The sequence below is a fragment of the Anticarsia gemmatalis genome, chromosome 12, assembly GCF_050436995.1.
Source record: "Anticarsia gemmatalis isolate Benzon Research Colony breed Stoneville strain chromosome 12, ilAntGemm2 primary, whole genome shotgun sequence".
Lineage (NCBI taxonomy): Eukaryota > Metazoa > Arthropoda > Insecta > Lepidoptera > Erebidae > Anticarsia > Anticarsia gemmatalis.
Window position 1 is genome coordinate 10,943,675 of NC_134756.1, and position 283,368 is coordinate 11,227,042.

General features: G+C 33.0%; 4 protein-coding genes across 4 annotated transcripts; 2 read left to right on the forward strand and 2 right to left on the reverse strand.

Annotated features, from left to right (window-relative positions):
• Positions 1–67,052: 67,052 nt before the first annotated feature.
• LOC142977021 (uncharacterized) lies at positions 67,053–178,664 on the reverse strand. The gene is made up of 3 exons (XM_076120686.1): positions 178,527–178,664; positions 69,899–70,937; positions 67,053–69,687 (listed from the first exon to the last, which is right to left on the reverse strand). The coding sequence occupies exons 2-3, from the start codon at positions 70,926–70,928 to the stop codon at positions 69,185–69,187; spliced, it is 1,533 nt and encodes a 510-aa protein (XP_075976801.1). The 5' UTR covers positions 70,929–70,937; positions 178,527–178,664; the 3' UTR covers positions 67,053–69,184.
• Positions 178,665–179,472: 808 nt separating this feature from the next.
• Positions 179,473–214,506, forward strand: LOC142977066 (odorant receptor 4-like). The gene is made up of 10 exons (XM_076120756.1): positions 179,473–179,585; positions 198,698–199,018; positions 199,702–199,854; positions 203,842–204,030; positions 209,452–209,638; positions 209,882–209,978; positions 210,056–210,160; positions 211,297–211,385; positions 212,367–212,433; positions 214,200–214,506. The coding sequence occupies exons 2-10, from the start codon at positions 198,760–198,762 to the stop codon at positions 214,260–214,262; spliced, it is 1,209 nt and encodes a 402-aa protein (XP_075976871.1). The 5' UTR covers positions 179,473–179,585; positions 198,698–198,759; the 3' UTR covers positions 214,263–214,506.
• A 10,811-nt stretch (positions 214,507–225,317) lies between these two features.
• Positions 225,318–274,548, reverse strand: LOC142977073 (fatty acid synthase-like). The gene is made up of 40 exons (XM_076120764.1): positions 274,368–274,548; positions 273,929–274,121; positions 273,375–273,495; positions 272,914–273,117; positions 271,518–271,634; positions 268,641–268,807; positions 268,059–268,195; positions 267,497–267,700; positions 267,000–267,186; positions 264,562–264,724; positions 261,416–261,585; positions 259,587–259,738; positions 259,042–259,225; positions 257,318–257,466; positions 256,761–256,942; positions 255,893–256,012; positions 255,334–255,446; positions 254,732–254,922; positions 253,729–253,895; positions 251,497–251,754; positions 250,347–250,464; positions 249,718–249,978; positions 248,932–249,220; positions 248,589–248,734; positions 248,025–248,171; positions 247,500–247,603; positions 246,412–246,562; positions 245,253–245,424; positions 244,242–244,354; positions 242,736–242,900; positions 241,145–241,332; positions 238,911–239,063; positions 238,199–238,426; positions 237,579–237,714; positions 237,077–237,230; positions 236,672–236,822; positions 228,702–228,849; positions 227,834–228,004; positions 227,185–227,287; positions 225,318–225,925 (listed from the first exon to the last, which is right to left on the reverse strand). Exons 1-40 carry the CDS (start codon positions 274,506–274,508, stop codon positions 225,366–225,368), a joined length of 6,978 nt encoding a protein of 2,325 aa, XP_075976879.1. The 5' UTR covers positions 274,509–274,548; the 3' UTR covers positions 225,318–225,365.
• LOC142977354 (uncharacterized) lies at positions 231,467–236,640 on the forward strand. The gene is made up of 4 exons (XM_076121232.1): positions 231,467–231,523; positions 231,669–232,170; positions 232,245–232,714; positions 236,578–236,640. Exons 1-4 carry the CDS (start codon positions 231,467–231,469, stop codon positions 236,638–236,640), a joined length of 1,092 nt encoding a protein of 363 aa, XP_075977347.1.
• Positions 274,549–283,368: the final 8,820 nt, after the last annotated feature.

Genomic DNA, 283,368 nt, shown 5'->3' on the forward strand with positions numbered 1-283,368 from the left:
CTATAGAATGAAAATAATTACTGTTACTGTTGTTGTTTTTTTGTTTTAACATAGAGGCAAACATAAACCAATTTATTCTACTCTCCTTACTACCATACGCTCTAGAATATGATATTATTATATTATGATGACTATCTTAGATTTAAAACTGTTTTTTGATCATTCTAAATAACAACCAATTAACTTAGAACATGTATCGAGAATTCTGCAATTGTTCAATAAATTGATAGCTAACACTTCGATGGAACTCTTTAATAAATATTACATACATCCATCAATCGTTCTTGGATTGATTGCCAAAATCAACCAATGACAGGAATTTGGAACCCAGGTGCTTTTTGTTCAACAACGTAGAACAAACTCAAATAAAACGAGATTTAGTCTCTAGTTATTTAAAACCGTTCAATCTAAAACAGGAACAAAATTGCAGCAGTATTCAAAGTGGTCCCAAATGGTACTTCAATTGCCCCCCTGTCGGTAACTATAAATAAAACTGAGTTCAATTGCAATCGTACAGTATACTGGTACTTATAAATACGTTGACATAACGATTCATCTGATATCCAACCGGTTTATAACGAGTATGCAACCAATTTTGTTTCGGTTGTTTACTAGTCTCTAGTGTGATTTTTTACTGTCTCAAATAAAAATCATTTTGTATAGCATTAAAATTATTTCGAATAATTTAATAATTTTATTGTTTTAGAGCAAGTTCATCTCGTCAATACATGTTATGTTGCAACTCCTATGTATTAAAAAAACCTTAAAAATTAGACCTATATAAAAATATGCAACTTACGTTTTTTCTAGAAAGTAAATCATTGCGAAATAAAAATTACATTTTATAGCATAATTATTATTTGTAGTAAATATTGAATAACAGCCGACATTGAGTTAAGATTAACGCTATATTTAATCGTTACTTACAGACTTGTTATCGTAAGAAAAACAGTGGAGATAATTTAGTGGTTTTATATCTTTGTTTCTATACACAAACAATTAACCTTGATTTGATTTTGCAAAAAAATGTTACGAACGTGGGAATTAACTATAGCTCAAACGGTATGGAATATACGCACTTAGAGTTGACCGTTTTTTGATCCGATAGCAACAATTAATGTATAGCATGATTTGCGAAACTTAGTACTAAACTTCTGTACTAAATAGAATAACTACTAATACTCGATTGGCGACAGTGAATAGCGCTAGGAAATTGCGGCTCTGTATCGTTCTTGCAGACGATATGTGGATAACTATTTACAGAACAAATGATAAAGATGATGTCTATACTTATTAATAGAATATATTGTGATTTATCAAACTAAATAATTACTAAACTACCAAACAAAACGACGTACGAGTACTTTAAAACAACAGGGCCAATATTCACAAACATAATCATTGAAATCAAACGACTTTCAACATCGTCGTACTCGTTACAAACAATCGGTGCATGGTCCGTAATACTAAGCATAATATTATTTGAAACAGTACCAAATTGCATATTAACTGTTTTAGTAAACATTGTTACCGCTGATGTTCTAAACTAAAGTTGGAATGCCGACTTTGTCTTTGATAGTCGGGTTTAGGTACATCAAACTTGGCTTTCACAAGTTTGAAGTATATGCTGGATGAATTTTTTGCAAAGTATATTCTCAAGTTTTATTAAATACTAGCTGACCCGCGCAACTTCGCTTGCGTCACATAAGAAAGAATGAAAAAAAAATCCCCGTTTTTGTAACATTTTTCGTTGCTACTCCGCTCCTAATGGCCGTAGCGTGATGTTATATAGCCTAAAGCCTTCCTCGAAAATAGTCTATCTAACACTGAAAGAATTTTTTAAATCGGACCCGTAGTTCCTGAGATTAGCGCGTTCAAACAAACAAACAAACAAACAAACAATCAAACAAACAAACAAACTCTTCAGCTTTATAATATTAGTACAGATGTTGTATTAATTTTGATTCAGATAAAATAATAATTCAGATAAAATGTAAAGTTATCACTTAGGCCGCTTACTAGCGTTTATCCTTTTTACCCAACTCAACTTAAAAAGAGTAATGATTTGAATGCAGTTTGCTTGCACTGGACAGGAGTTCTCAATTCAGATAGATTTATATCCAAATAGTAACAAATGTAATCACGTAACTCTTGGAGTAGTCTGCTGCATTCATATAAATAACTTAAAGTAGACTAAATTATCAAGAAACTGCCTAACACACGTAGTACTTACATGTAGCCTTTACAAAACTAGTTACAAATAATGTACGTATATATCATACGTACATTTTACAAGCGGCTGTGAGTACAAGACGTTACACGTTAATACTATCAACAATCAATAAAATCACAGCCGACTTCAGTGTCTAGCACCCAAACAAGGAGAAACATATTAAAAGTTTCGACAAACACTGCAACCGCGCACTGAATTCAAAACACAACCCTTAAGCTAGCTCACATAGAGAAAGTAGCTGAAAATACGAAACAATCAACTCGTTAATGGAAGTCTTAACCGCGCGAACTGGAAACCAGTACAGTCCAACTAATACCAGTATCATCCGGTTCACTCGATGTTTGTTAGAGATACTTTACATTTGTTAGATTGACAGCCCGGTTTAGTGTAGTGTTTACTCAACCGTAATTCTCTACCACTATCAGCCGACAACCGCTATCGAAAAAAATTGTATAAAATTATTTTCAGCGCCTCTAGCGGGCGTTTCAGAAAGTATTTTGACAGTACATTTTAAATGTCAAACTCTCGATAGTCGATGATTCTAATTGTAGAGAATCGTGCTACTTTTACTAAAATTACAAGCATATAATATGTAATCACGTCTTTTTCCCATAGAAGCAGGCAGAGACTAAACAACGCCAATAGTTTTGTAACGAGTGGCGTTGTTTGGTCTCTATGTAACTACTCCCTATAAACTTTTCTTGCTATATTCAAATCCATACATCTTGTGATACTAAACCGACATATAAGAGAACTATAATGATCATGATTATAATATGCTTCTTGAAATTTAAAGATATTTGAATATTTTAGGTAGCAATTTAAGTGGTTTTATTCAATTTGTACACTATGAAATTTTAATCCACTTAATATAGATAGGGTGGAATATACTAAACGAAACCGGGATATGAACGCATCAAAATAACGGTAACTAGAGCGTATGTATCACATGCGTTTATGTGAATAAAAGAGAAGTGGTTTGCAGAGATCGTAACTTTTAACGTTCTTTAGTATCAGCCAACAGTTATGGGAACAACGAAAATTTATGAGCGCCATTTACTTTAGTAAAATGGTGCTATTAGACGTTGAATTTCGAATATTATTGTAATAACAGGTATTGTTTTAGCGTTACAATTTCCCCTTAGCAACAAAGTCCTTTACATAGCAACTAAACCAAATAAGACACTACAGAAACCTGAATATTCACAAATATTTCGGTTTACACACGAGGGTTTTAAGCTCCATGTTCGGACAAAACCGCATCGGATCGGAATTCCATTCTATTCAGTCTCTAATACCAGTATGATCCGGTTCGTTCCGCCCGTCGCCGGTTAAAAGCCTACGTGACTTAACCAAATGGACTTTGTTTTAGTTCGTTTAGGCACATCACTCACTTTAATGTGTACCAAAGTTTTGAAACTAAAATTAATTCTCTTATTTTTTGCATTAATTAAGAACGAAAGAATAGCCTGATATTTCATGCATATTTTAATAAAAGCTTTTTGTGATTTAGGTACAGTTAAAGCCATTATTTTACGCGTTAGTAGTAATTATTTAGAAACTTTTATCAACTCATATGCTATAGTTTATTTTGAGAACTAGGCTTTATTATGAGAGTGGTGTCTAGACAGATAATCCATTGTTAATCTGTCAAATAATATACAAATTTAATGTACCTACATTTTTCTTTGGAAAGAAAAGTATGTATTGATAATAAGGTTTATAGTTTATCATCTCACAATTGCCACCTGACTTAAAACAAACTAGAGCTTACTGTTGTAACCAGACATAAACATACTTCTAACTACTTAAATCTTTTAAGAGAAGTTTTAACCTAAAAAAATACAAATGACGATTTTTTTACATTATAATTATTATCAATTTTATGCATTTCCAAAATAAAGTAGCTGTTTCAAAAAGACCTCCGTCAGTTGCATTAGCTTAAGGGTCGTCGATATTCTTCGTTTTGAAAACCTCCAACAGCCTGAGTAGTAGAGAGCCTTGTATTTCAAGCTCACCTACGCACTACTATTATATTCTCTTGTTGGACTCATAGTGGCGAGGTAATGATTAATACAAGGCTTGACCATTGCACTAAACATGCAGTGTTAATTACAAATTCACAATTATTCCCATTATTCTCTTACCCTTATCCCTCGTCAAAGTAGAGTCCACGTCAATACTTCTACAGAGAAATAAGCAAGAAAATAAACAAACTCCACTGCATAATTAAACTCTTTATAATATTCCATTCTATATTTCCTGACCTAGCAAACAAAGTTGGTGAATGAATTATACACTATATTCCGGCAACTTCAGACACTGTGGAAGAAAAACTTCATTGTGGCTACTGCGAATATATGAAAGTTTAACTGGCTTGTTATAATTTATTGTTGCAGTAGTTGTTCGTCTTGTTAGGCTTGTTGTGTATATGTAGGTTTTATTATAACTTGTCGATATGACAAATATTTAGAGTACAAGCGAGATCTTTGTTTTATCTTTGTGGGATATTATCATTTTTTGGCAATACTTTTGTGTATTTACTTTTTTATGTCGATTTTGTTTTTGTTAGTTCTTTAGATGGCTTCAAGAACATAAATAGATTAACATATTTGACACGTAACCATAGGAACTAAATATAGTTTCAAATAGATTTGGTAGGTTCCCCTTTCCATTTCATTCATATACATTTCGGGAGTCTATCGATCAAAATTTGTATATAAACTTTGATAAGTATAGGAAGGTAGGTAAGGTAATACTTATAGAAGTAAGTCATTAAAGTTAAAGTCTCAATAGAGAGTTATTGAAGGGTTTTGTAAAGGCTTTTGTAGTCAAGAAGTACTGTGAAGTTTATATGAGACTGATAAGTTTTGTAATGACAAACTTAAGTAGGTTAGAAGGTATTGTCGTAATAATGTGTTAATAATAATTGACTGAAGCGAAAACTGTAAGGCGTCCCTTTGTTTCATTTCAATTTAATTGACTCTATTTGGTCCATTATTATGATTATATATTATTATGATAATAGTCGACAGGCTTACTACTGTAGCTCGCTTCTCTACCACTATTGACTACCGACAACGGGCTAGCAATCGATAAATTTTGTATGAAATTGTGATCAGCGCCTCTTACGGGCGTCGTAGGACTATTTTGGCAGTACACTGCCGCTTACCTATCTACCCCTAACAAATAGATGATTGATAATAAATAAATAAATTTAACTTGATCGATGTTCGAAAAGCGATTAATACATATATTTCTATTTATAGTTTATGATCCATTTTTAAGCAGCTACCAAGTCAGAACCCATGTCGAACAGAGGGTCAATATTGTGTTTGATGTTATTTACTGCAAAACGTCAATCATTTACCACTTCAAACTTCACACAAAAAATTCGTCAATTTATCAAACAGTTCCGTCTGTTAACACTAGTCGGTCAATTCTCACGAGACTGCTAACAAAATCGCTAATAGATCATGACTCACGACTGTTGACAAACGCACGACAAACATTGTTACATAACATAAATAGTTCAGTAGCGCGATTCTGTACAATCGGTACTATCAAGTATCGAAATTTTGACATTTAGAATGTACTGCCAAAATTTCCTACCACGCCCGTCAGAGGCGCAGCGGGCTTATCACGTATCTCAGTTGACAGCTAGTATACGTCAAATTGATGGTCACTATTCAGTACATTGCTGCTTTGACGTAACGTGTTAATCACTATATTCTAAGAGAGAAAACAATGTACAGCATAGTGGCTTTCAAATGTTTGACAACTGAGATACGTGATAGCCCCCCTGATCAGATTTTCATACAAAGTTTCTCGATGACAGGTCGGTTGCCGGTAGTCAATAGTAGTAGAGAATCGAGCTACTGTAGCGCAATTTTCTACAGTCAGTACTGTCGAATATCGAGAGTTTGACATTTAGAATGAACGAAAAAATAGTTCTTACGGTAGCGCGATTCTATACAGTCGTTACTATGAAATATCCAGAATTTGTCATTTAAAATGTACTGCCAAAGTAATCTTACGACGCTCGCTAGCGGCTCAGCAAATTTTCATACAAAATTTTCGATAGCTAGCCGGTTGTCGATACTCGATAGAAGTAGAGAATCGGGCTATTGCTTGCTTTATAACGTCCACGTTACGTGGTCAGAGCCCTTGATAGTGCTGCGAAATACATACATAGTACTGCGATTGTGGTACTCGAAGGTGTATAAAATACATTTCGCTATTAACAATGTTGAACCCGACCCGGAGCCAGCAACCAGCATTGGTGAAACCTGGACCAACCATGCGGGTTGTGATATAAGGTTCCTGGGTCAAATATGGCCAGCCGAAAAATATGGCCACATAGTATTATTCCAATCGCGAAATATTATAACGCGACTATAAATGGTCGCTAGCATTGCATGTATCCTAACGGTGTACCTGTCTACCTTTCCAGGGTCTGCTAGTCGCCTAGGATCAGTTAAAGTGAGTCATGCATGAGATTTGGTATAATTAAGTTAATTTTATATTGACATCATCATGGCTACTGCAACGTACTGAAAAATAACAATATCTTTTACCGAGAATCGAATATGAAAGCTTACAAACAGGAACTACAAGGACCACATTAATATCAATGAAGAGTTTTCTGTGAAAAATCATTATATTTATCACAATTTGTACTCTAGAGTATGAAATACTCATATGATTAAAATAACATTTATATCAATGTTTTATGTAAATTATTTTGATGTAAAATCAGGAAAGGATCATTTTATTTCTCGTCAATTAAAAGGTACTTGCTTGGTATAGGTAATTCTCAGAATCAAAAGCCCTACCATTTACTAAAGTAATTATTACATATTATTATAAAATTATTTTTGATATTTGGTCTTTAGATGAATATGAAATGTAAAATTTAAGCTGGATATGCTTTATTCATTTGATATAAATGAAATAAAATTAATCTAATTAAAGTAAGTATATGGCCTTCAAACAAAAGAGTTTTTATGAGGTTAAAGATCAAAGAAACAACACTTTGATCGCCATCTATTAGATTATATAAAAACTGTACTAACCTTAGCCAAAACCAAGGTTTTAGGCAAAATATTACCTAACATAGCGAAAGCAGTTCAAAAGATTTCTTACCTTGACCACAAAAGAAAATATTATAATATACCTGAACTTGCTTACCTAAGAAACGTCTTACGTGACACACAAATTCCTATCTCATAAGCCATTTGGATCCAATAAAACACAGAATCCACCTTCAAACATTCCGAAACCCATAGAGTCGCCGTAACCTTTATATTAACATATTAGCCACTCCACTTCTCCCGAAGCCGTCGTTATCCCACGTCCATTGAGGCTTTATCTTAAAATAGAATATTCGCTGGCCACATCTTATCTGCTTCAGACTCATACAATATTTATGCGTGAAGAACACAGAATGTCGATTACTTGCTGGTTTACGAAGATATTGAGACAATGGATGTGATAAACTTGGCTAACTTATTTTATTTCTACGATGGATGGTCTGAACTGTAGTACAATTACGAGCTTCTTTCGTATAAAAACAAATAAATATTGGCATTACGAATATGGTCACTTAGCTTTTCAATTTGCAATTGGCTTATTACATATATATGTACCTAGTCGGGTCGTAAGTTCTGTCACATTTTTATTGTGAAATAATTCAGACATGTTTGTTTTTAGAATAATCATTTATATATCAAAAGAAACGTAATAAAACATGGATTCATAATTTAATTACTATTATTCAAAATGCTCTCCGCGATTTTGTACACAAGCCTTCAACCTGCGCGGCCAGTCGTCTACAGCAGCACGCACGAGGTCCATGTTAATATCGGCGGCTGCTTTGATCAAGGATGCCTTGAGTGACTCCACATTAGGATGACGTGTTGAGCAGGCCTTTTCCTCTAAGTGTTGCCATATTTTGTAATCCAACGGATTTAAGTCTCGACTGGAGGAGGGCCAGTCTTCGTGCCGGATGAAGTCAATTTCGCGCGCCGCTAGCCAGTCTTGCGTGCTTTTCGCTCTATGAGCTGGTGCAGAATATTGCTGGAATACCCAGGGTTTGTTATTGAACATTGTATGAGAAACTGGTTCCACAAGGTTCGCTAGGACTGTATTTTGATACACAATCGCGTTTGTTTTTACGCCTTTCTCACAAAAATGTTCCTCAGTTAAGCCCAAATATGAGATTCCTAGCCAAACCATGAGTGAGGCTGGAAAATGTCCTCGCTGGACACGCGGAATACGCTTGCTGGCCTCTTCACTGCTGTGGGCGTACACCTTATCATTTTGTTTATTGTAGCTCTCCTCCACGGTAAAAATTTTTTCGTCCGAAAAGAGAATTTGACGATGCTTTTTTCCCGCGTACCGCTTCAACAAAACGCGGGATCTCTTCAGTCTCGTGTCCATTAGACGCGCATCTAAGCGATGTCCTGTTTTTCTGCGATAGGCTCGTAGCCCTAGGTCTTCATTCAACACCCTTTTGACCGTGGTTCTGCTTAATCCCATTTGAAGGGCCAACAGTTTCTGCTTGCGTATGGGATTTCTTTGGATTCGCGCCTTCACAGCTTTTATCACTGCTGGCGTCCTAACAGAGCGAGGGCGACCACTTCTTTTTCTATCTTCCAAACTCGAGTCCTCGTTATAACGTTTGATGGTACGATAAATGAATCTTTTGGTTAAATTCAAATTTTTTTGTATATCAAAAATCTGAGTTGGCGCGTAACCACATCGATGTAGCGCGATAACCGCGACACGGTCTTCTTTAAGCGTCCACTCCATATTTAAAAATACGCCAAATACGAAAAATACACACATTCTTATTTTCGCAAAAGATTGTAAATTCAAAATTAAGAAACATTTTTGTGGCCAGCATTCCATAATTGAAAAGTTTTTATTGTGTGACAGAATTTATGACCTGACTAGGTACTTATACTACATAGGTACATATTATAACACTCTTGTACGTTGCTTTATGACAGGGTTTGAGAAGAAATACTGATTTACACGAGGTCGATGCAGAGAAAAGGGCAACTTCTTAATTACATATTACAATATTTTTCAGGTTTATGTTCTGCATAATTCTAAAGACAGTCATAAGAATGAAGAAAATATAAATACACCTATTTGTTAAAGATCTTTATTACGCTTAAGCCATATCCAGCAACAAACTTTCCAAATCTTCTGCTGCGCAACTGACGATTCTTAAGCTAGAGTGAGACGGCACGATTATCACACAACACTTAAGTTTTAGGTGCTCTTTTGTAATCTTTATTGAGTGGCTGTAAATTGACTTTTGAAGAAGCCCTCACAACTCTGAGGGATGCTACCTCCAAAAGAAAATTTTCTTTTCACATTAAACTGAAGATGTAATTTTTATGTTTTGGGGTACTTAAATAACCGTTGGAGTTCCTTTGGGTAATGTTTTGGCTCGTTGTTTCGTAATAAAAGTCGTGTGATGTTACCGTGACGTATTAAAACGGTGCTTTTAGTTAAGTGTATTGTGGTCTAGATTGTTTGGAATAAGGCTACTTGCTTTTGAAATGAGCTCTACTTTTTTTGGGAGTATTTTCAGTCTCATTTAACTGTTCGCTGTACAAAATGGGTACTTTCTGATTGAGTATAAATAAACAAGAGTGTTCCTGTTACTAGAAACCTAGGCCGTAAATGGCTGGATTCGCAATTGGATCAAATATCGAATTAACCCACGAAATAGTTATTTTGGTTTCGGTAATATTTTTTTGCGAATTATCTGTGTTACAAATACACAAATAATTAGCAAAAATATTTCATTCAAGAAGAGACTGTATTTTGAGTTTAAATTTTGACAATTATAATATTTTACATTTTCAGACATGAACAAATAAACAATTTAATATTCTAGTTGAAAGTTATGTTGTGGTCCAAAAATACAGAACTCACGTGTCAAGGGTGTGATAAAAGTAACTTTTTGAAACACAACCTCTTGGGGAATAGGACATAGAATTTGTTTTAGGATAATTAGGTTGCTTTGTTATATTATTATAAAAGTAATTTTGTGCTAAATCTGATGAAACTGAGTTATAGTTGTGAGCGAAATTCAAAAGTATAATATTATGAGCGTGATTATGAAAATTAAACAGCGCCTCCAGCGTATAGCAAAGGAACTAATTAGTTGTCTTACAAGTGTCACACATAACTTGTATATTCGGACAAAAGTCAGATTGTATTATAATGTTTAATGAAGTACAACTGAGTATTTATTTAAGTCTGATAAGTCCCTATAAAGTAACGTTATGGTTTAGTGTCAAAAAACAAAACACCCACTAACTACTAACTGGTATGGTTATTTATTTGCCGATGTTATAAAAAAATGGAGATAACTTTGCGTTGTGGATCAACATAGGCAAAGCAAAAATGAGTATTTGAAAGCGCCCATAGTCAACAATTTGATATGACAACACCAAATTGAAAATGCCTACAATCTAAACATTGTAACAACACATAATAAAAATGCGTCATATCCGAACATAGTAGAAACACATAAAATATACAAACAAGAAAAACAACAAGAAAACAAAACACCTACTTTAATCAAAGAATCAAAACGTACAACACAATACCTGTGAGTACTACATATTTGTCTCAAAAGATAATTCTCTGTTACATTACACGGTTGTGTTACTAAAGCGGTTTACAGTGTACGACTTTTATAAATGATACGTGAAACTGTTGCAGGTCTTAGGAGCTTGGAAGCGGAGGCGTGTCGGTTGAGAAGGATTTTTGTATTAGTTTAAACTGCAACAAGTAATAATGGTAAAATGGTTCTTTTTTATTTTGTGACGCGTATTTTTTTTCGAGAAATTTTAAAATTGCTCACGTAAATGTTGCTAAAATGGCGTTATAGTAATTTAATAAAACAAGTGTTTTTGTTCAAATTTGTTACACTTTCTGAAACACTACAGACAATATGACGTTTGGACTTTATGAGTTAAATACCTTCTTCTTTGAAAGTTTATGATCACACTTACCACCACTCCCTGTCAAACCTTTGTTAAAATAGTTAAGTATTTTTGACTAATTGATTGTCAAAAATAGTTCCTGCAACACACGCTGTGGGCTCTGTGCACTCAAATTGTCAAGGGCTTTTTGTTGATTGGCTTGTGGTAGAAATGCAGTAAAGGTAACGTAAAACGTGTTTATAAACAAACTTTCATAAAACCGTATTTAACGTCAACTTATAATTACTAAAGCTAATTAAAGACTTTTCGCAAATACAACAGTAATAATAAAATATCATATTTGTATTCCGTTCGTGTCACATAAGTGAAAGCATTTCATATTCAGAATATTAATTAGCATTCGTGGGCGTGTTTGTATGTCACTTATAATTTCCCCTTGAAAATAACTTCCAAGAATATCTCCCTCTTTATTGCCTTACATACACTCATCGTGAGAGGACATCTATCCGTAACATGTATAGTATAAACATTAATACTATAGCTCTCTCTTTCTCTCTTTACGTACATACACAGTGAGTGAGATAGAGCTATCATGCATTATTCCATAATATTGTAATGTATCTTTTTAAACTTTTTCTGGGTTTATTGATTACTAGCTGACCCGCGCAACTTCGCTTGCGTCACATAAGAGAGAATGGGTAATTTTTTTCCCCGTTTTTGTTACATTTTTTACTGGTACCCTGCTCCTATTGGTCGTAGCATGATGATGTATAGCCTATAACCTTCCTCGATAAATGGGCTATCTAACACTGAAAAAAATTTTAAAATCGGACCAGTAGTTTCTGAGATTAGCGCGTTCAAACAAACAAACAAACAAACAAACAAACTCTTCAGCTTTATAATATTAGTATAGATTATTGATTATGAGCAAAGTTTTTTCTGGTAAATTTCTTCAATCTGCGGCAAGTTCTGACCAGTTAATTTGAAATGCGTCTAAGTCACCCTGCTATCTTCGTTTTGGTCTACCGCGTTTGATTTATTTATGTTTAATCAAAGAAATCTAAAGTCCTCTTCATAGTTCTAGCTTCAGTAGGTACGAAGATTTCCTAGAAATCCCTGAATTTGCCTATCTACTGAGAGTTATGTAAAACCAATTCGACTATCGGTTTGGGTGTGTGCAATAAAAATGCCATGTTCAGAATTTTATACTCGCCTAATATCTGTCTGCGAGTTATCACGGAACAATAAAATAATAGGCCGACCTGTCACTATTTTATGAGAATCTATAAAAACGAGGTGGCTGTCTTTTAAGACACTACAGTCGCCTTGCTAGTTTATAATATGTATGAGAATATTTTGCGTGCTATTTACGTGTGTCTTGTCATTTTGATCTCACAGTTAAACGTCCTTCTTGCTTAGTAGACGAAGAATGGCGCGATTTTCTACAACTAAAATTTATCGAAAAATTTTGTATGAAAATTACCGCCCCTAGCGGGTGCCATAGGAACTAACTTTAATGACATTTTAAATATCAAATTTTCAATATTCTAGTGCTGATTGCGTATGTGGCACAGTTAGTAACGTATACGACTGCAACGCCAGGGGTCTAGCATTAAAATCATAGTTAAAGATCACCGTCAAACCATGTTTATAAAGCAGTTCTTGATGGTGCATCTGAAATGTTTATGTTTCCTCAGATAGTGTGTTGAGGTATTAAACTGAGTTCGTTTTAGCACATTTATATCGAACAGTAGAATGTTTACGACACAAAAATATTGAACAGTTACGTATTTTATTGTGGAATGTTATTCTTTTAGCATTTCACGATATTTTGAATACTTTTCAGTGTTATAGCCTCGGGAGGTCACGTTAAAAATACAATAAAATGTTATCGTATATCTAAAAATGGTTTCATTGCTATGAAATCCAGTATTGGCCGTTAACGACTGCTCGTAATTTCGATACTATTTTAGAACAAAAGTGTTTTAGTTTTTTGTTTCGATAGGTGGTAGGCTTTTATTACGTCTATTGTGTTGGGCTTTTGTTAATTTATTGAATTATTGATCTATTGGCTGAAATTGTTCCCTTTGTATCTATTGTGATTGTCGTAAAAATAATGTTGTCACATCAAAACAGTTTTTTTTGTTTCAACTTCAAATACACAACTTTCACACATTAAAAATAACTTCAAAATGACTTTATGATATATATATATAACCGCTGTAGTCTACGTTTACTAACGCAACTAGGTATGAACATTGAAATAAGTCACCAATATTGCATAATATACATGCGATATTTGATTTCATAATTTTATTACATACTTTACGCGCCTGGTAGTATTATTTGTTTGCCACAAGGACGCGCAAGCGAGAGTTAAGAATTACAGGCGACAATAGAAGCGCGATTTTTGACCTAAACTAGTGACTAGTGAGAATAAAGACTAGTGACTTTGACATTTAAAAGCACTTCAAGAAAATAGTGCTCATAAAAAAAACACTAGGGGCGTTGATCAGTTCTTTGCACAAAATTACAAAGAAAATTAAATTTTCATTGAAATTGGCAGTCGAGGCAGGAGTAAAAAAGCAAAAGCCGATATTTCGGGCATCATCAAACATACAATAGACAGAAGCCAGTGAGTAAAGCAATAAACAAATGATGTTGAAGATAACATTATTACTATGGCTCCTTGCAATAGTATTTTCAGACCTGGAAGACTTTTACGGAGTATGGACACCAGTGATAATATATCCCCATCCCAGTAATGCAACCGTTCCTATATGCGCGTTTTTTAACTTTTCTCAAGACCCGAGTAACTTTGGATGTGCGTGCGCTGATAATAAAGACACTCTTCTTATGCTATGGTCTGCAAAAGATAATTTCTATTTAAAATCACTACGTGTAGGCAACGATCATAAGACGGTAGCAGCGACAGAAGTGCATCGCATAGCTCAAGTCGCCCGCTCAGTAAAAGTTCCATGCAATTGTGGCAATTATCATTTCCAATATCGTATTGCGTTCAGGTCAATTAATACTAATTATAGTGTTATGTACTTTAATGATGTCAATCCTTATGGCAAGCAAACGTTGCTTCTAACGTACCTTTTAGCAAGGAACATTGAGAAAACAGAGAATATCGAACATGTGATCAATCAAGATTTAGATTTGAAATTCACTCGAGCGACTATACTATGTTCTGAAGAACTTGGAAGATATTTTCGTTAATTTTGTCTAGATGTTTTTAACCTATATTAAGTAATAGTGGGGCAAATATGATGAATAACATAAGTACCTAAATGAGTTATTGTTTCATAACATTGCCGTATGATAAAGCCTGCATTTTGACAGTTTATAGTCAACAGCGATGTGAACGAATTTGAATACGCCCATTAAAAAAGAATGTCAATAACTTTTATTAATATAATTATGATTGAGAAAATAACAACACTGCCTCTGTGGACAGGATGGTAGAACGATTCAAACACGAGAATGGAAGCTGAGATTTTGTGATAATTCGCATACACTTCGGCCTAGCAGTTGGTTTTTAAGTGATTTACTTCGGGTACTGATCGTCGACCACGTGGGAGGTACCAACTTATATCAATCGGCTATTACTGCTTAGAGGTAGAAAGATAGTTAATAAATAATAATAATAAACAGTCGTTACGTAGTCGGATCTGTTAGTACAAATAAACAATCCCAAGCAACGTTGTTAATTAAGTATTTTGTAGAATCCCTTTCATTTTGGCATCAATATGAAATTCTGAGGCGAGTTTATTCCTATTAAAATCGTAATCATCTTGTAACACGACTCATATTGTTTATTATGGAGATAATTTAAACTAATTTGTTAGTAAAACTATTTTTATTATGGTTTTGTTTTATTTACCTTGTCTGCGAGGCTTTGTTTAACGGAGTTTGTCGACATGTTATGTCAATAATAATTAATATGAATATTTGTTTCTACTACAAATTGTGTGATAAATAGTTTTTTTTGGTAAAAATTTGCTACTATCCTGTCTCGGAGAGTTGTTTTTAACATATTTATATGCATCACGTGTGCTTTACGAAATGGATGCAAGCAGAAGTGTATAAAATACACCAACTTTACGCCATTGTAACGTAGTAAAAACCAAACCTGACCATGATCAGCTGTTGAAAACACTGTCGCCTGATCATGGAGGCAGTCAAAGTGGATCAGTCATGTCAAATCATGAACATCTGAACATCTACCGTACACGTATCTCAGTTGACAAGAATTCGAAATATGCTGTAGATTGTTTTCTCCTTTTGATTATAGTGACGACAAGGCAGCAATGTACTGAATAGTGACGATCAATTTGACGTACACTAGTTGTCAACTGAGATACGTGTACGGTCAATAATCTTAAAAAGATGGACGAAAATGGGCTCTTGTTTTATATTAAAAGTATATAGGCATTGTGTCATTGCGTCGACCGCATTAATAGTTAGTTAACGACTATGTGCAACCAGCTTTGAAAACCTTTTATAAACTTCTAATAATCTGTTTAAACAGCTCCCTGATAGACTCTAAAGTAAATATAATAAGCAGAAACTTTCTTTATTATAATATTAAACTATGATTTAGGTGTGACAGGCCGCGAGGGAACTGCATAACTTATAACTAATATGCTGGGATTAACACGGCTTATATTGTATTTTATACTGACATGAGGCTGGACTTGTATGTTCATATAATAATATTATTATCGTGCTATATATTTGTTTAAGTTTATCTTTTATGAGACTTCTTGTGGCAATGTGTTATGAAACGCGATTTTCTTTAGTCGGTACTAAGTCTATTTTTTTTTAGTTCCTATGACACCCGCTAGAGGTTTTATCAGGCTTTTAGACAAAAATTGTTGATAGCTAGGCGGCTGTTGACAGACGATAGAGACAAAGTCGCGGTCGACTAGGCGGTAGTGGAAACTGCTGCTGTGACTGATGATCAATAGGTATCGGGTTCAATTCCCGTTTTGGGTAAAGTGCTTAATGGTCTTTTGTAATTTTTTTTTGAATTTCCTTGATAATAACTCGGTTTGATAAGTTTATAGTGAGAAAATAGGGTCAGTGGTCACCCACTATTTTAAGAATTAACTTTAAAAATGGCGAAATATACCCACATTTTAAACACTGTCACCCATCCGAAGCTTTGGATATAACATGCGTGATGTTATCAAAAAACAAAACTAATATTGTAATACCATAGAAATAGCGAAATTATATTAGTTTTTTATACATATTTGATAACACGTCATTCGAATAAATGTATGTTTATATTTCCCAGTGGAGTTTGAAACATATTTACTAGAGGTGTATTCACAAATTGCTAGTTTTGTTAGTTTCTCCTAAGCTTATTGCTCGTAGCGGTCGTAATTTTGAACTCCAGGCTGCTATTGAATTTTCTAACAAATGGTGCGGAGTTACTACCTATGCCTGAGGATTTTGTACACGAAATAGTGTAGTTTATTTGAAATTGCATTTTATAAATTTTATCAGTGATAAAATTGTATATACTTATATGTACGTGGTATATAGGGTGTTAGTTAGACGGCTGCCCAAACAATATCTGGCCAGCTGATGGCATGCTCGTGTCATTGAATTTAAATTAGGATGCATCGTTTTGACGATGATACTTCAAATTCTTAAAATTGAGATTTGTTGTGCTAAACCGCGCGGGCTATATAGCGATCATTACCTAAATGCTGGGTCCATAGATTAGCTGATTTAGAACAAAAATATTTACATGATAAGCTGGATCACTAGCCCTGTCTATTCAGAATATCAATGAAACTTTAGAAAATGAAAATCTAGCTCAAATATACTGTAAAAAGATTACTTTTTAGAATACCCTTGAAAGGCTGTTTATAGGCTTTGTCAAAGACCTAGACCCCGTTTAGGTTTTAGGTCTTAAAGATCCGTTATCGTAACACTCCGGCTGTGATACGTAATGAAATTGAATTTTATCGGTATCTTTTTAAAACTGCTTACACACTATATGGAGGTGCTCATAGCCAGTTATGCTCACCGGTTAGGAAACGATCTGTGGGTTAAGCAACTGTTGGCGCGGTCGTAGCATAGTGGTATTTGGACTGAGCGTCTCCGTGCGTCCTTCTGAGAGCACGTTAAAATTCTGTCGCGGGTTTCGTCAATTTAGATAACAGTCGTTACACATTGTCAAAGGCCCTTTGGGCGGTTTGAACAACTTTGACACTAGGTTGAACACTAACCATACCATAAGAAGAGAACTAGGCTAAACTCGATACTATGTATTTTTTGTTACTCAAAATTGTTATCACATGTCATCACGCTGTGTGATACATTTGTGATTCTAGTGGAAGTATGTATGTCTGCTAGTTAAAAGGCATTGGGTTTGACTCCTAGGCAAATGTTATCGAGGTTTTTCATCAGAAACATACTAAAATCTATTCCTAATAATGTGATTTGACGCTTACATTAATATAATATGAGTATAAGCACAAATAAAATCCTTTCTAAGCTATGTGTCATTTGTACAATTGAGTACATAGTGTCTTTTATTTCTACGTGAATTATACTTTTACGCAATATTTTACCACTTAAAAGGTATATTTAACAAGTCCTTTATATAAAATCTAAGGTGGAGAATAAAATGACAAAAACATTTTTTTATTTGAGAAGCGAACAGTCTTGTGGGAATACTCCGGAAGGCCTTGGTTGCTAGGCGGATTAATGCTCATTTTGATGCTTTAAAATTATATGAGATGGTTTCAAAGACGAATGGAAGAATACGTGGTTTATTCATCTTTCTTAGTAATTTGGATGAAATGTCGTAAGCGGATAAAGATAAAATGTGTGATTTAATTTACTTGGACTATATTTTTGGATTTGATATTTTTTATTGCGGTTTTTCTAAACGAAACGTTCATTTATAAAGATGTTGTTTATATAAGTCTATAGTGGCATAGTCATAGTTGAATATGTATGTGTTTAATAGCGAAGAACAATTTTAATATGCACGAGTCACGGCTAAAGAGACAAACCGCTTCATTAATTCTAACTAGATTTACGTTACATTGTTTAAGTACCATCAACATTAAAAAAACAAGTAGACTAATTTCGTATTTCAGAAAATGTTCTCTAAGATACGTTCGTATAATCCTTATTACTGAGAAATGTTGTGACACTAAAATAAAACTTTGCGATGACAGAATTCAAATTATTCTTCTCAAACATTATTTCGTATAATATTTCTCTCAAAGATTTAATACCTACATACCTTCATAAATTTCTCATTAAACCGAAACATTTTCGAGGGCAACGATCGACTGCGAAGAATGTTTTACCAAGATCCGACTTAACCTGTCCCAAAACAGGGAAGAATTTGAAAAGGTACACAAAATTTGATTATAAATTTCCCTCGTTCTCGCCCACGACACGTCACTTATTTGTTTATTTTAGCTTTAATAATTTTCGTACCTTCTACTCTATGATACACGGCAGCCAAAATGCGAGTTACGTAAAAAATTAATCATCTAGCCATCAGCCTTATAAGTGCTGACTTAAGAGACAGAAATGATTAAAATTTCATTATCCAAAATGTAAGAGAGAGATTCTGTGAATAATTGAGGGGGGGCGCACAGATGGTGCCGCCTATTCACAAGAATACAACCGGTATCACTTTGCTTATTACGTTTTTCGGCTTCAAAAATATTCGTATTAAAAAGTGTTTTAAATTTAGACATTTTTGGGCGCTTATTTTTTCAAATATTTAGCCAGAGTCGGGAGCTGTGGAATTGGTGCTTTGTATTTGAATTTACGCGGAAAATTTTCGTAGCTGTATTTACTGAATAGAGCAGGAAAAGGAAGGCAGAAAATGTATTATTGTGCCGCAAATGGTCGCTGGGGAGGGTCTCAGGTCTTAGATAAACGATGTAGGAGGGCGGATGGTTCTTGTTACCACCAAATTGAGTGGTTCACAATTCTTAAACGAAACGTCAATATGTGAAATGTTATATTAACGAGAAAATGGTATGAGGAATTGCTGTTTCGTTGTTGTATGTTTTGGCTGACAGGAGCTACGTTGAAAAAGAATTGGTGTAGTTAGTAGTAACTTTATATTTCCCTCACCATTCGTATTTTACTTTATTTACATAAATTAAATGAATTTAAATGATCATAATATCACTTTATCAAAAACTAATTAAAGTTAATGCGCTTATTAAAATATTTGACCGTACAACACAAAATATGAAAATAATAAAAAATAATAGATTTCTACGAAAAGTCGTTGCACGAATTACACTCACAAGTGGTAGCTACCTATACAACTTACAGAACAACCCAACCACTATCTTCCCAAACATTACTTGCAAAATCCGCCATAAGAAGCCGAAAATGTATCCGTACTGATTGTCCCACATTTGGCGAGCCCAGAGTCCCTCAAATTAAGAGGACAATGTTTGCAGCTGACACGATCGAAGGGTTGATGCTCGGCTACCGTGAAACAACGGTTACAGAGCTTTCACCATTAGGGATTGTATCTTTTAGATAGAGGGAGATGTCGCGTAAACAATTAATAGGATTGCTCTGTGTTTATTTTGATGGAGGTTGACAGAGGCTTGGTGATTGACAGCTTCATTTTATTACTTTTAAAGGTATATTTTTGAAAAATCTATGTTACTCGTAGTCTATACTTTAAACTGACAATAGAATCTCTCTATAATAATAATCTAAAATAATAGACTCTTGATTGTGTGCAATTGTTTGGTTTCAGTTTTGATTCCAGTACCTTGATTCTCTACCACTATCGACTACCGACAACCGGCTAGCTATCGACATTTGACATTTAGAATGTACTGCCAAAATGTTTCCTACGACACCCGTCAGAGGCGCTGACCAGATTTTCATACAAAATTTCTCGATGACAGGTCGATTGTCGGTAGTCGATAGTAATAGAGAATTGAGGTACAGTACCTCGATTCTGTACAACTATCGAGTACCGACAACCGGCTAGCTATCGAAATTTTGACATTTAGAATGTACTGCCAAAATGTTTCCTACGACACCCGCCAGAGGCGCTGATCAGATTTTCATACAAAATTTCTCGATGACAGGTCGGTTGTCGGTAGTCGATACTAATAAAGAATTGAGCTACTGGTTGGGTTAGGTTAGGTTAGTGTTATGGGTTTTTCTAACTTCAATGTCATCATTCTAAATAGTCGTGAGTTTGACAGCATGCCCGGTATATAAACTTGCCTTGTAGTGCCTGTGCTCTATAATCGCATAAAGTGTGTTAAAAATACACTCAGAAATGTAAGCTCCAAAAATAGTCTTTCGGGAATACATTGCTTCTGATCAAAAATCCTCCTCTTAAATTTCAATAATCGAAATTTCCCGGAAACCATTTAACACGAAACACGAGTGTAATGAAACATGCATAAACAAACTGAAAAAATAATCAACACTAAAAGCCAAACACAAAATACTAATCGCTAACAAAAACATAACACACTCCAATAAATCAGAAACAGGGCCGTTGTTTGTTCATATCATTGAAAAGCCTATCGAATCAGATATGACCAATCAGTTTGCTCCGCAAATACAAGTCCGAAGGTTTGACGGGGAAAAATATGTATAATTCGCCCATTGTATACCAAGTCACGTAGATGACGTTAATTCTACCGGTATCGCCGCACTGATAAGGGGAAAATTGTTAAATTTCTCCCTTTTTTACCAACAAAAGACCCGTAGAAAATAAATTTTGGAAGTTTCTTTTTGGTTTAGATACAGGTAATTGTGGGGTTTGGAAGGTATTGGTTTTATTGGTTGCTATTGAAAAGAGTAGACGTGAGATTTTTGCTAGTTCTTCTCATTATAAAACGCTTTACACTTATTTTCAAACTCTCCCCACGTGTTTCGCCTCTAGAGCTCTACAAAGGAAATACATACGACTATTAAGCGCATTATTCCCCTTTCCGTTGCGCAGTAGGGTTAAAAGCAATCAAAACAATTACAATTTAGATATACGTGTACTAAAAAATGAAATTTGTGTGTCCATGTTCTCTCTAAAACCAATATTTTTACTGCTGATTTATTGGCAATGACTGGTCAGTTTTATAATCTGTATTGTGGTCGTGTGAGAATGTTTGTGGTGAAATATTTGGCAAGTCATCATGGAGTAAACAATATTACGAAGTGTACCTGTACGTTTTTTGCCACTATATTACAAAATAGACGTTTACTATCTGTGGAAATATTATATTTGTAACTGCCTACTACTAAGCCACGAATATGAATGGGTACAATGCTAATGGCCTCCGTGGCGCAGTGGTTTAGGTCGCCACGCCGATACCACTGCAACGGGAGGTCGTGGGTTCGATTCCCACACGGAGCAATTATTTGTGCGATCCACAAATAATTGCTTCGGGTCTGGTCGTGCTTTGTGTCCGTTGTTTGTGTGTTTGTAAAAGTCCCCGCGACACAAGAGCAATTCTTAGTGCGGGAGTTGTCTTCTTTTAAAAAAAAAAAAAAATAAAATAAAAAAAAAAAAAAAAAAAATTACTACTAGAAAAATTCTTATGATAGCCAGAGTTTAGTTACGAGCCTGGAGTCTAAAGTGGCCGTTGTCTCATCTTTTAATCACTAGCAATATAAAGCATGACTGGTAAAACTCGGGTCAATTTCATTCCCTCTGAATGATGAATAATACAAAATCTATGTCTCTTGTTCTAATGACGTTCTTAAACCAGTAAATTTTTCGTAGTATTTAGTATTTTGAACAGAAGCTTCCATCTCGCATATCAAAGGCAGATAAACCGCACTTCATTACACCGACATTGAAAACTTCTATCACTTTGATAAATCTTTTACTTTCCCAGATTTATATGAAAACGATATGAATCTAGATGAATACACCAAATTTAATCTAGATTCTAATCTAATCTGTGATCTTTTGTAGACGTCTGAAGACTTTAATATCAATAAATCGTTCATTGACATCCATTTAATAAACGACAAAATTGCGAAGAATAGAGCCATAGTAGATCTTCCTACAGATTCTAATGAAAATTTTCGGTAATGCGGCGTTCAGCGTTCATATTAATTAGATCTAGATTATAGAGCTTTCATGATATTATTATGAGGATGGGATATAGATGTATCTATATTACCCCAAATAGATTTTTATTACTATGAGCATATCGTTCATTAATTAGAATGTCTTATTATAAAATGTCTTTACACAATTGTTTCAATGTCAGGTTGATTATATGAGATGAAATTCTTTACCACTATCAAAGTATAGAATGGCGTCAATGTTTAGGTGGAAATCTATGTGGTGGAAATTTATATGGAAATCATGTGCCAAGTCTTTCATAGAAAATCATATTACAGAAGTATTTTATCAATGTATGTATAGATTACATCACAACTATGTTTCACACATGTATTCTTAACCCTTTTATCACAATGAAATAATTTTGTACATCAGAGAACTAATAAGGAATCTAAAATTCCACGTGTAACATCAAACACTATCTAACAAAATCTTGTAACAAAATAATCCAAGTAACTCAAATTCAGAAATAGTAAAGATAGATTGGCGAATAACTTGAAAATGAAAGCCACATAACTTGAACGCCAGAAGTATACCAGCGGGTAATGACTCAATGTAATGTCTGTGCCAGGCAGGGTTGCCAGCTGTCCCGATTTTCACTGGATGTCCTGATTTTTTAGTCCAAAATTCCCTAAAATTTTACACAGGATACCACTTCTGACTCAATTTTTACATCCGTTCTCCATTACATGACCAAATAAAGTGCGTTTTTTTTTATAAGAAGACAAGTGATTGAATTATTTTTTGCCACGAGAAAGTTTTCAAAAATTTAAAATTTTGGCAAAATTGACTTTTAAGCTCTATCACGCTTTCGTTACTCAATAGGAAAAAATCCGAATTTATCCTTCAATCTGGCAACGCTACCGCCAGACCAACTTAGTACTTCAACGCGACGGATTTAATTAGAAGGTAAAATATTAGGAATGAAATACGAATATCAAGTTGTACAATTGTACATTAATTTCCTCGGTGCGACGAATGTCGGCAATCGAGGTTTTGAGCTGTCTCCTTACGTTTAATTGTCTCGGTTTTGATATTGGCTCTAGTCATTTTGAAAGAGATATTGGGGACGTTTACTTGATAAAACATCGAATTTCTATTCATATTTCTTGGATTTGTAGATGACTGAAAGAGTTATCAGGAATTATTTGCAGTACATAAGTAGTGCATTAGAATTATTATTTTCTATTATTTCTTAAATGTTACAGACCCTTTTTCTTCTGTTTTGCCTATTCAATAATAACTAATTATTATTATTTAGATTTTTTTAATTGTCACGCGATGGTTGTCCAAAGATTATGATTTAACAAAGAATTCAGTGACTTGGCTCTTGTCGAATTTGGAAACCGCTGTCACTAGTGATTGCTTGGTAAAATTTATATTCTAGTTTGAGACTAAATTGGTCTATAATAAATTTTCTTTGCGCTCCAATAAAATAAAGACTGATTTGTTTCAGTCTGTGAGCCCAAAAAAAGGTCTTTGCAAATTCTAGACCTTCGAAAAAAAATCACATTGGATCCCTTATAAAATAATCTAAATAGTATGAAATCCGCCAATCGTACCCATTGCAAAATTGGGTAAATCGAATCTTAGGGCGATGTGATTACGATTTCCAAATGTACTGAATGCCTCAATTCAAATTTCTGTTACGAATAATTTCTGAATTGAATGGGGATTTGCTGGGAACCGATTCGTAGGGATTTTATTATTCGTAAATCGGGACCTAGGGGTCTTATAATGAAACGATTCCGAACTTTGAGTGATGTGATACATGTAACAATTGTATTATTGGCATGATTAATTCTGTATCATTCTCGATTTGAAATTGCTGGGGCCGGTTACCTGACTGTGTTACGAGTATCTATTGTTGGATAATGTGCGTTTATTTATTACTTGAATTCTGTTTTTATGTGATTTCTTCTAGGGCCCAAATAGGGATTTTTTCTGTAGTAAGCTTTACAACTATATCCAATTGTCTATTTATTACAATATTTACATTAGAGGTGTTTTTTTTGCTTTTTATTAGATAAAAGCAATACTTGATAATAGCAATGCATCATAGAAGCTGAAACGTTATAAAATTACATAAAATATACAGCTTGTAAAAATCAAAAGAAATTCCTATAGTTTTAAGTCACTTTTGTAAAGATAACAATAGCAATGAACGAATTTCTTCACTATCAGTAGACAATAAATTTAGCGAGATACGAGAACACCGCGTACATTACGAATTACCATATACACATGTACTTACAGATATTCAAATTGCGGGTAGAATTGATTTAGACAAATTTTATACACTTGCCTTCCCACAGAGGGCTCAGCCACAGTCTAACAAGCTTAGCAGTATAGATACACCTATGATACATTACAAAATTAACATTAACATTTCATTGAACTCATTCGTGACGGCTCAATGCAGGTTAAACTGTGGCCAATTCGTTTGAGTTTGTTGCTTTCCTTCTGAAAATTGCCGCATTGAGGCTAATTTGTCTAATTGTAGGCATGTTTTTGTGCAACGATAGCAGGATCAAAGTGGCTGCAAAGTAAGCTTACTATTAACGAAATCAAAAACAGCCAAAATGTGTCACGATACCCTCTCACCTCAGTTTACGGCACCAAAGACTGGTGCTGGACTTCAGATTCGCTGTTCTGTCAATCACCGGTCCATTTTGGGCTCTTGTTGTAGGTTTTTGTACGAATGTGACCCTTTAATAGTCTGTTCAAGGTTTCCGTACGGCATGTAAACTTTATACACTGTGGTTAAGTTGAGCATTTGGGATCCAATATGTTTAGTGTTAAAACTAATTAGTTCCGTATCTCTTTTTGTTCGGTTTATTTGCATTTTGCTGGTTCGTTAGCTTCGTGAGATGGGTTTTAGATTTTGGAGTCTTGATTAAAGACGATTGGGTTGATTTTGTATACTAGTACAACCTGTGGATTCGCCTGTAAACGTTTTAATTTATTTGGTTGTCTTTTAAAATGTAATTAGTTTTGTTTTATTTGTACCTTTACGTCACTACCTTACCTACTAACCCGTCCAATACATTTTTAGCTTAATGCGATAACGATCCTGGTTTTAAACTGAATCACGAAAATAACACAGCAATAAAAAGTTTTAAGAAAATGTTTTTTGTTTCTATCTTCGTTTTAATTATTATAATTGGCCAGTTATCCTTTCTGCGTCAACAATATTAAGCAGTCATGCAGTAGTCAATTTTGCTATCAGTGATAGTATCATTTTGTTAAGTACCTACTCGGGAGCTTTTCTCTACCAATTAGTTAGATCATGTGCTCCATCACACAATGCGAATAATAAATCGCAACGACAATGTTATTAGTGATCGTTATTATTAATATTGTCTAAAGACATTTTACCGCAGAGCCTTTGGGAGCTCTTTCATACTTATAAAAGCCCGTATATATTGGAGATGCACTACAAACTAACGTCCATATTTCTCAAAAAACAAAATTGAAGATAACTGTTCGAAAATCGGTATATTTTGTTTATGGAATGTTATTTTGGCTATTAATTCAAATATGATACTGTCTGTAGCTCGATTCTCTATTACTATCGACCAGCAACAACCGGCTAGCTATCGAGAATTTTTGTATGAAAATCTGATCAGCGCCTCTAGAGGACGTCGCAGGAACTATTTTAGTAGTACCTTTTAAATGTCAAACTTTCAATATTCGACAGTACCGACTGTAGAGAACCGCGATACTAGTATTGAATTTAATTCCGTAAAAAAATATGTATCGCTTTAGAGCTAATAGGACCTCTATAATGTATTAAAAAAATTAAGGATCGATTGATGACATTTTGCGCCTAAAGATAGTAATGATATATTTATTATTTATAGGCGACTTTTAATCGTCATTGTTATTTTTCTAGGCTAATATAAACACACCTTAACAATATATAACATGTAATACCTATTAGTTTGAAAGTCAAAGAGTCAAATGTCTCTAAATATGTAAATGCTCATGTACCCCTCTAACAAGATATTAGGATTTTAATAGGATTACAACCCATTTCGGAGTTTCATATTAATACTACTCGTGTAAAGTTTTTTAGAAAGTCATTCTTATTATTTGATTAAAATAACAAGAGTATGCTTTTATAAATATATTTTTTGCATTTTTTTCAACTAAAAGCTTTATATTATTATTATGCAAGCTATATTTTGAGGTTATTGTTGTTTAAGAAATTTAGGGATCGTAGCAAGTACATCTGTCTAACTCCATGGGAATATTTTCGACTAAAAAAACGTTAAAATAAACTTATCATTTAAAATTAAAAGGGCGGTATGGTATACATGTATCTATACCATAATATAAAGCTTTGGATTTTGTTTGTCTGTTTGTTAGAAGGCGCTAATCTCAGAATCCATAAGTTCAGCTTCAAACAAATGTCTGTGTTGAATTGATCATTATTTTATTGAGGTTGGCTATAGGCTATATAGCATCACGCTACGACTAATAGCAGTGGACCTAAAAACGAAAGTCAACAAAATCTAATTATTTAATCATTCATGTCAAAATTATGTTGACACCTATGATAACAGAATTGTTACAATTAATGAATCTACCATTAGCTCGGAATGAGGATAGAGCCTTATAAGAAGAGCTGGCGTACGAGGACGAAGTCGCGGGCGGCCGCTATTTCACTGTATTTGGAGTCTAGGTCGAGAATTTAATAATTATTATGCTCTTAGGCGACGCAAAATTAATGTGTTATGTAAATGTCATACGTAGTGCTAAGAAGCACTTGTTTGCTTTATTATTTACGTTCTAATGTAGAGAGGGATATTTTATTATCTTAAGTTATATTATAAACGCGTAAATCTTGCTGTCACGCCTTTATGGCTAAACTGTTGAACTGATGTTGATGAATATTTGAAGATGATTGGAGACCTGGAGTCAAATAGAGGCTTACTTTTTTTCAATAACCTAAAAAATTTCACTGCGACATGACACCTGACAATGCGACTACGGTGCTTGAAGGATTGTTAGTCTGTACGTGATCAGTGACATGGGGGGTCAATCAGTAGTGAGACTGGGGAGTCTAAATAACTGTGGATTTCTTACTACATATTAAAAATACGAGCACTCACAATATTTTTACTCTGAAAGCTACAAAATCCTTTACACTATTCTTTCAAATGAATATAACTTTATCCCATCCGATTTTTTACTAAATTGTTTCAGCGGCAAGGCTTTTGTATTTCTATTTAAAATATCGAAATGCAAAAGCTACTGAAATCCTGAACAAAACAAAAATCACTTCACAGTTTCAGCTTGTTTCTAAAAATACCAATGCAGGAGTCAGAAGTTATAAAGTGCAGAACTAATTTGGCTCTACAGTACACAGTGAGATTATATTGTTTTTTCCTACAAAAACCACCGCAAATCTAATTAAGTATAAGAAAAAGTTGAACATGGCTCGTGGCCAGAACACTTATTGGCTAACTCTGTTGCAATGCTAATTCTAGGCAAGTGGGCCATACTTAGTTGAAGGAGTAAGATGAAGTCATTACTGTGAGTTGTAGTGGAATATTTTATTTTTTGTTCGTTCCTTTTTGTATAATGTTTACTGCAACTGTAGTTCAAGCAGTTTGAATGTGATGAAAGAGAGTAGATTTCAGACCACTGTCGACGATAGGTACCAAAGACAAAAGAACTATGAAATACTTATCAGCGCTTCTAGTGTATTCAGCGAGATTTTCTTTTTACAAAAATTTGATACGTTTACAACTGTTTAGTAAACCTACTGATATTCGGGACAGTCGGGTCAGACAAAGTAATTTTTTTTAGAATTTTCTCATTATCAGTCTTGAGTTTGGTAACCTACCAGCCTAATATAGCATTATAAGTGGAACCAAGAATTAACATTGTGAAGAATGTGTGATTCAGTCACTTATACTCACACACCGTCGGTTTTTTTCTAAGGCAGGGACATGCACTGAGCTATCGAGCATCTTTCCTTTTGTGAGTTGGTTCATCCACACACATACACTACCTCAACAGAAACTCTCGATGCAACCCGCTCAGTATACCCATCTGGCATACCCAGGTGGCTATATCGGTTGCCATGCCGGCACGGTGTGTTGGACTGTGTGCCTCTTCTTGTGTGCATTTCTGCCAACAATTTGGCCTGATTTCCGAGTGTGGTGATTTTTTAAAGGTTACTTGTAAAAGCATTCCTGTTTGCCATTTTCGTTTAGCTCAAAGGCTTGTGTTAGTTTCAGGTCAGTAGTGTAACGGGTGAGCTTCAAACCCTCTCGATTATAGTTTCGATGTATTTATAAATTCATTGATGTCGCTTTGGAAACAAAACTATAAACCCTATATATTTTAATCCTTTAAATTATATATTTTATTTTACATTAAATGTATCATGGACATAGTAAAAGTTCAGGGATCAAGTAAACATTATATTTTATGTACTTAAAGGATTGAGTTACGGAATGAAAGTCGGTCGATTATTGCGGTTCATTAATTTCACTGTCACATTCCTATAACTTCAACCACAAAGAGCTTTTATTCTCTAATTATCACATATCCTTAGTACTTAATATTAAATACTCTTTAGTTAACAACGTACAAACCAATTAGTCTGAAACAAAATACCGTTCACACGTTGCCATGGCAACGGGTAATAAACAATTATTAATATCAATTAGATATTGTTTTACTTAATACCTTCATTGTTCTTCAATAGAGGCGTATTGCCGTCTGCTAATTGGACAAAAGGTTGACTAAGGTGATTGGAGATACTTTGTACAGTTTCTCTTTAAATGGAATCGTTTAATCGAGTGTTTGTTTTTGTTGTGTTTCCTAGAAGGTGTGGTTTAGTTCTTCTGACTAACACAGACAAAATATTATATTGAACATCTGTCATGAACTGATTTATATCGTAGTTAACGACGGTTGCGTACATAGAATAATATGCCGTACATTTCAAAAGTCGCTGTTTGTTGTCCCATAGAACATTGAATATCGCGTATCAAATTTGACATTAAAAGCGTACTGCAAACATACTTGCTACCACCGAAGCCACCCGACTGGTCAGATTTTTACACAAAAAATGTCGATAGCTTGTTGGCTGTCGATAGTCAATAGTAGTAGAGAATCGCTACATATCCACTGATCATTTACAGACACATAGTACAAGGCTTTGAGCGACGTAAATTATGTAATGGAAATGGTATAATTCAATGAACGTGTATATTATACGCATGACAGAAATTATTCGCGTTTGTTTGAGGATTAAAATAATGGACGTTTCGACAGAAATTCGAGTAAAATGTAATTAGTAATTTGGTACAAATTGACGTACATTGGCTTGTTTACTATGCGCAATAGATGCCCTGTTCGCTATTTTGTTTATTGTGGTAAATATTTTGATAATTAGCAAGCTTTTATAGTTTTGATTATAATATAATTACCTTATTGCCTCTGCGGCAGACACAGATGTATGAAATACACCCACTTCTTGCCATTAACAATGTTAATCCTACGTAATAGGGGGCGAGAAGGAAAAAGGTAGGTATGTTAGGAAAAGTGACAATGGTATTGTCATTTGCCGTGTTCCGGGCTACTATTGGGAAATATTATAATATTTAATATTTCGAAAAGAGCACTTTGTTTACAATTACAGACGTGACCGAGACCCATGATCATCAGTCTCATACATAACCGACCGCGCCACAGAAACAGTTAAAATTTATTGTTAGTAAACATTAATTTTAAGAGTGAAATAATTGTGCCACCTTTGGGAAGAAAAATAACATATTATGTACTGTACGTAACAGGTGCCGTAAAAATAAACATTGCAATATTAATAATAATTAATTCATTATTACAAAATATAATGAACCATGATTTCGCTCGACGTAATTAATTTCAACGTATTACGAAAGTAAATATACCTAAATGTACCGTTTCGTTCCTTCGTTCCGTTATCAGATTTTCATCCCAAAACAATAAAAAGGGTGGCTTAATTTTTCATCGGTTTTTCCCGGAAAATACATTCGATAACTTTGTTTATATATAATTATGTTATTGTCCTTTCGTTTTTATCGAAGAACGATAATTGTAGTTTGACGTCATAGTTCTTACTTATCTTGACTAAACTATTGAGTAAAAAGATTTTGGTACCGCCGACTTTTCATGGTTTTTATTTAGATTTTTGATCATGTCAGAAGCTGATAGATATTTATTAGAATATAATCTTTATTAATGTAATATAATACTGACAAACTTATGCAAATACGTACCTACGAGTCTTCAGACGGACCGACAGGAATATGGACTTGGTTCTAAAAAACGGTAGTATTTATTAACAGGTAAATCAGAAGTAAATGGAAAGATCAGAACAAGCTTGAAATGTTTTAACAATAATACACTTTTCAATATTTAAATTATCAACAGTTTCTTAAATTGAGTTCTTTAAATTTCAACAATTGTCCTACTATTCTACATCAAGTTAACATTTTAGCTCATTTAGCTTTTAACATAAAAACAAGGATTTCAATGAAAGTAAAACAATTTTTCTCTCATTCGTCCAGTACTTTTGAAACTAAAAGCGTATAAACAACGGAATACATGCATCTCTCCCGACAGGTAGAGGAAGTAAGTAATTTATTACTTTGTATGATAATAGTACGTTATAATGTATTTTAATGTGGTAAGTATTGTTAAGTTAGCGTATTTTGAAGTAAAATTAGTAGTGGTAATCATCTCTCTGACTTTTGGATGTGACGGCCAATTTTATGAAAACTGCGCGGGAGTAGTGAATGGTGCACTATGACGTCATCGAGAATATTATTATTTAGTTTTTACGAAACGCAACAATTATCCAATTATTTTGAACAGTGAAAAGTGTTGATTTGAGTACTTTATCCTGCAAGCAACAGAAATATTGAAAGATAAATAATACTTTCAGAAATCTACCAAAAATTTAATAAATTCAGAAGTACCATTTAAAACACTACCTACCTCAATCTCGGAAATATTAATTAGCACACTGAATGTGTTTCAAAATTTATTTGTAGTACCCAAAGTCTCTGTAGTACTTTCCAGATCCTTCATATTCTTATGTCTACTACATACATATACTCGCCAGATTCTTACACGTGTTTGGTAGCGATACATGAACTCGAGGCTCAAATAGACCGTCCCCAGCCTCCCATGAGAGGACAAACGTCTGGTGTAAATTACAGTACATCCAAGGTCAAATACTGTATTTACGAGCTGACACGATGAAAAAGTTCCAAAACGACTCTTTGTCACCAACGAACAAACCTATAAAAATAATCTAATAATAAATAATATTGTCTAGACTGCGTTGCGACGTAAAACCGAAGGTATGAACTGGATGACCCATAAAAATATCTATAGGATATGACTTGAACCACTACTAAGAGTTGCAGCCAAATAAAATTGGGATTAAAACGACTAATATACGTATAACAATTTATTTTAAATTTAAAATAAATATTTTTTTTTGTTTCACTAGCCGATTTAAATAAGAAGCAAATCAAAAGTGATCTTTTAAAAATACCACAGTGATTTAATTTTGACTCATGTAATCAAACTGAAGAAATGGTTCAATAACAATAATTTAAAACAAAATGGAACTTCAAAAAATTCAAGAATATACTAAACACAAAGTTAAAAGCACAAACAACGTACCGCCAAATAAAGTTTACTTTCTTGACAAAACGTCACTCACAAAAGTAAAATCCACTACAGACATAGCCGAAAAAGAAACCTCCTAACTACAGAAACCCTTAGTAGTGGCACAGGTACACATTCATACATATAAAACGTATCAGGTACATGAGAAACCCAGTCGTAAAATAGAGTTCAGGGTCACGAAATATGGAATTACATAACCGTATAAAATGCGGAAACGGGTTTCTGCGGTAAACCTTGATTTTAGGATAGATGGATAGATGAAATATCAAGTTAAGTGCAAATGATCGTTAGGCAAAGTTGCTGCATAAAGGAAAAAAAATATTTCAGTCCTTTTTATGCTTATTTTTACCCGAAAATCGGTAGTTTTCTTCGCATGAATGAAACTACACCCTTGGCTGTAAAATTGTCATTAATCATATTTGAAACCAATTCTGTCTGCACATACGTAAATATTGAATACTACTACTTAGGTCACTATTTATATTTTGAGCCTTGACGAATCTGATTGTTTTAGACTCCATTTGGCGTTTTCATCGTAAAGTTTGGTCTTTTTGACTGCTACATTTCTAAGAAAGTTTTGAAATCTGCGCTGAAAATATTTTCAATATCGTCGATCGAAAATTGAAAGTGTGCGGGAAAATGGCATTAGGATGTTAACATTTAGTGCAAATATTTTTTACGACTTTCGACGTGACTTATAGAAACAGTCGTGTCTATATCGACTTATTTATTATTTTGGTGATAAAGTCTGATCCTTTGAAAATTTAAAACGCCAATAAATAGAGTTCTATCACGATTATTTTTCCATCACCAATGAAATTCCTGAAGGTCGTCCAAGGTCACCAGTTGTCTCCGGAAAAATTGATGCTGTGCGAAAATTAATTATGCATTTTAGTTTCCTGATACAAGAAAAGAATGACACAATCCTAAACATTATTTCCACTCTTAGATATAAAATATTAGGTAACAACATTTGCGATTAGAAGATTTTTTCTAAATGAACCATTTTTTTTTTACAATAATTCGAGAAGGTCCTCCCGCCGATTAGTGCAAACAAATGCTTAAAAAGTCCATCGTTTGGCTTCAAAATACGTGTTTCAAATTGTGATAAAACAGGGATCTAGGATATTATGCGCATGAGCCCAAACATAAACACCAGTCGACTTTATGGAAGCTTTAAAATGAACCAAATCCAGAAAAAAATATTCGCGCTTGAAGCACTTCGGAACAAATGGTCCCATGATTTTTTATAAAAACTTTATAACGGCACAAAGTGTCTTTATAAAAATGCAGAATGGTTAATTTTTATTGATTTACAACCAAAAATTTACCTAAAGACTGGTTTAAAATATGGAAAAATCACAAAATCCTACAGGTCGAGCTCAATAAAATCAATGCCGGCCGTAACGCATCTCGCTAAACAGCCGGCTATTATGTGCACGAAAAAAACTAATTAATGAGTTTCTCGTAATGCCGTTACAGTTTGACATCAAATGACTTTATTTAGATCCAAAACGTCAAAAATGAAAACCGTAAACATTGATTTTTCATCGCCTCAAGAAACAGGTTATGCTTTTAAACACCTTGTTTTTGAGGGGTCTTCGGGAAAGAAAAAAAAATATTAAAAAATATTTCGATCGGATAAAAATCTATCTAGATCATGCATTAGAATACCCGAGAACACGATAAAGTAGTTTTCACTCACACGTTTACCGTTTTTCATAGTTAGGCTCAAAATATAAGTAGTGGCCCACGTAATAGTTCAGAAACTTCTTTGTGTTTCTAAAGTGTAACAAGAATCTGATCTGTTTTGACACCATTATTCCGAAAACTCATTTTTATAGCTTTTTGATTTATCATGAAAGCAAAAAAAAACATTACTTCTTCATTCAACACTTAACAAAATCCCAAATTTTTCTTCACAAAATCCGGCAGCTCCCATGATATCCCATGATCCCAGATAAAGATGAAACGGAGGATAACTAACTTGATAATCATGATTTCAAATAATAACTATTTATATACTATTCTTGTCTTAACAGTCGTAAATGTAAAAGGGTCATCAACAGCGTAGGCGTTGAGAGAAAAGCCAAACACCCACGCATTATGTTAACCACGTTATTCCTACAGAACACATGCCAAAACTAATATGATTCTAATATCTTCAGGATTCCAAACAATGTCTTTAATATTATTCGTATTTCCACATGACTTTCATATGAATATTGTAATTATCACTGGTATAATACTTGAGAGGAGCTTTGAATATTTTTATTTATAAAATTCAAACCGTTGTTTTCCTACTCTCGGGTATTTGCATAGTATTCATAGCCGCTTTGAACATTGATAATATCTTCATTAAACGAAAGGAATACAAACATTTTTTGTTTGAAATAAATTTAATACCACATAGGTACCCACGTAAACTGTAGCGCGATTCTCTATTACTATTGAGTATTAACAGCCGGTTAGTTGCTGAAAATTGTAAATGAAAATCTGACCAGCGCCTGTAACGGGCGCCATAGAAACTATTTTTACAGTATATTTGAAGAGTCAAACTCTCGATGGTCGATAGCACCGACTGTAAACAATCGCGTTACTGACGCATCTTTCCCATAGAGATAAACAGAAGTTGTGAAACTATTTATTTCTGAAAGAATAAATAAGGTACAAAGCTGCGAAACTAGTACAAGTTTTATAGCTACACCAAAATATTGATTGACCTTTACCTCTCGGTTCAACTATAAGCCAAGTTCAAGGCACCACTAGGGACCCAATAGTTCCGTCGTAATCAAGGAAATTCCTGTTTACGAAGAGCCTTACCAAACAATAAAATAGGTATAAAAGCCGTATCGACCTAATATCATTTCGGGCTCCATATACGAGAAAAAGGATCGTAAAGTTAAATAAATAAGTTTGAGAGTTAATAAAGTTTGTTATAGTGCAATAGCTGTGTATCCATCAAAGTGAGAAGTCTCTAGCGTAACGTTTAAAGTCCCATACGTACGTATTTGGTTTTTGGGATTCAAAGAAATTCGGGTGTTTTTGTATAAAGTTTTAATAACTGTGGTTCATAGAAATCGTATACATTTCTAGAAATTACATGTTATTGAAACACAATTTGAATTCACAAGAGGATAAATGAAGAAATTGACATTGAGAGATTACAAAAAAGTAAGTAGAATTGTTTGCAATCACAAATTCATAGTAATCCCCGTTGCTTATTTGTGGCGTATAACTAGAAAATATGTATATTACATGGAGTATAAAGTTCCCTTGTCTTGTAGTAGGTAAATTTCACAAAGAAACAACAGTAAGCAAGCATAATTTGTAATTGTTCGGTTTGAGAATTGAGCCCATGACAACTGCGCACCGAAGTCTACATCGCTATTTAATAGTTAATTGATAAAAATTTAAAAGGATTTTGGAAATCAGTAAAAATTCCTATTTAGAATTACTCGTTTCCAGGACACAAAGATTATTACCCTCGCGGGCTCCTCTCCAGTTCCCAGCGCGATTGTCGAAATAACTCATAAAGTTGAATGCTCGGTTTGCGAACGCGAATAACAATAACCCCATCCGTCCTTCACTGACAAGGGAAGTTATTTGAGTTCACTTAAATCTCCCGAATCTCAGTTTAATCCTTTTATTAAAACTTTTTAATCGATTCCCGAAACGGTTTAAGGATAAATTGTATTTGGTTATTGTAAGAAAGTGTTTTTATTTAATTTTCATTCAGATTTTTGGGTTAAGTAAACTAGGATTGTATAAAAATGTTGATGTGAGATTAATCCAGATTCAACAAAGTAGCAAAAACTGAGAACGAATAAAATGACGTACAAAGTAAAGCTACATGATGTCAAACAGCGGACAACGAACTTTCAATACGATAGTATCGAACTACTGTCGTTCAAATGTCAAATGCCTGATGAAGTTTGTCGCTTGAACATTCAGAGTTGTTATTTTTTCTAACTGTTGTTCGTCTCTTTGGTGTTGACCATCGGAAAAAAACGAGGATGTGACACTCGATGAGAAAAAGGCAAATCAAATTTGATTGCCTTTGGTACTACAAACTCAAAAGACGTAGTTTTATTAAGGTCTTATAGCCACATACCATTAGCGATTGAAATACAGCCTTCAAATTGCAAATAATTTGAAAATATGAGAATATAACGAGATCTTAAAAATATATGTTGCCATTTAAAAGCGTTTACGTATGTAATAGCCACCAAAAGAATATGATTACGTTTCTTTACGTGTATATTAGCACATACGTATTTCAATGCTGTATGAATAATATTCAGATTTATAAAGATATATATAAGATAAAAAGCGACATGATAAACGGTTAAAGAATAATTTATTCTTTACATTTCAATTAATTTCATTTCATCGAGGGATCATAGAATTTAAGTTTCAAGATTTGGTTGATGATAATAATGAATTTCAAATACATAACAAAGTATCTGACTATGCCTTTGCCCATCCTTATGAGAAGAAGGCTTGATTTAAATTATACTGTATGTAAGAAAGTACTAGTAACGCAATTTTTTGTTCAAACTATAGCCGCAGGAGCAGTGTTAATCAACTAGTTTGCTTATATAAACTGCATTTAAAAAAAGGCAAACAAAGCATGAATATCAAACACAATTTTATTGTATCATATGTAGGTATGTTTGCACAACATCACTCCACGTTTAAGCCTTTAGCAGTACTTCACAGTTAAAACTCAACTACACATAAAATTCGTACATTTATAGCCGTGAGCTTTGAAACTAAAAATGTTTTCGAATCGTGAACCCCGAGTGGAAAAATGTTGAGTCATCGCTTTCGTTTTAGGGTCAGGAATGTGTCACCAACGCATTTCGGAATTCAATATTTCATTGGTGGCAAAACGAAAAACTAATAGATCTAGGTTTTGTTTTTTACATGGCACGTATAAATTGTAAGCCATTTGCTTGTTTCAAAAGAACTAATTATACGTTCTATCATCTTAATCGTTTTTTTAGCGACGCTTTATTACAGGCAGACTATTTCAGGCTTTTTTTGTCCTTATTAACTCGCAAACAAACCCGCGCAGTTTTACTAGTATACCTATACGAGTCTGAATTTCACTCATGCAAATAAGACACAGTCATCCATTACATTGATTGTCATTCATCAAAACCACTTCGCGTAGCTAATATACTACAGTAACACCCACTGAGCAAAACTTCAACCAGTACAATATCTAAAACGTGTAGGCGTTCACTAAGACACGTGTAAAATTATTTCCCCATTGATAAATGTTGTATACAAATGTGGGTATATGGGTATCCCAAATGTATCCAGGGAGAAACGACCGATATCCAAGTTCCGGGTATGGGTAAATTGTAATTCTATAGCCCTTTATAGCTAACCGGAGAAGTGAGGTTCAGTCGGCTATGAAATGGAAGTGGGAAAAAATGCAGTTGAAGCCATGAAATGCGTATTGAGTGACTACAGGTTCTATTTTAAATGGAGTCACATCATTTTTAATCGTTCGCATTTGTGAAAAATTAACCCAATACCGTCCAACTGATGTACGCTAGTCCCTATCTCGTTAATGCTAAAACTAATGATTTGAGCTTTCAATTACCAATGCAAGAAGTGAATGCTTCATACCACTCGGCTATCGTCGCCAAAAGAGATATTTTAAAAGATAGGCTAGAATTAAATATTTCACTTCAACCTTATTTATTAACCTTTAAAAAACAGAAACTGCGACCATCGCAACCTTATTTCCCATTCAGGGGTACTCCAATAAGTATTTTGAAGGTAAAAGTCAATATTTGAAGCTTGGGGACCTAATCCGGTGTAACAGCGCTGCGACCGACTCGCATAAAGCCATCATTTCGTACTTAACCCCTGTTTGCTGCTGTCCGTTTTTGCAGTTTTAATAAAACGTCGGGTTATAGAGACACGGGGATGACAGAGGCGGCCTCGAGGGGATTTTGGTTCGGACGTAACGGCAATTTAATTTAGTTGCCACATGATGGATATTGATAGTCAATTCACTTTTTCATTGCCTGTGAAAATGTCAATTCGAACGCTTCCTGGATTTTTATAAGGTTTTTAGTGATTCGTTTATATCGAGTTAATGTTACACCGTGTTAACGGTGTTTGATGTTTATTTACTTTTTTATTAATTGAATAAGAGATAGTTTTGTTACAAACGTTTCTGTTTCTGAAAATTTGTTTTATTTATCTGCTTGAAGAATACTTAATAAGTTTTCTGCGTTCAGGTGTGGAATAAATGTGAATGAACTAAATGAACACTTTTAATATCAAGCTTTTGTTTTTAAGCCAATATTAAAACCAGCACCACTGTATTCTAAAACCAATTATTTTATTTCTAACACGTGGGCTATTGCGACAAACCATTGTTCTATTATAAAATAAAAACTATATTTCAAACTCCTGTGCTGCAACTGACAGACATTCAACGCTCTTTGTCAAAAAATATACTAAAACAAATCCTAAAATTCCCTTTGAAATAAAATAAAATCGTTTTTATCTTGAAAAATACATTTATCACTGTCAAAATCAAAGAGTTTGCTTGGCTGAGTGCCGAAACATACTTCATGTCGTAAAATCCTTTGGTCACTTGCAATTCGTTTTGACAGCCTATGGAAATCGTGCCCGACAGTTCGGATATTTTGCCCCATGATATGCCAGGAAGGGTCGATAATAGACTTAATGGGTGCAACCCGTGATGTTTTTCTGGTCGATTTCAGAACTGGGATTCGAAATATAATAATAATTTATGGAGGATTTGGTTATTTAAAGTTGTTGCATTTGTTGATAACATTTTCAGACGTTTGTTCTTGTTTTTGTTGCTAATAAGAAGATTGGTTCTTTAGGGATTTAATATTAAATTATTTGCACAATGTTTCTCTCTTATCCCGGTAGCCGTATTTAGCAGTGGAATAAAAAAGTTTTATATATATATTAGAAGAAAACACCTCATATCATTTATTTTTTAACTGTTTTCGAAACTGTGAGGGGTATGGAACCTCTCGCTTTTTTGATACTAATATAATAACATATTCTTCTTAGCCCAAAACATCTTTAAACAATATCCAATATTTAATGCCAACCATAATTTCGATCCAATTTTTAAATGATTACGATTTTCTCTACCATCAATTTGAAAGAACCAACCCATATACAACAAAATATGGATTTTTATTTATACCCTTAAAGTTATTACGATATGGTTAACTTAGTTTGGCATTGATCCAAAAATTGGTTACCGTTACCGTTGAGTGCATTGCGGCTGGGCACCATTTAATTAGGTTAATACTTGAGTATGCGAATTTATGGCTCGGCTAAAAGTCAAGGCGGTCATTTTTTTATCCTTTTTGCTTTTAAACTTTTTGACTAACTTGGAAGGTTTTCAGAGCGATGTTTATGGTGTTGCATAGGTTGGATTACAAAATTCAGTGGTATAGTGTTTGGTAGACATATTTTTAGGGGTAGATGTAGCTAAAAAACTTGACAGAATATTGGGCAAGATTATTTTTAAATACTAAAACTCAGAAGTAGAACTTATATGCAAGAATATATGTCATATCAGTGTCCTAAGCATTAATAAACTTGCTGGACTGGTTAGCAATACCATAACGCTGCCTAGACTAATTCTTATTCTTCTTCTTCTTGTCGCACATTTAGTAGTCAACCTAGTGGCAGAGTTGTTTGAGCCACCCGAAGGCTTTTGATGTGGCTTAAAGACTGTTATCTTAATTGACAACCGGGACCGGCTTTTACGTGCCCTCCGAAGCACGAAGACGCACAGTTCAAATACTACCATGCGGTCACCCATCTATGGAATAACCGCGCTGAGCTTTGCTTAGAACTGCTTTGCAAAGTGCTACACACGCTTGCATAGACTAAGGACTTTAAACATTTTCTTTGTCTTAACCTTATCCTACATTATAAAAGGGTCGGTACTACATATTACTACAAATCACGCTGTAAAAAGATCAAACAAGCTTATAATATTTTGTAAACTTGTTGTCAACTGTCCATAAATTATAAGACTCATTTATTATTCCGAGCCTAGTCTAGCTATTGTGACGTCACAACATCGCAGTTGTAATCTGCGGCCTCTGATATGAACGCCACGAGTTCTGTTCACACTGTTTTATATTTTTTTATCGGTCACTGTTTATTAACACTTTTGTTCTATTTATTTAGTGTTGAAAAAATTGTGGCTGTCACCAGAATTCTGTATTTTTATGCCTTTGTTACGTTGTTATTTATTCTTTAACAACGGAAGCGATCTGACACAGTTAAATGACTTTTAACGAAACCAGTGTTGTGTTTCGGGGAATTTTAATCACTTTTATTTTAAAAGAACTGATATGATCTGTGGCGCTGTCGGTAGTGCATCCAACTGATCATCATGGGGTTTCGGGTGCGATTCCGGGGTCGCGCAAAGTGCTATTGGCATTTTCTAATTCATATTTGAATATTTTTCAGTAGTAGTCAGTAGTTCGATAACGTACCCTTTAATTGGCACGTCACTACCGTTACATGAGACTATCCACGCAACGGAGGTAGTCTGATTAAAAAATAATACTACCAAAAGTATAAGAAAGTTTCTCATCAATTCATTAATCAAAAGGCAATCGAACACCCAAAGAGCCTACTTCAACGTTTTATAAAGAAGAAAAGATAACAAATCATCGGCAACATTAACGACGGTTTCAAAGGAAAATTTCCCTTATCATATCAATCTTGAGCTGTTGGACATATTTTTTAATAACCGTTCTACTTTTCCAAAGATTAGTTCCCTCAACAAGAGCCCCGTTTTCCATTAACTCAATAAAAAATATTCAACAAGATTGGCCATTATATTCCGTAGATATTTAATTCATAATTGTGGGAATATTATATTTTAAATATGAAAATTGCTTACAAACACGGCGTTTGATGACAATGGCTTGATAATTAAGTCGTCGAGAGGTATTTTAACGAGAATTTTGAGTTCCTTTTCGATGTTGAAGTCGGTTCAGTGTTTTGTTTTATCGAGTTATATGATACCAATTAATATAATAATGTTATGTTAAATATACGATATGAATATGATATTTACTCCTTCTACGATTCACTGAGCTGATTTTCATAACCTCATCAAGTGCCTTAAACACCTTTTAGGCAAAGAACAATTAATATTTGCCCTCTAGAGTATTTATATTTAACTTAAGCTGACAACGGTTTTAAGCAAAACCGTAGTTCAAACCTGTATAGCAGAGCTTTAAATATTCAAAATGCAGTTAAAATTTCAGTAAAAGAATTGCAGTATATAAACACTGACACGAGCAAAGAATAGACCCAGAAACAATTCCGAGAAATCTATACTTCGCCTATTTTTGGACGGCACGTGAAAACAATGTTTTTCGTGGTATCACGGGATACCGTTTTCCATACAGAAAAACCATTTATAGAGTCCACAAAGAGATTTTTAGGTGACATTGTACCGTGTATGCTGGGGCACGGTAAAGCCTGCGTGGTTTCATGTGCGCTACGAAGCGGTTAGTTAACTAATACTTGCTTAAGCCAGCCACTCCGGTCTACCAGCGAGGTCTCCATGTCAGCGTGCGTAGATTGTTCGTGTATTGGAATAAACCTGTCCAAGTTCTGTGCAAGCTGAAACTTGATACTATCTCATAATCCTGTTTGTTTTCTGAGTATCCTATATCCTTAAATTGAATTCTTTATAATTATTCGTAATTGTTTCGATAGTTATTCTAAAATGGTGCACATTCAAAATTAAACACGTCATGATTAAAAAAGAATAAAAAAATAAAATAAAATAATGTTTATTTACCAGTCACATTCCAATTCTTAAAAACTATACTAAACTAAAGTTACAATTTTCTATTTATAGTAATAATTCTAGTGACTCTTCCACTAGGCTGAGCCTGTCTCGGAAGAGTCAAGTTCTAATGCACCAGATATCGTCGCTTAACATCAAAATACAAGCGCAAGCGTGCACCCGTATTATATATAAACCGTGGAATTGAGGAGTAGAGTATTATTTAAACTATTTTAGTAACATTGGCTCCGCTCTACACTTCCATTGTCTTCAGTGAACAGGCAGTCTTTAAGACATTATTATTTTAATAGTAACTCTAGAATGTATTTACCGAGCGAACAATAGCACTAACTTATTTAACCTATGTGCGCTATTTTCACAGTCGGTACTATCGACTATCGAGAGTTTGACATTTACAGTGTTATGTAATAATTGTTCCCACGGCGCTCGCTAATAGCTAGCAGGTTGTCAGTAGTCGATAGTAGTAAAGAATCGCACCTCTGTAATGTGATTCTATAGATACTATCAAGTACCCAAAGTTAGACATTTAAAATGTACTGCCAAAATAGTTCCCGAGATTTCCGCTAGAGGCGCTGATGAGATTTTCTTACAAAATATCTCAGTAGCTAGCCGGTAGTCGATAGAAATCAAGGATTTCCCTACTGAAATAGAGAAATAAAGATGTATACATTATAAAGGTAGAAAATATAATATTATTATTCTCAGTAAAGTTAGCTTTGGTCAAAGGTTAGCGTCGATTCCATTCAAGTCCGTGACAATTTATAAGGAAGGCAATCACTTGATCCCGACACCGTCTTGTTTGTGGTATATTCTGATCCTGGACCCTTAGCTAAAGATATAATTTAAGGGTCAGTTATACCTTACTTGAGGTTATGGAGGCATTGGGAACTAAGATAATGGTAAGAGAAATATATTCAAAACGAAAATTTCTGTCCAATTTATTTCTTATGCAATTTTTGTTCAGTAAAACACGCAAAACATTGGAATGTACTGCCGAATTAGCCACAATAGCTGATAAATTTTAGTAAAAACTATGATCAGTGTTCAGTGTCAAACTACTGAACATTATTCAGATGGTGTCAAATAAATAAATATAAATAAAAAAAGTATTGGACACAAATGTTTGCCCTAGGTGAAACATGAGATCATGATTCGAGGATTGCCACATGTCATCATCTAGCAATTAACGATTTTAAACTGTCGCGACTTGTACACATAATATTATAATGTAACGGGTCTTAATCATCTAGCAATTCCAGAACCATCTTAATTTCCTTTGCCTTCGTTTAATACGAATTAATTAAACATCGTACAGTTAAGATTGTGCTCAATAGCCAATACATCTCGGAAACTCTCAAAATATTTTGTTTACTCAGTTTTCTGAATAAATAATCCGCTTGGGCGAATTTAATTAAGAAAATTCATATTGTATCAAATCTGATATTTATTAACCCAAGTCGAGTTTGCATATTTTGTTAAATGATAATAAAATAACCAATTATAAAGAGTTTTATATTTCCATAATGAGTTTGTATCTGATATCGGAAATCTATACTATAATATTATAAAGCTGAAGAGTTTGTTTGTTTGTTTGATTGTTTGTTTGTTTGTTTGTTTGAACGCGCTAATCTCAGAAACTACTGATCCGATTTGAAAAAATCTTTCAGTGTTAGATAGCCCATTTATCGAGGAAGGTTATAATATTATAAAGCTGAAGAGTTTGTTTGTTTGTTTGATTGTTTGTTTGTTTGTTTGTTTGAACGCGCTAATCTCAGAAACTACTGATCCGATTTGAAAAAATCTTTCAGTGTTAGATAGCCCATTTATCGAGGAAGGTTATAGGCTATATATCATCACGTTACGACCAATAGGAGCAGAGTACCAGTGAAAAATGTTACAAAAACGGGGAAAATTATGATTCTCTTATGTGACGCAAGCGAAGTTGCGCGGGTCAGCTAGTTAATTATACTATTTAATTGGTTGTTGATGTTCGTGAGTTGGATTTTATAGTTTTAATTTACCGTTATTTATCGCACAATTATAAATTATATTATATTTATTTAGTTCCAAATAATAAAAACGTTGGCAAAGTAGGTACTGGCAATAATAGTCTTATAGGTACTTGTAACAAAAGCTACTGCCAATGATAAAAAACATCTCTACATCGTATTTATAATGCGAGTATTAGCCGAAATACCACTTAATAGTCTACTACCAGCCATCATATATTATTTCTTAACTCAATAATTTACTGACTGCAAACAAAAAGCAAAACTGTAGCAAGATTTCCTACACTCGGTACTATCAGTAGCGTAGGCCATTTGTCTTTAAAAAAACGTTCTATTGGTGGTGTTTTGTTCAGTTATTTATACGAAATTTGTGTTTAGAATATTATTCAGATATCGATAGTCAATAACAACCGTCAGTGACTATGAACACCTCAAAACTAAAATGCGACTCTATCACTAAAACATCATTATATTATGCAAACCTACAATTAAATTGAATTTAAAAAAGGTCAGGTGCGTAGTTGTAACTGGCGGTAATGTATGGACGTGGATGAAGCAAGGAAAGTTTATAGGAATAGTTTCAAGTGATGTTCTTTGGTTTCTGCCGACCCCTGCGGAAAAAATGCGTGCTATTTCAAATTTAAATTATTCTTTATTTTGTAAACTTCGTACAAAGCATTTGAAAAAGTCTCATTGTTCGGTGATATACATTTTTTTTCTGATATATCTACGTAAGTACAATGAAATTGCAATTATTTTTTTATATAAATTAATAGGGAATTCGTTTTGTAAACAACATATAAATGGCTGAAAATTTTAAAATAACTGCCCCATACATTTGCGGCGAACATTTTGCTCCGATGACACGCTGTGATGTAGTGTTTTTCGATATTTAGTAGTACACTATTTTGCGTTCCATATAAAAATGCCAGTGGGTTTCGTCCAAAGCCGTTAAAATTAAGTTTTTAATATAATATTGTGGGAATAAGTACGTTTTCCAATTATTGTTATATATTATAGTTTTGTTTTTGCGTCAATTGGTATAACTAGCGAAGATAAAAAGGATTATATAACTTTATATAAAAGTAAAATTTTGATCTTATTGCCTTACCGGGCAAAAAAAAACCTCACTGCTACCGAATTCACAAGCCGAACCGTAGCGCGATTCTCTACAGTCAGTACTGTCGAATATCGAAATTTTGATATTTAAAATATATTGCCAAAATAGTTCCTACGACGCCCGTTAGAGGCGCTGATTAGATTTGCGAACAAAATTTCTCGATAGCTAGCCAGTTGTCAGTAGGCGATTGTGGTAGAGAATCGAGCTACAGGAGGCTGCAGTCACTGCAGTTACATAGATTCAGACAACAACACTAGAATTCGTCCAATTCTTATGTAATGTCAATAGTTTGCATGACTGCTAATTTGCTAGCAATAACAAGATTTACAACATTTTGAAGAATTACCAAAGTAATTTTTGACATGCATTTAAATAAGCATATTTTCATCATAAAATAATTCAATACATTTCAGCCAGAATATTTTATTCGTAAATGCATAAACAAATTAATTTTAATAATAATTTCCACACCACAGAATCATATTGCATGCTAAATCAATGACTACGAATGATAATTTCCTAGAAACGCTCTGTATTCTCTTTTAGCATTCATAGTTCAAACAAATGGATTAATTGTATTATTAATTTGCAATTCCTGGTATTTGTACCTAGTGGGTGTTATTGGAAGTCTCCAGTTTATTTGAATATATAACTTCCCCTGAGGGTGAGTTGTGGAAAAGGTGTCATGATAAACAATTGTCACAAAGAAGAAGAATCCAAACTTTAAACGCTTGGATCGTTAAAAAAAAAAAATTTGAAATGTTGTTCATAGTGTCAAGTCATGCAAGTATTCAAATGAGTAAGTATTTACGTGAGTAAAGGTTTACCTACAGCGCAATTTTCTACAGCCAATGCTATTGAGTATCGGGAGATTGATATTCATTATGTACCTGAAAATTTGTCCCCGGGCACCCGCTAGAGGTGCTAATCGAATTTTCGTTTGTGGTAGACAGTCGTGCTAGTTTTTGGTTTAAGAATAGTTGCCATTGTTCTTATAGTGATATAGCCTACCTTCCTATCGTAATTATTAAATATGAATACTTAAAGTTTAACCTCCTACTGATAATTTGACGATATTTATTCGCTTTTCAGAACAAAATTCATCTTAAGAATTTATTGGTAGTCCACGTAAAATTTATTACTGTACTATTGAAGATTTCAAATCCAGAAGTTAGTATAAAGCCTTTCGAAGACACCCGAATATATAAATCAACAGCAACAGTGAATTTCTCAACAATTTTCAGTCCTAAAATAAAACAATATCAGTGCTATGAACTCAAGTGTGGGCACTCTAAGCACGCCTGGAGATAGCTTGAGTGTTTTGCAAACAAAATGCCGCACTGAAACAATTTGCAGCCAGCAATGTATAGTGTGCTTGAAGATTGTTAGGTGAATATAGCGTTTTCGGTTTAGCTTTACTCTGCAACTGGGTATCAAGCATGGCTCTGCTTACATATAACGTTTCATCCCTTTTTTATCCTCGTAGCAATAGATATTTTCAAATACATTCGCCTGTGTGGCGCATTCGGTAGTATATGCTATTGTCTCGGGTGTGAATCCTGCGTCGGGCCAGAAAGTAATTTCTGAGATTTTTGGTTCAGAAGATCTCAGAGATGGGCTGGAGTTAGTTGAGGATGTGGACTTCCACGGCTCGGAGAGCTCGTGAAATCTCAGCCTCAGCAGCCTCTCTGACATCTCACTGGTCGTGTCGGTATAACTGTTCTACCAGGCTATGACAGTAAGAGGATATAGAGTGTACCTGCGTTTTGTGCAAAGTCCGACACAGTTGGCTGGTTACAATGAAACTTGCCACCGTAGCCAAATATCGGCATGAAGGACATGATTTGCAAATAAGAGACTTTTTGTTTCATATCAAGTCTTTAACATTTAACCAGCTAAATTTAATTGCGATCGAATCTCATATATACTGTAAAAATCGTAATAGACAGACAGGTTTTCCATTTATATTTTGAAAGTGGTGCATATTTTTATTAATCTGCAGAGTAAAAACAATCCAAAACATCTTTCCGTATCCAAAAAAAGACAAAGCTGAAAAAATATTTCAATTCAAAAAGTTAATATTTTGTATTCTACTGTTTTACCATTTCAAAAGTCATAACTTTATATTTTCATTCTGAAATGCCTTTCCATTAATAAATGCAATCAACTCACAACTATGCTTCGTTGCTATGTATTTTTTTAAGTCTATGTGGTTGTGTATCGTGTTTTTAAATTAATAAACTCGAGACTGCGAGCTGAATATCATATGGAATTTCTGATATCAAACATAGAAGAGTTGAACGAATTATATTATATATTAATTGAAATCTACTACCTAAATGTTTTCTTTTTCTTGTAGGTACAAAAGGCTGAATAGATTTCGGTGAAGCAGGATGTTGAAGATACAACAGTGAGATAGTATTAGATTTATTCATTTTAATACGTCATGCAAATGCTTGCCTTTTATACGCGAAGGTGTAGGCAGAGGTGTATGAAATATACCCTCGTTTCAATGTTAACTATTTAGCGGGCACGTTACCAAACTCCGGTCTACTATTGAGTGATATCTTAATTTGTTCGACAGGTGAATCGAACCTGGGGCCTCATTGTCAACAGTCGTATATACTACCATCTGCGCCACAGCTCGTATTTTATTATTATATATAGAATTTGACTTTCATAATCCCATTTTCCAATTAGTTGAAATCACACAGTCATTTGTTATCAACAATTACTTCGCAGAAACAGTGCTCGCGTTGATATTGTAGTGTTTCCTAGAAATATACAATCAACAAAGGATTTATAAACAAAATGTGCCTGCATATAGCACAGCTGTAGCCGTCAATTCTATTTACTACCATTGTGCTCTCGATGATATTGAAAATGAATAAATTTGTTATGAAAAACTAGCGTGTTATGCAGTATTCTTTGCATTAGTGAAGAATATTATTTTATTATTTAGCGATATAGATGTTTCTGTTCGGTTGTGTGAAGCTTGAATTATTACCCAAAGTGTATGAAGTATTTGTATAACCTATGAACAAGTTGGTAGAACAGTTTGTAATAAGAGTATCTGACTGAAATACATGTCTGTAATCCATAGTAACTCTACCAAAGCAGCCACCAGCTGCAGGTCTTTTGGCCCCACTTTAAATAACGTAGATACAAGAAGGCTATTCGGGTATTTCTATCCAATCATGAAACTTACTTTTTTATTTTTTATATGCCTAAAATCTTACTTATTAAATGACAGACACACTGCATTGAATTTCAATAAATCTATAAAATTTTTGTCAAACAACATGGTATCCAAATAGGAGAAGAACGTTATGTTTGCAGACTTAAATAAATCTTCAGAATCCAAACACCGCTTGTGAATTTACCAAGTAGCAACTTAACCCTATTATATTTCATTACTATCAGATGTACGTGAACGCTTCTCAATTGAACATACACAAGTTGGAAATATATTAGCGAATTTGTAATACGTTTGTAAAAGCTTGTGCGTATTGAAATTCTTGTCGTGCCATTTTCTATGCCGTTCATTTGTATGTGTAAATTAATTTCATTGATCCAGTGGAAAGTTAGCGTGACTTGGTTCCTGTTAGTGTGTTTAATTTTAGAAAGCATGATAGGTTCGCAGCAGGTACATATAAAATTAACTAGTTGCGATAGATTAGAAGTTGTTTTTTGTTTTTTATAGTTGTAGTAAATACTTTAAACCTTAGACCTTATTCAACAATGTTTTCAGTATGATTTTACCCAATTTCAAAACTGATTAAGAAATTCCATCATTATAATTAATGTTGCTAGCCGTCTTGATAGTCCCAACTAAATTCAGATTACTTCCATTTCACAATTTTATCGCACCAACGACTTCTAAAGACAAAAACAAAGTATGAAATCAGTTTGATAATAGTATTTTGCGACCTTTAAAATCTCTAGAAAATAAATTTCAAAGGAATAATCTATTAAGCAGAGTTGCCCACCAAGAAATTCAATTCGAGCACCCGTCACTGTTCCTCCGCACCACAAAACCACAAGACGTTTAAATTTTAATCAACGTTTAAACTACATTGCGCTTTGGCTACATAGTGACAGCTAACATCTGCGATCAAACTGAGCAATGGATGTGTTACGTGGTTTTGCTGTCGTATATTTCGTGCCTGTAATGACTCCTTTGTACTATCTCTTATCTTGCCACAACAAAGGGAAAAATAAACATCTCACAAGTTCGTGCGAAGCCAGAAACTATGTTATGTATCAACGGTAGATAACGAAAATAAACTCATTGAGGCTTTCAGATAAACATTGTTTAGTGAGGGAAGCCTTTGGAACATAGTTTCTTGATGATAGTTGAAATTTGATTACACATACGTTTGCTAAGAATTTCATTAGCGGAACCGGGAAGTGTTGCTCTACAGTTTGATTAATATTTATGAGACAGAGCCGAGTGTATCGACTCATCTTAAAACAATTAGATAGTATTTTCTTAGAAATTCTAAGTTTAGTAATTAACTCCTTTATAATAACGTAGAATTTATAAATTAACAACATTGAACGAGACTTATTTAGTCTCTATTCAGAAACTAAAACGAAAATCAAATTATAGAGTTAAAATTCACCGACCGAGAATTAATAAAAAATATTAATAGAAAATTTAAATAGTCTTACCTAAGTCGCTAAGAAAAAAATTGACTCGTGTAGTTCGTGTATTATTTAATCTGTATATATGTAAGTATAAAATTGTACTTAAAGGGCGTATTCCCAGTACACTAGCAAACGTCTATATTAAGTTTCCAGTGAAAGAGCAAGCAAACTGTATAATATATACAGTAACAATAAACACTGTTATTTTATGTTTGAACGCCATTACTGACTATTGACATTAGTTGGAATCGTTTACTAACAGACGCTTGGGGGCTAAGTTAGTAGAGTGTGAAATACGTGCATTTATATGCTTTGAAGTCATATTTTTGTTTGAACGTTCCACGGTACGGAATTGGCTGTCGCTTTTAGATTTAGGACTGACAAAATAATATATGTACGTAATATCATGCCTGTGATACTCAAAAGTGTAGACAAAGATTTGGGTTTGACAATATAAAGTGTTGCCGAATGGTTTTTTGTTCATGCCAATTCTTATTTGTAATTGCAATGTAACGCTATAAAATACTGATTTTTGTTCAAGGTCGAATGTCAAATGTAAACATTGCGCCGTTTTGGTTGCCAGTCTAAGTAGTTAAGGTATTTTTCTATGAATCCAAATTTATTTCATAAAAAGTTGTTACATCAACTCGACTCGTGATAAAAGTTATAGTATCCGTTTTACTCCATATCAATGTAACTTTCTTATTAATATTTTTTTGCTTTGCTTATTCCAGAAGTAACCTAACAAAAAACTTTAGTTTGAACACAAGTAACACACAAAAGGTAAGCAGTAGAAGAAAGCGACGCTAAGATAATATGACGAGAAAAATGCTTCTAATACACAAGAACGTAATTCAAAACGGAGCCCGCAATAAAAGTAGAAAGAAACCTTCAGCAAAAACAGTCCAGACACGAACTGAGTGGGAACGGGTAAGTGTATTCACAGCCTAAGGCATGGCTAAACAAAAAAGGATTACAGCAAGCCTAATGGCACTTCGCGGGGGCAGCTTAAGGGTGCGTTCTCACAATGTCGTGACGATAAATTATCGTGTCGTTTAAAGCGACGTGGTTTGAGTATTGGCGTGGTAAGATCTGGGATGACTCAATATAATATCTTTCTGCAAAGTCAAACGACTCCTAACACGCTTGTAGTTCAACGATAAAATATTTTGATGTCACGATAAATAGATAGATCCTCTGATGGAAATATTATAGTTAGAGACAATATCTTATTAAGAGAGACAATTCCCGTACTAAAAATTGTTCTAGTATCGCGGAAACTTTTATAAACATACAAAAGCGCAAAGCAAGGTACAAATGTTCTAAAGGGAAACGGAATTGAACCCACGACCTCGCGACATACTGGTATGTATGGCAACCATATAAATCACGTCGTCCAGAACGCCGTCCACGGCATCTAAAGTGCCGACAGTCGTCCAACGATAATGTTGCCGTCGCGACATAATGCGAACGCGGCCTAGACCGTTCCTTTGGTAGGAGGAAAGTGGGGTGTTCAGGTACGAGTTCGTGTATTATAAGGGAAGTAATGCTTTAATTGATGGCTCACATTAGGATGTGTGTGGAGTATTAGTGTCCTTTTGACGGCTTCAAAGGGTCATGGTCTTTGGCTGTTTGCTTTCTATTATTTGAAAGGAATTGAGGTTTGATGTCGTTGTTAGTGGTTGTGAGACTGGTGGAATAGAAATGTAGTGAGTGGGTGCTAGAGGGTGTGGGTTGATATTTTTTTATTGAAATTATATTGGAGTTGCAATTGAACGTAGGAATGGTTGTCAATATCACTGAGCACTTTTAATGGTTATTTCTTACGTCATTTAGTACTTACACAAATATTAACAAAATTCTCAACCTAAATACGAAAATTAGGAGCATTGTAAACAAATAGTTTTATGAAGTGAAACTTATGAACCTAGCAATCTACAGTTAGAAATTCAAGCTCTAAGTAAACTTATCGATACAAAATACAGCTAATAAACAAACTACACTTCTCCGATACGAATTCGAATCAGCGTTAAATGAACATAAAACAGAGGCACAAATCTAAATTAACAACAGTATTCACGAAACTAAAGAGCTTGGATTTCGGCTTTAAAGTCAAACAATTCCAATAATCTGCGTTCAGCTAATCCCGCACTTCAACCTTTGGTACGCCCTTAATTTCCGTCCCTTAGAGTAAATTTTACACTATCCAGTATAACTTGATCTCTGACTTTGTAAGCTTCTCCTTCATCATCATCTATTTTAGTTTTAACAAGATTCGCAGGGGAGATCTTGTTAATTTGGTTGTTGTATATTTCTATATTAAAGACACCTGTTTCCATGTCTTTACGACGTATGGATATTGTGACGAACTAATATTACATTTGCTAGTTCGAATTTGTAAAATTATTGGAGCGTACTGTTTGTGTCGTATAAGTTGTTTTGTATGGAAAACTAAACTGAGAAATAAGTTTGATGATGTATAGGATTCTGGTAAAGTTGATCATATTTGGGTGCGACGAAGGGGATGTTTGCTGCTATTAATATAAATGAAATTGAATGTATTCACAGATTTTGCATGCTCACGCTAGCACTACACACCCGATCGGTAGATCCCAAACAATAAGCTTTATCTTTAAAATTTAAAGAAAAAATAGTCGATTAACGTAGTCAAACGCTTTTCGATTTCAATTAGTATTCGGAAGAGTTTCTGCCGCTATATACAATATAAGGTATTGGTATGAGGAATTGAGGATATAACCTTATAGAATATATGGCGTAAGATACTGCAAGAATATCTATTTCATAGGACTGAAAATGGTTATAGTACGACTAAGCAAAATAAACGAGCTTTTCATAAAATACCAAGAGTCCTTAAAGTAAATAAATATTCTCTTCAAGAAATGCCCTTTTTTCAATAAACGTAGCCTCAAGCTCAAGGGCGGGTTGCTCTACGCCTCCGCAGTGTACTGATTGTCGAACAAAGTTTATATTAGATCCTTTTGTTTTCATTGTATGGAACTATGTGAGACCCAGAAATAGAATATGTGATTGTTGATCACAACTCGTACGAGTACTTAGTCTACATGATTTTTTGGTTCCTAAGGTTGGTCCTCAAGTCCTCAAGCAAAAAATAATGTAGACTATGTAAGTCTACATTATTTTCGATCCTCTCTTCTCCTCCTCCTCGATATTCCTTTATAGGTTTTCGATAGTGTGCATTCGCATGCAAAGATTTTAAAGCTACGAACTAATATTTAATTTTCTCGGTACTTAGCTCTGAGAATAAACTAAGAGCAAATCGAAGGTATAAAGTTAATCAATAATCTTTTGATTTCGAAAAATAATACTTTTTTTATTTCAGTAATAATAATATTTTAATAACCCTAACCCTAAAGGCAAAGGTTAAACAATTGTGCTCACATTGCGTATGTAAATAGAAAAATATTGGCCGTGAGTTATGATACGAATTAAACTTTTTATTCTAAATTTTAAACAATACGCAAAGAATGGACAAGGGCAAAATGGCAAAACCTAAATTATGACACTTATTTAAATATAATGTGTTAATTTATATTTTTATCGAAATGTTTAAAAGAGGGCTTTTTGTGCAATCATTCCTTTTCACATTACTAAGACAATTATTTACTACACTTAATTTTGGGTCTATTCATCAAAAATGTAAAACAGGCTTTAATTTGGATGAATGACATTCATTTAGTCATTTATACTCATTATACTGTTTGATAAAAAATACACTATTAAAATTTGGTAATATACTCAAAGCAGATAAAAATCCGTAATTATTTATAATATGACGATTATAAACATTTGAAAAAAGTTAACATAAAATGAGGTACTTCGCATTTAAATATATTTCCTCTAAAAAAAAATTTTGAGTTACGAATAAAACTGCTTTTCATAGCCAGTACATACTCGTAATATTCTGCATAACCACAAACCTTCTAAAAGTTTACCAAAGAAAATAAAATATTGAGCTATAAACGCAAACCACCCGTAAAATATATTTTATTTCTACTATTATTGTTAACTATAAAACCGCCCAAATTACTGACTGTTCTATCTAGATCCACAAAAGTCCACAGTTCTAATATCATATTTTAGAGTATTTCGTACTTTACTTCATAAAAACAGAATTAGGTTCGGAGCACGGCTGTAGCGCAAATTTCAACAGTAGGACTGTTAGATATCATCGAGAGTTTGACGTTTACACTGTACCTACTGCTAAATAGTTCCGACGACGACCGCTAGAGGCGCTGATGAGATTTTCATACATTTCTCAATAGCTAGCCAATTGTCAATAGTCGATAATGGTAGTGAATCGTACTCCAGCGTGATTATTATACAAGACAGACATTATGTGTTAAAAATATTATAAACATTCCCACAAAATACGCCATGTGTGAGAATTCAGCTATATCGTTGGACCTAAGGCTTTATAACAAAGGCTTTACAGGGACCTCGACGTTATAACAGTGTGTGGAGTGCTTAGTCTTGTTACTGTGAATTTGTGACCACCTTAGTCTCTCCACTGAAGTACAGTACCCTTTTAGCCGTTCAGTAGATTTATTTTGGACACCAGGTCAAGGAAATATTTATCTAATGAAAGACAAAATGTAGAATCTTCCATCATGTGAATGAGGGAAAATTGGCGTTATGTTTGATCCAGAGTCTTTTGCTACCTAAATGCTACATTTCATGAAAATCGGTTCCGTGATTTTGCCGTGACACGATAAAATATAGGCAGCCAGTCTTTTGAATTTCAAATATTATATGGTTGCCTTTGCTGGTGTGTTATTTATGAGGAACGGTAGATAAATGGATTAATAACAACCAATATGTTGTTATAAAACTTTATTTTTTTACATTATAACTTAATTTTTAACAAACTAGAAATAATGTCAAACTAAAACAATATCTATCTGTTTTCTAATATTGCAAGTCGTAACTTTTTCAAATATAAAACTTACAGACGATCTAACTTTAAAATTTGTCATGAAGGCTATCTGCAACAAAAATACTTTGTTACCGAAACTACGCAGTTCTAACAAATGTCAAATTGCTACAAACCTTACAAATGAACGAAGTTACATCTATAGAACTTTCCAGAGATTTTCTACGTAACCAGAATTTAGGGCAGCGAACCAAAACCACTAATCGTGGAATGTTAACGAAAGTTAAACTATTCTCGTGGCCGCAACGAAAATGGGACGGGATATTAAACAAGCCGGAATTTGAAAGGACATCACTGAACATTTCTGACAACGTCACTCACACCGAAGTGCACTTGCCAGCTTCACAATTTCCCATCGAAATTTTCAGCAAAAAATTCAAACAAAATCGCTTACTCCATCAAAATTTTAGATGACAATTTTCTATTTAATAGTTTTAAAAATGGAATTGCTTTAACCTTTTCGGCTCCAGACTTAATAAACCGATATTAGTTAATCTTCTACGACCTTGGAGCGACCGTCGAACTGTTTTAATGAAGAGAGTGTTACTACAAGAAAATTTTGCTTGAACGTAAAACGAGGGCATTTGAAAGTTCCCTTAAAAAGTTGTTTATGAGGATAATTTGCGCTTGTGAAACGCCTAATGATGCTGTTGTGATGCAAAAGTTTAGTGTGTGTGTAAATTTTCTTATGTGTGCTGTTCGTGTTTGTGTTGTTCCCACGAACGCGGTAGAATTATTTGTTGAGGTACGTGCGGCGCGCCATTTGCAGTCTATAAATTATGCTCTAAGATTACTCGGCTGTTTTGTGTTCGATGAAAGATATGTGTTTCTGCTATTTATGGGACTATATTACGGTCACGAATGCTCTATCCATTATTCAAACGAGGCTAAAAGGTAGTAAAAAGTGTATTTGGAAATGAAATCTGCCGACGGGAATCTTATTCCGAAAACTTGTTATTTTATAATTTAAATAAGGTTTCGTTTATAGAATTCTAGATTTTTGGGAATCTTATCAACAGTTTGCATTATGAACTAGCCTCTAGCAATATTCTGCTTGGGGAAATCAAAGTACCTACTACTTTATATTTCAAAAGGAATAATATGTTCTCCCAATAGTTATGTATGTGGAAGCTGCTAAGAAGATAACCGAGATTTTTATAAAAGATAGTTTTCAACAAATTTTTATAGCCGATTTCATAAAAGGGTTTACTTACGGAACTGCAGTAAAACTTTGAAACTCGATAGTAAGATTAACTGCATCTTAAACTTACAGCGTAAAACTTTATATGAAACTCCGGATATATCTATTAATTTTTACTTCATACTGACACCTGCAGTTAGGGCTTGTTATTTTCTTTTTAATTTATGAAGAAATTTTCTAGTCTTTTAGAAAACTTTTGTAACAATTTACTTTAGAAAATTTAAAGATTACGTCAGTGCACTCTATTATTACATCTTAAAACCTTTGGCGCTATTTACTAGTCATTTAGCCTCCGACCACGGTAAGCGCCACATCTAAAGCATGTGCCGAAACGTCCAGCAAATGATAAAAAAATGTAGATTCCCGTATATTCTCGGGTAATATCAGACTGCAGAATTTGTATGGCTATGGACGAATCAATACAATTTCGTCGAAACTAAAACATATGACAACTAAACAGTACTTGAAAAAAAATACATAGAAACCTCTACTTAAGCTGCTGTAAGGTTAAAATAAATTGAGCTAAGCCTTTTTTTATCTTAAGTAATACAAAACTATATTTCAAATTTAAACTCAGCCCCATTTAGATAATAAAGCTTTGCATAAAGATATCGGTCAAATAGCTGTAAAGCCTTTTATTAAAATAAGGATTTATTTTAAGAAAATATTTTTTACGTAATCCTAAATATGGAATGGAATTCAATAGACCGGTTTTGTTTACATCGAAAATATCAGCGTATTCGTTTACTTTATATATTTTCTCGATTACTCTCATGGCCGCTAGTTACATATCCACTTTAGCTTTCTTAGAACTAGCAATTGTGAACTGTTTACTTTCCACGCCTTTTGGAAGAAAAACATTCTTGTATTGTTTGAGAATCATTTATTTTCTACTATGTGTGATTTTCTTTATCGGCTGTTGCAAATGTTACTGAAACATAAATAGATTGTATTGTTATAATATGTATTTTTTTTATTTCAAGTCAAGTGCCAATTATTATATAAAAAAACATGCAACGCGAAAGCTTAAATGTTGTGATTGCAAATTTCTACAAGCCAGACATGGCATGTAGTCGCATAAAGTGCATCAACTTAAATATCTACGCCGTAGCGGTTGTGGGTGGTTGTCTTAAATTACCAACTGTGCACATTTTGTGGCAAAATAAATTATTCAGTTACACGGCTAATATAGCTTCTTTATTCTATTTATATTTTAAATACGCTTCATACAGCGCATTTCCTTCTCCATTACTTCACCTCACAAAGACAAACTCGTTCACTTATAAAATCAGTAGCATAACTTCTAACGTAGTGAATGGTTCGTATACGTTGGAACTTGGTGCATATTAAACAAATTGAATAGCTAGAGTCAGAGAAGTTTCGAGAAGTGGACTGCGCTTGTCTTTGATAGCACCAACGACTACTTGGGTTATTATAATTAATATCGTTTGTAGTTGTGTGGAAATTATTATGATAGCAAATATGTTTGTTAAATATTCATATGAAAAAATGTACTACTAGTAGCTACTTACTAGTAGTCAAAGTATGAATGAGTCTCAATGAGAACATGATTTGAACAAGTTTGATAACCTAACCATTTTTGTAAGAAGTAAGTTTTATTTTAGAAAGAGAAAAGTTCCACTGTTGGGAAAGTAATAGGTAAAAATTCTTATTTGCCTCGTCATAATTAATTTTATTTCTTTATTAATATTATTTGTATGTTTATAATTCTAAAGATTTTTCCTTTAGAGCATAATTTAACTTAAACTATAGCAATCAAGTTACATAAAGTTTACCCAAAGATTGTACAAAAGCGAGCTAACTCTAATAAAACTGAATTACCCAAGTCAATAACATAATTATCGCTTAACCTAGTTTATTACCCGATAACTGAATTCTCAATATAAACTGCTGAAATGAAATAACTGGAAGTAATCGTAATTTTATTGAGATCATAGTATATTCGACAAGCAATTAATTTTTAAAACGCATTACTTTGAGTACTCGGTACTGTTGCCGATAAAAAATTAACGCTCGCTGGGGATCCAATCGGTACAAAATTGTGAAAGATAAAATTCCTTTTTGAAGATCTCTAGATATTTTATGGAAGTATTTTTTCCCAGCAGTGGGACACTGAAAAGACTTTAAAGTTGAATGAGACGGTTTACTTCTATAGCATAGGTTAAGGAAAACCAAATTTAATATGTCAAGTTGGTTTTCTAATTAAAATCTAATTTCGATATAAAAACGGGGTCTCTTGTTTAATTTCTAAATCAGGTAAAGTGCTGGTCGAAATCATTAATGAATTTTCATTCTGAATTGTTTGGAGACCGGCTACATTTGAAATTTTTGACGATAGGCCTTTTGGCATTAAATTTAGTAATAATACTTCTTGTTAGTAACTTCTACGATTCTACTAATCGCACGGGTTATGGCTCAAACATTTACAAGATGCAATTTTATAAAAATAAACATTAAAAAGCTAGCACAAAACAAAAGCCTTACTCACAGGAAACTTAACGTAACTTAACGTAACTGGCATACGGCAGCACACATCCATTTACGTCTTCAGATACACACGAGATGTAATGTGTTTGAGTCCCACCGGACTTTACTAGGTCAGGTAATAACAATATTGAGGTAAGTCTAGCTATTAAGCTCCCTAACTATACTCCTCTAAGGACTAAAACATTAAGCCCGAGATGTGTTTGCGAGACTGTAGAAACTAATCGATGAGTAGATGCAACATTTACACCACTCTTTTTTAAGACACAAGACTCCCGCACTAAGAGTTGGTCCTGTGACGCCGGCACTTTTACAAACATACAAATAACCGTGAACACAAGTGAAGTATTTGTGGATCGGACAAATACCTAATTGTTTCATGTGGTTATCAAACCCGGGGGGTCGTCCCCGACGCAATGGTAACGGGTGGTGTGGCCACCTTAACTGCTACGTCACGGAGGCAGTCAAAACTACGATGGTGTTTCCTCACATATGCAGGGGCATCGTAATGTATCTAATGTATGTTTAATGTATAAGAAGCAAACTCATTGCTGCGTACTAAACTAGTGAAAAGTGGGAATACGGTGACAAGTTAATACGAGTACGTTTACTGTTACTAATTTAACTTACTAAAGACAATGCATCACAGTACACAATGAGTACGTTTCATACTCCAAGTAACTATTGAGAATTATTATTATTATTATTTATTTATTATTATTAAAACAGTGTTTCTTACATGAAACTTATACTTATGGTCCACAAAACTGTTTGAACAGTTTTGTGGACAGAAAAATATAAGAACAGAAATGAGAATATCTAATAGCAGTTGGTCAGCACTTGCCCAGCTTTCACTTAGCCTTAGTAAGGCAGTCAAAATGAAGAGCCAATATTTAACCCCCAATTTCGCTAAACACCAGGACCCTTTTCACCCCGTATTACTCTTATATCCTAACAAATTCAACGGCTTTACATTTAATACTAAAAACATGGGCTAAATTGTGTATAAAGTTTACGCCTTGTCGCGATACACGTGATGTAATATATTGCTTGAGTATAACAGCCTCTTACGTTTCACAAAATTGCTCAGCAGTTGCGTCACATCATTTTATTAAACGTGGCAACGCGTTTGATGTGCCCCAATTTGGATATGTCGTGGAGAACACGAAGACTTTATTTATAATCTTGTATGAAAGGTTATGGGTATTTTTATATAATCATGTATTATGTAAGTGCTGTAATAAGAATTTAATATGTACACGTGTAACGAAAGGATAGGTACCGCTTGCTCCCAAATGCCCTTTCTTAGACTTTTTACTCTTGGAAATACATTTGAAGGGACTACAATTACTTTTTTTCATTTGGTTTGTTACGCCTGTGTCTTATAAAATTGATATCATATTTAGTACTAATTATACTTAGTTAACTTTTTTTCAAGCTTAGCGTTTCTCTTCCCGAAGTGATATCCTACCGGGAACATTTATAACTTTTTTTCCATCCTGTGGTACTATAATAACGTTAATCTATGCTACTACAAATAGTACTAATTCACGGTTAAATTGCAAGTGTCTTTGTTTTTATGGTCTTGTAGTTAAACTTCCTTGAGAAATTGTACAGACAATATGATAAACTAAACACAAAAGACATATTTACCCGACTGTTGTAATCCATGCTTGCGCTGTCAGCCAATACCTAGTTTTTGAATATATTCAGGTAAAAGGCAGTAACCGCTGTAGCATCGATCCTAATAACCAGTTGAGTAGAATCTCGTGTTAGTCTCTACTGCAAATGACAGATGCATCGCAGGTAATGAAAACGGAAATTGAACGCTTTGAAATTTTAGCAACGTTCACTAGAACATAAAGTAAATGATGCTCTCTCAATGAAAGTATCGAAACCACCCAAATTTAATCTGATAAAATATTAAATTTCAAGATTACAAAATAGTATTATTTTAAAAAAGTAACTGAGTAACATTACTATGTTTTGTATGTAAGTACTAAAACTAGTAGTTCCCCAGAGTTTCACTTGCATGGACATTAATTGTAATTACATTGATTCTAAAGACCACAATGTTATACCGGCTTTGGCTTCACTAACAAAAAAAAAACGGCTACAAATTCTAGATATTAGCACAAAAACAAAATGGTTGGACTTATGTTTATGTTAGTAACGTTGAAACATATGTTTATTTTTGCTATAGGAAATTGTAGGCCTTTAAATTCGTGTAATTCTACATTATATCACTTTTACTAACTATAATCTTCTTCTTCATTTTTAATCTTAGGCTAACTACGATAAATACGAAAAAGGTCTAAAATTACTAAACACTTTGAACAAAAAGTCTATCTACCTACATACTACACAGTATTTTATTAATATACGGCCGAGAGACTAATGTCCCCACTAACTCATTTTATTAGTACTGGGTAAATTCTCTAGCACATTCTAGTGGTCAAAATTTAATCTCTTAGTCGCATTTTACGACTCTCTTGGGGCGTAATAGGATGGCTGGCAGAGGCCAAGTGTACGACATATCGATAAGCAAAGTAACATATTAGTCTGTAAATAGCGAAACATTTTAGTAAGGTCTAGTCCTAATAAGATTGTGGTTTTAATTATCTTAAGGTTTAGTTTTCGTTTACGTCTTGGTTTTATTTATTGTAGATTCTTATTTGGTGATGAAAAATAATAGCTCTAGCATAATAGCATATTCATTAATCGTTGAATGGAGACAATAATTTATAAATAAAGTTACGGGCAAAAAATAAGCAACAAACGTTAGTCTTCCATCTGTAAGTACCTACCATCGGTTACGAACATTTGCATAGTCGAATCCTAGGCAAAATATATTTTTTATGCATTTATTAATAACAATTTAGAATTCCAAACGTATACACGCGAAACACTTATTTACTGTTGATTGAATCGACTAAACTCTTAAGACCGATACTAAATCTCATTCGCAGAAAGACACAGTGTCCTATAAACTTACCACCATGTGTAAACAACAGTCGCCATAAACTATGCGCCAACATTCCAACCTTCAACCCAACGACCAACATTTGCGATCTATTTATCACATGTTCAGCAATTTTGTGGCGCAATTTCGCAATACACAGTACAGGAAAGGGTTATCATTACATAAATAATGTACACGCATTATGTAGATGTCAATTTACCTATTCTACATTATGAATTCAAGGCGATCATGCAAACTGGAGGTTCTACCGCGCTGGTTTAATTAGGCAGCTTTCTGTATTAATCTGTCGTTACGTTGGAATTCTTTTTGAACGTTTTGCGAGAATACGGCTATTGGGAATCTGGAATTACGGTTTTCTAGGTTTTATTTTTGTCAGACTTGTCGATTTTATATTCCGTTTTTTGTGCTTTCAAGTTGATTTGTTCGTTGTAATTGTACCTTTTGATTTTATTTGCAATAACTCTGCTATTGAATTATCGTTGGTATATATTTATGACTAGCTGACTCGCGCAACTTCGCTTGCGTCACATAATAGAGAATGGGTCATAATTTTTCCCTTTTTTGTACCATTTTTCGTTGCTACTCCGCTCCTAATAGTTGCAGCGTGATGTTATATAGTCTAAAGCCTTTCTCGATAAATGGGCTATCTAACACTGAAAGAATTTTTCAAATAGGACTAATAGTTTTTTCGGACGTAATTTTGGTGTGCCTTAGCAGTCTTTGAAAGTCTTCCAAGTTCTTTGGATTATAAATTACTTTGGAGTGAGTTCCAGAGAATACTATTTTTAGTGAAAATCTGGACTATTACAGTATTCTATAACTAAGCAATATTTAAAGAATTAGTTGGGTACTTTTAGAGTTAATCAATTGACGTATCCCAACAAAACTAGTTCAAGTCCTATATAGTAGTATTAGCTGACCCGCGCAACTTCGCTTGCGTCACCTAAGAGAATGGGTCAAATTTTCCCCGTTTTTGTAACATTTTTCGTTGCTACTCCGCTCCTAACGACCGTAGCGTGATGTTATATAGCCTATAGCCTTCCTCGATAAATGGGCTATCTAACACTGAAATAATTTTTCATATCGGACTAGTAGTTTCTGAGATTAGCGCGTTCAAACAAACAAACAATCAAACTTTTCAGCTTTATAATATTAGTATAGATGAGTACGGAAGTACCAATCACACCATTTAAACATATAAATAGTGCACCACATTACAATAACGTTTTAACACAGAATTTACGAAAACATTTCGTATCTTTGTGAGAATTTTGAAAGAGTTGATTTTTCTTTGTAATTAAACTTCGTTTCCAGTACCTCGGATATGTTTGTTAACAGAATATTGAGGTGTATCAATTAATAAACGGCGTCATCAAATATATTCCTTTACGCTCAAAGCTTTTGACGATGACTCTCTGCTACATATATTTTTTATTCGTATTTTCGTATGCATTTTTGTTTTTACGTGTTCAGTTTTATTTAGATGAGTTGTTTTACATTATAATTGGATGTTTAATAAAGAGTTTTTATTTCATTGATGATCCTATCTACACATTTATTTTTTCTTTCTCTATATTATCTGCACTATACTCTTTATATGTATAGTGAGGAGGACAAATGTTGTTGTATATTATCTTATAACTTTGTGTTACAGAAAAACTATGCCAATAAATACTTTCATAGCTTCTAAACGACCCCATCAAACAATCATTGTTACATATTAAATGAATTTACACAACTTACAGTAATGTGACCAGACTGATGACTTTTTTGTCAGGAAACTTAATCCATGTTTTCTTCGAATATATTTAAGAAAATCATAATACTTACACAGACACACAAAGATTCAGCACAAGATTTTACCATTAATGTTTTCTTGATCCAACTGCTCGACCAAGGCATACCCTCTTTCTGTAAAAAAATGTGTTCTGTGTCATATTTTGCTACGATGGGTCCGCCATACTACTCTCAGAAAACACCAAAATATTTAACCTCATAAATATAGCACCTTAAAATGAAGACAAAGTACACAGACTGTGATGAGTGGCACCTTCATTCCCCTGAAATGACTTCCAACTAATTAAAACGGTGTTAAAGTTTCACCCTCAGGGGGTAGTAAAAACTTTCAGACGTGTCCTCATATGGAATGTAGAGTTTGGCTTTGAAACCCTTTTATGTACCACCCCACAAATGTCAAGGAGTAAAGCTGATGGCTCTCACCGTAATCCATATTTATGATTCAGTTATTAAGGTTTTAGTATAATGATTGCTAATGGTGAGACTTGGATAGTGTAGTGGTGTTTAGGTTATAACTTGTTTGATATACCGACATTACTTGAGCTGGTGTAACTCTGGAGCCGTACAATAATATTATGAATGCGGTGGTTTACAATTTGGCAAGAAATCGTGTGAATTTTACACTCTCACAAAAATTACAAACGCCTGACATTTATTTTATAATTCGTTAAAAAATAATTCTAGCGGAATGCACTAGAGGGCGTTGATCGGTTTTCCTTGGAAAATTTCTCGTCAAAGTTTGATAGTGGCAGAAAATTGTTCATCTATGTCAGTGTACCTACCGTTAATGTTTTTATACTGCTTGTAAGCTTATATGCTGAGTTACGTGACTGTTATTCATAACACATAAAACGCATTACAAAAAGATACGAGAATACTGCCATTACCAGCACTTTCCATAAAACTAAAATTAATGCTATCTCAATAAAAAGAAACATTTTTCACGATCTGATAAGGTACTTTATTCCAGTGCATTAAATGGCTAGGGAGACGCTGAAACGACGCAACTTTTAACTCCCCCTGACTAATGCTCTGTCTGGCCACTTAGTTAGTAAAGCACTTAGAAATATATTTGCCCGTCTGTTAAGGCTAGTAGTTACTTGTGTAATCAGTGTTTGAGATATTGTAAAGCTTTTGGGCGGAGCTGTTTCACTCGGTTTTTAGGTTGATGTTGTAATATTCCTTTTTTGCTTTACGGTATGAGTTTTTCGTGTTGATTTTGCGATCTTGTACTGAGGTTTGGTTTTCGCGGAAATGTATAGCTGTGTTGTCCATTTTGAGACAGATTATCTTATAATCTTACCTCACGGTAGAAGTGTATGGCTTATACCCGTTTCGCCTTACAAAATATTATTACTACACGGTATGGTGCAAACCTATAAGACCTCGTGGAAACCACAATAGCAGTTGCAGACAGATAATACAGAATTGTCTAATAGTGTTGGATAAAGTATATAAAAGGGGAAATAAATCATACTTTTTAGTAATGTAAGCGTTGCAAATGGAAGCATTTTGAATATTACATTGCTTTGCAATAAAATTGCACACAGGGATCAAATGTGAGTAATTTTAGCTTGAACTATAAAACTATTTTACTAAAATGCTTCTCAAAATGTTGCTACCCGACGAGATTATTTAAAAACTGGTTGCTAGTATCTAAAAACTCGGTCGCCAATGCCGTTTTTCTATCATTATTCCACTATTACAATTTTAAAAGTATGGCCAGAGTTACGAGAAAAATAGCTTCTACAGTGACTTTTTATGCACATCGCAAGATGCTTGAGACCTAGAAAAGATTTCTGAATGAGAAAATTATTTGAATATCTTTAAAGTCTTCTGTTTTATGTAGAAGGTATGTTATTATATTGTCGTGATAATGAGAAAATATTTTTGTGAGTAGCGGGACGATTTCCTGCAACTGTCAACAACCGAATAGCTACCGACGAATTTCGTCTGAAAATCTGATCAGTGCCTCTAATGTGTGCAGTATGATTTAATTACTACTAAGTCGTAGATTTCATCTCAGATTTATTCGTATTGTTTTAAAACATTAGCTCTCCATTAGTGCGTCAGTTATTGCGACTTTTATGTAATCTCTGAAATAGCATATTTGTTCATACAATGTATACCCAATTTCAAGTAATACTTATTTCTCAGAAGCCACTCCCTTACGTTAATTAATCCACCTAATTAGAATCTAGGCGCTTTTTGCGACATCACACCATCTGGGTTAATCAGAAGGCCTTTGTCAAACGGAGTAATATCAGATTCCTCGCGCCGAGAACAATGCTGCCAGTCTCTGTGTAATTCCTCTTCTGTCTGCGCGCCTGGTACCTCAAGTGTAGAAAATCTATATTTTGGACGAACAATGGTGAAATTTATTAAACTAGTAGTTTCATGAGCTCGTTTATTGCTGTCTTCCTCAATAGAGGAGATTTTTTATTGTGCTAAGTAATTAATAAAAAAATCAACGTGCACACAACTTGTCATATTGGTACAAACAAAATAAATTCCATTCAGTACTGTAGTTACCATGTTGTACATATTTCAATAAAACAGGTCATCTTAGATCATAGAGCCTTGAACCGTTGGCTTGATTTTCAATAGTGCTTGTGGTATCCATAGATACTTGTTTCAAAACAGTTACTATTAGTGGTCAAACATTGGTTGCAGTAGACTTTAACTATCTTAATCAATTGACTGAGTTTTCTGGTATATCAAAAGGATCGCTATAGATAATGCACATGCTTAAGGCAGTTGTCCCACCAACAGTAACAATTCTAGCTCTACTCGTTACTCGTTCATCGTCGGCGGTGGGACAAGTGCCTAAAATATGAATAACTTTTTACCTATAATGTTTGCATTAGGCCTACAATTTTTCACTTACCATACGAGTAATATTGATATTTGCTTTCAAACAAAGACTAGGAAGAGAAAGCTTAGACAGTACAACAATGCAAACGTTGCCCTTTAAATAGGTCAGGTGCAGTACCAGTCAGTGAGCATGTATCAATGTGGAAGTAACGGAGGGGTGCAAGTATCGTACATACTAACATGTAGTTTATAAAAATGCATTTATTTTATGCTAGCTTGTGTATTGGTTTATTAGGACATTTCGCGAAACTTATTTTGAGACGTACACTTTAAAAATGAATCGTTGAATACGGAAGCGATACGATTCTATGGAATTTACGTGTGCCTTGAAAAGTATTATCCTGAAAATTATTTATTTATGCATTTGGGAGCATACAGACTGGCATTTTTAAAATGTAGCACAATTGTCTTCAGCGAGTATTATTGACAAGCAAGTAGCGAATGTTACTCGGAAGGAAAAGTTCATACAAAATACGCTAGGGGCGCAGACTTCAGTCAGCCAGTCATACAGTCAGTCAGTTTTTCATCCATTCGTCGATAGCTACTCGTTTGTCGATAGTGATAGACAATCGCCCTTCTGCGAGCGAGCGAGCACTAATAAAACTCTAAACAAATTGTTTAGAAATAGCAAAGCAGAAGTTTGAGGAATTTAATTAAGTATTAAAGGAACATGAAGCTTACAGTTCCGTGAGCGAATAAAAATATTTCATTCAGATAAGATAAATTTAAGAGCAGTAATAGCTGAGTAGTTCATTGTCCTCTGGCTGAAGTAGTCAAGGGTTTGAACCCAAGGCAGCATACTAATGTCTAAACCTAACCTAGTAACAATGTGTGTTGGAAACAATGCGCGCACCCATAAGATATGGAAACCAACTTACACCAAACAGTCGCATTTCGCCAGCGTATAAGCCTTATTCCTCATTCATTACAGGAGGGAAATCCTTTCCCAGTTGTAAAACAGTAATAGATTAAATTTTGTGAACTAACTCTCAAGGTAGTTCTAGGATATAAATTACTTTTTCTATTTCCCAAAGTGTATTAAAATAAAACAAATTTATCCAACATCAACCTTTAATGAAATTATTTTAAATTAATAAATTACTTTACAAAGAACTATTTACAATCAATAACCTAAGTGTTAACTAAATTCGAGTGAAAAATATATTACACAAGTGATTTCGTAAAATTCGAGTTATTCTTTATAATTGTCTGAAATAGTGAATTCATTAAATATTTATTCGATGTGGTAATTTTATATTTCCTTCAGAATTTATATAAAAAGTTAAAATCAAATTCATATTTAATCATAGCGTACTGAACTGACTCAATATAACACCAACTATACTAAAAGTAAGAATTAAAATATAATCACAGTTAAGTAGACAATTTGTAGAAAAAAGCAAATACAACAATTTTTATATTTCCTGTAACTCAAGTTTGAGTTGTTGCTATGTGTGCTAAGAGCAAAAATTTTACAAACAAACAACAGTACTAAATTAATGGTAAAAATTTAGGTAAGTACCTTCATAAATAAAACAAACTACATATAATAAATATCACTAAACAGTCCCACTTGACATAACGAAAACGTTCACATTGCCAAAACTGAAAACATTCAAAGATTTATAGGCGACGAAAAAGCAGCCTTAAAACCGAAACGACGTACAATTTTAAACAAAATGTATCAGCTGAATTTAAAAAGGCAGTTATTTTTCACTTGATACTCGTATCCGATTGGCGGCCTTCCAAAAGGTCGGTAACTATTTCAATGAGCGTTATTTAGCGCTATCTAAGTCTTATTTATATTTTACGAGACTCCGCTTAAAAGCTTTTCTTGTTTCTTGTCTTGGGAACTGCCCACGATACTTTTATGAAAGGGGTAATGAATTTCCTGAATTTATTTTCGTTACCGGCCTCTAAGTTAATTTTGTGGCCCTTTTTTGATAATTAGTTTTGATTAATAAAGTCGTTTTAAGGTTACTTTTTTGTCTTAAATATAATATATTTATAACAGCACCGTAATTGCCTTTTATTTGAGTTACGAAACAATAGTAATTAAAATACATTATCAAAACAATATCGATAGAAAATGCAATAACAGTTTGCACATAGTTAATACACCAAACTGAGCGCCACTTGTAATACAATTCATATTAATAAAGGCAATAAAACAATCAATAGTAAAATTACCACAACGAGTATTAATATACCTCTAAACATTCTGATTGAAACATTAGCATTTAGGATTGTTTGTGCCATAAACAGAATATCTAATATTAGTACAACCTCACTGTATGTAGTGATTCAATTAAACAGTATGTTTGCGGTCAAGCTTCGCTGGTCGAGCCCACAAAATACCTGGGCTTGAAATAAAATCGTATTATGTAATAAAGGAAATAGTACCAGCTCAGTAACGGACGGTACGTGTTCGTGTATTGATTTTTTTCATCCTCATACCTCTGTTTCTGTGAGATACAAGGATCTGACATATTCATTATAGATATTTACCTATCTGATATTTTTCTTGTAACGGATCTACCGTAAATATAGTTTTGACAAGCTGTTATTGAGGACATCGGACGTTGAGCTATTTGAGTATAATGGAAAATTGCGTCAACAGAATCTAGGATTACAATAAATTGAAAATATATTCTGTTTCAGTCATATCCATTGTATTGTGTCTGAATCCGTCCCATCCATTACCGAGTGATCAGTTACATACTAACAAAACGGTTTACAATCAATTTCCCATTTTCTCTGGCTATTCATTACTCATATTATATACAGTCAATTTATTTTCCCAAATATTTACATAAACTCCTCAATAGATTCGCAACAATATAAATAATAATTCGTTATGAGAAAAATTCAAGTTTTCTTTTAGAAAAGTACCCTACGATAAAATTTATATTCCAAGACGATGTCTATCATAATTATACTTATACTTTATATCACATTTTTTACATAATTTATATTACTATTTACAGTTTCATAAGGTTTCTGAAATTCAAAAAGCAAACGATCTTTTGTGTAATAATGCTCTTCCTCGTTTGTGATTCGGTACGTATTTACATTCGTAGTAAGCATATGAATGTTCTCAAGAAAAATATAGAGCTTAGCAAATAAAATGATTTAATATTCCTCAGAAGAAGAAAGTAAATATGACGTTTCATCTCAGTTACTATTTACAATTGAGTGGTCCATATTAATATCATAAACGCGGACAAGAAAATGGCGAGATTCAAATCGATCGTCGTCGTCTTTGAAGATTGGATTAAGTTCCTGTAATCTTTCGCTTCATTTTGCGACGGGTAAGTATAAGTCCTGTCGGTAACACTTTTGACGTCTTGAGGGCACGGTAGCGTCTCCACTGGAATCTGAAGTAACGTTCTCTCGTTTTCGGCTTTAACGGTTTTTGGTTCATCAACGTACGCATCGTCAGTTTCGTCTTGAAAAAAATCATCCGGATTATCCGAATAATCTCTTATTTGACTTTTGTCATCGCTATCGTACAAATTGTTTGATCCGATAACGCTCCTTTCGTAATAAGTAAAGTGTGAATTTAACGAAGGCTCCGCGTTAAATTTGCAAATGAAATTTTCGAGAGACGTTCGTACTTTGACGCTTTTGGCCTCGTGACGAAGCTTATGCATCCATGCGAGATGACAGTCGCACGGGAATTCGTTCCCTGTAACAATTGACGCGTTAATTAATTCCTTAATTGGACTAATGATCACTTCTAAGGGCGCCGTCTGTTCAAACTAATTGATTTTTATTCGATAATTAAATTTTGACTCCCTCAATGTGACTATACAATCCGAAATTAACTGTGATAATTAAATTCGGGACATCTGTTGGATTTAGATAGAATATCTAACAATAAATCGAATTATACGTACCTTCAAGGTAGATGTAGCTGTTCTGATTCTTCAAGTTGTCGTAGATAGGATGGAGGTTCTCGAATGTAAACCTCTTTAATTTATTATGCCTTATATCTAAGGCGGACAGTCCCCTGACCCCTTCAAATAGGCTGCTAGCCAAAGTTACAAGTTTGTTGTGGCTTAAACTCAACTTCCTTAATTGCGATAATCCATCAAACGTCCTCTGGGCCAAATCATAAATTTCATTATAATCTAGCAACAATGACTGGAGGTTCCACAGTTCGGTAAATGTAAACGAGCTTAGTTTGGATAATTTGTTTCTTCTTAGATCTAATCGCTTCAGATTTGCAAGTCCATAGAAACACTCCTTCTTGAGTTCGCTAATATTATTTCTATCGAGTTCTAGGTCAATTAAGTTGACGAGATGCTTAAATGCGCCATCGTGAATGACGCTAATATTATTACTAGTAAGATATAATTTTTGAAGTGCTGGTAGTTCGTAAAACATCTCAGTCTCTAGCTCAACTATTTTGTTCTCATCTAAAGTAAGTATAGTTAAATTTGGCAAGTTATAAAACGCGTGTTTTCCAAGATAGACAATCTGATTCTTAGTCAGCGTCATCTCCTGGACAGATGTTACGTTAACAAATGTGTAACTTTCTATCTTGTGGATTGAGCTGTATTTTATGCTGAAGTGTTTTATCTTTCTCAAGTATCTGAAGACTTTTGATGGCACGAAGTCTAGACCGCCGTCTGCTCTTACGTTGAATGCCAATGTCTCTATGTTTGACTGTGACGTAAAGCTGGTCCATAATGGGTCTGTTCGTTCTATACCTCCGTTGAACACCCAGCATTCTGTCTTTACTGCTTCGTTGAGTTCTTGACTGAACTCGCAGTAGCAATGGACTTTGGAGTCCCTGTCACTGATGTCGCATATGTTGATGGCCGCTGGGATGATTTTTTCTTTCTGTTTTCTTCTGTTGGCGTCCAACGCTTCTATTGCAAAAAGCAACAGTAGCAAGGTAGCGGGTATCTTATGAGCCCGCATACCTCCTACCTGCGAACAATATAAAGAGTATTAGACGATTCAATTTTCTTTTTTACATCAAAAGCCGCACGAGGCTTTTATATTATTTTCGAGAACACAATTTTTATGGAACGCGAGCTATTTAAATACTTATTACGAAATAAAGGTCCACGCTCATGGTATGCAAAGACCGACAACGTTATATACATTTAATTCAGTAAATCATTTTATTTTCTAGTCGACTTTATTATTATAATAAATATACATTATACGTATTGAATAGTAATAGTATAAAAATTGTATAGAACTGACCGTGTTACCCTAAAAATAATACCCGACAGCAAAAATAAGTATTTTATTACAGTATCGGTATAGTCCTTAGTAAGTGAAACAGCCTGCGAATCGTAATAGATTCCGAGACCTTTGATACCAGTAGAATACTAATACATCGACGTTAGGAAATAAATAAAATATAGGCGCCCGAGCGATTTTCTTTGATGTCAATCACAAAATCGTAAACTACACACTCTTTGACATTATATATATTGAATAAACCAGTCACGTCGAGAAGAAAATTCGTGGAAATATTAAACTAGCAATTATAAGGAGCTTGTAACAATAATCCGAATAATACAAATTTTGTAAGGATCCCGACGAAATATGAGTAAGCGGCTTAGAAATGTTATGAAAATAAAAAGGCAATCGGCGCTTTCCGTTTCCAATTACAAATTCCGGATTTGAACGGCGATTAAGAAGAAAAAAGTATAATGAATGATTCAAAAGCATTTTTAATTAAATAATTTGATATGGCCTTTGTTTTCAACGTTGTAGGAGAGTAAAGAATGTGTCCCGTTTCGTATTGAAGCTAATGGAAATTCATGGATGTTTGCACATTTCTTTAGTGTGGTTTGTGACTAGTCTTGTGTCAAAGTTGTTGAAGCGTTTTTACCCTCTAACGTTAGAAATTAAAGTTTTAAATGAAAGTTTAGATCAATTTATTAACGGGCTTAGAGTTCACCACATTTCAGATGTTTTGTAACTAAAGATAGAAGATATGTTTTCGGTTTCACTCGGTGAATTAAATGGCAGTATACGTTAAACAATATTATTGTTATATTTGAGCTTATATAATAATATTTTTATAATATTGTTTATTTTGATAATTTAATAAATATTTTACAGCAAAACAAATTCGTATAATGATTGAGGAAGTTTGCACATTTAGAAAGGTTTTTATTTTCATCAAAAGATTTATGTAGAATGTTTTTTTTTAATTTATTGAAATGTAAATTATAATCTAATTACGTCGATTCTCAAGTGACTTTAATTATATACATAATTTAACAAACAAAAATCGTGTTTTCGTAATGTTTGCCCGTTTACAATTTTGAGATCCTCACAAACATTTGCCTTTGTAAATACATAAACAACGAATTATTCTATTAACATACTATTAAGCCTAAACTGAATACATTGAAACACAAAACCTCAACTTATCTTTCTAAATAAACAAACAACTATGAAATAAATCCCTGAATACATTTTAATGTTGCCGTAAACATTCAAAATTACTGAAAAGTAGGTCACTTTTATCTGAAATTAGGTGCTTTATAAATCTAATTGTTAAACTGAGCAAAAATATTTGAAATTAGATCGTGTCAGTCGGTGAAAGTTAATATATTTGATATCAGAGAAAGTTGTTGATATTGTACATGAGTGAAGTGAGTAAAACTATGCTTTTTGTACTAAGTAACCATATAAATTAACGGACTATGATTTATTTACATTCTTAATAGCTAAACTTTTTACACATAATAAACTTGTATTTCTACACAAGTACATATAACAATACTAATTGTTTAGTAAGAAACATTTAGTCGGCTGCTGATCGATTTGGGAATCAAATTTGAGAGATCTTTATAACAGTTAACAGACTAAACTCTATATAGGTATCTGATTCGATTCTCGGTTCAAGTAAAACGTTTAACGCAGACATACTCACTTGAAAGAGCTTGTTTAACTATGACATAATTAATCTTCTACGTATCCTAAGTAATTACAATATGAGGTATCGTTAGTAATCTGAGAATTAATGAAAATAGTTCGTGTATTAATATTATTGAGTCTGGTCGGTTTCCTTTGACGTGGCGACCTTGGTTTAGTTTCATTAGTCTGTTGAAAAGGTAAATTGTTGTTATTAGTCTAGAATATTATTATGTAAATTACTAAGCAAGGATTTAATGGTGAAAACGTTCGTTATTGAAACTGTTGTCAAGGCTTATTAGGTGTCTAGACGAGGACTTTTTCAGTTTAGGAGATAATGACAATGACTGTGCAAAATATACGTTATAAACGTTTTTTTTTTTAATAAATTAATATAACGCCTAATTGCCCAGCACGTGAGAAATCAGTCGATTAAATTTCTTTTTAATTAATTTATTATTTAATCTACTAGCACTGCTTTTCCGCTTAGGTTATACGTAGTTGTGTATTTGATTTTAATCATTTGTTTAGTAATTTTTCAACAAGTACAGCCTTCAACAACCAATAATGCCTGCTGCAGTCTTTTTAACAACAAATAAAGAGTAAGCAAATGTTTAAAAACTATATAAAAAAAAGTAAAAGCAGAAATCGTCACAATAAAAAAATATTTACAGAAACTTTCCAAAATAAATCCAATTCAACAACAAAAAACTACAGACTTGTAAATTTAAACGTTAAAACATAAACTGTGGCAGTTACAATTTATTTCCATAAAAATAAAATATGACAGTTACTTCGTTACACAACTGTACTGTTTGTCGTTGCAAATTGAACTGATAACTCATTCACAAAAGTGCACTACCGGCGGCCATGACACTACAGTCAACAAAAAATATTTATATGTACATGTGTCTGTTTTAGCGTTTCTGTGTAAGTGTAGTTCAGGAGGTAAATTTGCAGTTGAAAAGCGAGAAATGGAATGCATGTTGACGGAATATAACAAGCTGAATATGTTGTAGGGCTTTATGCTTTATGTTTGTGCATATAATATGAGGTGTAGCTGTCTTCCTAGACTTGTGTGTTTTACTATAACCCTAGTTATAATTGCTTGGCTAATTATTTTGTATATCAAAGTTCTTTTTTGGTATGAATGTTCTGTTCACCGCACGTACATACGTTTGGTTGCTAATTACTGTAAATGATCAAACAAAATTTGTATTCCATTTGACGGAACGGTGTTTTGTTGGAATAAAAAATACATCAAATTACGTCATCTGAAGTCATTTTTCCTATTTTCAGATAGTATAGTAGTATATATGTATATACATATAATGTTATGGCAAAACTGGTTTTAAGTAATAAGTACGTATTCACATATCTACATTTCTCCTAATTTAGTCCATAATCCTCACATCTGTATACTACCACTATATTCTCACAAGCGATATAATTTCCATCCTCGGTAGTACTCGGTAGTACATCATAACCAGATACTGCGGTCGAATTTATCACTCGCCTTATCCTGCAACCATGATTAAACGCGTTGAAGCCGTTAAGTCTTGGATTTAGGCACCGGGAATTAATCAGAGCTATAAGCATCGGCTTTTATGATCTGTTTTGTTATTTAATAGCATGTTTATGATAGCGATGTTTCATTTCTGTTGGAATTTGATAAGATTTCCTTTGGTACTTCTTGGTAATGGAAGCTTCTAGGTTTCGTAGTAATAATTCCGTTGTGTCGTATGTATTTTCTAAGTTATCTTGTCCTGGTTTAAGTGTATGTAAAGTAGGTTCTCTGAAGATGTTTTTGTGTAGCTTTTTATGGTCGTGTTATGATAATAGTCGAGTTTAGTATTACTGTTGAGTCAACTTGGTAGCAAAGTTATTATAATAATATCAAGCTGATGGTTTGCTGACCTTGTTATAAATAGTACGGGATTTTCCATTCTTTACAAATCATTCACGTATGGTAATGTGGCCTACAAAATCCCCATTATCTCGTGTATTTGAATGTATAATTAGGTAATTTTAGTTGACTTTTAAAGCTGCAAACTCGATACTGATTATCTTGACTCCTCAATTTCTGTAGAAATTTCGTACGAACTGTTTTAATAACGAAAATAACATTTCATTTTTTCTACGGAGAAAATAATTCTAGAAATGTTACTATGGAAAATAACAAGATGTTGATAGAAACATTCTACTGTTTATACTTCATACATACAAACCACATATGTCCAGCCCACTTACTCATGAGCAATAACAATACCAAACCGATGATCAGTGATCCATATTCAATACCACGAGCTAACCCGACTCGCTGAAATTAATCGAGCTTAACAGGCTAACTATCTTGAACCATATATCTATCTATCATCCAATTATTAGCGGCCAATGTTTAATTAGGTACGACTAACTAGCTATTAGGGTGACCGGACAGAAGTAAGCCGCGCTATGCATAATTATGTGTGTGTTTAGTTAAGTAACTCTTCTTACAAATACGGATAGACGGTAGCTTAATCTCTGACATTATATAGCATCACTCACTACAGTTTACATAACGCAGTTTAAAGTTAGTTAAAAATCAAGGTTAAGCCAAGGAAGATTTGCGTGCTGTGTCATTGATGTATACAGGTTAAATGACAAATTTTAAGTTTGCATCCATTGACTCAGTTTTGCTCAGACACAGTCAAAACATCAAAATTAAATCATAGTTTTAGTAAAAAAAAAAACTTTTCTTTTATCAACCCCCTAAACATGACGAGCTGTAAGATCAAAATTAAGTGAACAATCAAATGCTCAAGGATGCGGAATGTAGAAAAAAAAAATGCACTATAAGGCACAGCTTATTACATCAAACTATCTATTAACACTATCCCTATATAAGCCGCAGCACATTACATCAAATTATCTCCTCCCTCCTACTTCCTTACTGCCTATGACTATTTAACCAGTTGTTAACAACACAATGACCTCGGAATTGGAACTGCTATTTTAATGTTCCTGTTACGCTATTAGGAGTTATGTTACTCAAGGGTAATATGTATGTCTTGTATGGCTTGTATGGGACCCATGGGGAGGATGAGTTTTGTAACATGGGGCTTAATTATGGTATTATCTTGATATGAGAGGAGTTAATGAATCGTTTTGATTGTCATTCAAACGTTAAATGGTGTTCTTGGTGTCCTTTAGTGTTTTTGTTAGGTAATTTTTCTGAACAGTCAGGTTTTAATAAAATGTGTACTAAGTTTTTTACTCCGAGCTCAGTAGTGTATAGGATATCAAACTGCCTTATTTTATGAGAAGTGTTTCCCAAATTTCAGTTTTAAAATTATTTTGACTGAATAGTCAAGTTTTGGTGTTTTTGGTGTCCTTTAGTGATGATTTTAGTAAAGTTTTCTAAACTGTCAAGTTTCCATAAAATGTAGACCAAGACTACTCTGAGCTCAGTAGTGTATAGGATACCAAACTGCACTTATTTTATGAGAAATTTTTCACAAATTTTCAGACTCAAAATTATTTTGACTGAAGAGTCTGTCAAAATGTCAAACAATAATCCATTCCTCAAATAACGTTATTTGATTATTGAAAACACATTCTCAAAATAATTTATAAACGTGTAGAAAAATAAGTTATTTTAAAATAATAGATAACTTCTAAAAAACTTAAAAGAAGAGCATTGTCATTTATTAAGAAGCACGTATCAAAACTACATTTAAGATTTTATCAGAAATAGTTGAGAATAAAATCTGTCAAGAAGTTTTTCTGTAATAAATCGTCGATTCAGTTTTGACACTAACAAAGTACTAAAAGATAGCAAAAAGCTGCATATTTCATTTTTAGGTATAAAATCGTGAACGTTTTCAATATCGAATCAAGGCGGAGCGAGGCTAATATAATATTCTAGTCGTAAGCAACGCATTACAATCATAGTGCCATTAAGTGAATTTTACTCACACTTACACAAAGTTAGATACTGATTATGTACACTTTCGTGTGCGTACGTGTGTGTGTATATTTCATGAACTACTCGTAACTTGCTCCTGTGAGTCTACTTAAGTACAACTTAGCCTAAATAAGTGACTTTTAAATAGCATAAAAATTATTCAATGTTTTGACGTAGACCTTCAGTTAATGTTCCAAATTTCTAATTATTTAAATTTTATTTGATATAATAATACAATTAGTGATCAGCTTCCCAGCTTATAAATGAGTGTTAGATAATACCTATCGGCTAACTTCAATGACAAGAACACATCAGTTTCATACATTTGCTTTCATTAAATAATTCAAAAATTATTATGTTATAAGCTATTTGTTACTTATCGACTAATGGTGCAATCGGGACTAAAGTTTTTGCATTGATATAGTGACTAATGTAGTTTAATATGCACGAAAATAACAGCCAATTTTCTTGAGCAATACTCTAATATGACATCCAGTTTCTCCTTTAATGCGAAAATAAAATTCAAATTGGGTCACACAACGTCTTGCATAAGATTGATGTTTGCTGAAGGCACTTTGCCATACAAATAAAGCGAGAAAATATTAATATTGATATACGTTTGTTACGAGTAACGGGGTGCGAAAATATTCGGTCCTCTGTCAAACGGTGACATGTAAGTAGTTCCCATATTAAATGCGGGGAAATTTGGCTTGAATGGGAAATAAATTTCGATGGTATAATTTTGTTTTTGTTTGGAAAATTGAGGAACTGTACAATTTTCATGTGCGACGAGTATTTAATGTGTGACTATGTAATACAAGTTTTATTCGAAGGTACAGTTAAGATTTTCTTACACTGATAGTGTGTTACTGAGCGCAAAGCTTGAGAACGGCTGAACCAATTGAGCGTTTTATTGTTCTTAAAAAAATATTTGTAGTCGTCAACTATTTAAGGTTATATCTTTTTTTTCTGAGATGAACGAATTTTCATATTTGAAAGGGATCAAAATAATTATACGTTTTGTAAATATTGATAAATTAATCATAAGAATATAAAATTTATTCCACCGCAGAAATCAAAAAACATATGATATCATAAATAATTAAATCCCGCAATTAGTGGCAATTCAAATCACAAATCCAATTTCGCTCGTACGCAATCAAAACGAATTTTACCAACAAAATAAACAATGACAGTATAAATAATAAACTAAACGAGAGTTAATTACGCGGACACGATCGCCGAGGCCATTAGGATGTCCAACAATAAATTTAAGCCCGTACTACTTTAGCCGAAAAGCCTACAGCGTTACATCTTGCGGAAATTCCGGAGATTTCAAATAAACATGGGGTGCTTTTAGACTATCAACTCATGAGCGAGGAAAAATGTTTTAGTTTGTTGGTTTTATTTATGATATTGAACGTTTACTGTTCTAGGAATATACGATGTCTTCCTACCGGACGGTATTATTTCACAGCAAATTGCAGGAAATGATAATTGAATTTCATTAAGCTGCCATTTAATTTTAAGATACTTATCAGTTTTTAGATATTTATAAGCCAGCTTGCAACTTCGCTTGCTAGTACAAACTTTATGGTTAGTCAAATAAATAAAGTTACTTTACTCCTACACATTATAACTTAGGTCACGGATTTCTGTTATACGAACTAAATAATTGTATTGTAAAAAAACCTATTTTAATCCTGATCTTAATGCTTTTAATGTTTGATAAACATGTAATTTTTAGATCACACTTCATTAACAATAAATGTAACTAGAAAATGACTTAAAGAAACATTTGTTTTCTTACTATTTCTAGGTAATAACTATTCACAACTCGAATACAAACAATAACACTCAAACATCCAACACTCGGCTGGTAATATCTGGTCAGTGTTGGTACAAAACATACCCGTTGCGAACGAGACGGTTGAATAATTTATGACTCGGTAAACCGAACCATTTGTGACCCTTATGATAGAACGATATTTATACGTTAACTTCTGTTCATGAATCTTTCTGTAAATTATTGAAAAAATATTACATTTAAGGAATACTTTGCTACGCTTTTTGGTGAGACCTCATCACTATTATTCTTCAGTAATATCATCAGCATCACAAAATTATGCATTGTTTTTGTCTGTTAATACTTTGCCTGTAAATATTATTCTGGTATCTTGGGTTTTTTTATATCAATGACAACGCAAAAAATGTTGCCATGCCAATTTTGGCAATAACCAACAATAGCATGGCAACATTTTCTAGAAGTAACACAAACGTGGATGCAATTAACAATTCAAAAAATTTCCATGAAATGACGGAAGAAAATTAGAAATAGTAATTCATTTTTAAACAATACAACACGTACAATGCGGTACAAAACTATTTCTAGAAAGCGCTGCAATGTCAACTGCTGCAGAAGCCACTATAATATTAGAAAGTCAAATAAAAGAAAGCTTATATTTCGACTTCCTAGTTTTAGTTTACAACCAAAACATAATCAACGAAACCAAAACACCTAATAATAATTATGGCGACAAAATTTATGATATCGTTCCATTCATTTATTACTACGTCCATGATAGAACTCCTTTCCTAATGTTTGTCCCGCTAATAACTGTAAAAAGTGATGACCAAGCGTATCGGTACGATAGCGAGAATTAATCGCTTTCGTTTTTGTGCATAGTTATATTTTATGGACGATCTGATAGTTATTTCTGATTCATTGGTTCTTTAGAGGTGGAACGCAATTATCTTTTATTGGTAGTGCTTATAAATTGTGTTTTGTTCACGATCGGTTTAATGTAATGCAACGAGTTAGCGAAAATTAGAGATTACGATACCTATTTTATTAGCCAACGTTGAATCGATTTGTATTAAAATGTTCAAGTGCGATCGATGTCAGGCGCAGTGGCCGCGCCTATTTTAGTGAAAAAAAAAACTTTTAAATTTGACTTGCATAATTCTATCAGCGTGGTGGACTCAAATTTGACCTCTTCCTCGTTCAGAAGGAATGCCTTACCCGGAAGTGAAACAGTATCGGGTTCAAAAAGACCGATCAATATTTGATTCTAGTCAAAAATATAGTAGGTATGTATTATTATGGTAGTATTGTGTAAACATACTTTTAGTGTTCATCTGTCTAAAAACAAAGTCTCAAAGCAAACATTTAGTTTTTCCACACTATATGAATATAAATGCACTTAAAGAAAAAGAGATAAACACAAACGTAGCTGCTTCAAAGGAGGTTAAACTATTAAAAAGTCACGACAAACTTTGCGATTGCAATATAAAGTGAATACCACTTAACATAGAAAGTATTTCACTTTCAAAGTATAAAATATTTTCTAAACGTTTCGCGGAATATTATCTCGCATATTAAATGGTATGCGTACAAAAGTTGGAAGCTCAAACATGCTCTTATAAGAATTTTTATGGCATTTTACTGAACATTACTGTTTACTCGTTTAGTATCGTTCCAAACATTATGCATTAAGAAATATAAAAAATGTTATTGACAAATGTTAACATACCAATTAAACGATCATTGAATGAAGTAACGTCGATACCTCATTCCGACTACTAAAATGACTCAATCGATTTATCAAAAGATAATATTTTGGCTTTAATTGTAATACAGAATACAAATTTAAAGTTCGTTTAACATCTCAGTAACTCAAAATTATGAGAGGAGCTAGCAAGAAACTTACGTCAGATTATATGGCATTTAAAATCATGCCTTACGAAAGGAAAATAATGCAACTAGATACACGTCTTAAACATGTGTACAATCGATATCTCACAGAAAGATAACCGGGAAACAATGTGTAAAATATAAAGAGAAAAGATCGGAAATGTAACATGAAACGCTTTTCTCCAGCAGTTAAACAAAGTGCACACAAATAAAAGTTACCCGCGCTACTAAAAGGAAAGCGTTAACTCATTATTCAATCACCTTCGTTTAATTCAACTCGACTGCAACGAAAAATAAGGAAAAAAACACACGAATAAAGTCCCGCCCGAGATTTATGTATTTACAGAAATAAATTTTCGTAAACAACAACGAAAATAAAATGAAAAGGGGTTTCTGTTTTTGAGAATGCAAGGTGGGCTTGAATGGTGAAAACATGTTCGGTTGTTTATGTTTGAATGCTCTGTGGGTCGAACAAGCGAGTTGAAATGCTGAACACAATGTTCGAAACAAAACTTTTTTTAATGTGATTATTAATTTGGTGCATGGAAACAAGGTGAGTAGTTCGTTAATTTGGTAAATGTGAAAGTACATTTGCATGTCTACATTTTTTGTTGATGCATTTGACAGGAAAATAGACTACACGGCAATTTGAGATTTGATTTGGTGGCATTTTTGAGGTTAATGTAAAAAGAGGCATGACCAAAACGACAAATCAAGGTGTTATTTTGGTATGCAAAATTATTTTTTTGAATTAATTGTAAATTGTGTCCCACAGGTGAGACGTGTGTTCCTCAAGCTAGAGTATAAATATTCGTCTCCTGCTCTTCTTATATTAGAAATGTAAAATCATCTCATAAGCAATTCTAAATACCCCAAAATCCGATAAACGCCTGAATTTACCACCGAATCTTAGGTATTACCAATAGCTAACAGCTCAAGTTAAGACTTAAACACAATAAGTCGTCCTGTCCTGTTTCTCTAGCCAAGCGGATTAGACTTGAATTAACATTGAGGACTATGGCCGGGACTAAGCCGTCGATGGGCTTTAGTTGGTTTCGGTGATATACGAGTGAATAGGTTAGTAGCCGAATTGTGTGGTTGGTTTTGTAAATCGAAATGTTGAGGATAGAACCTGGTTTTGTGAGTTGATAGTGATGACAGAATTATCATAAATGTATTTTACTATGCAGTCCGTGTTGATAATTTCGTGTTGTTCAAATCGTAGCCGCAAGCGAGTATCAAACGAGATACAGTACAATCAATGATTAAAAATTATTCTGCTGAAATGTATTTTTTTTTGCTCTAAATATCTATTCTGACCAATTACTCGGATTTTTAATAAGGAAATATTTTTTTAAAGATTTAACATAACCCAATCTAACTATAACGTACTATTTTATTAATACACTTTTGCACAATCTAGTTCTACAAAATTTCAATTTCAAGTTCTAATAAAAATGCTCGTTATGGCACAAAAACCACCTAGCTTTTGTCATCAACACTTTGCTAAGCGATATTGTTTTCGCCCAAACATTTTAGGGTAAAACTGCTTTCAAAACGATAAACAAATAGCTTCTAAACAATTTTAGTTTCAATAAACATTGCAAGTCATGGTTTTAGTTATAGATGTTTGGTAATCTTTGTTGTAAATAGAAATTATTTTAGATAAGTACTAGTGATAAATTTTATTAGAGACGTCGCACCTGCGGCTTGAGGCATTTAAATCAACGTCTATTTTGTTTAATTCATTTAGATTTAGGTTTCAGATTAAATTTTAAAGCGTTGAAATGCAAAACTTTTACCTATATAATAGATTTTCGACTTTTTTGTATTGAATGAAATAAAATCAATTTCTAGAACATTCGTAGAAAACACCTTTCTTGTATTACTTCTGAGCTAGTACTTGATTCGTTTAGTTTAATTTTAACTTTTATTAGTGAAAACATTTGAACTATAAGAGCATAAGGTCCGTGTTACAAAATATTTGACCGAACCATGAAATTGTGATTTATCTTTTAAAATATTATTTTTATTTCGTTCCTTTAAAAACTTAAAACCTTTGTTTTTCTACAAAAATAAAGAACAATAAATAATTTCAACACTATTATAAATACGCAATAACTCACATCCACAGTCCTTATTTTATTGCAACGACATATAAATCAGGTGACGACTTACAGATTGAACCCATAAATATTTATTTAAAACACGCGATAAACAAATAAATCAGAAGGGTAATACGAAACTCACTGTAATATGTCACGCATAAGGGATGTAGATTATAAACGTATATTTTTTTGCGTGCGAAAACTATGTTTTATGTGTTGTCTTTTATCTTTGTGCGTATAACAGTCAGCAAAAAAGAAAGGAAAGTAGGTGAATACATTTTTGGCCTCAAACTTGCGTAAGTGGGGGATGGGTTTTATCAAAATTTGCGGTATTTGAAACCCGATTACCTTTGGGCAAATTCAAAATTTTATAATTGATGTTAGTCTGCTTTAGGTAATTTTTAAATGATTTAGTAGTTTATAATGTATTGGAGTCGTTTATAAAACATTATGAACTGGAAAGGTAAAAGCCTGGACAGTTTTTTAAGTGTCATAGGTGGATTCAGTTATGAAGCAAAGACTATCGTAAGTTCGATCGAAAAAAGCGTTTTAAATTTAAATGGAAAATTTCCATCCTTTGCTAACTTTATTCAACAAAAACATATTTAGAAATTTCTAGACCTGAATACATCACAATTATTTTTGGAACAAAGCTATTCTAGTCGTTTAGGGTATACAACTTTTCTCATAACACGATCAAAGGAAGCCTGTTTTTGTAACGTGTGTACAAGAAACAAATATGTAGGTATTTTTACAGTATCTTTGTTTTTTCGACCTAGTTTCTATTAGCACTTTGTTTGTCACCAATACTCATGACAGTTGTAAAAACAAAACAATCGTAATACGAAGGACTTGTGACTTTGAGCGTGGTCGTATTTTGTGGGAGGAGTTTGTATGTCAACTTTATGTGGATTTATAAGTGCTGGTTTGCTAGTAATTGCTAGACTACAGTTGAGTTGTACAGGCATATGAGGCTTCTGAAAGGCACGTGTCCACTTGCAGAGCAAAAAGTGTTAATAAAAAAATATTAAAAAAAAGATACTTAGTTATTATTTTTCTGTCAGTTGCAATCTCATTGCTCAACCGATGCAGGTAAACTTTAGCAAAGTAACTCAGGGAATGAGGTGGGCTACATTTAAAAGAAAATTTTATTACGGGCGGTTCTGCGTGGATCGACATAGTACCATTACGAAATAAAACCATAACATCGTACTGACCAGTAACATAAAAATTTTACCACGCCAAAACGTCCAAAATTAGCTCTCCTACCACCGTCATTACGTCCAAAACACCTTACTAACAGTACAATAATACGAAAATGAGACGCATACTACAATAATACCAAGAACTCTCCCATCTATTTCAATTTACCCACAAGTTTTGTCGGGAGAATACCCGTAACAGTAATCTGCATTACCATAGCAATGGTAATGGGGAAAAAGGTTACGTCACAGACGTCCGGTGGTTTGGACTTTACCGTACTCTGAAATGATACGGTAGATTTTATAGGTAATCGTCATTGAAAAATATGCTTTATAATTATCTCATTAGGGTTGCAATTTGATTGGTAATGTAACGATTTTAGTAAAAAACAGAGCTTAAGAATACGTTATTGTAGTACGAAGAGTATCATTGGAATTGCTTCAATAGCAGTGTAACTTCGATTTCTTAAGCTTATAGGCGGCGATGCTAAGAAAAAAAGCATCAGTGCAGAACGTGGTAACTAGATAGGTGCCTACTATTTTATTATTGTTATAATTTCAAAGTAAGAATAAAAATACGCTTTGAAAGTGTCTAGAAAATACTTTTTATACTGCTATGTCATATTTCATTTCAAAGCCAAGACAAGTTTTTATTTTTACTTTAATATGAGAGCATACGTATAATGTATATGTTACTGTAAAAGCCCGAACGGTGGTAAATCCTAAAATTTTCCGGTATAACCTAAGATTTACCAACTCGCATTGGTAAAAGTCCGAACAATTCTTTTATTTCGAACTTTTACCTATATTCACTTGATGATGTCGAGATGTCGCCGGATAAAAAAAAATAACCACGAAGGCTAAGGTGGGAGCTTCGCTTCGCTCGCTCCCACCTTAGCCTAACCTAACCTAACCTACCCATGTCGCTTTGCCCAAAACTCCTTCTTTATAACTATGCCACAGTATATAATTATACCGTGAAATAGTTATAAACATAGTTATGAAGGAGGATTTTTTTATATATCGTAACATAGTTTTTCAACTCTGGCTTGTTCGGACTTTTACCATTGAGAGTTGGTAAATCTTAGGTTTTACCGGAAAATCTTAGGATTTACCACAGTTCGGGCTTTTACAGTAACATATATATTATTGGAAAATATATAAATTGAAAACATTCTAACACATGCTGTTATTGTCACAACAAAATTAATACCGTCCACCATAAGTATTTGCGAATATAAAACTTTATTTCACTGTGACCACTTCTCGCGGTGCCCGGACAAATATTCGGTTCAATAATGCGAGGAATCCAGAACACGAAAGTAAAATTTTAATTGTTTCTGAAAGTTATTTCATATGGGGATTTCAGATACGAGGGGTATGTCTTCTGGTCGATAGGATGAAAGGCGAAATGAGTTGGTACAGCGTTTGTAATATGCGGATGAAAATTTTGCTGAAATGTGTATGATGTATATGAATGTATGTATAGGTAGAGTGATTGAAGCGGAGATGTATGAAGTGAAGTTTTAATTAATTATACATTGTTCCGTTTTTAAAACTGATTGACGCTAACTACGGAAGCTCGATTCTTTACTACTATCAACTATCGACAACCGGCGAGAATTAATGATGTATGAAAATTTGAACAGCGCCTCTAACGGGCGTCGTAGAAACTATTTTGGCAGTATATTTTAATGTCAAACTTTTGATCGGGTACCTATCAAAAGTTTTGATACCCGACGGTACCAACTGTAGAGAATCGTGCTATTGATCACGAGATTTTGTGTTCGATTCCAGGTGATTACTTATTTATCTCAGTTGACAACTAGTTTTTAGTTAAATTGGTGGTCACCATTAAGTATATCGCTGCTTTAACGTAACATGTTAGTCACTTTATAGTGACTAACATGTTACGTTAAGCTACTATGCTAGGGAGAAAACAATGTACAGCATAGTAGCTTTTAGCCACTACGCTAGTTGTCAACTGACATACGTAAACAGCATACAGAGCCGAGATGCAATGCTGTGGAGTATAAAGAATTATATTAATTGCTCACTAATCGGTGTCTGAGTTTTAAATAATCCTTGCGTTATAAAATCACTGTAGCAAAGGAGATACAGAGAGCTTTTAAATATCATTGTGTATTTGTCTATTTCTCAATGTAAATGTTATACTTAATTAAATTCTACATGAACATATACGACTGACCTGTATAGTGTCATTGAATACACTTTACCTAAGGCTACCTATTACCAGTATTAGCTAAGCAATATACGCGCAACGCTTATTGATGGCAAACTTAATTAATTAAGCGACGCACGAGAATAAGGTCTTATGTATATTGTAGCATTGAAGGTGTTAGTAGAATGTAAATGAAGACGGTGTACTCTTACTTCAAATTAGCCTGAGTCGTTTAAATTCAGTAAGGATACTTTTCAACTAATTTTGTATTTTTCTATTTATTATTTGATATGACTTTTAACGTGAGAACAATAATAATGATATTTTATTACTTATATGTATACTACTACTGGGCGAAGGTTTCCTCCCGCCATGGGTGGGCTTAGGCTTTGAATATACCACGCTGGAAAGTGGTAATTGAAGTGTGTTTTTTAAATATGACATTTTTATTACAAATTAAAGTGTTTTTAGATAATATTATAATTCCATATTTCATTCGTAAAACTAATGTAATGTTGCCTCAAATCAATTTTATTTTAGGCTCAAAATCATAAACACATTATCAATTTTGTACAGTTATCTACAGTATTACTCATTTACTGTATACATTTACTCAGCGTAAGTATATATGATTTCGAATAAACAAGTAAATGTATACTCATTTATATCAGGAACATCTCACGTAACATCTATTCGTCATCAAAAGTCTCTTTCTCACGCATAAAAGCGAAACGAAACCGCAGAACAAGATAAAATTCCACTCACAACACCAAATGTATTTGATATACTCTCCTTCTAGTTCATTTTGAGATAAGAATCAACCCTTTCACGCCTTGAAAGCCTACATTCATGAAATTCAACATTCGCGACTTTACGCATTCTAATCCAGACCGAAAGGTTTGCTAGATCAAAGGATTTATCTTTAGACATATTCCATTTGAATACATCTTGTAGAAATTGTTGTCGACAATTGATATGAATAATATTATCTCTATGTAAGAATATAGTGGATCGTAAATAATGTATATTGAATATATTTTATTTTGAATTGCGTTTTCTTATTCTTTAAAAGCTTTTTTATGAAAATCTTTTCGGTTAATGTAACGAGTTGTATAAAGTTTGCTATTATTTACAACTAGCTTTTACCAACGTCTTTGCCCACTTGAATTGAAGAAGTAAGTAAGGATTATCTTTCCCTAGATATAACTATCCCGGCTAAATAGAACCTTATTAGTCCATCAGTTTAACCACGAAATGTGTGATACAGTTCAAATCTTGGACAATGCTAAATTTGGTTTCACTTGTACTCTAACATCATTCATATTTTTGTGACGATTCTCAAATGCTTATGATTTAAACAGACAAGCAGACAGATAGCAACTTACTCCGGTCGTTTGCTAGAAACAAAGGTCCCTTGGGAGAAACTGAAAGATATCGCGTGACAAGAAATTCTGTTGGAGAGACTGCGACTTCCACTTTTTACATATTATTATCATCGTGTCTACTTAACCGTGGATTTTGCATAATTTAGTAGCCAACTAGAATAGATAGGGGATAATATTATTTTAGGCATTTGTATCGAAAGTTGTACAGAATTCTTAGAAATCCTAATAAATTTAATAAAAGAGGGATCGTATTGAAGTTATCACAGTCGTTGTTTATAGTATCGTACAAATTTAACAATTACATCAATATAATTTCGATAAAAGTCTAATGATGTATCAAAATTTTACAGCATCTCAGCTACAAAATGAATGAAGGGTTCTTTCTTACTACAAAAACTATGAAATCACAGGATTGCGATAAAATTTTATTAATAAGGTAAAATGCGTGTTAACGTTAACTCCCGTATTCCGTTATACATTAATTTGTCACTTTTAATTACTCTGAAGAAATCACTGAATAGATAATGATTAATTTTGGAACTTATCGAATCACTAGCTGACCCGCGCAACTTCGCTTGCGTCACCTAAGAGAATGGGTCAAAATTTTCCCCGTTTTTGTAACATTTTTCGTTGCTACTCCGCTCATAATGACCGTAGCGTGATGTTATATAGCCTATAGCCTTTCTCGATAAATGGGCTATCTAACACTGAAAGAATTTTTCAAATCGGACTAGTAGTTCCTGAGATTAGCGCGTTCAAACAAACAAACAAACAATCAAACAAACAAACTCTTCAGCTTTATTATATTATAGAATAGATTTTTGCTTCGAGAAACTGTGAACAGTTGACAATAACTTCATAATAATATGAGCTAAACTAGCAATGAAAGTTAAAACACGTTAACACCACAATACGCAAGTAACAAACATGGATTATAATAACTTGTGTATTCCAGCCGTATGCCAACCGGCTTAGTGTATGTACGCAAAAGACAACGGCAATTTGTTAGTTATGAACAAACAGAGTTAAGCTAGCCTTGTACATTTATGTATGAGAGAAACATTCACGGCAAAGTAAAGAAATATTTCTGAGGATTAGCTTTGGATGCATTAACATTTATTGGGCTTCAAGGTTTCCAACGTCATAAGCAAAGTGAAGTTTAAGGCAAGTGTAAAATTTCAATTTTTCATAATATTTTATTTGAGCACATTTTTCTTGATAGACAAAATTATATGGCAAATGAATCTTTATGAGAAAGTGAAACCTTATTAGAAATGATCAAATAAATATCAAAACACAACATTAGATTTGCTTCATCAAACAAAAGACAATCACTTCGACGAGTGGCAAAAAATATCTAATGTTATATGAGACTAACAGGACAAAGAGAACGAAACTAAAAGACTGTGTGAAGGTCAATTTACAGACAACACCTGTAAACAAGCCGCCCTTTAAAAAATAGACCCTTCTGTCCACTCGAACCTAAGCCAACAAAGTGGAAAAAACAGCCCTTCACTCGTATCGGCTTTAAACATCAGATATGCTATGTAAAAATAAACATGCTTTTGTTGAGAGATTTTCTCTTTTTTATACCCACAGAAGTAATATCGCTAAATTCGTCAAGCGTTATGGAGCTTAGCATAAACGTGACATGAATTGCCTTTGCTTTTTGATCATTGTACGGTCAATCAACACGTAGAGCTGTGGGAAAGGTTTTTGTCGATGTGTGTGTACTTTACATATGTATGTAGTGTTTGAAAGCCCGTACGTGCTTTTGTGGCGAATACTTTGTGTGACGAGAACGTGTGAATGTGTTGCAGCGCAATCATCATTGAATATGTTAGTGTGCGTGAACGCTGAATATTTATGAGTGTGTGCGTGGTCGTGCACGACGATTGTATAAAATATTGCTGTAGGTATACTTAATGTGTTTCAAGCACTTGTTGCGCTACAAAAACGGAAGCCGATGCCTTTTTTATTTAAATTGCATTTCGTTTTCACCTAGATCACGTAGTTTATAGAAATTTATTCAGTTGAATTTGCTGATGAATATTCATAGCGCAATAAAAAGGCTAAAGGCTTGATTGCACATTTTTCGATGTCGGCAAATTCTGTATTTCTTAAGACTTTTCTTTTAAAACTGTTTTAAATGAACTCGAGATTTGTTTACTTTGGATTATTTTGTACTGGGTTGATGTAGTTAACTGCAGTTTTTATGTTCTTTCTTGTTTGCTTTAAGCACTAAAGTAATTACTGAGACACTCAAGATTGGAAACTTTGCTTGTAGTAAAGCATTATTTTTGTGGTGTAGTCTTTTAATAGCGAAGTCGCTTTTGATTTTGTTTTATAAAATGGATTATTCTTGTATTATACAACTAAAATGCAAGCTTAAGGCAAACGATTTTTTTATATTTTTCGGAGTTTTGATTTCAAATGATCACTGACGAATTTGACGATAATCTTTTACGTGTGAATATTTTTGATGGAAGTTTTTTTTTAGTTTGACGTTGCTTCCTCCCTGTTTTGAACGCATTTGACTTCCTTATAAGCCCTTGCAAATAATCTTCTTATCATCTCTTCTAGTCCAAATCTTAACGATTCCCATCAAGAACACCATCACTGACATCCCCTTCACATCCTACTCAACATAACTAATACCCTGCTTTTAGCTAACCGGCTTACGTGATGACGTCACGCATATTGACGCCATTACTCCAAAGATTCGCCTTTAGATATCAAATCCCATTTTGTGACACATGTTTTGATTTACGAAAGATGATATCAAAAGGTATTTTGTGCCTTTTCGATGTTACAGTTTAGGAAATGGAGTTGGGATGTGTGTGACAGAACTAGATGGTTTGAAAAGAATTTTATTTGGAATTGAAATGTTTTGGTGTTTGAATTTTATTTGGTGGATGTTTTGTGGGTTAATGTGAGTGCTTTTGCTGGTCTTTTAAGTTTTCAAATCTATGAATGAGGACTTTGAAAATTGTAGTTTATAGACCCACAGATAATGTAAAGAAGAAAATATTTAATCTTAAAGCAAAACTAGCTTCATAAAATCAGTTTGTTTCTGGTTTTCTATAACCTTAAGTTGTTAGAAGAATAATAATGAAACTATTAAACGACGATTTTGTTTATTACATATGAAATTTAAAGCTAAAAACATTCGTTAAAATTAGGTATGTGTTTGTTTTACCACAATTTAATTTATTTGAATATTCAGTTTGAAGTTCACCCATAAAGTGCATAACCTTCATTATAGAATAATCATCTTTTTTCGGACTCCTTCAGAGGAGATGTAAGGTAACGAATAATGTTTATTTGCTACCTTCAAAATAAATATTTCATCTCTTTTGAAGGAATCGAATAAGTCTTTAAGAGTAAATATTGAAATCCTTATAGAAATCATCTTTTCAAAGCTTTTCAAAGTGGCAGTTGATACCTAGCGTATATAGTGTTAGTAAGAACATCAAGCCATACTATACTGAAGTTTATCCCCGAAAGCGATCTCCGTGAGTAAACAAAGGTGTACCGACACACCGCAGTCGTTGACGTAACTAACTTACAGTGAACAGGGAAATGCTCTAGGCTACGTACGATTCATCTTCGACTCTGAATGTCTTAAAGTTTTGAGTTTCTTTGTCAATTTTATTTTGTCATAAATAATGCTTAAGGTAGGTATATACAATTTTGAGAATGTAGAAAATGTCATTAACAAGTCACCTTTGAATGTCACAATTTCTTTTTTCAGGTTAGTTTAATACTCAAGCTAATTACAGGTTAAGTAGAAAATATTTATAACTGATTCTTCCTTAACGTATTCCGTAAAAACTATTATTTTCAGGCAGTTTTAACTGTCAAAACAAGATATAAGACAATTAAAGTAGGTAAACTGCGCTAATATTTGTAGCAAATGATTTTTTTTACAAATCTATTTTTATAGATTATTAAGTTCTTCAATCCCCCAACCCACCCACATCAACCCCACATGTTTCAAAACATCCTAATTAAGACATAATTACCTACCAAATATACGCACAAGTTTATAATCTAGCCTTACTCATCGTAATAACATTTTCAAATAAACAACTTATATATATTATTATATCGTATTATTATATTACATTATATAATAGTCTGCCAAAAGTCTTACCTAAATAGCTAACAATAATTTATTTCTTGATGTTTTCTGATATTTAGAGCACTCGTCACGGATAGTTTGGTAGCCGAGGGCTGTAAAAACTCTCGGTAAAAGTTTCAGCTCTAAGCAGTAAATATGGCTCGAGTCGAAATGTTTTATGATTTAAGTGTCGCCTGTTATTGTGATAGAAATTGAGAGAAGTAGGTATGGATCGTTAGTTTCGTATAATTTGCTTGATTATGAAGACTTGGTATAACTGGTTTGGTTGAGATATGATGAGATAATAATATCGGGTTGAATAATAGTTGGAAAATAATGCACGATAGATACTTGTAGGTTAATTGATAGTATTTTTTTACTATTTAAACACTGTGTACAAATAATTCTAGCAGCTCTGGCTGGAATCTCCAAATTTGTCCTAAAGAAAAACTAGATGCGGTTTTATAAAAACTTAAGAATATTTCGTCTACTAAAAGTAAAATACACATGACGTGAACAATCCATTTCATAACCATGTTACAACCTAATACTAGGTTACGCGCAATTCTTATAATAATTCGTCCGCAAATCTTGATAAAGCCCCATCAAATGAATACACAGGTGTGAAGGTCGCTCATATTAAGCCGTTACCTTTTACAATAACAATCCTATTATTATGAAAAAGTACATGTTTTTTTCCTAGTCACAATTGAACTACCCACATACTTGCGAAAAAAGAAGGGCATAAGTTAGAATAAAAATAACACCACTTATGACTTTTTGCCAGTGAAGGTGCTACGAGTGTCGCTTTATTGCGATGTACAAGAATACTTAGGAGTTGGGAAGTTTGTATAGTTGTTAAAACTTACTGTGATTATTTTTATGTCAGGCACTTGCGTTGTAGTCTTCCAATGTAGTTAGAAGTTAATTCTTACCTATAAAACAAAATAGCAAAGATAGAAATTCGTTAAAGTATTTAATTACTACAACAATGCAAATATAGAGGCATTTTTCCGTCTTTTAAACAATACAATTTTATTATTGCTCTTGGAATAATACTGACACCCGTAAATACTGACGCCAGGCACAATCGCCCTTCTCAATTAAACCGACTATCTTCATTAATTTAAAAAGAGCAAAAATATTCACATATAAGTAGTCGTTAGTACTAATGTGAGAAAAATGCATTTGGACGACTAGAAAAACTTAAGTTCAACAAAACAGGATCGTAAAAAGAGTACATTTAATAGCATTTCCTCTACCTCTCAATGAATTCGTACTTCTAATTGGATAAAAGAAGCACAAAACTAACTATGAGATAAAGCCTACAAAAAGAAGCCTTCAAAGGTAACAGCTAGTACAGTTGAAAACACTAACCACGAAAGTGGTTATTGAATTGAATCCTTAGCGTTCCCGAGAGAGATTTGCTTACTTTTTAAAAAACCTAGTTTTTCACTATTTAAGCTGCCTTTAGAATTCAGGTAGCTTCGTACAGATGAAAGCATTTAAGGCTTTCAAACCGACGGATAGCTAACTCATTCGCGTATTTTGAACAGAATATTTCAAGCTTTTGCGTACATGATTCATGTGTAATACGACAGAGGATTTAAATGATTATTTCTTTGTTTGTTCAACGGTTGGAATAAAATACTCTACAGTTCTGGAAATAAGCTGACTGTTTTGCAACTTGTAGTGGTGTTATTGTTTGAAGGATATCGAGTATTAATATATAGTGTTACGTACAGTGAAGCGGTTTTGATTTTCAATGTACATTCCGCATACCAATTTTAAACTGATTACGAAAACGATTATTATGTCAAAATATTTTTCCAAATTATAGAATGGTTTAATGTTAAGAGTTAGTTATCATCTTCATCTAGTAAGAAAATAATATGTTCAGAATCAGCAGCTTCTTTGTTGACTGAACTTAGGCCAAGCTAGAAAGTGATTATAACATTATGATCATTAGCTAGTTTATGTTAGTGTTTACATGGTCGAAGCTTCCAGCAATTAAAGACAGATATGTCATCTATTTAATTGAGTTATTCTGCATAAAATATTTCCTACTTATATTAGGTACGTTTATAAACTTAATCTTCTTATTGTAAGACTTTGTTTGTTCACCATTGTTTAAGTTACGGCTCTTGTCTTTATTAGAACAATGAGACGCTTCTCGTGGATTACTTCGGAAATTATGATTTTAGCGTAAAGCCAATACGGATGGCGTTATTGGATTAGCGGTTCTGATGACTTTTATGGTAAGTGTGTGATTAGTCGTGATGTGTTCGTAGGTGAATACGTTTGACTGGAATACGTAGGTATAGTTTTAGCTCGCCGTTTAATAGTGCGTATTCGATTTTCCGTTAAAGTAACATAAAATAATTATGTTTTAATAGTTAGCTGTTTTTGACTATCGTGAGCAAAATAAAGAATGATGTATTATGAGATCTTTAACGCTTTTTGATATGTATAAGTCGCTGACAGATCTATTCCAGGTTGCTATTAATTCGGAATTCACGTCACCAAAACGTCAAAACGGATTCACGTCGGAAACAAACCATCAATAAAACTAAAGATCACTAAAATTAGATCCTGGAAATAAATACATATGTGCAATATTTTTGTAGAAGTTAAATTTTAACAGTATTACGCAAGATTGTTTGGGAAATAACGCATTTAATATAATTTACCAGTGCTTTATGTAAATACGGTCTTGTTCCCTTGCATATACATAAATAAACATAGGATTACGAGTCAAGGGCGGGACCCAAATAGAATATATTTTCAAACAAATTATGCGCATAATATGTTTGTGCATAAAATTACATGTGCTTGTAAAAATGCGTATTATTTTGCATGGTAAACATTGTGATGTGAGAGGAAGGAAATATTGCGTAATGAAATAACCTTGTTATCATTAGATTAAAGTCATTTATTACAAAAATAACGACAAGTAAAAAATACAATTCTAACATTATTTATTTGGCATTAATTTGAGGCGCCCATAGCCAGTTGCGCTCACCAGTCGGTAAACGATCTGTGGGTTAAGCAACCATTGGCGCGGTCATTCTATAGATGGGTGACTGCATAGTGGTATTTGAACTGGGAGTCTCCGTGCTTCGGAGGGCACGTTAAAAGTCGATCCCGGTTGTTGTCTACTAAGATAACAGTCGTTAAGCCACGTCAAAGGCCTCCCGTGCGGCTTGAACAACTTTGACACTAGGTTGACCACTAACCATACGACAAACAAAACAAACAAATTAATTTGTAAAATAGAAGCTCTATATTTACATAACAATTAAGAAGCTTTGCACTACAGTACTAGAAATAGAAAAAAGGTGACTCAGTAGGGTTAATAAAGTTTGAAAGCTAGTGACATTACCTACTGCGAGCAGTCGCTTCACTTCTAAAGCAGATTGTACTTTAAATTTACAATTTCTAAGCTAGAAATATAGTGTATTTTCCTTCTATAGAAAAAAAGACGGGACTAAAGTCACGAACTTTGAAAAACGACATGTACACCTCTATCTATACTAATATTATAAAGCTGAAGAGTTTGTTTGTTTGTTTGAACGCGCTAATCTTAGGAACTAATAGTCCGATTTGAAAAATTCTTTCAATGTTAGATAGCCCATTTATCGAAGAAGGTTATACGCTATATAACATCACGCTACGGTCATTAGGAGTGGAGTAGCAACGAAATTTTACAAAAACGGGGAAATTTTTGACCGAATGGGTCTTAGGTGACGCAAGCGAAGTTGCGCGAGTCAGCTATGTATTATATAGCAACAGATGCGTGTTCTACTTTTGGTCAACAAATATCATATTGGAAGTACATAAACTAGTAGGATTATTTTATTCTTTAGGAAAATATTATTCTGCTTCATAAGAATATTTTTTTACACTTTTCATCGACCATTTGGAGGCGAAATTTACAAATATAATTTAACATTTCATAAGCTCCGTAAGCGTGCTATCCGTAAATGTAAAAATCGTAGTTTTTGTAGGACCTTTTTATGCTTTATACTAGTCATATATTATTGGTTTAGTATTTTAGCCGGGAAAGAGTAATAGACGAAAAAACAAACTTCTCATTCGTAACATTGTCTTTGTATGGAAAGATAGATTTAGCTATAACTTTAGTGTTATTACTTCATTCAAAATTTAATTGTCATTCTTCTTGATAACAAAAGAAAAAAGTGAAATCATCAATATACATGAATGTTTAAACAACTGTAACGTTTTAATTAACGTCCTCGTTCAACAATGACGCTCATTTCATTGTAACTCTTTTGTTCCATTCCAAATTTATGTGTAGAAGTAATATCTTTTTTTTTCAGCATTCATGCTTGTCAAGCTCAATGGGCAAACCCTTCAAATGCTAAAAAGGGGGCCGAGCATTTAACGGGTCACAGAGGGCCCATAACGATCGCCCGCCATCTAAGTCCACTAATGTTTCGACCGCATTTCACTTGGCTGAGGGTTAAATGAAAAATACCGGGCCCTTTTAACACCAAAGATGGCTTATGAAAACAAAAACCTTTTCTCTGAATTTTGATATCTAACTGTGCTAAAAGGATTTTTTGAGGCTTTGTGATTGTCTGTAATTTAGATATTTTTTTGTTTAGACGAAAATGTACTTTAATGCGTTGTTTTATGGAAGAAAATGCGTTGTTGAGTGCTCTTGTTTTCTTGAGAAGCGACATTAAGATGCCTAACTTCGCTTTATTCTGATTTTCCTCCTGTTCAGTGACGTTGGTTTTGAGCTTGCATGTTACATTTACATATCAAAGCCTTGCCTATATCCTTATATGTAATATATCTCAAGGATGTAGGAAGGAAAATACTCAACCCGTATGTTATTGGTACACTTTTTCAACTTTATGTTGTTCAATTTCGTGGAGAAGAATTTTAAAAATAATTTTACTTTTTTAAGAAATAATGTTTTTTGTCTAGAATGTTTCAATGTTCTTAGACTTCGAGAACAATGAGATGCTTTTAAACAAAAGTCGTTTTCTGTTGGTATTCCTATTTATGTTTGATAATAAAAAGTGAAACAGCTAGTGCTTGCGTCACTAAATAACCCTTATTTTTTGTACTATTGGCTAGCTATATCTACGGAAAAATATTGCCTTTGTTATTTTTCGGGATACTACCACGATGTGTTACAACGGATCAGCCGTTTTGGCCTGAAAGAAGAGCTAATAAACAAACAAACTTTATTTCCTGTTCAGTACAGATTTTTGAAATTATATTAATTATTGTTCAGTTCGATTTAACACACAGGATTACTACCCCGCTCTAGTTAATTACAGTCAGGAGTTATCGCTATATTCACTGTCTTTTTGGCGCTATACGACCGCTGATACAGGGGTCTCAGGTTTGTTTCCCGGGTCAGATCATTACTCTAATTTGTATCACATTGTTCTCAATTTATAGTAGTCCGATGTTAAGTAATGTACTCGATATACATATGTACTCGCTCGCCTTCTCAGGTCCAAAAATGTTAATAACGACCTGACCTGATGATCTGACCTGAAAATGTATTTGCTCACAGATTGTTAATGCATTCTTATTTAATTATGTACAGTTCTCAATGCAAGTGAACTTCTTGTTCTTTTTCAGAAATAAATGTCTTTAAACCGACGATTACATATGTATGTAGATATTAATATTTCTCGGCCTCAACAATATCTTCACCAATAAATCTCCAGTAACCACGAAGTGCATTTATTACATATTACAAGCAAACCTCACAAATCTTGCGGTTGTTAGATATTCCGTGTGCATGAAACCGACTGGTAATTTATAAACGAGACTCAGACCGCAATACCGATCTCTACAGATCCAGAGATTTACGATTACAACTACAGCTACCGTGTATTCTGTTAGATATTAGCTTTTATTCTCAAGAGATAAGGTCTAGATAGTTTGGGAAAGTAATTGGTAAGGAATACAGGTTGTTGAGCACTTTTATAATTAGAAAATTGATTGATTATAGTATACAAATTTCGTGTGTCTCGTCTCATGCAATTGTTTTTTAGCAAAACCTAAATCTGTGTCGATGGTAAAAAAAGAAATAGTACACTCCTAAGTTTGATTCCTGATTTAAATATGTTAACGTTATGTGTTGCCTTAAAAGTCGTAATAGTAACATAAAGCATGTCGGTACTTTCTGTAACAATGAGCTATTTCTTAACTACATGACACGAAGAAAATACTTTTATAAGTGAAACGGGGTACTAATTAGTTCTCATTAAATTACAGAGATAAGAATTTAAAATAAATGTAATAAAATTAACTTGCTGGACTACCTGAAGTTAAACAAGTAAATAGAGATTCTGTGTCTCCAATATCCCTGCTTAACGCATTTGAAGAAACAGACAAGTGAAATCAAAATCAAATATAACTTGTTACATCAGTATAACATGTTGACTTACAAAATATTTGCCTAAAATCATTTGAAAATTTAATAAGCGAGTAAATTATATCGCGTTAGCTGTGGCATCCAGTCGGTTATAATACCGCTTTACTAGGTTAATCGATTCGCCATTCACGCGTAGTAATTAAGCAACCACACCCCGATACTGATTGGGGAGGTTTTTGTTAGTTCCGTAGTAATAATGTGAAAAGCTTGATGTATTTTTTGTATTAGAAAGTTGAGTAGAAAAAATGGAATAAATATCAAATGAAGTATGTGGGACCTTATGTTAGGGAACGATATTTGGAGAAGTTTAAGAAATCTGACTATTTTTTCAGAAAAGTTTGTAATTTTTACAAGAATACCATACAAGTACACATTTTATTAAGAATAAAATGCGATATCTGTGTTTAATTTAATAGATAATGTATGTTTATAAATTGTTCTGATGAAAAATCATAGCTTAACCGCAAATAATAAAAGCGTTAAAAAAAGAACAGGATTGCCGTTTTTGTGTGCCACAAATACTGCCAAAAATATTCAGCATACAGTGCGATACGATATGGATTGCAAAATATAAAAAAAACGTATTTCCATGGTTTCACCACAGTTTTCCATAAATAATACTGACAGAATTCGTCTAGAATATTTAATTAGTTTTGTTTAGACAAGTTATCATCTAACATGACAACAACCAAATAGATGATGTCTTCATTCTACATTCACCCATGATCATTTGATTGACAAAACAGAGCTTATACTATCATAACCAGAAAACTATCTCACACATATATAAGACTAAAAACAAGACGGCGTGCAGTTGGTGAACATTAAAAAACAGTCAAATACTTTATAATAAAATTAACATACTAACATTTCGTTCTTTACTAGTACAATTTAACCTGCAATAAGACTAAACAACACCTTCGCCCCTCCTAAATTTGTATTAATGCTGTACACAAACACCAATTTGTAGCAGCTATTGGACGTGCAAGTAAAATATTACAATAGTCTCTGTTGGACAGTAATTCTCGTCCCCGGGACGGCAATTAAGCCTTGTGACCAATAAAGCTTTGGAAAAAACATTGATGTACCGTTTGTTTGTGTACTTTTTAGAGTAACGCTTACTGTGTTACTCGGTCATAGGCTTGTTTAGTTAACTATCTGTGAAGTCACATCATTAGAGACGCTATAGTTTGTGTGATGTTACGAAACGTTATAATTCGTGAGGATGAAGGAATTTTTGATAAAGGTATGTTTGTTTGTTACTCTGACGAGAAAAACATACGTAATAGATTTTGATGGCATTATTTTGACTGGTTAGTTACTTACGCAATAACTCTACTTATACTACTGTTTTGTACCTAGATAGTTCTGTGTTAAATAAGTACTGATGAAGCAGCAGTCGCTAAGGAAAATCAAAGTCCCTTGAAGTTTTGTAAGTTTGACAGTAGGTTGACCATTAGACAAGAAAAAAATCAAGGAAAAGTGACCTACTTTTTCATTTTAGAGTTCACTTCACATACTATAATGTCACCAACTAAGCCCCCTAGATAAGCCTAGCAACAAAACATCAATCTACATATATTTACCCTCAAGTCCGAGCCAAATCGTTGATCCATTCACGAATCGCGCGTCTCATGGTGTAATCACCTCCACTTCCCTAATTGATTTCATCTCAGATAATAAATATGCTATACATAAATATTCCCAAACATTTATTGGACATAAAAGAACGTATTAATTAGATCGTTGATTGTAATTTATTGCTTTGTAAGTAGCAGTCAAGTTTATTATTTTAAGTTATTTTTATTGGTGATTCAAAGTGTTATGTGATGGTGTTGTAAGTAATAGTTATTGCTATTGAGGCTTAGTTCTCTTTGTTTCAATGTTTTATAGAGGTATATTGAGGCCATGTTTTCGACAATAAGACTTTTTTGGAAAATGCTTTTTAGTATTTTGGACAAAGTGTAAAAGAGTGTGCAATAACTTCAGAATTATTCATGAAATAGAGATATCAATTGAAATATCAGCCTTTGGTCACCTACAGTAAATAATAAATTTGGCTGTGACTGCAGGGCATTTAATTCAACAAAGTAGATGGTACCTTCTGGAAATTGTTTAAAATACAGTAAATTCTATGTATTTTTTAAAAATAATTCAGATCCTTTTATGTTCAAAATTTGATTTACTTAAATTGAATCAACTTTCATAAAGACCAAACACCATTATCCAAACGAAAAAATTATGTTTCATTAGCATGTAATGTAACAATTTTTGTAGTTACATTCTCTAAACAGAGCAATAAAAATACAGTCATCCTCATTCGCAATTATAACAAGCAGTTTTTAGACTAAGAGCTTCAAGCTCACTCGAGCACAGCGACCCAATTGTTACAGTTGTCTCACTAATTACAAGACAAGATAAACACCCTACATTTTTACTTCGTGTCCTTAGAAAAAGTTCTCCACCTTCATGCATCTTTGTCACATGTTTGTGTAGTTTTTTTTAGTTTGTTTTGTTTTATGGCCTTGGGTAATGTTTCTGGTAATGTATAGTATGAGAATGTATTTCATTTGTTGTATGTACATAATGTATGTATGTATGAATGTTTGTTCGTTTGTTCATCTTTAACGTTGAAATTAGAGAATTTAATTAGATGCAGTTTGTCAAACAGCGAGTTAAAATTATGATGATTTGGTAGAGGATTGGATTTTGATGTTCTTAACTAGATTATGTCATACATTTTGCTGGTAAGTAAAATGAGGTTGCCAATCTCAGTGAATAAATAATATTAGCTTTAGTTACTTAAAATTTGTGACTTAACTTTGTTGCGAAACTGTAGGGATCTTAAGTCATTAAAAGGTCTGTTTTTTACTTCATATCTAAAATATCGACATTCTAATTTACCTGCATCTATTAAATTACTTTGTAATAAATAGGTTTTTAAGTCTATCTACATTATTACTACTATTTATTAACAATACTACTACTTAGTATTATAAGTTTTCAATATATCAATATAGTAGTCCATCAAGTTAATTACATCAAAGCCAGTTAATAAATTATAATACGCTCGTATCACCCAACTGCATGCAAATTGTTTGGCAGCAGCCAATACATTTGAGATGATACATTGTCATGAGCCACATCACACATTGCTTCATAACGGGCCACATAATGTCTGTTGCAAATTATCGGATAGATATTTTAAGGTCATTTTGTAATTAATGTTTTATAGCACTAATTATAAATGTGAAAGTTTGTATATGTGTACCTAACGTTTTTATGGCTAAACCACTATCGTGAAAACCGATTATCGTGAAATTTTGCATAAAAATAGTTAAAAACCCGGAGGGCAGGAGTATAGATTCCAGTCAAACACAATAATTTTTTTCAAAAGATGTAATAGAATAAACAAGTTTAGTGTTATTTTTATATTCAAAAGTTATACTAATCTAACCAGTCTCATTTCATCGTAATTATATATTTTATAATACAGCCCAAAATAGATCTACCATCCCAGTAATCCCTCCATTTAAAAACATTACCATTTTTATAAACCAAACTCCAAATCTCTAAGCAACAGCCAAGCTATTTGCATAAAAATACCAAAATTACTGTTGAAAATAATTATACGAAATTTGGTCTGAAACGTTGGATAGAGTAACCAATCTAGTTGGATAAGTAGAGGTCGTTGCTGTGAAAAGGCATTGATTATTCTAGAACCTTGTTTGATGTTGGGTATACTGTCGTATGTGGTCATTAAAAGCTTTTTAGTGAAAGGTGATGACCATAGGTATATGAATTTAAGAAGTAATGATATGACACATGTATTACTAAAATTTTTATTTAGGTTAGCCTTTGATTTAGTTATTTGGGTTTAATTTTAAGTAGCAATAACTAAGAGGCTATTTAAAACCATTAGAAACTAGCTACCTTACAGCTATAAAAAAAAATACGAAGATCAGTGGCGATTTCCCACCTCCATTATATATTTTTAAAGAATAATTGTTGTTACCTCGCTGTTAGATTAAAGCTTCTACAAAAATTGGCTGCAGTAGACTCAAAAAATATTTGTATAAAGGTTTATTTAGACCATAACAGTAGCGCTGCGACCATTTGGACCAAACAGTTAAAAAAAACAAAATTCAAATTGCACTATTTTACCTCAAATGTAGCACCATTCTAAAAGCTTTTCACCCCGTAAAGGATTCAGTGAATGGCCAATAGAACGGCGTGTGTTGACAGATTTATTGTTCACAATGCTTTAAAAGACTGTTTCGATTACCTGTCGATCGTATGTGGTACAGACAGCAAAATAAGTTTCATTCGGTTCTATTTACATTTAATTGCGTCACATTTCAAACCAGTGTGACAAAGCAAAAGGTTGTTACCCTTATTAAAGCACAAAGCAATAGAAAAATTTGGAGGAACAGCCTAAGCGTTTAAGCAATTTTTTGCTACCCTAAAAATAAATAAAAATGTTTCTCATAACACGAAACCGTTTTCAAGAAATATTTATTAACTAAATATTTTAACTATAGCTGAAGCATTAAGCCCAACCATAATGTATTTTCGCGAGCAACCGTGCCCAGTCGTCCTCTTAAACCAATCAAAAAAGAAAATTTAAATAAATTCTTTAAATTTACTATGATGAACTGAGATAGACAATGGCTCAACACCATTTCATAAGTGCCTTAGAGTATTAGTAATGCCAAAAATCTGCAATAAATTTTAACCACATTTGTTGCTATCTGTACATAGTAGGAAATGTGACGGGGATCTAATTTGTGGTTACCGTGGTCGGGGTCGCGTATTTACTTAGAGAAATTGTACGTAATTAGCTGTTAGTTTGTTTGTAAAACAGTAATTATTGGACTGTACTGTGTACTAGCGGGTATTAGGTCGTTAGTGTGTTACTGTATACATAACGGTTAATTATAGGCTATAACATTTTATTAAGTAGTACAAATAATTTATCAGTCAGATTATAATAAAAAAAGTAGTTTTGGGAAATAAAATATTTCAGTAATTACGTGATATTATAAAAGCCAGTGTTATGGAATGCTTCGAGAAATGGATTTAAGGATTTCAGACACCGAGCAAATTTAGCACCGAGCAATCAATAATTCGAAACCCGAAATTACTTAAGTCAATACTTTCTCCAAGTAGCGATCAAACTGACAATCTTTACTCTGTTGCATAGCAATGTTACAATACGCTTCATATAAGTATAAATAAATTTAACCAACTAATGTCCGAAGCTCGGCGAGGGTCTCCTTCCGCATTGAGGGAGGGGTTAGGCCTTGAGTCCACCACGCTGGCCAATTGCGGGTCATATAAGTACGTACCTTAAAAAAATACAAAACAATAAAATAAGTTACAAATTAACTACTATAATCTCTTATGGAGTTTAAAACAGTATAAAAGTTTAGTATGTATTAGAGTTTTATTAGTATGAAACATCTATTCATAATAAATGTAAATCCCCAATAATTTTGCAATGACATTCAACCCTGCATCCCCGAGCACTGATAGTCGAGACAGGCGGGACATTAACGTTAGTTTTATCGGCGGAACTGGACATAATTCACTGTGAAAGGCGTTTAGGGATCATTAAAGTGGTATAAATGTTCATTACCATTAGCTGTGCAAGCAGTAATCTTTGGTGTCTTTCGCAATTGGTTTTGAGTTAAAAATACAGTAGGTTAATTTTTATTCACATCATTTTGTGTGCAGTAAACGGGGAGGCCTTTGCTCAACAACGGCACACAAAAAAAAATGATACTTGGTTAATCCTATTTTGATTGGATAACAGTGTGTATCCCTAAATAATCGTCTTCAAGTATAATGATTTTGTGTTGATTTAAGTAAGAATACCGATTTCAAGTCACGCTGAATTACACATTGGACAACCATTTCTTGTTTTCTGACAGTTAATGTTGGTTTGTTAATAAAGAAAATCTTTTATTGTTGTTTAAAAATAGATAGTAAGATTTTATTACCAATTTCACTTCAATAAAAACTTGAAATAATGTTACGATTCCAATGTCCTTTGAAAATAAATCTGTTTTTAAAAACGTGTTCGCAGAATCAAGTTCACGAAATCTAAATAAGTACAAAGAAACTTGTTTAAAAAAGAATCACGTATACGCAATTCTCAGAAACTAAAAATGAAATATAAAACCTATCAAATTCCAGTAACTTGACACTAAAGTGCAATAATTCAAGATCTTCGCGATTTATTTTTGGCAGACAATTGAAGGCATTTTTTTATTGAAACACGTATTCTCTGAACAAGTTCTTAATTTTAAGATCTTTTTTGGCGTTGTTTGTATATTTGGGTCTATTCTAAACACTAAAAACTATTATGTATAGAAATACAAATATAAATACGTAATATCACGTCTAATAGTGTAGGCAGAGGGGTATGAAAACACCCACATTTTGCTATTGACGTTAGTCCCATTCACATAGGAGACCATGTAGTATGGTGCCAGACTCGGGAATCGAACGCAAAATCTCAGTAGCAGCCAAATACACTACCGACCTCGCCGCAGAGGCAGTCAAAATGTGTTGCAATGCAAACTTTTACACATGATTTTGTTAAAACATTGCTAAACATGATTTTATTAGTTTATAAAAATGTTACATTTGTACCCTATGAAAAACATTTTCAAATAAAATTTCGGTCAAAATACGCGCAGAAAACGCCCTACACCAGAGTCACAAAGTTGTAGAGACAATCACTTTATGTACTAGAATAAACGAAGACAACGCCCATTCGTTCGTCTTTGTTGATACAAACTTATCTTTGAAAACAAAAGTGAAACTATTCTAGCACGAAACAAAGAGAATACATTAATAAAAAATGTTTTTGAGAATCTTTGTAAGCTGAAGTACACATTGCATTAAGCATTTACTAATGTGAAGGTGAGAGATAAGACTGTAGGACACTTTGAACTTGAAATATTATATAATCTATACTAATATTATTAAACTGAAGAGTTTGTTTGTTTGTTTGAACGCGCTAATCTCAGGAACTACTAGTCCGATTTAAAAAAAATCTTTCAGTGTTAGATAGCCCATTTATCGAGAAATGTTATAGGCTATATATCATCACGCTACGACCAATAGGAGCAGAGTACCAATATTTTTTTTTACAAAAACGGGGAAAATTTTGACTCACTCTCTCTTATGTGACGCAAGCGAAGTTGCGCGGGTCAGCTAGTTATTTATAAAGAATGGAATACAAATACAATCATAACAGTGACGTCTTGCAATAAGGTCAGGTGCGTAGTACTCGTAACCAGCGGACCTGTATGAGAAAATGTATGGATGGAAATGAAGCAGTTTGTAAGGATTGTACTAAGTGGAATTTTTAGCCTATGTCGACTCCTTTTTGTATAACAGATAATATCAATAACAGATAGTATTGTAGAATACAAAACTTGTGCATACGGATGAACATTCAGTTGTAGCAATGAAGTTATGTTATTAAATATGAAGACATGTTTAATATAAAAACAATGATTCTACCAAATACTTTTTACTTTTGTCTTGTCCCAGAAAATCAGACTTTTGTTAAACAATGAAACACGCTAATACGAGTAAAAAATAATGGATTTATACGTTTTGAGAATACGCAGACTACACTGTATGATGAATTTATATTTACATTATGAGTGTACCTTCGTTTGAAGTGCATAAAATAGCTTTCCTGAAACATTAAATTTATTCCCCGAACAAAGTTATTAGTGAAATTTTCTCCGAATATGTTGCCCAGTTCATTGACACTTTGATTTTGTTTTTTTATTTTATTTATCAATCAATTGTTAAGAATTCAAACAAACGACAAAAAGGTGTATTTATTTAAAGATTTGGATTCAAAATTATATTTTTAAAGTCAACAGCGTTCTGAATGCTGACTACTAATTTAGCGTTTGACTGAAATTTGCATTTAGTGTATAAACGTAGAGAATACATTTTCAATTTATTTAAACATGATTGTGTAAATACAATTTACAATGCAAACTAAATTAACCTGCGTTGTATTTTGATTTTCTTAGTTCATTTTAATTTATATCTATTTTCGTGTAGTCATTTATTATTCATAATATTTACCTACATCTTTTGACATGATTCCCTGTATATTGTATATAAGATATTATAAATTTAAGTTTTCTCGCCACGTTTAACTACCTGTTTGTCTCCGATTATCTAAAAAAATCCCATGAAGGTTTATGTAGGTAAACGTATAGATTTTAAAATAAACCGGTTGAAACATGGGCAAAGTCGCGACGAGCCACTAGTAAAATATCTAATAAAAGCACATTTCCATTTAAAGCGAAACACAAATTTCAATATTATAAAATGGCCTGATTAGTTTGACCTCAAAACTAAAACATATTTTCACTTCAAACAAACTCCAATTTTAACACAATACTAAAAGGTTACCTTGAATCAAATTTTATTATAACTTTTGCACTCATATATTATATTTATGGGTCAGAAAGAGCTATGCCGCTTGACCCACATTTAAAAGGTATTGGGTTTAAAGGTGCTTAAGTACGGACAGTTTCATGGCCGACCCACGGGCACCATTAAAAAACTCATTAAATTAACTTCTACAAGTTTTACGAAAACACTTCCCAGACCGCGAGGAAGTGCAACACAAATAGATTTAGGGAATTTGAGCTTTTGTTCAGATATATAATCTTCAGGAGATAAATTTGTATAAAATTGCATCACCGAAGGATAAAATGTCAATTTAAGTAAGGTATCTCGAAGGAAAATAGATAAAAATATATTTCCCTTCGCATAGCTCTAAGCATAGCACGTTTCAAAAAGAAGTATTTAATCTCCGGTAGAATGTGAAAATAGTATTGTTTTGAAGCAACAGATTCCGCATAGTCTATGACTAGTCATGACTGAATATTGAGATTATTTAAAAAAAATCACTAGTCGTAATAATTATCTTTAGCACTATAAACTTCGCTAGCTAGAGTGGAAACAAAAGGCGTCTACGAGAAGTAAAGCTCGTTTATAACCAATATATTTATTAAACATCCAATAAAACTTTCCACGAAGTGTTTATACCGCATATTAAATACACGGTATTTCAACAACTAACAACCAATATCGATTTCAAACACAATGTTGTAGACTCAAGAATTAAAAGCTACGAAATAGAATCACGTAGCATCTCGTAGCGCTTCTACGTTTCGTAGCAAGCTACGGAAATGCACGATCCGTATGAATTGAAATCCAAGCATCGTTTACTGTTCAATGTAACGCTTTTAAAAGCCTTGTACTATAAAACATTTATCAATTTTATGTTCGGTTTTAACAACATCGTGGAAATTGAATAAATGATATGTTTGTTTTAATCAACTTGTTTGAAGTAAACAAATCATATTTGTTATAATAAGGGCAAGGGTTGCGGAAGATTGTACGTTATTCAGGACAAATAGTATGCAAATTCCAAGTAAAACAATTAAAAGCTACGGTCTACAATATCGTAGCTACGTAGCAGTGCGTAGAGTATCGCTACGATTCGTAGAACCCTCGAAAATGTATGGGCTGTTGCTTTCGAGGAAAAATATGATACGATCGTAGGTTTAAATGAAAAACGTGTTTTAAATCTTTATTAATACAGCCTTCGTCACTTGATTAATGTAGATATGATACACAATCAATATAAAAGTCCTGGTAAATGGTAAATACTGGTTCCGATCGCTAAAATGATTAACAGTAATGTTCACTACTCCTAAATATCTATCAGATAGCTAATCAAATGAAAATTTGAAAGTTTAGCCTTACATTTGCTGACAATTTTTTCAGAAAATTCTTGTTTATAAACTCTGAAAGCCACAAGTATTGCAGAGCAAAATGATAGTGGTGTGGTAAAAAGTGAAACTGGGATATTTAAAGAAACTTATTTTTTCTATGAAAGTATTTATAACTAACGTTTAGAATTATCATATGAGCATACTAATCACTGTATATTTCTTACGCTCTCCATTTTCATATTAATATCCTGACATAATAAATGTCTTAAAATAATAACAAAAAGAAAAATATCGTTGCTAATATCATGCAACAAGTTTTCATAAAACCAAGCAATAAAGTCAACTTAATTTTTCATTTAACATCTAGTTTGTTTATACAGCGAAGAAAATAAATAAAATTATAATATCCCGACACTGCGGGTATTTCCAACATTACTGTACTGAATAAAAAAGATAATTTTAATTACAGAGGCTATAAACATTTTTATCCAATCCTGCAACACGAACGAATTTAATTATGTAGGAAGCTTTTCGTTATACATGTAAAGCTTGTAGCATACAAAACATATCAACGCATAAGTGGATCATATTTTTACCGTACATTACGTATTTTTTTGTTATTTTCTTCATAAGCACACATTACGTAGTGAGTCCAACTGCTGATCATGGGCTTAATTTGAACAGAACTCCTGTAACTCAATTCTTAAACATTTTGTTTGACGTTTAAAATGTACCACAAAAATAGTTCCTCTGGCGCCCGCCAGAGGCGCCGAGTAGATTTTCGTACCAAATTTCTCAATACCTTGTGTTCAATAATGGTAGAGAGCAGCGCTATTGATCTTAAACTATTTTTTTAGAATGTATACCAATAGTAGTCCGGAGCTTGGTAAGATAAGATAAAGATATATTTATTTGCCATAACACAATAATTGTTCGCAGTAGTTTCTGTGATTAGCGCGTGCAAACAATCTAGCTTTATATGATTAGTTTAGATACCTAGTTGACCGCTGTCAACTATGAAATGGGAGATGGAAAGCAGTGTGGATAATATCCATTTCCTAAGGGAATGTGTGCTACAACCTTAGGGCTTACAGTTAATTAGAGCATTAGTTAATTAAGTTAATAATGTACGAACTACTGTGATGTTGTTTGTTTGTGTGTAGGCGTGTCAAAGGCTTGCCACAAACTATCACAGCTCATGAATCTTCTTAGTGATAATGAAGTTTTGGCCATGGTATTTTACTTTCATCTAAATACAATCTTTTCAGTGTAGGCGGTCATTTTAGTAAAACAGCTGTTCAAGACGTCAAAATATGTTTGCCGATTTGTTGCACTACAAAAAGTATTCTCGAAGCACTTATATAAGTTATAACAGTTCTTTTTAATAACTTATGTTAAGAGAATGTCTTGTTGTAAACCATATTTTTTTGAGATAGAATATAATATATCTAAAGTGATTACCATACAATGAAAAATTTTACGGACTCATATACTCGCATACCGCTGTGATCGATTAGCAACTACAAACAAAGTTATCTATTCCAAATAAACAACGGTATAAATAAATAACACGTTGGATTAAAAAAAAATAAACGCTTACATGGAAAGCCTTATATTAATGCAAACAAAAGCACTACAGCCTAAAAGTTTTTCAGCACTCGAGCGTAAAGCGCGAAGACACCTGTCGTTGTTGCCTATAATTTACGGGATATTTTACCTCTCCCCTGCCTCAGTGGCGATGATATATTGTACGTCCGTCCCCACCTACTTTTAGTATGAATTTTAAACTAGCAAAGTTTCTTTGAGAATTTTTCATACATATTTTTGTAGAAAGATGCTTTTACATATACTTACTACGATTGCACGATCCGTGAGGATAATAATGTTTAGCGAAGGGAGTTGATTCTTCAAAGACCTTAGAAGATATTGAAAAATCTTGATAGATTTAAATCTTTTAATGCGTACAAGTCAAAAATTAGGAAGTAAGGGTAAAAGTTGTTTGCTAAAAATGATTTAATGCCACTATAAAATTAACTTTACTCAGAGTCAGAAGGCTATTTTGCTAGGGAATGTTAAAATCAAACTATAATTGTAGGATCGGCGGACTAAAGAACATAAGTAACAAAAAATGATTTTTTTTTTATTAGGTCGCTCGACCTCAAATAATTTAATACGCCATCTGACTAAAGCACATAAGTCACTGAGAAATAATTCCCAGCATACTAAGTGGTCAGCCTCGCACAATTTGAAAATTCCAAGACGGTATAAAAAACGTTTTTTATTGTTCCTGTCAAGTTTGACTTTTTAACTTTAGTGCTTTGGTCTGCCGACCCTAGAATTTTACAACACCAAACATGGGACAAACATACTTGAAACTGAAAAAAATGAGTTTACTTATTATAACCATACCAATTTGTAGACAATTAAAACGCCACAGTGATACGCCTGCAGGTGTAAACTCATAATAATTTTGTTTCCAAGAATCAAAATAATTTGATTTATGTGAGGTAAACTCATGTCTATCATATGAATATTATGATGAGAAAAGTTATATTTGTTTGAAGATTTGACTAGAACCCGGTCATGTGGTTTTAATAAGATTCCTTTGCACAGTATCTGTGGGCGGTAAATATGACCTGTGGCTTTGAAGTTTCTTGCGGTCAGTATCTAGTTTAAATATTGTGAACTTATTTCAAAGTAATATCGCGGTGGCGCAGTGGTTTTTATTATTAAATAGATATATTTTTATACTTACTATCTATAATTATGTTTAATTACACGAAATCACTTTTCTCATATCACAGAACTAGTATAATTTATAAGTAAACATAAGCTACTGTACAAACTATCAATGAATATTATGCAACAAGTACAACGGGTTACGTATTCAATAGAAACAGGAAAAGATTTTTTTTGCTAAGACTCTATTCGAGTAGAGTCAGGAAAAAAGTTTGTATTGCATAAAATAAAGAGCCTTAGACGAGGTATTTTACTACGTCTATTTCACGCCGGTACCACCCTTCCATGAAGAAAGAAAAAAGAAAATTTATAAAGTATCATCAATTATGTGATTTAAAATTTAAAACACGAGTATTTTCCTGATTCTACTGAAGGCCAATTTAAGGCAGGGTAAAAATGTAAACAAAAAAATGGCCTAAAGCTATATGAGATTAAAAATATCCGGATGTTTTTATTTGCTTAAGCGTATAATGGCTTCCACGTTTTAAAGTCCGAAGTGTGGGAGTTTAGGCTGAATTATTTTTTAATTATTTATTGCCGGCTTAGATGGACTTAGGATACGATCATACAATAAATATACTTAAGTTAAAAAGTGCCTGATGAGCAGAACTTAATTGGGGTTTTGATCAAGATAATTTAAAAATAATTTGTAGTGATTAAAGTGATAATTGGGTTAACACCACTAAGCTTCCTTTAAAAATAATGTACGGAGAAAAACCTATACGTCTACCTCTAACTCCTGCTTAGAATCTACCTGATACTATCAGTAATAAAACTTAGTCATTTTTATGAAAGAATTAAAACACTTTGATTTTTATAACCGTGAATGAAATATTCAGAAGTATAAATATCGCTAATTCGCTATTTGCAAGCACTAATTTATTATTCTCAAAGACAGCATTAAATTTGTACGCAATTAATTCTCAGAACTGAATGAATTGACGTTACGTCTTCATTAACTTTACTAGTGCTTGCATTAGTTGCGCGATTTAAGACAGTTATTACGTCATCTGCAACTACTAAATAGTTCTCCTACGTGCAACTAGATGGTGTTATTACAAGTATTCCAATACTGCTTATAACTATACTGTCGCTATAATAATCTCGTGTGTACTCTAATATAGTTTTAGGGCTTAACTTTTAAGGAAAATTATCTTTTTAGGGTTACTTAGCAGTCGGGTTTGTGAAGAAAATTCGAATTTTAGTTCTGCAATAGGCCTTTTATTTTGGATTCCCATTTTTATTGAAAAATAATTACAATATTTCAGTAAGGTTAACTAGGTAATGTATCTAAATCTTGAAGATAAGATTTTAACGAACCATATTTCTATTATGTTATCATAATTCTAAGTATCGTCTTAGACATGTACAAATATGAACATTACTTAAAGCAAGATTTACTAGAAGCCCGTATTTAGTTCCTTTGCAACTGATACTTAGAAGCGAAAGAGTTCACATGTTTCCATTACCTTCATTAGTTCTATTTGAACTAGTGTTCAGTGAAAGCGAGTTGCAACTAACTGGCAGTTTGTAAGCTTTCAAAGAAGTAATGAATTGAAAGAAATTGTGCACAATCTGGCCATTTACTGGAATGTTCTAATGTAATTAAATGTGAATTGTGATGTTATGTCAATAAAATCATAAGCGGTTCTTTAAAGACTTTTATTTTAATTTTAGTGTAGGTACTCTGCTGCGCAAAATTGTTGTAGTATTTCGTAATTTTCGATAATTAACAAATATTTATCTTGAGAAAAACCGTTACTTATCTTTATGCTAGAGTTTTATTACAAACTATTGAAATATTTATTTATAACATACATTTTTAGTTCGCATTAGAACGTTCGCCTTAGACGTAGGATGGAGAGCAATCCTGCTGCTCCATAATACTAAATAAGAATTCGACTAAAACTAAAATATAAAAACAAACAATTTAAGAAATTGATTTTCTATTCAGGAATAAAATCTTAACCCTTTTGATCTCTAATCACAGACTTAAATAATACCAGTTTATACAACATAAATTTATAAACAAACATCTTGTCTACCTACGCAACTTTTTGCAAAGGTATTTTTTATTTCCCTACATTTCAACCTGTTAACTTTATACAACGACTAGACGTCGTTTGCCGTATAAAACACCATAAAGATGTCTGCCTTTTTTATTTTTAGTGTCAACACTAGGTCAGCAAATAAAAAAGTAAAATGACTTTGAGCTATTTTTATTGCGCAAGTCTTTTTATTGTGCTTGCATAATAATGATAGGGCTTGTTATGGTAAAGGTTGGGTAGAGGACTACTTAAAAGAAAATGTTCAAAAGCATGTAGGTACGTTACTTTGTACGTTCTTGTACGTTACATTATCATGTTTAGTATGAGAAGAGGAGAAAGTGATATTACGAGTGATGAGTATGAATGTCAGCAGATATGTAAGTAGAATAAGACCGAAGAAGAGATGGGTGGATTGTGTGAACAGTGGAAGAGATTCCACTCACATCTTCAACCAGAATTGACAGCTGAGGCAGATAATAATTAGAACAGAAAATCATATTGTGCCGACCCCATCAACATAAGTTTATTAAGTCTTGCGGTAACGAAATCAATCAGCTAGTTGCTAAGTAAGTTAGCGCTAAGAATCTATTTAAACAATATAAATCTGTGACTACATTTTCCACAATATGTCTTACACATTTCTCTTTGACTCCCGCAAATACATATTGCATACCTTTTCACTCTTACCTTTTGTTATAACAACAGACACTATGACACTTCCCAAAAACCCTTTCTAACAAACCGAAATTATGCAACAAAAGCCAAGATCGTCCGAATTTAGTTAAACAAACCCCAAGAAAACCGACAATGGACCTTTTGTTATATTCTCATAAGTGTTCCTTACATATTGTACGCGACCTAAATTAATATAAGGTATAATGTGTTACAAGCAAAAGTGAACCCAGATAGGCATTGTTAAGGTTTTATGAAATGTTTGATGTATTGAGGTCTTGTACCAAGTTTTGGGTTCAACTTTGTTACATGTTTCTGTCTGTTTCGAAATTGGGGAAAATTTTCCATGTATTTGATACACCTCTGATATTCTGAAGCCTGTTTCGTAGAATTTAGGGCACCGTGCAGGTAGATATTTAAGTTTGTAGAATCTGAGTGACGGGTTTCGTGTCGTCGTAAAAGATAAGCTATGTTAACTTTGGTATAGTTATGATCAAAGATGAAACGATACTGTTTTATATGAATTGAACTTCTTCATGCTCTACGTGTACTTTTTGAGACTAACCAGTTTTTTTTCGAGTTGCTTATTAGGATATGTTTTGGTAACATAGATAACTTGACACGTAGCTGGCCTCAGACCATATTTAAGCAAACTTGTAAATAATTCCTAAGACTCAAAAACACCAAGAACTTTTCTCAACATAAACCCAGAAACATTGCGTATAGCTAAATACATCCAACTCAAATAAACCTACTTAATATTAGTATACCGTTCACACGTCACCAGTACATATTATGTTAAACTGCCAAAGTCAAGGCGAGAGGCATCGAAACTTGGATTTTATTGGACATGTTTGATGTTGTACCTTGTAAGTTTGCTGTGTGTCTTGAAATACAAGTTGGAGTTCGGGGTGATTTGCGAGGGTTTAACATGGATGCTATTAGAAGTAATAATGTTGTGATGAGGTGGAGGTAAGTTAGATTATGAGGTTGCATGCGTAAGGTTCTGATAGTATTGACAGGTTTGTCATGTTTTTTTATGAATTTTGATGACAAAAAAACATTGATGGTACTTACGTCACGGCATTTTTCAAAGCTAAATCAGCGTAGTATAAAACTTTTACGCAGGAGGAATAGAGGGAGAGAAATTGAGAGATTTTTTGATACATTTACAGCGTACATACCAATTTGAAGCTGAAGCTCTCATGATAAACTCAAAATTTAAATATGTTATATATAAAACAATATGAAACACATAAACACAAATCTAAATCAGTAGAAACGACCTTCAAAAATTCTGTCCCATAAACATTTAATTAAAAATCACGCGTTCAACAGAAAGCAGTCAATCATTCTAACTTTTCATATATCAAAAAGACGTGTCAAAAACTTCTTTATCCTTCATAATATCAAATTTAATATCACAAGTTTACACCCTCATATAATTCAGCGTCATCAACACGTTCCCATCATTACGGGAACATAATAAACGCGAGATACCGGATATGAGATCTGATCCTTTGACCCGAATACAGCCGTTATATTTAGTTACTGATTGTGATAGTTTGTTGGCAAGTTTTACAGTAATTTCGGGGCGTTTTGGACTCAGTGAGTTGGGTTCGTATGCACGAAGTGTGTTGATTTATGTTTCTAAAAATAGATACATTTTAGTAGGAAATTTTACTAAGGTGCATTAGGTACGTTAAAAGTGACACAAAAAAATTTTTGATGAACGACAGTTTCAGGTCACATTGAAATATACGAAGAACTAGTGATACTAATATTTATGCAAAGGTTCTTACCATAGTCTAAATTTGACGTACTTAGTATAGTGTATTTGCTGTGCATTTAACGGAATCAAGATTGGTTCAGAATATAAGAAATTCAGTTTTAAGAATTAGGTCAACTGAAATATAGAATAAAAAGTAACGATAAATTGGAACAGAAAATGCAAATGGAGATTTTAGCGCTTAAATAAACAGTCCCGGCGCGGAGTTTGCTTACGTCATCGTCACATCTGCGAGCTATCACAGTTTTGAACGCTAAAATCTTTTTAACCCAAAATATTCGCGCTAATGCATGAACGAAACGCTTACTTGCGCAAATATAGGATTGCGCAAAAATTCAAATGATACATTTTCATAGAGAAAACAATGCAATTCTACAGCATTTAAATCACGGACTCAAAGGACATTGGACATCATAAAGAATCTGGGAATACAAAAAGTTTGTTGCTGGAACCAAAGACGGTTGATACTGTATTCACTTATCATTTAACTAATGCACCTCATTTCCTAAAATATAATCTAGTAGAAAACTAGATAAATTTTCAGACATGATTATACAAAAGACATTTTTTCACTACTATACTATTGAGTAAATAACGATAACACTTTATACTGCGCAAATCCATTACGCAAATCAAGCTCATTGCATAAACAAACTCAGAAATCTAATCGTAGTTACGCTTCATTTAATTTATCCCATCAATCCACTATCATATAACAGAAAACTCAAGACCTTCTCATACTAAGAAACGGAGCACAAACGAATCGGGAAAGGAATCTGATATTTCTCAGTCGTATTTTACTAAGAGCTCGCCAATATCTATTTGTGTTAAACGACTTGTATTATGAAGTTCGGTAATGTGACCTCTTGGCCGCAGTATGTGTAGTAGAAAATAACTAATAAAAACCAATGGGCCTGGTATGAATTTCATTCGATTATTTACTTGTACTTGAGTAAGGTCGACTGTTCCGCAATATTTATTACTCTTAAACTTCTTGAGGGTTTATAGAATTGTTTTGATGTGTTATTTATTAGAAGGGAAATATTTATGAAAATTGATATTATTTGGTCTCCATTTTCAACATCTTGAATGATGTTATTGATTAGCACGTAAACTACTAATTTATGTTGTTTCGTATGTACATCACATTAATGATCATTCGAGATTTGAACCGTTAAATAATAGAAACAAATAATCTTTTATCTTGGTATTTTATTATTAGAAAATTATTCTGAATAAAAATATAAGATCGAAACTGTTACGAAGACCTTTTTACTAAAGATTTTCTTGTAAGTAAAACTCTAGTTACAAATAAGCGGCAAAATAGCATCGTGAAATAAATGTAAGTAGTGCAAAAATATACTTGCGCAGTATGTGAACACCATTTAGAGACTTGCGCACTTAACTAGTGTAAAACTAGCAGTGATTTCACCAGCATCGAGTCCACTCTAAAACGCCTGCAAAGTCGTTGTACGTTTTATTGAAAACCGATTCTATTCCACGATTATCTTTCAAGAAAAAATAGAACGAGTCAGCCATTAAAGTGTAGAAGTAATCGAATAAAGGGTGTACGACTCTTTATGAGTTCAATGAAACTCAATGAATTTTTGTCTGCTGAACTGTTAATAAAAATTGGCTTCTTGGGTACTATTAATTTTATTGTTCTAGTACTTTTGATATTTGTATAGGTAGAAGCGATGCGGAATGGTCCCAATTAAAATTGTTTTTTATTAATAAGTAAATTATTTCTACTGTAGCGCGATTCTCTAACACTATCGACCAATAAGAGGCTATACTAGACTTTTGAAAAACGTAGTTTTGTATCATAAATGTAACCAGAACTCAAATGTTTTAATAAATAATACTAGTTTATTATTAATTCAACCTAAATACACCATCGTGTAATTGGGTTATTGATCGTCCAACAAATAATTACGATTTATTTTCAAAACTGCGCAAGCCTTTACATAAGAAAACAAAAATAAAAGTTTAAAATCTAATAACTCCACTTTCAATGTCCATTATAGACTGTAGACGAACAAATTCCACACGCGCAAAAACTATCGCGAAACAAAGCTTTGTGCGGACTACAGAAATATCAACAATGTAAGCTAACTTCTTCAGAACTCTTTTAAAGATCCCATTTTCTTTATTTTTCGATCAACTTTCCAACGCGTAATATTGTTTCTTAGAGTACAAAGGGGCTGTAAAATTCCTACTGAACTAATTCATTTACATGATGGTGGAACAAGCCAGAGTGTAGTAAACTGGATAGATTTAAAAGGAGTTTGTTTTTTATGCCTTGTTTATGTGCCGCTTGGAAGATAAGATATTCCGATGTTGTGTTTTATTGTGTGTAGTGTTTTGTAAGCTTTATATTCTATTGTGTTGGTATCAAGGCCAAAGTTGTAAATCTAACAATAAGTATTTTCGTGAGTTTAGGCAAGGGTGTAATAAAAATTACCTAGTCTAGTTTAGGTGTTTTCTGATCTGATTTGGTTGGGCAAACAAATAAACATTCTTAGTTCAATAGATTGGAACAAAATACTTAAAGTGAAAACATCATCCTACATCTGTCATAACAATTTTTTTGTAGTAATGTTTAGACCGTAGCACGATTATCTACAATGTACCTCAACATAAGTTTGCACTGCAGCCGCCAGGGGCGCTGATCAGATTTTAATATTAATCAATACAATAGTTTTAGTGAAAGAAATAACCACTACAGTATTAGTTGGTCTATAGTTTATAAGATGTTCCTATACGAGCGATGTCTTTGTCTATGTTTTCGTGTCTATTTATATAAGAAATTCAAGTAAAATGTCGCTTAGTGATCGCTCACCCATAGCCACGACAAAAATAACCTAACCTCGATCATCATTCACGGATCAGTGGAAGTAATTCGCTTCACTTAAACATAAATAGAGGTTAGACTCTTATTTTTATTGTTTTTCGGTCACGGTGTCGCTTATAATGTAGTATTGCTATTTTAAGAACGAAATAAAGAGCAAGGTTTGCGATTTTTATCTGAGAAAACTGTTTACAAAGATGGGATAAGAGGATTTGTATTTAGATTTTTTGTCTTTCAATGAGTTAATGTGAGTTAGTATTGGCTTGCAATGATGTTGTTAATAAGAATATCTAATTCAGAATACTATATACTTGTAATACGCAAACACACGGTTCAGTTCCTTCACAAAATGTTTAGATATCGATATTTTATATAATGTTTCTTAGTTTATTTAAATTGTCCAATTAACAAGCGGTATTTGACACATTCACGATTCAAAGTCACATGGACACTTCACAAACTTCAAATACGCACAAAAGTGCAAGTTAAAAATACAAGAAGTATCTTTAACTTTCATAAAATAAATAAAGCAATCATGAACCGTGTTCGTAATAATAACTCCTAACCCCGAAACACGTAAAAGGAAAATATTGGTACTGAAAAACCGTATGACATATTTTGTTCATGGCAAAAGGCGTTGTACTACTCCTATAATAAACGATATCAGTATCTTATCATCTTGAACAAATCGTAAAATATGAGGGAAAGGGTTATCAACCATCAACGGGTGCATCATTTTGTACCCATGAAAGTTCTGCAAATATCGAGAATTTTATAGACCATAACAAAATATAAAGGTCGCTCTTGAAGCCTCGTCGAAACTCAATAGCAAGGCTATTTGTTAAATTGAAAGTACATAGATTGTTTACTACAAAACATTTACATAGAAAGGAAGTTTTAGTTTAAGGTTCATATTCTGACATTCTATTCAATGGTATGTATATCAAAATAGCTGAGAAGTATTAAACTCTAGTACAGCTGTGCTGAAAAGATACAAGAATTTTACCTCTAAATTTAGATCGCTAAATTTTTGTAGTGAACTATTCAGTGTTATCCTATCTTGACTGGGATTGTTAAACCATTCTGGTTTGTTGAGCAAAGCTTGTGAATAAGAATGTTCTCTAAAATTCATGTAAGAATATTGTGAGCTCTTCAAGTTACTGTTACTGCTAAAGTTAAATGCAAGCAATGCTATTGCAACGACTCTCCAAAACCCAGACCACAGTATAAATGAAACAGTTTTCCACATTAAAATCCATTATCCGGCCAACAGCTGAACTTTTGTTCCATACTATCTTAATCACCAAAAAACTTAGTACGAAAATTTAGCACGAAATTCTTAAACAAGTCGGCCATTGTTTTCAACAATGGAGACGCAGCTATCTGATCTGCGAAAGATACTTCATTATCTCGCAGACAAACAAAGGCGACTGACTGAAATAATGAGCCGATAGTGGAGAGGAATTTCAATGAAGCGGCAGAGTGAGTTGGTGGCCCTGCGGGCAACAGAGCGGTTGATGTGTATCGTTGTGATGAGTGCGTTCCAATCCTCGAGAGAATGGAATGGATTTTTTGTGTATTTATGTGTATGTATTTTGCGAGGCGTTATAAGAATAATAATTAGTGCAGAGGTCAATAAGCTTGGAATTATTTGGGAGAGGCCATTGTCTAGCAGTGGCAAATTGCGTGGGGTGCGTTTTTATTTTAGGAGATTGCCTTTTTGCTTTAGCATAATAATACTTGTCATGAAGAAATTAAGAGAGTAGAATTTAAATTCATTGGACAGCTACTGTAACTAGATCTTATGCTTGCACATTTTGTCACTAATTTTTAGTTTATAACAATTTTAAAGCAAGACGTTCTTTGAATCTGATTTTCGGTTAAGAAATCACGTAATTTGGTACAACCGCATTGACCATAACAGTAGTGTCTATAAAGTGATATAACTATTTATAGCAGGTACTTTAGTTATTTCTGAGTATTGATTATACAATAGTTATTTCCATCAAAGACCGCAACTCAAAGTACTGAACAATTTAGTGGCACTTGTGTTATAAAGTTATGAGAAATGGCCCATATTAATTTGTGTTTAGATGTAATTATATTGAAATTAACTTACTAAGTGATGCGGCTGAGGGGTACCGCTGTTTGAGACGGGCTTCCAACTAAACTTTGGTATAAAGTTGCATAGTCACTTTATGTTAAAACATGTTACATGTGTTGGGAGGTAATCTATCTAACGTACGTTAGTGTTATATGGCTCCAACAATATATTTAAGTTTTATGTATCATTTAAATTTAAGTTTTAGTTTTTATACGATATCAGTATCAGTATATATAAAAAACTTATGACTAACTTTTATAAAGTAATTAAATAAATTAACTTTTTACTTGATCGTTGGTTTATTACTCATTTTTTTTATTGAAACAGATATTAAATATAACGGAAATTAAAAGACTAAGGTACGATTTCTATTTGCTCATTTATCGGCTGTTTTAGTAGAATATTGTCGATTTTGTATATCACTTATGTCAAAATAAATAATTTTTGGAAGTTACAATTGAAGAAGAAGCTACAATTTGGATAATATTAAATATTTGTCATCACCAGAATCATGTCAATCAAAATCACCACACTAAGATAACAAAGCATCATTATTGGCATCAAGCAATACATTTCAAAAACGTCACTACAATACCCGGTTAACCGTGTCCATTTGGCACGGTACACCGGTCCAGTCATTATCCGCATTCACAGACGTCATTTTAGTCACGCCCCGGATAACTTTAATTAGGAATAGAAATTCCGGACGTGTACCGGTATCGAAATGTTATCTTACACTCGGTTCGGTACAAAATTAGTATGGTACATTTAATTTGTTTTAGTGTTTATATTTTTTTGGTGGCTCTTTTTAAAATGGTTTACTTTTCAATCCTTTATGATACTTTTTGTATTATATTTACATTATTTGATTGTGATGCAATATAACCCAGAGTATGGTGCATCTAAGAATTTGCATTTGGTCCCAATAAAATGGTTACCCTTGACAGTCATCTATTTCAATCTAAATTACATTAAAATAGCAACCTAACTTCACCATAAAAAATAAAGAGTGGAGTCGAATATTGAAAATAGACTTAAGAAAACACAGATAACAAATGCCAGCTTCTATTTCTAGGCACAAAAATTTTTATACCAATTTAACGTGGGAGGAAGACGTCTAAATCCAAACAAAATAGAATACCAATCGATCTATTTTAAGCTCCCACTATATTTACACAAATTGGTATGCAAACAACCAGATATTATCTGTCTAATCAACCGTCTTACATACTCCTGTGCTATGTATTTTATAACACAAACCCTCACGTCAACCTTTCCGGTACTCCAACGTCATCTATTGTTTCCAAACTACGAAAATGTAAGTTGCTTTGTGCCTTATCTGTTCAAAACTAAATATAGAACGAGGACGTTTATTGTCTTTCTCAAATTCTAAGAAATTTTACTTAAGGATTATAGTAAATTGTTTGTTTTAGAAGTTATGAAGGGTTAGAGCTTGTAATGTTTCCGTTTAGTCTTACTTAACATTTAATCAAAACAACAGTAGTTAGAATGTTATTCTATAAGATAAATCCTAGATTATTGTAGAAGTTGGGTAATCCATATTTTAATCTTTTGTGTTAAGGCAAAGTGTCAGTAAAGTTAACATCACTTAATATACTGAAAACGAAAATGAGAAGCGTGCTAGGACTTACCTTATACTGAGACCAAAAGGTATTCAATGATTTTCTTTCTGCTCTGAGTCTGGTTAGTGTTTATAACGTAGACAAATAAAACCCGAAACGTTATAGAAAGCCGTGTAAATGCATTGGATTATCTAATAGTGATTCTTGATAAAATAACGGGGTGGACGCTAAGAAGAAGAAAATAAAAATAATATTTTAATGGGCTAAGCTCAAGATAGTGCTATTTAGACCTCACAAATACAAAAACGAATTAAACAATAACGGTTTACTATTGGCAAAAATAAACCAAATCTACAAAACAAACCAAGAAATCTCGAACAAAAACTCTAGTTCTGTCCGAAAATCCGACTTTAGCAACACATCCTTTCAGCCAATCCATCTAATCAACTGCCGAACATAATACTCGGTGTATTCCGCTACAGGCCACTATATCATCTTTTGCGGGCCTCTGTCAACTCATCTATTGTCATATGACAACGTTATTTAGTCAGTCTGGACCAGTTGACTGGTGCTCTATCAATGTCTTTGTAATAGGAGAAGGAATTTAGGGTTTGGGAAGAGTTTTCTTATTGGGTTTGGTAAATTGTTTGTTTGATGCAGTGTTGGTGTGGATTTCAAACATCGTTATTTTGGTGGAAAATTCCCACGACGAAAATGGCATAGATATATCAGTGGTGTTCTGCAAAAAAGCGGCACTGTATACAAAACCTATTATGTGTAAAGCAAAAGAAGGTTTGCAAGGATCGTACCAAGAGGCGTTTTTTGGTCTCTGGCTACCCTAGTGTGAAAAAGACGAAACACTTAGTAATATTTCTAATCAGTATCCATTTTTATTTTAAATACATCTCTCACAAACCATAACTATACCTAAAATAAGTATAGCACTAAGGACTTATCAAAAACGCCACGAAATATTTTCGCATAAACTTTGTTCTAAATTACTTTTACATGATATTCTCAATTCCCTTGAAACTGACTCGCCGCTTTTTGGCGTATTAAGGCGGAGTAATGTAAAATAGAAAATGTTGTAGCATTTTATCAAGGAAACTTCAAGGAATTTTAATTTTGTTCTCAATGTTCCGTAATATTCTTTGGTCATTTCGCCTTGAAGTCTTTTGTTGCGTTCATAGCTAATTTCATTCGACACTTGGTAGATTAAATGGAGGTTAAGCAATGTTGATGCTATTTGTTTTTAGATTGGTGGATGTTTGATGACTAAGAGTCTATTTTGTCATATAATTTGTAGAACATGGGAATTAACGCAAAAACACGCTTTTACTTTGGAATCGAAACATACAATGTGAGAGTTTAAAAGACTTTATTGTACAACATATGGCCCAAGTAAGTTCAAATCAAGCATCAAATCTTGACACCTACCTATTTTTTTTATTTGAATAATTTAACCTCGGAAATCTCAAAAAAACAGGTACGTAAAGAGCTTGTGAGCCAAAATAACACTGGCCCATCACTTTTCCACGACAAACAAAAAAACAAACAATCCAAAGTTCCAGCCATTCAAAGCCTAAAAACAAACATCATTACAGAACCATTAATCGTCATCATCGCTTTTATTCATCCGGAACCGTAATAAGAGAAAGGGACAGCAATAGCTGTTCCATCAATCCTATGACATTCTGACATGAAGACAATAGGTTCTGTTGACGTATTTGGTTCTATCGGGTATATTTAGACAAAGGGTTTCACATTGTTATGTGAATAAACTTTGAATATCTCACGTTTCATGTTTGTTACAATGGGGATTGTTAATTTTGTTCGTTCGTTGTTTGTGTATGATTTCTAGGGTGTTTTGTTTGGTTTAAATGTAGTGATGCAGAATTAATTAATGAACTTTATCTATCTATAACGTGTTGATGATTGTACAAATTGTTTTTAAACGTGCGACTGTGAATGATTTTGTTTTGATCTTTAGTTACTGTCGCGACGTCAAGACTAGTTTCATTATTTTAATCTTATATTTTATAACAAGAGAGTAAAAGTGATTTTGCTTTATTTGTTTCTATGTTTTATTTGACGTCTCGGACGACGAATCGACGAATTTTCCATGATCGTGAAAGCAGTTGAAGCTCAGTTTTGATAAAGAACGTACAATTTCTTTGGAAAACTTAGGTATGGAATTAGTTTAATTTAAAGTTATACTAATTATAGTCGATTTTATAATTTAAGCAATCAATCCAAATTGGGTCAAGTTTGAAATTACGGACCAAAATATTTTGAAGCGAACCTTATTAATGGACTATTTACTCACTCCCAATATCCGAACCCATAACGATCCTCACTAATCACTCAGCTTAACCCGAACCCTTTAAACCATGACGACTTTCAAATCCCATACTATAATCACTGACAATGAACCATGAGGTTTTAATAAGCCTCGCTTCGTTATAATTAACCGCTAGTATCCGGATATCCGGACGGAAAACCCGCACGTCATTAATGGAGACGTGTCCGGGATGCCCGGGCTTTGGTGACAGCACTAATTCTAGCGGACAGGCCAACCCGCGTCACTGTTTCCGTACGACATGAACGGTTCAATCTCGCCTTTATTACGTCACTGAACATCTCTGCGGTTGTATGGAAATTTTTAAGGATGCATCTTTGAGTAAAGGGTTAAGAATTTTAAATAAAGGGATTTGAGGTTTAACTTTATTAGACAGTAGAGCGATTTTGTACCAATGTCGACTATTGACAAATTTTGTGTGAAGAACCGATCAGCATAGAGGATAATACTAACTCTAGGAAGTCGCCCTACACTGCCACAATATTCTACACTCAGCTCTTTCAAACAACGAGCTTAAGTCATTTCTAACTTCTTTCAATAATAGTTCTTCCGAAATACACCAGAGGCGCTGGGAGGTTAACCGAACAAAATATAAAATATTTGAATTGTCGAATGATCCGTTGTTATTGTTTCGTATTGTACGGCAACGCAAATATATTTTTTCTCATACATATTTTGTGTATATGCTCATTTTCCTATTAAGTACAAGCAGATTATGTTTCCTATACTGCGCAAGAAAAAAGATCAAAGCATTAATTTTATTACCATTTATTTCCATAAAAAATATACCAAAGCTCCTTGAAATGAAACAACATAAAGCCTTAATCTTGTTGTAATTATACGAAAATCTTTGCCAAAACAAGGCATTACATTTACGTATCCCGAGAGTTTATACCCATGACTGTAATTACTACCTTAATCTTGTACTGCTTTAAATCAACACCCTGTTTTTAATGAACTCGACTGCGGTGACGTAATCCTCTAGAAAGTGACCAACAAACTACTGGATATGTCTATCCTTTTCTAACATATTATTCCTGTACGAGTTATAGTTGAGTCTCCTTCTTAACAAGATAAACGTTGCTTCAGAAATAAATTCTGTTATACATATACATGTGGCTTTTCCTAAGCCTAATGTTTACGGATTTGTCAGAAATTATCCGTATATTAAATATTTCATTATGTTTCTACAAGACAAAGTAATTTTCTCATGTAGCGAGAAAGACAAATATAATATTGTGTCTTCGTAGTTGGATTCACACCAAATACGAAAGTATTTGCGCGACATATTAATATGTTATGGGCAGTTTTATTTATTGCCATAGTTACAGTCTTATGACTTACAGTTTCTTCAAGAAAAGATATTAAGTTAGACGAAGTGTCTAACACTTTGACTTATTCCGGAGGTATTTGTCCAAATTGGTTGGAGAAAAACATCCTTAGTTGAAGACAGGCATCTCTTTGATGAGTTATAACCATTATTACTCAACGAAAGGCTTTTAATATTTGTTTGGCAGTTCTTGAGTGATTGTGCTATTTAGATTCGACTTCTCACAAACAAGTTTTTTGTAGCCACAAGTTTTTAGGCCGTGTCATCGACCTTGTTTTTCTGTGAAGAAAATCTGAAAACAAGTAGTAAAGTTTGAATCGCTTTGTGTAAGACTTTTATATAAGTATTATTTCCAGACATTCCAATAATCTTGATTGGATGCTGGGTCAGATACTTTGATAATTTTTTTTGGGTTAGTCAGTTCTATTTTCGGTATCAGTGATTAAAAATGCCTATATGTTATTATCTTGATAGCTACAGTCTATATTAAGATCAGCTTTTTAATCTTATCTGTCTACGTCTTATGTTCCAGAAGCACAAAATTAAGTGACATCATAAAACGTTATATTACGAGCCACGTACGCTTTGAGATTGATCCGATCAAATTAATTTAATTTCATACTCGTGTACGCTTCCAAATTGATATCTGATTAAAAATAAATTGGTCCGGAATTCCTTCCATTGACTCCAGTGAGTCTTATCTTGATTCTTGAAAAATCCTTTGCCATTTTTTTCCATTTCCTCGATATATTGACATATGTAATCTAACATGCCACTTTCTTTGTATGTATTGGCCTTAAGTAACGAATTTAAGCCCCGAGGGACTAGGGCATTGTCTTTGTACCCACAAAGCGAAATCAAAAGAAAAGCGAAGGCTGTACTTACCCATGCCTTTTGTGAATAACGTTATGTTCCCGTATAAATGTTTTCTTAACCTCTTAAATGTATCCAAAAAGGGTACGGTGATAAAAATACCTGTTTTGCAGAATTTCTTTCGGTCTATCTAGGGTTATTTTTTTTTTGTAAATGTAGAAGTATTTCATAAACGTTACATTCGTAAAACTGAAGAATTGTTATTGTTACTTATTCAAAAGGACAGATTTTTTCTGTAACAGATTTACTAGCTAAGTTTGCAGCCCCTTGTAATGAACTTAATGCATTTTGACATAAGTCTACAATCAAAATTTCTAGAACAATGTAATTATTTGAATATCAATTCCAGGTGGAATGAAATTGCCATCAGCATTTCTAATCACATCAAATTCTCCTATTCTAATAACAAATGATAAAACGCGAAGATAAATAAGTTAGAGCAGCACATCCCAACATTAATGTATATTTGTTAAACTGTGAAGTTTACAGGAAACATACACATAATTATATCAACAAACTTCCGCCATTTGGAGAGGCTAATCAAATTATAACAGTCAACAGGAGGATACCGGTTCAAGAGCCTCTCAGGCAATGGTTTGTTGCTTAGCTAACATTTAAGATGGTGCCTTTTAAATAAGCATTTATGAAATTACGCATAGGTCGACTAACGATGGTGGTAGACGGCAGTGCGTCATACTGCTGATTAAAAGTCTTGGATTCAATTCCCGAGTCGGGCAAAGTGATTCTGGTCTTTTCTGATTTATTCTCTGAAGTAACCCTAAATCTGCTAATTTAGTACTTACAACTACACGATATTTAGCTTGACTATTACATGGAACTAACATTGCAGGGTGTCATGATGGTATTAAAAAGTAAATGAATAACATTTATAATTTTGAACATTATTTAGATTATAAAAATTATGTTTTAGATCTAGGTCCTTTTTAAGACACTAAAATATAAAGTTTGCAGAAGTTAAGTCACAGTCCCAAGAGACTATAGAACCTAACAACCACGAAACTTTACAACTTATCTGTATTTCCTTGAAGGTTACCAAGTTGAAAGTTAGTTGAAACTCAGAGGTGTCATATTGAGAATATTGTTACAAAAAATACGGCAAACATTTTGGCAATAAGAGTAGAAAATATTAGTCATGTAATATGAATATTTTTTTATAATTTTGTGTGCATATTTTTTTCTATGAACGTTTTCTTCTCCATATAACATTATAGTAATACTTACAAAGAAACCGACTTCAAAGTATATAATAATTTTGTCGTTTTATCTGAAACCTACTCATGTTTTATCACTTTTTACGAAACAAAATAATATGAAATACAGATGACCTGAGTACCTCTTCTTTTTAAGTTGGGTAGAAAGTCATCTTCGTGACTATTCTGAAGAACTTTATAGACGCTAACTACTAAATTACAAAATAATCAATAGCACTTCTCAATTTCAATGAATACAAAAGCAAATTGGGTCATAGATGTGGAAAGTACAAGGACTAAAAGTGTTTCAAATATTATACAAGTAGCACGTGCATTTTCGAGTATCTAGGCGCTTATAAATTTTTATATTCACTATTACTGCTCCGTGACTGCGATAGTGGTGCTAATATGAGCGTTCAGTTTTATTCCTAAAGCGGTTTTACAGTTCACATGTTATGGTACCAGTATGATGAGATTAAGTGTTAAGCTGTTCCTAAAATTAGAATGCTTCTGTGGTTTGTCCGATAGTATGTATATACGAATGCTGATCACAAGGTCTCGGGTTCCCGAGCCATATAAAGTGCCATTGGTCTTTTCTAATTAATATTTGGAATTTTATTATATCTGTTGATATTTGTCAATAGTAGTCAAAATTTTAGTGACGTAGCCAGTATATGGACATAGGACTGAAATTGTTAATTATAAAACTTGGTATTTCATATAACTCTGAATGTATGTTTGTACTGAAATGGAAAGCAATAACAGTAAAGTAAGAAAAAGTCCTAGATATGGACATAAGAATATAAAAAAGACGACGTTAAACAAAAAGAAAATGGAACATCATAAACATTATTTTCTCAGCGAAAAGAGAACTTGTACTAACAACTCACTGCTGCACATGCAGTCAAACATAATTAAGAAAACACAGAAGCATAAATATAAACTCTTTTCTCGGAAACATAAATGTTATTATCATTTAACTGCTTCTAAATGTGATTTATATTCCAAGAAATACTTGTGTCATATGAAACGGTATAAAACTCCGGCCATTAGTAAATTGAAAATAGTAATTCATTATAGAATGTTTTCAATACATTATACTGGTACACATGTCGGAATAAATTAGGTTCCAGAATCGTTCCTTGAGGCATTCCACGATTAAAAACGATTTTATTAGAGAGACTTTTATTATGAAGATGATGTGCTACATTTCAGTAAGTCAAACGTTCGCTACATGAATTAATTTAGGTAATGGAAAGCAATAAATGTATTTAGGTCGAATTCAGAAAATTTAAGTTGTGATATTTTTGATCGCTCGCTTTAGACTGTTTGGCAAAAGTATATCTTTCGGTCTGTTGTCTTTAAATTCGACCTGATTTAGTTTTGTGATTGTAAATTTCTAGCTACCACAAAATTATTGTATTCTCAAAACTGGTATTTAAAATAATATTATTTTGTGATGGTCGGAAAAATGTTTCATGGATTTTTTGGGTTAAGACTATTTTAAATATTTATAAAAATATGATAAAACATTACTATATGTTAAATGTATTAAATACAAGTATATAAATGAAGGGATAAGTATATAATAAACTGTTTGTAATAATTAATTAACGTTAGAGTACTTCGAATACAAAACGTTCTGTTGTATAATCTTGGTAACTTGGTTCAATGGCTTCAGATATTTCATATTCAGTACAATGATACCGTTTCCTTCTGTGCCAATTTGTATGCGCTGTTTTAGTATGGTACTACCACGAACACAATACAATCTCCATACATCACAAACTCTGACTCAAACATTATAATTTTTGCATAATCCCGGGCTCCTTACAAAAGCTAAGCACCCTTGCAAATATAGCCACTAAACTAAATTTATAGCACCAACAATGTTTAACTCCGTATATTATGAGGACATATAAAGTCGTTTACCACAATGTAACTTTAAAACCGCTTTGGGTCAAAGGCTTTGCCGCTAGTTCAGGAACGTATGAAATATGTTACGGTTTTTCTATGACGTCACGATGGGTCTTGTTAGGTGTGATTAGGGATGTGACACGTGGTTGTAAAAGTTTATTTTCAACGAGTTCTAAAGTTTTATTTGGGAGAAAAAGTGTTACGTAAACAGCTTTTTTACTGCTGTGTTTTACATAAGTGGTATTATGTAGTGTTGTTTTTAGAACACGGCTAATATAAACCTTATGGTCAACACTTTTGCTAGCAGGTTTATATTCCTTAAGAGGGGCCCTGTAGTAAACCCCGATGGACATGTTTTGTTGGCCGTATAAATTTCAACTAAAAATAAAACCAGCCGACCTCTACACGTGGGCGGCCTTCAGCTCGACTAAGCAATTTACCAGAAAAGGCCAGCAGAATCCACCTGTGTACTTTTTTGATTGATCCCATGACACTGATCAGATGTGCTTTCGCCACGTTTTTTTATTTCACTAGACTGAGTATTATTATTACATATGAAAGAGATCCTCACATACCTTTACATGTCGCTTTTTTTCTGCTTTTCAATGTGTAGACTTCTACATTTTGCGCAATGAATCATAGATACGGCACCCATAAAAAATACGGCGTTGCATAAAATATAACTTGAATCATCGAAAATAATCAATCACGTCAAGAGCTATGGCGCGTTGTCGAGAAATATTTTTTATGAGTAGAAATATTTGGTTTGATTTTTTCCTTTCTAATACTTTATTAGATACGTTACCAAAGTTTTGCTTAGCCAAAAAAATATTAAAGGTGTGATTAAGATTATTATAATTGCGGTCATTGTATGTTGCAAATGTTTTTAAGGAGGCCCTTGCCCCTTTCGGACGAAAGTGTGATTTTTTGTATGTATGTATGTTAAACAAGATTCTAAAGGTAACATAACTTAATAATATTTGGTTACTAAAATATTATCCTATACATTATTGTTGATTCATTAACAGCAGTACACCAAAATGGATGAAGTCGTTAGTCGGATTACTGAACTAATCCAGTGAAGTGCTCAAACTAGCGCGCGATACAGCTCGGTAACCAGATTTGGTAGTTCAGCCGCTAGATATAAATTATTTCAACGGTGGCTAATGGATTTTTAGATATTACATTTTGTATGTGAAAACTACCAAAGAAAAAATCTGTCAATAAATAAGGATTAAAATTATGCGGTAGAACATTAAAGTCAATTCAATTCAAAGCCAATTTTACGTTGCATTTTTCTTAAAATGCGAGATTAGATACTGGTAATATGAATGATGGTTCCTTAAGTAGATATGATGGACAACATTCAAACGTTTCCTTCTCAGAAATTGATTTGTCAAATATTCAAAATCAATTACGAAAATCTGCCATCAAAACATATTTTGTTTACAAATCTTTCTTCGAATTTGATGATTGTAGATAGAGCAAGTTTACAGATTGTATCAAATTGTTAACACAGTTCAGGAACTGTGTTAACAATTTGAAAAATTACTGTTAAAGCAGGGAAAGAATTTATAATCCAGGGATTATAAATTCTTTCCCTGCTTTAACAGTAATTTTGATCAACGATCATTTTAGGTTAGTTTGCCGCATATTTGGGCAAACATGTTACCACAAACCGGGTAAGTTAACCCTAGAGCTGCTATAAAAAATACATACATAAAATGACGCCTCTCTGTCATAAACACAGGCAAGGACCAGGCAAATACATAAGGAATTCCAAAATAATTTTCAAACTTGCGTCATTAGAAAATAGAACTTAACCACACCTATTAATATTTATAATAACATTTATGACGTAACATAAACAGTAGCTAAACTATCTCATGGTAATCCAATGATGTGTTCGCTTCAGTGAGCTCGTCTAGACGTTCTCCCACGAATATTGATTATAATACATTATGTAAATAAGTAACATGCTTTCGACATGTGAGCTTCAGTCCAGAGCCAGCTTCTACATATTTATAAGTTTCGTGTCGTAACTCTTTGTCGTCTTTGTTCCGCTAATGTGGCCAGGCCTGCGCTTTGATGACCTTGTTATTTCAGTTTGTTGTTGGTAGGCGTTATATGGGTTTAGTATTTCTACGTAGTGTGTTCTCTAAAGAATGTTTGTTGACCGATAAATTTCTCTCATTTTAAATCTTAAAATAGTTTCACGGGTTAGTGGTATATTACTTTTGCCGAAAAAGTACCTACTTAGTCCTCATCAAAGCCTTCATCTATGTCGTCATCAAGCAGTAATCATTTTATGAACTCAATTATACATAGCCCACATTTTATCAAAACAACGTGAAAGTGCTGACGATAATTGAATTTAAATGTTTGTTATCTCGACTTCCGTCCGAAATGGGTGCTCTCGAAGTTTCTAATCGAATCACACAAACAGCAAAACGCAATAAAGACCAACCACAAAAGAAATATGGTAATGAAAAATTGGCTGACATTCCCCGAATTACAGGAACCAAACAATATTATTACCGGGTAAGGCAGTAAAGGTAAAATTAATAACATTTTGGCGAATTTTGAAATTCCAGTAATTTCGTCAAAGGATACCGATAAAATCTTGCCTCTTTAGAGGCAAGAAGCTATGTCAGCTTCTTACATTTTGTTGCAGCTACCACAAAATTGTAAGGCTTTCAAAGGAGTTGGAAAAATGTTCACGGCAATCTGTCACTGCTTGTTGAAAATTTCTACCGCCGAGCAAAATTTTCTGTGTCTTTTTTGATGTCAGCAAAATTACTTCCTGTGTTTATATTTATGTTACTGTAAACCGAAATATTAATAAAAGCAGCAAATTTTGCTCAATATTATTCAATAACAACAATGTTTTTGAATTCATTTCCTGTTTATTCATTGCCCAGACATTGTCACTTAATCTACACCCTCGATCGGAAGGACACAAAAGAACCCTTCCTTTTATTGGACATTTATAAATTGACACTATTTGTTTTTCCGGATCCATGAGAAAGAAGTTGTGTAAATAAATTCAAGTCTTTGGATCAAGGCTAAGCTTAGAACAAGCACGCAACTGACCGGAAAACTTGAGATTTGAAAGTACATATTAGTCTATTGGGCAAAAGTTAAGTCCCTGGCGCACGATAAAAATAAAACTTTGCGTTAATCAGTACTAATAATATAACTGCATCAATTTAAATTAATGTACAGCACTTTTACAAGAACTGTACCTACAAAATACAGTAAAAAGCGACAGAAACAAAACTTCTACGAATGTAACCTAAATTTTTGCAAGCGCTTCGGGCATTTTAAATTTTACAGTAAGAAAATCAACACGACACATTGTCGTCCCAAATCTGAACATTTCAACAGTCACACATTTACTTAAGCATTATGTGCTCTAATAGACAAAGGCTTTTATGCCACAATTGTTTCCAGACGGTGAGGTGAGTAGACGTTTCTAATTAACTTGGACGAATTTTAGATTTGAGGTAGGCTTTTGAAACTGTTTGTTACGAGTTCTCCGTATGTACGGAATAGGTTTTTAAGTAAAACGTTTGAAGTTTTATGTGTCTCTTTATGGTTCCGTCTATAACTAGTAAGATTGGTATTGAACGGTGCTTTCAAAGTTTTCTTTTACGATGATCTGTTATTTATAGCTCCTTCGAAGGTAAGATTTTGTGTCGTATCAGGAAGATATTTTTTTATGATTTTTACATTATTTTTAGCTATTAAGTAAACTTAAACTCTTGCACGTCAAGTGTATGTATATGGTGCAATTTGTTTTCGCTTTATAAAGGTCAATGTTCGTGATAACAATGTTAGCATCCTTTGTGACAGCAATGCTGCTCTTCATATAGTTAATTCTATTCCCATCTTAAGCATTTCTGCCCAACACAAAGAGATAACTTGGTTTAAAATGGTCTCTCTCTAAGTCAGAAACTACACTCTCAAACTTCCACACCCACATAGAGCTGCATAAAATATATTCTAAGAACCCAACTTTGTCGACAAACTATTTCAAACACCGAACTAGAATCTGGGGGCACGGAAGTGCCCCCGCAAGTCGAGCAAAAAAAAGCGGCACGGCCGTAACATCCTTTTCTCGAAGCAATTCGGGCTATTTTTGACACCCCTATAATTTCGTTGTGGATAAAACAAGAAGCCTGGATTTTCAGCAACTAATCAGTCATTGTATAAACACGGTATATTTAAAATTTCAGTCAATTTGAACCAGTAGTTTAAGAATGACAACTTGTTAAAATTTTGAATTTTGTCACTCACTGATTCACTGACTCACTGACTCACCGATCATCAAAAGTCTAAGGTACTTCTAGCAGACTTAGAAGCTTAAAATTTAGAATACAAATAGGGTTTAGTGTCTTAATCATGGGAAAAATTTAATATTTTCTAATTTCGGTCCAGTTTTCTAAATACATCAACTGCAACAATAACTTTGTAATTCCATATAAATGTATAAGATTACAAGGTTACCTTTGCAGTTAATGAATTATTATTACTGTAGAAAATAAAATAAATAGGTGTAAATAGGTACCTACTATATGAGGCATAACGGGAGGGGGTAAAGGGTGGGTAAGGGTGTTTAGCCCATGAAACTGAACAACATTCCCATAAGAAAATACGTTGAATTATGAAAAAAAAAACGTCTTTCCATACAAATTTGACTTATGTTCGCTCTACAAAAAGAAGTGAGATGCCATCAAAAACATTCTGTAAAAACCTCAAGTCTCGCCGTAAAAAGTTGTGAGATCTATATAATACCAAGTCGATTAATCTATTTAGTCTCTACTTAAAGGACCTTCTGTCTTAAGTTATTACGTATGTTATTATCATGCCAATTTAAAAAAAATACCTTTAAAACAAATAGATCGACTTGGTCATCGCAAGAAAACACAAATTCGCCATTATTAACATTTCAGGAGCATTAACTTCTTGTCGTGCTGTGTAGTGTGATACATACTAATAATCAAATCATGCGATGGCCAGGTCGGTCTATTTGTTTTAGAGGTATTTTTTTTTAAATTGGCATGATAATAACATACGTAATAACTTAAGACAAAAGGTCCTTTAAGTAGAGACTAAATAGATTAATCGACTTGGTATTATATAGATCTCACAACTTTTTACGGCGAGACTTGAGGTTTTTACAGAATGTTTTTGATGGCATATAACTTACACAAATATCGATCTGGGAGTCATAAGGCGCTTTAGCTAAGTGCCCCATCCGGTTTCATTTTCTTTAACTCAAAACAAAGTTTATGTACGCCCGAGGCACGCCCGCAATGAAAGCTTACAACTGTGTAAACTTCACAAATTGTTTACTGCCTTCAAAACTGGCTAGCAACTGTCGTTTGTCGTACAATGTACCTACGGAACGTTACTTGAAGGAAATAAAATTGTGTAGCGATGGTTGTGTTGTTCTAAACACTTTTGTTAAGCCGTCAATGGTTATCTTGCGACGTGACTCAGATATAAAGTTGGGGAGTTCGCTGATGGAACTTCTAATGGTTTATAAATATTACAGTGTTTTTCCCTTCTTCCGCGTAATTTATTGTTCACGGGAATTCAGATAGTTCTGCTGGAATTAAAGTAGATATAATGAATGATAATAGCATTTGTCAAATTACCACAAAATTATTGGCTAAATTATCTGTAATTTTTATGATTACTTTAATCACCGCGTTGTGTGTTTTTGTGTTTTCTTAATAGAGTTAATGATCCCTAAAGCAAGAAAAATTATAGTAAATTATCCCTAGATCTGCGTATATAATATAGACACATATTTAATATTTTTCAATTATTTTCATAATTATGTTCAATCAAAATAAATATAATAATATCATTTCTACCAATGTTTCATAGTTTGACAACCTCAATATTGTTCAAAACTTCCAACCTAATCTCTTGATACGTGCTCAAGTTCAAATTCAGCTCAAAAGCTAAAACTACTTTACAGACAATCCTTTTAAAGCAAACAGAACTAGCTACATTTTCGAACTCACGTTGAAAGGGTTCCACATGCAACTTTAATGCGATGTAAATCTTGCTAACTTGACACCCTATCATTGGCATCACATAAATAATGACAACGAACTAGTTTCCTACACTTTTGTCCTACGATTATCTGCGACACATGAGTCGGCTACAAAGTTCTACTTTGGTCTCGCAGTAAATGAGTTTAATGATGCCTCACTATAATATCTTTTGTGTGATGAAAAATATGCTTACCGGTATTTTTCTTTGTGCTATTAATATAGTACATTTGGCAACAAAAACTGTTATAAAATAAAGTTTACTATTATGACCAGATAAATCGTATGTTTCTACAATCGTGTTCTTTTTAATAATGTGTTTAAGAGATTGGGTACTAAAACATATCTGTGCCAAAGTAAAGTTTATGAGAATGAAAAGAGGGTCTCACTTTCCTAGACCACGGAGAATTTTACTTGATTATTTAAGTACTTCACTTTTCTTTAAAATAGTGGATTAACATTCGTGTTCTATAATAGCTTTATACATATTACGTTACAAAACTATTAGCTAGCTTCAAAGAATAATATTATGAAGCCACGTAAATAAACACCCTTTTAAAGATTAACCGCACGAATAATTGCTTCACTGAATCTACTCACAAGCGCATTAATATTATATTATAGAAACATGTTTATATCGAAGCGGCCATCGCCAACATTCAAAGCTATTGTTGTACCCAATTAATAAATTTCAAGTTAACTCTAGTTTTTTTTATGGTTAGTGGTCTATCTAGTGTCAAAGTTGTTCAGCTAACACCCGATGACCCGGGCATGGCGTAACGACTGTTACGTAATTGACAACAACCAAGAATGCCTATAGAAGCATGGAAACTAAGGTCAAATTACACTATTTGGTCACCCATCTATGACATGTCCGTGCTAAGGTTGCTTAACCCACTGATCGTATAACGACCGGTGAACCAGCTATGAACCCAATATAAATTATCATAATATTATAGAACAAAAGACTATGCAGTAGTTTGTTGAACAAGTTTTCGTTAAGCTAAGCTCTTATCTATTCTTAGGAGTTAGTGGATTGTAAATAATGTAAGTTAATTAACAGTACAGTGGATAATTAATCACAGTTTCTCATAAATGAGAAGATAGTGTTAAAAATAATAATGAAATTGTTTATCTGTGTATTGTTTTGTGGTGTAGAATAAAAATAATTAATAATATTGTTTACTGTTCATCAAAATTTATTTCATCTTGCTCTACGACTTTCGAAGTTTGTAACTTATTGAAGGGCAAACTATCTGTAAAAATTATCCATTGGCCACCGTCTAGTTATCGAGGTGTTTTCATCAATTAAGTGATTATCACCTCTAGCGTGTTCCGTAGGAACTATTTTTTCAAGCTAATTTTAGATACCTACACACGGGTTCGGTGTAACAAAGGTGTCGAGTGAAGAAAATTGCTCCATCTCCTAAGTATTATAAGCGACGACCTTTTTTTAACCTTTACTTTCGGGTATAACCAGCTGCATTGCTATAAAAATTGCATTACGTCATAAAATTTATTACATAAAACTTCGTCTAAAATTTTAAATGTAGGTAGTACGAAAACGCCACGTTTTATGCATCAGGGAGCGCGTTAAGCTGTCGGTCACGGTTGTCACTGACACAATCGTTATACGCAGCCGGTTGGAAAAAACTATTCTGCATCAACCCTAGTATGGGATTTGGTGAGTGGTTCTAGAATATTCACACTGTAGAATTTAGGTTAACTGCATTCCTGTTGATATGCGTTTCTTTTTTCTTTTGATTAAAGGCATTAAATCATCGCACGCTCGATTTAATTTCATCGCTCCTGACTTCTAAAATCTATCGCCGAGTATGTTCCAAAGCCTTTGAAATATATGTAGAGTCTACTGAATAAAACTTCGAAAGACAAAAATAAAGCTACCTCTGCAGAAATTTATGATAAAACTCGTGTATTCTATCTACATATTCATCTTGAAAACACAATCTTAAAGTAGATTATGTCTTACTTCATAAAGTTTAACCTGTTATTGTTAAACGCATTTTAATCCCAGTTTCAAAAGCCGTATCTACGATTGAACGCGCTCGTCGTACGCGGCTAGATCGCACTCAGCAGCGATTGGTGAACACGTGTCGCGGGCAATTCAAAACGCAAGGTTAAAACGTGATCTATCCACAATCCTAGATCGCGAATGAAGGGATCACTGATCGAAGATGGATTGTGCGTTGTGAATTCGGCTATTGACAATAATTTTCCAAAAGAAGACCGTAATATTTAAAACTAAAATAAAAGTTATCATCATTCTTATTCAATCTGTATTTCTATATTCTATTCATTCTTATAAGTTCAAGAAAAAAGGCCTACCCATACAAATGCAAAAAAATTAAACGCGCAAACATTTTACCCAAACAAAGAGGAACCTCGTACATTATTAATATTACATAAGATAACTTTAATTTGTGTTATGTGAGCTGAATATAACATGAGGTCTGATGGCGCAATGCGGTACTTTTTATGTTTCACTTGCTAATAAGTAGCAGGTGTACGCTTTTTATAATTGTAGGGTAGTTTCGTTTAATATTCGGACAAGTATTAGAATTTTGGTAGGAGTTTTTATTGCTCTATACTGGCAAAATGGTAAAAAGTTTTTGCTATATTCCTATAGGAGATAAACGATTGAGATAGGCGTGGTAGTTATTACGTTAGAATGCTTGATCTGTGGTAGGTACGAGCTAGGTTCATCAGAGTAAGGATTGTCTTTAAAAATGTATTTTACTCGTTACTTTGACATTATTTTCCAATGTCTGCCCGTAAAACCATAAACCTACTGATTAGACCATGTACCCAATCATGTAGATCTATAGTTAACCTTTCATAAGCTTTAAATCAATAACAATGACACAATGTCAAAGCAAATCGGCAGTAATAAATGCGATATCAAATAGCAATTACAAATTTACCGGTGAACGTTAATTGCTAGGCTTATAGTACATAACAGACGGATAGTTCATAAATTGTAATAACAAACTTAATAAGTATAATTAATAAAATTTCAACATTAAAATTCTCCATCTAGATCAAAAGCCAACATTTTCCAGGTAATCTAATTACCAGCGTTATAAAATATTAAACATTTATACACTTGACGGGTATATTTTTTTTATTCTTCCACCATATGTAACTCAACAACCACTTCAAAAACATTTTCATCCGACCGTCGCTAACAGGCACTTTCAATTACTTATTAAATATACCAAAGCCTTCGTTACCTTAATTAGGCTCTTTACAGCCCCGAAAAATTACAAAACGTGTCGTTTTACATGTTATTCTTGTACGAATTTTGGAGAAATCATGTCCCACTTTTGTGTAGCTTTGTCTCCTGACTTGACTGGCACAGAATGCTTGTTTTAAGGCTTACAGACACTCGTTGAGTATCGAGCCAAGGTCTTTTAGTGAAGGATGCTTTATTTTTTATAGTTTCATTATCTTTACAATTAAGACTAGTATCTAAAAGAAATTGTAAAACCGGTTAAGTTGCGTTTCTTCGTTTTTATATCCGTGAAAACAAGTTGTGTCCAAAACTCTGTAGATATCGATACGCTTGTACAGATTTTCAAACATAGTTCGGTCACAACTAAGTATATGAATACGCATTAAAATCACAAATAAAATAAGTCATACCATATCAAAAGAACGGGATAATATTAAATCCAAATACTTCTCGACTTTGTATGTGAAAAAGTTAGAAAAATAAATATTTTCGATTCAATAGGTAAGGAAAATAAGGACATGAGATAACAAAGGCACACACGTCAATGGTTTCAAAATGTTATTGTGTGGGGCTATTAAAACCGTGTAAGGAAACCGAATTGTGAAGGTTCCTTGTCAAGGACATCTTATAAGATGAAAAGGTTTAGTTTATTTTGGAGAAGAATAGTGTTTTGGCTTAGGGTCAAAAGACTTTGGGAAATATAGCTTTAGAATAAATTAACAGTTACTGCTGAGTTGTTGCAGCGTGATTTTCTAGTCGGCATCGGGAGATTGAGTTTAAAATGTTCTTAAAAAATTGATTCTATGGTACCCACTCGAGGCGCTTATCACTTTTTCATAAAAATATTGTTGGTAGCCAGCAGGTTGACGACAGACGACAGTAGTAGGAAATCGCGCTATATTAAAATTCAATAGGATTGGTTAAAGTTTAAGCTTTCAATTTACCTGGCTTCTTTATAGCCATTTAAAACCATTACCCTTTATTTTTGTTGCACGTAAAGAAACATCACATGAATGATGATAAATCGGGAAAAGATCTAATAACACAATCGATGTATACTGTACGAGTACATAGTATGTATTAAAGCCACGGTTGTCAAGAAGGCGGAATGACGTCGTAACATCGTAAGTGATAATATTAGCACCATTATTATGATATTATGATGGATATTTTAAAATAGAATATCGTAGGCGTCTTTTAGAAACGCTTCATAATGACTTGCAAATGGTGCACGAATTATGTCACCAGTATTTCGTAATGTGGGTTGATATTGTATTAAAAGTATCCTATAAAACCTACTAAAAGTTCAGGCGTAGGAGTTTTAAGCCTTATTAAGTACTACGTATCCTACTCATATTTTAAAATAACTGCATAATTTGCAATATAAGACGAATAAAATATTTAATTTTAGAGCATTTAATTTCTTGATTGTAAGAGCAAAAGTTTAGCAAAATAATAACGCAAAATATACAATATAACAGTGCTCCTAAAACCATGGAAAAAGTGTCAGTCGTGTCAAAAACAAAGGCTATAGTTGTACAGAAAAACAAGAACTAACTCAATATAATCTCTATACTACTTTATTTCGCCAGCCTAGTATTTCCTAACTAAGTTTTATTACAGCAGTTGGCTAGCCATATGTAGTGTTTATTCTTGGCCAAACAACCAAGTGATTTCAGCGACGATTTTATGCTAGAAGCTCTATAGCTAATAGCATTATGACTTTGCTGCTTTTAGGAACAATAAACGTAGAAAGCTCATTTCATCACTAGCTCTTTATATAGACTTCCTACTAATAGTTAACGACTAGTTTTTTTTACTAGGGCTGTACCTACTTACCAATACTTTTGTGGAATTAAAATAAATAGTTTTTCATGAGTCAAAATCTACAGTGATATCCGAGAGGTATAAGTTGGCACCGAGGTAACATGAATGACTTTTAGAAGTTATGTGTGTAATAAAAATAATTGTGGTGGACTCGAGGCCTAATCCCTCCCCGTTTGGGCGGAGACCCATGCCCAGCAGTGTGGCAGTAACGGTTAAAAAATCTAGTACCATACCAAGGCTTATACAAATGTTTTTAACCGTTGGTTTAAAAGAAAAATCTATATACAGACTTAAAATTTATTTGTACGAACCTTGAATGAATTCTCAGAAAACAGAACCGTTGTGAATTAGAAAGTTCTGGCCAAAACCTAGATTTCAATAAAAATAAATAAAATAAACGAAAAGTCTGGCAAATGCTTTTAATTTTTGTTTTTATTCGAAACTACTTTTTAAGGAAAAATAATTGTAATTAGACGTTGGCTTTGAAAGTAGGTTATTAAATTATTATTATATTAGGAAAATATAAAATAAACATCTTTTTACGATTTGTTCTAGTAACTAGTATTATAATATATTCAAATAACCAATAAAAATATGATGCAATCGATATCCATTTTCATACGGATTAATACAGATTACGAAACAAATCGAACAAAATACATATTTTTATATAAAAATAAATAAAACTTCCCATTTGCAGTCTGGTTTAAAAATTAAATGTTTCAATACAAACGGAAAAAGGTTAAAGCCACGCAACCGTTGACCCCATTCCAGCCATCTTTACTAATATAATTTGTTGGGAATTGAGTTTGTTACGAATTTGTTCGTTTATTTCGGCTAAATGGTTAGGCCGAGTTTTATTAAATGGGACATAGATTTTCCGAATCCTGTTAATTTATTTGTTCCGCTACTGAGCACATATCGAATGAACTCTAGTAATGAAATTTTAAACAGTATTAAGCTTTGTCACATCGGACAAAGCCATTTTGTTTTAGAAATTGTATAGTCATTGACACTAATTTTCGATTTTTTATTTGATTTTCGCTATCAAATAACATGGCCGTACCTACTTTCTCTAGCAGAAAATTATATTTCAAACACTTCTGTAATTAAATGTCTGGACAACTTAATGACCCCTCACTACATACTTTTACGCATGCCAGTTGACCCCCATAGTAATCATCATCTAATTATTTACCTTACAATATACAAGTTAGTCATTTCAACATAAGTTCTGCTGGCAAATATTTCAAGGAGTTTCAAAATAAGTTTATTCTAATGTAAATTTCAAGTGAAACTGTGTTCCACAAGTAACTCGTATTTGTCCATTACACGTTACAAATTAACGCTCCATTCGCTCAACACCCTCTCTGAGAGGGAAAACATGTTTCAAGGTTCCTAGGGAATGCCTACAAAAACATTACGGTTACAACTCACTCGTCCTAATTACCTTGTCCTAAAATAATATGTCTATGCAGTGTTACATTAAAATTCTTCGTATTTACTTAGGCGAGATTTTCACTGGATGTTTTAAAGTTAAGCTGGAAAAATAATGCTTTTATCGTTCTTGCTAATGTACGGTCACAAGCATAACATAAAATTCTATCCTTCTAATATTATAAATGCGATGTTTGTGAGGATGTATGTATGTATGTTTGTTTGTTACTCTTTCAAGCATAACTATTGAACACATTTTTTTTTAATTTAGTACACATAATAGTGTAAAACCTAGATTAGCACATAAGACACTTTTTTGCAGGAAATCTTTTTACGCCACAAGTAAATATAGGCCGTATACGTTGATTTGGTCGGTCGGTCGGTCAGTTGAGGCAAAACGAATTTCCATCGAGTTTAATCATGTTATAGAGTGAATATCAGTTCATGTGCTGACAAATAGTGAATATTTTACGATAATTCATTTTATGAAATCGTAATGAGGTACAATTTTAGTTAAAAGTTGAAAACGTATCCTGAATTATTAAGGTTTATATCTTCTAAGATATATTTCAAAATTTTCAGCAGTCGTATAAAACTAACTACTTCTAATACAGCACTACTATGTCAACTATAAACCTTGTTGATTAAACCTATTCATATCACACTGCACCCGCGGGAGAGGCAAACTTCCTAACAGCGCACAGACATAGCTCATAAGACTTTATTCCCCTCATTCCACCTCTATACTCAACTAAGATGAAACACATACAATGTACGTTTTATAACCGTTCCAGAAACCCGGGAAATACACCCATCAAATCACTAAATAACGATCTTAGGTACAGAAAAAAAATATCTACTCGAAATCCACCCAAAAATTATCATAAATGATATACTTCACACAATTTTCTTCGAACTACCCTCACGAGTTATTCATGAATTTTGACGGAGACGGGTTATAGAAATACAAAACGGGTGCTTTTTCATTTCAAATTCTTTTGTCGCCCTTTATTTCATGCGGAATTTTAAGCAGGCACTTATACAGTGTGAGTGTATATTGCTGTTACAAGTCTTATAAGTTTCAATATAATGTTGTTTGGTATGTAAAGAGGGCGATTTGGACGTTGCACTATAAAGTTTGGATGAGAATGCATTAAAATGACTGGAACTGTGCTTGAATTTAGCGAGCTTTTAAGTGTTTCAGTTTAACTGGAGTTTGTTCAACTCATTGTGACGTGTGACAAAATGTATGAAAATTATGTGTTTTCTCTCCCGGTTCAACAATTTAAATAAAAATTGTTGTTGAAAGTTGGACCACCAAATTACTTTCTTATTTAAAAAAAAAATGAGTAGCTAATAGTAAGATTTATGAAAAAATACTACACGAATTTAAATGGAACTGGTGGGAACAGGCGCCCTTTAAAAAGTCAATTGTATCGTACTCGTATTTGTGTGGCAAAATGTACAAATGATGATGAAACAAAAAAGGTTTGCCGGGGTCTTAATTTTGAGGGTTAATTAGTGTTTGCCTATCCCTATAGATACAAGGTTAGAAAACGATATAACAAGCAAGTAATAAAGCGATTTATTTCAAAGATTAATATAACAAAAATGTCCGAACAAATAAAAGGTCCTATTTTCTTATTCTTTCATATAAATTCCTAAGAAAACAAAACTTCTATATTACAACTAGATTTACTACGTTTCCCATATGGCGTACATGACATACTGACCTTCACATATATTATGTAAGAGCACCGCAAGATGGCGTGAGTGTGCGTACAATATTGTGCATTTGCGCGTGTCCTTATAGGGCAAGGGCTCCCAACCTTTTTGGAACAAGGACCTTTTAGGATATGGCCTTGGTAAAGACTGTACTTGAGTCAAAGTTTTAAGAAGCCTGATTTCTGTTGACTGCTTCCGTAGCGCAGTGGTTAAGGTCACCACGCCGCTACCATTGTGTTAGAAAACCGTGGGTTCGATTCCTACACGGAACAATTATTTGTGTGATTTACAAATAATTGTTTCGGGTCTCGTTTGTTTGTATTCTTTGCATCGTTGTTTGTATGTTTGTTAAAGTCTCCGCGCCACAAAAGCAATTCTTATTGCGTGAGTTGTAAAAAATAAGTGGCTTTTTAAGTGCATTCTAAATCACGGAGCTTGACAATATTTGAAAGCCACTATGCTGTACAATGTTTTCTTCTTAAGATTATAGGAATTAACACATTACGTCAAAAGCAATGTACTGAATAGTGATCATTCATTTGAAGCACACTAGTTATCAACTGAGATACGTGATAAGCCCACAGATGAAACACTACAAAGTGGTCACCTATCTATATACTGTCTACGATAAGGTCGCTTAATCCACTGATCGTTTACTAACCAATTAGAGCACAATGTGTTGCTACAATATGGGAGTAAATTATTAGGCGCCAATAAAGCGTTTTCACATACTACTATGGTTATTGCTTTAGACTACACTAGCTGACCCGCGCAACTTCGCTTGCGTCACATAAGAGAGAATGGTTCAAAATTTTCCCCGTTTTTGTAACATTTTTTATTGCTACTTTGCTCCTATTGCTCGTAGCGCTATGATATATATAGCCTTCCTCAATAAATGGACTATCTAACACTGAAAGAATTTTTCAAATCGGACCAGTAGTTCTTGAGATTAGCACGTTCAAACAAACAAACAAACAAACTCTTCAGCTTTATAATATTAGTATAGATACAGAGGTTGAGAAACACTTGACTTAGAAGATCTTTCCAGAGAGACCGGAGATGACAGAAGTGTGAGGCATGACTAAGTAAAATGGTTTATTGTGATATAACCAAAAGATTATGGGACGTAAATATATTAACTGTTGGCATATATCAAAGTTGTTGATATATATTTGGTAGTCTGTTCTTGTTAAAGTTATGGAGTGAACATTTATGTTTCTAATTATTACGATGAGGGTGCTTTTTGACTGTATATTCTGATGATTGAAGCCCAACAATATAAATGGACGAATAAACGTTTCTTATTCAAGGCATATACATACAATTATATATTCTGAGTTTCAGGTAAACGCACACTTAACGCTACGATAACGCTGTGTTAACGCTACATTAATGCTCGACGGTTTTTTTTTTGTTTTAGACGCTTGCTATGAACACTACATACTTTGAACAATTTAGGCGTTGTTAAAAATTAAAGGACGGCTCAAGTCTAGATAGGAAACTGTAGTGCAAATATATATGATTGAGTGTAAGTTTTCCGAAGATGATGTCCAGTGGGCTTATCACGTATCTCAGTTGACAGGTGGTTTATGTCAAAATGATGATCACTATAGAATACATTGCTGCTTTGACGTAACCTGTTAATTACTGTAATCTAAGGTAGAAAGCAATGTACTGCATGGTGGCTTTCAAATAGCTGTCAACTGAGATACGTGGTAGCCCCCCAGGACAGAGCAAAGTGGAGGAGAAAAATCAGGAAGGCTGACCCCACTACCATATGGGATACATAGCGATCAATAAAAATGTTAAGTATCGTTTAATTTTTTTTATGTTCCAATGCGTTCCACGCTTTGTCTCTCTTTCTATCTATATTTACTAAACAAAGCAACTAAGTAAATAGGTCAAAATCAAAGCCACAAAAGCTCTTACAAATAGCCTAGATGTACACTAAATTCAACGGTCCAGAGCAAATACATACTAAACCACGTATCAGTCGAAAGCCAACGTGCTTAGCTAGTCTATTTAGAACTGGACGTCGCTGATACACACATCCTTTGGTTAATGTATGGTATTCAACGTGAGTGAGCATGTGAGCTATGTAACACGTTATATTATGTGTAACTGGGTTTATGTAGTTGACCAATATAATGTTCGAATTTCTGCTGTTATACTAGCTTTTGTCCGTGACTTCGGACTAGTGAAACAATTCAAGAGCAAAAAGTATGTTTTGTATTAGGATCAACAGCCGACTAGCTATCAATTTTTTTTTATGAAAAGTGATCAGCGCCCCTGGCGTTAGTCACATGGACTATTTTCTTTAAATAATGTTTAATGTCTACTCTTTGCTACTCGACAGTATTTACTGCAGAAAATATCGCTGCCAAATCATAAATATAATAATATTTACATGGCTCAATAACACATATTCACATGTCCCTCATTCCAAACAAACAATAGCAGAAGAAAAATCAATATCGATCATCGTCATCACACACCAAATAACTTTACCGGTTACAATGACCACTTTCCCTGTGCCATACGCGTCTCAGAATGTACCAGTCTATTCACCAACCAACCCGCCACCGCAATAAAACACAGGATAAAAGAAACAGCTAATTTCTATCCTTCTATACGCTATAGACCCTACACTTTGTTGTCGAGACACACTTAAGCGACTATTGTCATATAAGTACACCTCTCCGGCTTAAGCCAGGAAATTACAGGCTAAAGGCTCTGGTTTTTCCTAGGCGTTTGAAAGGAGCAAAAACTATTGTTTAAGACTTGCATTTTTTTGCGTCCGATATTATACAGGAGCAGTTATTTCATACTTTTTCGTTGCATAAAATTTTATAGCCTACAATTTTGATACTTTTGGAAGCCTACTGTATTTGCTTTTTTATTATATTCCTATCTTTAAGAAGATTCAAGGTCAGATTCCTATTCCTAATGATCTCCTAATGACGGCCAAACTTCTTGTGCACAGTTCTTGTGATCATGCGAAGACTCGCACTAAGCCAGCGTTGTGATCTTCCTCATTCCGGAAGAAAAGACTGGCCCAGCAGTTGGACGGTAATGGGTTTGAATTATTTACGGGTATTTTCTTTATAAATTATCGCCATCGACATGATTTTTATATTTTAAAACCACTAAGTAAGTCATCTCCAAAACATAGATCATTTTGTCTCTCCCACTTTCTCAAAAGTATGACACATATAATTTTTGGGCACACAAGAAACGATTATGCATTCAATTTTCTTATTCATGAGGTGAAAAACGTGACTGCTTTGCTGTTCACGTCATCTTATATCAAAGCGATACCTTTCTGATATGTGTTACATAAAATTGTAGCTTGATTTGTCTGTATGTTGAATATTTGGAGGTACGTGACTTAAGACCGTTTTCCTCTAAGATAAATTACTGTACGTCGTTTTAATGAGGACTGTGTTTCAAAGACTGTTAGAGATTAATGTCGTCTTTTTTGTTTTTTTGTATGAAAGTAAAGTATGTTAAATAAACGTTGTATTTAAAAACTATGAAATTCAAAATTGCGAGAGTACATTTGTTTGTTACTATTACATTTACATATTAATAGTACTTATTTGATAGCATGTTAGATTTTACCTAAAATTAAATTATAATAAGCTGCTCACATCGCCTATTAGACTCGATGATCATTTTGTAATTAAAGTTTTATTTATATAATTGATTTGCATCTTTAAATATTAATCTAGTTTTGCAACACGACTGATGAATGCTAGGTAGATGCTAAAAGCACATAATCATAAAGAATATAAAATATTTATAATACATCATAATATATTTTCACCCACAAAATACAATATCCACCAAAATCGCGTACTCTCGATATTATTCGATCCATTCTAATGAGAAGCCTCTGGGTAACAGATACTCATGTTACGTGTAGCATATTCGTTATACACATCACGTTGTCTTCATAATAATATACATTTACATGGATAATTGCGTTAATGTAGGAAATTGCTGTTTAATATTGTTTATATTTTGATGAAATTTTAAGGTAAAGAGAATATTGATTGTTTGATTTTACGCCTGTGTTTCTAAAGAGTAGGTGTTCGTTAATGTTTCTTATGACATCCAAGATTTAGACGATTAGCATTAAATTTTTAAAGAATGACAACTAAAGAGCGATTCTTTACCACTATTGATAGTCAACAATCGGTTAGCTTTAGAGAATTTTGTATTCGAAAATCTGATCAGCGCCTCTAGCGGGCGCCGGAAGAACTAGATTTTTAGTACATTAAAAACGTTAAGCTCTCGTTACTCGAATTTAAAGACTGTAGAGAATCGCGCTACTAGTGGCAGTTTGTAGTGCAGTGGGAAAGCAGTTAGAAGAAGGAATTCATTGATAGTGCAAAGTGGAATCTAAACCTACAACTTATCGATTGTAATAACAGTTTTTAGATCACTCACACAAATCGAATTACATTTTCTTTAAATTCATTTTATTCTTCTCACGTTCTCCAAAAATAAAACTGTCACCTGCATAATATCCAGTTTTTAAACTATAAAATTTAACGGACGTTAGCGAACTGTGCTCGACGGTACTTTTATTACTTTTCCGAGTAGATTCCGTGATATGTGGAGCGTTTACAGTGAGCCACTGCAGGGTTTTATCTTTTCTCTGTTTACAGATGTATGGGCTTTGAATGGATGTAAAGCAGTTGAATTTGGCAGAGTTTGACGGTGTGCGGTAAACGAAGCTTTTCACTGTACCTTATATGAATAGTGTAAGGTTTTATTTGTAAAGACTTTTTCTCATTTAGTTTTGTTGTGTCTGTGTATAGAAATACATACATAAAATCTTTTGCCTCATTTATAGTAAACGGCTTTAAATACCATACATAATATAATTTATTCCACCCGGAACAATCTTTGTCTAGTAACAAGATATTGATTGAAAAAAGGCTAAAATTAATAGTAAGTCTTCTAAGAGCGCGTTTGTTTACAAATAAAAAGAGGTTTCATAGTTGATTGTTACTTATACATTGGTAAACAAATTGTAAAGAAAATTCAAAATGATCACAAGAACTTGTATGTTATTTCCAAGTGAAAATATATTTTCTGAGCTTTCTATAATAATAAGTTTCGTAATGTACACCTAGTAAAGGTTAATAAGTTCTGCCCTAATTGCCACCTGAAATATTATATTACACAAAATGGAAGACTGTAGGTGTATTCATATCTGCCTACGCCTTCGACGAAATGCGTAATTGTACCAAAAATGTATCGAAAAACTGTTGCTAAGCGTTTAATACAATCGATTAACTTAAATTGAAAATAGCACTGACGTTTACGTGGGTTGAACGGGCTCAAGTCAATATTAGGAAGAAAAACCCTTTTTCCTAAAGTCCCGAAGTTCACCAAAAATGTTTTTATTAACATTCTATAATTCTCTTAAGGTGAAGAGGCTTATTTTTATACTAAACTAATTTTAAATGAGCCTCCTTTGCTCTGGCTTTTTCCCGTTACACACTCGACCGATCAGCTAAATTTTTATAGTGATGTGAAATACGACTTTAAAATTTATCGATGAACCTAGTTAAAATCAATTGATTTGTTTAACGTTTCTTTATAATAAGTATGTTAAGTGGTTTTATGTCAACCAGCAAGTACTTAGTAAGTTACTTACTGCAGTGCAGTACTTACTAGCTACTTAATAAAAAACTCATGAATAAAATTGAGAATATTTTTAATCTTTAAATTTAATAAATCAACTTGTCAATGCTCTTATTGCGAATATATATTTCGAATAAAGGGTATAAGCACCATTCACGTGCCATAAAGATGTTTCCAAAAATAAATTGAATATTAATGAATTAAACGAAGTATCAATTTTCGCAAATATTGTTTTTATAAATATTGCAAAGCTGCAATTATTTTTGAGTATTCAAATGGTTTTAGTTCCATTGGGATCTGTAACAATATTTGTATTTTTTTAAACAAATAAATTAAGAGAAATTTCGAAAAATATTGCAGTTTTGTTTTTAGGGTCACGTACCCAATGAGTAAAACGGAACCCTATTACTGAGACTTCGCTCTTTGTTTGTCCGTCTGTCTGTCTGTTGCCAGGCTATATCTCATGAACCGTGTTAAATTTTCATAGATGATGTATTTCTATTGTTGCTATAGCCTGATTTAATACTAAAAAAGAATGAAATAAGTGTTTGGCGGGGCTTCCATATACCAGACGTAATTTTTTGCCGTGGTTATAAATAATGGTACGGAAATCTTGATGCGTGAGTCCAATTCGCGCTTATTCGGTTTTTGTATCAATGTAATGTATAACCAACAATTTGATCTGCACTCTATGGCATACTATAAAAACTTTGCTTCAACTCCGGATTTTTTTTGCGTTTTGGTTTTTAACGCAGAATTAAAATCTGTTTTTACAATACGAAATGTGATTTTCTCCGAACGCCCTTGTTGTAATACTTAAATCAAAAACAAAAACAGCAATATTTTGTTCGGCAGCGTTGTTTTATTTGTATATTTTTTTTGTTCCTGCAAATCGAGATACTTCAATCCAGCAAAATATATTTTTCCTTGAGTGTTGCTATATTTTTTTAGTTTATGTTTACTTAATTTTTAATATTATTCCATCCACAAAATAAACCTTACAACAAAATCTAGGCCACACCAACCACAAAAAAAGCAAATTACAATCTACTTCTAACTTTCTCACCCAGCATTTGCCACCTCTAATCTTTCCTACCAAAATTATCGATAAAATCAGTGCGCGTCACTATTCTATATCTCCCCAAGGCGCCTTTAAATGCCTTACGTAACTTATTTGTCCTGGCTCGCTGCCTTAAGCGCTTACTTAACCTGCTGATGCTTTTAAGGTTGACGTCAAATTATTATCTTACAGTCCCTTGGTACTAAGATGTATATGTTGTATAAGTAAAGATGATGTAGCGATGGTCAGGTTTTCCTCGTTCAATGAATGGGGCTTAAGACGAGATTATTTCTTAAGATTGATGGATATGATTGCGTTTGTTTATCTTGTGGAAATGTTTTTTTGGGACATTTTGTAGATGTTGTAGCAAAATAATTTCATGGTAGCATTTGTGATGGTGTTAAGCAACGCTTTTTACGAAACTTTTTATACACTGGTTAATTTTTATCAAGTTTCATACGAAATAGGAACTAGCTTTCCGTATTTAATTAAAATTTTAAAATACCGTTGCTTTTATTTATTTCAAGCTTTTAAACATTGTATCGCATCACGATAAAACAAGATTATATTTATTGTATAACTTAAATTAACACACATCAAAATTATTTCAATCTCTCCATATTCACATTTGCATTGCTCTTCCTCCATTTCGAACGTATACAGTGCTTAGGAAACGCCGCGTAAGTAATTTATAAGCAGATATGACATCCGCAAACAGCCGGGGTGAAATAATTATCGGAGCTTTGCAAATGACTTCGTTAACCCGAAGTCCGACTTAAGCTTGACAATGAGATAATGCAGAATTAATTTTAAATTATTAATTGGTTATTAAACTTGCTATGTGTTTGATTTCTCTGTGCCGCGATTCTCTATAGTCGGTACTCGAGAAGCGAGCGTTTGACATTTATAATTGGTTCAGTAAAATAGTTCTTGCCAAAGATGCTAGGGGCGCTGATTGCTCTTCAACATTTTGTCGGTAACTAGACTTTTTCTCTCTTCTTATTTTCTTGCCCTCCGTAATTGATAGCAAGGATAAAAAAAATATAGTTATAGAGTTAGCCACTTTTTATGTGTAATGTACACAATACTTCTTTATTTTAATAGTATTTATAGATTTTTGTGTATGATGTGTGTTGACACCAAAACTAGTCAATAGATTTTCAGGTAATAATTGGTTCGTAGTAGCCTTTTTACCTAGAAATCTTTCCATACGGTTCAAATCGTTCTAGTTTAAATTAAACAGGTTAATATCCATTCACAGACAATTCCATTCTTCATTACTATATTATGAAGAAAGTAATCAATTTATATAAGTTTGTAAAACCATATTTACTGATCTTGGTAAATTGGTCACGATATTCAAACTCAGTGATAATTTTAGATTTGTGAAATGTGATTAGACGCTAAAGATTTCCGATTTGGGAAGCAACTGAGTAAATATTTGGAAATCTGTTAATTCTCAGTAATATCGGAAGGAGATATCTATTTCTGTATATCAGATTATTCAGAAATTGATTCGGATTTGTGAAATCTTTAAATATAAGAAAGTGGCTTTTGCAAAATTGGTAAATAACACAATGGAAAAATTTTGATACATTAATTTTTTGAATTATTAAATTTTTAATTGTGTGCTTTGATATATTTTTCATTGACATCAAAAACTAACTCAATATGATTTTCAGAAAAAATATTCTTTGTGAACCATATGCTTTGTTCATAACTCAGTAAGAATAAGACAAATAATTAAAAGGAATCTTAAAGGGTTAAAATTATATTTACTATTTTTTTTTAATCAGCGATATTTTTTTCATAAAACTTTGAATGAATAGTATTATCTTTCAATTTGTATACAGATTATACACCTGCGTGTCTTTAATGAAGGTACTTAATATAATATCTGTAGGAGTTTAAAAAACGCCTGACAAAAGCTACTATCAACCAGACTATGATAAAAAATAACTCCTTTTTCAATAATTTCAAGAACTCCATTTATACCATTTAATCTGACAACTTAGACGAGTGCCTTGGCATACTCAATCAATCTACATTATACTTAATAAAAGCAAATCTGTTCAAAAGACAACTCCCGCACTAAGAATTATTCTTGAATGGAATGGAATCGAACCCGCGTCCTCACGATGCAATGATAGCGGCATTAATAACTATAACAACAGTAACTTTGTCATACGCACTACTTTCTGCTGCATAAGCCGGGGTCAGAGATATTAAATTTTTTATTATACCTATATTATATTTTGCGAAATTTGCATTTAAGGCTCTGTTCTGAGTTGTCGGACTATAATAAGGACTCAAAAAGATCAACCCTGTTTATAAAACAAACCGCTTGTTAAGACATCTTCAGTTCTATAGGTCAAGTGGAGATGACTTTCAAACGAATATTTTTTCGGAAAAGCAGGCGATAAAAAGGCGAGTCGGGTCGAGAGGTCGTTATCCTTGACAATGACGTAATAGCCACCTTTGTTTATTATGTTTTATTATAGTACCTTATAAATGGAAGGGTTTTGAAAGACTTGAAACTAGTTTTACGACTTCTTCGTTATTTGACTAGTTTAGAAAGTAAAATACTTTTTGATATATTATATTGATTTGCGCTCTTTTTTTCACTAATATTTGTTTTAAACATATTGCCTTGACAACAATGTCTGAATGATAAATGTGTATATAAAGAAACATAGAACCAGAATATATTACGAAGCTTTGACAATGCGAAATCTGGGGGCACGGAAGTGCCCCCGCAAGTCGAGCAAAAAAAAGCGGCACGGCCGTAACATCCTTTTCTCGAAGCAATTCGGGCTATTTTTGACACCCCTATAATTTCGTTGTGGATAAAACAAGAAGCCTGGATTTTCAGCAACTAATCAGTCATTGTATAAACACGGTATATTTAAAATTTCAGTCAATTTGAACCAGTAGTTTAAGAATGACAACTTGTTAAAATTTTGAATTTTGTCACTCACTGATTCACTGACTCACTGACTCACTGACTCACCGATCATCAAAAGTCTAAGGTACTTCTAGCAGACTTAGAAGCTTAAAATTTAGAATACAAATAGGGTTTAGTGTCTTAATCATGGGAAAAATTTATTTTTTTCTAATTTCGGTCCAGTTTTCTAAATACACCAACTGTAACAATAACTTTGTAATCCAATATAAATGTATAAGATTACAAGGTTACATTTGCAGTTAATGAACTTTTATAACTGTAGAAAATAAAATAAATAGGTACCTACTATATGAGGCATAACGGGAGGGGGTATAGGGTGGGTAAGGGTGTTTAGTCCATGAAACTGAACAACATTCCCATAGGAAAATAAGTTGAATTATGAAAAAAAAACGTCTTTCCATACAAATTGGACTTATGTTCGCTCTACAAAAAGAAGTGAGATCCCATCAAAAACATTCTGTAAAAACCTCAAGTCTCGCCGTAAAAAGTTGTGAGATCTATATAATACCAAGTCGATTAATCTATTTAGTCTCTACTTAAAGGACCTTCTGTCTTAAGTTATTACGTATGTTATTATCATGCCAATTAAAAAAAAAACCTTTAAAACAAATAGATCGACTTGGTCATCGCAAGAAAACACAAATTCGCCATTAACATTTCAGGAGCATTAACTTCTCGTCGTGCTGTGTAGTGTGATACATACTAATAATCAAATCATGCGATGGCCAGGTCGGTTTATTTGTTTTAAAGATATTTTTTTTAATTTGCATGATAATAACATACGTAATAACTTAAGACAGAAGGTCCTTTAAGTAGAGACTAAATAGATTAATCGACTTGGTATTATATAGATCTCACATTTTTTTACGGCGAGACTTGAGGTTTTTACAGAATGTTTTTGATGGGATTTACTCTTTTCGAAAACATTCTTAACAACCACTCTCAGACTAAACTTTAACATATTCTAATTACACTGTACGTCCTTAATTCACTGGGCAACTATGAAATAAAATATACTGTAACATCCTTTTACTCCACAATATTTCACAACATAGAACCTCTCTACAACTTCCTAGTGGGAAGCCATCTAAATCAGCAAGCGATAAAAAGGTGCTCTTCGGTCGAAAGGTCGTTATCCTCCGTGACGTAACAACTACCTCTAGAACTGTTGGCAATAAAACTAATGAACTACGTAATGCGTAATGAAAATACGAGGGCGTTTATTGTCCTTTTACATGCGTGGTGGTACTTCTTAATTGTACCTATAATTGCAAATAGATTCCCTTTATTGTTGGCGTAAGTCAGTTTCTGTAACTTAGTGTATTAGAATGTGGGTCAATAGCATGTTTTTGCTAACGATATTAGACCGATTGTGGTATCGTAATTCTATTTTTGATAGAGGTAGATCAGATCTACGTATTGCAACGCAAAACCAACATTAAATTACTGGTTTTGGATGTCTTTGTAATAAGATAAAGTAAGGTGTCACTAACTTGACGACTTTAGCAATTAGCAGCGTGTTTAATAGAACAGCTATAAAATTCTGTAGGTACCTGATAGGCTAATGATGCAGGACTAATAAGGTAGTCAAATATGTTTAGATTAGTTGCTTACTCTCTTATGCTAATGATCTGAAAATTGGGGAATCAATATATTTTTACTCAGAAAAAACACAGTGACGCAGTTTAATCCCACATGATCAGTTAATGATCTGTTACTATGTAACATTTCAACCAATTTTTTGTACAACAACGTACATGCTAACCTTGTCTTAAACTTATTTCGCAAAATGAACTTAATTTAGAACTACAAGGCACTACAATATTCTCCGAAGGTCGACAAGGGTACTCTGTGCCCTTACATGATTAGGAACATACCCATTTAGTCTTATCAAGTTGAGGCCGCAGGCCATACCTGAGGTATAACTCATACCTTAAGGTAAATATACATTAACGCGATCGAACAAACCTGTACAGAGATAGTAGTAGATGGTAGATTTCATGAATTATTTGCTAAGATTTTGATGCCAAATATAATTATATTTGGCATCAAAATCTTATAATTATATTGAAAGCCTTGAAGGCAGTAAAGTTATCAGGCAATGGCAAGGATTTCTCACGGAACGAGGAGGGTTTGGGCCTTGTTTCCACCACATTGCGATATGCAGGTTGGGGACGTTAAATGACGTGTCGTCTGTGAAAGACTAGAATGCGACTAAAAATTGTTAACAGGATATTTGTTATAAGTAAAAAGTATAGTATCCAAGAAAAGGCACTTCAAATCGTAAAGTGTGACATACACGCTAAGGTGAGTGAGTGACACTACCCGGTGTCATGTCAGCGGCCTACGGACCCACGCGTTCTGTTGATCGACTAACCTGCTAACAAAAAGTTGCCGACATAGATCGTTGGGACGGCGGCTTTGGTATGTATTGCGCTTTATGTACTTATGCATCACTGCAATTGCAGAACAAAGCTTTGTGAAACCACTACAGCGTAACATTAAAACGTAATAATTCTCCAATGTGTACTCACCTTTTACAATTCAATTACTTTTGTGAACATCAAAAACAGGACATATCAGTGTCACGAACTCTTTTAAGGTCACTGACCTGTATATGACCAATATGAGTAAAAGCTGTCCAAAGTTTCGTGGCAATTTTCCAAAACTTAGTTTTTATTCGTTTGATATTCAATGGTATTGAGATGAAAACACACAGTTATGCTTTATTACTCTTTTGATATTATATCCATTGCACTAAAGTGAATGGCCTAATTGTAATGAGTGTGATTGACAATTGAAATCTCTACCATTTAGTTCTTTTTCCAAGTAAATGCGATTTTTTATGAAGAATCTCAAAATCATCCTAGAGTTTGTTGTTTAGGTAAATGGCAATAGACTCGCCCTCTATTACACAAGACTAAAAATTATTCATGGTGAAACATGGGTGAAAACCTTTTCCGACACCTTCGTGTTTAACAGGCGTGATTTTACTATACTCTGGTGATCTAAAAATATTTTACATAAATACAGTTCTTTACCTGATCCGGGAATCAAAACAAAACTCATGATCAGCCTATGGATCCACTAACAAATACGCTACAAATACAGCAGAAATTATCTTCATTACGCAAAATACCATTTCGCATTTCTGTATTCGCTATACATTCCTGTATAGCGGATCAAGTAAGATCCGTCTAGTTTGTACGAACAGAATATCAATTTTCAATATTGCAAACGATATTCTAAAGCCTAAATACGGGTATTAGTTGCTAGCTATTAATACAAGCGAGGTATATTCTGCGTAATATAGACGTTTGAAAATTTCTAGGAATAAATGCTCTATTTACTTAATCTATTGATCTCGATTACTGGTAAGAGATTAAAGGTACTGAAGATATTAGGAAAATCGAATGCCCTAGTTCTTCAAACAGTATACCATATTATTATACTAACATTTGTTTTTACTGAAGAAAATATTGTTTCTATAACACTAACAACGCCTCTAAATAGTTTAAACCGATAATGGACAAAGTATCTTTTTCGAAATAGGGTCACGGACATTTTTTACACATGCGTATCAGCGCTATTTCTACACTCAGTTCTATCTCACCACCTTTGTAGTAATTATTAAAATTTACTTGACAAAAATTAGTAGATACCATCAAAATACACTCGGGGCGTTGATTTATTCCATTAGGAAAATATTTATAGTTACTCGAGAGCTAGCAATCGAGTTTCCCGCTCGATAGTTGTTCGTAAACATTTAAATATTCTAGATAATGACACGCGAAATCAAACCGCCAATAAAAGTACCACATCCAGTGATCTGTAATACAAATTACTATGAATAATATCCGCAACTTTTGCGAGCAGATTTCCCTTGGGACACCCATGTATGGTCACAGCTGTAGTTCGGCTAGTATTGAATATGTTTTCAGCCCTTCGGTTTCGGAGAAAGAAAAAGTTCGTATTTCAAGAGTTTTATGGTTGTATTAGAGTTTTGTCCTTGGAGTGATGGAGGTTGACGTTCATTACTTGTGAGTTTTGTAGTAATGTATTAGCGTCGTACGTTTCCTTGTATAGTGCGAATTGTTGGCTTTGATATTTAAATTCCAATAAATTATTTTGCTGTTTCTTATTTATTTTCCAGCCTTCAATTTACGTCTTTGGAAATTAGACAATTTGAATACCAGATTTGTTTAGCATTAGACTGAGAAATAAGGAGTTTTTAAACGATCATACATCTAATGCTCGACTCTTTTGAATTTACTTTAAGTCCGATGCCCCTGCTATAATACCATCCTACCAAACATTTTCTTCTCTCTATAAAACATTTGATATTTTTATTTTCGTTTACTGTTGAGCCCGACAGTCATTTATATTTTATAGAATTGATATAACATAGGCTTAAAAAGATACATCAAGCGATATTTCATAAAAAAAGTTTTTTATTTGAAAACAAATCCCCGGTTATTGAACTAAACAATCGCTGTTTCGGCATTCATTCGGTAGATTAAATTTGAAACAGTTGTATGTGTTTTACGCCTACACATTTTTAGAATGTAGGCGTTTGTGTGTACAACGAATATGCGGGTCCCGGTAACCTAGTGTTCTATGTTATTACTGTTTAAATTTGCTGACGAACTGAATTGGTTGAATTTATTAGCATTTGAAATGGTATTAATTCTATATTTGGTTGTTGTTTTAAGAGTCTGCCTAGAATATAATATAGCAAAGTAATTGATTGAAATGTAAATAATTTTGATAAGAATAAAAGTTGTGAAAAAAAAACTCTCATATTTTGACGATTACAATGCTGAATCCATGTAATTAAGGGTGCAATAGATTTGAATCGGAACAAAATTATCATTTTTCTCGATCCGGGAACCGAATCTTATGCGAGTAGACAGAAGAAGCCCTATCCCAACTGTCCTTAATATTACGCCGATACAAAAAGCTTTTATAACTCTGGAACAAAATTATAAAATCAAACCCAATATCAAACTACATCCGTACATCACCGTCAAATCAAACATTCAGAATATGTTAGTAATAACTTTGTACGATTCAGAACTAGATCCAACGGAAACTACTCGGTGCATTCACAATGAACACCGCTGAATTATTACTCACTTGTAAGAAGGACTCGCGCATAATAAGATTAATGTTTTGGCTGCATTCTTGATACTTTAAAATACGGCTACTGCTGCCATAGCTTTTTTGTCACTTGATACTTTGTTCGTTGCATGATTTATTCGCTTTGGTTATGATTTGACACAAAAATTGGAAGAATAATCATTTTATCAATATTGTGTTCAAAGTATCAGGACTTGGTGGTTATAGTATTTATAATGTAGTACCTATTTTACACAGAAATACAAAGGCTTTTGCTCAATCCGATATTCTAAAAGGCAGTCGTCAGCCGCATTCGCGTCCAATTGACCATTTGACCAGAAATCCACAACTTTATTTAAAAAAACAAGCTACAAAACCAGAAGCGAACGTTCGTTTCAATTTAAAAATACAAACAACAAAAATATGGACAAACTATATAAAAATTTTCCAAATATTCTCTTTGTCCGCATCTAGCCGAATGCAAGAACTCTCAATTTAAAATTAAGCCAGCTACTGCTCTTTGTTTAAAAACACATTTTTATACCGTCATCTGCATTAACGTTCAAGCAAATGTTGCGCTGCAAATTGCATTTGGAGCGCCAAATCGCAAGTTTTAACGTGTTCCTAGGCTACTATGTAAGCAATTAAAGTTGGTTCGAGTTAATAAAAAGCGGTTTAAGCGTTGTAGGGTACGATGCAAATTACAGAGCGTTTGATTCGTGATGCATAATTTTCGGAGTAGGTTAGTGTGCGCTAAGGGAATTACTCAGTAATGCTAAATTTACGTAGTGCCGGTTGTAATCTAAATGGTATTGTTAGGCAATCTGCGCGGAATTTCCATTTGAAGCGCTTTGTGCTTCTACACATTCTATGCGCTACTCTTAATATTATAAATGAACTTTGCTCTGCGGTTACAAATTGGTTTTGCATTGTTGTCAGTTAATTTCATTTGTGACTCTTCTTTGCACAATTTTTTATCGAAAAGCACTCAACATAACGACTTTTGCTTAAAACATCTAATGAGCTTAGGATTATTCGACGGTCGTGTAACATTAGATAAATGGCTTAGGTGTGATCAAAAATTCAGAATAAAAATAACTTTTTATGCAACATTCAATCCTTCGAAACATTATCTCTCTCTTTCTTTCTTGGTATCCATATAATTAAATATTGTGGTCAGAATTCTTCATAATTTCCCTCCACTTTATCCAAACATTCACCAGAACAACATTCTAAGCTACATAATATTAGCCAACAGATTGAAATACCCAGTCATTTTAACTAAATACGTTACCACAATTGTAGCAAAACATTGGTACAAATTCCTTCCTTTCATATTACAATGCAGAAATCATTTCGCATTTATGCAAAATGCAATTCAGAAAATGTTAGAAGAAAAATGATAATTTTATTTGAAATCCTTCGTCGAATAATGAAGTAGGTGATTGAGATAGCTTGGAATTGGGTCATTTGATTGAGGTTTCACGGGATCTGTGTCATTGTTGATTGTTTAGGCTTGTGCGTGATTCGGCATAAATAGTGGAATATTGAATAAGTCAATAGTTTTGTTTTTTGGCATGTGTATTATTTGAAACATAAAGGCAATATTTTAGGAACTCTTTTCTATGAACAAAATTACTTCGTGTGGTAAAGTGACATACAGTAGACGGATAGGATCTACTTACAAGGTGGCACATTTTTTTTATTATAAATGCTACTTCGGGTCATTATTAGATCCTTAAAATCTCGCCTTTTAATCTCATTTGTCATGAAAAGACCCAAATTCACGAGTAACTAAATTATCAACTAAGCTACGGAAAGATATAATTCTAAAATCATCGATATTGTCTGCTTACAATCATAAAAAAATGACGTCATTTCATGTACATAATACGACGTATAATTCAATAAACCTAGTAAGAAGCAAACAGAAAATATATAAAACAATATCTACGTTCAATAAAGCATTTTCAATCGGCGCGACAAGGAAATACAACACAGATATTACATACCACTGCCACTAATAATACGAGTAGTGAGAGCGTTGTTGCAATTAATTTTGTCGCAGTAATATTGTCTACAAGATGCTGTGTCGCTAATGCCTTAATGGGTTTGTATATAGATTGTATGTTTGTGGTTACGAGGTACGGTATGTTGCAAGTGCTCTTTTGATAAACGTTTAAATTTAGATCGTGAGATGTAAAATTAGACAAAATTAAACAATAAATTATGACAGTTGTTTTGTTTTGTTATAATTGTACACAAGTTTGTTATATGTATTTTGGGGTGATTTAAGCGTGCGCTGATCTGGTTTCATACAAAAATTTACAATAGCTAGCCAGATTTTGATAATCGATAGTAGCAGAAAATTGTGAAACTGTATATATGCTGAAATTCAGAACACTCAAATTCTAGTAATACCAAAACCATATAAAACTAATTTCATAGATACGAGTACAACATAAACAATCAGGCAAATTCTTAAGCGTAGTAGCATTTTAATTAAGTTCTGAAACTAGACATCATTCCGTATTTTGTCTAAATAATACAAGACGAAAGTATTTTTTCCTTAATACCGAATTCCCAGGACATATTTTCGAAGGAAAATATCAGCCAAATTCAGCAAAAAAGTACATATTACGAGTAGATTTCCATCTTGAGCGGTCAAGTTTTTTTTATCGTCGCGTGACGTTGACGGATGTATGTTTGAGGGTCTCCGTCGCTTATTCTTTACGTACTACGTACTATATTTTATAAGCCTTTTCTACCTAATTGTATACTACTTTGGCTAATGGACCCGCTTTATAGTACACACAGATTTTACTTTTTTATACAGTGGGTTAATTTCGTGAAAATATTTTTTTTTCAATAATAGGACTCTGTCGATTATTTGGTGCCTACGTTCACTTTGAATAGAGGTTTTATAAAATAATTTGATGATTCGAAGTAACATTATTGCTAATTAATATAATGAGGAGTATTTGACAAAGAAAGCGGCAGATACTCGCTAGTTAGATTAAGCTTATATGACGATATCGCAGCGTTCATCTTCATCAGTCTCTAATATCGTCCCAAAATTAATCAAACCATCTGTCTTTGACATTTTCCTCGTGCCAGAAACATATACTATCCTTCATATTCATACGTACATAAGTAGTAACGAAATGCGTCCAAGTAAAGTCCAATTTTGAGAAATAGACTAGAATGACATAAAAGTAGGAATATTGAAACCTATAGAGAACCTATGAATACTTGCAATTACTTTTAATTTTCGATTACTTGACCTTTATTTGACCTTAACCCATTGAACACTTACATGTAAAACAGAATAGAAAATACAATATTGCAACAAATTAAGCCCCATTTCATATCAAATAATAACACCAAATCACTCAAACCAGACATCAACCATATTCGATTAAAAGTATGATAAATGCACCTCACGAAAATTAATCAAAGTGTGACCTTGAACTCATCCTAAGAAGCTCTCGGTAGGTGGAAAAAACTCCGTATATTACAAATGATACAGTGCGGTAACCATCCATCACTTTCTTCTTGTCGCAAGCCAATATCCTGGGAGGTTGTCCCGGCGGTAGTCAAATGGAGAGATTAAACTGAGATGGTGTTCACCTGTCGGTTTTGTTATTTTGTTTTAGAGTTGTGCTAAGCAGTTTGGTGTGAGGTATCACAGTATTTTGTTATATATTTTTTGGATTTTAACACTTTACGAGATGAGTTGGACTTTCATACATATATCAAAAAGCTTTACACATAGATAGGTGGCAAGATTGAAGGGAGGCCTGTGCCGTGCAGTGGGACAATATGGGCTGTAGATAATTATAATAATAACAATAATTTGAATGTGTTTTAGGCTTCAAAGTATACTTGAACCAAAGCAACCGATCAACAGACAATACCTCTAATCTCAATTATACATTTTGGGTAAGATTGAAGTACAGATTTCTGCAAATGAGGTCATTGGGAAATACTCAAGAATATTAAAATCAGTAATTTATATGGATGTGTTCTGCAAAGTATCAAATTAAGACATAAATTCTTTAATCATGTTAAACGCTACTTGGTGATTTATAAAATGTTCGAACTAGGCCTTCCGTTCTTACCTACGTCAAAAAAGATGATTGCCATAAAAAAAAATCGTTTAACTCTGTAATAAAAATATATGAGTTATTGCCACTTTAAATCTAAATCTAGGTCAAGAAATAAAAAGGGATTTGGGAAACGTTCGAACATTTAAAAGCTTCAATCATCAATTCCCAATACCGGTACCGATTTCAATTACCGGTACTTTAGGTCTCGGGTAACAACTGATATGTTCTAGAGCTCTTTGTTTTAAACATGTAACATTTGTTTAAGTATCCTGTACTTTAAAATTAGCTATTTGAACGTGCACTTACGTAAAGTTTATTTCATTAAAGTGTTTTTTGTTTGCAGATGGACACAATAGGAGCGGAATGTATAGTTTTGTTACCGTACCATAAAAATATTAATTTACTTTATTTAAAGCAAATTTACATATAAGACATGTCTCGGTTTGCTCCCATAAGGAAACTCGGAGAGAAAGAATTTATTGACAAAGTGTTGCTAAAAAGCCGAATTACTGGTCCTGTCGTTTTATTGTGTGTTATGTAACTACGAATATGTTATCGTAATTTCATATTTTAACTCTAATTTCAAGTTCTATATTCTCGTTATATACCTACATTATATTTAGTTATGATCAATCCCTAGCTCATGAAGTTGTCACATTCAGTCTCAAACATTTTAATTTCCAGTCTGTCACTGACTAGTTGAAACTAAAGTAATTTTAAACTTCACAGTTTATTACTGTAACGATGAGGGTCTGTATATTGTGGCAATACCCTCTGGTATTTTCGACTTTCACACAATATTTAGGCGGCACACACACGGAGAGCAGGAGCGTAGCGATTTTAACGCGTAGATCACGCCCTTTAATGTCTTCACACACATCGCGGACGCGGTTCGCATGACGGTATACTATCTATATCGCAATTTTCTACAACAACGATATCGAATAGCGAGTGTTTGGCATTGAAAATTACTTTAAGAAAATTGCTTACTAGGCGCACCATATTTTTTTCATACTAGTTTTGTCGTTAAAGATAGTGGTGGGAAATTGATAACAATTAATGCCATAAGTCCATAACCGTACCTTTTAAAGGTGAGTGACGAATGCAGTTATCGCGTGCGTTACACTCGCTTTATCTGTACCTCGATTCTCTACCACTATAGACTACCGACAACCGGCTAGCCATCGAAATTTTGACATTTAGAATGTACTGCCAAAATATTTCCTATGACACACGTCAGAGGCGCTGATTAGATTTTCATCCAAAATTTCTCGATGACAGGTCGCTTGTCGGTAGTCGGTAGTTGTAGAGAATCGAGCTAATGTATCATTGTACATACTACTATTTAAAATTACTCTCGCCGCTCTTGCTACGCGCCAGCCCCGCAACCGCACTGTATGTGTTTCACACTTTAGGGTACCTAGAGACACATTCCATTTGCGACTGAGTAATAAACATGTTTAGTTGTTGTTTTACTGATTGACGCGGCTAAGTATATAAGTTTCAGAAGAGGTTGTGACAACTTCGTTAATTTTACGCTCCAATAAAGTTAACCAAGAACAAAAATGTTCTATTGATGTCGTAGTTCTCGTATCGTATGCTGTGGAAGAGCATACTGTTCAACTGATCGTAAGGTATTTTTATTCTACCTCTGAAATGTCAGGACACAGATTTTCGAAACAATACTATGTTTTATATAACTAGACAGATCAATACTTCGAAGAAGAAATTGTAACTAGGAAAAAAAATTCAGTAACAGTTTAGCTTTCAGTAATTTTAAACATCTTTGTATCAGCCTAGACATAAAATTTCTTAACGCTAAATGTTTAATAGACCTTAACTCAACATAATATCCCAAAACACCATCTCACTTTTTGTTCAGAACTCATTCTATCTCGCAATTTATAAAAAGTCATCTGACATCAAATAAAAATCCTCACTTTAATATCAGAGCTCTTTCAAAACTAATTTCCAACTTTTTGCCTGACCTACAACCCACTTTGAAGATACAATCTGAAACTGAGGCAGCCTATTTAATATTACCTCTACAACAGTCGCACCTTTTTATTCCGTGACGTACACGCTTGTCATATACAAACTACTGCCGTGTGCAGTGTAGGCCGAAATAATAGAACCATACGTGTGGGAATACTATTTAATATATTCGGTTGGTTAATTTTGCATATTTTGATTTGGCTACTTTGATTAAAACAAATGATTTTAGAATGTTCATTAAACAATAAATATTATATGACAAAATGTATGGTTGTGAATGAGGCAAGCGAAGTTTGTAAGGAACATACCAAGTGGTGTTCTTTGGTCTATACCTACCCGTATGAGAAAAGGCGTGATATTATGTATGTATGTATGTAATGTGAATGTCAAAAACACTAAGCAATTTTTGAAATAACAAGCTATTAAACTGTATTACTTTTGCGTAGATGTGTCAAAAAACTCAATTCTCATATTTATGATAAACTATAATAACTAAAGTAATAAATATTAAATTAGATATACTTAAACTTATAATATATTTATGAACTTTGTTGGCTCAACTTATTGCTTGAAATATAATAAATTACATTCGGAATATTTTTTTATTTAAGTTTTTGCGGATTCTTATACTAGTATATATGTTCATGTTTCAGCGACATTTTACATCATTAGTTTAATCTATCGAAATCGTTTTTCTCTATCTTTTACAATAACAGGTAGCATTAGTTAGTTTTTTATTTCCTGAAAAGCTAGGATTATTACTTTAAAAAATACTTTTTATAGTCGTGATTTATATATTTTGTAGCTTGTTTCCAGTTCCATAAAAACTAAAAACTCTAAAAGTCATTTTAGTAAAGTCAGAATTTTGTCACGAAAAAAAGACACAGTTTATTACGGCCATTACTTTTGGTCGGCAGTGTACAAACATAATATACGTACGTCGAGCATCAGGCGTCTACACTGAGTGACACTCAACTGTGCGTGACGCGTGACGGCGTATTTTTTACGTTTTTTACGCAACACCAACTTCATGGTTTTATTAGGCCATCGCGGATTTGAATTTTGTGAAATGTGTTGGAATATTTTTCGGCAAAGTTTCGTGGAATTCTGTGCCTACGTTTTGAGATACGGTTACTAGGCTTTTAAAGTTTAAGTAGTGTAAAAGGTTTTTGTTAAAGAAGCACCACTTAGGCACGAAAAGTTCTGATAACATAAAAGGTTGGCTTTTTAGACGGATACTCCTTTCTTTGAAACATTTTTCTGCTGTTGCGACGGACTAAACAAAGATACAACTTTTCTAAAGGTAATTTGTAGGAGGTATATAATTTAGATTCTATTTCTGTATGAGAAATATAAAAACTGGTTTATCAATGCGTCATATTCGCAACTGGAGCAGAAGTAAAGAAGCAGGACCCGTGAATAATGCATCCTTCTAGTAATAGCAAGACGAAGGGAGATTTAAAAATATACCAGCAATATACAAGTCTATAAGCTCTCTATAACTACCAATAAATCTGCAGTCGATAATCTGACCACATTTTAAATATACTTCACATGTTCTAAATGTAAAAGCATTTTGAATTTTCAATGTAATATTTTAGCTTCGGCTCTAAAGCCATAAGATTTTATGACTCAAATAATATTTTAACTTTTGAAATTAAGCCTTTATTCGGCTAAAAAATGTCGTGCGTTAGTCATATGAAGTGTACATACGACTTTTATGTTCGGCCACAATTTATTATAATGGTTATCGTTGGTATATTACATGGTTCAATCTAAATTCTCATGTTTTGATGGAGCTTTGCGTATATTATGATTTATTTTTATACTAGCCGATCTATTAACCATACTAATATTATGAATGCGAAAGTCTCGATATATTTTTAACTCTTTCAAGGCAATGTTTAATCGATTTGAGAATAAATTTAGTATCGCTTTCGTTACAGACCTTAAATTAGGCACTCATTTTTCTTTCATGATAGAGTATTTACTTTTACAAAACCACCTTATATGTTAAAAACAATGGTTGAAAATTTGTTCTCGAATGGAATTTCAAAGGTTATCTAGAATTTTATAATTATATTTACGTATATTATGCCCATTTCCCATAGGGTTAGGCAGAGTATAAAGAATGCCACTTGGTCCAAATTTCCCTTGCCTCATTCACATTATATCACGACATATTATTATGTTTTCTAGCATTCTCCCTAAACCTAGTTTCCAGCTTACTATTTATATAACTTATCTACTTTCCATTACATTTGAGACAAGCTTTAAATAATTTTCACTACTTAACAGCACAGCGATGAAATGCGCTCCGAATTGCAAGCAACAGAGGTACCCGATTTGGTCCGATGAAATGTTATTGGATTCGGTCGAAAATGTGATATAGCCCACAATTTGAACGTATCCGATAATCGAGATTAGTTTGCTTTATCCCAGCTGAGACTAATCGTGAGCTTGTAATTACACTTGATCTGAATGGGTGTAGTTACGTATTTACTAGAGTTTGTAGCAAATATATTATTAGCTAGAGGCCGCTCGCGAATTTCCTCGCGTAGAGTTAAGTTAACACCTCCACTTCTTTTAGTCAAAACGAGATGTTATGCTGTCTATTTCCTGACTGGTTCTTACTGACTTTTTGTGTTGAATACAACACAAAAAGTCAGTAAGAACCAGTTTTACCGAGATAGGCAAATGGATAGGCAGAAGCCGAAGAACCAAACTTGGTACGATCCTTACAAAAGTAGTTTAGTCACATCGCCCATTAAATAAGGTACAGACCAAATAACGCCATTTGGTAAAATCTACAAAAATATTCTATCATCCACAAGCATACACTTGCTCTACATGCCCTAGTTACAAGTACACAAATATAAAACTACAAACATCTCCACTACCCACAATTACGACAAACATTATAATATAACAAAAAGATTATTATTTATTATATTCGCAGCATGAAAACACATAATAATAATTTACTAGAGTAATAAACATGAAAACAACGTGTACGTTAGTAAACCTTGTTTATATCGTAATAAAAATTATACTGCCCACATAATAACTATGCGTTGTTCAAACGCATGTAGTAACATGAAGCCTTTTGCTCTTTTGCTTTCTTTTAAAACTTCCTGCATTTTCTTAAAAGCGATTTGTATACGCGAATGTAAAGTACGTTTTAATACAAAAAGGATAGCACAAAAAGCTTCACAGGTAAGTACTTTATAATAATATGTGCATTAGAATACAGTATAATACATTATGCTATCCATCCATAAAAAGTATAAACTTGACAAATTCATAACTCATCATTTGATGACTGATTGGAGTTGGAAGTACAACAACACAACCTACCCCTTCCCATTTCACAGAAAACAAAATTCAATACCGCTTTTCTACAGACGGTATGATTAACTATCGAAAATGTATTATATATTATTTAGTTCATTGCAAATGAGAAAGCCTGCATTTCAAAATCCTCAAAACAGATTTGGATTATTGAATAAACGCCTAAGACACTCATCGGCAATATCCACATGGGTCAACTATTAAGGCACTTGTATTCCGCAGTACCTTTCCAAATGGCTAGAAACTGGTTAGAAATGATTCCTCTGTCATAAAGGACATTACAGGCACACAAACCACAGATACAAATTACAACGAGGCTTGAAACTTGTTTGTGAAACACACAAAAGACCGTTTTGATCACGAATCGTGTGTACGCAGTATTGGTATTAGTGCGATGGACATTCACTATGCATTCACTGTTACAGTCGATGCTATGATGGCGATGGTTACACCGAATCCTACATGAAAATAAAAGACCTAAGTTCATCAATGCTATTTAAGGCAAAGACTTATCGTTACATTGTAACAGAAACTCACAAAGACGTTATAAAGAAAATAATGTATTAGTACAAGGTTTGAAGTTAGATTGAAAAGATAATAGTACCTACTTAAAAGACAAAAATTAAGCAAAGTGAAAGTACATTGTAGAAGCTAAAAACCGGTACAGGTGATATTATAGATAAAAGCAAATATTTCTTACTTATACTAAATGCAGCACTGTCCTTAACTTAAAATAATCTAGATAAACAAACTTAGATAACGTTCCTGTCACCAAGAAAGACACATACTTTTAATTCACTGAATTGATTTATTTCTTCACAAAATAAATCAAATAAGTGAATTCACGGGCAAAATCTATTTACAATATAAATTACCGCCCAGCATTATTCTCCTAATGTATGTCAAAAAACATAATACTTTAAGGAAAAACAAAACGGCAAATCAGCGACTAATTCGAGAGAGAAATTCGTCATTTTCCGTCAACCTTTTGTTTATAGCGGACTTGAAGGAAAATGGGACGTAACATTATAGCGTTTCTGCTTTCCATGTTCCCATATTTTACTGTCAAACATCTTGTAAATTCGTGTCAAAATCATTGTTTTAGATGCTTTTCTTGGTTTAAGGAACTTATTTTTATGATTAGATACTCAGTAGCTCGATTCTCCACTACTATCTATTACCGACAGCCAGCTAGATAACTTTTATACGAAAGTCTGTTTAGCGCCTCTATTTTTGCAGTACATTTTACATGCCAAACTTTCGATATACGACAGTACCGACTAAAGAAAATAGCGTTGTAGTGTAGTTTTAAATAAGTCTATAGCTTGTTTTCCCAGAATTTAGCTTCATTATTAAAACCAGGAGGTATCCAGTGTGATTAAGATTTAATTCCTTTGAGTCTGTTTTAGGTAAAAGGAATATTTGTAACAAATTGTTGAAGATACCTGTAAAAGTTATTGCACTATTGCAATATCGCACTACTATACGAGACACGAATAAACTCATCACAGTTATTAAAGGTTAAGAACCGCAATATAATGATATTGAAACAGATAACTTACCAACTGAGCAATATAAAATATTATTTTTATAAAAAGACCATAGCATTATTGTTCATCTCTTCACGTTCAGATAAGCAGAAAACTGGTGAAACATCGTGTAAGTAATATGTCCTCTATACGATATTGATATGCCTTTTATTCTGATTCTAAATATATGAATGTTACATAGCAACTGGCACCGAAATGGGCAAGAATAAGTTAAAGTTGAATACAAAAGAATCCTTACCCACAATTGACTATGAAACCTTTGAAAATTATTTCATATTAAAGACATGATATTATAATGCAACGGGCCTTAAATGCGACCGATAATGAGAGGACGTGTTCATGTAACTTGCGGCACAAGGAGGCGACGTGATCGCTTAGAAGCAACACCAGAATTAAAAATATCCCCAAAATAGTATCGTATGTAACACATACTCAGTCTAATAAACTATCTGTGTTTATTCCGTTCAATACTTTTTGATTGATTGGGTACCAAACATCCTAATTTTCAAACTTTTGAATCTATAATATTAGTAAGATTGATGACCTTAACTATGACTAACCTTATTATAAGGATACCTAGCCCTAAGACATCCTAAGAAACCCTTGCCTTAGTAATAGTGGGATAGTAATGTGTTTTTTATAATTTACATACACATTATCACGGATGTAATACCCTTAGGCTTAAGCAGAGGTGTATTAAATACATCCGCTTCGCTATTAACAACGTAAGTCCGATGTTATAGGAGGCGTGCCTTATCATCATGTATTGGGCACGTTACCAAACTCCGGGCTACTATTGAGAAATAACCTAATATAAATGAGAGAAGACCAAAAGCAACCTGACTGACCTAGGAATCTAACCCAGGACCTCATAATCTGGACACCACAGACTGCTCTATGATTCTTATCATGATCTACTCATCACGAGATTACACATGATTCTCTATCATATGAGATCTAAAGTACTTTCAATACGATTCACAAAAAAGACACGAGCCGTATCAATTCACGTTTCGTTTATTGAAAAATTGTTTGAACTTCAAAGAGTTCAAAAATTAAAATTAAATAATGCCTATCTGAATGCCAGACGTGTTACGTTTCGAAAACAATTTATTTAATAATAAAGTTCTACGATTTTCACGTACTTTTTAATAGACGAATAATTTGTTTCATCAGATAAACAAAGTTTTATTCATGGCTGTAAATTGTATAATAGAGTGATATTATACCACTTGTCTAACATAAGATCAGTACTGGCAACATCATATTTACGTTATAAATGATAAAGTAATTTTTAAGCGACAGATAAAAGAGAGCCCCCTATCCGATATATTAGCAACACGTATGCAAATTGGAAAGCTTGGTCGCTAGAAATACGTTGGAGACTACACTCTAACTTAAATTCAATATTCTACTTGTTTAGCTAATCAAAACTTAAACAGGGGTGTATCGGTACACTATTATCTACTAGATATCCTAACTGACTTAACAAAACAGTAGAACAAGCCGACTTTTTAGCCTAGTACAAAAATGTACCATCGAACAGATCCTAAAGTGCAAATACATGTACACCACAACTTCACAATATTTTAAATCCGAATCTAACGTGAGAAATCCAGTAGCACTTTACAACTAGACAGGAATATAAATCGTCTATCGCATACCGTGGTACGGTAGCCATTTATACCGATAATGGTAAAAGTGTCCAACCACTGGGTCCAATACGAGTTGAAGAACGGATTTTTTCCCATAAACTTAGTTCGCTTGATGGCGTTTTGAAGTCGGTGTAAAGAGCTCGGATTCATATTCATGGGCGTTGAGAGACATATGTTTGGTCAAAGCAACTTGAGCAAGAAGATGTCATAAAGAATTGTATGAACCTATGTCCCATTGCTAGGTACTTGGTCTTGGGAATTTTTAAGTTAAACTTTTAAGGGCTTTTAAGAATGTTTTTTAAGGTTTTTTAAATAGTAGTTTTAACACATTTGACTTTATGATTTGACCATTTTGATATTATAACACTCACACTCATAAAAAAGCTAGGACACTATAAAATGCTTTATTAAAATTGTATGAAAACTCACAATTATCATCTTGGTACATCTTCAATTGTAACTTCTCAATATCCGAGCTTAAATCAAAGAAAACAAATAATCTCACTTGCTTCCTACAATAAATTTATACCATTCTCAAAGATATTGATAAAAATTGTTCTATACAATAACATCGTCCCGTTTCAAAAATCCTTGATCTCTATAGGAGCCAATTTTCCTCCTCTGGCTCTTACGAATTGCATACAATGAGACGCAACAGGAAGTTTACTTCGTATTCAATTTTCATTTGATACAGAACTTACAAGAGAAAATGTTGCGATCATACTTTTGGTTGTGATTGCTTTTTGAAACCTTGTTTTACGATTGATATTTTCTTCTATATTATGACAACTTTTTTAAGAAATAATATAAGTTTAGTTATTTTTGTCCATTTCTTCTTACATTATTTTTTAAAAGAGTATTATAGTTATGTAACAATCGGTTTTCGTGTATGTGTAAGAATCTTTATTATGTACATACCTTGTACAAACTTAAACTAAAACTTAGCCCCACAAAACGTTAGTGAAAATTATATTTTAATAGTCACAAGTTCTGAAATATTCTACGAGAAAATGCATTCTAGTGGAGATTATAATGAGGTAAGCTGCAACGGTAATAAACATGCTTAGAAATAACAATGAGCTTTAATTTAAAACCAATTTAAAAGCATTACAAGAAACCTACTGGTACATTTTCGAATAAAACATGGCAAAAAGTATTACGACAAAATTAAACCGACGATCAATCCTGGATGACTTTGCAAAAACAGCAGCCGTGCTAATACTAGCCTGAAGGTAACCTGTCAGTACTTAGATTACATTGAACAAACTAACACCTGATACTTTCATTATACCTACATCCCACATCAAGAAAACAGTCTTAGCACTAAACCCTTGTAATCAGCTATTAAGCCTACCTATATCCTAGAGAATACCGAATTCTTACACATTTATAGAGGTTGTAGCACACATATCTATTTGGAAACTTGTCTAGGACGTAGAGCCCTGTCTTCAACTAGGTATTAAGTGTGTAGTGTTTGTAAGTGTAAATCTAAAGAGAGTATATAAAACTTAACAAATAATATTTGGTTACTTGTTTACATAATTTAGCCATCAGCAATTATTAAGTTGCATTACGGTAGCGAATTTCATAGAAAAAATACCGGAAATAAGGAACTGCGACTTAATTTGTTTACGGGCTCTTACAGATATTCTAAAGATCGCCTTCACTAAAAATAATACTTTTGATGCGAATTTTTTTTAGAACCACTAGCAGTAACCTTCGTCTGTATTTAAATATTTCGTGTGGCAATCTTAAACTACGAGTTAGCAGCACTGACCACTATTGACGTCACTAAAAATGTGTACTACAATCCTTATAAGTCTGATCCAAATAAATTACTAAGGATAAGGGATACGACCATCGGTCATTATAATCTGTTACGTCACGGATATCAACGACAGTAAGCTGCCCTGAAAAATTAGGGACGCTACTTAGATTCGATATCTGAAGAATGATATATTGATTAAGGATTTGTTGCTGGCTGTCTTAGATTTCTAGATTAAATGATTATAGAAAGTAAACGTAATATGTTTTGTCTTGATTGGTAATTAATGATGGGTGATCTATAAGTATTTAGTAACGACAATGTACTTGATTGCTTAACTTGCGATTCTAAATAGAAGATCCGAGCGTAACTATTAAAAAATAAGAAATTCTATGCTTCTAATGGTGACTTCCTGGCCCGGGAGACTGCAGTTCAACCTATCAGTTTTATACTAATGTACATCAGCTATATTACTGCATAGTTTCAATAAAAGAAAATCAAATATCGTCACCAAACTTCTTTCAAAGTTTTACAATATTCTTAAAAGAATATGTTTCTAGACTATGAATATACTATTAGAAAAACATCATCATTTTCAATCTTCTTTCCCAACATCATCAGTATCTTATACAAATAATAATACCACTGTGAACTAAATATGAACTATTATTATATTTACCTTTCTTTTTCCTAAAGGCTTATTCATCTCAATAACCACAAACAAGACAACGCACTCTTTCTAGAGACCCTTACAGCGCTCTTTCTAGGTTAAATCTGTATTATTTTCTGCCCAGACCTAAGCATTACTTATCACTGCTAAAATATTAAGGTCAGCTTCTATTGTGACCAGATGTGACTGAACATTGCGTATTAGATACAGAAACTTTAAGACTTTTGACCTTTTAGATACTATGCTAGTTGAAGGTTGGAACCGTTTTTGAGATTAGTTACTGACTAATAAGTGCAATTTATTGTAGACTGGGGCTAAAGTTTGATTTTTTTTAGTTTCTGATCAGTATGTTTTTTTATAAGTATTTTAAGGTACCTTAATTTTTCGACCATGACCTTACCGAAACGCCTATAAAAGGTAATGGATTAAAGAATAAACACATTAAAACACGGCAAATATTTTCCTAATCAACAAGCGATTACATTTATTACTAACGTTTTATATTTTTTATAAAGAAAAACACGTGTCCATTAAATTGTAACATTGTTTTTTATTTGATACGCGATCATTATTGTTAATTACTTTAAAAACGTTGATGGTTTGAAACCTTACAGTAGTTTCAGGAAAACATTAATATTATTTAACGTTTACACTATACAGAACTATTTAAATTGTTTTAAAAGAAAAGAATAAACAATTCACAATCAGCATCAACATTCACAAACATTCCTCTTTGAGTATTAACTTAACATTTGAACGTGTTACAATCGTTACCAGTAGTTAGAACTACGGTCTGTACAATTAGAATTGGTAATTAGTTCCTAGTACTGCAGCGAGATGAAACAACAACTTTTGCAACAACAAAAATACAAATACTATGTAAAGCTGTTTATAATATTGAATAGTAATTAGATCGTTTTTCAATTACACCAGTCATACGTATATTAAATACTAACTGAGGTCCTCAACTTCATTTGCGTGAATATTATTACTTTTTGAAAAAAATGTTAAAGGACAACATTCAGTAATCAATTAGTTTTTTCTATTAAAGGACAATGCTCTGCTTCTATACGTTATTTGCTTAAGAACCATTAGGGATGTCAAATTATTATTGTAAATATAATTTGCTGTGCCACTGCTGTGCAAGAGTCTCACATTAAAATGAAAGAAAAAAAAAGGTTTGGGTAAAATAGTTCACTACATTGGTCGATGGCGGTTTATGTACAATCATGTAAATAGGTGATTTGACTATGCAGTTCAATACATGTAAGTTTAAGTACCTCATGTTTTGACCTGAAATTAGAAGGAGTACGCCACAATAAATCCTAGACTCAGCTGATACCTCGTTCCTCGTTTTAATATCATATTCAAACCACCCACACTTAACTTTAACTTATTATGTTACCTGAAATCGATACTATTCTACGCGTTTCCACTTCACAAAATTTCACTCATTAACTTCTACTTGAAACGTTCATACAATTTAAAACGAAACAACAAACTACTTGATATCAGGTTCATAATTACACCGACATTTAATACCGAGGCACTAACACCGAACAATTTAGAACCTATTCTTCCAACGTTTTAATATCTAAATATGGGAGTAATAAATAATATTCCTAACAAACCCAGCGCTGACGGTACAATAGCCGTAGTTATCGCGGTACACATAAATAATGACATTTTGTATAGAAATTTGTTTACATTTTAAGGCTTCAGGCGTTTAGGCTTCACACCATTCATGTTATATCTCGACTTGCCGAAATATTTTTCTTGAAATATCTGTGCCTTATCGTGGCTTTGTGTGTAAATTTGTGAGGATTCTGAGTTTTCAATCGTTTGCTGGTTTTGTCAATTCTGTGCAGTGTTGCCGTATTTTGTTAACATTTTTTTTTAGCTCGGTTATCTGATCTCCTTTCCAGAAGGATGACTTAAAACAACACATAACCGACGGGTAAGTGATACACGACGTGTGACGAAAAGTCTAAATAATAAGGATTAATCAAACGGAAACTTTACGTCATTGATAAAAAGCCTAGTAGCCTAGCCACAAACCTAGATCCTACCTATCTGTCTTTTATATTAATAATAGACATTGCGATCGTATGTAGTTAGTTAAATCACATCAATTGCAGTTTCACCAACAAATATCGCGACTTGTACATATGTATGTAACAATACAACGTTAACGGGTTAAAATGCAAAGAAAATTTAACTCATTACAACAAAAACACAAGCCTTAACTTCCACAAAAACACCTTGTAATAAACTAAAATATTCGGTACGATCCTCAACTAATTAATTTTGTCGAGTTAAAGCCGTTCACTGTATAAATATTGTGCACAGATCTCTCTCACAAAGAGACCACAAACTTTATTATCAAGTTCTTCGCAATTTGATTTAAATAGTAAACTGGGCTAAGTTTATTGTACAAGGTTTCCTTCTAAAGACTTGCCAATTACAAAGATAATTGTTAGTTTTATGAGCTATTTTAACTGATTATATTGTAAGAATAAAATATGAGACGATTTCATTTTATGAAAACAATACCCTTTTCTTAAATTTTATGAGAAAGTCTGAGCTATCTTGGTTTGAATCATATTGTTATTATCATCTAAAAGTCATTTTACCTAAAATGTTTAGTCTTAGTTAACATTTTATGGTTTAATCAGTCTTAAATCTAGCACACTATTAGTCAAGAATCACCTTTCTTTTCACAGTTCGATTCAGTTTTAACGCATCTATCTTACTATATGTATAAATTAATACGTAAGTAACACTAAATATCTTATTTCGCATGTATAACCCTAGCTTTAACTTGTTACAACCTTCAAGAAACCGGTTCATTACAAGATTCTAATCGACTATCAAACATTCCCATTTTCATTTAAAACCAAATGTAATAAACACAACTAAACAAAGATAAAAGCCGTAACAACATTATACCGTGAGTTGTAATTGTACTACAACGATAATTATACACATATCTCTTCATTACTAGTTACTGTATACACGTGAGTTAATTGTTTATAAAAGCAGCAGTTTATATGTATATTGTATTTATTTTCCTGTATGGATGTGTATATATGAACAGAAGTGAGCAGGAATCGTAAAAAGTAGAGTTTTTTTAGTCTCTGCCTACCCTCATGGCGTGGTTTTATGAATATTTGGATGTATAACCGGTATTGTTGAATATTTTTGTAAACTGTTTAGTTCTAATAGGTGACATAGTCATGTTCAGCAAATGCGTGTGGACCAATGTGGATAGAAATTCTTAGATTAATAGATTACATCTCTGAGAACGATATTTGCTACTGTTTTCAACGCAGGTAGTGTGTATAAAGTAATATGATATTAAGTATATGTTTCAGAGTTCGAACAACCATCAAGATTAAAAGAGTCTTATTTTCTAAATACTTATTTTACTTCGCTTAAAACCATTGAATCTGGTGAGTTATATTTTATTCATCTGTTTATTGTCATTAACTGAGTATACCAGATATTTTAGTTCAAGCGAAATAAACTTTATTCGATTTTTAGAGAGGTCAGTCTTCTGAAGTTGAACCAAAACTGATAAACCCACTGTATTTTTCTAACCTAGTCTTATATTTATTCAGGATGCGCAAAGGCTTAACGACTGTCATTTCAATTGAAAACATCCGGGACTGACTTTATACGTGCCCTCCAAAACATTGATACGCTTAGCTGAATAACTCTAAACTAACCCATCTATAAATTGTTCGCCTCAAGGGTTGCTTAACCCTAACTGTGTAAGACTACTCCAAAAAACTTGTGTCATACAGTTGCACTCAATTATCGTTAAACGATTAGCAACATATATTTGTTACACCTTGTTTAACATGTTACCGCTTAATACATTTTACCTTTCCACGCGTGTAGAAGTCAGTCTTAGTCATTAGATAGTCATTGATACTGCAGTTGTTAAGTCAAGTCAAATGCTAAATAACAATTAGAAAAAAAATACTACCTAAACCTTATGTTATCAAAGAGTAATTATCAAAATTTTAAAAATAACTGCAATCATCAACTACCAATTACTCTGATAATAATATTAAACATTACGTATACAGTATGTGTCCAATATAATTATATGTATTAAATCTATTAACGAATAACAAAGTTATAAAGGCTTCATTATCACCGACGGAAATGTTTTGTAAATTTTCAGCATGAATTTGTATTCGCGATAGTTTTAACTTACAAATTGTTTTATTTATTTCACGTTTTTTGTAACATGTCACATGTGTTTTAACTAAGTAATTAAAATAGTTCGTATCAAAAATAAGCTTTGTTAATATTTTATAAAATTAATGGTATAACTTTGTTACAAATATTGATATAATGATAATTACGTCACGAAATAACGTTAAGATCAAATCACATTTTTTCATATAAATATTTCAAAATCTTATATTTGAGGTTCCAACACCCACATCTTCATAAATATCTAAAATACATTTAAACTCATAAATATTTCATCGAATATATCAAATATTATGTCAAAGTATATCAGTATCAAACTAGGGTCCAGAAAAGCTTTTCTTTTCCATACAAAAATAACCTCATATTTTATGGACATCAATTTTGTTAAGTAAGCATATGTATGTCACATCCCAACCTTCACTCACAAAATCTTCATTGTACTAAAAGTATTCGACCATCAAAAGTTCTCTATAATATCATTACATATTTATATCTTTGGCTCTATAACTAATTATCTATAACCGAATTTCATGGGTCACTGAAATTTTCGACACTTCAACGCTTCCAATCAGAAAATCGTTTTGTCCACTGAATTATAAAGCTTAGGTTATATTCGTACCTCAACTTCCATTTCTTTCAAGCCATAAAGCAATTTATAGTCACGAAAAAGACGCATAAAAATGTCAATTGCAAAAATTCAAAATCCTTACCAACCGTAAGCGAAACAAATCGTGTAATCTCCAATAAATAATCTCCTCTGAAAATCGCGCGTTCTTAACAATAACAGGAAATATTTTATCATATGAATACGTTATTGGCACTTCAAAAACATTTAACACTAGAATATTTATAAAAAAAATCACTTCACTCACCGTTTATTTATTTAATCACATTTGCAGCACGAAGAACTAGGTTAAGCAGATAACGGTGTTTAACTTTGAAGATAGCCGTAGTTTAACCGCGAGATACGCACACACACGCAAAGTACGTCTGTACCGAATAGTAGCCCGCGTAGCACTGGGAGCCGCGCAGTCTCCGAATCAAGCCCGTAGCAGTTCCCAAATGACTCCCGTAGCCGATACCGCGTTAGCGTCGACGCTACGAGCGCTACGAACGCTACGAACTCATAAATTATGATAAACGCGTTTATTTAATTACGCGATGGGCGACATTTTTTCAGTGACAAAAAAATTCAAGTAACCCAATAGAATAACAATTTTGATCTTGTTTATATTGAATTTGGGTCGCATTTTCTTTGAGATAGAACCATAACAATAAAAATACTCGTTCACATCGATAGTGAGCATCAAATGTTTTTATTATTTTTTAGATATTTCCTGTCGATATGGGAACAATATAAAAAAGTTATATTTTAATAGTGATAAGACTGACTGTTAACAATTTTTAACAATAATTAAGACATACAATTTGAATAACCTGATTAGAAGTTTTCTTTAAACAATGTCTACGACCGTTAATCAAAATTGTAGTACAAATGTCACAATTATTTAATTAGTTGAAATTTGAATATGACGATTCTAAACTAGGTTCATGAGTCTGAATATATATCATGTGTCAATTTGATTTATAGATTGAATTACTACTAGCACTAAACGTAACAAATCAATGGAGGTTTATGTTTAATGAATTTAGTCTAAATATGATTGACCTAAATTAATGGTTTATTAATTATATACGAAATTTGAATAATTTAATACGTGCATGTAATTTTCAGGCTTAAAATGTAATTGAAATAACAGTAGCTGTTATTAAATTACTTCGTAGCTGTGCTACGGCGTAGCGAAAACTACAGCGTAGCATAAACTCTACGACGTATAAGAGTGCACAGAAACTTACAAGTTGATTTCCCGACTGGATTACAATCGCAGTTCTTATTCACCTTACTTGATGGAACTTAATGTTTTAATACAGTAAGTCTTATAAATATTAAGTGCACTATTTAATAATTAATTAAAGATTTTTTAACTTACCACAATTTTGCAGGACTTAATAATGTTGTTAATATTACTGAGTTCTAAATGTATTTTGACCTTATAAATATCTAACATATTTAGTCATCCAGTTGATCGGGAACAATATTTTTTTCCTGTGATTGGCCCGATTGATAGAGTGACGAAATAACTACTTTTAGAATTTTTCACCCGAAAACAATTTACTACTTAACATAATTATAGTTTACTATTTTGTTGAAAATAATATTACCGTATTTCACGTGATAACCAAGCATGCACTCATATTGGGTCAAAGGTATTAAGTGCCATTAAGATACGAAAATAGCCTATTGAATTGGTTCGGGATTGACGACCGAAAAGCCCTATGGGGGGTATGTCAAAGGTATGGATACATGGATATTGGGAAAGCTGGATACCACCACCAGTTCATGAGTGGCCATAGGTACCTAAAATTGTGTCAATGCTATCCGACAACCAAAGTTAGTAGCCATATTCAAAATGTAGTCATTTATTTATACAGGTCGGAGTTGACAATTAGGATAGTCGTTAAAATTACGGTTCTTTTTATGTCATGTATTTGAATTATCCTGTATTGCGTAGTATATATTATTCTTTTCGTTTCTAAAGGTTATAAGTAAAAAATATGAAATAAGCGTGCTAATATTCTATACTTGAGATTACATCACATAAGAATTTAAATGCTATTTAAATCGTGATCATGTTTATTTAATATCTGTGGTTATAGGGCAATGATTCATTATAACCATGTTTTGACGAGCTATGTACATCTGACATATATACGTTTTTTATCGTATCTTTGCGGATGTTTATATTAGACTTGAGTTGTATGTATTCATTAACAAGATATGTACGAGAGCAAAACTAAAACTGATTTGGTAGCTTGCTCCATATAAATATAAACATAGGCTCGTCCTCTTACTTGAAACTAAAATAGTATATGGCAAAATGTGGGTATATTTTATACTCTTCTTATTACCTTTGAGTGCTATAAGACGTCTTGTTATGAAGTTGTGACCGCTAGAGTCATAGTGTCGAAAACTGGAAATTTATATTTTCACAATAATAATATTTATATATTCTAAATAAAACGTTTCCATATCTCATATATTAGGTACAATTGTTCATAAAAGTGGCTCATTGAATACGTTGGGATTGACGACCGCGGAGCTCCATGGGGGGTATGTCAAAGTACGATTGCAGGTCAATGATTGTTTACTCTGCCCCATATTTTGATATCACGTTGTGTCGTTCTGAAAAAACATGAATATATCGTGTTTGAATATCTACGGCAATAGAGACTAAAGGGCAAAGCCCTTGTTACTACGTTAAGGAAGCTTAGCTACCTTATATCCTATTGATAGGTGGCTTAGTTTCTGTTTTTTGTAAAGACAACTCCCGCACAAAAAAATACTCTTATGTCGCAGTGACGTTTACTAACACACAAACAACGGACACAAAGCACAACTATTTATGAATCGCACAAATAATTGTTCCGCGTAGGAGTCGAACGGGGTAGTGGCGTGGCAACCACCTTAACCACTGCGCCACAGGTGCCGTCAAACTCTAGATTCTTATGTTTGGAGACCGCGTTAAAAGTCAATTGTTGTCACTTACTGCTTCCGTGGCGCAGTGGTTTAGGTCACCACGCCGCTACCATTGCGTCGGGAGGTCGTCGGGTTTGATTCTCACACGGGATAATTATTAGTGCGATCCAAAATAATTGTTTCGGGTCTGGTTGTACTTTATGTCCGTTGTTTGTATGTTTGTCAAAGTCCCCGCGACACAAGAGCAACTCTTAGTGCGGGAGTTGTCTTTTATAAAAATTAAAAAAACAAACTAAAGAGATCGTGTAAATCATCATTAGGCAAAGTCGATGGCTTTTTCGAGTAGGTGGGATTTGACAACCATATAAAACAATAAAAAATCGTTTACCAAACCTACTGAAAACGATATGTGACACAGAAACATTTAAAGCAGGAAATATTTAGTTATGTTTTTGACAATACTACATTGGCTTTTGTCTGTGCAAGTACGTTAAAAGTTACCTCGAAATTTTACCATACAGCTCGCTTAAAATGTATAAACTGTTAAAGCGTTTGCAGTTTTTTACAATTAACTAGAACGTGTTTATCGTTCATAATATACTTAGAAAAAGCCTTTAAAGTGTAGTAAAAGTAATTTAATATTTCATTTGATTCACGCGATTCCTGGAATTTGGTCCAGACTCCAGTAGTTTTTAAACTTAGATATTTGTCTATAAAAACAAACAAATGGTTCTCTTCTGCTACCGTGAAACAAACGTTTATTTTACTGGTATATGTTACTCACATTTATGATTTATTACTAACGGATTCAAAGTGGCATGGCGACAATATTATTAGTAGTGCAAGTTGTCATTTTAATATCTACGTTAATGATATTTTTTGCATATAATGCATAATAATATGTTGTAAGCAAACATACATACATACGGCACGTAAAAAGTCGGTAACGGTTGTTGTCTACTAAGATAACAGTCGTTAAGCCATGTCAAATGTCTCTCGGGCGGCTTGAACAACATTAATACTAGGTTGACTACTAATCATGCGACAAACAAACAAACAGCATACATATTATTATATGGTAGCATACTGCTCGACTCGAGAATCAAACCTATTACGCGTTTCATAAGCAGTCGTTTCAAATCAAGCAATACCGAAATACTAACAATACTATGAATTCATTAGAAACTACCTAAGCTCTAGCAGTAATGAGATTGATTTCTCGCTAAATATGTTTGTTACCGATGTGATGACGAACGCTCTGTTCCGGTATATTGGATTAAAGGTTATTGTACTTTGACATAGCGTTAACCCTTGAACGGTATTGCTATTATCTAGGCCATATCTAGGGATCGTTGCCAACCTCCTGGTTACTATTGATAGTACTCATAAAGACATTTAAAAAAACATAATAGTAGTTACTTCAAACTGGTTGATACTATGATTCTTGAAAAGAATTACGTATATTTTTAAAGACAACTTCTGCACTAAGAATTGCTTTTTTGTCGCGGAGACATTAACAATCATACAAACAACGGACACAAATTACAACCAGACCAAAGACAACAATTTGTGGATTGCACAAATAAATTGTTGTTCATTTATGACCTTAATGCAGTATCAGATTAGCATGCCTTATATTCTTGTACCAAAGCTAAAATATTTTTTTTTAACATACAGGTTTTGATAAGAAACAAAAGAAATTTCAACGACCTACCCGGCAATTTTCTACAATCGGAACCATCGAGTATCGAAGTTTGACATTTAAAATGCACTGCAAAAATAGTTTATCCGACGTCCTTTAGAGGCGCTGCTCAGAATTTCGTACAAATTTTTCCGATAGCTAGCCGGTTGTCCCTACTAGATGAAAGTAGAGAATCGGGCTACTGGTGTTGATATAATTGAACTCGCAAGTACAGATGATCATCAGGCACACTATTCTTCAGACCACCGTTTGTTATCATATACTAGTTCATAGTGCGGTTGCCGAGATATCACTGTACAAGATTATCTAACAATATCATATGATACAAACGTGACGTTTCCATATTGATGACGTCACGGTGTAAGTGAATTAAACGGTCGAGTTATCATTGATATCCCTAGAGGTAGGGATATGCACGACAATTGATATTGTTACTGGTAGTTTGATATTGTTTGATACGAATGTTCTAGGTATATGAATTAAAATAAATGTTATGAACTTAAAAACCATCCAAGCGATATATAACTTCATATTACACGGACAGGTTTGATCCTCGAGTCGAGAAAGATCCTATTACCTTAGTGTTTTCCCAATTCTGTTGCATTATTATCAAAAATAGCTAAATGAGTTCCATCTACATACATGTTGTACCGAAATTAGTCATAATTTTCGAAACCCATTACATGGAACCATGAATACGAAATAAAAAGTTGCCATCTTACGATATTTTTCCCGGTTAAACAAATTATTAAGTTAAAAACAATTTGTGATCGCATTCTTTCTTGTGTCACAAGATACAAAATGCGATGCTCAAGAAAACTTCTTCATAATAATAATAATAATATTGTAATGTTACGGAATTTGACTACGATTTTTTTTCCAAAAGGATCTCAATTTCACTGGTTATTCCACTAATTGGATTGCGGAAGTCAGATGATACTCGCCTCGAATAAATATTAGAAATTGGTACAACTCAGTGAGTTGGAACACGATTTAAATTATAACTGGCCTTCTGTTACGAAGGCGGGTTAAACTAATTTATTCGGAAAAATCGTATGGAACTTTCTAATTATTATTTTATTAACTTTTTTGGGACCGCTCACGTGGAATTTCTTTTTGTGGAAAACGAAGGAAATGTTTTTCTTCGGGTTGTAATAATAACATTTAAACAATAGGCTTTAATCTTAATTTTGGTTGAACATAACGTATCTTAATTAAATAATCAGGAAGAGAATAATTAATAGAAGTACAAAAGAGGAAAATTAAGGAACATTAAATTAATAAAATTCAAGAAAAAAAGAATAATGGTACGTTTTTCAGTTCATGGATTAGTGTTGGATAGCCTAACTGGCAGATAGTGATAGCAAATGTATTAAAAACAAATGTCAAAATATTTATTACCTTATGCTAAGCGATTTTATTTCTAAGGAGACATACACCTTTGATAAACATAAACTTTTCAACTATTATTAAATCTGACTTAAATTTAGATATAACCGGCGTAATAGGAAATTGATTTCGCTTCTGAGAACTATTGAAAACCAAATATAGAACAATTTATTCAGTCTATAAATAAGTATGTCAAACTATGACGTCACGATAATTATACAGAATGTTTAACTCAGGGAAGACGTGATGACGTAAGCAATGCATAATAATTATATAATGTGACGCAAGTGACGTCAGTGTGACACAAAATTTATACGTTTCCTTAGAATGTTAAGATATATTTACTTAGTGAGCCTATTTTCATTATAATACTAGCCATTCAGTGCCTCGATTCTCTACTACTATCGACTACCGACAACCGAACTGTCATCGAGAAATTTTGTATGAAAATCTGATCAGCGCCTCTGGCGGGTGTCGTAGGAAACATTTTGGCAGTACATTCTAAATGTCAAAATTTCGATAGCTAGCCGGTTGTCGGTACTCGATAGTTGTACAGAATCGAGGTACAGTATGTATCTTTTAACATAGGCTTTTGTTTTTAATTGAAACCTATCGAAATTATAAATACTAAGTCTATTCCTAGCACGGAAATAGCTGAAGACCCTGGATGAAGCACAGGCTAATTTTAACATACCAACATTTTATTGAATACATAATATATCTCATGTAAGTGCATGACAGCACAGTACAAAGTTTAATATTCTTGCTAAGAACACTATATCTTAAGATGATACGTATTCCAAGAATAGGTAAATTCCTCTTGCTACCTCTATTAGAAGTGTACGGATTTTAGGAATCCTTGGTTAGTAACTAAACTTCACTCACAGACAAAATCATCCAGGCGTTAATAGGAAGCACTAATTTTCTGTTGGACGCACAATAATTGTAGTTTCAATAGTTCACAGTGGTAGTTAAATAACCTAATTATATTCAGCCAGCAAACACAATTCAAGAGATTTCTGACTGTTGCGTAGGTCACGATCAGTACGCAAAAATATGTGATCCCGTGTCAAGCGTATCAAGTGTCAAGCGTTTTCTTAGGTTTTCTTCGTGAAAAGGTCTTCGTGTATCAGGAAGCAAGTATTCATCGTTCCCGCGTCATATCTCCCTTGACTTAACTTTAACTATATTTATGATACGTACCATTATGATGGAATAGAAAGTGTAGTTTAGAATTGTAAACACACTTAGCAACTTTAATAAACAAACTCTTGTGCTATTGGTTAGTTCCAATAAAACAAACCACGGTTACTGAATATAGATTAAAAATACTTTAATAAAAACTATCTCTTGGCATTCAGTAACCTTGTATGTACCTTAAATATCTTGTCATGTATAATATGTATTATTGTATACCTTGTACTACAACTAACATCATCCAAACGTCAAACCGTCACTCCAAAATCAGGGTTACCTATTCAAACAATATACAAGTACTAATAAAACAGCTCAGCTTAAGTAAACCCTTCGTAAGTAAGGTCGTCACGCTAAGCCCAAAGTGTATAATCAATCATTTTACTAAGTGACAGATTTGAGAAAAAATATTAGTTGAAATCTAATAGAAAAGTACGAGATTGGTTCTTAAGTAATTTGGGAGTTTTAGTTTTTATCTTACCATCTTTTGTGATTCTTCTGTACATATTTCATCGTGAATAGAATATTTTTGGCGAGATATCTCTATCTGATTTTTGTACTATTTTCCCTGGCGACGCGGTCTTTGATTGTGATAGTTTTTTTGTGCCTTTGAAATGGATTTTTTTAAGTGATAGATCTGGGTTTTACTTGTTTAAATTTACGCAGATTTTGAACTGTTACACTATGACAAAGGTAGTATATTAGACTTCATTCAACATTTTTACTGCAGTAAAAATATTAGGCAGATTTATAAATCTGCTACACAATTAAAAATACGTTATTTAACATTGATAACTATTGCAACAAGTATCGCGAACATTTATACTACAATAAATGTGGATATTTACAACAGGTTTCCTTTCGCACCAATTAAAAGTGAAGACAACCAAATTGTTTGATTATTGTATTTCTTATCGGTTTATATTTTTTATTTTAAATGTTTTCTTTTCCATAAAACATTTTCTGCAAACTTTTAAGTTTGTGGTTATTAGTATTCCAAACTTTCGCATCTAAGTTTCGCACCTAACTGAAGTGAGCTTCACTATTTCTCTAATTAGTATCAAAACAAATACCCTCATCATGTTTTCATAATTAACATTATTATTTTCTTTAACAGTGTTGGGGTGAATGACCTATGAATGAATGGCGGTAAAAGACAAAGAGACTTAAGCATCGGTTGTTGACATCTATCAGGTGGCTATTGTTGATGTTTTTTTGTAAACAAAAGACTGTCCTGTCATATTTTAGTGATATTATTATATATTGCTAACAAATCCCATGTCAGGTCAGTAAATTAAAAAAATAAATAACAGATAAAGCGTTTGCTAAAAGTAAGTGTATTTTCTCATTTTGTGATAAGCTTAGGAATACAGAAAGTTTGGAGTCTAGTTTTGTTTGTGTGGTACCTTTATTTTTAAATAGCTATTTAGTTGGAAAATGAACATATTAAAGATACAAAAGCAGCCATTGCGCTGCCTGCCGAACGAAAAAAAAAACACAAAGAAACATCAAATCTTAGCAAGGCAAAGATTGACAAGTTTGACATAAATTCACCCTAACATACATAGCTATACCTACATAACTAACACCATATAGTTTGATGAAATATAGGAAAATAATTTCTCATAAACACACGACGTCATTCCCGACAGCAAGTAAACGACCTCTATAAAAGCACGTAAAAGCTAAACTATAACCTTCCATCGCAGTTCAGGTATATGCTTATAAGCAATTTTAATATAATTACGTCACCGGTCCGTACCGCTGCCTTAGTGATATTGCCTCACAAAAAATAGAAGGGCCATTATTAGAGGCTTGGCTTTCCTCTGATAGATAGGTAGGTACAGTTGAGGACAAAAGTGTTAGGCTGATTAACATGTTTTGTAAATAAAAAGTTGATTTTTAATATTTTTTTCTTAAACTTTCGATTAAAGCTTACAATAAGTTGTTCCGTATGTTTGTACTTATATTAATAAAATGGTTAAGTCTATACGAAAAAAAAGGAATTTTACACCTACACTTTATACCTTAAATTGGCTCGTGCAAGATATTATAATAAAAGCGGAAAAAAGAAGGTGATATTGATGTTATCAATAGGAGCAAAAATGGAGCTTTCTTACACAATTACTAATATAAATTGAATTAGTATGTATTTAATTATGTTAGTACTTTATAAGCTAATAACCTCAAGCTGAGCCAAATAGCCGGCTTATTATGCTCCATATAATAATATTTGTATCTAATAAGTCGAATACACATCTTCAAGTAAGCTTGCAATGCAGTCTGTACTCCTCAAACGTAGAAAGAAAAGCCTTATCAAGGAGGAAAGTAATGAGTTACAAAATCCCTACTTTTTACATTTGCAAGCAGAAAATTTATATTTGTTGTCTAATAAAACTATGCAATTCTCTTGGAAAATATACAAAGCAAAAAACCATTTTCATTAACGATATTGCTTTTACAATGTTATAACAAACATCGTTATTTTTTCATTCTAATGGACTCCCATCACGTTAATTATAAAGTTTAAAACATAACTAAGCTGCTATCGCCATTAATTAAATTTTCACTGGAATCGATACAGTGCAATAGTTCAATAACATTCGTATTAAAGAAACAACTTTTGTGAGAAGATAATTAGATTTCTGACTGCATTTGTTTAAAAAAGTAAGTGTGTTCGGCAACTTTTTGTTCTACAAAAATGCGAGTAAAGTAATGTGCACTAAATGTATCCCTATTTCAAAATTAGTATTGATTTAATATAGTTTATCCATTATTGTGAAAATATACCAAACCTATGAATTAAAGGTACATACACATTTTTTACATTTTATTTTAAGTGTGGTATGTTAGCTGTACTAGATCCATTTTTTGTATTTGTAAGTATGCTGTATTGACGATCTTTTGTTAGTTTTTTATTTCTTTTGCTGCACCTTAGTTAAATAATAACATATAGGTTCATCAATAAAAATTCTTCATTCAATAAAATTAGATCAATCGCCGAGTCTGTTACCCCAGCAACAATAAGTTGCAAGTCTATACAAACTTAAGCTGTTCAAATTCATGGTTAAAATCACTGTAAATATACAAATAGCAATTTAATTTAGAGTTCTAAGTATCAAAATTTCGCTAACTTAAAATATTCTTAGCTCACAAACTTTGTTCATTAAAAGAGTGACATCAATTACGTAATTATTTTGAAACGGATTATTTATTATAGTTTTTGAACTGAAATTTCAAAATTAAAATTGATTGATTGCTAGATTTGCAAATATTTATTTATGTGATATATTATTTTTTACTTATAATTTCTAACCATATTATGTATATCATTGGCCAAGGTTTACGATACTAATCAGTATCATTGATCCCATCATCATGACGTCATGAAAAATAAAATATTATGTCAATAATAATAAGATCTCACATTATAAAAATATATTTAAGATTGCGCCTTATTTTTTTAATTTTGAAAGCCTTTGTTGTAATTTAAATAAATAATAACCACCAAGTTTTGTATTAGAGCTAAAACAAAAAACTTAAAGTGGTTGGAATGGCACTAAAATATTTTACCGTTTTCGTCTTTACTGTGGAAATAAGTTAATAGGAAATATTGTAGAAACAAAAAACATCTAATAGAACTCACTTACTACTACAATCCGCTGAACAACTTTTAATTAAATTTCATGAACGAAATAAAACAATGTTTCATTTCCTCCGTTTATATTACGTTTATAAAATTTACCTTCACCTAAATTAGTGCCTTCGGTTTTTTATTAATTTTGATAACCAAGAATAATACGTGTTCTACGTTATCCTTATTCTTAGAATTATACTTTTCTACGTTATTTTACATTGTTCTTCATTATGGAACCTTTAACATCTTTTACCATAAAACTTATAAAACCAAGACTCCTGATACGATGATCCTGATATCGATAGTTCATAAAATTTTACATTACTAAGGTTTATATGCAAACATACCACGACTTTGTATAGTCTTTGTACGTATAGTAAAAGAGACTAAATTAAGTCGTTTCTATTTGTATGATCCCCTCTTCTATAATAATTCACATTTTTCCAACTTGCTGCTGTCACAAACGATACAGTTTAGCCGTAAAGTGTACAAGTGCCCTTACATCCGAAGAGTTTTACCGCTTATTGCCAAAGTCTATGAAGGTTTCAGTTAAGTAGGTACATTTATAAGCTGATTATGACATTACTCAGACCTCCATCTCAGATTTATAGGTTCAATATTTCTACCCACCAGTTAATACGACATAAAAATGTAGGTGAGCGTTGACGAAAGCCGATAGCTATCGTGCGTCGTCCCCGAATTCCATTTATCCACAATATCGGGTTCGGAACGCCTTAAGTATTCTTATCGGCCTAACGACTACCGCCATCTAGGGGCATTACTGAGAAACAAAATTAACTAAAGGTCAGGGTCACTTATGATTTTGGTATGTAATTTATTATATATTTAGTATTCTTGGGAAGATATAACTAGATATTCAGGACATGGTTTCGTTAAATGTCACTTTACGACTTACATTATCATAGAGTAGACCTTGACCCCAGATACAAAGTAAAATATCAATCATTCAACTTATTGTCAAATAGATGTATAAAACTACTTTCAAATCAATTACTTTAACATATTCCATCTAGAACTCGGAATACATGATCAAAGAGGAAAAAGCTATAATATTTTTCTTCGCAATATTTTATGATAATTCAATATTCCTAACACTTTAGTCGTCGTCGGTACAGTACTTGAGTGTTTTGATAGATCATCGGAAATAGCCCCCTTTGTCTCATCTTCCTTACAACTTTCATTCCGAAGGCTTCAAACGAGGGTGATTTATTAATTCCGTTTGCCTTGACAGCCAAATAAGTGAAATATTATATATTTTTGCTTATACTCGCGTTTTTTGTTCGAGGGAGCGGGGAAGTGGTAATTTGGAACAGCTTAATGGCTTGCGATAACTTGTTGAGTATGATAGCTATTTACGTAATAGATGTCTAGTTTTCACAAGTACTTCTATCAATCATAAAATATTTTATTTGAAAGATATAATCATTAAACATTTCTTAAGATTTTAAAACGTTAGAGCTCCGTTTTACATTGTTTTTAGTTATAATCTTAAATTAAAATGTGTGGGAGTTAAATCAGTTACGTTTTTGACCTTTGCATTTTAACCTTTAAGTAAAATAAAGCCTTAGTTCCAACATAGTAGAGAAGGCTTTACTGTTTTTGGCTATCCAAAGTAAAAAGCGGATTTAAAGCGAAGTCATTTTATGATTTTATAATTTATATTATAGTCTCGTCTTAACTAGTGGACTGTGCACGATTATAAGCATTGAAATTCATATCAATGAAATTCTGAATTCATATTTTTGTAAGTAACCTTAAAACTCGATTGTACCCCACTTCCAAACAAGAACCGCAAAAAAATCGTTTCACAAAAGAACAAAGTTTTCCCGTCTGTTGTATTACATTCGAGATCAGCATATAAATCTAATAAACTTCGTGTAACGAAAAACGAGCTAAGTAATAAAGTAATAACAAGTTGTATGAACTTTTCTCACACAATTATTATTTAGTTACTGCTGTTTTTTATAAGATTATGAAGGAACGATGTTGTCTAATTAGTTTGATTTCCCTTGTTTTGGTGTTTGGTTACTGTTGTTTTTCTTCAATGGCGTAAAGACAAAATATAAATTGCAGCTGGTTTAAATTCCATGTAAAGCAAAAAAGTTCATTTTTATTTTTGCGTCAAGAATTTTTAGTGATTCCTGGAGAATATATTTTTGGTGGTGTAGGACTTTAGTGCTTCCAAAAAAGACTACAAAACTGAGTTTAAATTTAAAAGTTAATAATGCGAAGAATTAATTTTATTTTTATTTGAAACAAATTCATAGACTGTCAAATACGTGATGTTTTCTGGACAAATCAAGAATTTTAAACCCCACAGAAAAGAATATTAACATTATTGTGGACCCAAGCTTTTATAAATCTATTTTTGCTTGGCTAAATGTCAATGTACTCGTAAAATTGTGTGAACATTTTATCGATGTCAGCTGTAATTTATACTGTAAATTTTAGTAACCAAAACCGCGAATTACCCTGTCAAAAGCCTTTCATTACAATGTCAAACTAAATTATACAATCTTAAATGTTTAATTAAACGTCCATTTAAAACAAAATTATGCGTTTTTTGACTAAAATTATACTACACATTATTTTTTACGAATATTGTTGATATAGCGTCAGTAATATCCAAAGTTTTAGGCCGAGATGTATGATATTTCATTTGTTTTTTTTTATTTTAGTCACATGTTTAGGCAAGCCTATTGCGATTTACGGCACAAGCTTTCAAACTTTGGGCTACTATTGCTGGAAATATAGCTGGAAAAGTCCGATAATCCATAGCCGTGAATCGAACCTGAGATCTTATGATTAACACTCGGATACACAAACGACCGCACTTAAGAGACAGTTAGTTTTTATATTTAATTTCCAATTCTACAGTTATCGAAACCAATTTTTTGTATATTAAATTTGTCTTACGCACCAAGAACGATTTATGTATTAGAGTAGAATTTATAAACATAAATAGACAAAAAAAAACCAAAACACCTACTACCAGATTACACGAAAATAGTATCCTTAAGACTTTTATAAGGAAAATGTTCAATACGCTTACATCGTGTGCTTCGATTGAAGTTGAGGTATTTTTATATGCCTCATTACCATAATGTGGTCGGATATCATTATTCCTTAGTATACGAGTATTATATACTGTAATAATATATGGATGCTCATTAATTTTGATTGCTTCTATATGTGTCGCAGATGACGGCTTTTCACTGTATAAATCACAAAATCATGTCATTTTCGTGTAAATTAAAAGGACAGGTATGATATTTTTAGTCCTTTATCATCATTTTATTAATATTTTTGTAAAGATTTTGATATAATAGTTTCTTGAACCCCAGATAGTAAACGACATTTCAAATTAAATATTTAATAAAACATATTTCAGGCCAATTAAATAATTTAATTTAACATCATTCCTTTCAATTTAAGCCCCCGATTTCCTTCTATTCGTGGTAAAAAAAGATAAACCCAGATATGATATTGTGATAATTATATTGCATTTATTTGAGCAACATAAGTACACCGCTAATCATCTAAAACCCTGTACTAATACAATTCATATCCAAGTAAAGTCAGCATACGGCCTTCGTATAATTATGACGTCATAACTCTCTTTACTCTTTTGAATCTCAACTACGTGAAAAATATGTAGAACCGCCTATCGGGCAGTGTTCCAAACTGAAAATTTACTAGAGCGCTTAAAACCGTTATGAATTGGCTAGTATACCTTATCAGGCTCTATTCCATATTTTTTCCAGAGGTTGTTAAAATTTGGTTTCATTCCATCATTCATGATTCCATCGATATCGTGTGATATGCGATAAATAAGTGAATATATTATTATGTTTTACGAAATTAAGTGCTGTTGTCTTATTACCTAATACAAGTTGTTCCAAACTTTAATGTGCGAATAAAGTCAGTCAGAAGCATTTATTTATTATCACACCATCACACAGATCGACGTTCAGGATGACCATAGAAGGACCGTGAATCTATCGCCAAAATATAATTCAATCAATATAACGTACATCTTATACATAAACCATACATACAAAGCAGTATCTATTGCGTATAAAATATAAAAGATGAAAGTAAGAGATCTTCACACTTGATGCTGAACCGAAACTTTTCACCGTAGAATAATTTTATTCAAGATATAATTTTGACTCAAAAAACTAATTATTTCATAATAATTATTTTACTAATGGGGCTTTGTAAAAATATATAGATCAAACTGTTTATGCAACTGTTGCAACTGTTCGGTAGTGTATCGGTAGTGTATTGCCGCGCAGAGTTTTCGGTTACCAACCTCACAATGCTACAAGAGTGTAGGAAAGGACTGCATATTCTCGGTAAATGAACTTTTATAGACTCTTGCATAGTTGCCTATTTCGGCAAAAGTAGAACCAAGTATTGAGTCTTCCTAGTTTATTTAGAATTTAACAATTAACTGTAAATAAAACAAACACATTTTCCCATGTCCGTACCTTAACTGCTGCATATTGCGATAACCATTCCGATTATCCCACAAATACAAGAATATCTATAGATACCGGATCGAACGCGGCCGGATTCGAATCACCATGTACGTGGTCGCTGTAATACCTAGGGTTATATTTCAGACATAAGCTAGGCAGTAACTTGTCTTTATGGCTCGGATACGCCGCAACCTTTGCCCATATTTGTACTGAAATGTTAAAAGAACAAATTACACTTATTGTTGCCTAACTTCTACAGTTTGGAATTAAAGTTGTAAACAAGAGGAGCAATTTTTGGAATTCAGTTAGAATTTTTGCAACAAAAATTAACTTGATAGAAAGTTTTAGGTGTTGTAAATGTTTTTAATTCTTAGACTAGTTAGGTTATTATTTTACAAGCTTTTTTGTATTTAGTGTTCAATATTGAACTTAAGTAGGGATCTTGAAATAAAAGACTAATATTTTTATAACGCAAATCGATGGCAGCAGTATGTGAGATATGATTATGATGGCAATTGAAATCTATTGATCAATGTCTCACTGTTTTAACCGTGGCTGGAGTATAGGCATACTCCAGCCAGTGTATCTTTTTTACTTTTCGATGAGTATGTGTAGGATTTTGAATTTAACTGCTTGTTTAAATTTGTTATACGAGTAATTAATAAAAACATATTATGCGTCACCTAAATCAGGACTGTACACAAAAGCTAATTTCTAAATCAAACACAGATTCAAGTCAAAAAGTCCATAAAACAAAAAATACAAAGTAAGTACTCTAAAAAAACACGAGAAGCTCCGTAAAAGAAAAACACATTACACATCTACATTAGCAAATCAAAGAGCTGAAAACAAAGCGAAACACCAAAATACAGTGAACTTACCAACAAAATACAATTTCACCCATTTCCAAAGGTATCAACACTAATGCCTTTGCATAGTTGAAGTAAGACGAGTTATTTGGCTCCCCCAGCGTTCTTAAGTGACATTATTTTAAAAACTAAAGTCGGTATAGTGGGAGGAAGTAACAACTATTTCAGAGACGCGATGCCGCGGATTTCATTTGAATACATCGTAACAATGGGGTGGAGGCGGTGTAATGGGTAAGATTTTGGCGGCTTTTAGTCTTATATATGATATATTTAGTGAGCTTCTTAAGGCAACAAGCCTTAAAACCACGTTAAGAGCTTATTAACTTGAAACTTGAAAGACATGACAATAGATAAAGATAGAACTGATTAATAGCATAACCAGAATTGAAAAATGTAATAATGTCTCGTTTTGCATGTTGATAAGTCTCTCTATATTTAAATAATCAAACAAAACGCGCTACATTTTTATACAGCACACACATTCTTCAAAGTTACTTGTACTTAAACCAACACCCACTTCATTTATTTTTATCATGAACTCATATTTACCGCATCTAAGCTTAAAAGTAAAGGCAAATCAAATCCAAAGAGCCAACACTGAAAAAATCTAGAAAATATATCACAGAATATTCCAGACTCAACTTTTTTCCTCTAAACTGAAAACTTCGTCTTCGTTTCCGCTGACATCTTACGCCGTGCGTTTGTTCTTTTGTTTTTATTTCCTTGCTGCAATATTGCCATGACATCCAGCGTAACTTAACCCCTCTGATTGCTACTACACGCTGCGAACATGAAGCAAAAGTTATTTATGTCTTCCTTTAATGAGGTGCCTACTTATACTGGTCGCGTTATTCAAATTGGTACATATCTCGATTGCGAATGTTTTACCATTCATATGATGCCAAGTTTTATTGTTTTCTGTCGTAAAAGATATTTTTAAGGGTCGTATTGTTTTTAGTAGAATTCGTTGTGATGTCTGACGTTTATGTTGAGAAAAAATGTTAGCATTTTCACTTGCAGATTAATAATGATAGACATTGAAGATTTAATAATTTATGTAGTGTTGGATTCAGTATCGGAAAGTATGTCTAAACAAACAAAGTAAGTTATCTTCTTAAATATTTAAAGGCTGCGAAGCCTTTTATTATGTTTTCGACCTTTTTATAAATTCACTGACAGTGTTCGTGTATTATTTTCTAAGCGAATATTACAGGGTGACAGCTACTTATTGATCTAAGATAATAAATACATTGACTGTATTTTACAGAAAAAATAATATTATGCCGGTGACCTTCAACTTCGTTGTACAAATATTCTTTGATTGACATTGTATGTTTGTTTGTTCAAACTTTATTTTGTTTTATGATTTTGATGGGAACAAACTTTTATAATTGGAACAATTTTCATTCTTTATTTTGAGTGGTTGAAAATGTCATCGATTCTGAGACTCGATTGTTATTATTTTGTTTTGTTGCCAAACTAATAATGTCTTGAAGAACCTAACTATAATAGATACGATAAAAGTATATTAATACAGATACTGTTTCATAGTTTTTTATGAAGATGGTGCATTTTGCGTTTTATGTTTTGAGCCAAGAATATTTTGAACTTGTCAAGAATTATTTTGATTCCAAAAACACAACTATTCTGTTTTCTTATTCTCAATATTCAAATTGGTTTAGGTACTTTTATAATAAGGAACATATAGGTCTATTTGATTATTGTATCGTACTATATTCTTAAAAAAATAGTACTATATTCTGTAAAGTGTGGATATTTACGGAATAAGTCAAAAACAACATAGGTCTTAAAATTTTAATATTGATGAAAAATTTGAATGGAACTAGCTTTCATGTTAATTTTGGAGTAAAACAAAGAGGTTGTTTGTCTCTCGCGCATATTCTGAAAGTCAACGAAGAGAAATAGGCTATTGTATAGTCTCCCGTTGCTTGTGATAAACTCTGTAATATTTATGTACTGAATTGAATGTTTTATTATGTAACTGGTTGGAAGTTCAACTAGTTTTGCATTTTTACATGAAAATTATAGCGAGTAGAAGTAAAATATAATATACCTTATATGTCTGAACAATTGTCATGAGTATGTTTTGGCTAACTTGGCTAACTTACTATATCGCTTTAATTTTTGTATAGTGGGTGTCAAATATACGTATATACTGTCACGTTTTCAAAGGCATTATTGTAAATGAAAATAGTGATATTGCTGCTGTAAACTACACTACTTCAAATGTTTTATACATTTATCCTAATCAGATAATTACACATTATAACTACCTGTATAATAATATAAGGTATAAACTTTGTACTTAATTAAGATATGCAATAAATTGAAGAGAAAAATATTTTTTGAAAAGTAAACAAAATATAATAAATTACAAAAATAATCGTTCAACACTTCGACCTCATAAATGTCAACTCAGAATAAAATCCTTTGAGAATTTAAGTAAGAGATAATATGCGTAAACATTATACGATTGCATTGTCATCGGATTGCATGTAAAATTTCTCCTCCAACGGAAATTTTAAGAGGATCAAACTTATATTACGTGCAGTGACAAAATTAAAAAGCTTTTATATAATTTCGTATTGCATTGAGAGAGAGAAAATTGTATATACTATATGGTGAGATGAATAAAAAGATAAAATATTACCATTTCACCTCATTTGTGCAAGTTCATGCTTTTTAAGAAAGTTGTTAAAAATCAATCACATTATTCTATACTAGCTGACCAGCGCAACTTCGCTTGCGTCACTTAAGAGAGAATGGGTCATTATTTTCCCCCTTTTTGTAACACTTTTTCCTGGTGCTCTGCTCTTATTGGTCATAGCGTAATGATATATAGCCTATAGCCTTCCTCGATAAATGGGCTATCTAACACTGAAAGAATTTTTCAAATCGGACCCGTAGCTCCTGAGATTAGCGCGTTCAAACAAACAAACAAACTCTTCAGCTTTATAATATTATATATAAATATATAATATATTATATAGAAGATTAAGTATAGATATTAGTATAGATTTGTATCTAACTCTACTAAGATAGGACATTCTTGCCCAGTAGTGGGACTGCAATGCGGTAACAGAGCGATTGAGTTCTATCTCATACAAACTATTTCTTCATAAATAAAGGTGTATTTTCATCGAAAATCGTCTTTTATAAATAAATTTGTAGTAATTAATAAGGTTAAAAGTTATAATTAAAATAGTTCGTCCATGCATCTAAGTAGTGACATTTAAATTCTTTTAGATTGAAAGAAATAGGTCACGTGAATAATATATTATATCGAAGGGTATTTTTTTTCGAAACGTGAACTCGAATGTCGGTCAAGACGACACCTTAAACAAATTATTGTCAACAGTCGTCTTGATCAGGGCTAGTGTGGAGGAAGTTAGGTCTCGCAATGGTAATGTTCTTTTTAATTCTAAATCCATATAACTTACTGTGGTGAAATAACCGCTTTGGGTAATAAGTTTGTGATAGCTGTAATAAATAGATTATTAAATTTGTTTGTATTAATTAATCGTGCCTTGTCGTAACAAATTTTAACTTCCTCTATAATTTTTCAAGGTATTTATAATAGTGCGGAATTTATCTTTCCGTCAAGCGAAATCCAGTTTAAATTCACAACCACATCCAAGTGTACAGACTAGTTCACGTAATTCGCTATAAAGTAGCAATTTAGAAATACCGAGCGCCTATAAAAGCCGCTACACCGTATATTTGTCATAACTTTCAGTCGTCAAAATTTCACACACCGTGCCTGCTTACTGTAGGGTAGCACTAACACCATATAATATTATAATAGCTTGATATAATATACTTTGTTATAATAAATTTAATCCAAAACTGTCCCAGTTTTACGAATGTCCTGCACTAATTTTGGAGTAAAATGATCGCGCTTGGAAAGGCCTGAAATAATAGTTGTAGTTCTTTTAAACTATGTAAAAAAAAATGCGGTCATGTTATGATAATGACTAATACGGCACTTGCTGACAGATTTTGTAAAAAAAAACACCTACATAATTTGAATTTGATTTCATGCTTTATAAAAGCGCCAATATTTATTGCTGTTAAAAAACTAAAACAATTTAATTTATTAATTAAAATATATTATAGAAAAGTACACTATTATAACAGTAACAGAATAATGCAAATAGCCTTAATAAAATAACTTGTTTTATTTTTCAGAACCCAAACTGCTGAAAATCAAACCCAAAAATTCAGACATTCATATCAAAAACCCTAAAAAAATGGAAGATCTATTCGACATACCGCAAGAATTCTTAGATCCATTGCTGCCATGTTTCGACCTTCTAAAACGCTGCAACGTAGTTATTTTTGACCAAAAGAAGTCATTCTGGCAGAAGTACTGGAGGTCTTTGTTCATAATACCGTGTGTTGTATTGTACCACGCGTCGTTGTCTATGTATATGGGGAAAGTATTTAGTGGTGACATTGAACTTGTGGAATTGGCGTATGTTGTCAGTATCTACGTGGTTTGTACTCAGGGTAAGTACGTTTATAGTATTTTGGTAGATATATAATCAAAGTTGTGCGCTTAAGTGGCAATTATGGATAAGTAATTAGATAGATAATTATCCTAGTTCGTGGTTGATTCCGATTGCAGGGTCTCAGGTTCAGGTTATTAATATTGAAAACGCACAGATATACAATTTCTCACGTATTTAACATATTTTGATGTTACTTTGAAGTATCTGACGCTTTTTTGTTAAAATTTTATTATAATTTGAAATTAGATACAACGTGTAAACATTGAAAATTTACAGATTTATAGACTAAAATTTTAAACTTATATGAGACATATCAAATAAAGTTTTTCCAAAGTTACAAAGGATTCCATTAGAAACGAAAATATTCCATCTCGAATGTACCAAAGTTTTGCAAAAATATTCTTTTTGGGAACATTGAAATAGTCGGCAAGTCGTCACAGTTGCTTTGCCTTTATTCGCATGCATTACTATTCAAACATCACGTCTACTCTTACCTCGTTCTCACGTCACAAAACTCAAATACACAGGAGCTTCCCCAATTTTCCTTAACATTTTTCTCTCATATTTTTCTCGAAATTCAAAGAACAAAAGACGTTTGCGCCAACGTTTTATATCAACACCTTGCATACGGGAGCATGCTGTATCCTTTTAACTGAACTCCGAAAACTACGGCATTCACAGCAATCCTGAAAGCAGTTATTGTGAGCCTTAAGAAGAAGGAAATAAGAACGTTAATTGTTCAGCTGGGCCGAATGTGGAAGACGGGGGATCTCACGAAGGTACAGATTAACAAGAAGAATGCGCTGTTGAAGAAACTAAAGTTTTGCTATGCAGGTGGGAATATTTTAATATACGACTTTTGTGAACTAAAGTTGTTTTGTAATTTTGACCAAGGGAGCTCTTAGGGACGTCGTTAGGTGTAAACTTAATTGAGATTTGTACTTAAAACTTCTTTTGCCAGGTGCTCCTACTTGAAATTAATTAGCTTGGAAAGGATTACGTTGAGTGGCATTCAGGAGCCTATCTTTAGTACTTTAATAATTTAGGTACTATAATTTAAAAGTGGGTAGAACTTGTCTGGGACTTTGTTAAAGAAACCTCTTAACGGGTTTGTTTTACGGTTTAACGGTAAAAGAGTACCAAGAAAGAAAATAATTACCGTCGTAGTTATCTGTTAGGTAATTTGTGCCGTAGTAGTAAAAATGGGACCTAAACACGCCACTAGTACTTTTACTCTCAGGTGGCGTGTATTGAATTCCAATAAGACACGAAGTATTTTTGTGGTTCAGATTACTTATTTCAATTCTTCATGTTGTCTTACTTCTTTGGTATGATCATTGAACTACATGTGGCCAATCATAAATTCTTGCTACGGTAGCTCAATTCTCTACTACTATCGAATACCGACAAGCAGCTTGTCATCGAGAAAGGAGATCGGCAGATTTCGTACAGCTTAAAGTTTGTGTTGTTTCGTAACAGAATTTGTACCACTTATTAAGGGGATTAAGTCACTTATTTTTGTTTGGGAGTACCTATTATTTTTAGAAGTCCGGATTAATTAGAAAGTATTTGTTTATTTAAATAATAATTTTTGGTATATGGCTTGTATTTGTTGACAACTAAAGAAAAAGAAAATCTCATGAGACGTCACTTTTAGTCTGACGTCTACGCATCCGCTAATTTGCTGTTGTTTTGGATTGTGGTTTTGACAGCATCTGAGCAATTTAGCGAACTATAGGGGCTTCTAAAAATGGACATAACTTTTACCTCCCAACTTTTAAAAATATAAGAATTTAAAATAAGCTTGTGTATCATATTAGCTACCAATTAAAACAAAAAGTAAACCTAAACATGACATTTTATAAGCTGTACGAATTCTTCATATAAACCTGCCGTTCGCCTTTGAATGAAAATCTGATCAGCGCCTCTGACGGGCGAACTATTTTGGCTGTACATTCTAAATGTCAAACTTTACATACTCGACGGTAACGACTGTACAGAATCGCGCTACGGAACAATAATCCTAAATATAGCAAAACTAAATAAAATAGTTGTCAAATACTAAAAAATAATACTAGTTTCTGTTTTCAATTTTCTCTTTCGCCTTTACTTTCTCGAAAGTCAGCCAGTGTCTTCGTAATACCAATCCTTCATTTCATCCACAACATAAACGACAATGGTCAGGTTACGAGTATCATAACTCTTTGTTACAACCATTGACCACATAAAACTCGTTCTTTAACATTGTACTACTTACAATAGTTTCGTCTATATGAATGGGTGACTTTTATTAGAAGTCTTTTGCTTTCAGTAAGTTTCTTTAAATTTTTCGTTACATTTTCAGTATTTGTTGTTGGTTTTGTCGCTTATAGTAAATAACAGAGAGAAAGTTATAAAGACCGCTAATTATTAATCGAAGTGTATTTTAATTAAGTTTGTCGCGAAAACTGTTTACCTTTTTTTCTTCAAAATCTTTTAGTCGTATTTGTGTGAAAGAGTATAACAGTACATTCATAAATCCATCTATCTTTTGAGGTATGAACTTTTAGATCTATAATTTGACCAATAAGTAGAAAATATAAAGCAATTTAAGGTGTAATGCGGCTTAGTGAACAACAGCCGCGCGGATCGATCTCTGAGGTTAAGCCATGCTTGCTGAGGTTGATTTGTGGATGGGTGACCATCTTATACATATCGAGTTCCTCCGTGTTTCGGAAGGCACGTTAAATTGTGGGTCCCGGCTGTCATTTTCGAAGATCTTTGACAGTCGTTAACAGTAGTCAGAAGCTTGAAAGTCTGACAACCAGTCTTACCGAAGGGTATCGTGTTATCCCAGGTAACCGGGTTGCGGAGGTCAGATAGGCAGTCGCTCCATGTAAAACACTGGTATTCAGCTGTATCCGGAGAGACTGGAAGCCGACTCCAACATAGCTTGGAAGAAAGGCTAAGCTGATATAATATTAAGGTGTAATATTTTACTTTAATGACGACAACATAGTTTCGATGAAAGTCCTAACCGCTAACAAAATTTTGGTTTGACCAAAACTTCTAGATTAAGTGACTTAGGTATCGGTTTTATAAAATTGATTGATTTAAATAGGTCAAACTGTCTGGGCGTTTTACGAAAGGGATTGAGAGTTATACGAACCAAATATTTGTTTTGTATGGCCTTCAGTTATTTGTTTAGGCGACGAGATAACGAGAAACATCGTTACTTGCAATTGGAAATCTTTATTGATTAATAAAGTCGTTGGTGTTCTTGTTTCTATTTATGTATTACTAGCGGCGTCAGTTATTTAAGAAAAAACCTTTACAACTCTTTCGCGTAAACCTTCCTCTTGATTATTCTGTTAAAAAACCGTATCAAGATCCTTAGCGTAGTTTTAAAGATCTAAGCATACATAAGGATAGACGCGGGAAGCGACTGTGCTGTATACTTTGTGGTGATTAAAACCTTGTTATTGCAGCAAGAAATAGTATTAAAATAATAACTTTTTTTACCTCTTTCCAAGTTATGTAGGACGTGTTTTGCACGTTTTACTAGTAAAACTATGATGCAAGAGGATTTGGCTCATTTATCGCTCTGATTCATAGGTCAGGTAAAAACATCCCTGATCTTCTTTCATTAATAATTCTCCATTTTGTTACGACTGTTGATTGTATTGGCTTCAGTTTTGAATGTAACTTTAAAATCAAGATTCGATCCGTCAATTTACTTAAAAGAAAATGAAACCCAATTTTGAAAGTGTTTGTTGAACTTTCTCAATACTCGCTAGTGTGATTGAAGATCATAAAATTCAGTGTTTTATTTCTCAATCACATCAAATGTGAACTTCTTTTTGTCTAGATAAAGTTGTATGTATAATCGTATTATACCGGCAACAGTCTGTTAGTTTGTCTGTTACGTATACGGGACTAATCTTCTGAACTGATTTCATTATTATTTAGCATAGGTGTCGAAAACTTTATATCTATAACAGACAATATTCTGATTCATAAATTATCCCTGGAACCTATTATGACAAGCGAAACCGTAGGAATTAATTAGTTTAAAATTAAGTACCAATAAACAACTCAATGCAAGAAAAACACGTCCTAAATACTCCCTACTTTTCCGCGAATACAAACGTGTTTTAATGTTCATATAAGCACAAATTATAATATAAACATATTACATCGTATTGATAACCTTATAATAAAATACCGGGTAACACACAACTCCCTTGCAATATGTAAATTGCTTACATTCTTTATACTCCTCTTTACAGCCTATACGATATTCACATTTTTATGAACTTTGTTTTTGAAAATTTCATGAGCGTGTTTGACACAATTTGTGGGTGTGCTTTTAATGGTACGTTTTGAAAATACGAGTACATTTTTCCTGTGGAGAATAACTGTGAAATTATTTGTTGAAGATGCCACTTTAGTTTCATATTTAATATCGTTTCTTTTCTGGTTTAGGTGTTAAAACGTGTGGGTTATATTCCTTCTAATATATTATTTTATGTTAAATATACTTATGGAATAAGTGTCTAGGTTAAAAAGTATTCATATTTTAAGATGTAACAAATGTCTTAAGTTTATTTTAAGGACAAATTAAAAATTGTTTATTGAAATTATAAGTATTCATTCTGGAATCGTATCCTGTATACGTATCTAGTGTAGTGCTCCGAAATATATCTAACAATAATGAATTAAAACAGAAAAGAAAAACTAATGGTAGTATGTGGATAGTTTAAACGTTTTAAACTCAGTGCAAACATTTAGTTTCCAACCAATAACCTCAAGCACACTCTAATCAATTTTATTCCTTTACAGTTTTCTATTGGATGAATATAATTGGATCGTGGCAATACATTATGGCACCGCTATTGGAAACAGTTTTCCGCAAATATATTTTACAACAGGAATGTGGGTTGTTACTGCCGTTCTCTTGCAGTTACCCGTTTGATCCTTCAGGGAGCTGGATAAGATATATCGGAGTATATATTTTTGAGACTTACAGTAGTAAGTGGGGCTTTATTGTACTTGGAGAAACTATCGTCCTTAAGAGACGTTGCTTGATTTATCATTGTGTTGTATGTTTGTATGTTTTTTTTTTCGTAGGCTACTGTGATGTGTGTTCGTAGATATGTGTTTTTGTGTTCTGTGTGAGTCAAAAGTTTGGTAATTTGATGTTGTGTTTCTGAATTGGTCTTGTCATGTTCAAAGTGTCTTGTACAGATTGAATGACAAAATAAAATATCGTTTTATTATTTAAAATGCAAAAGTTAACATAATAAAGTTTTAAAGGATTTACAGTTTCAACCATTATAATTGAAATGATAATAATCAGCAATAATTGTATGATTTCTAGACCGGGAAATTTTCTCAAAAAAAGGATATTGCTTTTAATCGATTGGATTAAAGAATCTGCATTTCTTTAAAAATAAACACATAACTATAGCTTGTTTTGTAAGATTTTGAGTAAACTACAAACGAATAACACATTTACATCAAGATCGTTTAGCTTTCACAAATCTAGATCCAAACTAACACAATCTCTTTGAACCATAAAGATGTTTTAAGACACTTTAATCTTAGTCCAGTCTTACTCATCACATTAATTAATCACAAATGTCAATGACCTCTGACAAATTGCAAAACCAAACACTCAAACTGGTTTCAACGAATGTTGATGCAATAAACATTCGAAGCAAAAGTTATTTGTATATCAAAGCAGTAAATTAATTCTAGACAAGCACTTAAACCGTTCTGTTCTTGACTGTACCGCTGTAGGCGTTTCGTATTTGCATTGTATTTACGTTCATCCTTTTGTACAGTGGCTCTCAATCTGTAATCCGATGTTTTAAAGTAGTTCGCTTGACGGGAAACTATGTGAACTACTCTTAAATAAAAATTTTAACTCATTTCAATTTGAGTCATCATTGTCTTGCCCTTATCCTACTTCAAGTAGAGTCTACAAAACCACATGTTCTCTTTTTCCACTCATTTCTATCAGCCGCCAACTCTTTTTCCTCTTTCATTAATTTTCTCTTTTACACTACTATTTCTCGCATGATACAATTAAATTTTTTTTCTTTGTGTGTATAATTACCTCTCACTTTTTATAATAAGTAGTCGTTCTGTTGGCATTTTGCTACAGCTAATTTGTGTCTTTTCAAATTGATACGTATTTACTTGTTTGTAACAAGTCCGTATTTTGGTATCAAATTATCACAGAATATCGTTTATTTTAAAAATAGCCCTTCGCATTTAAAAGGTTGAGAACCACTGGAATCAAGTTTAAGTGTGTATCTAAGACATGAATGAAAGATGTTGGTATCTATTGTATTAGACTCGATGCAAGTTTGTATCAACGATGTAATGGGTATTGGAGTAACAATAAAACACTCGTTACGCTGTATTTAGTAATGTAAATAGTTTCGACATTCATTTATATTACATTTTGGCTAGGTTTCTAGTCACTTTCTTTAAGTAATTGGTTTATATGTTGAGATGAACAATATTTTGAGTAGAGTGTTAACTGTTTTGATTGCCTTTTTGATCTAGACTATGCGTATGTCAGACTTCGTGTATACGACTGCTGATCGCGACGTTTGGAGTTTGTTTCCCGGGTCGACCAAACCACTATTACCTTATTTATATTTTAAAAATATACTCAAAGGCAGCTCAAAATTTTTATCATGCATGGCAATAGAATCGCCCCCTATTACATAGGAATATCATTTTAAATGGCGAAAAGTGTATTTATTTCATACGCCTGCAATTGCTGCATACAACTGATTGCTTTCGCTTGCGTTTTGGATGATTCTTGTCATCGGCAGTACAAGTAACGCAGAGCTGAGAAGACGTTTCTGTAGTCACCAAAATAAAGTTACAGGACTAACAAGGATTATAAAAAGATTTTAATTTAACTCATTTCATACGAAGTACATGCAAATAAAGTAGGAAAAATCTTACAACATCTCCTTATTTACGCGATGTTGCTTTAATTAAAACAGATACAGAGAAAATCTTCTCCTAATGACTGATATACGACACACATTTCTAACAAGAATATTTATTTTTAGCATCCGCCAACATCATGTTAACGTCAGTAAAGTAATTTCAAGCCAGATTTTAATTATTCGTGCCTCGGGAATCTTCGTTAATCTTCGGAAATACGAAAGCACGAAGCTACACCATGCTTTAAAAAGTTAAAGTTTAATATACATAAGAGCATTGTAATAACTATTATTGTTCTAAGCACCAAAATATCAAATATTATCATTTTACTACTATCAGCTTTAGGCAACTGGCTTGCTATAGAGAAACTTTGTATTAAAACCTGATTAGCTCCCCTAGCGGATGCTATAGGAAGCATATTTCAAATTCCAAATTTTCAATACTACAGGTCTTTTAAAAACAAAATTCATATAATATCTAATCACTGCAACATAGTGCAAAGGTTTTTATTGCTACTTCATTTTTAGGATTCATTTTTGTTTTCCATTAATTTCCGATAAACATATCCTGAATGTGGAACATTGGTTGTTCGTTACATAAACAATTTATAACACGGTACACGGAACTCACTAATCATAGCTGAACATGTTCCAACGTATACTTACCTTAAATTGTAGACAGCTCAAGTTAACGTGAGAGAACTGTGACAGCGTTTCTTGTTTGCTTAAATAATAAGGGCTTATGAGATTAACACGAGACCGCCATTTTCTTCAACATAGATAATATAATGTAGGTCACGGTTATAATAATAATTCCTAATATGAGGGCTAGGCTGACGAAGCTTGATATTGGCACGTTTTGAGCATTTAGGAAGATGATCGTCCTTCAATGTCTTTGGACCTTCATGTATATCATATTCGGTTTAATACCTACTTAGGCTTTAGATGAAATTCCACATGGGATTTTAGGTGTGGTAGGATTACATTCGATATTACTTTAATACCGTGTTGTAGTGTAATGTGAGATAGCCTTCGTTATAGGTGAGGCGATAAATGAACATTTATATATCGAATACGAACTACTATTACTACTTAGGTACTACGACTATATTTTGTTCAGGAATGCCGGCTCTGTTATTAAAAAAATGCTATTCTGTTGTTTGATACCTTTGATACAAAATGTTCAGTTTTGAGTGATATTGAGTATTATTTTTGGTCTCTGAAAACTTATTTACCGCATTCAATCAATTGTATCGGAAACAAAACTTATAATGAAGAAATCAGAAGGTTTAATTGGATGTCGCAGGGTTTGTAAACGTTCACCGTAGACGTTTAGTTTTACAAGCGACGCGCTGTTCAGTTGAGCTGAGTTAATTTACCGTCTAGTCAAGAATTTAATATAGCCAGTATAGTATTAACTTAAAATTCTTAGTAGGAAAGTTGAATTTTTCGAAGAAAAAGGATAATGCGATAACAAAATTTTCATAATAGTGATTTAAAAAGTAGAGATGTTTTATTCTTTCGGAAGTAGATAGTAATTTATTTTTTATGTTAGTGTTGTTTCGGTTGTTCATTTAGCAAAACGTTTTGAAGAAAATTCCATTATACGCAGAATCGTCTTCTTACACAAATAAGTGGCAAATATTATACGAAAATTCAAAATTTTCCCCAAAGAAATTGAATACCACATAACTGAATGATATTTTCGGGGTACCTGAAGAGAAAATTCCTTGTATATTAAAGAGCTGGAATTACAAAATCTTATTAAAATTTCAGACACACAATCTTAATTTGGCTCCGGAACCCTTTTGAACTATTTTGAGAGAGGTGAATTTCAAAAATTCCTTTCTTCCGACCTTACTTTTCATGTAATGAGTGAAGTGTACCTTAAATTTTCAGGAGTCAACGATTCAGAGGGAAACGTTGATTAATCGCAAAGGACCTTTTGTGAACGACCCAGTATTTGACTTTGCTTTAATGTGTGAAATATGTGTGACCTGATTTTGACGTCGACAAAAACATTTTTCGAACTCTCTGTTTGAGTTTTAGTTCGAATAGATTTTTATCGAGTGTTTTTGATACCTGCATTAATGTCACTTTGCTTTGACAAAAAGTTTCATAACGAGTTTTTCCGAATAGTGTTCAAAAATACTTTTTTATACATTTATAAATGTTTAAATTGTTGTTTTTAAGAAAAAATATAGGCTACACAATAACCCAGCGTTCAGCAGATTTACAAAATAATAAAATCATCAGTTACATTCTTTTAAAAAATACCCATTATTTTCAAACTAAACTGGCGTCGAAGACCTTAATTATTCTCATTAATTTCGAAGACTTAAATGTATTTCAATGTATCTGGCTATTCACATTTAAAGCACTATTAACTCAAGTAAAAGAAAAAGTAGTACAAACATTATCTCATCTTCATTACATGACATCTGTGTAACTTTACTTAAACGCACATAACACACGGTTGACGAAACCCTTTTAGCGTCAGAGTAATCTCGTAAAGATTTTAGTACTGAAAAGATTAGGCCAGACTTCAAAACATTGCTGTTTGTAAGCAAGTCATTAGGCGTTAGTTTTATGAAGACTGTTTACTTGATGAGGTTACATTATAGAGTTGTTTTTATCTTGTGAAAAACTTTTGATTTGCGGTAACCGTTTTGTAAACACATTTTTCAAGAATAATGGTAATACTTACGATCAAGCGATATTTAAAAAACATCACGCCTTTTCCCCACAGGGATAGCCAGAGACTAAAGAACGTTACTTTTATAACGTCGTTATTTTAATGTTATTACGTATGAATGTATAGGCTGAAGTATCCTTTTTAAAAGAAAAAACAGTTTATAAACCAAATAACCGCGAGAATCAGTTATTATCTTATTGTTCTATTTTAGTAACATTTAGGCAAAGTTACGTCTTTAAAAAAATGGGTCACAATGAATGACAGAAGCTATAAAAATGCACAGAACAGTTTCAAAATTATATTGGACTTAAGGGAAAAAAGTTTTAAACGGTCTCAAAGCGAATATTACCGTACTTTGTGCCCTGAATATTTTTTTCTATGTAAATGTCTTTTTTCACAATACTTATTTATATCGGCAGTTGGAAATCGCATTCGAGTTCGTAGCTTTGCTTTGGAATGTAATATTTAAAAATAGACTGGCACAATATAAATTTATTCTAAGATTTCTGTTTGTCCTTAAGCGGATAATAGCACCAGTTACAGTGAGCATTAATTAAGTTATTAAAGACTGCTATCAAACAAAACCTAGTAATAGTTTCAGTAATATACAAAACTACACTATTGCTTGTTGTTATTATTATTTCACAAATGAATAACTTAATACGATACAAGAATTAAAGCGAACACGCATTTTTCCTTGGACAGCCTGACGTTTTTAAAACATGCAGGAAAAAAAACAGGATAAGTAACAAAATAATGACTAAAATATCTTCGTTTTGATTCCAGTGTTCCGCATAGTCTACTACTACTTGGGAACAGAGTTCCTCATGATAACTCTTTGCTCTCACCTATCAACGATGTTCAGTTTGTTAAGTGAAGAACTGCTTCATAATAGACCTGAGAATGGAAACATGTGTGAAGACAACATTAACGGCATCAAGAGAATAGTTGTGAAGCATCAGAAATTAATTTGGTAAATCATTTTTACAAAAAAATATGACTATGAACTGTGGTGTATTGAGGAATCTAATAAAAAGAATATAGAAATAACTTCTTACGTCTATTTTATAATTATTGTAAGACTATTTTCGTTAAGTCTCTAAATTTACTAAAAAGTTTGGGGTGTCTTAAACAGTTTGTTGTTCAATCCAATATAAATGCTGTTTTAGTGATGTAATGCCGCTAAATACCTAGTAATAAGTGTACTTTCTTTCAGCTTATCCAAACAACTGGATGACGTGTTCAATAAAATGATCTTTGTAAATTTATCATCAGCTAATATTACTATTTGTTTCTTTGGATTTAGTGCAAAGGTAATATGACCAACATTGAATTTATGTCGACAGACATCGAACAGACCCTTGAACTGAAAAATTAAATTTTGTTAAAGGTTGCTCATGGTGTTCTGGATATGGTAAACAATTTCGTTGCAGTCATTGCCTTGATACTCCCTATCTTCAATTTGTGCTACTATGGTGAACTGCTAAGAGAAACTGTGAGAAAATTTTCATGCTTTTCGTCTTAGGCTGATTTTAGTCTCACGCTCACCGTCAGCGCTCATAGCTCAGCGCGTATCAGTATCGTACTGACCGCCTTACTGTACAGACGATAACCAAAATGCGGAGTGTATTAATTATTGCTGCTTAGTACTATCTATCCCAAAAACTGTACACTCTGACGACGTCCGCTCCGCTCGAAGCTAGAACGCTTCCTGAAAGCAACTATCTGCGCTGACCACTGTCCGCTTCCTACAAGTTCATATATCGCGGCCATAAGCGCTAACGGTGCGCGTGCCGTCGGCGTAAGACTAAAATCAGCCTTAATACTGAAGAGTGCCTTCACATATTTTCAGCTCTATAATTAGATTCTGCCATAAGATACAGGTTCCTAGAAAATAAAATTTAGTTAAATAACTTTACGTACGTTATGGCAAAGTAGGGAGATTGTTTCAAACCACATACATTCGCGTACTGGGAGAAAATTCTCAGAATCCGTTATAGGGACTTAAAAAAGTAATTCTGGGAACTTCATCACTTATACGGTAGAACAACATTTATAATATTCCTTTTCATATAAGAAACCAAAGTTAAGTGAAGTTATATTAAGATGGATACAATTCTGTTGGAAATTGATTTATAAGATTAAAGCAATATGAAATGTGTTAGAAGAAAATGTTCTAGGAAATACCACTCTCCCTTTTTTTTTTAGAAAGGCACACCTGGCATTATTTTTATATTACTTAGTCAGTGATGTTATTATTAGATCGGGGAAAAAGTATTTTCGCATTATAGTACGTATGAACTTGTAATAAAATATCTTTGGCTTCAAGAATCACAAATGAGTACACGGTTCATTAGGTTTCTTTCAGCGAGCTCGTAAGCCACCGTTACCCAAATATCGAGCTTTTTTTGTGTAAAGAATTTTTTTATTACAAATTTATACATACTACAATGCGAAAAGACTTTTTCCCCGACCTAATAGATAGGCCAGCCTTTTCTATTTTATCTGTTTCCTTGTTTGTTTTTTATCAAGTACGTTATAAATATGTTAAAGTGCCAAATGCTGTTTTCAACTCAAAATTATACGATGGAATATTTTGGTATGTACATAGTCTGTTATTTTTTGTTACAGAGTTCAAATATGGCCATCTCAGCGTACAATGACCTGTGGTATGAATGTGGATTGAAGTACCAGAAACTGATGTGGTTTATAATCAGAAGGTTAATATTTTAATATATTCTTTACAGGCTTTCCTTGAATTTAAAAAGTAATAAATATTCTGTTGATAAAGACTTGATTTGTTTACAAAATTTGTTTGAAACTTTTGTATAATTTGGTCATTTTGAATACTAAGTAACTAAAAAATACTCTTTATCTTGTACCAGAGAGGCTAATGATTTTAACTGACCAAGAAATTCATATCATAAGCCTAAAATTATGAATAATGAAAAAACAGGCAGCGTGGTTTGCTATAGCTATCAACAGAACGGCTATGATTTTTTACCGCTACTAGCGTATTCCGCGAGGACTATATATTAAATGTCAAACGCCCTTTACTAGAGTGTAAAAAATCACAACTACTACAATACTTCAAGACTATAATGTGTCGATGCTTACCTTTAAATAAATACAGCCTTCATGACGCGCCACCAAAACAATGATTAGCCAAACACGTGTTCTATAAATGCAAAAAAGAGCAAATTTAAATATCGGGTCATGTTTCTTTGCCAGTAAAATTGGGGATGTCATATCATTGATTTATAGGCATTCAGATACGTGAGGGTTTAGAGGCACCTCAGTCGTTTTCAATTTACTCCCACAAATTTAACCGAATGCGTAGATAAAATACATTATGAAGTTTAGGGAAAAATCTTTTTTTAAGTTAACGATTCAAGTAGTCTGAGGTTTGTTTTTCGAGCCAGTCAAAGTGTTGTAAAGATTTTCCAATTTATACTGAGATGAATGACAAAAAGTCTTACTTCTTATAACATGTTTATAACCTACTATATTTATATCTTCTTCAGTTCATTGTCTTATTTTCTGATTTTAACTATTTGGTCCAATTAAAATTGATTGTTAATTAATATTGCCAATTGTTATTTTGTTTATCATAATTTAATTTATTACAGTTAAATTGATAACGCATACATTGTAAAAAAGTTGTATTGCCACATTCTGTATATAGTAATTTTATTTTCCAGGTCACAAAAGCCATGCAGTTTGACCTCGTTGAAGCACACACCTATAGCTTTGAACACTTTTACAGCGGTTTGTATATTTGATTATTTATGACCTTTTAAATACAAGAGATTTTTTTTCCCATTTTTACCTCCTTTATAGGCCAATAAATCAGTATTTTTTTAAGAAAGTTTCAATAGTACTAAAACCTTTTACATAACAAGTAGGTATAAAACATAAATTCCTTTAGATTTTCTCTCTGTATTTTACCTGACAAAATAATTTTGGTAATTGGCCTTACTTACTTAGAGGATACCTTCTTTTAAAATACTGTTGTTAGCCACGTAATTAAAATATTTTATACTCATTATAAAACTAGTGCTTATTAAATATGATTAGTGCTCGGTGTAATTTCCTCCGGGTGCAATAAGTGGTGACTAATTGTGTTAGAGAGACTGATGAGGACGTTCACCCCACTGGTCTCAAGGAATTGTAGAAGAAGTATAAATTTTGTAATAAATTGCCTTATTTAGACAAAAATGAAAACCAAAATTATCTAATGCCAAAAACATAATATACTCAAAATAATAAGTAATTAAAAAAAAATTCTTAACTATTTTATAAAACTCTGTAACTTGTGGAAAAGCGAAAATTTCAACAAAAAATAAAAATACCAACTAAATGATAATTGAATACTTTGCAACGGAACTATATTAATTGAAGTACATCACATTTAAACGTAATGTTGCCTTGTTGCCAAACCTTCAAGTAGTCATTTAGATTTTAATACCCATAAGAAACATCATACAAAATACAAAGTTCTTTGAGCAAACAACTGATTCTATTTGCTGCAAGTAGTCGGGTCCTATTCAAATAATATTAAAAATCTAATATCCTTACTCCAGCCGTATTGAGGAAGAACAATATTATGCATGATGTCACTTGTTCGGTTCCTGGTGTGTGCTTTGTGGAGAGAAGGTGAAAAGGTGACGAATAAACCCCTAGTTTATTACCAAAAAACGGTTGAATTTAGTGATTTTATATAAAAAAAATTGGCAAATTTACAATCATGGTTCCTGGTGATGAGATGGTTGCTATGAACAGAATGGAGTTGGATCAATTCCAGGACAGGGAAAACTGGAGGAGAAATCTGTTCGTGTAAAAGCTAGCAAGAGTTATTAAAATACTGGTTTTTAGACAGGAAGTGGAAGTTAAGGCAATACTTTTTTTTCGAGAGATTTCTTCGACAAAAAAATCTTTCTATATTCTAACAACTTAGTAGAGAGCTTTGGAATGCACGATTTACCTAGATTATAATTATTATTCTGTACCTTTTTAAAATAAAGTAGCCGTACTGGACATGCCATCGACAGCAGCTGCATACACTTGCGAGTTAATCATGATCTAAATTCAGATTGTTGTATACCTACAAGCCGTGAACTTCACTAGAAAACTCTCTACTAAGTTGTTGGACTATAGTACATTGCAGCTTGAATTTTATTCATAGCTGTTATATATACATACATAACAAACTTATTCGGTACGGTTATTGATAGACGAATTAACTGCGAAACAAACTCTACAAATCTACAACAGTAACTGTTACTCCTGTTTCTATTTACTTCCAAGAAAATTATGATCACGTTTTCAAACATTCATAAACTTACAAATTAAGTATCGATATAACTTTGATTGTTATCAATTAAAACCAATATTTCATTACTGTTTTCCTTTTCACGATTCTATGAAGGCCTCTGACGTCACCATTCAAATTTTAATCGAATTGTTTTCGTTACCTTTAGAAACAACAAACAAAACTTTGCTCTTAATAAAATTATTATGATATTTAATTTCAGGTACTGAGCACGACTTGGTCTTACTTTTCTTTAGCCTCAAGTTTATATGAAGGAGAAAGTTGAACGAGTTATAATTAATTTGTTGTGTAGTTTACTTTTAAATAGTAAAAATTTCATTAGTTCACGTAAAGAAATTTTGATTCTCATATATATTATACGTCAAGGGCCCTATGTTCTCTAGAAAAATGAAAAAGTCTAGTAAGATTTTGATAGATATTTTTGCTGTATATCTAAGTTCAGCCTAATCAAGCACTATATCTTATATTGGGTCTAAAACAAGAAAGAGAATAGTATCATGTTAAATTCGTCGTCGTTGTTTTTATGGTTTTGCAGTAAATTTATATAGCACTGTCTTGAAAATCTTTCAAAGAATATTAAAATTTTCTTGAAGCATAGTAAATTTAAAGAATATTATAATAAACAGTAGAACTTAATTGGAAAATAAAAGCTATCATAAAATAAGGATTTTGTTTCATTGCTAATGAATTTAGTGTCTGCTATCAGGCTTCATTACGCTATTATAGTTTCACTAATTTACTTTCCACAAAAAGTAGCAGCAAAATTAAATCTTTTAGATGCGTGTTTGACTTTTGCTTCTTTTTTGACAGTCAGCAGAAAGAATATTTAATAATAATATAGATATATCACAAAAATGGGCACAAACTGACACAGGGACATGTATTATACCGACCGAAATAACTATTTGTGATCCACACAAATACATATTTGCTCTACATTACATCATTATAGCAATCAAAATTACGACACCAAGCGATTTCAGGATGTCCCTGCCAGCGCAACGGAGCTAAGCTAAAGATAAGAGAAACGCCGTTAGCAAAAGCTAGCTAGCAAGTCATATATACGAACGCCGGTGTTCATATTAAACTACCAATTTAAGTAACATCATCAAACTAAGTAAAAATACAATATTCGTATACCAAAAATCAACAAGTATTTTTTTGTTCATACAATTATTCTCCACACAGTCCCACATAATCTAATTAACTTTCTTGCACTTACTGTTTGTTCTGCTCATTCTCTTTTAATTAAAAGCTTTTTATTGTCAGCGTGAGGGCAATAAATTCAATTATTCTGCTTCAAGTGTTCGTTACGTTTTTTTTTACTTTAGTACGATTTCTATTATTCGTTCAAATTAGATTTCAGCTCATTGGCTTTCTATGAATAATTGCCGACTTTATCTTCTGGTATAATTAGTTTAGTTGTTGGTTTTGGTTAGAGTGGAGTTTCTATTGAGAGTGTGGGAGATCCGAATATGTTTATGTGTACAGGTGACTAACCTCTTTGATAGAAACTAAAAATTGGTAGTGTGACATACAACTTAGTCTTAATCTGAAATGAAACACCGTCGAGATTACAGATTCTGCAAGAATCAGTTTTATAACAAAATACGCAATTGTTCTTTTATAGCAACAGTTAAGGTAAAGGAATTATATGACTAATATTTTAATTATGGCACAAAAACACATTAGTCGTCCTGATCGTTAATGCTACCTATTTCAATGTCTGATATAAGGCGTTAGAGACACGTTAATGAGTTACATGAAATAAGACAGTAAGTGTTTAAATTAAACAATTAACTTTTCTTTTTATTCTATTTCCTGCAGTACCAAGCATTCTTCCCGTACCTTTTTTTTCTATTCATATAATAAACAACTTCTATTACAAAACATCCAACTTCAAAATTCAAAACTAAAATTTTTCTCAGCATTTCTTGGAATAAGTCAGCACTTTTGTTCGAACAAAAGACGTGAAAATGTGTTGCTATAGCACTAAGAGTACAGGTTGTCAGTACTCATATACAACAATCTTTAAACACGCCAAACATAGCACTGCAAACTTCAAAAGGCACTCGTGTTACGCCCTAGTAACTCTTGGGAAAAAGCGGCATTCTATATAAGCTATGTATGTTTATGTATGTATGTATGGAGTTTATAAGGTTACTTGTTTTGTGACGTAAGAGCTACGGTTTTGTATGTTTATAAATAGTGTTATGTTAGCCGCTGGTGCAGTATTTGTGTTTACGTTTATTTGACGTAATTTCTATACTAAAATAGGGAAAAAAATCTGATGATTATTCAAATGAAAACAAAGTTTCTCTTGTATGTTATTTAAAGTTGTTACTTACACGATAATTCGAATTGTTGTGTTATTCAAACTATTAAAGTACTGTTCTAATTTGCGTCGATTGGAGTTTTACAATTGGCCAAAATCCATATTGGATACATTAAGCCCTGATAGGTACCAGTTTACATTTATAGAGTTAAAACATAAAGTTTAAAAAGCCAAATAGAACGATAGCTCTAAAAGTCTAGCCTACGTGGCTTATTTTTAAATTGACAAAATCATCAATAAATCAAACCTTTCAAAGGATTCTCTAAACCAAACCATTCGATTTGTTTTAAACAAACAATGTCAAAGCAAGTCAAAGCGGTCACACTTATTAAACAGAATCAGATGCAAGTCAACAATATTTTTTCAACCGTGAGATTGGCGATGCTCCGTTCGAATACTAATATCATTCGATATCTTTTCTACTAGAAATACTAAATCAAATTCTACAAGTTGAATTGCTTATTCTGTATGCTTGTGGAAATTCTAGCAGCTCTAGTCACGTCGGCTATCGATCTTTGAACAAATCACATGTTAGACGGACGGTGGGAAAAGGATACCGTTTGTATGGATATTTTTCAAGTTGAAGCTGATTGTGAAATGGTTGGATAATTTTGATTGAGAACTTGAAACTTGTACGGGTAACAGGTGAGTTTGATAATTGGTTTACTTTCGAAGTTTTCAACTGCAGTGTAGAAAAAAACTTTTGTTGGTTAATTCTCGATTGAAGCGAAATGTTTTTCGGTTCTGAAGCTTGTCAAATGTATGAAGTAATATAATCGCTGTTTTACTTCCAATCAACAAACGTAACATGGGCGTATTAAAGACCTCTGCTTAAAGAATAACACCTTTAATTACAGTTTTGCGTATAACGGAGTAGTGTTTCTACTTTATCGACTATCGAAAATCAGATAACTACCGAAAAAATAATTCGAAAAGCTGATTAGTGCATCTATGGGGCGCCATAGCAAATAATATTGAAATACCATTTCAAATGTTAAACTCAGCCTAAAAGTATTATTTCTACTTGTTCTACTTGTTAAACTTGTTAGTCGATAGCACTGACTGTAGAAAATTGCACTAAATGTATGATGTATTTAAAAGAACTTGTGAATGCTTTTAAACATTACTGTCCCAAACAAATTATGCAACATTGTCATATCTTCTTATTCAAATATCCTCGAAGAATAAATTTCAAAAGCAGCGAAAAAAATGCCTGTTGAAAAATGATCCATCAAATGGACGATTCTTTATTTAGAACAGAATCTGCTATCAACACAATAACTAGGCGCTTTGGTACTAATAGGCTACTTTTCTTGTCTCAATTTGATCCCTCAAGGACTTAGACAAATTGTAGTCGTTACAACGGTTTGGTGTGAATGATACCTAACGTTGAGTTTAAAAGAACTAATCTAGATTGCATGATTGTGAATTTTGGATTTTAAATACCAGATGCTGGTTCTAAGTGAGACTACGAACTATATATAATCTGTTATGTGTTGATCATTAAGTCCCAGGTTCCATTCTCGGTTATAAAGTTTAGTATGCTGTCATTTTTTTTGAGAAGTTCTGTAGAAAAGTTAATGGAATAATTTTAGACCGAATTTTGGACATTCAATACACATTAAAAATGAAGCATATAAAATGTTTTATTTGTATTTATTTATAACATCAATATTTTTTCTAGTTTTTGAAAAATACCAGGGTTGGTAACGATTTTTTTTTTTCGATGATTATCTTTTTCTTTTCAGTACCTACCCATTCAATATCTAAAAATTATAATAATAATAAATTCTCAAAGATATCTTCTTCAATTATGTCTATAACGACGTATAATGTGATTGCCGAGAATCTTATTGATGGCAGAACCTCAATCTTCCATTCTCATTGTTGTCTAGATTACATTGGCTTTGTAGAGCTTAAAGTTTGAGATAGTAAGCCTTAAACATGAGCACCATTATTCGATAGGAAAAGGAATGGTGTCTTTGATAGCAAATTTTTAGATAAGTAGCTTATCGACGTACGAGTGCTGTCTCCATCATTAGTTGGTATTGATCTTGAGAATGATTGATATTTATTTGACAGAAACCATTTTTAGGAAGCTCCTGATTTCAGAACTGTGATTTCTATTTGATTATTACTTTTATTACCAGCTTACCACAGAGGGAATTGACACCAAATCTAAATATATATGTTCTATACCATTGTCCCACGCTAGGTGGAGTCGGCCCAACATGTTTTCCTCTTTCACTTATCCCTGTTAGCCGTCTACTCTGTCTACCTCTTGAATTTACGCTTATAAATAGCGACCAAAAGTTAACCAAACCATCAATACGAACAACATGAATAAAAGAAGCTTTAGATGATAGGATCTTCTTCCGTTCCATGTCAAACATGTTGCTCCTCATTTGTTAAAAGACCTCAATTTTCTTTAACAACTTACCATTTATAAGTCGATACAAGGAACATTGTCCAGCTGCGTACATGACAAATGACCGCTAAGCGTTAGTACGAAGCCTGGGCCGACGGCCAGCAACGTGACTTGGAAATTATTGAGATTAATCTAGATGTTGTTGCTTTTACAAGAGGGTCAAAGGAAATGGGGGCGTGAATAAGTCGAGCTGTTTCTTCAAAAGTGGTAAGACTTCGTTTGTCAACCGTCTTTCAAAATCTCTTGAAGTCTTCTAGTTCAGCTTTTGATGCTAAACAGAATACTTTAAATGTGTATAACATATTTCGATTAAAAGAAATCGATTATCTTTTCCTTAAGCATATCATAGCTTAAAAGGAATAATTTTTCCTATAGTAATTACACTACTACTAAAAGCCTTTAGCTACGTTTAGGTAGTTAGTACAAAACCTGATTCGAAACTTAGTAAATACAATTAGGTCCCGTATTCTGAATATTAATTTCGATTACTGAGTTAATCTTTTCAGCTACTAAGAAAAATATTCTTGCTATAACAACAATATAAAAAATCTCTCTCTCAGTTCACTTTTATAACTTTCTTAGCAGAAGTATCCACAGTGAAAACTTGCCACTTGTCTTTGTAAGCTTATAACAAAATGCAATACCCATTTACTTTACCATATAAAATAAATAGAGTAACTTGAAAGCGTGGTCCCAAAACGTGGAACTTTGATTTCAGCTCAAACCTCTTCGCGAACTGAAAGAGTGGAAATTAATTGCAAATAAAGAAAGTTTTGATCCGAGCGCTCTGGAGTTGTTTCTGTTTACAGAAGTGAAAACAATCAGACGCCTAAATGTGGAAATATACGAGATTTTAACTTGTACGGGAATGCTGCAGCGTTTTATGTTATTAGCTGGCCGTACGATTAAAATGTTTTTTGAGAGATAGGTCTTTTCTCTTTTCTATAGTCTCAGTAAAGATATGGTCCACTTTCCCTGTAACGAAAGTATCTAAATCACTTTAAGCAATACTATAAGAGCTCAAATTCCTGGTTCCGTTAAATCTTCGTTAAATCAACATCTTAAAAAGACAGGGAATTTACAAAACCATTGACTTAATCACCAAACTATTTGATGATTTTTTAGTGATTCAAATGACTAAGTAACACAAAACGATAGTTTCATTTGCTGTAGCCTAGTAGCGACCGTGGAGACCGTATTTAATAACTGAATTTATCTATAGCCAAGTCTTTTTCGTATGAAGTACATACGTAATGTATTGTAACACTTACTGATATATTCCTATTAAAACCATACTACATTATGTAAGTAAACGGTATTTATCATTTTCTATAAATTGACCTCCAGTTAGATTGAGGAGTCCACTATACGGCCATATTGGCTCTTGGCCAGACAGGCGACAGGTCACGTGTGTTGGCACACATTACATTTTGAAAAACGTTGTGGTCTACTTTTAGTAACATTTGCTAACGATAGAATGAACGCGATATTAAGAAAGTTCATTCAATTTTTCACTTTAAAAGTAACTTTGTTGATGAGTAAAATAGTTTTGACATTTTATGACACGTAATTGTTGGTAGACAAATGAAATGAAAATCATATCTTTCCCTTTTCTTGCCCATTATTACAAATGAGGAAAAAATGTGCAACTATATTTTTGGCGGAAAAATAACAGTGTTATTTTCAAAATCTTCTTTGAATTTTAAAACACAAGTTACTTTTACTCCGTCCGTGTCAGACACCCACATTCTTACAAACTTCTGACTGCGCTTCGCCTGTCCAATTTTCATCTTTATGACTTGTTACAAGAGCTGTAAAGTGTAACGGCATGCTTGACATCAGCCTTGAATACATTCTGTGCGGCAATTTATGGTGCCTATATAAACTAATAGCGCCACCTAACGGCAATAACTGGAACCTGTGGCGTTGAGATATACTGGCATGAGAAAGCGAGGGGTTTTATTGTTTTATACATGTTTTTGACTGTAACTTTAAAGACAAATATTTTGAATTTTTGAAAAGTAATAATTATCACGTGCAATGATTTTAATAAATATTTACCTTAAAATTCACAACACATCTGTAAATATGTTTTTCTGCTCGCCTGTAAAAGGGTCAATTGCGTTTTTTTTATTACTTGGTTGGTATGACATATTAATTGTAAAAGAGAATTTAACGTTAAAAAAGGATTTATCTATAATCCCAAGATCTTGTGTCACCCATGTTTTGTTCTAAAACTACCATCTCCTAAAATACAGTCACTTAGTCCTAACCGAAGGTTTTGTGCACCCTAGCCACATAGTTAGGTAATAGGAGAATAGAATTTGCACGTTCATTGCTCTTTGGTCCAGTTTCAGATAAATGGATGGAGTCGATGCACGCGATTTTCCAGTCAAATGATCTTGATATTCTGAGTTCACGTTTGCTTTATTTGATTATAGGCTACGCTTGTTTTAATTATGAATAACTTTAGTTGCGGAATGCTTTGCATATTTATTGGAACTTTTTACTATGCGGTAAGGTTAAGTTGATTAGCCGTAAATAAATATTTAATACTAAGACTTGAGCAATTAAATTAGATATTTGTAAAACGTTATCGCTAAACATTTTTGAACAAACGATATAGGTAGGTACTTTTCTGCGAGCGCAATCGTATGCCGCGCGATCGTTAGTACTTGTTAGTACCTAGCCTATCTTATTTCCTAGTTATTTAATTAATATAAAGACTTGAATTTTTACAATTTGAATGCCTTAAGGGTGTTCGGAATTGGGACTAAAGTAGGCATAACTAGAAAAATAAATATATCGTATATATCGGAAAAATAAACTGTACAAAATAGTTCAGTCTGTTAAAATCTATTTTAGTTCAACAAACATGAAATCAGAGCGTTCAATATGTCATTTAAACGTCGATGTCGACGCGCCCGCTCCCGTTCATCAGCCAATCCAAATTGATGAGAATAAATAGCCTTTACATAAAGTAAATATTGCCAGCTCAAAATTCTGCGTTTGTTGCTAACTTTCAAATGAAACCTTTAAAATATACCCCCTTTTATATTTTTATTAGATGATATTACTGTTTAGTAAAACGGTTTTTGGAAATACAATGGATATGATTTACTTAGTCAAAGAATCTGTAATTTTTTTTAAGTACAATGGAAGTTAAAATATTTTAATGATGAAATTATTATAAGTACTTACACAAACATTGGTTCGAAGGTTTTACTTTGGAAGAATACCATAACACTTATTAGTTGTTTTCGAGTCCAATGTTATAAATGGAAGTGAGAATAAAAAAAAAATATTTAGGCGTCTTTTGTATCCATTTATCGTTTTCATAAACAGTATTTATAGTATAGTCAAATAATTATTGGGAAACAAAACACCCCGTATAAATAAATAAAAAGAACTTGTCAAATTATTACTCCCCATTAAAAATATATCTTTGAACTCAATCTCATATGTAAAACTTTCCTTCAATCCTTTAATTCGTACGTACTTTAAAATACGCATGACCGATACGCCTTTGCCAAGAAAGAACTTTGATTAAATCTGTTAACAAAACACGGGTGAGACTTGCCAGCACTTATCTGGCTAGTCTTAGTGTTATCTGCGAAATAGTTTTTGTAAGACTTAAAAGTTTTAGATTTAAATCCCAAGTTTTGTTTTTAAAAACTTGGTTGTTGATGTCTTCTTTTTTCTTGTCCTCATCCCTCGTCAATAGGCACAGCGAGTTTGTTTTACTTTAAACCTAGCGAAGGATTTAGCCGATGTTTTTACAACCGGTTGCCTGTTTCATATCAAACTTGAACTTGATTGTTGATGTATGCAGTAGCGCGATTCACTTCCACTATCGACTATCGAAAACGGCTGCTTATCGAGAAATTTTAAATGAAAATCGGATCCGCGCATCTAGCCAGTAGCGTAGGAATTATTTTTGCCGTACATTTCATATATAAAAGTCTCGGTACTCGATATTACTAAAAAAAGTGTATAAAATCGCGCTGCCGGATTAAAATCCTCAAATAAAAAATATCCCAACGTTACTAGTTTCCCAAAAATACGTCATCATGGCTTAGCTTTTTTCCAAACTGCGTTGGAGTCGGCTTCCAGTCTCACCGGATGCAGCTGAATACCAGTGTTTTACATAGCATGACTGTCAAAAGTACAAGCTAGGTAAATTTTTAAAAACATAGCAAATGATGTGCATACATTTACTGTAACGTGATGTTAGAAAGGAAATAAATATTCACAAGTAAAAATACCTACAGTCGGGGCATATGTAGAGATACCTACTTTTACCTAAAGTAAGTATGTAACAATCATACATAATGTATAAAATCTATGAATAAAACACAATGGCCTCATTGAAAATAAGTAGACTTATATAAATTACAAATGTCTAACGGGTCAAGTTCAAGTTGTCGACTGTTGAATGCTAAGAAATAGTAGAATTATAGCACCTACTTATAATGAAAGGTTAGGCATAAATTTAGTGAAGACTACAGTAAGTTTTATCTGCTTATTTCCAATGGGAGAAAAATATGATATCTGTCATCCTGTTGCTCCAATTCTCATTAATCTCGAATCCATATTTTTGGATCCATACATAAAAAAAAATGTTTAAGTTTTGTTTTAAATGTTTACGTATCTTAGAAACAAACAAGTTCAATGTGTAAATACACACATCTATCGTAAAAGGGTCGCAGAGGGTTTTCTAACATTTTTCAAAAAACATTTTCAAAACACTTCTTTCTTTTTATTTCAAATAAATTTCAAATGCCCAATTGTCAATTTAAAGCGATACGATAGCACCGAATGTAGAGAATCGTTCCACTGAATATACCAACAGTTCCCTGAAATGTTTAGGTTCCTTGTAATTGGGCGCATCCATTTAACGGACACATTTCAAAGCGTGCGTGATTGGCACATGACATACATGTCTGACGTAGCTTACAGGCTTATACCTGACGTTGATTGATAGAACTGGTGATAATTATGACGATGAGTTTAAAAGTATATAACTGAGGTTTACAAAATGACAAATAGTGTCTTTATTTGGTGTAGGAAAATCAAATTGTTTAAATTTAATTATTATACATATAATCATTACATAGCTTTTTCAATCAGGGCTTGAAATGTTAAGCATCTGTAACAGTTTTGTGGACAGAAAAGTCATTAATATTTTACGAGATCAAGGAATTGATTGAATTTGTGATATTCTATAATTTAGGATGAGTATTAATCGTCAAAATAATCATTGTTAATGTACTTAAAAAGACGTTTGATAAATCTCTAATTCCCGCACATTTTTTAAGACGATTACATAGTCATGGTTATAGTTACACCGATACACTTAAAGTCGTCGATTATGAAACAAAATAAAAACTTTAAGAAATACCCATTTTGAAAGGGACGATTAATTTTTATTTGCGATTTAAAATCCATGCACTCACAATGTTGTCAATACTAAAGGTATTAAATATCAAGTGCACTACCGTAATGAGTAACCCAGACATCAGTTGACATTGACAATAGTAATTACACGCGAATGCTCCATTACATAGTCCAGCTAGGACAGGCAACGTTACGTAACTGTCAGTTCCCAACGGGAGACAATGCAGTTACTGGCTACTGATAGCCTGCAATACGCAGAATGCGTTTCAAACGGTGGTGTGTTTGTTAACGCGTATTCTGATGAAATTTGCGATACAATCACTGTGAGAAATTTCATTCATTTGACCAATCTTAATTACTGTTTCGGTTGCGATATTGGTAAGGTTAAATTTTAATTTAATTTAAATGTCAAATGCTACATATTTTTCTGATGAGCAGTTGATACTATCGGGTATCGAGAGTATGACATCTCGAATGTACTGCCAAACTAGTTCCTACGGCAAGCGCTAGAGGTGGTGTTCATGTTATTATACCAAAATTATCGACCCCGCGTCTTTCACATGTTCGGTTGCATTTAATGTATTATTGTATGCTACAGCTACTATACAGCTAAGTTAACCAAAAGATGCTGTAACATATGAATAAGTTTTGGTGGTAGTACTTTGACCCATCAGATTTAAGGTTTTGCAACCAAAGTCATGTATATACGGTCACATTGTTTAACAGAGGATGTCATGGTATGATGACAATATTAATCTAAATACGTGCCTCACTGTTTAATCAAGAGAATACAGTAACATAATATGCAATTAAGATCGGTAATTAGATTCTAAGAAGCCGATCACAGATACTGAAACGTGAGTAACTGAGTACATTGAATTTCTCTGAAGTATATTGCTTCTAGACTCAAAATACTAGTTAATTTATTGCTATCGGACTTGCCAGCCTTTGTCCGGGTACAGTACATTTTTATCCCGATGATCCCATTCCTGTGGGAATTTTGGTCCCATTGATCCCATGCAAACCTTGCCCCGTAAGTAACAAACATATCTAAAAAAAAAACAGTTATACAATTTAGTTTGATTGTTTAAAAGTTATACGCTTACATACATGTTAGATACTTATTTTAAAAGGAAAGTATAAAAGAATAAAAGACAAAATTCCTAATACTAAAAGTTTAATGAATGGCCGTATCCTTAACAAATTACTTAAGACTTAACCAGGTATGAATCACAAAGATTTTTCTTCTGGAATTCTTCTAATAACTTTGTGTCGAGGAGTTTGTTCACGATGTTTGATACTCTACTGTCGTATGGCGCTGATGGATGATCGGCATCTAAATGGAATATCCTGACTGGTTGCTTAGTGTACTTTGATAGGTTGTAGTCTTCTGGAAGACTTTCAGCTCTTGGGTGTGGTATACCTCTTAGAAGGACCAGTTTAGACTCCAATTTAAAATCAGGCTTGTATTCTTTCGCCAGAAGAATTCTGTTATACGCAGACTCAAGTATACTCTTCTTATATTGATTGGAATAGTTCGCCACACCTATAAGCCTCTTCAAACAAATATTGACCTTGTCTGACCAAGTTTCAGTCTTCTCCAATTCTTCTTTTAGTTCCTCATCATCATAACCAGTCATGACAGAATACATGTGTTCCAAAACAGTATTCTGTAGTTGGTGACCAGTTAAATAACCTAAATAAGAATCCAGTTGCGTCCTCAATGCATCTGGGCTGCTGTCCAAACAGTATACGACTCCAATGTGTCCTGTAATTTGAGAGCTTGTGTAAATATCGTCGAGATTTAAATGGAACCAGCCATTTGTAATGGAGAGCTTTGGTGCATTATTTATGAACGAGAATTAACAATACCGTGCTTGTTGGAACCCGTTCGGCTATGAAACCTTGAGTACACTTTTGAACAGTTGTCCAGCAAGCGGAATAATCGGAGTTTTGAAATTCAGTAAACTCTTTTGTGATGCATATTTTGTCTTTGTTTGAAAATAGAAAACCGTTTTAATTTTATCTGTTGGAATTTTGTTAGAATAAGTTACTTTTGAGACGGTTGAAATTAATTTTAAATAATGTTTTCATATTGATAGCGTTTGACTTTGTTAACTTTGGTATGAATAATTTTGCTGTACTCAGACACCTGAGAATTGAATTGGGACTAACATAACACGTATAATAAAACGTTAACCAACTACTAATTGTAAACTATCTACACTTTATGTGAGCCGTGCATCGACACAGTCTAGCGCTTAAACTATGTATATCAACTGTAGAACAACACATGCAAATGTATTTTATAATCGTCAATAAACCGAGCAATTTAGAATATTCACACATAACGGATCAAAATAATTGAGTAAACCTCGATTGCCTATTACAGGGCGATGTGGTTTTGTCCTTCGCAGGACAAATATTTGTTGGGAACACAGATATTTATTCCGTATCTGGGTATTCCGCCCCTTATGATGTAACCGCCAAAGGATTTCCGTTCCCCGAACCCTAATACCTAACCTCAGGCTGGAATGGGTAATTTAGGCTATTTTCTCCTTGAAAATGAATATGTAGGATATAAATTGGGGTATAACGTGTGTAGCGAACTGATTGTTATGTACCAAACAATGTAGTGTTAATTAATTCTTGTTTCTTATAATTGCTTTTGAAGAGATAGTAGAGAAGAATTTTGGTAAATAGTAAAACGTATTTTGACACTTTCGTAGTAAAACTATTTATGTTTTAAATCGTTTATATACAGTAAAAAAATATTTATCGTGATTGATACGACAGGCCTGCTGGTACTGTTAAGCTACTAAAACTCCGTATAATAATCTGACATAGTGATTTCAAATGTCTCAACAATCAACAATCTCTTTAATTTAATAAATTTCAAGTTGTAAAAAAAACTTCTAACATACTGTCCAAAACCTTACAAAATTCTCGTTCTCTGTATAAAATAGTCTAAAGATAATATTTTTTTGCATTCTCCATTTCATTTGTTAGTATCAATCCTATAATTACCTTCTTTCTCCAACAAGGCAGCAAGTTCCAAAGCAACGTTGACTCCAAACGAGTAACCAAGGAGGTAAAACTTCGACTTCGTCTCGAACTTTGTTTTCATGAACTGAAAAACCAAGGACTTGTAATAAAGACGTTTCGTTTCTTTTAAGTTATTTGTTATTAGGTAAAGTAATCTATTATCTTAAAATCTACTTTGGGATATTTTCGGAAACGCTTTTAGTGAATATTTGTAAATCACTTGTACCTAGGGAATGGAAATAATTGAGAACTACATTTTAAAAATCTTTAGGAATTGTGTAAGTAATGATTATTTCTTGACCTAAATTTCAGTTAGACGTATCTTGCAAAATGGTATATGAAGATAGTAAACGGTTAATCTTATACATCAAGAGCATCCCTTAAGATTAGAATTTAAGTACTACTCATAACGGTGGTCGCATGCTGGATGTACCAGCCGGAATGAGTTGAACACGTATTTTTAGTAAATGTGACAGAAACCAATACTAATGGTCCATACTCAACACTGGGTAGAACTATCTCCACGACGCTGAACTCAGTATCATCATGCATTAGCGTAATTCAAAATTCAGAGCTAAAAGGACCATTTTTACCTAACTACTCTGAATTTAAAAAGAAATCTTTCATTTACCTTACGAACAGTCGCAGCCATTTCAGGTATAGTTTTTCCTTCCATGTCAGATGGAAGCTGTACTGCGACAGCTTGTACTTTGAGTCGTTCAGCCGCTGAAGCGAAGATTTGGTGACGACCTTCAAACCCTGGTATGAGGGTCACGTAGGTACCAGTGGGGTCTAAATCGTTCTAGAAAAAAAAAGTTGTTATATAAAAGCAATAACCTAGTTATATCAGGCAGCCTTTTGAAAGATAATAATATTTTATCGTTTTGGCTATCGATAAATGGACATATGGATGGAGGGATACTTCAATTTAACTAATTTATGTATAATTATCTAAGACCTAAAGGCACTTTAAGTTGAAATTTAATGATACAATTTAGAAGAAGAAGTTACAAGATATATTAACTGAGTAAATAAATATTTACTGGACTTTTCCCAAACTCCGGGCTGGTATAACAAATTTTCAAACAGAAAAAAGCAATTGAACTTTGCCCTAACCGGAAATCAAATCGGTGGTCTCATGATTAAGTTTGCGTACGCCTACGCGTGGACCTCCAAATTAGTTCTTATGAAGGAAAACAAGAATTCGTAGATTAAAATTTGTTCGACTATATTTATTTGTAGTTATTGAAACTCTCATGGCCAGTTACGCTTTCGTTTAATAGGTTAAGCAGTCTCTGCGCTGACATATTATGGACGGGATCCCGGTAACTGGTATTTAAGCTAAATTACTTCGTGTGTAGGCAAATTCAAATACGGTCTTTGTTGTTACAAGTAAAAATAACCGTAGTTAAGTCGCGATAAGAAGGCTTGAACAAGCCACCTGGTTCTTATTCAACACAGACAGAATATGAACAAATAATATAATTTGTAATAATTACCTCTGTTCCATTATTGAGTAGTGTCTGCAAAGGCACGATTGGATGTGATGTGGCAATTTGTTCTTTTTCATTTTGAATACTGGTGTAGAACGCTCCTAAGCCCTCACGTGGCACGGTTGATTCTGTTTTGATGCCAATAGTCTTGAGGCTGTATAAGGATAAAAAAATACAGGATGTTATTGTTTGAAATTGCTGGAAACGACGTAAAATAGTTACAGTGATAGACACTGTAAAAATAAATATTTGGTGTTGTGATAATATAACACGGGAGGCAATCTAAAGAAAAGTATACGATTTAGCTTTACTCCCTTGTGTTGTGATTAAAAGTTATTTAAGGTGAAAGTATGGAAATTATAATCGAAAAATAAAGGTACCGTAACGTAAAAAACACGCAGTCATACTTGCTACATTCAAAGAATCAAGTAACTCTGAAATAAAATTTGACACCTAACATTTACAAAGAGAAACAGTCGTACACTGAAAACTGTCCCAAGCCCACAAAACTCGCACATTTGTACCGCCTTAAACATCCCGACCATAATCTGAGCCCATTCATACTGGAATACAATCAACATTGCCATTTGAATGCTTTGAGTGCTCCGGGTTACACTTTGTGCTGCACTCAGATCATAGAACACTGCGGGAAAGCATATAAAGGCTATATCAGACTAGCGTTTTTTTCAGCAAAGTTAGTGTTGATGACTGTTAAATCAAACGCAACGTGTGAGATGCGTTTTTCCAGCAGTGTCTCGAAATGAGGACAGGAATTGCCAAATCAATACATAGAGCGTGAAATGGGAAAAATGCGAATTGAGTTCATACATCATCATATAACATGAGTCATATTGCTATATCTTAAGACTTAAAACAAAACAACTAGTAATTGAGGAAAGACAAGTGTCTGACTGAGCTATGATTGAGTTAGCGCGGTCGTTAGGTAGCACTATCATCATGTACAGCAAATAGTTTAGGCAAAAATGCATCACATTCACTACAGTACATACGCTTCTACAATTCAATTCGCGTACCACAGGCGTAGTTCAACGAGTTCGAGAACCGAAAGTCAGTCAGTGTCAACGGTTGGACGAAATGCGCATTTTACTAAAAACGCACCTTTATCCACGTGCTTCCAAAAACGATTAGCACGTCTACGGCCGTACGATTTGTGCGTTTGGCAAAAAACGCAACTACATGCGCTGCCAAAATCGAGCTTGTACGCGTACAAAACGCCAGTCTGTTACCGCTCTAAAATAATCTGTGTAGCTCACTGCAACTGTAATTGTTGGTTTCTGTTCAAAGAACAGATGTTCAACTTGTAGTTCCAGTCTTTATTTGTTTAAGTATTGTTTGTTTTCTATTACTTTGTGATTGTGGGAATACACTTGGTTATTTATATCTGTAGTAATATTACAAAAAGGCCGCAGGCCGTTACATTTTTCACTTTATTTTTCAAAAATCGACTGCTTTTAATTTTTTAGTACTATCCAACTACACTAGCGGAGAGTTACAGACCAAAATAATACTAGCTGTAATCACTTGACTAAAAAGCAACTACACACAATATTTTTTATTACAATAATATACTCGGTATCATCATTCCACTGTCATGCATGTTTACCATCTCGCTACCAATTATTAAATTATTCAACCATTGTTAGGTACGAAAAAGTAATTAAATATTACTTAAGCCAAATTTTATCATAAAATTTAATGATATTGCGATGTGTTACCGATATCTACTCCACGTCTACATATTATAAAATCATTAAGTTGTTTGGTAATTACCTTAAAAAGAGAGTTACGAAAGTAATCTACTATATAAAAATAAGTCGGGTTTTCCTTCCTGACGCTATAACTCCAGAACGCACGAACCGATTTCCACGGTTTTGGATTCGTTGGAAAGGTCTCGAGCTCCGCGAGGTTTATAGCAAAGAAAATTCAGGAAAAAATTCAACAGAAAGGCGAAAAAACAGAGAAAATCATTTTTCTCATACAGCGCCATCTCTGATACATAGCATGTACTACATACCAATATTTGTATCGTATTTCTTTTAATATTTTTATTTGACAGCTACTCATTGTAGATGGTGCCGGTGCGTGATATATTGTTTGACAGAGAATTTCATGTGAAAAAACGGTATTGTGTTCAAAAAAGTAAAAAATATAAGTTATTCGTTTCCTAACATTTTAATTGGAAACCAACAAATCAATTACGTGTATTGTGCAGATTTTTATTCGATTTCAACAGCAGGCATTTTGTCTTTAAGGTGGTAAGTTAAACTGTGTAAATTATGTGGATCGTGCATTTGAGGTTAAATTCACTACTCTGTCCATAGTCCAAAATGCCTAGAGGACGACGTGCGAACATCGGCCGCCGCACAAGACATGCAAGCCAGCAACAAGTGTATTCACAGAACTTAAGCGAAGTAAGACAAAATATAATAAGAGAAAATGCCCGATTAAGACAGCGCGTGAGCACACGAAGATCATTGGCATCATACAATCGCTTGGCATTCCAATATGATCCCACTGCGAACTACAGTAATGATGAAAATTTAGATATTGGACCAATGACGACTGTATGCCGATATTGTAATGCGTTAAAGTTTAAAAGAGAAACGGCTGGATTGTGTTGCGCAAGTGGAAAAGTCAAACTGGATCCATTACTTACACCACAACAGCCACTGAAACAATTGTTCGATGGAAGTGATCACGATTCCTACCATTTTCTTCAACACATCCTTGAATACAATAACTGCTTTCGCATGACTTCCTTTGGAGCTAATATCATTCGAGAAGGCGGCTTTATGCCGACTTGCAAGGTAAAAGATACAACACACAGAACCAATCACTCACACTAACAAAATGAATTGCAACAATAAAAACTACATATACACCAAACACTACACCATCACACGATCAGAAGTTACACCGTATTCTTCAACAAATGATTGTTTGCAATTACAGATACAAGGACAAATATATCATTTGCATGGTTCAATGGTGCCATCACCGGATGAGCCGCATCAATTTCTGCAAATATATTTTATTTCGTCGATGGTGGATCAGCTGAATGTGCGTTGCAATATACAGGGAACACAACAGTTAAAGAGACGAATTATAGAACAGTTGCAAGCATTTTTTCACGCTAATAACGCTGTGGTTAATATGTTCAAAACAGCATTGGAACAAATGCCATCGGATACGCACAAATTTGTCATAAGAGCGGATTGTACCCCAACAGGTGAACACGTGCGAAGATTCAATGCACCCACCGTTAATGATGTTGCTGCAATTATTGTTGGCGATCCAACTAAATCGCGAGACATTGTCGTTCAGCGAAGAAGCAATATCATGCATCGTGTAAACGAGACACATCGTTTGTACGATGCGTTACAATATCCAATCATTTATTGGCAAGGGCAAGACGGATACGACATCACGTTGAAGATGGTCGATCCAATTACAGGTAAAATATTCACACACTAATTATATTGCTATTATTGGTTTCTATTAACAATTCATTTAATTTTGCATTTTCAGGTGTATCAACGAATAAAAATCTAAGCGCAATGAATTACTATGCGTATCGTTTGATGATTCGTACACATGAGGAGAATGTCATTCTGAAGTGCCGTCGGCTATTCCAGCAATTCGCTGTCGACATGTATGTCAAAGTCGAGACCGAACGTTTAGCGTTCATCCGATACAATCAGGCAAAGCTACGATCTGAGGACTATATACACTTGCGTGATGCTATTCATTCAGATGGCGATGTTCAGAATGTTGGACGTCTGACGATTCTTCCATCATCATATATCGGAAGCCCACGCCACATGCACGAATACGCTCAAGACGCTATGACGTACGTGCGAAATTATGGAACTCCGGATTTGTTTATTACGTTCACTTGCAATCCGAAGTGGATGGAAATTGAACGTGAGATGGAACCGGGACAAAAACCGCAAGATCGCCATGACATAATCGCCAGAGTATTTCAGCAAAAACTCAAGGTTATGATGGATGTGCTTACTAAGTATCGAGTTTTTGGTGACACACGTTGTTATATGTACTCGGTGGAATGGCAGAAGCGTGGACTACCGCATGCTCATATCCTAATTTGGTTGCTGAACAAATTACATTCAAATGAAGTGGATGACATCATATCAGCTGAAATTCCTGATCCAGTCACTGATCCCCATCTACACGACATTGTGACGACGCAGATGGTGCATGGACCGTGCGGTGCTTTGAATCCATTATCGCCTTGCATGGCTGATGGAAAGTGCACAAAACGATATCCGCGACCGTTAGTTGCTGAAACAGTCACAGGGCACGATGGATATCCAGTTTATCGTCGGCGTTCAAAAGAAGATAATGGTCGAACTATTAAAGTCAAAGTTCAAAATCAAGAGATTGAGATCGGAAATGAATTCATTGTACCATATTGCCCGCTGCTATCACGAATTTTCGAAACACATGCAAACGTTGAGAGTTGTCATTCGGCCAAATCAATCAAATATTTGTGCAAGTACGTCACAAAAGGCAGCGACATGGCTGTGTTTGGTATTGCGTCGGAAAATGCGAATGACGAAATCAGCAACTTCCAAATGGGCAGATACGTCAGTACTAATGAAGCACTGTGGCGATTATTGTCATTTCAAATTCATGAAAGATATCCCACAGTTGTACATTTAGCAGTGCATTTGGAAAATGGCCAAAGAGTTTACTTCACTGAGGCTAATGCCGCACAACGAGCTGAGAGACCACCATCGACAACATTGACTAGCTTCTTTTCAATCTGTGAAACAGATCCATTCGCAGCGACGCTGATGTACGTTGAAATGCCCAAGTATTACACTTGGAATCAATCAACAAAGAAATTCCAACGTCGCAAACAAGGCACCCCAGTTCCAGATTGGCCACAGGTGTTTTCCTCTGATGCACTAGGTCGTATGTATACTGTTCATCCTAGAAATGATGAATGTTTTTATTTGCGACTGCTGTTGGTAAATGTACGTGGACCAAAATCATTTGCGCATTTGAAAACTGTGAATGGCCACCAATGCCAAACATATCGAGAAGCATGTCAACTATTGGGTTTGCTGGAGAACGATTCTCATTGGGATTTAACACTTGCCGATTCAGTTGTTTCATCAAATGCGTACCAAATACGAACGCTGTTCGCAATTATCATCACCACATGTTTTCCTTCACAACCAATGCAGTTATGGAACAAATACAAAGACGACATATGTGAAGATATCTTGCATCGTTTGCGCATTCAAACGAATAATCCTGACATGCAAATAACCGATGAAATCTACAATGAAGGATTGATTCTGATTGAGGATCAATGCTTGACTATTGCAAACAAGCTACTGATTGAAGTAGGAATGATTGCGCCAAATCGATCGATGCACGATGCATTCAACCAAGAATTAAATCGAGAGCTGCAATACAATGTTGATACATTTCAGGAATTTGTTCAAAATAATGTGCCGTTACTGAATGAACAGCAAAAACAAGTATACGAAACATTAATACAAGCGGTGGACAATAATACTGGTGGTCTATTCTTCCTGGACGCACCTGGAGGGACAGGGAAAACATTTGTCATTTCATTGATTTTGGCCACTATTCGATCAAGATGTGACATAGCTTTGGCGTTAGCATCATCTGGAATTGCGGCGACTCTTCTAGATGGCGGTCGTACTGCACATTCTGCGCTTAAGTTGCCACTCAATTTAAACACAATTGATACTCCAACATGCAATATTTCCCGATCCAGTGCAATGGCAAAATTGTTGATGCAATGCAAGCTCATTGTTTGGGATGAGTGCACAATGGCACATAAGAAATCACTTGAAGCACTTAACTTGACACTGAAGGATCTTCGGCGAAATAACAACATCTTTGGCGGCTTGATGATATTGTTGGCAGGCGATTTCAGGCAGACTTTGCCAGTAATTCCCCGTGGAACGCCTGCAGATGAATTGAATGCTTGCCTGAAGGCATCACCTTTATGGAATAACGTAAAAACATTATCGCTAACCATTAATATGAGAGTTCAACTTCAAAATGATCAAAGTGCTGCACAATTTTCCAAACAATTGTTAGCTGTTGGAAATGGAAAAGTCCCAGTTGATGCGACATCTGGATTAATTACTCTTACCAACGACTTTTGTCGATTTGTAGACTCTCAATTAGCTCTTATTGAAAATGTTTTTCCAAACATTAGTGAGAATTATCAGAATTATGCTTGGTTAAGTGAACGAGCAATTCTTGCCGCAAAGAATAATGATGTACACGCACTGAATTTCACCATTCAATCAAAAATAGCAGGCGATTTGGTGACATACAAATCCGTTGATTCTATAACAAATCTCGATGAAGTAGTAAATTATCCGACGGAGTTTTTGAACTCTCTGGAGTTACCAGGATTTCCACCACATAACTTGCAACTCAAAGTTGGTACAGTTATTATGATATTGCGTAATTTGAATCCACCGCGACTTTGCAACGGTACTCGACTTGCGGTAAAAAGACTTATGTCGAATTTGATTGAGGCAACCATCATTAACGGAAAGTACGCAGGTGAAAATGTATGTATTCCTCGAATACCAATGATTCCGACCGATCTTCCGTTTGACTTCAAACGATTACAATTTCCAGTTCGCCTTGCGTTCGCAATGACAATTAACAAGTCGCAAGGCCAATCGCTTAGTGTTTGCGGGATAAATTTAGAGAATCATTGTTTTTCACATGGACAGTTATACGTTGCGTGTTCACGAGTTGGTAAACCATCCGCTTTGTTTGTGTTAACGTCAGACCAAAAAACAAAAAATGTGGTTTACCAAAGAGCACTTCAATGAATCTTCGAATAATTTGCGGACACGTATAACGCTTCGATTTAGTATTTACTTTGGATTCACTTTCATATACTTAGAGAAGTTCAACTAAATGACACTTCATTTTTGTATTCAAAATGAATTCATTACTGTTGTGAAATGCAATATTTTTTTCCTTTTCAAATATAAAACATAAAAAAATGTTTCTTCATCTCTTAATCACAAAACGAAATGTTACATAAAACGAAGCCATTTGGTGGCGAAACGGAGTTCGCCGGGTTTGCTAGTCAATTTATAAAAAACACGGTTTTGGTTTTAAGTGAAACGAATCTATAATTTCGAATATTAGATTACTCCTGTCTATATTACTAAATTACTTTCATGGCTGCTTACTAAATTACAATCTACGCATTTTTTGATCAACATAGTCCATTTGAATTTACGTTACTTCGGCAGTCATAATTGCCTCACCTTAGTTTTTACGATTAGCACTTTGGGTAAAACAAACGGTCCATTCCAATTATTATGTAGGTCACTACAAAGTACCATACGGTACTCATCACTACTCTATGCACGTTGCGTGCGATCATAAAAACTTTGCTCTCTCAAACCAATTTTCTCTGAAATTTTACGACTTGGGCACTGGAGTAGCTGATCCGTTGTTTTTGGATCACCGGTCTATCACGATGTGGATATAATGGGCGTTATTTGTGTTGTAGGCTTTAAATCGTACAGTTTACGGTTCGGGAACAGGAAAAAACGAAACTCTTTTCCCTTACATATACAGTTAAAAACTAGAGCAATCTTTTACACAAATTACTAGTGGGTCTTATGAACCATAAGACCAATACTACCAATATCAATGTCACGAAAAGCATGCAATACAAACAAATTAAAGTTAAAAAATAAAATAATACTAAGCATAAGCAAAAGCAAGAATTATGAATTTTCTAATATGAGATGATGCAGACAGCAAAAACAGACTGAATAACCTGATTGACCATGATTTTTATGTGAAATTACAGGCCATAAGAATGTCTATCATATTATCATTTAGCGCCACCGTCTGCAGTTTGAAGTCACTATGAATGCTAAGCTTTTATTTTATTGAGATCTTACCTTTCAATAGTCAGTCGCCGAATCTTCTCAATAGGATAGTCGATTTGGTGAACATTTTTGATTAGCGATTTCAATTCTTCTAAATTGTTTTCATTTAGATTTAAGTCCTTCACTGTTGCTTCAGTATTTACGTTTTCTAGTTTTGTAATACCTAAAAATAGAAACAAAACTTTAGCTTTTATCTTATGCAAAATTCAAAGTGGTGATATTTTCAAAATATTTGTAGAATTTACAGGAGAACGAAAAACTTTTCTTAGAAAATATCAACATCTTCAACATTATGCCACTTCATATTTCTTTTTTAAGTTTCGTTAATTAAGTTGTTATCTAGATATTTATATAACAAAGTTGTGATACAAGATTTTCACCATTTTCTAAATTCGATAATACTTTGAAAATACTTACCTAAAATATTTGTCAACTTTTCCAAATAATCTGAAGCTGATTCTTTGCCTACATTATATGAAAGTACATTGTTATAGTTTAATTTCAATCCAATCTCCATTGCATTCAAATACTCCGAGAGAGACAAAGCTGAATCAGTAATTTCATTTCCCTGCTGCAAGAAAGAACGAAAAACATTATTTTAAAAATGCATGATAAATATCGTTTTTATGACCAACAAAGTGCCAAAAAGATATTTTAAACCCTTAAGAGAGCCGCATTCATTCTTAGACTCATTTTTACTGTTTAATTTTATTCATTTGATACCACAGACATCCCATCGATAAGATAATCAAAGTTAATAACATTATGTACAGACATATTACGCCTTTTTCCTATAGGGGTAGGCAGAGATCAAAATAAATAACATAATTTATTTTTTTCTACCTGTCTAACTAAACAAAGTAGTTTATAAACGTGTAAGAAAATTGCTATGATAACAAATATAATAACATTTTCATACCTCACTCAGTCCGATAGTTTTAACAACAAGTGCTGGAATGCCAAGTTCAGACCTAGTTCGGCAGATCCTCTCCGATACAGACGCTGCAAACTCTTCACTGACTTGCGCTGACGATGTTGTTAGTAGAACAAAGTGTCTAGAAGAAATATTACGATAAGGAACTTTTATAAAACATATAAACTTATACATCGGTCTACTTTTTTGCAGGCTAAGTTTTAATATCAAAAATGTAGAAATTATCAATAATAATATTAATATTAAAGTAAATATTCAGCCATTTACAGCTAAATTAATGACATTATTAATTTTAGAATCATTATTACGATAAGTAAATCTTTACATCTTCTTAATCAGCAATTATTCTTTAATAAGTAAGTCGTAACATTTTTTACACATTTCTATTATTTGGATGAACAGAATTTATATTTTGCTACAGTTTGATAGTATAGTTCTATCATGAAGTATTTTTCGCAGCACGTTTCAATCTAATATTATTAACCTAAATGTTTCATCAATAATTTTAAAGTTCTTGCAAAATAATATTTCAAGCGAATCATAAAACTATTCATCAAAGACAATCCTATTCAAAGTCACTAAAAAATAAACTTGTAAAAACGTACCTCAATTCATTACAATAATTTCTAGAAGCCAAGTCCATGTTGAGAACCGCGGTTGTTTTATTGAGCTTCTGTACAAACTCTCCATTCCCGTTCTCGGAGACTTGAAGTATGAAAATTCCTTTGACGGATCCAATTCTTGCGGCCTCCTTTATAAGTTTTGTGCAGCCATCTTGTGTTTGAAGTTTATCTGACGATATTTTTATATATACGCTGTGTTTTTGCCATGATCTAGAGTAATATAAAAAGTTAGAAAATAAATCTTTCATTATCTTATTCGGTGAAGTCGTAAAATGTTTAGTTTAAAAGATATCATACTATCGCAGATTGTATTCTGATTCAATTAAGTTTTTTGAAGAAAACTAGTTTCAAAGTTTTTATTTAGACTCTTCTAAAACAGAAATATCGCACCCCCGGTGCAACACTGTCACTTTTGTTAAAAAAATCCAATCTATAGATATCTTATGAAGTAATTTTTGTGTGAGGTTTCAATGTTTTAAATGCTTCTCCTGAAAAACTAAATTTTTGCATAAGTGACAGTATTGCACCGGGGGTGCGATATATTGTTTTTAGATGTTCCAATTTTGTTTTCGGATAACCATATAGAATAAAACGCTTGCAAAAGATCCCCGACAATTTAGGGACACAAATGCATCTAAATACAGGGTACAAACTTCGACAAACATCATATATGTATAGTAAAAAAAATACTTACATAAACTTAGTATGAAGGTATCCACTGACTTGTGATCTCATGTGTAACACAATCTTTCGTACTCCTCTCTTGATCAGTCTGTCAGCCAGTTCAATACCCAGTCCGTTCTCATCACACACGACAATGTAAACTCCTTTCGAGCAGAAGTTCATTCTGAAACACGAAATAATATAAACATTTCACTCTTATATCAATATCGAATTATAGGAATCGTAGAAAAATTGAATTATTTGATATCTGCACGCCTTTTGCTACCCCGATATTTACTTTAAAACATAACTCGTTCCATTATAAGCCATTCAAGAACCGAAGTAACTAAATTTTAAAGCAAAAAACACTTTTTCTTAACCAACGTAATTGTGTCAAATTATTTGATTTATTTTTACCAAGTTTGTACATACTTAATTGCAACTTTTTGTTTTACAATGGTATTGAGGCGATGTACTCGTGAACCTTTCTCTTTAAAATTTTGTTTAGTCACATCGTTACCCTAAATGTTAACCCCATTAACCTAACGCTCTGGGCAAGGTGACCATGAGTGTTCATAACTAGCCAAGCTATTGTTAACACAATCAAGACTTTATATTTAGAAAGCCCTGAGATAATTACAGTAGCCATCAATCATATAAAATCAAAAGTTCAAATCTTCTATCAAACAATAGCAAAAAACGTTAAAATATAACAAAAGAATAGTCACAAATATTTTGTGTGAAGATCTAAGACGACCTTACACTGCCTTTCGTACGATGCGTAGCGTTGAAGCTACGCGCGTAGTCGCAGCAGTACATAATATATTTGTATCATCATATCGTGTAGATGCGTAATCCTGCAATAATGAATTTACAAGCATTTTATACATATATTACGAGTTGTTCTCTATAGAAACGAATAAAATATTTTACAGCATTGCGCGCAGCGTAATGCAGTGCAGTGTGCGTATCGCCTTATAATACAGAACGTATGAAAGTCATTGAGAATGTTCACGCAATATAGAGTTACTTGCAAAATAAAAGCTTCTTTAGAATCTATTGAAAAGAACGTGAAATGTTCGTCGACTGTATTCAAGAATGAATCTTTAGAGGATAGATTAAATGTTAACATGCAAAAAAGTATAAAAATTCAAAATATCTTTCACTTAAGACGATTTTGTTCAATTTAGAGGTAGCCTCTTTGTTACTCCTGTTACTATTAGTAAGAGTATTACGTAATTATTTTGACCGTTTTATGAAAATGGAACTTTCAGATACTTCTACTCCCTACGTAATTAGTAAAACTACTATACGGAACTGAAATCTTGAGTATCAATTTGTATTTCTAAAACTTTTGTTACTTTTGCACCAAACTAAGATCAATTAAAAAGGTCTATTATTTCATTTTCTAATACTGATCTCATGTACAAAGCGCGTTAGATAAAAGTTAAAAAGAAGTACCATTTCGCAAGTAATTTCAATTATCACAGCGAAATAAATTCCTGTGATAAAAATCTAAATAACGAATGCGCAAATGAAAAACCACACGACGTGAAATACTGCATTCGCTTCTAAATGTGTAGCTAAAACGTACAATTTGTCTTATCTTTGTTTCGGGTTTAGCCTCTAGTAAAACCAAGATTATAGTGATCCACAAAAACATGCCATTATGCTTCGTACTTATCTTTGATCATTAGGATCGTAGGTTCAAAGCTTTCTTTGAAAAAAGGATCTTAAAATCTAGTATTTTTTCTTTGCTACACGAGTATGAAAATAATTCGTAAGATTTCGCTAAGTAACTTGTGATGTTCGATACATTTACGATGTCAATTATTATTTTTCAAGTAAAGTTGTATTGTGTTCATTATCTGAACAACTCAATATTTTCTTCGAAAAAAGAAAAATGAAGTGAATGAAAATATACTACATAATACAGTAAATTATTACTAAATATTTGTTTAAATGGCCATAATTATGATAACTACATAGTTATGGCCATTTGTGTTAAGATATACTACTAAACTATTACTAATGATTAAAACAGAATACCATTTCAGTAAACTACTCTACAAAATACGACTATTTTATAGCTTAATCATACCTATTGTTTACAATAAAGTGAGACGCATAACATGAGTTACCTTCTGAAACGTCTAACCAACCAAGCTAAAAGCCATATATTTTTTTGCTGAATTACCAGCTTAAAGTAAAAACAAACAAAGTAAAACAATTCTCAGAAACATACAGTAACAGTACGCAACTCACCTTGGCACAACTTCAAAACCTTGGTTCATAATCTCGGGACTTCTCATCCTTATCAAAACTTTTCCCACATGTTTGCTCGACGACAGAAGCCTGAATGCTCTGGAGATTGCACTCGGTGAATATTCAACACGGCTTATTGGTCTAACGATACCTTTGGCTATGCCTTCGCTTATCATGCGTTGGATGATCTGAAAGAAATTTGCAATTCGAAAATGTTTCTGTTATTGTTCCGTGTGTAACCCGTTTGGCTATACGGTGAAGAGTTTGGCCAACGTGGTAGCACTAATCTCTACTCAAACGCTTTTTTTTTAAGCTTAAACGCTATTGAATATATAAACTACCGCTAAATGTGCCTCAGAAACCGGGCATAAGAACCTTAGTCTGTCTTATACTAGAACGCATTACTAGCGGTAACATCTTATTTTTATTTCTGTGTGATTGAAAATAAATGTACATGGTAATAACATTTTTATCAAATTGAATATCAAAGAGAATAGCCGTTAAACATAAAGAGTACCTACAATAATTTATTCTTAGCACCAATATGTTAAAATACATAAGGAAAAATGTGAAATTTTACGAAATATCACAATATTTTTATATTACAAAACTTATACAATAAGAATACTAAAACTGGATTTTACAATTTGACTATCAGAAATTTGAAATTAATCGTGCAACTACAAAAAGCACACAAATACTATTGTTCGGGCGAACTGTAAAAAATACTTTCGCTTGGCGAACATCCAACGTAGTTGATAGATTAATTACTCAGAAAAAGGTAGTTGGACTTTTTGGAAGGTATTTGGTAGGGCAAACAAGGATTTTTTGGCTATAGTATTATTTAAGCGCGGGACTATCCTGCTTCAATAAAAACTTTGGATTACATTTACTATAAATTACCTTATTCTTTTGTAGTTTAACGTATCATTGTATTTTTAGGAGTACGAATTATTCTTTTTTAATACTTTTTAGTTATTAGAGTTATAGTACAAAATATGCGCGTTAACTAATCTGTAAACCTTCGTTTTAAGGTATATAATATTATAAAACTCTTTTTAAATATTTTCTTCAGCGTTATAAAATATGCAATAGAGTAAACTGGAACTAGGCTTCGAGGAAGAGCGCTAAAGAATAATACATTTTTGTATATTTTCCACGATGACAAAATATTATATTTTAAATTGATATTATAGGTTTTAAGTAAGACAGCATTTTTAGAATGGATGGCATGTTTTTACTTAAAGTGTTTATTACCATCCAACATTATTAAGAGATAATTTAAGCGCCTTTTTAATTTGCTGGCTTCTATCACTGCCCCACTACAGATCTAGATAACAATAAAATTTAGATTCGAAAGAGTTCCAAATGCCAGTAGAGATCTTAAACTTGTGAAATAAAATATCTCTACATTGTACAATAAATAATATTTAGTAAAGCAATGTTAAAATAAAGGTACAACTGGCGACCTTATCGCAGTATACAATATTTTACAGACAAACTGTGTAAAAAAGATATTAATACAAAAAAAAGAAAGTCAAGAAAGGGAAAAAAGTGTGAGTCTTAATATAAAAATGAATAAAGAACTTACCGTTTTGTTACTAGCATATTCTGGTCTGAATATATTAGAGAAATCAACAGCCTTGTACGATCTGTCGCCTTCTAGGAAAGTCATGCCGATGTCGTTGTTCTCAGTCATGTCGTATGTACTGAGGTCCAAGAAACATCCGTTGAAACCCACGCATTTCATTGCTGTCTGAAATTTATCAAATTATTTACATACATACTTAATATCAAGCCATCATATACCTGAAGTACACCCACGTTCTACCTTTAAGAATGTTAGTCCTATGTAATAGTGGACCAGCTTATTACCATAGACAGGGCACGTTATCAAACTCCGAGCTACTGTTGAGAAATATTCTAATATAAATTAGAAAGGAACAAAAATAATTTGCCCGACTCGGGAATCGAGCTCGAAATCTCATGGTCAGGTTCACGACGGCGCCACAGAGACAGTCAAATTATTTAACGAAATCTAATGAACAAAAACGCAATACACCTTTCGATATATCGCAGAAGCGCCCGTCGTCAATCTAAAAGTATCATGTTTACAGAAACCCTAACTGATTACTTAGCAAAGGTCGTATGAGCTGTATGAACTAAAGGTTAAACATAATTATTACTTAGAAGATGATAAGAATAGACCTCATATTATTGTAATATCGTATTACTTCATAACTACACTAATATACATATAAAGCTGAAGAGTTTGTTTGTTTGTTTAAACACGCCATTCTCATGAAATTCTGGTTCGAATAATATATTTTTGTATTAAATACTAATAAACATTTATTTTAGAGAAAAGCGGAAGGTTATATGTACTGAGGAAGGCTATATAACATTATACCACTATGATGACTACACAACTATGACATATAATTGAAACCGAAAAATATAATCCATGCAGGCGTAGTCGCGAGCGATCAGTAGTTAATATCGCAAAAAGTATATCGTTCTCGTATGTTCTAATTTCCAACAACACATCAAATCGGGGATCAAATAACATTTTCAACGAAACTGATGAATACATTTTACCTCCATTTTTCTTGAATTCTGAATTTTATAACAAAAGGAATCGTACAGAAGAAAAGCTCTTGTACGTATTCGCATTCTAGGAACACCTTGAAGACTGTTTACGAAAAACGACAGAATTTTCATTTTATTGTTTACAATTTACAAGTGATAAAAATATTTTTAGAGCAAAACAATACTATCTGAATTTATTAAAGTCACTCCATCGCGCGTTCTTAAAAGTTGTATAAAAAAATTAAAAGGAAAGTGCGTGCAATCGTTAGTATGTTAAAAAAAAAAGATTATTTCCCAATAGATAACCTGTAATTTGATTACATGATATATAGCAATAGACTTGCCCCCTTTTACATGAAATTAACATGGTATTCCTTACATCTTTGTCTACATCATCAGGTATAACATGCTAATGTATGTCTGTACATCCTACAGTTGGAGTTTACCATCTGTAACTATATTACTCTATGGTATTATCTACAAATAATATTGATGGTTGATCATTTACCTCCCGCAATGGTCCGCTGGCACAGTTGATAACGAAATGGCAGCTTTTAGTTTTAGTCTGAGTCTTAATCATGCTCAAGAATGAATCGTCACGTGAATTGCCGATATTATTTTCTGAAAAAAAAAGAAGAATTTTAAAGTTTATTTTTAGCACCTTTAAACACTTACAGTTTTTTTTAAAAGACAACTCCCGCACTAAGTATTGCTCTTGTGTTGCGAGGACTTTTACAAACATACAAACAACGGACACAAAGCACAACCATACCCGAAACAATTATTTGTGGTTGCACAAATAATTGCTCCGTGTGGGAATCGAACCCACGACCTCCTGCCGCAGTGGTGTTGGCGTGGTGACCTAAGCCACTGCGCCACTGAGGCAGTCGCAGTGAGACGCGGTAGCAGCATGCTGCGAAGTTACAGTTTAATCTGCAACCGACTATGGTTGTGATTGAGTTAACCACCATGAACTCACATGAATTAACGATTTTATAACAAAGCTGCGCGTTTGTGCGTCAGGAGGCTTAGTTTACGGTCGATATTGAAAATCTGAAAAGACATGTGGATTTCTCAGAAACAGTGTGAGGGTCTCAGTCCGTGTTACGATTGTTACACAATTTTACAACATCCAAAGAGTCTATCTCAATAGACCTACTCTGTACGTCTATTCCGCTAGTACAGTGGTTCCCATCCGGTGGTCCGCGGACCACCAGTGGTCCATGGAAGTCAAATTGTTGTCCGCGAATGACTCTAAAATTTAAAATTTTCCGGATGATTATTACACTTCATCTTTAATATATTAACATAGTGGTCTCTGCTAACAAGAATAATATAAAAGTGGTCCCGGACTAAGAAAAGGTTGGGAACCCCTGCGCTAGTAGGACTCCAAGATGTTATGCAATAGAAAAGTTTGTAACAAAAGAATTTTAGTTATTCCTATATGATGAAACATCTCAATAGTCCCTAAGGTATTCCCCAAATTGCATACAAAATGATGCCTCAAAAATCAACTCACCATTAAGTTGTGGGAAGAATCTAAGCAGCATCTTTTTCTTATGTTCGTTGCTAACAGTTGTAAACACATTGCAGTTCATGGCCAGACATATTGCTATGATGGCTTGTCCTAAAGCACCGGCCCCTCCAGTCACTAAGACTGTTTGCCCGTTGAATAATTGGTCTTTTACTGCCTGTAGATAAGAAATATTGTGAGATTCTTGTAGGTGTCAGCTTCTCAGTGCATAACTATTTCGACTGATAAGACCTCTAGATCAACAAACATTGTAAATCTCAAAGTCGCGACGACCCAAGCTCTATAGAACCCGAACATTCTCCCTTGAATGCGTACGTAGGTCATAGTTTCTGCCTTTAAAAAATAATGAATTAGCATAAGATACTACAAATACAGTTCACTCATTAATAGAAGAACGAAAATGCTGATTAAATAGCCTTTCACACATTAACTAAATCATAAAAGTGAATCCTAACGTGATATTAATATTTTATTCATTATCATCTGTAAAATGTAATCAAGAGCAAACTCAACATTTCCTCAAAATGCACAATTCCAAAATTTTATTCCAAGGCAAGAATTTTAGAAGATACTAATCCTGTCCTGTTTTCGGCCTTACGCATTCAGTAATACTGCCTACTCATACGTATACAACATATACCCCGCGCCTGATATCTCGAGAGCGAAATGAACCCATTTAAATGAATATTTTATCAAACAGAATTCTACGGATATTAGGAGTTTCCTGCTCAATTTCTTGAGCGTAGAAGGTTTTCTGTCTCAAGTGAAGTTATTTTTAGGTTTTATATACGTTTTAGATAAATGTCACTTGTTTGAATTGTCTTGGAAGATGATGAGGATTTTCTTTGCCTGTATGTGACTACTGTGTATTTTTTGTTCTTTATTTATTCAGATTTTGTTAGATAAGATTTTTTGACTGATGTGGAAGTAAGTGCTCTTTAGCTTAGCTTAGCTTTAGCTTTACCAAACTATTCATAATGTGGCCAATTATATAATTCATCATTAGTTTCAATGTGTATATAAAATCTTGGACCTTTTTAAATCATACAAAATTATAAAGCCAGGGATTTCATTCTAAAGTTTATCTTTCTGTGATAACTGTAAACATTAAATAAGACGGTGTTAATAATTAAGGCTAACTTACCAAACAGTAATACGCTACGGCATACGGCAGCGGTACTGTGGCAGCGTCTTGCAAGCTCCAGTGTTCCGGTACAGGCCACACGAGAGCTGGGTCTGCTTCAATTGTAGTACTCAATGCTCCTTCTTTTACCAGACCCATTACTCTTTCACCGCTATAGATTAAGAAATTAAATAAGTTTATTGGTTTGAAGTCAAATTTTGATGGCCTCCGTGGTGCAGTGATTCAGGTGGTCATCGCGCTACTATCAGTTAGAGGTCGTGAGTTTGATTGCTACACGGAACAAATATTTGTCCGATCAACATTTAGTTGTTTCGGGCTTGCAACTACCTTGTGTCCGTTGTTTGTATGTTTGTAAAAGTCCTCGGGACACAAGAGCAGTTCCTAGTGCGGGAGTTGTATAAAAAAGATAAAGATAAAACAGAAAATACCAAAATCCATGAAAATATATTCATTGGATCGAATAGAACACAGGCGCACAATCATAAAGTTTGTTGGGTGCATGCTGGGGTAAAAATACAAAAATATTTCCCCCAGAAATGTGAGCAACCATAAACAAAGTTCCTGCGTATTTTGTTCCCGGCAAATCAAAATCATGGGAATTAAAAATAATAGAAATTCCGGCGAAACAAAAAAATAACTCAGAAAATTAAAACTTGGTTCGTCATTTTCTCTCATTTTAGAAGTTGCCTTTGTTGAGTTCCCTTTATTGGCCGTTACATGGATCCAATATTGCGAGCCAAGTATTTCCTAATAAGTCTTAAAAAACTTTATCTATTGGGAACTTTTATAACAGGCGGTAAGCGTCTGGGAGCAAACGCAGGGCTTGTGCTGTTGTTCCCACGCTTGGTATGCGAATTGCTAATGGATGGTATCAGCCGTCTTTCGAAGTTATTGAGTTCATGAATATAAGTTTTGACTTCTATATAAGGTTTGATCAAATTTTGTCTCATGAATACAAGAGTTATAACTTCTGAATTAATGCTTTTTTGGGGAAGTTTCAAGTTCATAATAATCTCTTCTTTTATTAAAGTCTGTTTTAGTTAAAGTTGCATATTGTGTGAGTGATATCAACTTTAGTATGTACTTACTCGCTATCAATACCGCTGTAATCCATTCCGAAGAATCTTTCACTAGAATTGTCACTCCTTACTGCTTTTCTTACGTCTTTCAACGATAAACCCGCGTAGGACACCTAAGGAAACATAAATGATAGCATTACGAAAAAAAAGTTAAATTAAAGTGAATTAAGTACCTGGTTAATCAAATGAATACGGGTTAAAAGTAAAAGAAGAAAATCGGCCCTCAAATAAATGGTTTGAATGAAAAATAATAAAATAAATCACGTGTTGATTTTGTGCCGGCTTAAGTTTTGGTGAAAATGTTTAGTATAATATGTAGATTGTAGGTTCTAGAAATATGATATAATATATTGAAGATCAAACGTTCCATGTATAGGAAGAAAAATAAAATATAATATTTTTCCACAAATATTGAAAAACTTTTATTTAACCGCTATATTGATTAAACAGAAAAATGGAAATCCTTTGATATTTTGAAAATAAATCAAAATATTTTTGATAGGTGCAAACAAAAATATGGTTTTTAATATTTACCTGAACTAAATTGCTGCTGGCCGAAACTGCTGGGGCTTCGTTCCAATTGAGGCTGTCCAAATCGCCGGGCGAAGTACTCGATAGTGTTACGTTTCGTAGTTTAGTTGATGTTGAGGCTGGACTGTAGTAGAATCCACCCCATTGCCCCTGTACATAATGTTTACCACTTGAACTAATATGTAGAACAGTCATATTAAAAAGTTAATTATATTATGTTAATTTAGACTAAGCTTCATTATGAATATGCCACACTGTCGCATTGGGTACAAACCTGTATAAATAGTTGTAAGGAAGATTAATAAATGTCCCAAACACTAAAAGATATATTTTTGATTTTGGATAAGATTTCTGTATCAATAGATGAATAATATGTCGCATATAATTATCCAAGAAATTAATATAAAATTCGTAGGCAATGAGCGCGAGTGGCGGAGGTGTGTGTGGGTGTTGCCTGTTTAAATACGGCTACTTTTTATAGAAAAATATATTTAAATGAGGATTCATGGTTCTAGTAAATTATTAATCAAATGTAATCTATTTAAAAATAAGTTATAAATCTCATACCTTTTTCATAATATTGATAGCAAGTCCTTTTTCTAGTTGTTCTTGGTAAACGACGTGGTTAGGATCAAAGTGAGGTGCGTGGAAGTCATCAATAGCTACCAAAGATATTTTATCTTCACCATCTTTAATCAGCTTTTGAACAAAACCTAGAAAAACACTTAAATTTAAATTGTGTTCACAACACTTTAAAGTAGTTAATTGAATCTTCTATCAACGAAATAGTAGCCTAAAAAAAAATACAGGTCCTAATAATTATGTTTTTACTTACGTAAAATGTTTGTATATTAACGTTTAAAGTCTAGTATATCACAAAGTAACGTAAATATAAAAAGGTGTATAATACCTAAAGCACCACAATAAGGCTGCCTCTCAGATACTAACACGACTCGCTTCGTTCTATTAAGCTCATCAAGCACGCGCGGGACCCAATCCAATTTATTATCACAATTCACACGAACGTAAGTGACATCCTTGAGATTTTGCCTTTTCAATAATATTAATATTTGCTTCCCATCCGACATCGCACTCACAACACTAAAATGTTCCTTTGTTAGACCCTGAAGTTTCGGAACCCCCGTTTCTAGTGCTAAAACAAAACTGTCTTTTGATAGGTTTCGCAGGCCCTCCAATTTCTGCAAAAGTAAAGTTTACGATTCAACTATTGTAATTGAAATTTTGATTTAAGGAGTTCGAAGTTCTGGGTGGAAATGTGTTTCGAATATATTGAAATAACTTTGTGAATGGATTTGTGATTAATGGTATAACATTTATTAAAGTAGGTAAGTATGTTAATTTTTAATATAATTTTGAACCTAATCCTTTACTTACAAGTCAAATTGTTTTCTATTCCTATAACAAGATTCACGAAATATATTTTCAATTTATTTAGGACAAAGTTTACACTTATGATAGTAATTAGAATTACTGAAACTAACACTAGCTCGGAAAGGAGAAGATAAGAAGAGTTGGCCAGAAACACACGGCTACTCTTTTCAATCGCCAAAAGTTTTACAATGTGGTTGATGCAATAATTGATAAAGCGAGATTGATAATGAAGGGATATATTGATATTTATATTTGTAGCATTTGTATCTGCTTCAGTTTTACTATCAATACTTTTACCACTTACCTTTTTATCTCCCAAAAGATCTTCAACAACAAACACATTAGCTTTTCCAGCATCAGAATTTTGTACCATCATTGAGTCATAATCTGAATCAACATTAACCACAGAAGCTACATCGATGCTAACATTAGGAATGTTATGCGCTAGGTCTTTGATGATGCAGTTTATATTTTTGTTAGAAGTCACGATTTGGGTGACCTTTATTTTGTTCAGTGTTGTATTCTCTGCTACTATTTGTAGGAATATTTGAAGAGCTGTTTTTATCTGAAAAAAGTCGACAGAAATTAAATTCATGGCGAATAATTAAATTGTTTGAATATGTTCTAAATACTTTAACACGAGACATAAATGACACAAAGCTATGAGAGAAAAGTTTCAATATTTATAACGTACTTTTTCTTTTTTTTGTATTAACCAAAATTTTACAGAGAAATTGGTTTGTAGTTTTATTCCTATTACATAACTTAACTGTTTTTTATATGTATTGACCTAATAATAACCCTAAACCAAGCGTAACATACTAAAAGATTTTATTTCAGTAATACCGCTGCGTCGTTTGCTAACACGAGCTCATATTAGCAGTATACTGGACTAAGTAAGCCACTAGAGAGTACTAAAGTCTTAATACTTACGTCAACTTTGTCCATAGCGTAGTGCGGGTAGAATGTCCGAGACAACAATACGTCTGGTTGTCTTTGTACAACGGGCTTATCTGTGAAAGTTACGTTATCTAGTTCTACGCCACCACACCTGAAATAAAGAGAAACTAAGTTGCTAGCTTGTAAATTTTGTTTATTACTACGTGTTGTAAAATTAAGTTCCTTTGCCGCGTATGTCTGTCTGTTCGCGGTAGACACGAAATATACTAAAGGAGTTTTCAAAAGAGATAGTTCCTGCGAAAGGTTTAAATGTATAATTTGCTATAGGTAGCCCGGGCAAAGCCATGATAAGTCGTTAGTTTAGAAATTTAATAAAACTTTACAGGAAAATTACAGTATGTAATTTACCTTTTAAATTAACATATAATAAGTCTTTGGAGTCGGGGAGTAGCTAAATAAATGTAACCCATTACTACAGCTAACCAAGCACAGGCTTCATTTGAGGACAAAGGAAGTGTTAGTGTAACCTTAAGTCTAAATTTCTAGTAATAATATTTAAAAAACTATCTTTTATAAACAATCGAACAGGCCTTTTTCTAGCGAATTCTCCACGAAAAATGCTGTCATAATACAATTATGAAGAAAATTGAAATAAAGAGTGCGTACAATTTGACATTACATTTTGCGGTCTTATCATGGGGCATTGAACTTGAACCACTTAGGCAAAATGAAAGTTACATTAAGTACATTTTGATTTTCAGCCTAAATTCATATTTTTTTTTCTTATATATTCATTTTCCATTCTCCAAAGTCACAAAAGTAATTGGAACAACTAATTCACTATCTTACATTTGTATTATTATTTAAGGTTTAGACGTTTTGTATTTCTACAAAATTTTGTTTCTAAGTTTTCTAAGTAATTGCAAAAATGTTATAAAATATAAATTATATTATTATGTTTTATGTCTCTGAAATGATTATAAAATATTTACTAACGAGTTCGTGTGACTGTTAAAAAGTGAATAACATTTATTGTTTTTACATTCAATTTACTTTTAGAAAATAGTATTTACTTGCACAAAACAATGTCATTTTTTTTTTCATCCCAAAAAAAACACACTGAACGAAACTAAAATGTAATAATAGTGCCGAGATAGAAAAGACAAAAAAAACTTAATCTTACCTTATTATTCCAGTATGTTCATTATACCGTGCTTTGAAACACGTCGTTCCATTTATATCAACAGATTTATTTAGACTCTGCTCCGTAACACTGATTCTAAGTTTCCTGATAAACTTTGGCGTGGATATTCCATCATGGTCTCTCATAATTGTGTTCAGTTGTATGAGCGAGTCAAGGAAGGAGATCCAGTCTTTGTTCCATCTGATCAGAGCTTCGTCTCGGTCTAGGTTAGATTGCTGGATTGATTGGAATGCACCACTGAAACAAAGTACGTTTTGAATACATTTTATAGCCTTTAAAACAATTGTAACTTATATGTGCAGCCAGTAAACACTGTTTAGTATTCATAGTAGTATATCGCAATCAAACGTTTAGTATTCCCATGTAAGGAGGGTGATACCGTACTGCTACATACATAATACATAAAATTGTAAGGGAATAAGGCGTTATTTTGTATGGGTTTTAATGCATTTTATGTATGGATGAGAATGAAGCAAGAGAAAGCTCGTAATAAGAGCCATTGTTTGGTCTCTATGCACAATACTACGACATTAACAAATTCTTACAGCATTATATCCGACTTCGGAATTAAATATCTCGCAAAATAATAGTCACATAAAATACCTCACAGATCACAGGAAACTAAAAATAGAAAATTCATTTCCACTTGTCGTATTATATTTCAAACAACGTTTTATTTAGCCACTTGTCACTAGAGATTTTATTTTTAGATCTAAAACTTAGATTTAAATTAATTTATAAGCAATTTGGGAAAAGTATTTTTAGCTAGAACGAGGAAAAACAAACTGTCATACATTCAGATAGGACACGTCAGGAAGTCGACTCATCTAAATGTAATAAGCCTCTTTTTCCCGAGTTCATTTGATGGGTATTACCGTGTTTACCTCATTTCCTTACGTTTTACACGGAATTATAATTGATGTGTTTATATTTCGGGATTTTAACGCTGTAAGACCTAATTTGTTACTCGAAACAAAATTGAGGTTTTCTTGGAATGAACGGAAGATACACAAGAATTTAGACGAAAATGAAAAACGACACCTAACATTATAATAATTTAGTCAGTATATTACATTTTAGTACAATAGCTTTTACATAAAAAAATAACCTACAAATGTGTTGCTAGGCGCAATACACAAGAACGGGTCAACTATTTCGACATATGTTTTTGTAAAGTTGATATTTTAAGACTGGATTGATTTTATAGAGAAAAAATGCTAAGAAAATTCGTGAGCGGAGATGCGCTGTCCTATTTTTTCATTCGTACTAGTTTAAGTCTATTTTCAACTACTTACAAAGACTCTATACAACTTGCAAAGACTATTCATGTATTTTACCGCAAAATTCCGAAAATAAAATAAAAATACTATTACTTTTCAAAAACAAGCAATGTTCATAAAAATTACGAAGTCAAAACAGAGAAATCCCAAAACAAGTGTCAGGTGTAAGACAAAATGCGGTTTAAATCATTGCACAACAACTCAGTCAGTGTTGCAACGTGAGGTTGTGAATCCTACTCAGTTCCGCGTGGAAATCGTGACGGTTATGAATAATGAGGGGCTTTATTGCTAGATAGTGTGACCATTTGACAATGCTTGCATACAAACAGTTTTAGCGTCTGCGTAAGCTCTAATGTACTGGGTTTATTTATGTTGATGGATAATCTCGATGCTAGTTATAGGGCTCGTGACTGGTGCCTTTATTTATTGACCAGTAGTGCAATTCTTTACGGTCGGTATTGCCAAGTATCAAAAGTGTGACATTTAAAATGTACTGCAAAAATAGTTTTTACGGAGCCCGGTAGAGGCGCTAAACAGATTTTCGTGCAAAATTTATCGATAACTAGGTGGTTGTCGGTAATTGATAGTTGTTGAGAATCGAGCTACAGCTCACACAATATAATATTGTATTTGTTGCGTATAGTATAGTCGTACGTAAACTGGTAAAAGGCTTCTTATATGCTATAGGGCCAAAATTGTAAGTACCAAAATAAATGTATTGCAGTACGTCAAAAATGAAAAGTTTGATTTATTGTTACATCACATTTAGACTTTACACCAGCACTGCTATCTAGCGGACGCACTGTGAAGCTAGCTTTAAAACATTTTCGAGTACAAAAATCCAATAACACGGTCCGACACGACCGAGATTAGTAGACGTGCCCCCAACATCTAAACCAACCAGTTATATAAAGTTTTACACTAAACTTACTTGTACGAATATCCTCTAGATTTCAAAATTCTGTACACGTCTTCTGAATCCAATATGATTTCTTCTTCGAAACTATCTTCTTTCGGTTTATCTGCTTCCGCATAGAATTTGAGCTTTTTGACAGTGCTTACTATACCGCTTGCGATGCGCGTGTCGTCTTGGCTTACCTAGAACAAATATTGGTTCTTTAGAAAATTTGTTGATCTGTCTGAACTACTACAGAATACAATACAAAACTAATATTTTATATGTTTTCATTGTAATGCATGAATCCACCTTGTCATTGTTGATAACTTATTGCGTTATGACTATGGCTGTCTCAATTATTAACAAACTTCAAAGAAGGAGAAAGTTCATCACAAAAGGTCGATTTTAGTGAATACTCGTACACTATTATTATAAAGTCTTACGTACATCAAATATTTAATTCGCTTCAGACATCCTCTTAAATTTTGTTATCGAAATCACGACCTATTTAAGCGTAATAATTAATTTTATTCACGGAAGTCTATTACTACGAACTAATGCCATTCGTTTAGGTGAGATAGTAAATTTGGTAGTTAATCAAGTCTAAATTACTCCAGAACTCCTTAAATTTCTTGAAGACTTTTGCGGAAATAAATCTTAAGAACTTTGAAAACTGAAACTTATTCCTTGGACTAATATTTTGAGCCACCAGTTTGGTACCACTATTTTGTTTTCTACAATTACAGAAGTAAAAAGTACTTTGCCTTTATAATAATATTTAATATTCAAATTATAAAGTCGAATGTCTATTAGGTAAAGTATTATAATTAGTAGGTAGATATTTTGTTTTGTGTTGTTTTCATTATTAGTTCTTTTATTAAATAAATACATACATCGGCTTTTTTAAATTCAAATTATAAATAGATATCATGAGGTCATGATATAACAAATAACTATTTGGAAACTTTTATCTTCTTTCTGCAATAATGCTAACCATAGCAAAATAATAATAAAAAAATAATAATAAAGGACCTACCTCAAACTTATTATTTCCTCGGCTGATAGAAATAGTCAATCTAAGCGGAACATCGGGCTTGATTGTCACTTCAGCATAAAACTGGATATCTTTGAAAACCACGGATTGATTTCTGTAGTCTTCACCAATGTGCATGGATAAAGTTTCCCAAATGAGGACTAAGATCGCTGATTCTGGTAGCACGTTGATACCTGTGTGAATTTGATAAATTTGTATTATTCCTCCCACTAATACGGCAGTAATTTTATGTGAAAATTTATCACAATTTTCATAGCACAAATATACTTAGATAGGCCATTGCAAGGTAGATGGATGATTAAGGCACTAATTTTGTAAACCTATATGAAGCCGTCGGCACCGATTCTACCCGATCACTTAAACCCGATGACTTGTGTTATAATTTTAGCAAATTAAAAGGTCATTTTACTGGCCTGGAGAAAAAAATATTCTTAAAATACTAAGTAACTCTGATGGCATTTACAAGGCAATATCTTTCAATAAATTACTGAACATATTACAATATATTATTCATATTATATTCAAAAGGTCTATCTTTATGTTATTCATGTTAATAATAATATAATATTTGAACAATATCTTACCATCTCTTACATGTCCTTCTAGGAACTTGTAATCGTCGTCTTGAATGGACATGACGAAGTTTCGAGCAGTGGCCGTTTTCACTTCATCCTTTTCCAAGTAAGATAACTCGGGCCTACAAATATACGATGAATGAATAATGCTTTGATATTTTTATTTGAAACTTCAATCGAATTATAAGAATTACAAGGAAATGGTTGCAAAAGAAGGTTTCCATATTATTATTCGGAATGGTTGTAAAAATGATTTACATTTAGCTCTTCTGTACTAAGTATTTATGTAAAAATCTCTTGAATTTACATAAGTGTCATCTTTCATTCTAGATAGGTATAATAATATGTTAGTAAGAGTAGTCTTCCCACCATAAGTCGGAACTTCTGACTTCTTGTATGAGATATTGACCAAAAGTCAAAAGTTTCAACAATCAAAGCACAATATATTAGTAAATACTTACGTTTCCGAAAATAAAAAAAATACTTAGAACCGCGATAAATAAAAAGGCTACGAAAAGTGAAGACTTCTGAATAATTAAAAGAAACTTTGAATAAAATACAAACTCACCAATCCTCGCTGTGTTCCCACTCTACAAAGTGAGACAAAAGAGGTGTTTCCGTTGACACAGGGAATTCTATTTTCGGGTACAATACGTCTACCTTTGGGTTGACACCGGCTTCGTATATTCTAAACAAAAATTTTACGTTTGGTTCAGAATAGTCAAGCTATTGAAGATTTCAAATATTTTTCAATTGTTACTGTAGAGCGATTTTCTACAATCGATAGTATTGAGTATGACTAGTTTGGTTTTAGGAATGTTGTTAAGAATGAGTATCTAAAGACGTTGATTTTAATAAAAAATACGTCAATTGCTATCCGATTCTGGTAAAAAATAGTGTCTGACCATTTGTCAATGAAAAGTACTTAATTCGTAATAGATTATATCGCGAAAAATTACGAGAATAAAAAATTGCCCGTAAGATGCCAGCTTTTAATTGGCTTTACTTTCTAAACTAACAATTAATTAATTAACTGCAGCATTGGTACTCACAAATTACTGTATTTAAAATAAATAAATGAATAATTTGATACTGTAGTAACTTTGAATTGGTAAAAATAGGTTCGTACACCTGTTGCATTAAAAAAGTTAAGTATCAAGCTTCAAACTTCGCGGAATGAAAACTTTAACTAAATTATTTTACCACACTTTTTATTTGGAGCAAAATCTTATTTTGGTTGCACTAAAGTTGAGACTTGGAGGAAACTTAAAACTACTCAATATAATACAAAAACTATTATTTCGTTACAGTCTTACGTCTAGCTTATTATATTAACAGAATTTTTCATACATTTGCTAATTTATCTTTTAGATGGGGCTTCAGACACTTGTCCATAAAGCGTTAATCTAACTTTAAGTATAATATATTTTACTCACTTGCCAATAGCGTCTAGTAAGAATTTGACACCATCATTGTTCCCACGTCTGGTCAGCGGAATATGAGTGCAATCCTTATGAGACCTCTTCAGGATAGCTTGCAGAAGACCGTGGGGAGCTATTTCTACGCATATAGCATTGTCTGGTATAAACTTGGCCGTTTCTTCGAAGAGTACTGGACTCTGTTAGAAATGAAGGTAAAAGATACAATTATTTAGTATTCGGCTCCTTTCGAGTATTGATAAGATAATGTTTAGTGAAAAATTCTAGATAGGAATAATATGAAACGTAAATATTTCGTTAAACAGTTACAATAAAATGATAAAAATATGTTTAAAGGATCCAACAAAATGTAAACACCCGTAAATTGAAAAGAGTTATACAAAATAATATTTTTTGGTGAAACGAAAATCGTATTTCCTTTTCTTTTTCCATAAAAATAAAATCATGATGAAACCGACGTCAATCGAGCTGTCAAGTCATTCAAAATAACACATGTAAATGTTTTAAAAACACTCGAGTTTGTTTCATTTCTCTCACAGTATGTAAATTCTTACCAACAGGTTGTTTGTATGATATTCCGCTGAAGAGTACTGGGCTATGGGCTCGTCCCATCTGTCTTGGGGTAGCGATGTTGATACCCATTTGCTGCTGCGTTTTTTTGGGTTTTTGAGGATGGCGCCGAGACGTCTTAGAAGTTCCGGACCTGGGGAAAAAAACAGAAATATGTCGGAAAATGTTAGAAAAGGCAACATCATATATTTATCATAATTTGAAATTGTCGTATTGGATTGACTACTAACTTGCGGAACTAAAGCATAGGCATAACTAGCCCAAACAAATCACAACGACAGAAATAAGAAATACTTAAGTTCAGCTACACACTAGTGTAATCACTGATAGATATGCTTTGAATTTTGTCTGTTTTGGAAAATCCGATTTTCAATTCCTTATTATGCTGCAGTTTTTACACAAAATGATAGAAATAATATACAACGATATTTTTTTATAGTTCTCAAGCTTTATTTTTTCTTTCGTTAAAACTTTTCCCGTGTCTTAAATTCAATTTAACAAAAACATTAAGTCGAATTAGTGAAAGCGTTCTTGAGTTATAAATAGCGTAACTAAAACGAATTTCGTTATATATATGTTGTTTGCAAAACAAGTATAGCTATTGCTATATCGCAAAGCATTACACAACAACGTCAACACAAGTCGTTAATACTAACACCTTCGACAAAGATGTCAATACACACAGTTTACGTACTCAAGCAAACAGTAGAACAAAAGGTCCTGATTACAGTTGAATACTGCTGCCAATTGCGGACTACTACCAAGAAATACCTTCACAGAGGATTCTAGGAACAATATTGTATTTACTGTTGTTTAACCTACAAATCGAAATCAATTAGCAGTCACGTTTGAAACCCGTTAAAGTTCTAAAATCGATGAACTTAAAGTATTATAAGTATTTTTTTAAAGACAATTCCCGCACTAAAAATTGCTCTTGTGTCGCAGGGACTTTTACAAACATACAAACAACGGACACAAAGTACAACCAGACCCGAAACAAATATTTGTGCGATCCACAAATAATTGTACCGTGTGGGAATCGAACCCTCGTCCTTCCGACGCAATGGCAACGGCGTGGCGAGCTAAACCACAGCGCCACAGAGGCAGTCATTGATATTATACTGGTCGGAAGAAAAAATACAATAGAAAATGAAGTACATTTTTCGTGTCAATTAAGTCCACGACCCGTGAAATATAATAATTTATAATGGAAAGTGTGTATTTTATTAGTCCTTTGTTTAATTATTTTGTACAATTGCTTTTTAATATTTAAACCACAGTAGCCATTTATATTTTATTCGTTTTGTCAGTGATAATTATGTGTACTGAATTATTTTCACTATTTATTGCCTTTGTGATAGTTATTTGACTCTGATTTTATCTTTTTCCACATTAGGAATATTTTAGTAAGAAATATATTAGAACTTTATGTTATATTACGAAATAATCTATTAGCTGATCCGCGCAGTTCCGCTCACGAATTTCTTTTGTCCATAAAAACCTTTCCCGTGCCTTAAAGATTACAAAAACAATTAGTAGAATTGGTTTAGCCATTCTTGAATTTAGCACTTAGCAACACATTGGCGATTTATTTTTATTTATAAGAAGATTATTTGTATATTAGTAAGAATATTAACAAAGTTCCCAAATACTTTAAGACACAACCATTACAACCAGTTAAACCAAAAAAAAGAAGCCTCCCACTTACCACAATGCGCGATATACCGAGAATGGTAGGCGATTCCACCACAAGGAACTTCTCTTGCAAAGATTCCGCGTTCAGTAAGTTGTCCCACAAACTCCTTCATTTTGTCAGCAGGTCCCGATATTGTTGAAGATTCAGCGCTGTTGTGACAGGCTATGTCGATGTCTGGGTGACATTGGTTCACGATCTAAAAGAAAAACTTGGTCAACACATGATAAAGGCTTACTTTTGTACTGACTCACGGTATAGCCCTTTTGTTTATCTCATAAGCCATACCAACACTACGACTAGGCATAGATTACCCGTGTTTTATACCCGGGGCCATATTTTAGCAACAATTATGGATTAACACAACCTTAACTATACAAATTAGGAACTTTACGGGCACAAGTTTATCCCAGACAATGTTATAAAGCAATTTTAACAATTTACCTATTATTATTTTTCTTATTCGAACGTTTATAATTGCAAAGGCCAAAGTCCTGACAGTATATGGGTTGATAATTTTATTCTGTCAGCACCTAAACAAGATTTTTTGTTGTTCTTACCGCTTTGTATCCTAAACCAACGGCTGCCATAGATCCCTTAACTTTGGGACTTTCAAACACGACTTTTCCTCGGCTGTAGGTAGCAAGAATCAATTCTTCGGCAGTGAAAGTATCATCGTGATACGCACATGCCATCTCACCGAGACTGTGTCCTGTAAAAAGTGTTTCAAGTTACAACAATGTTTAACATTAAACAGTATTTCCTATCGCATTATTCTATCTTGTGTGTTCATAATCAATCAATCCATAACATTGCTTACTATATTAAATTTTTGTAAAAACAATACAGTCAGATGCCAATAGATTCGAATCACGGTATGTGTCGTGCAACATACTCTTACTTAACAAAAGAGATCACATGAACAAAATAAAAGGATACAAAACAATAGAAGAGATAAGATTAAAAATGCTTTTGAGACTTATAATATTGATAATCTGGTTAAAAAACAATTATTCAGAAAAATATTTAAGTTACTAGCCTAAATAATAAATATTTCAGTTGAAACCAGACGCTATTTTACTAATTTTAGACTCCATTTGTTTACGATTATACATCTGACCCGAGGGATTTTGATTACCTTTATTGAAAGCTCCATTCATTTTTTATTATCATGAACCTAACATTTTCTGTATATCAGAGTATTTTATCGGTTCAAATCGTTTATCATTTTTCACGCGAAAAAAGTTTAAGCGACCGCTTTTTATATGAGAACACAACCGGCATTTTGTCCACAACAAAAACATTTTAAATTCACCCGTGATTTACTACCAGTGAAACGATTTTGATGAATAGCTATAAACAATTTAGTGGCATTTTTGCATATAAACTGAATAAAAATATTCTAGAGCCGTTAAAAAATGTATTTTTTAACACAAAAGTTCTAAAACTACTTTTGGTTAGTGGTTTGTATGCGAGAAAAAGTAGTTGAGAAGTTCTTAGAAAGAATACTTTAAAAGTGTCTGTTCAGTTGAAAACACACCTATTACGAACTTTAAAGTGACTCATAAAGTAATCCTTTTCATAGACTGTAACCGTAAACTGACAATATACGACTTTTAACTTCATCTAAGTACGGTGTTTGAATTTCCGTATATACGATTCAAGCGACTTCAATCTTTTTTTAACGACATGTTTTATAGTTGATCCTATTAGTCTAGAAGTAGTTTTTAGCTTCTCAATAAATGGACTATTCAACATTATATATATTTTAAATTCGAAAAAGTAGTTCCTGAGATTAGCGCGTTCAAACAAACTCTTTAGCGTTACAGATCTTTGCCATTTAAATTTTCAAGTTAACACCGACTTCGATTCAAATTCGCGAGTTATGTATTTGTGAATTTTCTAAGACACCGAAATGAATGATAAAACTGAGGGTGCATAATGAGCTATCCGGGTTTCGTAGAATTACCATGTCTGTATGAATTTTTATTAATAGCTTAAAAAGAGTAAGAGGTAATTGTTACATAGAGTACTTTTATACACTACTGTTTAACTACGCTATACACAAGTCTTTTATGTAAACCCGGTTTTACTACCTCTGGATAAGTATCAGATAGTTTGTTTTTAGTTTTTTACTCATTACTAAGACAGTTTTTAAGATGAAATTTTAACAACTGTTTTCATCTATTTATTGTTCTTTGTCTGACATCTGATACCAAAAAATAAGCTGCGCAACTGGTATTTGACGATCTTTACTCTTGCGAGGATAGTGTCTGTTAACGACAGGCAAGCAAAAATTGTCCTCAATTTAACACGTTAAAATACACCTACGTATTGTAAATTCCGAAATAATTCAATCCATTTCCCCCACTTCGTCCAATATACGTACCAATTATTGAATCAGGAACAATACCCATCTCCTTGATCACATCAGTGAGTCCAATTTGCACGGCGCCAATACCCACGAAAGCGTTGAGTGTGTTATCAAATATAGAATTGTCTGGTTCCGTTACAATTCTTATGAGATCGATCCCCTTCGATTCCAATACCTTGTGACACCTGAGAAAATATTAGTGAATTGAATTTTGATGGAGTTTTTTGAGGTCAACGTTCCTCTAGATATACGCCAAAAAATAAGTTGAAATCGATATTAGATCTTTAGTTTGGTATCGATTTAAAAGCATTTTAAGACAGTGTTTGATCAAGCAGCTGGTTTTGATGAAATTCTTAAAGTGAAATAATAACGAAATAATAGATTAAAATATGCAAATTGGTCAAAAGTCACCAAAATTTTTGGAAAAAACACTTGGGAGATAGTGATTTCAGAGATAATAGAACATTTCTTAGTTGTACCAAACATTTTATTGGTGCAAGAAATTAATCATAGATTCATTTCATTCATTCAAAAGTAAATGTAATTTGTATTAACAAAATCTTTTTGAACAGTTCTTGAAGCGAATAAAGACGACAACAACCATATTTCGTCGTTCTGTTGTTTAGATCCCTTGACTTAAAAGTGATGCCATCAAAAACATTCTGTAAAATTCCCAAGTCTCGCCGTAAAAAGTTGTGAGATCGATATAATACCAAGTCGATTAATCTATTTAGTCTCTACTTAAAAGACCTTCTGTCTTAAGTTATTACGTATGTTATTATCATGCCAATTTAAAAAAAAATACGTTTAAAACAAATAGACCGACCTGGCCATCGCATGATTTGATTATTAGTTTGTTTCACACTACACAGCACGACGAGAAGCTAATGCTCCCGAAATGTTAATGGCGAATTTGTGTTTTCTTGCGATGACCAAGTCGATCTATTTTGTTTTAAAAGTATTTTTTTTTAAATTGGCATGATAATAACATACGTGATAACTTAAGACAGAAGGTCTTTTAAGTAGAGACTAAATAGATTAATCGACTTGGTATTATATCGATCTCACAACTTTTTACGGCGAGACTTGGGAATTTTACAGAATGTTTTTGATGGCATCTCACTTCTTTTTGTAGAGGGAACATAAGTCCAATTTGTATGTAAAGACGTTTTTTTTTTCATAATTCAACATATTTTCCTAAGGGAATGTTGTTCAGTTTCATGGGCTAAACACCCTTACCCACCCTATACTCCTCCCGTTATGCCTCATATAGTAGGTACCTATCTACACCTATTTATTTTATTTTCTACAGTAATAATGATACATTAACTGCAAATGTAACCTTGTAATCCTATACATTTATATAGAATTACAAAGTTATTGTTGCAGTTAGTTTATTTAGAAAACTGAACCGAAATTAGAAAATATTAAATTTTTCCCATGATTAAAACACTAAACCCTATTTGTATTCTAAATTTGAAGCTTCTAAGTCTGCTAGAAGTACCTTAGACTTTTGATGATCGGTGAGTCAGTGAGTCAGTGAATCAGTGAGTGACAAAATTCAGAAACTTTAACAAGTTGTCATTCTTAAACTACTGGTTCAAATTGACTGAAATTTTAAATATACCGTGTTTATACAATTACTGATTAGTTGCTGAAAATTCAGGCTTCTTGTTTCATCCACAACGAAATTATAGGGGTGTCAAAAATAGCCCGAATTGCTTCGAGAAAAGGATAGTACGGCCGTGCCGCTTTTTTTTGCTCGACTTGCGGGGGCACTTCCGTGCCCCCAGATTAAACATTATCTACAAAATCTTTTCAAGAAACATCGAAGTATTTGACCCTAATCGCTGTTCCAAGGTTACTAACTATTAACAAAGGCAATCTATCATAATAAGTTGATAGCTTCGGCCTTATACTCCAAAGAGTAAAGAAATAAATGTCTGGAATTTCGGATTCAAGTTTTTGTATCGTTTATCAAGTCTTGCTGAATGAGGAAATGGATTTCCCAATACTTGGAGCGGTGCTCATAGCCCGTTGCGCTCGCTGGTCGGTAATCGGTCTTGGTTAAGCAACCCGTAGCGCGGTCATTTTATAGATGGGTGACCGCTTATCAAGATAGGCTCCATACTTCGGAATGTTAATTAAAAGTAAGACGCGGCTGTTTAAAAAAATTAAAAACGGCTTAAAAACTTTGAGCCTAGGTTAATCACTAACCAAAAATTTGATTGATTTACCTGGCTAGTTTTGATGCATTCTGTAGTAAAGTGTAGCGTTTTAAATGTGGTCAAGTTTGTGTTTGCAAATGTTTTATTTTATTTTAAAATTTTATTTCTGCAGAATAAACCTATTGTAACTTTAATATAATATATTATTGTTATAGTAGACAGGTTCAGTGACCCCTCATATTAGGAGAGAGCTCTTAACACGTAGCCTTATATAGTGCGATATACTTCTGACGTATTAATATCAGCCTATACGTAAAATACGAAGCAATACATACAATTCAATAACAGCATTCAATAATGCACAGGTCACCAGACCATTGGCACTTTATTTAATAACACCGAGTGCGAAAATAAATATGAAATATTGCATCAACAAAGAAAAAGTATTTCTATCAGTTATTGTGCCTCGAAATATCTAAGCATTCTGTAAACACGTGAGATTTAAAAATAATCTGCTTTTTACACATGACGTAACAATATAATACGGAGTTAATGTAACGAAAACTAAAAGCGGCCTTGTGAATATTAATTTTGGAAAAAAATGGCTGAACCGAAATACGATTGTAAATGTATTTGTGTAGTTCTTTTTGTTTCTAGTCTGAATTTATTGTATTGTTGGATTAGGCCAAATTCAAAAATTTAAGCGCTTAAAATTTTGTTTGGTATTAATACTGCTTCTGTGCATTCTTAATTTATCTCTACAGTTTTTTCACAATATTTATATTTCTAGCCTATAAATATCATAATAAAAATTTGTAAGTGTCATAAATATCGGAAACGATTAATATTTCCAGGGATTGTAGTGAAGTTCGGGATTGAAGCTCGTCGTCGAAATTTCGTCACATGTTTTCTACAGTTTTAGTCATCTATCTTTACACTATTAACTATTATTTTCATACCAACAAAAATATTTAAGATCGGAATAATACTTACTTGTGAATTGCCTTCGCAAAAGTAGGTATTCTCATCAAATCAGCTCCCATGCCAGCCCATTGCGATCCCATACCGCTGTAGATGAACCATAACGGGCGCTTAACTCCCGGATAGTAGTCCACACTCTCAGATAGACTTACTGTCTCCTTGTTTTCATTTGAATCTGAAAGAGAAAGAAATATTTTATGTTTATCATTACCAATGTATGTATGTATTATTAGTATTAACGAATTTGGTGATTGCCGTGGAATTACTTAAGTAATAAAATGTTATTTCTATTACTTAATGTATGCATATATCATTCTAGCTGACCCGCGCAACTTCGCTTGCGTCCAATAAGAGAGAATGGGTGAAATTTTTCCCCGTTTTTGTAACATTTTTTACTGGTACTCTGCTCCTTTAGGTCGTAGCGTGATGATATATATATCATCACGCTACGACCTAAAGGAGCACTTTGATACCCGAGAAAGGTCATAGGCTATAGCCTATGACCTTTCTCGGGTATCAAAGTATCTCCATACCAAATTTCATGCAAATTGGTTCAGTAGTTTAAGCGTGATTGAGTAGCAGACAGACAGACAGACAGAGTTACTTTCGCATTTATAATATTAGTATGGATTGGAACTGTAAATTGCAGAATAATAATACTTCTTATTAACTATAATATCTACATTTCATGATTTTCTCGGGAGATCTAAGATACTTTGTGGTTATTGCTAAATTTCATTAAAATATTATTTTTCATTATAGATATTGCCAATACGTTAACCCTAATACCTTGTGTGCACTTTAAGCAATACATTTATAATATACTCTTACTACATAGTATAAATATACTATCTAAGAAATAGTATTTACACGTTTTTTTCATTTATAAGGCAAATAATACTCGCGTATAAATCTTTATATATATAATTCTTCTGTAAGTGTGTATGTCACTGAACTTCTCATAAATGACTGGACCGATTTTGATGAAATTTTTTGTGTGTGTTCAAGGGGATCTGAGAATGGTTTAGATTCACAATTTTGTACGCTGGACAATGTTTTTTTGACGTGTAGACAGGACAACGTCTGTCGGGTCCGCTTGTGATTGTATATAATATGTGTGTATGTATGTTTGTTAGTCTTTCATACAAAAACTTAACTGATTTTAATAAGATTAGGAAAATAGATAATTTCTAACCTTTTATTAGATGATATAATTTTCACGCCAATTGTTAAATAATATAAACAATCAACTTTGGTTGAAATAGAAAATGAACGCGTGTAGAACGCGTGAAGGAGCAAGTTTTTAATAAAATATGGTGCACAATATACATTTTTCATAAGTTAAACTTTAAAGAACAACAGGTGAACAACCTGTCAACGACCTGTATAATCATTTGCTGCTTTGTACGACATTCACGAACATTTTTAACAAGTTTAATACAACGCTTTTGTTGGAGTCGCAGAAATTATCATATTTTATTAATGTTTTTTGACTGTGCTTCTTCTTTTTCTGTCTGACTGTTGATATCAAATATCGCTTTTCAAGTGTAATGTATTTTTTTACTTGATTTTTCTTTGATCACAGAAGAATTATTTGTAAAGATGTCAACCAATTTAGTCAAACCTCTTAAAAGAACACCAAGAAAAAAAAGAAATGAAATTGCTAACAATTTTAAACTTATGAATATGATAAAAATCTTTTAGAATTGGTGCGACAACGACGTTCGTTTTGTGTAAAGACTGTAGCGAGTCGAAGTCCAAAGTAATTACAATCTGATACCAATTGATTATATAAAGCAACCCTTTATATAACAAACAACTAAATCATTGTAAAAGTACAAAACGGGAATATTAAACAATGTAACAGAATTAATGAAGGTACTTCATTTCCAAGTTGACTGTTAAAGACTAATGGCCGCAATTTGTACTCATTACGATCCCTGGAATTTGTGCCGTCCTTCAAAATAATAATTAAAATTAATTGTTTGAAAAATGACCTTGAGGTAATGTATAAAACGATAAGCCAGATCATGACCTTGTTGATAAAGGTGATGCAGAAACATAATTAATCATGGCTACCCATTTCTGATGGCTGTTGTTTAATGACCGGATTCACAAACCTAACATCAACAAGCCTATATACTTTGGTCGTTAAGTAACAGCAGAGTAATAACTCTATAGCTGAAGAATATTACGTCAACATGATGTATCCTTTTAAAAAAATATATAAAATACGCGTTCCGACTTCTGACTGCATGAATATTATTCGGCTAATAATGTTGATTGCATAAATAATGTCGGAAATTTGTCAAAATGGCAAGCCTATCTTAAAATTACATTATCTTGGGGACAAAAAGTTCATACTTGTCCAATAAAAACTAAATATAAATGTGTAATTACCTTAGTAGTGTCTACAAACTATATCTATAAATTGTAGTCTTTAGACTTACCAATAATGACGTAGCCTCTTCCAGTATGTCCGGGAATGTCGTTCTCATAAACTTTATGTAGCAGACCGATTTCTTCAGGATCTATTGGATGATCCTTCATCAAGTCGATTATCTTTTGAACGCTAGACTCTTGTCTTCCAGAAGCAAGAATCAGGCGAGGAATTTGACAGTTATATTTTTCGATGTTCTGTGAAAAAATAGTAACTTTAGAATTTCAATCAATATCGAGCGTTTATAACTCCAGAAATATAAGTTGCATAAAATAATATGAAAAATATAGAAGTAAATATTACAATTATAAATTGGATTCAGAAAACAAAAGTATTATGAAGTTGAACAACATCACCCTAAAAGTTAAAATAAAACCCGCTTTTTTTATTCGACATGCAATAAAATACAGGAACGACTCAAATTTAAAATTTCTGCTGTAGGAATCACTCGCATACAGTAACATTACACAGCTTAATTGAATCAGAAAAATGCCTTACAACACTTACCTTTGGTTTATAATGTCCTTTTAACACAACATGGAAATTGGCACCGGTGAAAGAGAAATTGTTAAGCGCAGTGAATCCTCTATCAAAAGTTGCATGTTCCGACACCACTTGGATCCTTCCGTCGCGTACTGCGGGAATTTGAACCTGAGGCTCGTTGTAGTGTAGGTTTGCAGGCAATTTACCTTTGTGATAAGCTACACAGAGCTGAAATAAAATTGCATTGTGACTTCATGAGTATTTTCTTTGAATACGACGGTGGATATCGGAGGAGATTTGGTTAATTTGGCGCATGTATTGTGCTTTTCTTTTATTAATTTTTTGTTTCCATTTAATTTCTTTTTAATATTTTAAATACCCTAAGCAAAGTCTGCTTAAATTTGTTTATAATAAAAAGTTTTGCTTGCTTATATCAATTTGAGTGACGTGAAATCATATAACATATTTGCTTTTTGTATTTTTTGTTGGCGATATTTCTATTTTTGCACAAATTATAAGTCATTTACGACTTATGTGTTAAATAAGAATATTCATGAAATAAATAGAATTTTAAAGAATACAATACCTTTGTGAGTGAACAAATTGCAGAAGCGGATTCGCTATGTCCCATGTTTGATTTAACACTACCGATTTTAATAGTTTTATCCTTAGCAAAAACATTGCTAATGGCTTTTAACTCATTTTCATCGGCCTGTGCAATCGCTGTAATAAAAACATTTTATTAGTTAATATTATATTATTTTGTGCATTGTAAAACTATTAAAATCCAGTTTTATGTGCATTATCAATTGAATTCTTACTTTATTAAAAAAGCGAAGAATTTAATAGTTTTTTTTATGAGCTCTTTAAAAATAAGAAGTCGTCTGATTTATGTTATAGCACATTTTAAACATGCCTAAGTTGCATTTTATCGTTGACATAACTGCACAAAATGTTTTATATCTGAGGTTTTAGTATTTCTGGATAACTATCAGACATTTTATTAAACTAAGTCTTGACAGCTGTTTTTATATTTAAAGGTTATATACAATTATATGATCTATATTTGACGTATTAGTAAAGTGTGAAACTGACTCTTACTCTACAGATAACTAAACAAATAACTACATTTTAAGTAGTTCACAAGAATAGTTTAAAACAACTTTACCTGCGCCGTGAGCTTCTACATATTCAACTTGTTTGGGATCAATGTTGGTTTCTGAATAAACTTCACTTAAAAATTCTTCAATATCCTCAGGTTCACGCAATGGTAGGAATGCGGCGTCTGGCCTCATTTTGTAGTTTCCTTTAGCGTGATATACTTCGGCATATACCCTGTTTGAAGAAAAGTTTGTGATTATACACCTAAAATTTTTACTCTCTCTCTAATATTATGAAAGAGAATATGTTTGTTTTGTCCTATTTCTCGTTAATATGTCTAAAAGCTCATCGATATCGATGTATCCTAGGCACGAAAACTTTTACTATTTCAACAGAAAATCGAAAAGAAATTGGCAAACAACTGTAGCGTGATTCTCTATCAATATCGACTATCGAAAATATATATTATATTTGTTTTCTTGATGGGGCCTATAGCAAGCGCCGTAGAAACTATTTTTGCAATACGTTTCTACTGTCATACTCTCGATACTCGATAGTGCCGACTAGACAGAATTGTACTAGTGAAAAAATCTACTCCCCCAGCCTACCTAACTCCCTACTTTCAATATCTGTGCGACAATCACAACCGTAACCTCCGTTCCTCAAACAATCTTCTTCTTCTATGTCCATCTCATACTTCTGGGTTTGTCAACTCTTCCTTTCCTGTCCAATCGGTTTTATTATGGAATGCGCTCCCTCTTGAAATCAGGATGTCCACTAACCGTCATACGTTTAAGAGCAAAGTGCGGAATCTCTTGTTAAAACAAGTAGCAGAATCGTCACACTCGTCTTAGTTTTTATTTATATATATTTATTATTCATAATATATATTGTATAATTCAGTATATAGTATATTTTATTATTTATTTATGTATATGGGTATATGTATTTAATATTTGTTATTTGTTAATCATTATGTATGTATAAACCTATTTATATTTAAGTACACGTACATACATGACCTTATTTTTATTTATTGGTAAAACTGGTTCTTAACGTCCTTTATTTTTATTTTTTTAAACACCTACTTCTTTCAATCTCTGCATCACCCTAAGGTAGACTGGTAGATAATGCCTTTGGCATTAAGTCCGCCTATATACACATGTATATGAAGTTTAAAATAAATAAATAAATAAATAAAAAATAATGATATCTTAAAATAAAATATAAAGTAAAAATAATTTATTGTTGCCTACGTTTTTCACGATAACCACGAATAAATAATGAAACGCCAGACATTACTGCATGCATATGTATAAAATGAATTTTTAAAGTACATTCGAACTCGAAAATAAACGCGAGAAAAGTAAACGTCATTAAAATTCTTTAGCCGTGTGGTAGCCAGCAATAAATTTTAAATGAATAAATATGTCGGTTCATAAAACATCCGAGGTAGATGAATTTACTGAATTCAATGTAATGAAATATTTTTGTGTATTTCATTCATTTATCGCGCTCTCCAGTGAATTATACTTGAAAGACACACTGACATGACCTGTTTTACTGATATTTATTAAAAATATTATATAAATCTTTATATATATAATTCTTCTGTAAGTGTGTATGTCACTGAAATTCTCTTAAACGACTGGACCGATTTTGATGAAATTTTTTGTGTGTGTTCAAGGGGATCTGAGAATGGTTTAAGTTATTAAAAAAAGTTTAAAATTTTCAAATTAAAGACGCGTAGACAGGACAACGTCTGTCGGGTCCGCTAGTATAAATATAAAGTACTAGCTGACCCGCGCAACTTCGCTTGCGTCACCTAAGAGAATGGGTCAAAATTTTCCCCGTTTTTGTAACATTTTTCATTGCTACTCCGCTCGTTATGACCGTAGCGTGATGTTATATAGCCTATAGCCTTCCTCGATAAATGGGCTATCTAACACTGAAAGAATTTTTCAAATCGGACCAGTAGTTCCTGAGATTAGCGCGTTCAAACAAACAAACAAACAAACAATCAAACAAACAAACAAACTCTTCAGCTTTATTATATTAGTATATTAGTATTAGTATAGATGATCTTATGTTATGAATTTATTCTCTGAATTATTGAATTTATTGTCAAGCTATTTATCTTAATGATCGCCGTCGAGCAAAAGAACTGACTGTTTGAGTAAAATGAGAACCTATTACATAAAACTACATTATACCTAAGTTTGACTGAAAAATTGATACAACCAGAGCTAAGGAAGAGTTCGTAAAGTCAAAAGAAGAAGGGCGTAAGATACAGTAAACATGAGACAACTTATGCTTTTTTAGCATTAAAAGTTCGGCATAGTAACACAATATAGGTAACATTCATATAAAGTAAACGACTAATTGAAACCGTTCAAAGCGAATATTAAACAGCCAAAAAATATATATGTAAACAGTTTTAATTTAAAGTATTTTAAGTAAGTAAAAAGCGGACTTTCATTTTATTGCGGAAAATGAAAAATAAGTTTCAAACAAAAGCAGGTAAAATTCCTTTATATTTAGAATTTAGATTTAAAATACTTCAAATTCTAAATAGGTACGCAACAAGGTCATAAGTTAGTATGAGTAATAGGTATATTATTAACACTAGCTTTTGCACGGAAATAAGTCGACATAAAAATAACTCTATTACTAGATAAATAACAAAAATTATAATTGTTTTTTAATCTTTTAGTTTTTGGCGGTTTTTTAGTTTGTCTTCAACACCCATACCAATAGTTTTAAAAACAGTTAGTTAAACAGTTTACAACACTAATGGTAATAGTATTTTTGTTCTTTGCCTTCAGGTGTTGGAAATCATAATTTACATACATACATTCATAAAATCACGTCTTTTTCTTATTTAATTGTAAATGTCTTTAACCAACAACAATTAAATGAGTCAAAGATGTTTTAAGTGACTAACCTGTGGGCATCCATAGCTCTCTGCAAGAATACCACATTGACTGCATCAGCTCTAACGTATCCATCTGCATTCTTGTCGAAACATTTCGTCTTTCCATCCAAACACAAGAGGCCGGCTCTAAAAGTAAAAAAGAGGATATCTATTATTTAGCAAATAATATTGATACTTGCTTAGTCTCTCAATGTTTCTCTCCCTATCTTTGTACTCGGTGTTTTGTGAAAGTAGTTGACAATCATTTTGTATAGTTTAATTACGCAATAATTTTAGTATAGTAGAATAAAAGTCATAATTTAATTTATGAGTTTTAAACAATGAAATTATCATAACCAAAATGATAAATTAATATTTTGAACACACACATGGAACATTATTTTATCCACAGCTCTGAGTTCTTAGGTTTCTAAAAGGCTCTTAGGGAAGAAATCAAATCTAAAGATAAAATAATCTTCTTAAGTTTTGCTGTCAAAATTATTAGAAAACTAATATATACAGGACACGTGTAGTTAGCTAACATACTGAAGCATTTTTATTATTATAATAAGCAAAGTGAATTTTAATTAGAAATTATAACATTTTACATAATATCTACCTTAATTAACCTTTCCATCGATCCCATATCCGCCTATTGTTATCTAGATTGGATGATATAACTACGTTTAGAAATAAGCATAAAACTACGTTCCAGTTTATAACAACGTTTTCGACACGTTAAATGAATTGCAGTAAACAATGACTGCCAAAATTATTTGCGAATATCGTCATCGAATTTTAAAATTTACCTATACCTATGTTTCATGTTCAATATACATGATGTTTAAATGATGATGTTCAAAACGTATGAAAGTAATTTGTAAGTACAAGTATTGAATTGTTTTGAAGTTACATTAGGACTATTTATAGCGTTTATTAAAGAAGGGAAAAAGCATTATTTGAATATTGCAAGGGAAAGACTGTTAATAATGTTATTGTCTATCAAGCGTCCTAACTATAATCGTTGAAAACGAGTTTTGGTTGAAATTTCGTTTGCTTTTTGTCCACATCTCTATCCGCTATTGACAAAAACGACGGTCAAATTATCGTACAATAATATAATTTAAGGCTTGTTTATGCAATATTGCCTGTTTCAAGTCAATATAGAAAAGAGAAAGGTCATAAACGAACATCTTTAATATTATATGAAACTTCATTTTCACGAGCCATAGTAAGCTCTTAGTTGATGCAGCTGACTTGAATGTTAACCAGCGTAAATAGATGACAACTACAGACAACAGTACCAGATAAAATTCAATAATTTTGATATTAGTTGTTGATTGTCTGACAAATTTACATAATATACAAACTGCGTTCTTTTCAATTACTTAATTAATTCAGTACAGTATTATATAGTGTTAGTTACCTCCTCAAGTTCAAGGTCAAATTAGGATGAATCCCGTAGTTACATCCACCGACGATAGCAGCATCACATTCTCCAGATTGTATAGCCCTGAATGCTATTTCCAAGCAGGCAGCAGAACTGGCATCAGCATAATCCAACCCGTATGAAGGACCTTTTCCATCAATCCAGTAGGAAATTCGATTGGCCAACATAGCTTTGCTACCTCTGTAAAAAACATAATTTTTCTTGGCATTAAAAATTGGTTTATGATACATTGTTAGTAAGTAAAGCATAACATGTTGTTAAGCAACATAATTTCGTGAATCATCGAAGGGCTGTATAATATGCTAATAATATCAACGGACTGTAATTATTAGGCTCCTAAACTAAGAATGTGAAATGTTAAAGTTTCTTTGTTTTATATTTTTCAGACTAGAGAACCATACCTATTATATTAAAAATACATAAAAATGATGACATACCCGTTCACGATGAAATCACTGCGTTTGCTGACATCGTACATAATAAGGGAGCTATTATCTGAAAAAGCTGACCCAACAAATACTCCAACTCTTTTGCCCCTTAGAGACTGCAGACTCGTACCTAAAAATATGAAATTTATTATCAAAACCAAATTGAAATTAGTTTGGCAATGGACTGTTGAAAATGGCTGCAAAATACATAAACAGATACTTTGCTGCAGTGTTGAGCAATTTGGGTTTATTGTAAATTGCTTGACCCCAATCGTTAATGTGGAACTATTAATATCAATAATGGATATCAAGTGCACACTCGTCGTTTCGAAATTATTTTAATGTGTTTGTTTATTTTATGGTATAATTTTAATATTTATAGTATTAAATTTTATTGCCAAACTTTCGCTGCAAATATATTCGCTCCCGGTTTCTTCTTCTGTTGCAATTATTTTTAAGCTTATGAATACGCTGGTTTTCTGCGTATTCAATGTTTTCACGTTTCCAGTCTTTGTCATTTGCACTGATGTTAAATGTTTTCAAATAATAAAAATAAACTTTACCTGAATCTAAGATGGCTCCATAAGTATGTTCCAGAAGTTTTCTTCCCATAGGTTCCAAAACACAAGCTAAATGAAAGGTAACTCCAAAGAACTGGGCATCAAACTTGTCAGTGCCTTTGATTTTGCCCATGTGCTTAGGTACATCTGGATCGTTGAGTTTCCATTTAGGTTCATCAGTTGTGACCATGTCAACCTGAATCATAATTTTAACTTTATCTTATTCACTAATATTACGAATAATATACATTCAACCTTTGATTTTTCTGATTCATCTTCTTCTAAAAGTATTTTTTTTCTTTTTTCATGATTTCTCTTTACTGCACTCATTTTATCACATTATCTAAGAGCCTGAGTAACTATCACTTTTAAACAAAATACATTAAAACCAATTTCATTGTCCCCCGATATTATTGTAACTTTTGTTATATTTTTATCTTACCTTATTATAAAGGTTGTCCATAAAATCCAAAACACTGCCTGAATTGGGAAACATTCCCGAAATTCCACTGATGACCACTTCATCTCCTTTTAGGGATGAAACACCTGGCACATTTTTGTCATCCATTTCAGATGAAGCCATTATTGTTGAATTGATTTTACTGAGCGTAATGCTTGAACGAACTCAGACGACCAATTAATTAACATTTCTGTAAAAAGGTATTTATATCAAGGTCTTTTGGCGTATATTGTCAATATATTAGAGATCCCTAGTCGTATAAGTATTTTTAAATTAGTCCATTTCTATTTCTAATTGTGAAAGGTCAGTGATTCGATTGTATTATCCAAATACTATTTGCACATAAACAATTTTTTGGAATAATTAGGTTCCCTGAGAGAGAGAAAAATAAGAATCAACCACTTGGTTCCCTAATTACTAAATCTAAATCCGGTGGTGGTGAAATTGGCGGTGACTACACTTTTTAATCATCTATGATTGGCCCAGAAGATAATCTTAAAAATATAAGTTTCATTGCAAAGCCAAAGGTTGTGAAAGACTCAATTAATGACACATCAAGATCTATCTTGACAAGTTATCTTGATACATGAGGGTTAAAGCACTGGAAAAAATTGTGGATTGCATTTTCAATACGAAGTTCCAGTTTTAATTAAAAGCTTAAAGTTTATTAACTACAAAATGCACTTTTTTGTTTTATTATTGGTTCAAAACATTTTACGCATATTTTAGCAGCTGTTCAGTCGTCAAAACCAAACCTGAAAATATGTACGCCTGCAGGTATGCAATGTCATAAAATGATAAACATATTGAACAAATAAATCATGAATTTGGTACGAAACCACAAATACTAAAAGAATGATTGTATCGAAACAATGTTTCCTCATTTCACGTCATGTAATTAAATTGGAAATTCCGTACGTCACAGCAAACCAACAAATTCATAAATTAACATTTTATTTGGACATTACAATTACTGAATCATTATTTTATTCCATACGATTGCTCAATTCATTGGGGTCATATTGATTTTTATCGTTGCATACCATAGTTATACCACATGCCTTTTGTATTTCTGATACTTTTGTGTGACCTTTGCCCTGATATTGGTTCCCGATCTTTTAATTTTTGTATGACGTGTAATGATGATCGGCAAGTTTTTACAGGCATTGGTTAATTTTAATTTTGTTTATCACTTAAAATGTTAAATGTATAAGTAATGGTTTTGGTGGGTCAAAGGGTTTTGTAGGTATGTAAAGTAATTGGAACATGTTAATATATTTATGCTTGAAGTAAAGCGACGCGCGACGGCGTAAAAGATGAAGATTGTGAAATATGATAAGAACGTAAGATGATGGGAATCAAACTTGTATCAAGCAGTACGAAAAGGATGGCTAAATTACTAGTAGATTGTAAAAGATTGAGTGAAATGAATATATTAGACCAAAAACAGCTAATACCGTTGACTCAAACATACGAGAAGTGAAAGCTAGTCGTATTAAGAATATAATGTAATGATTGTGAAAATGAATGAATTTCTCTTGAACCCTTTGCAGATACCTAAAACATTTTATATTTGGACTTTGAACTATCAAATTTTTTACGACATAGTTAAAAAACTATAAATTAGAATGATTTTCAATCACCTGTTTTACTGTGTTCTTGAAGTACTCATGTCAATGCTAACGTCGGCAACTTGACCTCTACTGAAACAATGGATGTGGCAATCGTCCTAATATTGTTTTGATTTAGCATATTCAATGTGTCTACTAATTAAAATATTCTGAGTTCTCATTTTGTTTGCGGAACCACTAGTATTCATACAAGTTGTATTTAGCTTGTATATCAGATGTCTATAAAAACGGGAGAATCCTGAAACATTTTCTTTTAAACTAAGAAAGTGGTTGCAGTATTGTATTATACATTGAAATGAATATTATAAATATACATTAGACAGTTATGATTTCAGGATACTTATTAGAAGTTGAAAAAATGTGTATTTTTTAAAGCATCTCTCAAAAAATGCTATGTATGTAGTTAAATGCGGTTTGAAAATAAGCGCAGTAGTTATCGAATATATTACGAACAAACCAACAGACATTATTTACTTTAAAAAATACTTCTAGTTTGCTTGACTCAACATGCTTGAGTATTGTTCCTTGCAAAATAATTTCTATCTGACCATTTCACTTCATTTCACTTGTAAATTGACACCTTTCGTTCAATGTATTCTATTGTTACTTCAATAATAGATCATAGTATAAAAGTAAGAGTTTAATGACCCCTTTCTTCGATTGTGTGTAACACATCTGTCCACACTTCTACTACAAATTAGCTTGATTTTTTAAAGAGATAAGGACACTTAATGTCTCAATTAATTGTTTTCCAGTAATATTATATCATGTGTGCGGTTGAACCGACGCACATCAGAAATGATGCTCGACGGTTTTGTGTTCGTAAAAGCCGGCAGTGCGTGCTGCGAGGCTCTGAGTGTAGGACCTTCTAAGGTTCTATGTTCCACGTTTAAGGTTTTCAACAAACATGAGATGAGGACATAAATACACATAAGTAATCGTAAACGATTGAGTTGACTTTAAGTCCGCTGTAGATACCATAATAAGCTTTACCTGGCCAGTGAGACTGGGAGGAATTATTCGAGTGTATCAGTAGAAATAGACCAAATGTAAAGAAAAAATTATCTAATATCATGAACGACTCAAGTGCCGCAAGAATTTACCAATTATCACACCGGTTGAAAACAGCAAAACATGTCAAATATCGTGTTACACATGTTGCTATAAATTTTCCACACTAAATTATACTTACACGTAGTGTCTATTTGTTTGACTAATTTCAGACTTAAAAATAGTTTATTTACTAAATATCCAGACAATAAGTAATTAGCTAGACATTGAATAATGCACGCAAATACGTATAATATAACGTATGTGAATGCATTAAGTTTGTTACGTATTAACCACATAAGAAAAATAACAAGTAATTTTTTTTTTTTTGGCGACAGTAGGAATGATTTCTGATGAGAAGTGGAGCTCGTGGCTTAGTTTACAATAGCCGCACGGAACGATCTCTGAGGTTAAGCTACGCTTGCCGTGGATGGGTGACCATCTTATACATATCGAGTTCCTCCGTGTTTCGGAAGGCACGTTAAATTGTGGGTCACGGCTGTCATTTTCGAAGATCTTTAACAGTCGTTAACAGTAGTCAGAAGCTTGAAAGTCTGACTACCAGTCTTACCGAAGGGTATCGTGTTAATACCCAAGTAACTGGGTTGTGGAGGTCAGATAGGCAGTCGCTCCATGTAAAACACTGGTATCCAGCTGCATCCGGTGAGACTGGAAGCCGACTCCGACATAGTTTGGAACAAAGGCTAAGCTAATATATAGTAGGAATGATTTTACGAATTTGATATTCTTCTAGAATAACTTATAAGTGCTTTCAAACAATCTTGTCATTTGAAGAAAATAGTTTCCTGTTGACTTTTTTAGCGATTTAAAAAATCCACCACACTAGCAACAAGTTCTATCGCGATGTTTTCCTTCACCGTTAGAACAAGTGATAATTATTTCTACTACACACATCACTTCGAGAAGTCGTCGGAAGGTTTTCTCGATTTCAAGCCGTCCACTTGCGTGGGAAATACAAGATAACTCTGCTATCACTACTGTCTAGACATACGTATGGGAATCTGTTTGTTCCACTTTCCAGGGTAAATTACCTACTAACCAAAACTTTCTAACAAGTCAAGTCGCAACTCAAAAATCATAAACTAGTCAGGCCTTATTTACTTTCGTTATCAAAACCAGCTCACCTATACATTGCATAAACCCTAGAAATTGGGTTAATCATAATTAACCCAAGAGAACCCGAGGTGGGTAAATAATGCGTAAAATTAACGCTGCCTAATTACGTGGCGCCAGAGAGCACAGCGTAGAATTACAAAAATACAAGAAAAGCCTTGAAAATAAACAATTTTCCGGTAGTTGATTTACCAAACAAGTAGTTCAGGAAGCTTGCTCGCTCATAAATATTGCTGGTCTATTTTTTTGAAGCGCAATAATGTAACCTCTGGATATATATGGCCGCATTGTAATGTCGTGTGTCATCAATCTACTTCAACATTGTTGAAACTATTGAATTAATTATTATTTTATTTGATTGACGAAATTTAAAGTGGTTGCCTTGTCGTTCATAGCACGTGGCGATTTCAATTACGAACTTATTATATACCCTCACTTTCTACTATTTTTGCTTTATAAATATCTGAGAGGCATCTAGCGAAGAAGTTGAATAAAAATATTTTTTATTAATCTAATTTAGGTCTTAAATAACCCCTTCTTTTAAGTACTTTTAAGTACCCCTTCTTAAATACTTTGAAAGTATTTCTTATTAAAATAAATAGAAACATTATATTCCGTTTATTTTATGAGCAACAAGCTAGATATTTTAATTTAGAACTACATAATTTTCTTCAAAATGCGTTGTCAATTTATTACCAAACATAAAACAGACTTTGTATTTGCGGTTAAATCTAATTATGCCTCAGCGTTAACTGTTCAGGTTCCACTTGCATTTATCCGTTAATTTTAATAGTCATTGCAAAGCCCCATCCAGACTCTTTATGTGAATATCACAAACTCTTACTAATTGCTTACAGCGCTTTCAGCCATTTTACAATTTATTCCGCCGCTTCGTTTCAGAGGAGTTTTTTTGGCCAATTTTCTGTTTCACAGCAAGTCGGATGGACTTAATAAATTGGTGTCATTGTTATAATAGCTTGCTGTTTTACCGTTTATAATTATATTTTGCTGTAGTATGTGCTTATGTTAACCTTAACCTGTAAAAGTAGACTGTAAAAATGGAATGTTTATAATAGTTTATATATAAGATGAAAGCTTTAAATAGTGGCTCAGGTGTCCTTGAATTTCTTGTCTAACTTAATAAACGAGTTTTTTTTATTGTCTGATGTTTCTTGAAAATTCGCTAATTATTAATTTATACGATTTCGGTGAACTAAGGCCCGAATTTCTTTATTAAGAAACACTGGGACATTTTTAGGCTATATTTTTATAGTATTTTATTAATTCATATTTAATACACATTTTTATCAATAAAAACGTAAAACATTTTTCATAGTTACATTTCAGCCAACTTACTATTATATAATTTACAATAAGCCTGTTAATCTCATTACTACATACTCAACAAACTGAAAATAATTTATGATCGTTTGAATGAAACCGTCAAAGTACGTGTACATTTCATAATACAGGCGTATTAATGTAATTCACGGTGATTAGTATTACACCTAACAGAATATATTGAAATAATTCAAACGACCTTTTGTACAGTCGCGTCCATTGACACAAACGGGGAGAATTTTTTTTTTCTGTTCCATTACATTCCGCTTATTTTGTTATTTAGAAAATTCTATGTTAATTGTAAAATAAAATCTAAAACCATATAAGGATACGTGCGTTTTCAAAATAACAAAATATTCAACATTTCCAAAGAATTAGGGAAAATCCTGTATAACACAGGGGTTTTCCCTAAAACCAGGGAAACTTACCCTAGAACTCATTATCATAAATGATTTCGCAAAGCAAAAAAGAATTAACCGTTTCTATAAAAAGTATACAAGAAAAAATACCCCCTAACAAAACCTCTTAACTTTTTTCCTTGTAGGTAATAAATATTACTTAATTTCTATTATCTATATATAATAATCATATCTCATAATAATACTACAAAATATATTTTTATGTAATACTTTTAAGCGTAACTCTATTGTCAACGACTGTGCATCAGTAATCAGGTCAAAGTTTACCAATAAATAATTATTTGCCTATTCGTAAATTCTGTCATTCTACGAAGTAATCTAAAATTAGAAGAAACGAACAGTTGTATGTAGGATCCGGTATATGTTTTAACTTCATCAATAAGGTAACAAAAGGTAAATAAAAATTTGCATTAATGAAAAATCTAAAAACAGAAAATATTTCAAAAAATTTGGAAAGGAAACTTCGAAATCTGACTGAAAAAGTTTTTAGTTATTTTATCAGTAAGATATCAAATACATTGTTGTTAATAAATAAATAAACTCACATTAAAATATTAACCGTCATTCATACAATATCGCCGAAGTTTTCACACAGTACCAGTTCGTATGAAGACCACATTAGTTCATATGAAACGAACGAGATGGCGTTACGTGTAGTGTAATTTGAGCTCCGGAATTGTGCGGCAATAATCTACTCGTATATTGTTGAAAACTTTCTAGGTCAAACCTACTAATAAATTTTAAAACTAAATAATATCAAAATTTCGAACAAGCAGTAATACATCCCATTTTTAAGTTGGATTACATGTACATTAACTTATAGAACCAATTTAGATTCTTAAAAGTTAAATCTTTTAACAGAGTTACTTCAGCAAAGGGTCTTAGTTAGACTGACAGTAGATCTTATTAATTTGAATGATTAAAATGATGTAAATCATGTCTTTAATATTATGTCAACAATCATAACTTCGTTTTAAAATTCCATAGTCAATTTATGTCATATAATTCTCACTCAAACCTTGTATTAAAGAATAAAATATTACATGACAAACTTACGTCTTAACTCATCCGACTAAACTACATGTTTAGGGAAAATATATTGCGAATATAACTTTGAACCTTAACAATAGAAATACAATAGATTTTTTCCGCTTTTTTCTCGAATAAGAATTTATAAGATAGGATGTATTATGGCATATTTGGATTCTTTGGTATTCTGAATAAAGGAGAAGCATTCTGGGCCATTACCCCGGTAATACGTATCTTATATGTGATATTATATTGGGACTTGTTTTTGAGCTTGGTTTTGTAAATACGCTGTTTTTATTTATCTAGCAAAATATTTACGACCAACTTTTTAAATAAATCTTGAGCAAAATATTGCTTAGATACTTTTGTAGATGAATACCAATTTTTAACAACATTATACCACTAAAATCTCTGCAATCCTATTTTTATTGATTGATCGATTGATTTCATGATTGGCAGTGGTAACATGTTGTTGTTGGATGTATTGCCAAATTTAGTTGCGTTGGAGTTATAAGGAATTTTGCTTCTTCTGCGATAATAGATAAGAAACACTTAAAAAGTAAACAACTGACGATCAACGGCAGAAGACACAAGAAATCAGAAAAAAACCCGTCAATTAGTACATCTAAGCTAGTGATACACTCAAAACTGTACTTCAATACTAAAACAAACCTAAAAATTCTATCTCACTAAAAATACACTCCAAAATCTGGAAGAACTAAAACATTGCAAGCAGTACTATAAATTCAGCCGTCATATTTCCTTGTCTAACGCAAAAGCATGTTCATTTGAGCATTTACATGAACTTTTCATACGGCTAAGTGCCTTGAGATCTGTTGTTTGGCACGGAGCTTCGGGAAGCTAGCGTATGCATGAGATATGTTTGAGTGCTCTTAGAATTTATAAGCTTCTTAAGACACGAATCTTTTAACTGGTCTTGGTGGAAGAAAACTGGTTGATGATATGTGTTAGGTTATTTAGACGGTTTTAAGAGTTCTTTATTTTTCAGCATGCTCCAAACTTTAGCATAGCGCCATGATTTGTAATAACATTGTTCGTTGCGTACATTCATATAACTAGCCGATTCGAATTACTCTATGGCAATTTTGCATGAAAAACTGATCAGTGCCTCTAGTGGGTGCCGTAAGATTTAATTTTACTGTACATTTTTAACAACAAACCCTTAATTCTCGAAAGTATCGACTGTAGAGTCGCGCTGCTGTCTAATGTTCTCTCCGCTTTTTACAAATATTAGTCAATGGCAGTAGATAGGTTGAAAAGTCTGTCATGCTTTGTCTTCTTTATAGAATGCAATTTTAATTTTCGTAACGACAAGAATAAGCATTATCTCTATGATAACTACGTCATAATTATCTAAGATACAACTACAAACATGACTAACTGCTGCACAAGAATTAAATACAGCACAGCGTTCAAAAACAGTGGAGTAGAATGCTTTTAACTGCGCTCATAATATTTACTTCTCTAGAGGTTTAAGGTGTATTTACAGGAAAGCTGCCGGCCGCCTTGAAACACGTCGGTGTAGTTCGACAACTTAGTAGAGAACCTTGGTTTGAATGATTTATTTAGGATGTGATTAATGCTGTTGTGTATTTCCAAATAAAGTAGATGTATCAGAAAGGCCATTTGTCAACTGCTGAAGTCTGTGAGTCACTGTTTGTTTAAATTCAGATTTTTGTATACCTTCAATAGCTGCGAACCTCGTTCACAGGACTGTTTATCTTATGGTTTCAACCAAGGGTCCAAGTTGTTCAAGCCACCCGAAGGCCTTAACGTGGCTTAACGACTGTTATTGGAGTAGATAACAACCGGAACCAACTTTTACGTGCTCTCCAAGGTAGGGAGATGCCCAGTTTATATACTGTATGTCGTCACCTGTATGGTAAAGTTGCGAATCTGCTGTTTTCTCGAAAATCTGTTTTTTGGTATAACGTAATCCCTGTATCGTAATACACAATGTCGCAAAGTTTCAGCTCTGTATCTTTAATAGTTTATGAGATACAATAGCCGCATATTTACGTATCCCAAACATTCGTTGTGAGTCACCATGGCAAATTAACTAAGTGTAGATAATATACTTTACCACAACTAAATAAATTCTTTTTTTCAAAACATCTGAAGTAAACTAGCGAATATGGGTTAATTCGTATATTTACTAAAGTATTAGTGAAACTAACAATATCGTCACCTGTATGGTAAAGTTGCGAATGTGCGTTATTGTAAATTTTACAGGAGAGCATAAAAACTCATTTTTCTTATTTTTTTAAATGGCGCACTTTAGTGAGGCGGTGTCTTTTTAGTTTTTATTTTATGAAAATATAAGCAGAAGACTGCTAATTAATCAGCTAACTATTATAA

Bases quoted from the DNA above. Each gene is read 5' to 3' on its own strand.
- LOC142977021 (XM_076120686.1), bottom strand. From the start codon at position 70,928: ATGCGGGCTCATAAGATACCCGCTACCTTGCTACTGTTGCTTTTTGCA. The intron at 69,688-69,898 runs GTACGTATAATT...CAATTGTTACAG, and splicing joins CAGCTACATCTACCTTGAAG to GGAACGAATTCCCGTGCGAC.
- LOC142977066 (XM_076120756.1), top strand. From the start codon at position 198,760: ATGGAAGATCTATTCGACATACCGCAAGAATTCTTAGATCCATTGCTG. The intron at 209,979-210,055 runs GTAATATGACCA...ATTTTGTTAAAG, and splicing joins TCTTTGGATTTAGTGCAAAG to GTTGCTCATGGTGTTCTGGA. The intron at 212,434-214,199 runs GTTTGTATATTT...ATTTAATTTCAG, and splicing joins CTTTGAACACTTTTACAGCG to GTACTGAGCACGACTTGGTC.
- LOC142977354 (XM_076121232.1), top strand. From the start codon at position 231,467: ATGACTTCCTTTGGAGCTAATATCATTCGAGAAGGCGGCTTTATGCCG. The intron at 232,171-232,244 runs GTAAAATATTCA...TTGCATTTTCAG, and splicing joins GATGGTCGATCCAATTACAG to GTGTATCAACGAATAAAAAT. The intron at 232,715-236,577 runs GTTATGATGGAT...GTGAAATTACAG, and splicing joins TATTTCAGCAAAAACTCAAG to GCCATAAGAATGTCTATCAT.
- LOC142977073 (XM_076120764.1), bottom strand. From the start codon at position 274,508: ATGGCTTCATCTGAAATGGATGACAAAAATGTGCCAGGTGTTTCATCC. The intron at 267,187-267,496 runs GTAAGTGTTGTA...ATTTTTTCACAG, and splicing joins AAGGACATTATAAACCAAAG to AACATCGAAAAATATAACTG. The intron at 241,333-242,735 runs GTAAGTTCTTTA...AATTTCTTTCAG, and splicing joins AATATGCTAGTAACAAAACG to ATCATCCAACGCATGATAAG.